This window comes from Mustela erminea, chromosome 4, assembly GCF_009829155.1.
Source record: "Mustela erminea isolate mMusErm1 chromosome 4, mMusErm1.Pri, whole genome shotgun sequence".
NCBI lineage: Eukaryota > Metazoa > Chordata > Mammalia > Carnivora > Mustelidae > Mustela > Mustela erminea.
Window position 1 is genome coordinate 140,947,616 of NC_045617.1, and position 288,358 is coordinate 141,235,973.

The 288,358-nt window shown below is 44.8% G+C and overlaps 1 protein-coding gene, 1 long non-coding RNA gene and 1 pseudogene across 5 annotated transcripts; 2 read left to right on the plus strand and 1 right to left on the minus strand.

Annotated features, from left to right (window-relative positions):
- Positions 1-18,583: 18,583 nt before the first annotated feature.
- Positions 18,584-223,283, minus strand: KIF13A (kinesin family member 13A). 4 transcript variants are annotated; one of them, XM_032341183.1, is made up of 40 exons: positions 223,052-223,283; positions 222,699-222,789; positions 139,580-139,592; positions 117,115-117,175; positions 100,892-100,984; positions 99,870-100,050; positions 96,977-97,064; positions 95,415-95,549; positions 94,505-94,617; positions 83,267-83,378; positions 82,676-82,888; positions 79,638-79,748; positions 78,073-78,207; positions 75,706-75,836; positions 69,939-70,025; positions 69,673-69,839; positions 63,229-63,442; positions 58,904-59,066; positions 57,464-57,604; positions 56,550-56,699; positions 54,374-54,535; positions 53,496-53,669; positions 51,508-51,659; positions 49,384-49,516; positions 49,036-49,182; positions 44,938-44,976; positions 43,214-43,313; positions 41,919-42,045; positions 39,944-39,999; positions 38,590-38,714; positions 38,150-38,326; positions 37,040-37,132; positions 36,708-36,860; positions 35,661-35,738; positions 32,494-32,541; positions 30,955-31,066; positions 29,609-29,760; positions 28,980-29,084; positions 22,470-23,261; positions 18,584-20,129 (listed from the first exon to the last, which is right to left on the minus strand). In XM_032341183.1, exons 1-40 carry the CDS (start codon positions 223,104-223,106, stop codon positions 20,109-20,111), a joined length of 5,400 nt encoding a protein of 1,799 aa, XP_032197074.1. In that variant the 5' UTR covers positions 223,107-223,283; the 3' UTR covers positions 18,584-20,108. The 4 variants fall into 4 exon arrangements, with proteins under 4 accessions (XP_032197074.1, XP_032197075.1, XP_032197076.1 ...); XM_032341184.1 differs by lacking the exon at positions 44,938-44,976; XM_032341185.1 differs by lacking the exon at positions 28,980-29,084.
- LOC116587908 lies at positions 50,412-51,024 on the plus strand (annotated as a pseudogene).
- Positions 142,776-149,819, plus strand: LOC116589199. The gene is made up of 3 exons (XR_004285237.1): positions 142,776-142,870; positions 148,112-148,222; positions 149,175-149,819. It is a non-coding gene; the product is annotated as an uncharacterized LOC116589199 (long non-coding RNA).
- Positions 223,284-288,358: the final 65,075 nt, after the last annotated feature.

Consider the following 288,358-nt stretch of genomic DNA (forward strand, 5'->3'; position numbering starts at 1 on the left):
GTGATCTCTGTCCCCAGCGTGGAGCTCAAACTCACAGCCCCGTGACCGAGAGTCACACGCTCTACGGACTGAGCCCATGAAGTAGGATTTTTAAAATTGCTTGCATTGATTTGTTTAAACACCTTAATTCCTTTGAGAGAACAGTTCACTTTTTCTTTTTTTCTTTTTTCTTGTTTTTTAGGAAAAAAAGTGACTATGGCTAGGTAGGTAGGAGATAGGAGACATTAGTCTGGCAATATCATTGGCCTATTTTACTCCAAAATGAGGTTAGGAGAGCTGAGCTAAATTGGCTTTCTTAAAGGATTATGTCCTAGGGAGATAACAGACACACCAGCAGAAAATCACTCACAAGTGATGGCAGGAAAGACCCTCTGGGATGGTCGGATGATAATTTATGAAAGTCAGCTAGGCTTACTGACTTGTCTCAACAAAAAGTCATGTGTGTTATTATGACATCAGAATACTATTCCACATCAAATAACAGAGCAAAGGACCTGAAGAATGAGGGAGGGGAGTATCCTGGACAGGAGGCAGAGAAGGGAGTGTAGCCTAAGCTACTCCTGATATTTTTTTTTTTTTTTTGGTCAAGAAAATAAACTTATACTTACTATCTCACTCCAGATTTCCATCCTGGAGAAATACACTTTTCGTTTTAAAGATGGTTAAGCAGGGACGTCTGGGTGGTTCAAAGTTGGTTGAGTGTCTGCCTTTGGCTTGGGTCACGATCCCGGGGTCCTGGGATCGAGTCCCACATCAGGGGGAGCCGGCTTCTCCCTCTCCCTCTGCTGCTCCTCCTGCTTGTAAGCTCTCTTTCTCCCTGACAAATAAATAAATAAAAATTTTTTTTAAAAGATAGTTAAGCAGAAGTATCTCTTCTAAGTTGATCGATCAGGAAATATTGTAACATGTCAAGTGCCCATAGAGCACTCGCCCAGCTACTATAAATGAAGGGACCCACCGGCGCCTGGCTGGCTCAGTCAGTGGAGCGCGGCTCTTGATCTCGGGGTTCTGAGTTTGAGCCCCATGTTGGGTGTAGAGATTCCCTAAAAACTAAATCTTTAAAAAAAATTAATTGGTAAAGGAAATGAGTTTTCTTCCACACGATGTCCTTTTTCCCTTGAAAGGCTGACCCAGAGAAGGAATTTGGGAGCAGAGAAATCAGATTCCACAGGTTGAAAGGAACAACAGAATCCTGCCAGACCAGTCCCACAACGAAGGGGTATCTTCAACTCCTGCAAGCTGCCCGCAGTGTTTGGGCTTTCTCCTCTGGGGTGGAGGCCATGCTTCCTGAGGGGTGGATAGTGGTCCTGCTGGCCACAGCTGTTCTCTCTGAGGGGGAGCTGGGCTGCTGGCTCCTCCTTGGTGAGCTCCAGGAGCTGGGCGGACCTGCTCCTGAAGGAAACTTCTCAGCAAGTCCTGCCCACAGGGCTCTCTTGCCCAAAGAGGTGATCTCCCCACAACATGCGTGGGCCATTTTATCTGTTTCTGAACAAAGACTGTGTTCTTTGGGGTGGCTTGAAGAGTGGCAAGTCGCTTATTTCCATTGTTGTTAACTCACTCATCTAACACATTTTCTGGAGTTGGCGCGTTGTGTTTCATTCCAGGAAACCAAGGCCTACAGAGCACAGGCTATATACTCCGCTTTGTGACTCAATCAAAGAGTAGATATTTCCTGACTTCGAGTCCAGGGCGTTTTGCACTGGTCAGGGTTTTTATTTTGTCTTCATTGAATGATTTTTTTTTAAAGATTTTATTTATTCATTTGAGATGGAGAGAGAGCGTGCGCACAAGTGAGCAGGGACAGGGAGGGGAATGGAGTGGGACCAAGAATCTGAGGCAAACTGAGCCCAGAGCCCAACGCAGGGCTCGATTCCGCAACCCAGAGACCACAACCTGAGCTGAAACCAGGAGTCGGATGCCCAACCGACTGAGCCACCCAGGTGCTCGCACTGAATGATTTTTAAAAATCTTATTCTTTTTTTTTGAAGATTTTATTTATTTGACAGAGATCACAAGTAGGAAGAGCAGCAGGCAGGGGGTGGGGGGGCAGTCTCCCTGCTGAGCATAGAGCTGGATGAGGGACTCGATCCCAGGACCCTGAGATCATGACCTGAGCCGAAGGCAGAGGCTTAATTAACGACTGAGCCACCCAGGCGCCGCTTATTATTCCTTCCTAATGTTCATCTCTTAGTTCTCTCTTATGAGGGGCAACAAATGATTGGTAGGACCAGGATGATGGCAGTGTGGAGAGAAAAAATCAGAGACAACGTGTATTGAAATTTGACAATGTACTAGGCTCATGAGGTTCACTGGTGGCATCTCATTACTTTTCACAACCATCCTGAGAAGTATGTGGCATTGCTCCCATTTTGCAGATAAGGAAATTGAGGCTTAGAGAGGTCGGGTGTCTTGTGTAAGTTCCTTTGATGAGTTGTCAAATATTTGACACTGTTTTGAATCCAATTCTTTCTGACTCCAAAGCCATTAAATTATAGTGCTTCCCATGCCTCAAGCAGAAGAAATTTGATGTCTAAATGGCTGCTTCCTCCAATTAGCTCTGCCCAGATTTCTCACATATCTTAAGGAAGAGCCTTTCTATTGGCCCTTGATCCTGAGTTTAACTGACCAGAAGACACTGGTGTTACTCGGTAAACATTTACTCATTCACGTAACTCAGAATAGCCACATGCATTACTACCTAGCTCCAAAAATACCTGAAGGCAATTACTTGAACAAAGGTGTTACTGTGCTTTCAAAACAAGTGATGGGAAGAGATGACTAGACTTCCCGTGGTCTCTGACCTCCTGGGACAGCTCTGATTGTTTCAAAATTTATGTTGTGAAAGTAAAATATTTTTCCCTGAGCTTTTTCATTCATTGGTCTCTGCACTGAGGGTTGTATACAATTCAAATTCCTTTTCTATGACAATGCTTCAAATTATTGGCAGTGGCTTTCAAGTTTTCCTAGGGTTTACACTGGAAGTGTGGTATAGGAGTGCTGAGTCAAGGACTTCAGGTGAAACAAGGCAGATTAATCATTCTCTTCTGGGTCCTCTTCCGCCCCAAACCCAACACACATGACAATGAACTAACTTATTAAACCTCAACCTCTCCTGAAATCACTGATTTACACCACAAAGAGAAAAAGTTGTCTCAGTTCCTATTAACTGATAAATAACTATTTTGGCCCAATGATTGATTTTATTATTTATTTTTATCCTGATTCTTTAATGGATTGGCTGAATGGAAATACATTCTGTTGTAGCATTTCTAGGACCCTGTCCTCCACTGAACCTTGGTTAAAGAGCAAACCAGTAGCGTAAATAGAAAATCTATACCGGCTCTTTCCTTAAAATTAAGAATGTCAAAATCTGACATACATCCAACATCTTTACAAAACCCTGTAGTGAATGTGGGGCGCAGGAAGGGTAATGGTGTGTGAATATGGAAAAGGAACCGAAAGTTTAATTGGCGAGCTAAGCATGCAAATACGATTATGATGCAACATCCACTAAAAACATTCGAGAATAAATCTGAAACCTAAAAAAAAGCACAAAGAGAGATAGGTGAAGGGGATAAGGGAATGCTTCTCTGAGTTGATTTTGAACTAGTCCTTGAAAACGAAGGACAATCTTGGAGTAAGAGGGCAAGCACCTGATCTGATGAAGACCAGAGCTAGAGCAGTGAGCAGAGCCAAGAAGGTGGTCTGAAGTCAGATCAAGCAGGATTAGCCTGGGTCAGCAGGAGGAGCTGAGCTGGGGGTCCGACAAACTTGGGACGGCCATTCCCATCCACTCTGCCCTTGAGACGTTTTCTCGAATCTCTTTTCTTCAGTTTCTTCATCTGTAAAATGGGTGTGGTGATGTTTATCATAGGGATTGTTCCAGGGATTAAAATGGGATGATATAATAAAAGATGTGCTACAGAGTGGGTATTTAGTATTCTTTGAGCAAAAGTGCTAACTCTGCTGTCTATATGATGAGTGGGAGAGGTACGAGGTTAGAAGTAGGGTGATCGGTATTTAAAAATTTTTTATTTTCTTTTCTCCTGCTTCACTACAATCTGATTGACATATCATAGTGTGTAAGTGTAAGGTGTACAACGTAATGATTTGATATATGTATATATTGCAAAATGGTTACCACAATAAGTTAACACATCCATCCCATTACGTGCATTGTTTAAGGACTTTAAAAATCTGCTCTCTTAGCAACTTCCAGATATAAAAATATAGTGTTGTTAACTACAGTCACCATACTGTATATTACATCTCCAGAACTAACTTATCTTCCAACTAGAACTTTGTACCCTTTGACTATGTCCACTCATTTGAGTTTGGATTTTTTGGACTCCTCATATAAGTGAGATCATACAGAATTTGTTTTTCTTTGTCTGACTTACTTCACTTAGCATAACATCCTCAAGATCCATCCATGTTGTTGCAAATGGTAAGATTTCTTTTTTATGGCTGAATAACATTCTATTTTATTTATACCACACAGTCCTTTGTTTTCTTTCCCTCCTTCTTTCTTTTTTCACATTTTTTAAAATCCGTTCTCCCACTGATAGGCCCTGAGCTTGTTTCTGTGTCTTGGTTATTGTAAACAACGCTACAATGGCCATGGGGGTACAGATACCTCTTCGAGACAGTGATTTCACTTCCTTCTGATAAATATACCCAGAAGCAGTGTTACTGAATCATATGGCAGTTCTACCTTTAATTTTTTGAGGAAATTCGGTACTGTTTTCCATACTGGTGGTACCAGTTTACATTCCCACCAGAAGCACACCAGAGTTCCCTTTTCTCTACATCTTTGCCAGCATCTGTTATTTCTTGTTTTTTCAACAATACGTGAGGTGATATCTTACTGTGGTTTTGGTTTTAATTTTCCTGATAATTAGTGATGTTGGGCGCCTTTTCATGAACCTATGGGCCTTGTGTATATCTTTGGAAAAATGTCTTTTCAGGTCCTTGGTCCATTTTTTATTCAGATTATTTTTTGCTGTTGGATTGTATGAATTCCTCATAAGTTTTGGAAATTAATTCCTTCCTAGATATGTGGTTTGCAAATGTTTTCTTTCATGCTATTTCATTTTGCTGATCATTTCTTTTGCTTTACGGAAGCATTTCAGTTTGATGTAGTCCCACTTGTGTAACTTTTGTTTTGTTGCCTGTGATTTGGGTGCTTCCTGGTCCATAAGAGGGGATCCAGTCCCCCATGTCTTGGGGTAACACATCAGCAAAGCCATTAGAAGCTAAGAGAGCTGGAGAGAGAATTTGAGATTGCCTAGGCCAATGCTTTGCTTCTCCCTGTTGGAGCCCTCCCAGCCTCGTTTTGGTGGCACAGAGAGTTTGGAGAGACGAGCTGCAGAAAGCATGCAGCTTGTCCTTCTTTTGGCCGGGATGACTTCCTGAAAAACCCCATGAGTGATGCGGAAGAGAGCCTAGAGTTAAAAGTCCCTTCACTAGGGTGAAGTCCAGGCTTCATCATACAAAGGCACAGTCCCGGGTGCCATTGCAGGGATTGTGTGGCGGACAGCCCAGGTCTGTGTGTAGGAAAGGCTGAGTCTCAAAAGTACTGGTGCCAGGCCAGCAGGGAAACCTGGTCAGCCCAGGGAGCTTGCCAGTTTCCTGGGAGAACCTTCCCTGCAGTTAAGTTTCTCGAGACTGACCATGACTGACAGCAACGGTGGATGAAGCCAGGACAGAGGTCTGTGCCCCAAAATTAGGTGGGGGAAGGTACTCCCTAGCCAGGGGTCAGCAGGAGGCAGCAGAGGACAACCAATTAGAGGTGCCTACTCCAACTGACAGAATAAGAGCCATCTTGAGGAGACCCATCCTGGGAGCTTGGGTGACAGACCACAGGGAGGTGGAAGGAGCCCCAGGGCTGAGTTTGAGCTGACGGAAGACTAAAACAGGAAGAAGCTATCCAGGAATCCTTTTCTCTATACCTGTACCATTTTTTTTGTTAGCTAATTTTAAATTTTTGTTAACCTGTTTTCCTTTTTAAACTGTTCTTTAAAAATTATTTTATTTTTATTTTTTATTAGTTTCAGGTGTAGAATTTAGTGACTCATCAGTTACCTACAACACCCTGTGCCCATCTCAGCGAGTAATTAGCTCTCCTTAATGTGCATCACCCATTTAACCCCGCCCCCCCAACTCTCAGGTTGTTCTCTATAAAGAGTCTGTTTTATGTTGGCCTCTTTTTTCCCTTCCCCCTTCATCTGTTTTGTTTCTTAAATTCCACATACGAGCAAAATCATGCAGTATTTGTCTTTCTCCGACGGACTGATTTGGCTTAGCGTAACACTCTCTAGCTCTATCCACATCGTTGCAAACGACAAGACTTTATTCTTTTAGATGGCTGAGTAGTTTTCCATTGTGTATATACCACGTCTTCTTTATCCATTCATCCGTTGATGAACGTCTGGACTCTCTTCATAATTTGGCTATCGTTGATAATGCTGCTATGAACATTGGGTAAATTCCTAGTAGTGCAATTGCTGGGTCGTCAGGGAGCTCTATTTTCAACTTTTTGAGGAGCCTCTATACTGCTCTCCAGAGTGGCTGCACCAGCTGGCATTCCCACCAACAGTGTGAGAGGGTTCCCCTTCCTCCACAACCTTGCCAGTATGTCATTTCCTGTTTGTTAATGTTGGCCATTCTAGCAGATATGAGGTAATATCTCAATGTAGTTTTGATTGGTACTTCTCTAGTGATCAGTGATGCTGAACATTTTTTCTTGTGTCTATTGGCCATCTTCTTTCGAAAATGTCTGTTCATGTCTTCTGCCCACTTTTTTAAGGGGTTTATTTGTTTTTTGGGGTGTTGAGTTTTACATATGCTTTATACATTTTGGATACTGACCCTTTATTATATATGTCCTTTGCAAATTTCTCCATTTAGAAGGTTGTCTTTTAGTTTTATTGTCTGTTTCGCTTGCTGTGCAGAAGCTTTTTATCTTGATGAGGTCCCACTAGTTCATTTTTGCTTTTGCTACCTTTGCTTCCATAGACATATCTAGTAAGGAGTTAATATGGCCAATATCAAAGAGATTACAGCCTGTCCTCTAAGATTTTGATGGTCTACTGTCTCATATTTAGGTTGTTAGCCCATTTGAGTTTATTCTTGTGTCTGATATAAGAAAGTGGTCCAGTATCATTTTTTTGCATGTTGCTGTCTGGTTTCCTCAGCACCACTTGCTGAAGAGACTGTCTTTTTTCCATTGGACATTCTTTCTTGTCAAAGATTAGTTGACCATAGAGTTGTGGGTCTATTTCTGGGTTTTTTAAATTCTGTTCCACTAATCTATGTGTCTGTTTTTGTGCTAGTACCGTGCAGTCTTTTTCTGTTTTTGTTTTAAAGATTTTATTTATTTGACAGACAGAGATCACAAGTAGGCAGAGAGGCAGGCAGAGCAAGAGGAGGAAGCAGGCTTCCTGCAGAGCAGAGAGCCAGAGGTGGGGCTCCATCCCGGGACCCTGAGATCATGACCCGAGCTGAAGGCAGAGACTTTAACCCACTGAGCCACCCAGGTACCATACAGTCTTGATAACCACAGCTTTGTAATATATGAAGTCTGGAATTGTGATGCTTCAAGATTTCCTTTTCTTTCTTTCTTTTTTTTTTTTTAAAAAGATTTTATTTATTTATTTGACAGACAGACCACAAGTAGGCAGAGAGGCAGGCAGAGAGAGAGGAGGAAGCAGGCTCCCCACCGAGCAGAGAGCCCGTTGCGGGGCTCGATCCCAGGACCCTGAGATCATGACCAGAGCTGAAGGCAGAGACTTTAACCCACTGAGCCACCCAGGTGCCCCTTCCTTTTCCTTTTCAAGACCACTTTGGCTCTGCAGGATCTTTTGTGGTATACATTTTTACAAATCATACCAATTTTAAGATTGCTTGTTCTACTCTGTGAAAAATGCTGATGGTATTTTAATATGGATTGCATTAAATGTGTTGATTGCTTTGGGTAGTCTGAACATTTTAGCAATATTTGTTTTTCCAATCAATTAGCATGGGGTGTTTTTCCATTTCTTTGTATCATCTTCAATTTCTTTTTTAAGTGTTTTATAGTTTTCAGAGTATAGGTCTTTTACCTCTTTGGTTAGGTTTATTTCTAGGTATCTATCTTACGAGGTTTGGTGCAATTGTAAAGGGATTAATTCCTTGATTTCTCTTTCTACTGCTTCATTATTGGTGTATAGAAATGCAACTGATTTTTGTACATTGATTTTGTATCCTGTAACTTTACTAAATTTGTCTATCAGTTTTAGAAATTTTTTTGTGGAGTCTTTTGGGTTTTCTACACGGAGTAATATGTGGTCTGCAAGGAGTGAAAAACTTTGATTTTGTTCTTGCTAATTTGGATGTCTTTTACTTTTTTTGTTGTTGTCTGATTGTTATGGCTGATTCCAGTCCTATGTTAACAGTGTTGAGAGCAGACATCCTTGTCTTGTTCCTGATCATAGAGGAAAAGCTCTGTTTTTCCCCATTGAGGGTATTAGCTGTGAGTTTCTTATATATGGCCTTTATAATGTTGAGGTATATTCTATCTCTACTTTGTTGAAGGTTTTTTTTTTTTTTAAGATTTTATTTATTTGACAAAGAAAGACAGTGAGAGAAGGAGCTAAGCAGGGAGAGTGGGAGAGGGAGAAGCAGGCTTCCCGCCGAGTAGGGAACTGATGTGGGGCTCAATCCCAGGACCCTGTGATCATGACCAGAGCTGAAGGCAGACGCTTAACAGCTGAGCCACCCAGGTGCCCCTTATTGAAGGTTTTTATCAAGAATGGATGATGTACTTTGTCAAATGCTTTTCCTGCATCTATTAAGAGGACCATATGGTTCTTATACTTTCTTTTATCAAGATGGTGTATCATGTTGATTGATTTGCAAATATCGAACCACCCTTGCAACCCAGGAATAAATCCCACTTGATCATGGTGAATGATTCTTTTAATGTAGTTTTGGATTTGATTTGCTAGTATTTTGTTAGAAATTTTGCATCTGCAATGTCCATAATAGTCAAACTATGGAAAGAACCTAGATGTCCATCAACAGATGAATGAATAAAGGAGATGTGGTATATATATACAACGGAATACTATGCAGCCATCAAGAGAAATGAAATCTTGTCGTTTGCAGCAACGTGGATGGAACTAGAGGGTATTGTGCTGAGCGAAATAAGTCAATCAGAGAAAGATAATTATCATATGATCTCCCTGATATGAGGAAGTTGAGAGGCAAGGTGGGGGGTTTGGGGGGTAGGAAAGGAATAAATGAAACAAGATGGGATCAGGAGAGAGATGAACCATAAGAAACTCTTAATCTCACAAAACAAACAGGGTTGCAGGAGGTGGGGAGGAGGGGTAGGAAGAGGGAGGTGGGGTTATGGACATTGGGGAAGGTATGTGCTATGGTGAGTGCTGTGAAGTGTGTAAACCTGGCGATTCACATACCTGTACCCCTGGGGCTAATAATACATTATATGTTAATTTAAAAATTTAAAAAATTAAACATTTTAAAAAAGATTTTATTTATTTTGTCAGAGAGAGAGAGCACAAGCAGGCAAAGTGGCAGGCAGAGGCAGAGAGAGAAGCAGGCTCCCCACTGAGCAAGGAGCCTGATGTGGGACTCGATCCCAGGAGCTTGGGATCATGACCTGAGCCCAAGGCAGTGGCTTAACCGACTGAGCCACCAAGCATACCCAAAAATTAAAAAATAAAAAAATAAAAGAAAAGAAATTTTGCATCCTTTTTCATCAAGGATATTGATTTGTGGTTCTCTTTTTAGTGGCATCTTTATCTGGTTTTTGTATCAGGGTAACACTGGTTGTACAGAAGGAAACTGGAAGTCTTCCTTCCTTTCCTATTTTTTTGGAATAGTTTGAGAAGAATACGTATTAGCTCTTCTTTAAATGTTTGGTAGAATTCTCCTGTGAAGCCATCTGGTCTTGGACTTTTGTTTGTTGGGAGATTTCTCATTACGGATTCGATTTCTTTGCTGGTTATCAGTCTGTTCAAAGTTTCTGTTTCTTCCTGTTTCCGTTTTGGTAGTTTATATCTTTCGAAGAATTTACCCATTTCTACCAGATGGCCCAACTTGTTGGCATATAATTTTTTAAATAATATTCTAATTGTATTTCTGTGATGTTGCTTGTGATTTCTTCTCTCTCCTTTCTGGTTTTATTTATTTGGGTCCTTTCTCCTTTCTTTTTGAAAAGTCTGGCTGGGGTTTACCAATTTTATTAATTTTTTCAAAGAACCAGCTCCTGGCTTCATTGATCTGTTCTACAGGGGTTTTGTTTGTTTTTAAATCATTTATTTCTGCTCTAATTTTTATTACATTTCTTTTCTTCTGCTGGCTTTAAAGTTCATTTGTTGTTCTTTTTCTCACTCCTTTAGGTGTAAGCTTATGTTGCATATTTGAGATTTTTCTTGTTTCTTGAGGTAGGCCTGAACTGCATATACTTCCCTCTTATGACCACTTTTGCTGCATCCCGAAGGTCTTGGACTGTTGTGTTTTAATTTTCCTTTGTTTCCATGTGTTTTTTAATTTCTTCTTTAATTTTCTGGTTTACACATTCATTCTGTAGTAGGATATTCTTTAACCTCCAAGCTTTTTCTTGTGGTTGACTTCAGGTTTCATAGGGTTGTGGTTGGAAAATATGCATGGTATGATCTCAGTCTTTTTCTACTTGTTGAGGCCTGATCTGGGACCTCGTATGTGATCTATTCTAGATAATGCCCTATGTACACTTGAAAAGAATGTATCTTGCTACTTTAGGATAGAATGTTCTGAATATACCTGTTAAGTCCATCTGGTCTAGTGTGTCATTTAAAGCCATTGTTTCCTTGTGATTTTCTGCCTAGGTCATCTGTCCATTGATCTAAGTGGCATGTTAAAGTCCCTTACTATTATTGTATTACTATTATTATCAATGACTTCCTTTTTGTTATTGTTTACAATTGTTAGATCTTCTTTGGATAGACCCCTTTATTACGATAGAATGCCCTTCTTCATCTTTTGTTATAGTCGTGGTTTAAAATCTGGTTTGTCTGACACAAGTATTTCTACTCCAGCTTTCCTTTGATGTCCACTTGCATGGTAAATGTTTCTCCATCCCCCCACTTTCAATCTGCCGTACCTTTAGGGTGAAAATGAGTCTCATTTAGATGATGAGCAGCATATGATGCACATATGATGCAACATATAGATGTATCATTTTTAAAATCCATTCTAACATACTATGTCTTTTGATTGGAGCATTTAGTCCATTTATATTCAGAGTAATTACTGATAAATATGAATTTAGTGCCATTTAATACTGTTTTGTCACTGCTTCTGAAACTTTTCTCTGTTCCTTTCTAGTCAGTTGCTTTCAGTCTTTCTTTCCCAGAGTCCCCTTTAATAGTTCTTGTAGGGCTGGTGTAATGGCCACAAACTCCTTTTTAGTTTTTGTCTGGGACATTTTTTCTCTCTCCTTCTATGCTGAATGACAGCTTTGCTGGGTACAGTATTCTTGGCTACAGATGTTTCCCATTCAGCATGCTGACTGTATCATGCCACTAGTTTCTGTGGAGAGATCTGCTGCTAACCTTGTCTTCCCTTGTAAGTCAGGGACATCTTTTGTCTCGCTGCTTTTAGGATTTTTCCTGTATCTCTAAATTTTTGCAAATTTAACTACAGTATATGTCTTGGTGTTGACCTGCTTTTGTTGATTTGGATGGAAGTTCTCTGTGCCTTCTGGTTTTGGATGTCTGTTTCCTTCCCCAAATTAGGGAGATCTTCAGCTGTAATTTCCCCAAACAAACCTTCTGCCCCCTTTCCCTCTTCCTCTCCAACTCCTTTGATACCAATGTTATTGTTTCATGGAGTCCCTGAGTTCCCTAAGTCTACTTCCGTGATACATGGTTTTTCTTTCCCTCTTTTGCTCAGCTTCATTATTTCTCATAATTCTATTTTCTTTATCACCTATTTCTTCCTCTGCCTCTTCCATCGTTGTGGACATTGCATCCAAATTGGTTCTGAATCTCAGTTACTGCATTTTCACTTTGGCTTGCTTGGTGTTATGCTCTTTTATCTCTGTGGTAAGGGAATCCCTCATGTCTTCTCTGTTTTCCCCAAGCATAGCTAGTATTCTTATGATTGTTGCTTTCAATTCGGAATCCCAAAAATAAAATAAATTCTGGATCAGGCGAATTACTTATATCTGTTTTGATTAGATCGCTGGCCGTGACCTTTTCTTGTTTTCTTTTGGGGTGAATTCTTGCCTTGGCATTTTGTCTAAATCTGTTTCCTCTGTGTCAGGAAAGCCTGTTATGTTTCCTGCTCCAGAGAGTGATGACTTGACGAAGAGGCCATGGGATGTCCAGGGTCTGGTGCTTCAGGAGTGCAGGATGGTGCTTCTGGTGTATGCTGGGTGCACTCTGCTGCGGGGTTTTGGCTGTTGGATCCCTCAGGCCCGTCCTCTGCAGAGTTTGTCCTTGCCTGCAGTGAGTGGTGTTTGGACCCTGGCCAGAGTGCACTGAGTTTTAACCAGGTGTGCTCTGGTCCGCTTGCTAAGAGACCTGATGCAATCCCCGCTAGGGCTGAAGCTTTGCAGAACTCTATGGTGGGTAGATGTGCCTGGGCAGGTTTGCCCTGGGTTTCTGGGGGAGGGGCCTGCTTTGCCGGTTTGCGGGGCTCACTTCCCAGAGAGATGCAGTACCAGCTGAATGCAGGGGGTGGGGCTTCGGGTCACAGGTTAGGCAGCCAGTGTCGGGGCTGTGCTGTTTACTGAGGTCGGTTTACACTGAGAGGTGGTGAGGGAATGGCACCAGCCGGCTCTTCTGTCCCTGCAGAGGGGGAGCTCATGCTTGCCGATGTCAGGGAAGCCCTCCCAGAAGAGCGAGTAATTCCCCCCTGTGCATCCTAGGTGTTTCGGATAGCTGTTTTCACACTGTCTGTGTCCCAGTTACTTGCCTGCCTGCAGCCGTGCACTGCACTCTGGACTCCATCCTGACCAGGCAGGCTGAGTTTTAAAACTCCAAACTTTAGGGACCACCTGGTGTGGCGGAGACCTGTGCTGGCCTTTAAGGGGAGGCTCTCACCTTGCTGGGATTAATGCAGGCTTGACCCAGAAGGGCGCTCACAGCAGTGTGCGGGAGCCAAGTGCAGTACAGAGCCAGGGTCCCGGGTTAGCCTCTCTCCGCAGGTGTCTCTGCGCCTGTGCCGAGGGGCGGGGGGGGAGGGAAATGGTGCCTGCCGGGGCTTCATCCCTAGAGAGGCAATGCCACCTCTCTCAGATGTGCTCCAAGAGCAAAGTCTCTCCTGGTGTGTCTCCTGTGATCTGCAGGTCACGCGGTCTGCCCCCCCCCCCGATAAACTGTCCCCCCTTCTCCACAGGAGCAATGCAGCACCCTCAGGGCTCTGAACCAGCCACACCACTGACCTCTAAAACTCCAGTCTTTGCAACCCTCACCCCAGGTTGCAAAACCTCAGTGGCTTTGGGGAAGTGATTTCTTTAAGCAATCCCCTATGCACTGTTCTCTCGTGCCTCTCTCCACGACCAGGGCTCCTTCCCATCTATGGCACCCGCAATCCATTTCTCCCCCAAGCCGCGTCCCCCCCACCTGCCAACCTCCCACGACGTGGCCTCTTCTCCCCCTCCAGTTACTCGGTTTGTGCTGTAGGTGCTCGGATCGATTTCTTGGCTGTTCAGAATGATCTGACTTACCTGTGTCCAAAGGGTGAGGCAAGCCTGGGCTCCTCCCACTACTCCGCCTCAGCTCCTCACCCCAAATCCCAGCCTCTCAAATTCCTTTTTCCAGTTATCTCATTTGGGATTTCAGGTTTCATTTATAGGGGTGCCTGTGTGACACAGTTAATCAGGCATCCTACTCTTGGTTTCAGCTCAGGTTGTGACCTCAGGGTTGTGAGATGGAGCCTGGCGTTGGGCTCTGTGCTCAGTGAACTCGGCTTGAGATTCTCTCCCCCACCCCCCCACCACTGTGCCCCCTCAAAAATAAACAAATTCTTAAAAAGTTTCATTTTATAAGCTTCAAGAGCTTTGAATCCTTTTGCTTATATCCAAACATTTGGGTGTGTATCACACTGCAATAAGACACCCCTACCACTGTCAATATCTTCAGCAAAAAAAATAAAATAAAATAAAGGGGTGCCTGGATGGCTCAGTGGGTTAAGCCTCTGCCTTCGGCTCAGGCCATGATCCCAGAGTCCTGGGATCGAGCCCCACATCGGGCTCCTTGCTCAGCAGGAAGCTTGCTTCCCCCCCTCTCTCTGCCTGCTTCTCTGGCCTCTACTGATCTCTGTCAAATAAATAAATAAAATCTTTTAAAAAAATAAAATAAATAAATAACCTTTGTTGGCAGTTTTATTTCTAAAGCTGATCATTACCATTACTTGCCTTAATAAGATGGGATTGACTTTCCTAAGATTCATTTCCTATTTTGAGGAAAACCATCGAACATATTCATGTGCTTATGCCTCTAATGAAGCAAATCTGAAAACAATCAAATGTGAAAATGTAACTATAAATAGAAACACGATAGTTTCTGATCATTTGCCTCTGCCGGGAATATTGGTGTGGTTTCATTACTGGCCTTAACTCACACATTCAAACATTCCTAATATTTTCACTTTTTTACTAATGTCTTTTATTCCATGAAAATGTGGCTTTCCTTTTGACCCTACTGCTTATATGAATAAGAGTGAGTTCCTACATTCACTCCTAAGTTCCAGCTAGCTTTGCTCTGGCCCAAAGCCTCAGCGATGTAACCCTTAACAAGTTACGGAGATTTAAAAATATGTCCACAAATACTTAGACATTCCTCTTCTCAAAGGAAGCGCCTCATTTCCTTCCTTTCAGTGGGGCTGCTCTAGTGACTCACGTGAATGAGCAGAATGTGATAGAAGGGACAGTGCGATTTGTGAGTCCAGGACATAAAAGCAAGGTGGCTTCTGTGTGCCCTCCAGAACCAGCCCCTGGGGAAGCCAGCTGCCACCTGATGGGGACGCTGAGAGCACGGAGGGGTCTACCCGGGGAGCAAATGGTCTCAGGCAAGCCTTCGGATGACGACGGCAGCTCTGACATCCCAAGTACCACTTCTGAGAAAACTGTAGCTGGAACCACCTAGAACTGCCCGCTCCTGAATTCCGGACCCACAGAAATCGCATGAGATGGTTGTGGCTATTTTAAACTGCTGAGCTGAAGGGTACTTTGCTGCAATAGGTAACTAACACTCTAGCTTTCTCACAAATACATGCCTCTACATGTAAAAGGACTAGGGGAGAAGTGGGAAGCTGGCACTCACAGCATCAGTAGGACAGTCCTGAAGGCATGTGAGGCTACATCTTACAGCTTCATTCTTGATGAAATGCTCCTTTCTTGGCAGTTGCTGGGGCTAGTATTTTAACTCTGGCATTTTTAAGTAGCTTGGCTTATTTGTGGTTGACTGTGCACGAGGTACAGATTATGCTGGGTCAACAAGGGTGACTAATCAATTACATGAAGGTGTGGTTTTTGGCTTGGATTCTTAGTCAAAGAAAAAGTGCTATTCCTAAAAGCCCATGCCAGACTAAGACAAACTCTAACAAAGCAACGTAAAGACGTGTGTGTATGGTTTGGTTCAGGCAGCTATTGAGGAGACTGAAGAGCCAAAAGAATGCTTTGACGTTATTACAAACACCCATGTGTTTGTAAATCTAAATAGTCTGGGGTGCCTGGGTGGCTCAGTCCTTAAGCATCTGCCTTTGGCTCAGGTCATGATCCCAAGGTCCTGGGTTCGAGCCCCACATCCAGCTCCCTGCCCAGCAGGAAGCCTGCTTCTCCCTCTCCCACTCCCCCGCTTGCGCTTCCTCTCTCGCTGTGTCTCTATCAAATAAATAAAATCTTAAAAAAAAAAAAATCTAGTCACGGGTATTTCAGGTATGGTGAAGGAGTTGAGTTGGTTTATACTATTCTAAAACCAAACCGGATCTTTTTTTCCCTCCTCAAGTTGATTTTCTTCCAGAGTCTCCAATTTTAAAACTTACCTTTTTCTTTGTAAAACATTCATTGTCCTATTAGTCAGCCTCTCAATGTCTTCATGAATAGGGTGCCATAAGGAGTCAAGAGTTCCTTTCTCAGGTGCAATCCGGCACAGAGAAAACCTACAGTAAGCTCCGACATGGTGGCTGTTGCCAGCTGGGCTCTTGTTATGGTGCTGGGGTTACCAGAAACATCGTCTGGAAGGAGCTAACGTCTTCTAAGAACTGTGGGCAATAACAATGAGCCTCAGAGAGGGCAAAAATAACTTGTTTTTCCAAGAGAACACCGAGGTGATTACGTGCCCCAGAACATCTGAAAGATAAAGACTAAGTTTTATTTCAACTTAAAATAATTCAGTGTAACTTGGGGGTCGGGGGATGACCGTTAAGTGGCACTCGGATCTACAATGACTTTTCCCCTCATCTCAGGGGATTAGCTGGTTGAATTTCAGAAGTTTGAATTATGTTTTCGTTCCAGTTCGTAATGTTCTGAAGGGCAGAGCTCGCCGGCCAGCTTGGCATTCCTGCGGGGCCCACTCTGTTCCTGGTTCCCCACTCGCGGGCTGGGTTGTCAAGCCTGGCCCTCTGGAGGGAGACTGTCGGGCTTTAGAACATTCGCCCTTCCCTCCAGCTTCGAACACCTGCGTATCGCAGGCTGACTTGTTTTTATTTTTATTTTTATTTTATTTATTTATTTATTTATTTATTTATAAAAGATTTTATTTATTTATTTGACAGACAGAGATCACAAGTAGGCAGAGAGGCAGGCAGAGAGAGAGGAGGAAGCAGGCTCCCTGCTGAGAGCTCGACGCGGGACTCGATCCCAGGACTCTGGGATCATGACCCGAGCCGAAGGCAGAGGTTTCAACCCACTGAGCCACCCAGGTGCCCCCTGACTTGTTTTTAAATGTAGAAGGCAGGAGCGCCTGGGTGGCTCAGTTGGTTGGGCGTCTGCCTTCGGCTCAGGTCATGATCCCAGGGTTCTAGGATCGAGTCCCGCATCCTCCCTCTGCCTATCGCTCTCCCTGTTTGTACTCTGTCAAATAAATAAATAAAAATCTTTTAAAAAAAATGTAGGAGGTGGACTTAATGTTACGGAAAGAAACTCATGCTAGTAGCAAGTTCAAGGATGAACACAAACATTCTCTATACGCCTGTGCACGGGGAGCACCTTTTCTATTTTGGGGGTCCAGAAACGCAAGCAAGAACTCTTACTCAATTACATCTTTTTTCAGGACTTCTTCATGACATGACCAGAAAGCTTTACTTTTTAGAAATAAAGATCCATCAGGTCATTAGCTGGCTCTTTTTTTCTTCCCCCAAGTCGTTCAAAAAACCTCAATATTGTAATTTTCAAAATAAGTACTGATCAGAGCAAGGTAAGTAGAATTATTATCTTGCTTTTACTTAACTGTGAAGGCATTTTTATGAAGTCATTCTTCCTGTCAGTTGGTGCCCTAAGAACGCAAGGCTACATTTTTATTATGATAATGTGTGTCCAAATAACTACAAGCAAATGTGAGTAATTCTGGAAGTTAGCTGTTAAACACATGCCTGTATTTAACTATCCCACAAGCTAAAACCAGTTTTCTCTCCCCAAATCGTAATGACAAAGCTGATGACCAAAGACCTGTAGATCTCATGCTAGCAGAAGGAATGACAATTTGCTCATTTTGTCTTGAATTCTATTTGTACTCATCATTTATCTAAATATTCAATAGCTGTTCTACTCCCTCAGTCCTATGCTGTGGAACTCAAGTAACTTTGGACTTTCCCTGCTCTGTACTTTGTCCCGGAAGTCTATGTAGGACACTCGTCTGTCCGTGGGACACCCGAGTAGCTCAGTGGGTTAAGCGTCTGTCTTCGGCTCAGGTCATGATCTCAGGGTCCTGGGATCAAGTCCAGCATAGGGCTTCGGGCTCAGCGGGGAATTTGCTTCTCCCTCTCCCCACACTGTGCTTTTGCTCGATCGCTCTCAAAAAAAAAAAAAAAAAGTAAAGAAAAAAAAAAAAAGACACCCCATGGTCTGTCTGCTGCGGATGTCATGTTAGTTGGTCCGTCTGGAACCTGTGAGACCGGCCCAGCCCTTCTGCACTCTGAAGGTGCCCCATCCTCCCTTCAGAGGCTGCTCTTCCAGGACATGTCACCAGACAGGACACGGGGAGGAGACTGAGGCAAGCAGGCCACCCTCCCGCTCACCCACTCCTCTGCCTTGGTTTTCCGGCATCAAACACTTCGTAAGAGCAGCACCCACGGCACCCACTGCTGTGAGGATTAAGCAAGATGACAAAGAGCGAATGCTGGGAACGGCGCCCAGTACACAGTAAACCCTCAATGAATGCCGGCTGTTACTACTTCTGCTCAGGCTGGATGCATATACATACGGACATGGGAAGTTAGGTCTGTAGCTAGTGGCAGAGTTATTGAAGACAAACCACGGATGTTTTAAAATCTGAATCAGACAGTCTGTATTCTAAAACACACACTCACACATACACATACACACACACACACACACACACACAATCTGTACCAATTAAATACAATAAAGTTGAAAGGGGATATAAATTACAGTTTGTTTTTTTAAACAGACAATAGTAAAATACTACAGTCGGCTCACTATACAGAAAATCATGAACAGCAGCTTTTCATTAACGTCTCCAAAATCTCACTTGTTTACTGATGCTGAGAACGTAAAGAAAAAGGTACAGCAGGCTGTACGCGTTCTCTGCGTCCCGCAGGCATGTACTGCTGTGCGGTCCACGGGCTTCTACAGACAGGAGCACGAAGGCCTCCTGCTGGGATCCCCACACACGTCATCCTCCGATGTCTCCGTCGGCAGGGGGACTCTGCAAGCGAAGGCGCGGACGGCGGGGCGCTCCGTGCTCCACCGTCCGCTGCACCGTGGCGAAGCGGGCACCTGAGGCCCGCAGAGCTCATCCCAGTTCCTCAGCGTTTTCCAGAACTGAAGTAAAATAATTAACAGCAAAACCACACAACGAAACCGCCCAATCCGAAGCAGGGAAACAAACAAACAAAACACCCCACAAAAAGACAAAAAACCAACATCCCTTCCCTCCCCACACCCAACTCCAGGCGTGTTCTCGCGTTTTCCTATAGTAATACTGCTCTCCGCATCCCCCTGCCCAGCCAGGCCAAACCGAGGGACAAGGACGCTGAGTCAGAGCCCCAGGCACGGTCAACAGTTACAGTCCCGGGTCACGTCGGCAGGGGCTGGGCCGGCGGGAGACCACGGAGTATAGCTGTGGGGTTTCTCCGTGTGCTTAGGAAACGGGACAGAGAACAGCTAGCTACAAGGGGCCTGGTCGCCAAGGGGAACGTGGCACCGAACTTGCCGTCGGACATATGTGTACACACGAAATAAGAACGGACAGCAGACACGTTCAGTCTTACGTAAGTTCTTTGGTTGTAAAGAACGGCCTTCTGGAATCTTTTTTGCAAAGAGGGATTTGCAACCTTGTTCTTAGGCAAGCCCATCTTTTCCATCTGCGCGTCTAGCGGGGGATTACCTAAGTTGCTGTGTATCCAAGTCCAGTACCTTATGATTTTCTACAAACCACTTATATCTGCATTTTCATGTGCAGTCTTGTCTGTCTCCGAACAGACATACATAGATATACATTTCATATACATCATATATATTATTTATAAAAAAAAAAAAAAAGAAAAAAGAGCATTGACTCCAGATTCTACAGTAAGAACTGATTAAAATTAGTTGTACAAGAATAGAGTTTGTTTGACTCTGTGGAGGTTTCTACACAGTGGGTGTGTGTAGTAGTTAAGTGCAAAACAAAAATACTGCCACTTAATTCAATCCGGGATTTTCGGTTCTCTGGCTTTCTGGAAAGGCCGAGGCTGCCGATTCACCCGAGTGACAAAGTGCTGCTGCCCCCAGCTCGGGAAGAGAAAGCAGGTGGCCCACGGAGCACACGGCTTCTCCACGCTGGTCTGAGGTCCCCGGCTGGGCCGCAGCAGGTTTTAAAGACGGTGCTGGTGCTTCCACAGGGCGACCAGAGCAAAGAGGCCGTGGCCTGCAAGGAAGCGTGGGCTGCCTTTCACCGAGCGGTCGTGCTGCCCTAGAAAGCAGAGAGGCTGGTGAGCTCAAGCTCTGGAACCCCCCACCCCCAACTCCACAGACAGACAGACACACACACACACACAGGGCCTCCCACCCCTAGCACACACACACACGGACACACACACACACGCACACGGTCCCCCTCCCCCCCAACACACACACATACACACACACACATAGGGCCCCCCTCCCCCAACTCTTAACATGCGCACACATGCACACATGCACGCTCACACAGTGCCCCCTCCCCCAACTCTAACACACACACACGCACGCACGCACACACAGGGACCACTCAGTGGGACATCACCCACTGCACACAAGGGGCTCTCCCGGAAGGGACCCACAGGATCTGATTCATTATGGAATCCAGTTCTAGGATTTACACTCTACGAGGGAGAAACCTAGCTCGGAGGGGAGGCTTCTGGGAAAAGAAATGACAGTAAGACCCAAAGCCAAGGTAAAAAATTGTTATGGCAACTTACTAAAACCCAAGAGTATTATAACAAAAATACTAATGCAATTTAAAAAAAAGAAAGAAAAAAAGAATTGCATAATCCCACATGACCCTGATAACCGCAAATATTTTTGTTAAATTCTACTTTTAAAGCAGGATCTTCGGCAGGAAAACACTATTCTAGAGCCTCTGAAAACAAAAATCAGGTATTGTTCCTGTTTGCTGGTTCTAAACAATCGAAGCAATGGAATGAGAGGAGGGACTGTTGCTGCTTCCTCCCCGGTGGCCCTGGCTTTTCCCAGTGCAGCCTTCAGACGCCCCGTCACTGCGGCAGAGGGTGGGAACCCAAGCCTCCGCTCTAACCCCGCACTGAAGCAAAATGTCCGGTAAGAGGGCAGCGACCTGGGGCCTTGAATTCTGCTCGGTGAGTCGGCTGCACATTTACACTGGAGGGGCACGACTCGGGGACGCCTGGGGGGCTCAGTTGGTTAAGCGACTGCTTTCGGCTCAGGTCGTGATCCCAGCGTCCTGGGATCAAGTTCCCGGTCAGGCTCTCCGCTCAGTGGGGACTATGCTCCTCCCTCTCCACCTTCTCATACTCTCTCAAATAAATCAATAAAATCTTTTAAAAAAAGAGAGAGAGAGAGAAGCACTGTTCGAGGCGGAAGAAACAGCCCTTGGACAAGAATTCTTGCAAGAGGGACCGGACTGACAGGCCGATCAAGCCAGCGGGGCAGGCTCGCCTGAAGACCAGGGTAGAGGAAGCCGAAGACTTTGAAACCAACGAAAATTCTGTTTCCAAGGACGGTCACAAGTCACTTTACTCCTAGCCTTATGTTGGGGGGAAAAAAGGCTTTTTTTTAATTGTAAGGAATCCCTCTGTAGGTTTTTGCAGTGTACGGAGGGGTGTGCTGAGTAGGTGACACGCACAGAAATTTTAAGGGCTGGTATGCAAAGGGAGTAAAGCTTGTGGGGCAAAAGCCACCAAACCGGAATCACTTCCTGAACAAAGCAGAGACCGAACGGCAGCATGATGACCTTCCTAGATTATCCTTCTCGTTCTGTCTGAGCTTTGTTCTGCACTGCTCTGGAACTCTGAAAGCCCTCGCACAGCTGCAGTGGGGGTGTGGGACCAAAATGTTCATCCCGAAGGGGACGCTCTGGGGAAGAGCCCTCAGAAGTGGGCAATATCCTATTTGCATGGTTTGCTTTTTCCACTAGTACTGTTGGCAAACATGCATTTTGCTCCATTAGTTTAGGAATTAAACTAAAAAATTAAACGATGGAACTATAATAAACCAACCCGCTAACTTCCAAAGCCCAAACTTCAATGGCGCTGGGCACCAAGTGACTGTTTTTTCAATCCATTCTGCAATGCGTGCCCCCCGCCACCTCTTTTTAATGTGTCTGAAACTGGGATACGTCTGACAATTACTGGGGTGCTGCAGTTTAATTGGAAGTGGTTTTGGTAGTAATACATAAAACAACGGTTTATCTAAAAATTACAGAAATTACAGATTTGATGAAATAGGATGGATGTGATCTGAATGCCTTGGGACAGCCTGTAATTAAGCATCTCTGGGAATGCACAGGAGACTCAATGATCCTTATTCGGCATCGAGCCACAGGCCAGCCAGAAACGCCAGCGGTCTCTGTATTCTGTCGTTGCACTCGGAGCCGGCGGGAGCAGGCGCCCAGCCCCACGGAGCCAGCTGGGCAGCCGAGTGAGCGAGCCTGCTCCCCGGGGGTCCGGGCTCCCTGTCAGCAGCGCTGCAGCCCCCTCTCCTACTGTGTCCCGGGGCGAGGCGCCTCTGGGCCTTGGTGCACCATCAGGCAGCCTCACCAACATGAAGACAAAGGACGGCCCCTGGAATGTATTACCTGGTCACTCTCCGCGGAGGAATGCAGCTGGGCAGGGTCCTGCGGCCCGTCTGAGATACTCTTCTGGTCCGTTTTATTTGGTAGGTTTCTTCTACTCGAAAGCTCTCCAGCAGAAGGATCTGTCAAACCCTCAAAATCTTTCCCATCGGATACACCCATAAACTCTGTGAAAGAGTGGTCCTCAAGGATCTTTGTGGTGTGTTCTACAGTCACTTCCCCGGGGTAGAACTCTCTGGCTGGCTGGCCATTTCTGCTGGAGCATGCCTCTTGTTCTGAACAGGAGCCAGTCCTACAGAGGATTTGGGGATTTTTTTCAGGGATGCTTTGGGGCGATGGGCTCCCTTTGGCTAAGGCACTGTTTTCCTTGAGTGGCACCGAAGTTATCTTCTCTTTCACTAAGCCTCTTTCTAATTCTGTCGAGTCTTTGCTGGGGGACGGTCTGAAATCGTGCGCGAGCGACGGCCCGTAATGTTCACTGGAGTCCGCATCCTTTGTCTGCGTGGCTAGCTGGTCTGAGCTGTCACTGGCAGGGACCGCCATGTCGGACAGCGTGGCATTGGAGGCACTGTGGGAGAAGTACCCGCTGGTAATGCTGCTGGCGGTGGGGCTGCGGGACACTTCTTTCTCCAAGACCCGCGAGTTCATCAAATCGACTTTAGAAGAAAACCACTCCCTGTTCTCCAAGCTGGCGTTGTAAACACTGAAGTCAGCAAACTCCACAGGTACGTAAGGCTGTGAACCTATCAGCTTCCTGTTAAGTGCTTCCAGGTCACTTTCCTCCTCCTCAGAGTCCTGTAGCAATGAAGGTAAAGTCACTCATTAGCGCCTTTCAGGGACTTTATTGTCGAGACAGGTTTCAAATATATTCCCATTAAAGCCATTCACATTCGCATGTTTAGTGTTTTTTTTTTTTTTTTTTCTCTTTCTTTCTGAGTTTGGTTAAATTCTGTCACCTACTGTGCCTACAAGTACATTATGCTCAGAGATCTGTGAGCCTAAACCCATTATCACCTAATACAGAGGAGATTTATTTCTTCTGTGCTCACTCAGTGCTGACTGGAAATGCCTGCTTTACTGGCTTAGGTGCAGGAGACTTTAATTAATGTTAATTAATGATGGTGTTCAGTTGTGATGTTTTCCCTTTTGGAATTACAAGAGGAGGGGGGCAGACTGGAGGCAGAGAAAAGCCGTTGCTTCATTTTGTTCTCACAATCCTCACTTTGGGAAGCCAAGGGCAGGTGAGTAAGGTACTCTGTGGAAGATTTCTGATATTTTATGGTGGGGAGAGGGCAGCAAAATCAAGACCTCAACAGCAAAAAGAGCAAAGAACGCCAATTTCAACACTGGTTCCCAGTGTTACATGAAACACCGTAAGGCTGTGAAATACTAACAGTCTTACCGTTAACACTTTCTAGGGGTTTGGGGAAGCAGGGATAGAGGATTTAGCCAGAAGGTGAGGAAGGTACTGAGACGTCACGGAGTATCTGTGTCAAACAGCTTTGGGATTCTGTTTGGAAAGACTGGTACACCCACACAGAAGGGGGGATTCTCAATGCCTCAGTCAGTCTCTGAATGGACGATTCCTCTGTATGTGGTGGAAAACAGCATGAAGCACAAGGATGGTTTCTGTTCAAATAGAAATAAATGACAAACAGCACCTGGCTGGCTCAGTCAGTAGAGCCACTGGCTCTTGGTCTCGAGGCCATGAGTTTGAGCCCCACCTTAGACGCAGAGCTTACTTAAAAGGAAAAAAAAAAAAAAATGGGGGCACCTGGGTAGCTCAGTCGGTTAAGCAACTGCCTTCGGCTCGGGTCATGATCCCAAGGTCCTGGGATCGAGCCCCACTCAGCAGGGAGTCTGCTGCTTCTCCTCTTCCCCCCCTTCTGCTCTCTCACTGTCTCCGTCTCTCTCAAATAAATAAAATATTAAAAAAAAAGAAAAAAATGATATTACTATCTCATCATTTTAATTAACCTCATAAACATCTGGAGACATTGCAAATATTCCTCTTAAAACATGACTTTCAGTGAGTTCTCATCAGGCATCCACTACATGCCAGCCACTGTCCTAAGAACTGGGAATACCAGGCGGAGCAAAACCAGCCTTGGTCCCCGGGTGTCCCAGCTTTGGGTCCTTGCTCTTGGAACAATCCTGGACCCTGTCTCACTGGATGGAAAGTTGATTCAGTATATTAACAGGGAGACTGTGAAGACTGGCAACCAAAACATTAACCTCACTCACTTAAGCGTCATTTCAAGAGGCCGAGGAGGACAGAGAGGCCGGGGAAGGAGAAGAGCCTGCCTGAAGGCTACGGCAGACAGCGGTTCACAAGCGAACACCGATGTCATCTACTGAATTTCAGAGTAATAATTTCTATTGCATAAGATGTTAACTACCTAATCAGTACTTTAATACTCTTTAGTGTTCCTTAGTTTTTAAAATAACTTGAATACACGTTACGTAAAAGCATCAGTTGTCTTAATTCCATGACTATTAATCAAAGGCGAGTATCAAATATCAGCAATAAAAATTCCAGAAACTGGCAAAACAAAAATTTTGGCAACGCTAATCTTGCCATCTTATTTTTAGCAACCCTCCACATTAGGGAGCCCTGTCAGAAAGGGGGAGGGGGAGAACGTTTGGAAAGGAGCAAAGACTGGACAGAACTGAATCAGTAATTTTGCCTGTATTTTACAGATTCTCTACTTGATGTGTTTAGACCAAAATTGAATTTCTAGTGTTTGTATCCTTACATTTTTTTTTTTTTTCTTTTTAAGTAGGCTCCACACCCAATGTGGGGCTTGAACCCACCACCTGAGATCAACAGTCAGAGTAGCATGCTCTCCTGACGGCCAGCCAGGTGCCCACCCACCATATTTCCTTCTGATTTATGCTGGTAAAGAAATATAATTTCCCAAGACTGGGAGTCTTTGATGTAATTAGTTACTGTAAATTAGGTGCTCTAAGAAAAACAAAATCTGAATATGAGAATTCATAATCTGGAGCTCTTTTTATGCCTGGAGTTATTTCTTCTGAAGACTGAGGAAAGGCCTGTTCTCCTAAAATACAGCTTTGCGGAATGAAATGTTCAGTCATGAGTTTACTGTGTATAAACAGGTGTGTGCACATCTGTCAAACTCGTGAAGATAAAAAATTATTCCTAAAGGATTAGAAGGAGCTTGGGAAAAACTGAAGAGTCCGCAAAAGGCTCAAGATTAAATTCGAATCGGGATCAGCACATAGTTGTGCACGTGGGATGGGAAACAACCCAAAGAGAGAGGCTAGCGGAGTAGGGACAAGTAATTCCAGAAAAAAAGAAAACTGAGTAGAGATGAAATGTCTCCCAACATGTAAACAGACTGAAGGTTTATGAAGTTATTGTCTTCAAGGGGTGGGGGGGAGAGCACTTAAATTGGTTTAAACTGCACCTTAAGATAATGTGGTTAGATAGAAGTTCTACTCCAGAAACACTCATCATCTGAAAGGAGACTAAGCTTAGCACCTTCCTACTATGTCTTAAGGACACAAAGCATGAGAACCCTAACCCTAGAAGGGACACATGGAGTCCAGCTCTCCAGCCCCTGTATAGCTACAGTCTTTGTGATTTGGTTTTTGCAATTCGGTTTATGCAACTATTTACCTAGAGACGAAACAGCTTGATTTTAAGAAGGGATCCAAACCCTCATGAAAGCAGGGACTCCCCGTAAGGAGTTTCACTTGATTAAAGTGATTTTTGCTTCCACTGGAATGGGGACTTGTCCTGCACGGAGACCTTCTCTTTCTGGAAGGACTGGTATCAGCCTAGGCCCCAGCACTTCTGTCCATGGTGCTAGGAGGCCAGCAGCCCTGGTCAGAAATAGCAGTAGGCCAACTGAAACGGCACCATTTTAGGGAGCACCTAAAGTCACTGGGGTCAGCCCAATTCTGCAGAGGGATGGGGCCTTTCTTCTTCTGCTCTCAGTAACTGGGAGACCTTGGGCATGCCACTCAAGTCCTTTGTTTCATCTTTTGTAAAATGGAGAAATAAACCATACGCTGTCTATGCAAGACTCCAGGGAGAAGTGATTTCCTTTCTACCCTTCTCTCTGCTTCATGACTTAAAAACAAGATGGACTCCAAAGGTGTATTGTTGCCTTTATCTTATTCAAACAAGACACAAAGTACACTTGTGTATCTTCCCAAACTAATGAGACAACAAACGCTGCTTTAAGAATCAAGGGTAGCATTGAACCCATCAAAAACTAAGGACGTACTAGATGTTGGTTAAGTGAACATAAGAAAAAAATAAAAGAATCAAGAGGAGCTATAGAATACCACATTTTATGTGAAATTGTAAAAAATGATTTCAACCTCCTTTGATCAGACCAAACCACTGACTCACACTCTGATTTTGTAAGAATGGAAAAGGAAGGAGAGTGAATGGAGAACAAAGAAATAAAGAAACAGAAAGAAATAAAGCAGCCTCTGTCCATTTGCCAAAGGAGAAATAAAATGAAAACTTCCCGAAAAGAAACAGAACCTCAGAGCAAGCAGGTAATATCATTAAAATCTACCAAAACATCCTGGAAATGCTGCTATCTGAAACAAATCAGAGTTTCGGAGATGAAGAGTATTGAGACTGATTTCTTTCTCTTACTTAAAAAAAAAAAAAATTGCAGGTTTTTTAATTTAAGCAATTTCTACACCCAAGTTGGGGCTGGAACTCCGTGACCCAGAATCAAGAGGCACGTATCCTTCCGACTGAGCTAGCTGAGCACCCTTCTTTCTCAGTTGCTGCTGTTGTTTTGAGTCAGATTTCTAAGGAGGATCGAGGCAGATCGCTCCAGACTCCAGCAAGAAAGACGATACCATCAAAACCTGCTCAGCAGACTTCAAGGTGTGTTGGATCACACACAGCCTCCCTGCCACCTGAGAGCTGCTGAGTTACGGGAGGCTGGTTCTCTCCTACGCTCTGCTAGCTGAAAGCCCCAAGGTGAGTTTTATTTAAAAACATTACAATGAAAGTAAACAATGAGGCAAACTGTCAACAGGGAAGCCATCTGCTGGGCAGACCCAGAAGAGTCATCCAGCAGTCTCTCGATGGGACGTTCTACCGAAATTTATCAGTAACAGAGGAGTAAATTCAGTACTCGTGCAACATGGAGGTAAGTTCCACGTCAACCAACAGGCAGGTCCCATCAGCCAGAGAGCCAGAGTGTTTGAAGGGGTAACAAGCTGCCCACGTGGCCTTTTTAGCCCATGGTGCTGCCTTATTAAGCCAGGGGAAGTCAAGTAAGTGACTTAGCAATTCATTAGGATTCAGAGATACGGGGCGGCTGCTGACAGTCACCCTCTTCTCCAGTAGGAACTACAATGGGGACTTAGAATAGAGGGGCCAGGAGAACACAGAGGCAATGGTGGGGAGAGGGACAGAGGCGAGGGAGAAATGGTGGCTTTTCTTTGACCTCAGTGGGCAGGAGGAATGAGAAGGTCATTTCTGAGGACCCGCCAGCCCTCCAAACATGCAGACGGCTGGCCGACTGTAAAGCCAAGTTCGGTTCTGGTTAGGGTCACACAGTGTGCAGCAGGGCGCATTTTAGAACCATTAGGACCTCACACCAGCGAGTCTTGGGACTGGGTCTGCCACGCTGCATCCGGGAGAGGAAAGCTCCCGTGCACTGCCTGCAGATCAGACCACACTCACACTTAGGAAGCCATGGGAAAGCGAAAGCTGAGACACAAACTAAGACAACCTGTTTCCAGGCCCGAGAACACAGGTTTTGTTTTGTTTTGCTTTTTCCCTTTTTAAAGAGGTATCTTTGATAATGCAAAGTGCCTGGTATACAGGGTCTTAAAAACTATTTTCTAATCTGTAATTTGAAAACCAAGTGCTGGGGGAATGACTTTGACAGGTAGAGTTTCTACCTACCTGTGGCTGAAGTACAGATAAGCCATCCCAGAAGCGGAGCTGGGCCCTACTGTGCAGCAAATAAGGATGGGCTCCCTGAGATGGCAAACAGGCGGCGGGGGCTACAAGCTACAGAATGAGCTGGGCAAGGGCATCAGGCAATGCGGAAAGAGCTTTCAAACACACCCACGGCTCAGTGCACGAGTACTCACTCCGAGTAAGTGCAACTCCTCTAGGTAGATTAACTTCAGAATCTGCTCAGTACACACGGGCACATCAGAAAGATTCAGAATCAGTGAGAGTGACCTCATGGTTACGCTTTTTAAAGACTAGAACCCGTGAGAGTGCCTTGTCCCCCTTTCTAAGCAAGTTGCTACTGAGCAAAGAGATTAATAAAACAGAATGAACACTTAGGGAAAAAAAATCACAGGTCATGGCCACATTCATGCAAAATTTCATTACCAGTGATCACATTTAAAGAAAAGAAAAAAAAGGAAAAAAAAAAAAAAAAGCAAAGACCCAGTACATTCTCTTCACGTCTTGTACAGGATTCGGATGATTGTCTGTGAAAGCGCCTCACACCCACCACCAGGCAAGACGACAGACATGGTTCCAGAACTTACAATCTTCCTGTCCCGTTTGCTACTGTGCTCTACGGGCATGCTGCTGCCATTGCTTCCTGAGGGCACAGTGCAGCCCGGGTTATGTGCCTGACGGGAAGGCATGCTCTGCAAAGGTTAAGACACACAGATGCATCACATACAGAAGACGCTGACAGCCAGAACACTCAGCACGGACGTGCCAGTTAGAAAAGCAACACAAACACTGCTAATCCCATGCGCGGAGTGCAGTTTTCGCAGGCTGCAGTCCAACCACCGAGGGACTCTGACGAGACTACACACACGCCACGGCCAATCGCACCCTTGGTTTTATTAACGTAAAAATAAGCAAACAAATTAATAAATAAAACCTGTCATAGTTTCAAAACACCCAGGGAACATCTTTCTCTCTCTCACTTGGAAGATTTTAAAAAAAAAAACAAAAAACAAAAACAAACCCAAAAAACCCCAAACTCCAAAAAGCCAGAAACACACAGAAAAGAACATCAAGGGCACCACGCAAGAAATCCTGCCATGTCCCCAGGGGACCCACATGCGTCCATGGACATGGTTACTGCCCCGTCCCCCGCCAGCCCCCAAACATGATCCTGCTCACCGTCCCCCCACCCCCCCCAGAGACCAGCAGCACTTACCTCCTGGCTGAGGAGTGGCCTGGCTTCAAGAGCTATCCTTTTCTTATGCTCCTCTTTCACGGGCATTAAAGGTTTGAAAAACTTTGGTGGCTGGGGAGAGAATGCTTTAAAAGGACTGACTGTTAAGGCGTGGGGGTTCTCTGATGGACAACCTGGGGAAGACAAACAGGCATGGATTGACGGGCACACCAGAAGCACAGGCATCCCCTAGCCATGGGAATATCCAGTTCGACAGAGAAATCAACAAGGCTAATATTTGGCTAAAGACCGAAACTGGTGTGGGCCAGAGTGGAGAGGTGGTGACCGAGTCACAAAGAGTCAGCCAAGGGTGGGGCAGCACGGAAGAAAGCAGAAACTGAATTTTCTACTTCTTTTCAAGATCTACCCCCCTCCCCCCCCCCCCCCCCCCCCGCCCCAAGCGCTGCCTACGAGACTGATTTCAACTCATGCTGGTGTTCCGTTGCTCTGAAATCCTGGAGTCTGTGACCCTTCCATGCATTTGGGCACTCTGTCATTGCAATATCTTATTTTCTATGTATCTCATTCCACAGTTCCATTTCAGGATCTAGAATGGCACCTTTTCGAATCTTTCACTGTGGATAGCAAGTAGAGGCTCAATAAGTATTCAAGGAATGGATACTGTCTATGTTTTCTTGCGAGCTCCGTTTTTCCTCAAGCCACCTGCTCCGTTTGACTAAGGAAGAGAAATTCCGCGTTCCTGCCCTGACTCATGTCTTACTTTTAGGGGCCTCTTTCCCTCCTAATGTATTTTCTTCCCAATTCACTGGTACAATGTCATTTAGTTGGCAAAATATACAGTGCACTGTAACAGCTAATTCATGTTTTTGAAGAACGCTATTCCTTTCAGGGCACCGGGAGATGATACAGTTAGTAATAATGCTGTCACTGATTGAACTCATTTCTGGCACCATTTCTGAAACTGCTTTAGGAATCAAAGAATTCTTATAAAAACGTCTTTTGAGTACAAAAGCATTGCACAGGGTATTCTTTTGGTAAAAACAAAACAAAACCAAAAAAAACATAACTAAGTTTAACCGTCACATAAGACTTGTGTCTCAAAAGGGACTTCAAATTCAGGAAATGATGTGGGGAAAAATATGATTTAAAAATTGTGAAGCACTACACAAAAAGCCCATTATTATTATCGGATGATATGCTGACTCCAATGCAAAAAGAAATGAAGTAAGTGAACATGACACGTTCTCTTAGACTCATCCAGCGTGTTAGAATTTCAGGTTCCTATCTTATTAAATGCCACCTACAAAAAACCTTCCTCCCATGCTTTGTCTAAGAAATTATAAAGGAAAACAGAAAAACAATCTCACCACTATTTTCTTTACTCCTTCGAGGCGAGTCCCTGGGCAAAGTGCCGTAACAGGCTATATCTTGGTAACTGGAACTATAGTCAGACATGTCTAATTGGTTCTCCAGCCAACCCTACAAGGGAAAGATACGGGTTAGCGATCGTTAAGTCCCTTTAAAATTGGAAGTGAAACCCAGATTTGAGTTTTTTCCCTATTTTGAAATGCCAGTACATGTTCTATGTTCTTCTTTACTTTCATTATACAGTATTTCAAGCAACTAGAAAAGTACAAATGGCTGAATAATATGACAACTATGGTCAGACCCAGGGTACCGCTAGAGTGTTATGTTCATATCCTATCATATTTGTCCAAAATTTAATAAAAACATTACAAATGGAGTGACTCCCCTTCTGAATCCCTAAGGTCCCAACCACTTTCTTCCCTTCCCCGGCAACGGGAGCCACCTTGATAAATCTGGTATGTATCGAGGGTGACTGGATAATTTAGAGACCACAGTGAAACGCTTTTTGGAGTGAGTGGGTTCCATTAATAATTTTGCCTGGGTAGCAGGCGTACACTAAGATTACCCCAGGCAAACCAGACCTGAGATTTAAAAGGATCAAACCGGCATAAGGTATAGGTACACTAAGGAAACTCCCTTTGTGCATCATATAAGCTTATTTAATCTTAAGCAACTTCTCAGGAGTTGGCTGCCTAAAAGACTAGATTTTAAACTTCTTGGTGACATAACCCGCGTTTGTACTCTTTGAATCACTCAGTCCCTTGCCAAATAAGGAGGTATATGCTCCAAGCAGTATTTGCCAAGAAAGGTCCTGTGGCAAAATATCCATAATTTAAAATACCTAATTTTCCTAGTTGAATTAATTCTGATTTTGTGATGGTAGATATAATACTTTTCTGTTTGTTTTTTAAATTCACATATAAGGTGTTATTGGTTTCAGAGGAAAAGGTTTGCAAGGTTCACCAGTCTTTATAATACCCAGTGCTCATTACAACGCATACCCTCCCCAATGCCATCACCCAGTTACCCTATCGCCCCCCCCTCCAGGAACCCTCAGTTGATATAATACTTTGACTTAGGCCCATGGACACACATATATTCAATTCGGTGTAGTACTATGCTGGTATAGAAAAATGTGCTAGGTTCAGTGTTAACACTGAGTGCCTAGCAATTTCCCATCACGTATTTGAACCTGGAAATGGACACGTGGAGACAATGATCTGCATAAGATTAAGACATGAAGTCCTGGGGCGCCTGGGTGGCTCAGTGGGTTAAGCCGCTGCCTTCGGCTCAGGTCATGATCTCAGGGTCCTGGGATCGAGTCCCGCATCGGGCTCTCTGCTCAGCAGGAAGCCTGCTTCCCTCTCTCTCTGCCTGCCTCTCCATCTACTTGTGATTTCTCTCTGTCAAATAAATAAATAAAATCTTAAAAAAAAAAAAAAAAAAAAAAGACATGAAGTCCTGAGATTTCCAAAACACCAAGAGCTAACTTTTCAGACTTCGACTCTTCTAGTCATGCCCACACCATAGGTGCACACCTTATCGTCTTCATCAAAGCCAGAAAGGTCTGGTCGACTGGAGGAGACCTGTAAGAGAGCCATGGTTTTATCAATGTGGTTTATGTATTTAACATAAATTACCCAGAAACACAGAAACGTACTGTCACATTTACAGTTGAAGCCTGTATGATAGTCTCAACCCCCGATTCTTTCTGCAATCCTCAGGAGTAACAACTGCACTAAATTTGGGGTTGATCATTCCCATACAGGCTTTGTAGCGTCCTCACATTCACAAAAATGGTTTCATTTGTAAAAGTAGATGCACAAACTATATAGAAATATATACAACAGGTATGCACATGTAATATATATTTTGCATATTTTTATCATTAAGTGATATCTCACCATACGTGGTCTTTTTTTTTTTAATATTTAATTTATTTATTTATTTGACAGAGAGATCACACGTAGGCAGAGAGAGGGCAGGGAGCAGGCTCCCTGCTGAGCAGAGAGCCCGACGTAGGGCTCAATCCCAGGACCCTGTGATCATGACCTGAGCTAAAGGCAGAGGCCCAACCCTCTGAGCCACCCAGGCGCCACCTGAGCCACCCATACGTGGTCTTTTTTGTTTCAGAATTTATTTGTTCTATTTTAGATATCTAAGCTGCTTCTAATTTTTCTCTGTTACAAACTGATGAAATAAGTTATTGTTACTGTCCCTAAGTATCACTCTAGCTGTATCCTACGATTGAAAGGCATACCATTTCAACATTACTTAGTTCTAAACACATCCTATGTTTCTTTTTTACTCTAACTTATTTATTTATTAGTTTAGGTAATCTCTCCGTCCAACGTGGGGCTCAAAGTCACCACCCTGACTAAGCCTGAGGACCACATGCTGAACTGACTGAGACAGTCAGCCAAGCATCTCCTCCAGCGTTTCTACAAGGAGCTTGGGGGGGAAATGTGGAGGCCTGGAATCTCTGGGCTGTAGATAAAGCTTATGCACCTTCAACTCTGCTCCTCCATAGCAATTCTGGGGGTAGCTTATGAAATCCTATAAGAAATTAGGTTGGGAATTTATACAGATCAGTTTAGGGAGATATGCCAATTTTTTGGATACCATGTGTTCCCATCAAGGAACACAGTCTCTCTCTCCAGGAGTTTAGGCTTTATTTATGGCAATAGCTGCATTCAGATGTTCTATTTCTTCTATGATTTCTTTTTTGTAAGAAAATTCCATTTTGGGGGCACCTGGGTGGCTCAGTGGGTTAAGCCTCTGCCTTTGGCTCAGGTCACGATCTCAGGGTCCTGGGATTAGGCCCCGCACCAGATTCTCTGCTCAGCGGGGAGCCTGTTTCCCATCGCCCCCCTTCTGCCTACTTGTGATCTCTGTCAAATAAATAAATAAAATCTTTAAAAAAAAATTCCATTTTGTTGACGCTTTTACACTTACTGCTATAACATTATTCATAGCTTGTTCTTAGGCTGTCTAAATCTTTGTCCTCTCTGTAGTGATACATCCCTTTTTGCTGTCAATACTATTAGAATCAATATTCCAATATTTTCCTTCCTTCCCCAATTCATCTTAACTAGAAGTCAGTCCATTTGACCAGTTTTTTCAAAAAGCCCACTTTTCAGCTTTGTTGATTCTATTGTTGGTTTTCTAATCATACACCTCTGTTCTAATCTTCATGCATCTTCTTTGAATTTATTATAATTCTGCTCTAATATTTATTATCTTTAAAAATCTTTTATTCTGATTTTTTTGACTTAAAAATCTTTTATCTATAAATACTTCTCTGTGAATCTCTAAAAAATACAGAATCCCTCCTCCCTTTAAAAAAAACCCTAACCACAGGGGTCCCTGGAGGGCTTAGTGAGAAGAACATCCAACTCTTGAGTCATGAGTTCAAGCCCCACGTTGGATGCAGAGATTACTTAAAAAAATAAAACCTTAAAACAAAAACAAAACCAGAATATCACTATCACGGTGTAAAAAGTCAAATGATTCCTAAACAGTATCTGGCAGCCCCCGTGTCCAAATGACTCAGACACACTGTCAGTTAATTCTGAGTCAGGCTGACAACAGTGCGCACGTTTTCCTTTTTCCAGGTCATTTGTTCCTCTAGAGCTTCCCTTGCTAACAGAGTTCCTTTTGTATCACTCAGCGTTCTCTTCTGTCCCCCGTAAACATGAGCAGTCAGATTCAAAGTCTTGATCAGATGTAGGTCCACCTCCATTAGGTGGCCCGTCTTTCACTGTTAGCCCAGATGTTTCCCTTGGGGTTTTTTACTCTTTGCTACGAGATACATACATCCCTAAGAGTGGCTCTGTTCTTTCCTTTTCTCTGTCAGTATTCGTCTATAGAAACAGAGTAATAGGGAATGGAGCCTAGTTTTCCTCTCACACCATTTCAATTGTATCCCACAAGCACTGATGTATGTACCAGTTTTCATTTTTCAATTCACACCGTATGAGTCTCTAATGATCGGTTTCTAAATAATCGCACTGTGGTCAGAAGGAACCTGTACGTATGCCTACAGGATGTGCTGGGAGTGACTTTGTGGCCTGCTGGAAGGCAGCGCTTATAAACGGTCACCATGTTTGTAATCACTGCCCGGCAATTCTGGAGAGCAGCAAGGTAAGGATCTGCGCCCTTCCTGGGCGGGATCCTTTACTCTACTGCTTCTGGACAGGAGCTTGCTTTGAAACTGTCCGTGCACTAGTCTGTCCTTTCTTCCCATGACTGTGTCCCCTCCTTGAGAAGCAGTTCCTGTTGACTGGAATTTCTAGATGAACTGATTGAGAATAACTATCAAATGGTCAACGGAGAAACCACGGATGTGGAGAGCATGGACGTGGGGGTGCCTGCGCCCTATCACACTGCTGGGGGACACAGAAAAATCCACCAGGGCAGCGAGGACAGAGCAGCACGCAGCCAGGACCTGTCGCTGCCTCTTCCACCCTTAAATCAGCTACGTTCAGTTTACATCTCAAGGACGTGACCTCCTGAAGAGAAATCCGGAAGACCCCACTAAAGGCTCAGGCGTTGGACGGTCACTGCGGTCCTGGGTGTGTTTCCCGGGGAGAGCAGAGAGGCTTGTGTGAACACCCACACCAGGAACCGTGAGCCCAGGTCCCCTCCCGCGCGCACCCCACCCTGAGACATGTCCCGGAGGCAAGAGCCTCGGCAGGGTGCTCACGTTATGAACGTTCGGGGTGCTGAGGCTCCTCCGCAGGTGCCGAGCCTTGGTGGACAGCGCTTCCTTGACCGTGACCGCCTGCAAAGGTCAAAATAACACCCTCTGATGACAGACAGTATTATGTTTATTGTGGACGGTTTAGAAAAAACAGAAAGACCCATCATGTCAAGCCCACACTCCCTCCCGTAGCTAGAGAAGCTGGACTCTTACGGTCCCACTAATTTCTTTTTCCTTAATCTACCAAAAACGCTTTCCATACCTAAACCCAGGAAAACTGCTGAACTAAGAACATTTATGTGGTAGATTTTTTTACAGAGGTAGACAGAGAAAGTGGAGAAGAAATAGCCCTAACGAGAGATCTCATTTGCAAAATGACCACCAACTTTTATGATTTGTGTTTTACTCGTGCAGCAATTCCAGTGGGACTCCCGCTAAGGGCAGGTCTTTCGAACCAATGCCGATCTCAGCCCTCTCATTGCTCTTGACGCACTTTCTACGAACTTCATCTGCTGCTTCTACACATGACAATTCCCGTCTCAGTCTCGCACTGCCTAGTGAGTTAGCTTCAGCTGACTGTCCGGCTATTGTTGCAGAAGTTAACCCGGACCCCCCAAAATTAGGGGGACAGTAAGAGCATGTGGCTAAGCATATGGACACTGGATTCAAGTCTTCCTGGTTTGCCACCGACTTTGTACCAACTTCTTAGCGGTGTAGCCTCAGGCAGGCTAGCTAACTTCTGCTCGCCTCAACTTTCTCACTTCCAAAAGGGGATTTTAACAGTGTCTATCTCCCTCGAAGGGCCATTTTGAAGATTAAACGAAGGAATGTATCTAAATTACTTGGCACAGGGCTTACGCAGAAGATGCTGAACAGAACGCAGACATTATTTCCATTTTGCTATTTTGACAAAGTAACTACTCTAAGGAGATTGCTACTCTCCTTCTCTGACAGATGCAGAGGGAAGGTGTTTGGTAAATAAATTCATCTTTGTCCACCCGGGGGAGGCTGGTGCTCTCGCCCTCTGGTCCAGATGCTGCGGTAACTTGCCTGCCGGAGCCGTTCGAGGCTCAGAATGTTCTCCACCTGCAGCACGCCCCGCGTGTACTTCTCTATGTAGGTCTCCCCGTCTGACGCGCCTTCATCCTCACTCCTTGCCGCCATGAGAGCCAGGGTCTCCCGGTCCTCAATCTCCTCGGTTGCCTGAAGGGACAAGAAAACAGTGACGATACCTTTTTTTTTTTAATGATGATACTTTCACGTGAATCGTATTTTTATCCAAATTGTAGTCAGAAAATGATTTAGAAGTTCTAAGAATTAACACATTCTCCAGTACATCTATTTCAGTATTTTAAAAAAGTAATATATATATATATATTTACCTTTGGTATATTGGATACTATTTCATAGGTTACACCACAGGAATAAAATATATTCTTCAATGATATTCTCCTCTTCAGACTCTGCGTGAAGCTCTAGTAAGAAAGGAAAGCTGAATCAAGCGATGTGAAATACATTTAAATCATTCGGCATCTTACAAATTGTAGAAGCACAATCAAGTACTATGTTTTTGATACACATACGATATTCAGAAAAACAGAACTGAAAAATCCTGGTCTCTGATCCCGGAGGACAGCAGTGTCCATCTGTCATATGGGGATTAGATGACAGAATCTGTAGTCCATTTGGGGATTTGGGGTCCATTTTTTAATAAAGATTTAATTTATTATTTTTTAAAAGAATTTATTTATGTATTTATTTATGAGAGTGCAAGTGAGGGCAAGCAGGGGGAAGGGGCAGAGGGAGAGGCAGAGCGGGCTCCCTGATGAGTGGGAGCCCAACGTGGGACTCGATCCCAGGACTCTGGGATCATGACCCGAGCGAAAGGCAGACGTTTAACTCACTGAGCCACCTAGACACCCCTATTTATTTATTTTAGGGAGAAGGACAGAGAGAGCGAGAGAGCGTGCGGGCACATAAGCAGGAGGGACAGGAGGAGAGATCATTTCAAGCAGAGCTGGACGTCAGCTGACTGTGCCACCCAGGCACCCCGTGATCTGACAGGGTTTAATCAATCTATCTTCACACGGGAGGAAACTGAAGGGTCCATTTTGTTGGCAGCACCTGCAGGATGAGATCTGGGGAAGCAGCAACGATTTATTTGGACCTGCCCCTCGTCCTGTTTTGTCATGAACCTGCTCGGACTTGGCACTTAGCCTTTTTCAAACAGTGCCGTGTCAGAGCTCTGCTGCCTCTTAGGATTATGGGGGTCAAAGTCAGCCAAGGAGGGATGTCTCTCGTGGGTGACATCTCCCTGTGCTGGCCTCATGCCCCCTCGTCGGGGGTCAACAGGAATCGGACTGTAACTTGGCTAGTGTGGTGGCAGCTCACACGCCCACTGTCTCAGCACCACAGAACACGACTTCATGATAGGGGGAAGGAAGAAACTTCCAGCTCAGGTAGGCAACAGCAGAATCAGGCCCCGTTACTACCTGTTTGTTGTAAATATTGGCCGCAATCCTTTTTCGTAATACTAACTCCATAGCGGCCGGGTGGCTGAGCTGGACGGTGGTCTTCACTATTAGGTAAATCCTTTCGTTCTGTGGCGTGACCCTATTCAGGTGGACGGAATCATGCACGGAGGAGTCCCAGGAGGCCGTGGCTGAAACCTAAGGACAGGAGAAGGGTGGGGGACAGAGAAATACCCAGCTCAGGGGCTGCGGTTTGACATCCCAAACGAGAGCAAGAAGAGACGCGACCCCACTGAATCATAGGTTTCTCCTCCCTTTTGCTGCGCGAAAACACACACCCAACATTTTCAAGTCCCCAGTCCTCTCCCCCAAAGCAGACCAGAGCGTCTGACGGGAAGACAGGCCCGGAGGCAGGTGCACTCACCTGACGCCCAGGGATGGAAAGGGGGGGTGTCAATTACCTCCTCATCACTGTGCTTGATGATGGGCAGGTAGAAAAACTGGCTGCCGTGCTCCTTGGGCAGGATGGAGTTCACGCCGGACGCGTGGGGGCCCACGAGCTGCTCGTTGGCACTGAGGTCATCGGCTGGCCAAGTCCGGGAACAGAAACAGAAGTGGAAGGAAACATCATTTTTTAACCAAGCACTGAATTCTTAAAAATATGCTTTCCACAGATGATGTTTACACGTAACGCACTTTCATTTTTTTCTTTTCTTCCTTATCCCACAGTTGGAACAGAGATGCTAGTCCTCACTGTAGGTTTTATCCTTTCCAGAAACTACCGTGGAAGCCAAGAAGGCACCCTGTAAGTCTCCAATAAAATGGACCAATGTACTCCATATGCAGTCCTAGAAGCAGAGATTTGCACGACAAAAACACGGCTGAGGCTCGGCAGTTAGACTCTGACTCCTTGTGTAACCTGGTGTCATGCTTGTGTCCCACCTACACGACTTACACATGACCAGACATCTGAACAGCTCAATGACCAATCTGGAATCCAAGTTCCAAGCACTTGGGAGAAACACGGAGTTCATCTTCTTCCAAAACCCTACACCACTGGGATTCACAAATGTCCCTGCGTGCTCATGCAGCCGTCGCGTGTGTCCCTCCAGTAACCGGGAGCCCAACACCTCACCTTCCTTCTTTCCAGGAAGAGCCAAAGTCACCCTCCCCGGGTCCTCCCTCCAAAAGACGAGCTTGCAGGCTGTGTTCTGAGATTCCGGGGGCTGTGCGAAGAGCCTGCCTGAGCCCGCCCATGCCCCCTACTTGGCAACTCGGCCTCTGTAGGTTCCATTTAAGATTTCATACTGAAAATGGATTTTCCTGCTGAAATACATGGAGGACCATCATTCCTGGTAGGTTCAATCCAATCGCTACCACAAAGAACAATGAAGGGTTTACAGTGGAGCCATGTTCTGGCATTGGTGCTACTGGGGACGGGGAGCAAACAGCACTAATCAGAAATGCAGATTCCCAGGGCCCCACAAAGCCTAAAGATTCGGAATCTCCAAGGGGGAATTACTTTCTCAGGTAATTCCTGTGTCCATCGGCGTCTCCTAACTGGAACTGATTTAACTTTTTTGTGTGTGTAGTTCTTAATCTCTCAGAACTCTCTTTTTAAGACTAAATATCCACTTCTCTCTTCTAGTGATGCTCCACATCAAGGTTTATACATTTGGTTGGACTAAAAACGTCACCTAGATACAGCGTTTGAGTGACGAGAGAAGTCATTTCAGGAATCAAAATCAGGTGGGTCTGAAGAGATTCCAAACCTAAGTGACACGCGCGGGCCCTTGGACACTGGGGTCTGCTTACCATTCAAATCAAGGAAGAGAACCGGTATATGAGTTTCCATTCCAGGTGGTGGGACCCTAAATTTAAGAAGAAAATTTAATCATAACAAAATACATGTTTTACATCTTCTTCGATAACTGAACACCACAGAGGTGTGGGAGTGGAAAAGAACCACTGGGGGGATAGAGATTCTATTCATGAACTATTTGCACCTTTCTTTCTTTAAGATTTTATCTGAGAGAGGGAGAGACAGAGAGCACGACTGGTAAAGAACAGTCGAAGAGGGAGAAGCAGACGCCCACCGAGCAGAGAGCCCGATGCGGGGCTCGATCCCAGGACCCTGAGATCATGACCTGAGCCAAAGACAGAGGCTTAACCCACTGAGCCACCAGGCGCCCCTATTTGCACATCTCTTGATGTCCCTCATGAGAATTATGTGACTTCCATAAAGAACTACCAGTTATATAAATCAAATGGAATTAACTGAAACAAAGATTATTTAACAGCTTTTTAGAAATAGTCCTAGTGATGGGAAAAAGGGAAGGGACGCTCTTTAAGAGTGGAGACAGGGCACAAGATCAGAACAGAGGAAGTAAACAAAAAAGACAACACTGAAAAAGCTTAAAGCAAGAGAGAATGAAAGACATATTAAAGGAGGAAGGGTTGTCTACGAAAAAGACCAAAGCAGCGTTTTATCAAAAACTGGCCTGTAAAAATTTGAGTCACCTGGGGGGAGGTGGTGTGTGGTGGCTCTGGAAATGAGAAGTCCTGGGCTCGTAACTCCTCTTGTGAATCAAAATAACGGGGGACAGGACCCAGGTCTCTACATTTTACAAACAGTCAAGATGACCTGAAGTTTGGAAATGGCGCAAATGAAAGTGACTAGGGTAAGGAGAAGGACTGTCTGGACAGGGCCTCAGGGAGCAGGCAAGACTGGGAAGAAGGGGGCGGTCTGCAACCAGGTGGCTGGCAGGCAGATGGCGTGGGTGCCCTGTAGGACTTCGGGACAGCGGGAGAATCTGCAGGGACAAACATCAGGTTTCAAATTATGTGCCTGCAAATTCAGATTTTCTGGCTTCAAAGTATTATCAACTCCATTAGACTTCCCCTTATCATACACAACACCACTGATGTTTCCACATGTACCCTAAAGAGACTAACTGGGCACGTACACCCTCTGCTACAAGCAGTCTGATTTCTCCTAAATGCCTATGACATATTGTGATAAGAGTGAGAATGAGAGTAAGCAGCAGCAGCAGTTACCACCTAACAAAGGGTGTTTTTAATATAGTATCTTTAATCCTTTCAACAGTACCAAAAACAAGGCTCCATTTTTTGATTAAGAATAAAGCCTCGGGGGAGGGGGGGTGTCTGGGTGGCTCAGGGAGTTAAGCGTCTGCATTCAGCTCAGGTCATGATCTCAGGGTCCAGGGTTCAAGACCCTCTCCCTCTGCTCCTCCCCACTGCTCGTGCTCTCTTTCTCTCTCAAATAAATAAAATCTTTAAAAAAAAAAAAAAGCCTCAGAGAAATTAATGACATTCAGCACTTGAAGAGCTGCAGCTGGAAACCAAATCGGGACCTGTGTGACTCCCGAGCCTAGGGCGCCGTGCCGTCACTGATGAACACCGGGAGAGCCGGATCAATCCGTGGACTGACCACGGTTAATGTAGCGCCGGGACCTGACCACGCTAGTGGCCAAACTGAAAAAGAAAGCATACTCTAAGAAGAAAGCATGCTTTCTCCCCCCTTCAAGAAGACTTTGGAAACACCCTTCTTTTAAGGCAAAATAAGAGAATTTCCGGAGATGAGGAAACCTTGTCCAAGTTGCTCGTGCGGAGAAACTGAGGTGCTCCCCGGCCTCCTGGGAGAGGAAGCTGGCTGCCGTGGGGGAGGAGAGAGGGAGGGCAGCATGGGGCACGGCAGGTCTTTCCCTGAGCAGCTCACGGACTGTGCCAGTCCTGCAAAGTCCTGCCCTGACTCCGTCGGGCCACTCACCAGTGGGCGGGCGCTCCGGGGACCCCACTGCCGGGTGCGGGCACCAGCACGGCGTTTCTCTCCTCGGTCAGCCCCACCCACTGCTCCACAAGCCGGGCTTCCCGCTCCACGTCGTCCTCCGTCTTCTCTGCAGGACGGAACGAGGGGCTGAGCACCCAGACCGGGGCAAAGACAACTTCCAGATTGTAATAAATGGGTTTTCACTTGGGGACATCCCAAGGGGCGTGACCATCCACGATGTTCTGGAAGAGGATGGGAGGCTTCGAAGGTCCAGCCTGAGCCCTCGACGAGCTCAGAGCGGCTCAGGCTCTCCCCTGGCGGCAGAGGGCCGCGACATGGAAAGAGCATCAGGACGGGGATGAGAACACGGGTTATGTTTCCTGATTCTGTACTCTGGGAAGTTGTTCGACAGACCAGTCTGGGCTTCCTGATCAAAGAGGGCCTCTGCTAGCCAAGTCCACTCTATTCGCTTCTTGGAAAGCTCCAATGCCATAAAGGGCGTGACACTGCTTTATAAACCTTGACACCACCACACAGAGGATTAAAACACGCCACACACTACTCTGTAAAACTAACTTTATTGTCCTTTACGTTCCTGACAAAAGACATATTCTGAAACCCTCTGATTCATAACTGTGCCCTGGAGCTATCTGGGTGCAGTCAGAGCGAGTTTCCACGAGGCGGCTGAGCACCCAGAATGCTGAGCCGAGATGTTTTACTTGGGGGCGGGGCTTCTGCTAGCTTCTCCCTGAAACGGATGAACATTCATCACGTGTCCTTTGATGCAGCACCCACCACAATGCATGGATCATCACTCCGGGGTGAGAGACTACGGGTTTGCAGGACACACGTCTCCCCCGGAGCCCCGGCTGCCGGCAGCATTAGCATACCAGCAAAGCCCCTGCAGCCGCGCGGCCATGGGGGGAGCTGCAGGCCAGCCGCAGGCCTGCCTGTACCCCCCTACAGGAGCTGGGTGCTGAGCGGCCACCTGGGACCCTAGAGCGGCCGGCAGTCCCGGTCCGGAGCCCGGAATGCCTCACACTGCCATGTCGGTTCTGACTGCATCTGCATTCGTCAGAACAGAATGCAAGTCTAACGTCATGGTTCATGTAGAGGCTTATGAACGTTTCTTACTTTCCAATTCAATATGGTGCCAAAGGCGTCACGACGATCTGTAATTGCTACGAGGTCAGAACACACAGGCAGTATACTATCCGACCGAGGGAGGAAACAACCTGCCGTCACTGTCCAGAAGAGGAAAAGCCTCTCCCAGGGAAGAGCGTAATCTCACGTACCTTTTTTATTGCTGACTTTTTTAATTTGCTCATCTAAGTACTCTCGTCGTTTGATGAGTGCGTCAGACCACCTCTCTCTCACGCAGTTTAAGTCTTCTTCCTGACACCGGGGAGGGAAAACATTTCCTGTAGAATACATAGATGACTACTTCTTTCTTTTTTTTATTTTTAAACAAAGATGTTTACATGGATCAGGAAAGTTTTCATTAGGGAAGGCCACTGAACACTGCTGTGCGATTAATACGCAAGAAAGCAAAGAGGCCTCAGAAACCCAGCATGCTGATCAAGGAACCCATTACTCGGAAATCAGAGCCCCTGGATTGCCAAAAGGATAATTATACTTAAAAGCAAGAGAAGCTCAAACTATTCCAGCTGTGGGATGATTCTTACATGGGGTGTGTGTGTGTGTATTTCAATTAGAGCTATTCACTTGAAGGACATGTGATTCTAAGCAGAAGGACACCATGAACAGAGCCTAAATCACAGACCAGCAAATGGAATGGAAAAAAGGAAACAGGCATTTTCATAGTTCATCGTTCAATGGCCTCAAAACATTTATCTTCTGCAATGCAAAGAACAGATGAGCAGAGAACCTTTCACACTGGCTGCAGAGATTTTCCACCCCTGACCACGACCATAAGGGTCACCAAAAATCTCCCATGCAAACACCCAGCATGCAGTCAGCCATGCTTGAAGAAGCAGCCATTGGGGACTCTCTCTGCAACCATGAACGATGTGGCGGGAAGCGCACAGACAGCAGCAAGACATGAGTTAATGGCATCGCTGAGATCCAAGGGGAGACTGGGACGTCCCCTGAAGTTTGCTTTCATTTGCTTGTTTTCTTTCTTAGTAGAGTTCCGAGGGAAAGAAACCCATCAATTCTACTCAAAATGCTCTCTAACGTGCCTAATTCCAGGCTAACCCTTAAGATGTGACATGAAGAGCAGACGGCAGAGGACTTCTGAGGCTCTATCTACAACGTCCCCACAGTACACATTCAGGCACCAGGGAAAACTGTGGAGAATTGGTACAAAGACTGGGGACCGAGCCCAGAACACTTCACCTTGATTTCCTGCCTTGCTGTCCCTATCCTCCCACATTCCATGACAGCAGGCCAGCCAGGGCTGACTAGGTCCAAGTTCACAGGTGCCTTTTTTAAAAAAAAAATCTAAATTTCCATAAAGAAAAGGCTGAGACTTAAATTCTCCAAGTTATGGATAATTAAGCTGCGTCCTAATGAGAGAAGGAAGCTGGCTAACCCCAACTAAACTGTGTGCATGAAATGTTTTCAATATCCTATCCAGCAAGAGACTTTTAAACTAAAACCCTGTATTGGAATAATCCTACTCTCTTGGACATGAGGCACAAAATGTAGTTTTGCATAGAAAAGACAAGGTCTGACTTAAGGATTATGGATCAGTAATTCCCTGGTTTTAAAAATCGTTAACTGAATACAGTGATAACGGTCTTGCTTTGCAAGTCTTTACAAGCCGATATGAGACAGCACAGCAGCGAGGCAGTCTGATCACACACTTCGAACGGACAGAGAAATCTGGCCAGAGTACTGGATCCCTGATTATGTTTAAAGCAAATCCAAAGCGAGGGAAAGACTGCACATTCTTGCTTGATGGTCCTGCTTCCTCCTCCCTGCCCTCTGCTTTGCGGGTGCTGGCCATTAGCAGTAGCTTGTGCCCCATGCCACAGAAGGACAGCAGCAGTGATACCTGGTAACTATCCATATCACCGCCATCCTCATCATCTCTCTGGTAGGAAAAAAATAAACACAAAGGACATGCATTTTGTTTCTCGAACAGCACACGGGTAATTCTTTAAGCGTAACACACACATTACAATGGACAGCACACGTATCGCCACCAAAATAAAACATTTACATGAACCGCAAGAAAGGTTTAGTGGATTTATTAATTTACCTGTCTCTAATGAAGAATTTAAGTTTGGTTTTGTTATGGGTTTTTTTGGGGCACATTTTAATTAATTTATTTTTTAAATAAACATATAATATATTTTTATCCCCAGGGGTACAGGTCTGTGAATCATCAGGGTTACACACTTCACAGCACTCACCATAGCACATACCCTCCCCAATGTCCATAACCCCACCCCCCTTCTCCCAACACCCCTCCCCCCGGCAACCCTCAGTTTGTTTTGTGAGATTAAGAGTCACTTATGGTTTGTCTCCCTCCCAATCCCATCTTGTTTCATTTATTCTTCTCCTACCCCCTTAACCCCTCATGTTGCCTCTCCACTTCCTCATATCAGGGAGATCATATGGTAGCTGTCTTTCTCCGACTGGCTTATTTCACTAAGCATGATACCCTCTAGCTCCATCCTGTTATGTTTTTAATAAAGAAAACCATTAAAAAAAAAAAAAAAAACACCCGCAAACTCTTCTCTGGGATTAGGAATCAGCCTCACGGGGCCAGGTCTTACCCTATCGTTACGCATTTTGGGGCAGGTTACCTGAGATCTGGGAAGTACTCAGAAAGACAAAATGGCGGAACTAGACTCTACTGCCCAACCTCTTAGTTTAGCCGTGAGGCAGCCAGGGCCCTGAAGGATGAAATGGTTTCAGGTTTAACCCAAGAATCACACAAATCGTGGCAGGGTCAGGACTGGAAGCCAGGCTGCTAGTCGCCCCACTCAGCGTCCTTTCCCCCCCGCCCCACACCACGTGCACTGAGGGAATCCTCACAGGCAAAAGCCCCCTGGGAGCCTGAGTCTGATCACAGACAGGGTTCCTCAGTGGACAACTGTCTCAAGAGCACAGCCCGCCACGCTGGATATTGGATCTGCTGTTGTCCACTACTGGTTATGTTACCATCAAACCAACCAGCAGAGAAAAATCAGAACTGTCCTAAACCCATGGCAAGAGTTTACAGCAATTGCATAAAGTAACAATTTTGGCAAAAAACATTTGGCAGAACAAAATCACCATGTTGAAAATGAAAAGGACTGAGTTAGGACAAGTTTCCCTGACAGAAGAATAAAAAAAATTTCCACTGGTAGGGAATAACCATCTCTACGGAGTCATGTTCCATGCAAATGAACGCTGGCCCATGTAATAATCGTCTTTTGTTTCTTCCACAGTTACTGGAGGGTTAATATTCAAATAGGCAATGAAGTGGTCTAGTCATAAAAAGACAAACTTTTTAAAGCGCTTTAAAAATATAATTACGTTACTCTCATATGTAAGTATACTTCAATATATACTGCTTTTTGAAAGTGCTCTAAAAATACAGTTAAATGTATTCTCTGTATAGACTTCAAAAATCCACTTTTTAAAAAAAAGTTTGGAACACACTGTTACATTTGAATAACTAACTTACTAAATGCATGCCTAATATGGAAGTAATTTTTCTTTTTTTCTTTAAGATTTTATTTTTTAAGTAATCTCTATATGCACCGTGGGGTTCAAACTCATGACCCTGAGGTCAGGGTCCCATGCTCTACTGACTGAGCCAGCCAGATGCCCCCTGAAGTAATTTTTCTTGACTTAATCCCCATATTATTGAATAAAGTACAAGTAGCTCAAATTTATCATTATTATTTTTTAGACTAAGGAGGTCCTCCAAGCAAAGACTAAGGAGAACCAGCCTGAGCTTCCACGATGTGTAACTTGTGAAACCAGCATATTCTGGACTGGTGTGAGCTATGGCATCATATATTTCTCAAGTATTTATGTCAACAAAATAAGTTCTGGACGGGACCTTGAGCATGAATGCAAAGAAAATTAAAAGCTTTAAAATAGTCACAGTTTAAGGAGCACTTGGGTGGCTCAGTCGGTCAAGCATCTGACTCTCGATTTCAGCTCAGGTCATGATCTCGGGGTTGTGGGATCGAGCCCCACATCAGGCTCTGCACTCAGCAGGGCGTCTATCTACTCTTCTTCCCCCTCTGCTCTCTCTCTCTCCAAAATAAGTAAATCTTTAAAAAATCTTTATAAGAAAATGAGCCAGTTTTTATATTGATTGTTTTTAAGTAGGGTCCCTGCCCAGTGTGGAGCTCAACATGGAGCCCAACATGGGGCCTGAACTCACAGCCCTGACATGAGATCATAGGTGAGATCCAGAGAAGGCCGCCCAACTGACTGAGCCACCCGGGCGCCCTGGAACAGTCATAGTTTAAATCTGCACGACTGGTACTGTGTTCTTTAAAGAGCATTTAGCTCTGGGGGAAGCACGAATTTTGACAAAAATCAGTTTCAACTCAGGAGGTAGAGCAGTTTTAAAAGCGCAAATAATCCATCCTCATAAGGTTCCTCAAATGGGAACACGTAGTCAGTTGAGGATCCCTGCTTTATAGGTCATGACTTAGGGCTCAAATTCAAAGTTCTAAGATCAGAGATTTATGAAGCCCCAAAATTTTAGTATAGCCTGGGATCTCAGGGAATTATGAAGTCTACTTCATCATTCTGGAGAAGTGAGGAGGGGAACTAGAGGTTTGCATTATCCCAACGAGGTAACCAGGAGGGCCGTGCTAGACTGAAGAATCCAGGTCCCCTTGGCTCCAGGCTGGTGACCTTTCTCCCAGGTTCTGCAGCCACCCCCAAAGCTGACGGCCGAGGGAGGGATTGAGCTGGGATGAGAACCTACACAGCCCAACTGCCTACTCCACACATGAGGAAAAGTCTGGCGAAGAAGTCTCCCCTAAAGCAGTAGACTGTCCTCATGCCTTCCTTCCTACTATCCCTGGCTCTGAGAACCAGGTTCAATTCTGGCCCTGGTGGGACAGGAAGGAGGTTTGCCAGAACTGCGCCTTCCTAAGGGCTGGTGGGCCAAGCCGGTGTTCCTCCTGGCTTTCAGGAAGTCTTGGCCTGAATGCCAGGGAGTGCAACGAAACCGAGACAGAAGATGAATCATTCTCAAGACGGGCTGGGGCTCTGCCCAGACTCCACAGAGAAACGTCACACCGGGGAGTGCCCCCTCCCTCATGTGGCAAGGACGGAGGCAGAGATCGGCGGGCCGATTCCTCCCAGTCCCTAATTCATACCTGACCCTAATTCATACCAGTGACCTGGGGGCTCAGCGGGAAGCACATGCCTTCTTTTAGGTCCCTGCGGACAAGTTCCTAATCTTAAAGTTGATTCTCACGGAGCAATGAAGAGCTGGGACTGGTAACATGAACGTCAATTCTTCGATGTTTTCACCTTTCACGGTTTACCAAAAGTTATTTATTTAAAAAAATAATTTATTTGAAAAAATAATATTATTAATATTATTAATATTATTTAAAATAATAATTTATTTAAAAAAATAATCTCTACACCCAATATGGGGGGCTCAAACTCACGACCCCAAGATCAAGAGTCACTGGTGCCTCCCACTGCGCCATCCAATCTTCTGAGAACAGAAGATTTAGTAAAAGAGGGCTTAATGGACAAAAATGATCATGAGGACAACTTTTAAATGAAACATGAAAAAGAAAGCTTTCACAGGAATGTTTAACTCCGCCAGCGTACGGGGGCAGTTTTGTATTCGCGAGAGCGGATGGGGCCAGGCGGACGTGCCAAATCCCCCCACTTATCTGCTGGAAAATGGAATCTGCCAGAAGCAGATGAGTAACACAGCACCCATATGCGTGTTTACACATAAAATTACTATTAATCGACGCTAAGCCAGCAGCGTCTTTCAAATCTCATAAAAAAGGCCATGGGTGGAAATGTGAAGGGAGGGCTGCCGATCGTAAGGTCAAGTCAAGGAGTGCTGTCACATTCCCCGAAGGTCTCCATCCCCGGCCACTGGCTGCCTTTACCCTGCATTAACCGGGCCTCGCCGCCGGATACCTCAGTCCGCTGGTCTCACCTGGTAACTGTCCAGCCCTCTTTGCAGCTTGGTGGACCTGGCAGTGACGCAGCCGATGGAGACAGACAGGATGGCTTCGACCATGAGCGGCAGCGTCCCGGAATGCTGCACGGGCTTCACCGTGACCTGCACCCTCCGGGAATGACCCTGCAGAGGGCGGGGGCGTCGGTGGGGGGGGGGGGGCAGGACGCGCCAGGAATGGGAACGGCAAGAAGGGGTGGGGGCAGAGGGTAAAGGAAGGGAGGAGAACCAGGGAGCACAGAAGCCCGCAATTAGAAAACTCCCAGAAATGGTGCGCAGGAGTGGGACAACGAGAAAACACGGAACAGACCCAACCGCGCCCAGCACCTGTCTGAGCTGGAAGATGCCGCCCGTGTTGACGTCTTTGGCCTGGTGGAGCTCCACGGACGCGTACTCCCCCAGCTCGTTCAGTTCCAGAATGGAGATCCACATCTCTATTCGCCGCGTCACCTCGTTCCACCTGCAAAACCACGTCCCAGTGAACGACGTCATTGCCCAGCGATGTTTTGAGCCGCAGGAATGAGCCGCCGTCCCCTGAGCTCTTAACTACCGGCTGGGCCTCGTGCTGTCACGTCCGTCTATTTAACTCTCGAAACAACCGTATGGCAGAAGTCTTTCCTCTTCATTTTTTTAAAAATTTATTTATTTATTTGACAGACAGAGATCACAAGCAGGCAGAGAGGCAGGCAGAGAGAGAGAGGAGGAAGCAGGCTCCCTGCTGAGCAGAGAGCCTGATGTGGGGCTCGATCCCAGGACCCTGGGATCATGACCTGAGCCATAGGCAGAGGCTTAACCCACGGAGCCACCCAAGCGCCCTCCTCTTTACTTTACTGAGGTAAACATATATTCAGTGAAATGTCCACATTTCAAGTGGAGTTTGATGAGTTGTGAAAAGGCACACACCTCTGTCACTACCCCATCGTCTGCCTCTGAAAGTTTGCTCATGCCCCTTCCCATTCAATACCCACAGCATCCCACAGCAGCCATATAGCCATAAATTAGTTCTGCCTGTTCCAGAAATTCACAGAGAGGGAATCACTAGTGTGTACTCTTTTAGGTCTGACCTTTCTGGTTCAGTTGATGTTTTTGTGATTCATTCAAATGGGTTTCCACAGTGCTTTTCCTTGTTATCAGAGCTGAGTAGTATTTGTTACATGACCAGTAGTACCATTTGTTTATCAAACGTTCTCACACATTTGGGTTGTTGGCAGTGTGGGAATATTACAAGAATTGCCACGAACATCTGTGAACAAGTCTATTTACGGACTTATATTTTCATTTTCCTGGGGAAATAGCCAGGTCACGGAAGAGGCAGAGGATTCAATGTCCAAGAAAGTATCCTCCTGGGCAGGAAGATGGGGCAAATTCCCAAGAAGAGGAAGCTTGTGGCCAACGGCATCTTCAAAGCTCGAAGGAACGAGTTTCTCACTCAAGAGTTGGCTGAGCACGCCTACCCTGGAGCTGAGGTACGAGTTACAGGAACCGGCACAGAAACCATGACCTTGGCCGCCAGGATGTACAAAGCCTTTGGTGAAAAGGGCTGGTGGATCTGAGAGCCGACCGTGGTGGTTCAGCAGACGTCTGACTTCTCCGAGGGCAGTGGAGAGCTTTATGCTAAAAAGCTGGCCAGGGAGGTCTGTGTGCTGTCACCCAGGCCAGGTCTCTGAGTGACCAGCTCCCAGGAGACCCTGCTGTGTGGAGGGCCTGCCCCGGTGCACAGTGCTTCCCCGAGAAGAGTGGGGCCAAAGAACAGTAAGAACAGTGAGGGCCTGGTGTCCAGGAAACTCTGAGGACAGAGGGCTGTGGCTGGGCTGATGGTTCTACTGGGGACCCTATAACCTGCTGCTCAGACGGGCTGTGCCGGGCATCAAAGCAAAGATCATGCTTCCCTGGGACCCAAGGATGAGACGGGCCCTTAGAGGTCTCTGCGTCACCATGTGAGCACTGGGACCCCAACAATGAGACACTGCTCCCCACCTCCGCCGTGGAACAGAGGGCGGGAAGCCGGAGCACCTGCCATGCCCAAGCCTGTTCGCGCAGCACAACATGGGCTCCCTGGCAGCCGGACCCGGAGTCCAAGTATTGCTCTATAAAGACTTTTATAAAATCTTCCAAAAAGGAAGGAAAAAAGGAAAACTATCCTACTGTTTTTTTTCCCTTTCTATAAGCTTTACAGTTTTATTTCACACGTAAGGTTCTGATACAACTCAAAATACACTTCGAGTATCGTGCAAAGCTAAGGTCAAGGCTAGTTTTGATCCAGGCAGACAGGAGGTTGTTTCCGTCCTGTTTGTTGAAAAGACTCCCCTTCCCGCATCAAACACCCTCTATGCCCACTAACTCCTTTTATCGTTCCCATTTTGCCAAGGAGGAGACAGGCCGGGGACTCCTCCTCTTACCCTCTGGGCTAGTGCCAGTCTCGAGCCCGCGTACGCTCGGTCAAGTACACACCTGTCATGCAGCGTTCTCGTTTTCGCATGGAGAGAGTCCACTTCCCAGATGGAGCTGCCGTTCCCGGCACAGCGGTGGCCCCACACCTCAATGGCCAGGGCTCCGTCGGACAGGAACTCCAGGAGCTCCTCCGTCACCGTCACCACGTAGTCCTGGGGCAAGCGGGAGCAAGGGAAGGGCAACGAGAGTCACGCACCGAGCGGTCTGCGACATTTCCCTTCTACCTCTCCGTGAGGTAGGGACCCGCGCTGGAGGTGGTTTTTCTGATCCCAACCTGAAAACCACCTATGCTGCTGCAAAGACCCGGAACACTGGCTCTTCAGACTAGCAAGGAAGAAGGGACTGGACGCAACCCCGTTGCTGAATCAGGGCGGACACTGACGGGAGCGTCCTGTCCCGCATCCCAGTGCCTGTGAGGTGCGGAAGTGAGTCCGTGTCCCCCACATCTGGTTCCTTGCCGTTCTGCAAGACCACTCAGACCACCCGCCGCCGCAGACTGAGCAGCACATCCCAAAAAAGAACGTCTGATTGCTTCTTGCTATGGCTTGGGAGACTGAGAACAGAATTAAGTTTCCTGTGATTATCTTCATGATTCCGTGCTCTCGCTCTCAAACACGCCCGCCCCAGCTCCTCGTCACAAAACGCAGGCGGAGGAGCGTGAGGAAAAGAAGGCTGAGCGGATGGAGGAGTATGGACGCACCCTATGGAAGCACCGGAACAAAGCGGCAGGTGGGGGACCCAGCGGAGGGTCCTTCCAGCAACATCTTAGTGATGTCTCTGGTGAAGACGATGCTGCGGCTCTCATTTCTGGAAAGATCCATGCTCTATGATTTAACATTCTACTACTTATCTTCTCACTTATTGTATTCGGAGACAGAGCCAGAATTTTAGAAGGAAAACAAACTAATGATCCCTTAGGACAATCTATACATCTGATGAAAACACCCCAAAGTCACACCAGGTGTGACTCCAAGGTCACGGTGACTCCAGGTCTCTGCGACTAGCGTTTGTAAAACCAGTGGTTAATTAGAATGTACTTAAAATTCAGGCTTCATCCTTCCACAGCAATAGCTTTGTGGACCCAAAGAAAGATGGGGACTGCTTAGAAGAGTATTTAGGCAACAATAACCAAAAAAAAATTAATAAGGATTTTGAGAAACAGACTTGGTGAATATAGGTGAAAGAAAAAAAAAAAGTGGATCATTTGTTTTCAGAAAAAGAGACTCGACAGTCTTTTACCTATGTGAAATCTGACAGGTGTAGAGCCAGAAAGAAAAAGCATAATTTCCAAAGGAAGGGGTCTGGGTACCTGTTAAGGACTGTGCAAGGAAAAATAAAATTACAACAGAAGGTAGCATGTGTCTCTCAGGAACAAGCTGTGGGCTGTCTGACGTGAAAACCAGGAAAGTGGCTGATGGTCACCTGAGGGGGCCAACCAAAAGCCACCAAAAATTCACCTTGTCTATTGATATTTTCTTTAAAACTCATATGGTGCATTAGAATGAGATGCTAAGAGTGCTATCCCATATTCCAAAGAATGAGAAGAGGTTCATAGACATTAAAGGGTATAATTCTGCAATATACATACATGACTATATTTAAAAAAAAACAAACACACCTTTCTGAAGACGTTAGGCATGCATGACAGTAAGAGACTGTATCTATGCCCGTTGCTGTGTGAACATCACGCACAGATAAAAGTCGGAGGGCACAGAAAATAGTTTATCTAAATACGCTAAATACGTACAAACTGTCACAAGTCGTTACACCTCTAGGGCCCAAGACATCAAGGAGAGGCCTTTCAGATTTTATTTTAAACATTTCCCATCTGAATTTGTATTGAAGCACATTTTGAGGTTAGAAAGTGCAACAGACATATTACATTTATTAAACATTCTTGTGGGGGAGCTTCTAAGGTACAAGAAGAGTTCTGAACGGCACCCAGGTCCCTTGTCTCCGTGTAGCCCGTCTTGTAACAGTGCCCATACCTTACAGTGAGAGAAGGTCACGGTGTACTGGGCGTCCCGGGACTGAGGGGAAGGCACCTCGGGGTCCACCACCGGGGCCGCCACTGTAGATTCACACTGGTCCCAGAATGTGTATTGACAGAAGACAAAATTTGAGAGGTTTAAGGGAAGCCCAGTTGCCTCTTTTATTTTTACCTGAAGAGATAAAAATAAAAAGCAAAATAATTCTGATAAAGACATTACCCGATGCATGCTTCCTTCAAGTATTTCTATTTTAAGAGTCAGAGATAAGGGGCGCCTGCGTGGCTCAGTGGGTTAAGCTGCTGCTCAGGTCCTGGGATCGAGCCCCGCATCGGGCTCTCTGCTCAGCAGAGAGCCTGCTTCCTCCTCCTCTCTCTCTGCCTGCCTCTCTGCCTACTTGTGATCTCTATCTGTCAAATAAAGTAAATAAAATCTTAAAAAAAAAAAAAAGAGAGACAAAATACATAAATTGGTTATTCGTTTGACATCTGAAAACCTCTGGCATGTGAAGGGTCCCGCTTATCATCAGTCTGTACCTCGACCGTCACGACGGCATGTGAGCCCGGGAACAAAGGCACACAGCCTCGCAGATTTTCCTAGTGGCTGAGTCTCTGACAGATGCTACCTTTACTGGAAAAGCACGATTCACTGAGCAGTATGCACTTCCTGCTCGCCAAAGGCACGTGGACTTTTAAAATTTCATCCCCTGGCATCAAAAAGTGCGGTCTACTTCTAGAGAAAGGACTGCCTGCCGCTGTTTTATGGCCCCAAAGCGTAACATTTACTACGCTCCAGGAGAAACTCCCGAGATGTTCCGTCGAACTGCTGCGGGTGACGCAGCCCCTCCCGGCGCCTGCCCGCCCACCCCGTCCTCTCACCCGGCAGGTCAGCTTCCTGACTCGGTGGATGACCTCCCCGCTGCTGTCCACGACCTCAAGGCTCCCGCCTTCGCTGGAGTTCTCCGAAGAGTCATCCTCCACCACGCGCTCCGGGACGGTCCCCGTCACGCGCATCACTTCCACGTGGAGACGCCCGGCAACCTGCAGCAGGGACCAGAGCGTCTGTGGGTTAACAGGCATCCCGTGACACCAGCCTGACCTAGGACAGACAGCACGCCACCAGATCCCCGGGCCACTGCTCCGGGACAGCTCTGGTGGCGGGACGCTCACCCCTTCCGCAGCCAGCCCGTTCCATCACCTGCCCGAACAATCAGCCTGCCTGACTCGGAGCCAAACTCGCCTCTCTGCCACTCCCTTCTAGAGTCATCTTCATTCTCATCCCTCTATACGGAAGGACGTAAAGGCGGCTATCATGTTCTACCTGGAGTGGCTTATCTTACTTCATATATATCCATTCATTTACTCTGCTATCAAACTCCTGCCCCGTGGGAATCCGGGGACAAATGGCACAGAGATGTGTGCAAGTTGTCATGGGTTAAATCGATCCAGGAACCAAGCGTGTGCTGGGAGCTGCACGCAGCACGACCCTGACAACAGTAAAGCAGAAGGTACGGTCGCCCGGCTCCTGGAGCGAGCAGAGCACGGGTATGGGACTCACACCGGGAGCAGGGGAGAGGCGGGCTCCACGGGATGAGAGCCATCCCAGGAGGAACGACAAACACAAGGACAAAGTTATAAGGAGACCCTTCTTTAAAACTGCTCCTCCCTCCCCTGAAGGCTTAACATGTCCTCAATATCCTGGTGGTCCTCCGGGTAGGTTCTAGATAAGCAGGGTCCCCCTTGCCGCTGGGTGCACGGTACTGAGTTAAAGGACAAGGATTATCCTGCACTTGGCATCCTCCAGGGCTATAACTGGCCCAGCTTCTTTCATAACACGGGGTAAGGTTGCAGCGGCTGGAGCTGTGAAGGTGACACGTTCTGTGGGTGCTGCTGTCGTCTTAAATAGTAAGGCTCTTTTTTAAAGGTAGTCGGACCCAACTTCCACTGGCAGCAGAGACCTGAGGAATTCGTCGATGGTCTTGAACGAGTGAGACCAATATGGAGGAAGCCGTTAGAGGAGGGGAATGAGAAAAATCGGTTTGAAGACAATGGTTCTCAAGATTTTTTTTTTTTTTCCAGTGGTTTTTGAGGATCTACTACATTTTTAGTAAAATTGCAGAGGGACGAAAGCCTCACCCAGACCCTGGCATAAGAAGCCCCGACTAAGGGCAGAGTCACTGCACTCCTTTGCCACAAGAGCTATGGCCATTTTTCACATGGGAGAAAGCACCTCCAGCCCACTGGTCTTCTAGAGCAGAATGCCCCCAGGGCAGGGGGCAGGGGGCTACCACACGCAGCACATGAGCTGTGCACGTACACAGCCGGGAACCTGGGCTCTGTTTCCTGGCTCACTGTGGGCAGAATGGCATCCCAGGCCATAGGCTGCCCTAAAAACCATAAGCAATAACTAAGTATTTCAAGTCTGCACGTTACGGAAAGGCAAGCGACGAAACAGTATTGTTGCTAAATTTAAAATAAAAGTATCAGTTGATGATAAATGGATAAAAATAAAAAAGTGTGAACTTGACTATTTTCTAGAATGTTTTAGGCCTACACTGAGGTTAATACAAGTAAATAACAAATGGGAACCATTTTGTTTTCTTTTGTATTTTAGAAGATGTTAAGCTTGTTTTCCTGGAATACTTTAGCTTTCAAAATAACGCTCCCAAGTTGTATCTTGTGAAGACCACGTAGGGGCCGGGGAGGAATTTGAGTTTATTACAAACCTAAGACATCAAGGGAGATAAACGGGGATGGAGCGGACTCTGGTTTCCCAGGGATTTCTAACTTGATTAAAACAAAGAAAAAAACCTTGTGAACCATAAATTTTAAAAAAAGTTATAATACTCTTACATGATTTTAATCTTGTAATCTTAAAAAATAAGATTTAATTTTGATAGTTTCTATTAATAAGAGCAGAGAAGAATGTGATCCTGACTATTCACCGTAGTTTCCTGATCTGCTTCAAGAGCATAACTTAAATTGGATTCACACAGACAGACAGACAGACACACACCCCCTTCAACGGTTTCCTCCGAGGATGGCTTAGCCTTACCTCCCCCTGCTGGCTGATGATAGGAACTGCATACTGAAGTTTCACATCGTAGAACAGACACTCCAAGAACACATTAGCCACGCCAATTAAGTTGTGATTCTCTTGGGCTTCGTAGAAAGGGTCACCTCGTTTCCCATAGAGACGCTTTGCCTGATGGGTGGGAAGGGGGGCAGTGAGGGAGGGGAGGAGGAAACAAAACACCAACTTGGGTAATATTATTTAAAACTAGCATTTAAAAATGTTTAAAAGAGAAAGCATTCATCCAAAAAAAAATTAAAAAAGCAAAATTACAATCATGTTACAAAAATAAAATGTAGCATGTGGGAGGGGCTTGATAGCTGGGGGGGCTACATGATGTCCGTGTGGAGAGGTCTTTCTTAGTTACTGCCTCTCTTCCCTCTGGCACTCTGCGTACAGGCTTTTTCACTCCAGTCCCCCTGCTTTGCCTCATTTCCCTCACTGAGGGTCCTTGTCCATTACTAATATCCACAGAAATGGATTGTGCTTTCTAGAATTATTCTTTGTAATCTCCCCAGCATGATCACAGCTGGGGGAGCATGAACAAATATGAAATCCAAGCTGGTTCCAAACGTGTGGGTTTGTCACACTGACCAAAGAGTCTGGAATCGCTTTGTTCTATTTCATTTCCCCTGAAATGTAGCAAAAACCCTGCCGACTAGGAATATGTCATGTGTTCTCTTCATTTAGTTCCTGTCCATGTGGACATCGCATGTTCAATGACAAGTTCAACTCAGACCCCTTTCAAGGTCACTGCTACGTCCCTTTCTAGTATCAACGTCCAAAGCACGTCTGTCAATATTCCCAGCCACGCATGTGTGCATTCTGATGGTGAGAGCACTTATGCTCTGCCCTTTCAACATGGTCAAATCTCCTTGACATTTTGCCTCTTTTACCTCAGGAATTTTTTCCTTCCATTCTTGATAAAGGTCTCTCATGTCAATTAATTTATTCTCCAGCTTCTCAATGGTCCAAACTTGGGTGCCCTTTCCTTTCCTCCTCACTTGTATAGCCGGCTCACTGACGATGGCTCCTCTCTGCGGAGGGAAGGGAAAGAAAAACACACAACAAACCAAATGAGCCTTGTCACAGCATTTTGGATTGTTAAAGCAATAGATGTTATTGTCAAGCAACAAGTTTGAAAAAGATGCATAATGCATCCAGAAAGAAGATGAAATTCTACCACCTAGGCATATGCTGGCTTATTCCCAACGAAAATGCAGAAAGATTGATGAAATCTTCTGTGTATACCTATGCACATGCTTATTTTAATCATAAGCAGAACCAAACAAAACTGTGAATCTCCTATCCTGATCCTCTTTACACAGCTTTTATGAGTATCTTCTTGTGTAGTTAAATATTCCTCATAGACATGATTTTTTTTCTTTTTAAAAAGATTTTATTTATTTATTTAAGAGAGAGAAAGAGAGCACGAGCGGGGGGTGGGGAGGGAGAAGCAGGCTCCCCGCTGAGCAAGGAGCCCCACACGGGGCTCAATCCCAGGGCCTGGGATCATGACCTGAACCGAAGGCAGAGGCTTAACCAAGTGAGCCACCCAGGGCCCCTCACAGACATGAATTTTAACAGCAACATAGAAATCTGTTATTTGGATGTACCATTCATCTGACAAATTATGATGTTGTTCGACATACAGCTCTTTCAAATCTTTGCCACTATACAGGCCATTATGATAAGCATCCTTCTGCAAAAAGCACATCAATTTTTAAAAAACTTCTATGATTGTGGACTTAAGACAAATTTCTCAAAGAGCTGCTTGGTCAAGGAGCAAAATGCAGAAAGATGAATGAAATACTCCCTAACTCATTTCTAGTTCGCTTGCGGGAGGGAAACATAAACAGGTGAAAATTATTTTCTTTTGAAGTTTGTCCTTAAAGGGAAAAAAAAATTCTTCAAGTTGAAATGACGGTAAACCTCCCAGTGACTGCAAAAAGTTGTTCTGTGTATAAAAGAAAGGTACTGGGGTGCATGGGTGGCTCAGTGGGTTAAAGCCTCTCCTTGGGCTCAGGTCATGATCCCAGGGTTCTGGGATCCGGCCCCACATCAGGCTCCCTGCTCGGCGGGGAGCCTGCTTTCCCCTCTCTCTCTGCCTACTTGTGATCTCTCTCTCTGTCAAATAAGTAAAATCTAAAAAAATTTAAAAAATACATAGAGGAAGTCTTAAAAAGAATAAATACTCTGGCTCACATCAAAATCTCCTCATGGATGGTGTTCAGATGTATGTTGTGTATGCTCTCTGGATGTTCTTTGGTGTATATTCTAGCTTATGGTACATAAGTTATGCATTTTGTTCTCGTTTTCTTTAAAAACACTCTTACCTTCCTATTGGCGCTGAGGTTGGCAGCAGGGATCTGCAGAGTCACTTGGTAGTCAGTGAGCTTACTCAGCTCCTCAGCTAAGAAGTTTGCCTCCCTCACCAAGGTATTAGCTTTCACGAGCTGCTCGCGCAGCTTTGCCAGGCTTTGCCGGAAGAGTTCGTCCCTGTGGGGTAGCGAGCAAGGAAATGAGAAAATCTGAAAGAAAAGGAAACTGTAATCCTGGTTCTAAGTGAGTCATATTATTAGAAAGTGGTAGAAAAACTTTCTGGAGATAATGTTCAACTTTTTTTGTTTTTTTTTTAAGTGGGGGGGGTTATTTGGTGGCTTTTTTTTTTTTTTTTTAAATGTTGCCCTCCACCCACAAGGGTACTGGGGGCTCCCTATTGGCCACCGCTAATGAGGAGCAAAATATGTGAAGGGACTTGACTAAAAACCATTATTTTAAATCCTCTAACATTTGAAAACTGCTAGATTTTGGTACAATGCTGCCAAAAAACCAATAAAGGAATTCTTGAGGGAGAAGAACTGGTTATGACTTCCCGTGTGTTTCTGCGGCTGGGGGGAGGGAAGCCGGGGAGGGGAGAGAAATCTGGAGTCCATAAGGAGAAAGCGTTTCACACGGTTTCTTCAGTTGATAAAAGGCCAGAAGTGGGGACTTATGTGGCAGCAGGAATTCAACTTTTTCAACTCCGCACAACAGTGCTTCCTGGTGAGACCTTCCCTAATGTTCTGACTCTGAATATAGGTCAAAACCCTATGACATGCTCTCCTAGCCCCACGTCTTCTGTCTCAGCGGCATTCGTCCTAGTTAGACTCGCTCATTTATTTGTATAATGATTCAAGCCGCAGGCACGCCAGGGCGAGAACCAGGTCTTTTTTTGTTTGTCATTACACCTAATTCCTGGACAAGTGTGTGGCCCATTGTGGGATACCCCAAAACTGTGAATGAAAGGAAGAGTACTTCTGGGCTCCCCATGAGAATCCGGACTCACAGGTAACCCACACTAACAGAACGCTTATCGAGCCTTATCTAGCTGCTCTCTTCTACCACTGACACGCCTTCTGCCCTTAGAGGAGCTTGGAACATCCAATCCCTGATCCTTTTCTCATCACCGTAGAAGTGACACAGGAGGCATACTGCAAAGATGTTAATAAAAGTTAACCCCACCCATAAGACACACGGATCCCGTCTGCCTGGTTTTACTAAATGATACCACCATTTTTTTCCCCCAGTTATCCGAACTTGACTTCTTTCAGCCAGCTCTGTCTTTTCTCTCTTCTCTACAACATCCAGAAAAAAAGCCTCATTGACTCTTCCTTGAAATATCTCCTAAATCTCTCTGTTGTTCTCATAGCCCCTGGTTCCTGGTTCACACCCCCCTCCCCAGCGACCTCACAACCCCCGGGTTCTCTCTTTTCCCTCCCAGCGACGTAACCCCTGCCCTGTCTCAGGTCAGTCTTCAGTTCAAAACCTCCTCTGCACCTACAGAACAGCTCTGGACTCAGCTTGCTCTCCTCCTCTGTAACCACCTCTTAGGCTAAACAAAAACAGCTCTTATGTAATCCCCCAAACACACCTTCCTCTTCTCCACGGCTTCCCATTTGTCTATGCCAACCTGCCGGTTCAAAACGTTTCCCACCTCCTGTCTGCCTGTCCAGTCGTCACCCTTCAAACTCACTTGAAGTCCTTCCTTCCCCATGAACTTGCTGCAGAAGGCTCCACAGAACAGGGTCCTACCCTCTACTAACCACCACAGCCTTTCCTGTGCTCTCTGCCCATGCACTCAGATCGGGAATCTCACACACTCCATACTCACAATGCACCTACCAAACACACCACTGTTTTGGGCACTTGGGATATTTCAGGGAATGAGGCTGATTACCTGCTTCCGGAAGTTTCTCTTCAGATCAGGAATGAATGACAAAGGGATAATTATGCAATTGCCAACACTGCCTATTGCTGGATGAAACTGTTCTTTAATTTACTATTACGATGTACGTTTCACGTATTTGTATCTTGCTCTACACTACACTGTGTCTGCAAAGAATACAGTACATCCCCAGTTTTCTTTGTAATCTCACTAGCTCTGACATATACTCAATTTTCAGCCCCTCAATATTTACTTAGGTATGAGTCCCTCAGTATTTCACAAGCCACACCCACACTGATTGAGGTAAGAGTCCCAGCTTCTAGCACAATGACCCATCATTGACAACATCTTCATCTTATCCAGTGACTCTGGTGAAATCAATATTGCAACCACTCTCCTCTCCTCGGAGGACACCCCCAAAATATCATCCTTACTACCCTCCTCCTTCTTCAGAACTTGAGCCTCAAAGAAAATCAGTTTGGACTTAAGGCAAGTGGAAAAAAAATTTTAACACTTGACTGAAAAATACTATCATTAAAAACAATCCACTTTTTTGGTTGCCTCTTTGTCTTTTACAGTCTTCAGGACAAAGAGAAGTAATTAGGGAGACTAAATAGAAAGGTATCAGTGGGTCCAATCACAACAATTACCTCCAAGCCCGCTACTGCTTAGACGAAAGCCACCAGCTCACAGTGAAGTCAGAGAGGGCGGCGCTTCAGAAAAAGCACTATCTGATAACCTTCACGTCTTTTACCCAGGCACAGAAAAAGATGAAGAGTAATGGGTTACAAGCAGGATAAATCTTGACTTCAGTATCCAGACAGGTGAGGGGGCAGCTCCTGGGGAAAATGCCACTGACTCTTTTGTCTTATTTTATATTATTTTATAAAAGATTTTATTTATTTATTTGACAGACAGAGATCACAAGTAGACAGACAGGCAGGCAGAGAGAGAAGGGAAGCAGGCTCCCTGCTGAGCAGAGAGCCCGATGCGGGGCTCCATCCTAGGACCCTGGGATCATGACCTGAGCCGAAGGCAGAGGCTTTAACCCACTGAGCCGCCCCGGCGCCCCATCTTTTGTCTTATTTTAGAACAATAGACTGCATTACTACGGCAAGCCTGGTGTACAGGGTTCGGGTCCCTTATCTTCCTTTTTTCCTCTTAGGGGTCATCTTCCCTGGATGTGGCTCCAGTTTAAGTATCTCATTGTTCGTGAGAGATGCCACAGCGCCCCGGCCCTGGAATCAGAGTTCTGTGGCTTTGATCCCAATGGCCCCACTTGCGAGCTCAGTGACTCCAGGAGGCAGACTCTCAGTTTGCATCCAAAGCCTTAGTATTTTCCCTGCACTTTGACCTGGCAATTCTACTTCTAGGAATCTGTAATAAGAAGATAAATAATGATGTTCACAGTGATTTGTGCACAAGGTTGTTCTTGGCAGCACTGTTTACGAAAGCAAAAATTTTAGTAAGAACTAAGTATCCAACAGTGTGAAACTAGTTCAAAGAATTAGTCTAGGTCATCCAAAGGAATTCAGACTCTAATACAGTACAGGAGTAGTTGTTTAATGACAGTGAAAATGTTCACAAATGTTAAGTGCAAAAAGAATAGTGCAGAATGTTATATGTCTATGTGTATACTAAAAAAATGACTTTGGGGGAAGCAGTCCATGTCTCAGCCTGTTTCCTCACGTGGGAAACGGGATGCAAATGATGAACGCAAGTAGCAGTCGTGAAGATGAGATGAATATACGCAAAACACTCGGTGCCTGGACCACGCTCGGCAAACACAAATGCCACTTGGGTCACGACTATCATTGTAACAGTGCGGGAATTCGGAAGGGGGCTACGGGCAGATCTGGGTTCAAACGCCGGCCTCCTCGCTGGCCAGGCGGGTGACGGGGAGGACACGCAAGGTGAGCGGCCGGCTCCGGGACGGACAGACCCACCCCAATGGCCCACGGCCGCTGGGACTGTGAGGGCAGCACCGCGCCCAGGCTGCGCTAACACCAGGAATCCACAAATGCCGCACTGAACTCTAGGCTGATGCTTCTCCCACCACTACCTCGGTTCTGAGACACATACTTAGAAGTCATAAATCCGGAAAATTCGCATTTAGTCGGTATCTTAATGTTGTAGTTGTATTTAGAGAGACCCCCAAAATGCTTTTATGCTACAGGAGCATTCAAACTTTCTCTACTTCGATACCTACCGGTGGCATTGTCACTTGGAGCCATTTCTCCTGAAGGGTGGGGGAGGGGTAGTCCTTAACAACTAACTTTGCAGTAAATATCCTGAGGCTGGACAGTAGCTCGGAGAGGAAAAGGTACTCACTAATGACCCACATCTGGGACTAAGACTTCTTCCCTTGCTAGGTTGATCCCCCTTCAGCATGCCCCCCTCAGAGCCCCCAGGCCCCGAGTCGTGACCCTGGGTCCCCAGGGGTCCCATGCTTACCTCTCCTCCGCCCACTGGGTCACCTTCTGCTGGGCCGTCTGGCTGCTGTAGGCCAGGCGGTCGGGGCCGCTGCTCGGGGACTGCCGCTCCGGGGACAGCTGCTGGCGGAGCTGCTCCAGCTCCCGCTCGTACATGAGCCGCTGCTCCTCTAAAGCGCTCCGCTTCTCCTCCAGGTACTGCTTCTCCAGCACCTGGACCACATTCTGCACGGGGTCTGGGGAGCCAAGAAACAAGGCGAGGTGTGTTCCGTGATGGCTACAACAGGGTGGCCTGCGGGTGCTGCTTCCAGCGAGAATTCTCTCCCTGCTCCCAATCTAGCCTCTCCAGATGCTTTCTCGCGGCCCAGGGGCGCCGCAGGATCAAATCCTCCCCACTGCCCTTCTGCTAACACTGCAGATGAACGCCTTCCACGTACACACTCCCCACATCTACAGGCTTCTTCACTGCAATGAGCTCACTCCCGTGTTTGGACAGATCAGTACTTCACTACCAGCACACGGGAGAGGCGCTGGGCTCCGACCCACTAAGAACTTCAGGACATCTGAGCTTCGAACACTGAGCCACACAAGACTTCATTTTTACGGTAATCAATTTCGATGCCCACTTAGCACCAGTTTTAGTATATGGCGATGGGTCTGTATTTCTGATTTTAGCCAAAAATCTCATTACTTCTGGGTTTCTGTCACGGGGGAGCACGTGCTTGGCAACTTCTCCGGTGCTGGTGTCTGGGAGGGCAATTCACTTGCAAGGAGAAAAGAAAAAGAGAGAAAAGGAGAGGGGGGAAGAATTCACTTGCAAAAACAACAGGCTGTTCTTGACTTTTTGCCTTTGCAGATCAGAGATGGGCTACATACATGGTGAACAAGGAATCGGTTGTTCAAAGGGGCCAAGACCACGGTCAGTGGTTGTGGTACAGGCAGGGGTCACTGCGGACGCCGGACATTAGCCTGGCCATGACCGCTGCCCCGGATGCTGTGGGGAAGGCAGGCACTGAGCACACGTCCACAGGAGAAAGTTACCGACATCTCTAAGTGAGCAGACTGCAGGGGAACAATACGCCAGACATCTGGACGGTGAATAAGAAAACCAGCATCCCGGTAACTATCTCCTTGACACGCACGAGACGGGCAGGAGACGCACGGTCTCAGACTGGCCTGGAGCGCACACCTTTGCGTGTTATTCAACTACTGCTATTCGTGCTGTCTTCTCACAGACAGACTCTCAGCTTAATTTCCAGGACGGAGTGGGGAACGGAGAGGACAAGACGAGTTTTTCCATCATGCAATGATGGTTCCTGACTGACTCTTCCAGAAGCCCCGATCTATCGATTATGTTTAAATTTAATCTAAGATTTAAAATTTAAATTTATCATTTAAATTCACTAGTCTTCTATGTAAGCAGGAAGAGAGACAGTATGTTAGCTTAAAAAAAAAGGTTAAATTATACTAAACAAACAGTGGAAAGCAACTCAAAACAAAATCACTGGATATCTACACAGAGTACAGGTGAGTTGTTTTAATAAGAAACGACAACCACAGGGCAGTAAGAATTCTACCAGCCACTGGCCTCCACCCAGGTAAGAGGCACTGCGCCCTCCCCATGCACCACCTCATGAAAGCCTCGCAACACACCTGATGGGGGGTATATTCCTTTTAAAGATGCTGCCCTAAGATCACAGAGCTAGGGTTCTGCACTCAGATCAGACCTAACTACCTGGCGGCAGAACATCAAATTTACCAATAAAGTGATGAAGTATTCTTGTTTCCAGTGTTTTGCTCAGAATTAGTACTCTGTTAAAAAGGTCGCCTGGGTGGCTCAGTTGGTTGGACGACTGCCTTCGGCTCAGGTCATGATCCCGGAGTCCCGGGATCGAGTCCCGCATCGGGCTCCCAGCTCCATGGGGAGTCTGCTTCTCCCTCTGACCTTCTCCTCGCTCATGCTCTCTCTCACTGTCTCTCTCTCTCAAATAAATAAATAAAATCTTTAAAAAAAAAAAAAAAGCAGACATTTAAAAAAAAATTACTGTTCTTTTCAGGTATAAAATTCAGCATTTTTTTCAAAGCAGAAATAGTTTTCTTCACAGAGCCCTGAAAGGGAGTCCCTAAAATACGCCACCTGAAAATCTGATGGAAAACGGAACTCCTAGAGATATCCCAAAGTCTTAAACACAGACCATGGCAAGGGAAGACCTCTTCTGCAGAGTAAGACATCTGTGTACTCTGAAACATTACAACTTCTGACCTCGCCATGTAAATTGGCGAAAAGTACATGAATATGGTGAAGGGGTCTGAAGAAATTTTAAATATAAGGGCTACAGAAAAAAAACGGTCTCAGAATTTTATAAATACGCATGTCTCAAACAGTACGTACTTTTCCCCTTTTAGGCTCTAGCTTTAAAAAAAGGAGGACAATGCACCGAACATTTATACCTCCACGGAGCCTGGTTTTCAAGGGCCCTACCTTAGCGTTCATAAATCTCTTCCAGAGAGAGAAAACTGGGGAATATGCCGTTTTATAAAAATTAATATTCTAAGACTTTGGCTAAAAGCCACCGGGTAAGACATTCAGTTCTCGTTCCTGCTTGTTAGTCCATGGTGTGTGGAAACACACACGATCCCAAATGGCTGAAAGGACTGCACCCCGAGTTTCCATGCAATGCAGAGGCCACGTGACCGAGGCTGCTTTCAACTGCCTTGGCAGATGCCATGACTTAACGCCGTGATGTAACGTCACGGGGCTTCGTCAGTGGCCACAGACCAAGCAGCAGATGCAGACGAGGGAATGGCTCAAAGCATCCCTCCCCGGAGCCTCCCACTGTACAGACCGGTCAGCCCAGCCCCGGGGCCCAGGGACAGACCACACTGGACAGAGCCCGAGTCAAGATACAGGAGCTAAGATTTTGTTCTGTCTTACCTGTTTTGCACCTCTGATTTCTACACAAGTCTTTCTCTTACACTATCTGATGATGCTGTCTTTTCAGTTAGCCAGGGTCAAGCCTGGATCACTACACAGCATGTTTTTAAACAGATCGTCCTACTCAGCAGCTCAGCCTGACTCTGTGATGTAGCCCAGGACAGAAGCCAAAGACTTCAGCCTATTCTCAGCCGACCAACCATCAAAACTTGGCCACAGTTTCTTTTTCTCCTCATCATTTTCTTCCTCTTGAACAAAGGGATTTAAAACTCAGTGAGCTTGGAGCCCAAGGCCAAGCCACCAAAGCGGGAGGTGTTTTAGGAAGAGAGAAAGGACCACATTGACTATGGCATATAGCATGTTCCTCTTTGCTGGTTTATTCTTTATCTGGCAGGTAACCATGCTCAAACTTATTTATCTGTCGGGAGAATGGAAATGAGAGGTGCCACTGGTAGAGGCCGGAGGGCACTGACGGGGTAAACCATCGGTTTTCGTTCACACCCAGGTGCCCAATGCACTAAACTGAAGGGAAGTAAATCCTTCGGGAAAAACAAAAAACAACTCTTAATCCCGGAGGGAATGAACTCAATGACTCTTCACCAGCCCCTCCACTGCTCTTTCCTTTACAGCTACCGCGGACTCTCCGAAAACGCACGAGTGCCTCCTTCTCAGTCTGCAGGAAGGACACACTACCGTCCACAGATAACTAGGTTGGCTTCTACTCTTAATACCAATAAACTGGGTTTTAGATCCTTATTTAGAGATTTGAAAAGTACAGCATCCTCATCTCTGGGACGATGCAGGTCAGTCGATGATGTCCAGTACAGAGTCCTGCACCACTGAGCTCCCCATGATCACCCCGCCATCAGCATCAGGAGCAGCAATGCCAGTGACATTCTGGGCTGGCGGCAGCCCAGGGGAAGGACAGGGTCCAGAGCTGAACCAATGGGAAGGCAATGGAGCTGGGACACGGGGAGGCAGGGGTCACAACTTAAAAGGGCGCACGCCTCAATCAGGAGCACGGAGTGCTTCTGTCAGGTTCCTGGTCGCGTTAGTCCGAATTTGCCAGGGCAGAAGCACAAGCATCGGCCAGCAGCACGGCTAACAAGCAGTCAAGCTCCGCCATGCTAACGCTGATCGGTAAAACCTTTATCCCAGCGCTGGTGGAGGAGCTTCGTCTGAAACCACATGAGAGGGAAGAGGATCTTCAAATAGGACCACCAGGGGGATGACCACCAGGCAGACAGGCTGATGATCGGGAAGCCACCTGGCGACAGAGGTGAATTCCATGAACAGGAGCGACCCCCCCCACCCCACCCCACCCCGCCCCGCCCCGCCCGGCCCTGCCCTGGGGTTTGGGGACTGAGTCAGTGTTAGTGTTAAGTGGGAAGCCCCACTTAACATGGGGAATTGGGGAACATGTGTGTGTGGGGGGGGGGGAACACTACTTTGAAATAGATGAATCAACACTGGGGAGGGGCAAGGCCTGATCTGGAAGACAAATGGGAACTCAGGTTAATACCAGGAGCCAGGCCACCGGTGACTCATTAATTGGTTTGGCTAAGAGGACCGGAGGAATTAACAAACACATACTAATACTCATCAGTGACTCAGGGCTCTAATATAAATTGTAAGAACATAGTGACAATAAAATTAGGACTCTGCAACGTGGGATGACAGATGACTAAATGGACGGCACTTAGATACTCTGCTGTTAGAAAACATCTAGAATTCTGTAATCTCATGTAAAGAGAGAAGGTTCTGACCAACACGCACTCCTGCACCTGGGGCTTGGGGCCCACACCCTCCTGTCACACCCTGTATCCATTCAGGTCTCCCAAAAATTACTCACAGGAGACTTGCTGCTCAGGCACGTCGGAAAATGGCCCATTAATGTGATTCTGATGTCTGAACACCACTTTGGAATGTCTTTTGGGATTGATTCCTCCCAACTGCGGGGAGCAACTAGCAGGGTGGACCGCAGCCTGATTTCTAGCTGTGCCCAGCCTGTGGTGCAGCGTCCAAAGCCGCAGCGGCTAACCTGCCCCTGTAAGCTCACGGACGTTCTTTTCTGGTGGTGTTCGATGTTCTCCGTATTAAACACAGCACACCTGTTTTTCCACCTAGGCTTTTCTTCATACCTCCTTTTTATAACTGAGAAGAGGGGATCCTTGAGGCTCAAAACCCAGAGAGATAAAAAGGTCAGCGTCTTTATTCCTACAGTGGAATCCCCAGTTTGATATGCCGGAGATCGGACTGACGTTTTCCAGCCACCCTTACATTCTTCTCAGATAGGCTGACCCAAAACAGAGTGCAAAAGTTCAGTGTCTCCGGGGAGAGCCCCGCTGGGAGACCGAGATGCTCTCCCTGCACCGTGTCAGGCAGAGGCTCCCGAGGGCCTCACAGGTTCAAGGCAGGGATCCTTAGGTATTCAAGGACTCCTGACTGGGAAAGTGAGATAAAACAAAGACCAAAAACAAACTTTCTCAGGTGCTCCTGAAGGTAGCCTCAACTCCACTTCCCTGTCAGATAGTTCTGGTCCCAGAAATGCAGCCTTGTGCTTGGTAGGAGAGGAACTTTCCTGTCCTGCTGACAGCCAAGAAATGGAAGAGAACCTGTAGACTTCTGTAACAGGCATCAGTGTGGTCTGGATTTTACCAAATGCATGTAAGTGTTTATGAAGAAAAAAGGCTTACCTTTTAGATACAGAGGGAAGAATTTCAATACAAAACACTGAGAACTTTCTGAAAAGAGGGAATCTAGAAATAATGCTTTGGAAATCTCTTCCTTAAAAAGCTGAGACAGGCTGGTGTGTAAGTCAAGCAAAGAGCCTACAAAACCCTTCTTTGTAGGATCATTTTTGTAAAAGCTACCTGGACTTACTAAGTAAGCTTCTTTGGTGGCATCATTTCCAACTGAGTTTTTAGCAAAATATCGTCACCTTTATCTCCCCATTAGATTCCATTTGAAATTCCTGGGTTCAGACTCTGCTGGGGATTTCTGTGTTCTGAAGGATTCAGAAGGGACAAACTCAGTAATGGGAAATTGGAAAAGGAATTTCACCACGATCCTTCTGTACTCTAGGGCTGCGGAAATGTTACCAAAACTGACTTGGGAGCAAGGGATCTCAAAACAGGGACCAGCCACTTCCTAATTATAATTGAGGGAGTAGACCAGGCCCTGGGCTACTTTCATTAGCCCCTCCCCAGTGGCCTCTGTAAGAAATGAGCAATGTGGCTCAGTCCATTAAGCATCTGCCTTCAGCTCAGATCACGATCCTGGGGTCCTGGGATGGAGCCCAGTGTCCCTGCTCAGCGGGGAGCCTGCTGCTTCTTCTGCATCACTCTCCCCCGACTCATACTCTCTGTCACACAAATAAATAAAATGTTAAAAAAAAAAAAAAAGGAAATCAGTAAGGTTTGTGTCTTCATTTCAGAACGACATCTCCACTTTCCCAAGTGCATCCCTGACTGAACTGCGTGAAGACACAGGAGCTGCCAAAGACGCCGGGACCCGGAGGTGAGGTCTTACCATTGCTGTTCAGGGTTTTCATGATAACTTCCATCTGTGCAAATTCGTAGTTGTAGTCTGGCTCTGACGAGGCTTCGCTGGCTGCGTCCAGGTCATGCTCCGGCGGGCCCGTCTCCTTTTCAAAGTCTTTCAACCAATCTCGCCGCTTCCTCTTAGGTAAGTTAATTCTGTGGGGTTTTCCATCGTTAGAGAAAACGGATTTGTTTTATACTCCAATAACAGAAAGAAAAAGTTCATGAAAATATGAGGGAACACAAAGATGTTACCTAAAGAAGTGGTTATTGCCCCACAGGATCCGATCACCGTGCCACAGCTGGGTGGCGCTGCAGACAAGGGTGCCGTTGACACAGGACCTGATGGAACACGGGGGACAAGTCAGCTCCAAGGGAGAGAGCATACAACCCGGCCCCAGGAGCCAAAGAGAGAAATGGGCAAGTTTCTCTTGACAGCTGTATTCTACTGGGGCGCCTGGGTGGCTCAGTGGGTTAAGCCTCTGCCTTCAGGTCAGGTCATGATCTCAAGGTCCTGGGATAGAGCCCCGCATGGGGCTCTCTGCTCAGCAGGGAGCCTGCTTCCCCCTCTCTCTCTGCCTGCCTCTCTGCCTACCTGTGATCTCTCTTTCTCTGTCATATAAATAAGTAAAATCTTAAAAAACAAAAAACAAAAAACAAAAAAACACCAAACAGACGTATTCTACTAATTCCTAAAGAGGGAATAATAGAATTGTAAGCACTATCAAAGCACGTGATCTAAGCAATAATGACCAAAGGCCCCCAATAGCACTCACAGACGACAACGAGGCATGATGTCCTCCTGATGGAAACAGACACGAGAATGCCTACGGAATGCTCTTGTCCAGATCTGGGCAGAACCTGATCAAGCTTTTATACTGAAATGCCAATTTAGGAACTGCGGAAGGTGGTGGAGGACAGTACATGATGCCATGGTATGCAGTGAGCAAGACAGCGAGTGTGGGAAACAGACAGGTATCGTCACCAAATAAATGCAAGGAAAAGTAGGGGTGGGGGAGAAAAAGAGGGAAGGGGACCTGCGGCTAAAAGAGACACAACAGCCAATGACAATGGTTGAATCTGATTTGATCCTGATTTCAAGAAAAACAGCTGAAAAGGAACATTTATGATACCACTGGGGAAATCTGAATACTGGCTCAACATATGAACAGCAGTAAGGAATTATTATAATTATTTCAGGTGTGACGGTACAGAAGCAAAGTTCAAGAACACTTGTCTTTTAGAAATACAAGCTAAGATATTTACGGATAAAGTTGTATCTGGAATTTGCTTTAAAATAACGCAGAGGGGAGGGAGGTGATGCGGAGGGTGTATAATAAAACCGGGACAGCGAAGTGTCCACTTTCGAAGCTGGATGATGGATACACGGGGGCTCGTTACACTCTTCTTCCCACTTCCTACATCTGATGCTCTCCATGATAAAAACAGGGAGAACATGAAAAGAGGACCAGGTTTAAATCCCAAATAGCTACCCAACAAATTGTAAAAACAAGACAAACAACTGGAGATGGGGGAAGCAGCCCCGAGTCTCTGCTTTCCGGCACGTCCCATGCCGTGGGTGGCGTGCCCTGCGATCGTCTCAAGCAAAACCCGAAGCCCCAGCTCTTCCCCATCTCGCAGTTTCGCTGCAGCTTACTGGCTACAAGGGGGCAGGAATCCAGCGGCTGTGGATAACTCACACTAACAGACCTCCCAGGATTTCCTGACAATCGGAAGATCTCATCAATGGATTCTTTAACACAGTCAAAGCCCTGCCACTGGGATTTATCTTAGGGGGAGAGGAAAGGTCCTCCAGAAATTTTAGTGCCGACAACCATAGTCTTCTTATAAATGTTTCCTTCATTTAATAAAAGAGGTTTTGCTGCTATTAAAACAATAAGGAAGAGAATTAACTAAAGATTAATTTGCTAAAGAACTGTCAGGTGAAGTCTGAGGGAGAAAAATAGTGATTAGTCTCGTAGTTTTAGTTGTTCAATGCATTACTTTTCTCACAGAATCCATTATCTGGCTCCTAATCTTTACAGGACTCTCCAGCTCAGACTCACAGAGTAAGGAGAGCGCACGCGTAAAAATAAACCCTCTGTGATAGTCACATTTCAAGTTTAGGGACTAGGTGTTTTTGTTGGTTAAAAAACCCCCTGACAATACCATCATCTCAAGTGGTTTTCATGTGTCATACAACAACACGATAAACTTGGGTGTCTATCTTTTAAACTAACACGTTCCCTTTTTTCCTGCCGATGAGAATGACTCCCGACGCTAACTCAAGCTTCAAAGGTCTGTGTCCACCTATTTGGAATTATGGACTCATTTATTCCATAATTCCAAATAGGATGGTGAAAACTAATACTTACCTCTTCGACCTAAAAAACAAACATTCATTACTTGAAACGAATGTTTCAAGGAAAACATCTGCCTAGTTTATGAAGGTATCTAAATGATATATCTAGGTGTATAGATAGAGAGATGGGTATCTAGACATCCAGACATATCTAATGAATCTATAATCTAATATCCAGGAACAGCAGTATGAAGAAGAGAAATGTGTCCCTCAGTGTCCTTTATTATTTTAAACTCTGAATTACAATTTAAAAATTCAGTCCCTCATTTTCATTGGCTGTATTTCGATACCCAAGAGCACTGCCTCACCAGTGGCTGCTGAAACGGCCTTCGCAGACACAGAACCTTCCCGTTATCTCAGAAAGTTCTACTGGGCAGTATTATTGTAGAATAAAACTAAAAATAGTTCCACAGCAAATGAGAAATGACTATAAAACCTTTGCCTTTTTATGTATTACTAATTTCTGTGACCATCTGTATCTTTAAGGGAACCTTCTAGAGGTGTGTGCATGCACGTATACACACGTGTGCACACACCCACACGAACTTCTTTTTTTTTTTTTTTTAAAGATTTTTTTATTTATTTGACAGAGAGAGATCACAAGTAGATGGAGAGGCAGGCAGAGAGAGAGAGAGAGGGAAGCAGGCTCCCTGCTGAGCAGAGAGCCCGATGCGGGACTCGATCCCAGGACCCTGAGATCATGACCTGAGCCGAAGGCAGCGGCTTAACCCACTGAGCCACCCAGGTGCCCCACCCACACGAACTTCTGAACACACATATAAACATCACTTTCCCATTTATAGTATGCTCTTTTTTTTTTTTTTAAATATTTTATTTATTTATTTGACAGGCAGAGATCACAAGTAGGCATGGAGGCAGGCAGAGAGAGAGGGGGGGGAGGCAGGCTCCCTGCTGAGCAGAGAGCCCGATGTGGGGCTCGATCCCAGGACCCTGAGATCATGACCTGAGCCGAAGGCAGCGGCTTAACCCACTGAGCCACCCAGGCACCCCTATAGTATGCTCTTATTACACTACTATAAAGAAAAAGTTATGGAAACGGCCTCTTTTGGTAATGTACCCAAGCCAAGAAATTAGCATAAAAAGTAATTTCCAAGTGGACATATGCCTGGGGTACTTGTCAAGAAGCAAGTACAGAATGTGTTTGCTACAGTTCATGTCCCGTCACCCAGACCATGAGACTCCTATGGAGAACCTACTCCTGAAGATGAGCCCACCCGTGGAACCACTCGTGGTTCCAGGAAGCAAAGTTATCAGCAGATATGACACACAGGCAGGCTGAAGCCCCAACAATCCCAGAGATAGAATTTTCAAACAAAGACGATGAAATAAGTAAAAATCTAATTTTTAAAGGCACACAGTGGAGTAGACACGAGACTCTCTCAATACAGACCAGACCTACTGAAAAAAGGGCTTTCTAAACTTCTATAAATGGAAAACAGAGACACTGAAATTAAACACTCAATGCGATGGTTAAGCAGCAGATAAGATGTGACCAGAGAGCAAATGCACGGACTTGAAGACAGACCTGAAGACACAGTGACTCTGCCTTAACCCCAAGTCCCTCTCTTGCTCTGTCCCTCTCTTGCTCTATCTCCAATCCAGTGCCCATCTTTACAACCACGGCTCTCAGCCCGCTTCCTCACCCCCATTCTCTCCTCCTTGCATTTGTTCCTTCTATAACCATAACTCCATGATTCCTAAACGTCCCAAGGCTGCTACATCCTTACAGTGTTAGTGTTCTCCTCCCTTGGCTTTCATCCTCTATCCTTGGCTCTCTGACTCTCCTGAGACGATCCCTAAAACACTAGTTTATTGCTTCCACTACACCCTCTGGATCCACTCTGAAGACAGACAACACCACTAACGGCCAATTCTGTATTGTGAGTGTAACTCTACAACCCTAAATCCAATTCCAATTGAATCCATCCAAACTGATACCCCAAGGACACCTCAAATCCACAGGATTCCAACCTGAATCCATTACCACTCATTACCCACCAACCTCCAAGCCTGTCCTTCCTCTAGAATTCCTTATCTCGGCTTAGGATCGCCACTGTTTATGTGGTCTCCCAAGACAGAACCGTGTAACCATTGCTGACTTCACCTTCTCGTTTACTGTCCCCAAGCACATCACTAATGCTGGCTGACTCTCAAATACATTTTGTTCTTCACTTCTTCTGCCACTTCCTGTGTTCCCATGACAATATCATAATATCTTACCAGAGCTCCCTACCTCCAGTCCTGCAACCCCACGCATTTCCACAGTGATCAGATCTGCAGGAAGAAGCTCTTATCATCCCATATAATCACTGCTGCTTCTGTACATTCTCCCCTACCAGGCTTCCAGTCCCTACACTTGGGCATTCCCAGCACAGAGCCTGCAGTGAAGAATCCTGAATGAAGGCACTTCTACCCCAGGGAGAGGAAAGGAGGAGACTGGGCAGGATGAGGGAGGGCAAAGAGCAGGAACAAAAACGTGGCACTGGAATTGGATATGAGGAAATTTGCCGATTAAAGTTATTTTTAGGGGTGCCTGGGTGGCTCAGTGGGTTAAGCCTCTGCCTTTGGCTCAGGTCATGATCCCAGGGTCCTGGGATCAAGCCCCGCATCAGGCTCTCTGCTCAGTGGGGAGCCTGCTTCCTCCTCTCTCTGCCTGCCTCTCTGCCTACTTGTGATCTCTGTCAAATAAATAAAGAAAATCTTAAAAAAAAAAAAAAAGCTATTTTTAGATATGGTGTTAAAAACAGAGAACGATCCAGTCATACCGTACACTTTAAATATATACAATTTTGTCGATTAAAAACCAGGGTGTTAAAAAAATCCAGAGTTTCTAATATAGGGGGAATACAGCATAAGGCAGAAGTCTACTTGAACTTGGAATAAGTAAAAATTAAACAAGAGCATCATTTCACCATTAGGTATCTTAACACTTATATCACTATAACACAAGACCTAATAATTTTCATGAATCATGTAGGGCATCATTGTTAGTCTCAGTTTATCATCACCTGGAAATTGATATGGATAATATTAATAGAATACTTTGAAATGAATGTAAAGTTCCCCTCATAAAAATGAGTATTCTGGTCACAATGTTTGTGTGTTAATGAATATTGTGACGTGACTTCACATGAACTTTATACTTGACTGTAAAGTACTTCAAGGCAGTATTTAATAGAAATCCAAAAGTAAATATACTGTCCTGTTAATTCTCCAATTTTTACATATTATAGCCTGGTTAAGGAATTTTTCATACAATGGAGTTATGTGATAACTGCTTTATGTACAATGCTGGACGCTGAGTTAACGACTAACTTTATTCAGTGTTTGCGTGTGTGAGGCACCGAGCCAAGTGACTTCTGTCTTGCCTATGTTTAGCCCTGAGTTTCACATAAGGAAACTGAAGTTTAGACAAAAGTGTCTCATCGAAGGTAACCCAGCCAGTCCAGGCACAATGAAACACCCCAAAGCTGGCGCTCCGAGTGCTGCCATACGGCCCCCCGCAATAGGAAAGAATATCCCCAAGATCCCAGCGGCGTCTTAACTCTGATATAACTGAGCCAACAGACAGAAAGGGCCAGTCCGCTCCTTCGGAAAGCCAGGCTCAAGATACATGAGGCGGACATTTACTTCTCTTACCTTGCATTTTCTTTCGGAGTAAGAGTAACGTCGCCGTCAGGTGCGATGTCTATCTCACAGTGCTCGGCCTGGATTCCTATCCCAAACAGCTGGATGTCCTGGGACGTATCTGCGCCCACCCTCGTGTGGTCCTAGTGACGGAGAGTGGAAGAAAGAGAAAAAAAACCTGCTCTTACAAGTAACTCGAGGCAAATTTATGTCCATCGATCTGGGGAACCCAACGGCACCTGCATGACAGTATTAAATGAGTCAGATTGGGGCGCCTGGGTGGCTCGGTGGGTTAAGCCGCTGCCTTCGGCTCAGGTCATGATCTCAGAGTCCTGGGATCGAGTCCCGCATCGGGCTCTCTGCTCAGCAGAGAGCCTGCTTCCCTCTCTCTCTCTCTCTGGCTGCCTCTCCGTCTACTTGTGATTTCTCTCTGTCAAATTAATAAATAAAATCTTTAAAAAAAAATAAAATAAAATAAATGAGTCAGATGGCAGAGCCAGGTATCTGGAGCATTACAGGGCCAAAGCTTACCTTAATACACTGCATTTTAAAAATATTTAAACACTATGAAGAAAACACCACCAACCAACAGTGATTAGATACGGTTTTACGATATCAGGAAATCGGACTTGACAGGAGACTATCTTGAGATCCCATGTTAACCTGACAGCTTACTATTTATGTGCCCATGGGCAAGCCACTTCACAGGCTGAGCCTGTCTCCCTCCCTCCTTCCCCCCCTGCCCAAAACCAGGACAGTATCAGCAACTTGAACTACTTAGTAGGATTCTTTCAAGGACCACCTGAGTGGATAGTGAAAATGTTCTGAAAATAGCTGTATGAATTCAAGAACCACTAACAGTAGTTTCATGGAAAATCATATTTTTAAACATGTAACTTTTAAAAATGATGTAAGTGGGGCACCTGGGTGGCTTAGTTAAGTGTCTGCCCTCAGCTCAGGCCAGGATCTCAGGATCCTGGGACTGAGCCCCGTGTTAGGCTCCTCACTCAGCAGAGAGTCTGTTTCTCCCTCTGTCTCTGCTCCTCCCCCTGTTCAAGTTCTCTAAGTAAAACCTTAAAAAAAAAATTAAATGATGAAAGTAGTTGAGTTCTGAATACCAGTATTACAGAGCACTGTAGCTTGTGGGTCACAGAATGTGCAGATAAGCAGGATTTCAAGTACCTCAAACCCCAAACATACGAGGACTTGTCACTCCCACGATGCGGTCCACAGCTCATCCCTTTGTATTTTCTATTGCTCTAAAAATCATCGAGTCACCACAACAGTAATATTTCCCTATTCAACAGAAAGCCTTGATCTTTCAAAATTAGGATTTTGGACACAATTCCTTATGCCTTAATCATGTCCTAAATGAAGAGAACTTAATTCCATTAAGTTCTCATTAGTGGACTCTCAGCAAGTCAGGGGCTATTTGCACCAGATTTATGTCTCTGGGGAAAAAAAAGAATAAAAAGGATAACAGAAAACAGGCTCTTCTCTTCAATTCTAGCTTATTTTCCATTGCGTTTTTATGTCACTCCATGCAGATCAGAATCCTCAACTAGGTACCTATTTATTTTTTAGCAAGTGGGTAACACCTCTGCATTTAGAGATTAAGGTGTGTGGACAGTTAGATAAGCTGCCTTCAAGTTCCCAGGTCTCCAATCCTTTAGAGTTATTTAAATACTGCTCCATAAGGGAGGGGGGTCGGAAGAGGGTGGTGGGGTTATAGACATTGGGGAGGGTATGTGCCATGATGAGTGCTGTGAAGTGTGTAAACCTGGTGATTCCCAGACCTGTACCCCTGGGGCTAATAATACATTATATGTTTATTTAAAAAAAAAAAAAAAAAGACATAACAAAAAAAATACTGCCCCATATATTTCTATATACTCATAAATTCTATATATTCATATATTTCTATACCACCATAACTCAGGAACTATGTGTATATGTGTGTTCATGCTAAAAATCCCCTATCTCTTTTGGGGTGCCCCGTATCAGTGTCCATCAGGTGCCCGACTTCAGACAGATGTCTTATTTCTCACTTAACAAAATAAGCCAGCATTTCCAAAAGTGTGGTCTGACAGAGAAAGATAAACACCATATGATTTTGCTTTATGTGGAATCAAAAAAAGACAAACAAGCAAACAAAGAAAAAGCAGAAACAGACCCATAAATACAGAGAGCGAACGGATGGTCGCCAGAGGGGAGGTTTCATTCTCAATGGCAACCAGACCACACTACCCATCCTCTTACTTTCAACGGGCGCTGAGCTGGACACACAGAGCAAAATCATGGGTACAGGCACCCGGATTCTAATGGGAGCTGTACGTGAATGAATCAGGACTGCGACTGTCTATTTATATGCTTTCCTACCTTTAAATAATAAACCAGAAGTTCGTTGAGAGCAGGGTCTGCGTTCAGGTTGACTAAGTAGCACTTGTCATCCCCGACCTTGATACCCGACGTCTCCAGGGAAATCCCCATACTTTCGAGTTGTCGTTGTCTCTCCTGGGCACAAAAACAGACAAAACCGGGAACTCTATTTGTTGCTCTAGCCACAAGAGGTATCCATGGAAAGTTTCAGTCACTGTTTCTGGGGATGATGCCAAAGAAATGACACATTCCAACCAAGTTTACGGAATGTCTTAAATGTGTGACATCTTGAGTCAGTGTTATCAGGGTGCTGTGGAGGAATCAGACACCACCATCCCTAGAAGGGGTTTACAGTCTGGGGAGGGGATAAGACCACATACCTGAATCAGAAGAGGAAGAATGGAGAGGGACACTGGAGAGGATCAATGCACTATAGGGCTTCCAGGAGGGAGACAGTGATGGGTTCAGAGACCAGGAAAGGCTTCAGAAAAGGATATATTTGAGATGTTTCTTACAGTGTAAGAATTTTACAGGAAGAAAAGGGGCAGTAGTAAGGCAGGAGGAGGTTGTTCTAACAGGCACAGGAAGGCGCAGGAGAAATTCTGGGCACACTGCAGGATTCCAGGTGCCGAGAACCCTACTCAATGTGGAAAAGGCATGGAAGAGCCGCGGATGGAAGAGCAGGTTGGTTCCTGACTGCAGAGGGCCTTGAATCCATCCATCCATCCATCCATCCATCCATCCATCCATCCAAGAGATATTTAAGTCTTAGGTACTGATCTAGAACTAGAAATGAAATAGCGAACAAAGTCCCTTCATTTGTGAAAACTTAAATTCTAGTGGAAAGAGGCAGACCATGAAAAACAGACATGTTAAATATAGAATCTGCAGCGGTGATGAAGCAGCAGAGAGCAATGGAAAAGACACAGGGAGTCAGGGGTGTGTGTGTGGGGGGGAGGGTGTGAGTGAGTGTGTGTGTGTGCATGTGAATGACACCTAGGAGAAGGCCTGACTAGGTCCCGGTTTCTGCTTTCAAGCTCCCTCACTGAGATGGTCCAGTAAGTCCCGGTGGTCCGTGAGATGAAACAGTCACAAAAGGCATCGTGTAGATTCATGAAACGCACACACCAGTGCAGCACTGGTCCTTGCCTTACATCGGATCTCACGTAAAGTTCGTGTAGCATTTTCTCACAAGCCCAAGGAATCAAATACAATGAAAAAAACGATGATGTGCTGTAAGTTATAAATTCTCTGCCATTCAGGGATGTCGAATGCTGTGCCAGGTCATCCCAGACCACGACATGGAGAAGCAGGACACACGCTCAGTGTTCCCTGCAGAGCACGTGTGCTCCGACTCAGTGCTCTCGGCACTTCTGCCAAACATGTGGCCCCAGGGGCGGTTAACGAAAGATGACGACGTCGGCCTCTAACCCCGACCTTCGCGGTCTCGTTCAGCAGAAAGAGGTCCTTAGGTGACTTTTTGAGGATGATGAGTGGCTACACAGCAAAGACGGCAAATGAAAAAAAAAAAGTCACAAGGTTTTAGGCCAGAATTATCAAGCTACCTGTGCGATTTCTTCTGTTTTCCTCAGCTTCTCTTCCCAAGTCACTGTGAGCTCCTGGATCAGCTTTTCAGACTCCTCGAGCTTCTCTTTCAGTTCAGGAGCCTTCATAGCCTTGGGAAGGAAACCAGAGACAGCGGATTTTCTAATTTTTCCCACCATTATTTACAAAACAATTCCTTACTGTCCTTCGTAAGTGGCTATCCACAGTCCACTGGAAGCAACTAAGTCATACGACATCAGGGCGGGCTTTAGATCTTGATGAATTAAAAGTGTAGGAATAAAGGACTGCTACTCTTTAAAGGAGAAAATGAAACCCGCGCCCTGAATTAAACTGATACAAATCACTACAGAGTAACTTTATCCATCATACTTAAATTTCACATTTAAAGATCTTTTTTTTTTTTTTCTTCTTAAAGTAGGCTCCATGCCCAACATGGGGCTTGAACTTACAACCCTGGGATTAAGAATCACCTGATCTACCAACGGAGCCAGCCAGGTGCCCTTCATATCTGAAGACCTAAAAGATGCTAATGTTCGTCGTCAAAATAGAAACATAGGGAAAAAGAGGAACTGCGAGTCAGAGATCAACACACGCCACCGATCAACACATCCCAGAGAACCTACCAGGAAAGGTGAAGAAGAATTCTTCTCATTCATTTTAAAATTTGCCTCTGAATCATTGAAAACTGTTCCTCTTATTGGTGGTAATAAACTTTGCGTAGTCATCACTCCCTTGAAAACAGGACCTCTGGGCAAAAGGGCAGCAATCTCCCTCTGAGTGAGCTCAGTGAGAATAACTAAGGGTCCGGGTACAGGTAGGTACATGCCGCTCAAACACTCTGGGGCCTGTACTTGGCAACAACACGCTTCCACACCCTACAGCAAGAGGAGCCTCTGCAAAGCATAAGCCCACGAACAGCAAAGATGGGAGACTTGGACAACAAATCTAAGTGGCGAGGACGTGTACGGTCCCTGCTGTTTCAGAGTCTCACAGAGCTAACTGTGGCTGAGAGTGACATTTACAGTGCTGGGGACATGGAGACACCCAGGAAAAACTATCTCGGTGAACCTTCTGCGGCCCCTCTTCTGGAGCATGGTTCTAGCTGTCTGGCCTAGATTACTGGTCATGGTGGAAAAGCAGCTCCAAAGACAAGAGGAAAGAAGTAGCTCATTCACCTCCACACGAATTTCAAGAACCGCCACACCTGCCTCCCAGGATCATGACTCTCTTCAAAGTTTATCCGTGTTTTGATTTTTCAGGTGTTTCGCTACCGTTCTTGGCATCCCTAAGATGACGCTCGATGCACTGAGTGATTGTAATCACGACAGTAACGGAAACTAGCAACATTTGCTGAGCACTCACAAAGCTGCCAGGCATCACGCTAAATGCCCTCCAGTATCAGAGATGCCCTAGGGATGAACACGATCAATACAATAAGGCTTCCGACACTTCAGAAGCCGACAGCTAGAACGGCTACAGTGCAACTCCACCATCACCCACGAACAGACCATTCAGATCCCTGGCTCTGACTCCTTTCTGCCCGTTTATCTCAATCTCTTACTATTTTCTTGACTAGATACAGTGATAGACAGATAGAGAGTCTGGTAGAAAGTGCTCAAAAAATAGTATCTATTGGGGCGCCTGGGTGGCTCAGTGGGTTAAGCCGCTGCTTTCGGCTCAGGTCATGATCTCAGGGTCCTGGGATCGAGTCCCGCATCGGGCTCTCTGCTCGGCGGGGAGCCTGCTTCCCTCTCTCTCTCTGCCTGCCTCTCCGTCTACTTGTGATTTCTGTCAAATAAATAAAATCTTAAAAAAAAATAGTATCTATCACCCTTTCCCCCCCACAGATTAATACTGTCCTGACAAAGCGGATTTTAAGCAGGTGGTATGAAGGAATGTGACCTCCGCAGCCCTAGGTACGCACCCAAATGAGGCATGGGCCAGCACGCAACGTAAGCCCAGGCACCTGGCCTTCGTTTCAGTCCTATTACCTATTTCAAACAAGAGAGCGCCTCAGCCAGCAGCTTGCTACAAGCAAGTGACTTAGAAGAGTGTGTGTTTATTCAAGCTGGGTAAAGCCAAGGAAACACAGTAACCATGAGAAATGACCTATTTTGTTTCCTGCCAGGAGCTGATACACATTTAAAAAAAAAAAAAAGGAGATTTCTGAATTGTTCCCAACATTTATCTGTCTTCCCTGACTTGAGGAAGAGATTAATATATAACCAACTAATCTGAAAATTATAAGGCCTATGGGTGCATAATTTACACTGTTAATAAAAACAGGGACACCTGGGTGGCTCAGTTAGTTAAGCCACTGCCTTTGGCTCAGGCACTGATCCTAGAGTTCTGGGATCAAGTCCCACATCGGGCTCCCAACTCCTCGGGGAGTCAGCTTCTCCCTCTGACCTTCTCCCCTCTCATGCTTTCTCTCTCTCTCAAATAAATAAATAAAATCTTAAAAAAATAAAAATAAAAATAATAAAGACAACACATCTGGGGTGCCTGGGTGGCTCAGTCAGTTAAGCATCTGACTCTTGATTTCAGCTCGGGTCATGATCTCAGGGTCCTGGGACGGAGCCCTGTGCCAGGCTCCACACTCAGCAGGGAGTCTGCTTGAGCTTCTCTCTCCCCCTCTGCCTCGGCCCCTCCCCCTACTCTCACTCTCTCTCTAAAATGAATAAGCAAATCTTTATAAAATAAAATAAAATAAAAACGACATAGTTGGTCCCTCCGGTTTCACGCTGGGTGAGATCTGCAGCCGAGGGCCAACTGGTCGACTGAAGCCAACAGCAAGCCAGCAGCAGCCCCGACTCTTACTCGTCCGCTGCCTCAGCGGCCGGCTGAGCTACTGGGACAGAAGCCTGGTATGACTCACACTGTCCGCACCGCGCTTAGCATGCAGAAGCAGCCAATCAACACAGAGATGCTGAATGGCATGGAGATGACCCAAACCCACAGGCCAAGGACACCCTTCCCTGCTCCAGAACCACCAGCCAGGGACGCGTGGAGACGGGGAGCCCCGGGCTGGTCTTACCTCGGCCTGCGAGAGCTGCTCCTTCAGCTTCTCTACTTCCTCGCGCAGCTCCCGGATGACCTTGGCGTTGGGGTCCTCGTTCACGACGGCATGGTTAACGATCCTTTTGGCTCGATCTGCGTATCGTAAGGTGGAGAGGGTCTCTTCGTAGTTGTCTGCTGCCGGGCTGATGGTGGCTATCATAGAGGTCTGGCTGTTGCCTCCCAAATTGTCCTGCAAAATATTTCCAGTAGCATCTTAGGAAGCGAGCCCCATTCTGTGCACAACATGCAGGATGAAAGCTGAAAACACGCATGAGTGATTCTCTGTGAGCAAAGAGATGTGTTGTGGAAATGGGTTTGTATTTCACAAATAATTTTATGCCAAGGTGTGGTTTCTCTATAGTCACAACAACAGTGCCTGTCAAGCAGCAGCACTATACTGGGGTAAAAAGGGCAAGAGAGGCACATTTTCACTCTGCATTCCCGGGAATGAGGAGCAAGCGTTGTCGGGGGCGGCTGCGTATTTGGCTAGCTCTGCACACACCTTTCCGCTGCCAGCTCTGAAACTGGCAAGTTTTCGTTGGAAAGGAACGCTGGAACAATGAATTACCTTAAGAAGCCAAGTGAGGACTGAATCTCGATAAGGCACAAATTTGTTTTTACCCTTGCCAGCTGCCTGGTCAGCCAGCGATGATATAACCAACCCCAAGGTTGTAAGAGATCTGCCGAAAGAAAAAAAAATTTAATTAGCTTTATAGAATATTCACATTGTTTCCATAAAATAATAATCATTTCAGGGAATAAGTATAAAATATGCAGAACAGGCCCTCAAGTTGATACAATCAAGTGTATGTTAATTTGTCAAGAAGCTGAGATAGAGAGAAACAAAAAAGTAACTCCATTCATTTAAAAGAATGAATTTAAAATCGCTGTACACAAGACCTATGACACAGACATTTCAGTACCTGGAAACACACGTTTAATAATCACTCCAGAGACTTCTAATGGACTCCAAATATTACGCTGGGAGTCTGAACCATTTATTCTTTGGGGCTAATCTGGACCATTTGGGCCTCTCATTTTGTGGTCCACTGTAACCACGTAATTTGAAGAGAACTTTTCTCTGCAAGTTACAAGGTATATTCTGCTCTTCTGTTAAAGCTGGCAAGCTTATTTCACAACTCAGTGTGGAGTTTCTACAATTGCACAGAACAAAGACGCACCCAAGCAGAGGACAGCATATGGCTACTCTTTCAACACCTGCTACACAAAGCAGCACTGGGATCCCCTGAGAGCTGCTTAGAAACACAGACTCTTGGAAGCCTCCCCACACCTACAGAGTCAGAACCAGTTAAGGATATTTCCAGGTGATTCACAGGCACATTAAATTTTAAGAAGCCCTGGTTGAACAATGCCCAAAGTGACACAAGGATTTAGCTGCCTAGGCCCATGATTCTCAAAACGTGGTGCTGGGACCAGCAGCACCAGCAAGACTTGGGACCTTGTTACAAATGCACATTCTCAGACCCCACCACACTCCAGACCTACCGACTCAGACACTTGTAGTGGGACCCACCACTCAGTGCTTTCACCAGCACTGGTAATTCTGAGAGCCTGAGAACCACTGGTTGAAGCTCATGAGTGTTCCCTGGTACTTAATAAATGTTTTCTGCACCACAGAAAAGAGCACCACAGAAACAACGGATCTGTTAAACTGAGGGATGAAGGACAACCTTCTGTGTCACGGCCGAGCGCCAAGCGCACTTTCCACAGGAAACCAGAGTTTAGCATGAAAGACTAGTTTTCTTTTTAATGTTAACAATAGACTTCCATGAAATGAGTTGAAAGAAAGCATGTTTCTCACAAAACATAATCTTAAAGGTGAGTCATTTGAAAAATCACTGAAATACAAAGGCAAAATCAAGGGGTAGAAAACGAGCCAGAATTTTAAATGACAGCCATTCCTGCAGTGACATAAATATGTACAATACAACTGACAGATTCACAAGTTAAATCCACCCCCAAAGGAAATGAAAACATTTGCCCACACAAAACCATGTACATGAATTTTCATAGCAGTGTTAGTCACAACAGCCAGAATGTAGAAACCACCCAAGTGTCTGTCCGTCAAATGATGAAGGGATGAATAAAATGTGGTATGTCCTCACAATGGAATATTATTCAGCCACAAGAGAAGATTCTGATATAACCTACAACATGAATAAACCCGGAAAAATTCTGGTAAGTGAAAGAAGCCAAACACCAAAGGCCAAGGTCCTGGGTTGAAGAGTGTCTACCCAAAATTCATGTCCACCAGAACCTCAGATGTATTCTTATTTGAAAAGAGGGTCCCTGCAGATGTAATTAGTTAAGATGAGATCATAGTGGCTGAAGGAGGGCTGTAATCTACCGACTGGTGCCTTGTAAGAAGGCCACGTGAAGAAGACATCCAGGCAACAGGGGGGAGGCCATGTGAAGAGAGAGGCAGAGATGGGAGCAATACATCTACAAAACAAGGAAGGTCAAGGAGCTTTAGCAACCACTAGAAGGTAGGAAAGAGGCATGAAACGGATTTTCCCTCTGAGCTACAAAGAAGGAACAAACCTGGCCAATCCCTTGATTTTGGATTTGTGGCTTCCAGAACTTTCTATTGTTATAAGCCACCCAGTTTGTAATCTGTTACCACACTGGGAAACTAATACAGCCACCTATTGATGCCATTTATACAAAACACCCAGAAGAGCTGAAATCTGTAGAGATGAAGGTAGCGGTTGTGGTGGTGTGACTGGGGAATGACATGGACACAAGCTTACTTTGGGGATGATGAAAATGTTTTCAAATTAGATTGTGGCAATGGTTATACACTCTGAACATAATAAAGCTGCGAAACTGTACATTTTAAAGTGGTAAAGGATGTGTATGTGAACTATTTCTCGATACAGTTGTTTAAAAATATTCAAGTTCAATCACTCTATCAGTCCTCCCGAAGGTAACAAAATTAAAGAAAATGGCAAAAATAAATTACTCAGACTACATCAAAATGAAAAGTTTCTGTATGAAGAAGGAAACAGTCAACCAAACTAAAAGGCAACCTACTGAATATAAGAAGATAGTTGCAAATGACATATCCAATAAGGAGCCAAAACAAGACCCAAAGACAAATAATCCAATGAAAAATGGGCAGAAGACATGAAAAGACATTTCTCTGAAGACACATAGACGGCCAACAGACACATGAAAAGATGCTCAACATCAGGCATCTTCAAGGAAATGCAAATCAACACTACAATGAGGTATCACCTCACACCTGTCAGAATGGCTAAAAGTCAAGAAACAAGCATTGGTGTGGATGTGGAGAAAAAGGAAGTCTCTCACAGAATTGGTGGGAATGCAAGCTGGTGCAACCACTGTGGAAAACAGAAGGGAGCTTCCTCAAAAAACTAAAAATAGAACTCTCCTACTGCCCAGTAATTACCTTAATGGATATTTATCCCCAAAATCCACATGCACCCCCATGTTTATCACAGTATTATTTATAATAGCCAAATTATGGAAGTAGCCCAATTTATCCAGCCCATTTATCCAGATAAATAGATACAAAGTATATACACAATGGAATATTACTCGGCCATAAAAAAGAATGAAATCATGCCCTTTCCAACATCATGGATAGAACTAGAGAAGTATAATGTGAAGCAAAATAACTCAAAGAAATATGAATACCATATGATTTCACTCATATGTGGAATTCAGGAAACAAGATGCGCAAAGGAAAAAAAGAGAGAGAGAGAGACAGACAAACCAATAAGCAAACTCTTAACTCTAGAGAACAAATTTATGGTCACTAGGTGGGAAGGGGTTGGTGGCATGGGAACTGAAGAGTACACTTATGATGAAATAAAATTATATTTAAAAAGTAAGAAAATGGCATATATATATGAAATAGAAGAAAATAGGAATTCAACATTAAGGCAAAATCACATTTCTGATTATAGAATACAGGGCATTGTTCACATTTTGCAACTACTGAAATAAAATTTTCAGTTGAAAACAGTTCTTCAAACTATATCCATTTTTAGTACTTAAAAACAGCAGAAATCAATTTAGTTGATACAGACTATAAAAAGCTCCACGACTCCAAGGTCAATAACCCGCGATTCTCGAGTGAACAGTGCCCTTTATGCGCAAACCCTTCCTGGGCTGGTCATGTATTTTTCATCACAGAGGAGACAAGATCCGACTTTGGTGGCAACCGCTGCGATTTTCTAATTCTAAAGTGTGAGAAGTAAAAAGGGAGAGTTCCTGGCACTCCTAAGCAAGACACAAAAAAATTAAAATGAGGGCTTTGAGAGAAAAAGATAAAGGGCAGCATAGCTTCGGCACTGCCCATGACACCACGTGCACGCTGCGTCAGGACATCCCCTCAGCACGTCCAGCACGTCAGCACGTCCAATACGTAAGCACGTCAGCACCTGAGCCACAGGGGAGGGGCGGAGCAGGGCAGACGTGATCGATCACGTGACTCTGGGGCTGGCCAGGCACGGTCACGTGACTCTGTTTCCTGCGTGCTGTGTCCTGTAACTTGCACCATTGAGGGAAGCTTATCACTAGTGGAAGCCTTTTCCCAGATCGCGTGCACACGTTCAAAACAAGGCCTCTGTCTCAACTTGCTGCCTCCTTGGAACAAAGAGAATAAACCTGCAGGGTGAGGAAACTTCCACGGTGGGTGGGAGGTAACCCGGTCACCCAGTGACCAGGGAGCCATGATGCCACCCCTCCCTGCGACCTTCCACCCGGGAGCAGTGATGCAGGCGCTTGCAGGATCTCAAAAACCGCGTGTGAAAACTGAACAGTGGGTTTGCGAATTTTAACATAACTTCATTCCTAGGGAGCTTACGAATATAACGAAATCACAAATTATGGATCCTGCTATACTGCTGTCTTCTCATGCTGGAGGCACATGGGCAGCTCCCAGGTTTCCAGGACAGGGTGGGGCTGTCTGCCCATCTGAGGGGCTGAAAAAATTGTCCCAGGAACCTTTCTCTTCTACCAAAGTAGAGCTCCTTCCCTGAACCTCAGGGAGGTGGAGATAGTAAAGCAGTTGCTAACCTTTGGGCAAGCTCCTGGGCTGGCGCGGTGGGCACGGAGTAAGTGGGGAGGACAGAAGGATTAGATTAGGGGATAACATTTATGAACAGAGAGCCATGTTTTAACACTGACATTTTTAAAATCTACCTATCTACTATAACAACAGAGAATTTGACATTAAGAAAGTTAAGAAAACTAGGAGGATCAAAAATAAAAGCAGCTCTAATAAGTACAATCAACGAGAAAAATATTGTCATAACTTTTCCCCCCCCTTTTCTACGCCTTCCTCCAACCTCCATAGTTTCTCTTGAAACCCTAACCACCAGATTCCTTCCCTTAGGAGTAGATATGATGTGATGTCAGTTATCTACACTCTCTGGGATGGCTTTCAAATATATGATTTTACCTATCTTCTAGTGATCTTTGTCTAAGGTCTTAAGTTCAATAGTTATTAAACTTTGCTAGAGTTACCTAAATGTGTATTTCTCTCTTTCTACTTAAGGTTTTGATTGCTTTGAGAGCGGAGACCATTCTAGAGCATACCATTATTACTGTGCCTGGCTTACAGAAATCAGTCAGTATCTGCTGAGTAAAACTGAGTCTAAAGTACACTGAAGAACAGAACATGGGTCTCTTTCTAAAAAGGACTGATTCGATGCTGGCTTTGGTACTCTCTATGGATGTTTGAGAGAAAAAGGGAAATGGTATCCCCTCTGCCTTTTTTACTTGCTAACAAAACCCTGATTTTGCTGGGAGGCTTATGCTGGGCTAAAAACTCCACTTTGCAGAGTCCTCTGCAGCTTTGCGAAGCCATGAAACAGCTCTCTGGCCAATGAGATGCAGGGTGACATTACCGGGTGGGGCTTCCAAGAAAGCTATTGTTCTGGTAGAAAAGGTACATATTCCGTAGACATAAGCCAGAAGCCAGTGGTCCTTTGCCCTTCCTTTCCCTCTGTAGTGTGGAACACAGATAAGACTACAATGCCTGGAATGATAGAGTCATCTTGAGGTCATGAGGACGACCCGAACACACACTAAGGTTCGTTGCCGACATTTTTGAGGTGCTGTACCAGCCCTTGGGCTTCTTGTTAAATGAGGAAAAGAAATCCATCATTTTGGTCGTCACTAAAGCTGTTGCTTTCAGAAAAATGCAATCCTTTGCTTTTAAAGAAAGTTGAAAGATGTTGAAGTTAGTGGACTTGAGTTAGTACTTTTCCCCGGTAAGTCTCCACTCTTAACAGTAAAGGGAAAATGCAAAGAATATGTGTGGCAAACTGGGGGCAAGGACAATCCCATCCTGTGGCAGGAGAGGAAAGAAAGCTGTGACCTTGCAAAACAGGCCTCGTCCCACTCCCTACTGATTTCTGGTGGCCGATGCAAGTCAATCAAGTCCAATAAAGCGCAAAGTGTAACAAGTACCATTCCCAGTCTCATTTCTGTTTCAAGTGCCATGGTGAAATCAAGTATACACAAACATTTCAAAAAATGAGTTCTCTTGAATATTTTTTCTGCAGATTTTAGTAGATGTAATACCTAGAATTCTGTCATCAAATAAGTTCAGGGAGTAAGTTCAAGTTACATGGGATTCATGAGTCTCCGAAGGGAGGCTGCTGTAAGCAGCTTTGATCAAAATTATTTGTCCAAGGGTCTTTTTCTGCCCAGAGCCTCCTGAGAAACTAGGATTTCCCAAAAATGCTTTGAGAAACCATGAAGTCACAATGCCACATGCCCCAAAACATGTGACCACTGCCTCCCAAGGAGATTTTTGCTCTGTCCTTTGTGTGTCTGTCACGTTAAATGCAAAGATGTTTATTCAGAATTTTCCCCCACATATGTGGACCCTGCAATGGGTAAGAGGTACATTGATAAGGACCCCTACCAGCCCTTGAATAATGGACAGAATTGGGCCATTTTTACTCTCCCCAGGTACAAGTTCACGTTTGGTTATGCAGGCAATATCCATTTAAGTGAGATTTCTGAGAAAACATGATTAAGAGTCCTGGGAAGTACTCAAGAAGAGAAAAAGGAGGAATGAGACTCACGACCCATTAGAGATACTATGCTTATACTTTACTGTATTGTCACATAAGTTATTGGACAGAATCCTAAAAGAACATATATCTGCATCCGTAGAACAAATGTGGAGTAGAACCCCTTCGGGGAAATGTTTAATATACATTTTATAATCAGCCACAGTGACTGAAATGGAACGGAGACTAGGAATGATACTCATTAGAGGAGCACTGTTTGCACTTTATAACTGGCCATTACTGAGAAGGACAGAACCTTTTTCAGTGACATTCCCAGGGGTTTCAGCGAGCATCCCATGATGTGAATGAGCGCCCCGAGAAGCGAGCCCGCTGGCCTCCAGCCTCGGGGACAGACTTCCTCACTCCATCCTCAGCAGACAGGCCGAGCGACAGACGGCGTTTTCGGCTATTTCCCCTGCGAGGATGGTCTACAGACCTACTCCTCCTGCTCCCAGAACAGGCTGTGGCGGTGCAGCCGCGCAGCACCTTAGCTCTCCAAATAAAGGAATAATGTGTGCTTTAACGCTCTTAAGAGCTTAAGGAGAGACGAAGCTCCTCAGTTCGGAGCCCATTAAGCAGACACTAATGTCTGTGTGAAGTCCCTGACCGGTCTGCGTAAGAGGATTACTATGTTCCATTAAGAGAAGCCCAAATGGGCCAACAGAAAGCGCAGGACACATGTCAGAGATTTCTTTAAATTTAGCACTCAAGGGGGCATTGACTTTAAGGCTTAAAAAGCCATTTGTGGTGCCATCAGGCAGCCCCTTTCAATTTACTATTTATTTTATTTGGTTAGTACACACTGACACAGAGCCCACTACATGATGCGCACTTACTAATAGTAACTAATTTAATGCCCATAGTTGCCTTGCTCACAGGGCTGTTTCCTCAGCCATGTTTTACAGCTGACAAAACAGAGGCACCCAGAGGTCACGCAGCTAGTTTCTGTAACGAAGAAATTCCAGTGTCTCCTCTGGGAAGCCCTCTCTGAGCCTTCCAGCTGCGCTGTTGCTGTGTTCCCACTGCCCCTCTCTGGGCAAGCTTCCATGGCGCTTAATGTAGCCAGACTCCCCTCAGTCCTTCCCCACTGGATCTGGACCTTCCCAAGGCCAGAGTCCCATCTACCCCTCCCCTTGCTCTTATGCGCATCTAGTCCTCAACACACATGGGCTACACGGATCAAAGATGGGCAGGTGCGCGCCTCTCGCCTGAAATCCTTGGGGCCACCTGGGTGTGGAAATGCAGAATATTTTGAATTTCAGGAAGTGCAGTGCATGCATTATACATGACCACGGGCAGATCTGGGACAGCAGCCCGTAGTAACATCTATTTGCATTTCTACAGCTAAACTTACAAATGGCCATGCTACTCGAGTAAACAGAAACTATAAACACAGACAAAGAATAGAGACAGCCTCACAAGAGTTCAGGGGAGGCTCTACCCACATGTAAGCTGTGAAGAAAAAAAGAAAAGCGCTTGGTTTTCAGAGCATTCTGGATTTTGGAATGGCCGGTAAGGGACAGAGGGCCAATTTCCACGAAGGTCTCCCAGACAGCTCTGCAGATGTCAGGGAACCACTTAATGGCAAGATGTCCTGTTCATGCAGTTGCTACATCCCCACGACCACAGAGAAAAGCTGGAGGACGGGCTGGAGACCTGGGTCCAGAGTGGGCTCCTGGGGCACAGGCACCTGCCGAGGGAGACCAGAGAGGTGTGTGGGGTGAAGAAGACAGCCCTGGACTAAGGCACAGTGGAAAAGGACCCGGGGCATCTCTGTTCCCTTGGAGCCAGTTTGTTTGTTTGTTTGTTTGTTTTTGGGAAAAGCACAAGGCCAACTCAGCAGACATCCAAAGGCGGGTAACGGTGTCACACAAACAACAGTTCCATGCATCAGCGTTGGCTGATACAGGATCTCTCAGTGTTGTCTCGTCAAAGAAAAAATATCCTCCTTCCTTTCATTTTTTCAAGTGAAGTGACCTCCTGTTGTCCTAAACTATGTGCTCCTCAAGGGCAGGATTCAGGCTGTGACAAGTAACCCTAACACAAAGCTCTCACAGCTATTAGAGCTCTGGATGGCCGGGAGTCCGGTACGTGTCTCACTGGGCCATGAGGGTGTCCGCAGGGCTGCGCTCCTTTTAGAAGCCAGAGGAGATGGGACTGTTGCCTCGCCTGTTCCAGCTCCTACAAGCTGCCTGCGTTCCTTGGATCGTGGTCCCTTCCTTCACTGTCAAACACGGGACGGAAGGGGAGGGCTTCGTCACCCCCCATCACTCTGACCGGCGCTGGCCCTCCTGCCTCCCTTCTTCACTTCACAGGAGGTTTGTTCTTACAGCAGGCTCACCCGGATCATCTCCTCTTCTCAGAACCTTAATTCATCACACCTGCCAAGTTCTCTGCGTTGCGCGGTCACAGATGCACAAGTTTTGGGAATTAGGATGGGGGCCTATGGGGGGGCGGTGGGGAGGCAATAGTGTCTACAAGAATATCTGAATTTCTCTTGCATCCCTAGCATTGACTGCAGTGCCAAACACACAGCACATAATAAATGTCAGCTCAGCCTTTATTCGTATTACTTGAATGTCTTCAAGCATTAGTTGCCTCATCTATAAACAGAGATAAAAATACCTACTAGGAGCCTTACATGAAACAGAGCATATGAAAGCGCTCGGATAACTATAAAGAACCTCCACAATGAGGATCAGCTATCACTGACTAGCAGCAGGAAATCCAGATCCATTTGTGAAAAACCCAGTGTATAAATAAGGAAAGACAGCAGGATGCTAAGAGCATTCCACTCAATTCAGTAGGGCATTATGGAAGAGAGAGTGTTGCAGGGGATGTAAATCACGTTATTACGTGGTCTGGAGGCACTCCTGTTTGGGACCATATGTAATTCAGTGGCCAAACTGAAGAGGGCGCTACTAACGGGACTCCAGGACCAAGCATGAGGTAGAACTCTTGCAGGCAAACAGAACACATGGTCACCGCTGGTACTCCATGGGGCTCTGAAGCCAGACTGCCCACAGCCAAATCCAGACCCACACTTAGAGCTCTGACACTTGGGGCACATTATTTAATCCCTCTCTGTCCTGTCTCCTCTCCTGTAAAACAGGGATAACAGACTCCCCCCCCCCCCCCCCGCCCCCACCAAGGCTGGTGGGTGGATCAGATGAGTGATTACATATGCACCATTCAGAACCTCGCGGGATCACACTACGGGTCAGCAGAAGTTAGGAAGCATTTCAAATCACAGCCAGCCATGCCCGACATTCTCACAGATTCTCGGCACAGAACTTCTACTGTTTTCCCACAAGTCCAGCCTGAAGGCAAAGGGCTAGTGTGGCTGAGCACCAGTAAACAAATCTCCCGGACGGGTGACAATCTGTCCGTTGATACCTGCTCCCTCATACCCCACTTCTGCTTTCCCATCCCTGCCCTCGAGCCCACTGTGGAACGCTGAGCTGCGGTGCCAGCCTGGGCTCCTACAGTGCTTGGTCATGAAATACAGCCAAACCCTTTGTTATGAGAGCAGGAGACAGGATGACCGCAAGATTAACCCCCTAAAGCAGCAGTCTCTTCAGCGAGTGCCGCTCTGTCCAGCTGATAGAGGGGGTGATATCTGCCTTCTAATTTTAAACTTCAGCACACTAAAATTATAACATGCTCGCGTCATTTTAAAGGGCAAGCCGCACAAACGGGTTCCTGCATAGACTGCTTCTTGTCACCTTCTGTCCTAAATAAAACCCAAGTTATTATGTCTCAAGAGAGAGAGAGATGTTACAAATACGAACTCAACTACTTTCTGCTGAACTTGGAATAATGATGATGATTACGCTATTTGTACAGATTATAAAAATATTAACTACAGCAAATAGTATTGATTCAGTGCACACAAGACGGGCCAGGCACTGCTCGAAGTGCATCCTGGGCATACATGCCCAGCAAGACTCTAGCAAGTCTACAAAGTAGGGACTGCTAGGATCCCCATTTACAGATGAGAAGAAGCAAGCACAGAGAGGCGAAGGAAGGATGAAACTCTGGCAGTCTGACTGGAGTGCACACTCTTAAATGCAAACTCCGCTCCCTCTTGAGTGGGAAAGCAACACCCCTCTTGCCCGGCAGGAACCATCCTGGGGTACCACATTATGGAAAAGAACAAGCCCTCCACTTGCCTGTGCTGAACACCTGCATCTCTTTTGTCTGCCTGGCGAACTCCTACACACCCTGCACCACCCTGATCTCTTCCAGCCCCTAGGACAGCACAGGGCACACCGCAGGCTCCCAAGGCAAACCCTGAGATTTCAGCGTGGCAGCTATGGGACGACTGTTAAGTTTTGTCAGGCGCTGACGCTGAAGCGGTATCAGCTGTACAAAGGGATTCAAAGCAGGTTTTCTTTTCAGAGGCAGCTCCTCGGGTTCATCTAAGATACGATTCGATTGACAAGGCTGTGATTGGCCTTTACCTAAGACCACACTAGCCACGATGATGACACGCACAGCGGTGCAACGTGTAGCTTCACACAAACCTCATGCATTTCAGGAGAGACAGGGCTGTCGGTTTTCTTCAACTCTGTTTACTAAAGCTACACAGACTCAGGCGCACCTGCCACCAGAACCATCCATTCCCTTCTGGCACCCCAAGCCCCACCCCCCACCCCGGACACAGCCGGACACCTGGGAAGCTGGGTGTGAGGCTGCTGGGAGACCCCAAGTCCCACCGGCCACCTTACTTGTTAATGTTGCTGCCTTCTTTGAGTCGTTCTCCTGCAGCTCCTGTTTTGGACACTCTCTCGCTACCTGCCAAGTCCACCAGGCTGACCTTACTGACCTTCTCTCCCGAGTTCTGGTTGCAGGAACAAGAGAGAAACAGCACACGTGAGGGCAAACGCACACATCTACGCAGACGTCTGCTCCGTAACCGAGGGCAGCCGAGCAGACCTGCCTCCACAACAGGGCAGGGGTGGAGCCATGGGGACTCGCCATGTCACGGTCAATTTTATTTTTTTTTTAAGTTTTTGCTTTATTAGTTTTTACTTTTTATTTAAGTTTTTACTTTTATTCATTCAAGTCATCTCTGCACCCAGTGTAGGGCTCGAACTCACAACCCCTGGGATTAAGAGTCACATGCTTGTCTGCACCTGAGCCGGCCAGGCGCCCATCACTGAACTGCTGCGGGAAGAGTGTTTGCATGTCGCTGGGGAGCATGTGTCCTCAGCTTTCCGGGATCTGGTCAGGAAGCCAGAGATTTTCTGTGCCTTTGAGGAAACACATGAGGATTCCTGCATATTTAGGTCAAAATCCTCTTATTTTGAAAAAGTGTTGTGGTTTCCTCTCTAATAGCCCTTAATGGCGATGAGGTAGACTCAGTCGTTTTTAGGGGAATTTCAGGATGAAAGGCTACATATTAAAAGCTGTATGGTGACATCACTGCTGTTCATGGAGTTTACACAAGAAACGCAATTTTTTTTTAAGTTATATATAAAGGAAGACCTCATAAGTGGAACAATTTAAGTAGCTTATGTAGTAAGCAGCAAAGCCAGCATGAAATTCCCAGCCACCGAATCCAACCACGAAGCCCTCCAGCCCTGCGGGACGTGTGCGTTCCTTTCCTGCCCCTGGAGGCTGTCCCCGGGCTCTTACCCCAGACTGCAGGTCATAAAGTGTCTGTGTGATTATGATGTTGAACACAGCATGGGAGCGGCTGCTTTCCTCATTCATGTTGGTCGCAGCGACCGTCCGAGACTTATTTCCCTCAGACATCAATGACTCAATATCCTAGAGGCGAGGAGAAGGAACCCATTAGAAGCGCAAACACAGGAACACAGTCCTGCCCACGAGTACACGGAGTAATGACCTCCCAGGGTGCGCCCGGCACTGCCCTTCCATAAGGACCGCCTCTCCGACTGGCTTCCACAGGGCAATGGCTGAGCCTCCACCTCTCACCACCTTCTAGAATAGGAAATGTTCCCTCGATTCTGGCCACTCCGCAATTGTCCCCTTTCTCTGTTTAGCACCTCTTTTTACACCTCTTTTTACTTCCTGGGGGGGGAAGAGCTAATGTTCATGGAGCACTCCAGACACTCAGTCACACTGGTGACTTTATGTGACTAACTCTCCTGTGCTTAATGACTCTGCAGAGCCACAGACGGCTTGACGACGTGCCCCCTCGGCCGACACCGTGACCCTCCAGTGACAGGGAAGGCTTATTCATCTTCGAGCGCCTGGAACCCACGGGCTCTTACACAATGTTAGACGTGTGAACTTTGTAAAACCAATATTCCCCTAATGTTAGCCACAGAACATGGACGTTCACGGAGCTCAAGTAACTTTAACCACATCTAGCGAGATACAGGGCAGGGGTGGCTCTTACTAGTAAGTGACAGGGTGAGAGAGCAGGGAGCTGACTGCACTGAGCTGTGAACCACACCCCCGATTCAGCACCTTGACCCCGAGAAGTTGCCCTTCATTTCAGAATCTGGGTGCTTTTCAAGTGATGGCTGCACTCTGTTTCTCATCTGAGCGACACTAAAAACGTCTTCATCTAGATGGCTGGGGAGAGTTAGCTCACAGATTAACTTTCATCAGTCTGAGGGGATGGTGGGACGGCCACAAGCCAGGGACAGCACGACCAGGTAGAGGATGCCTTGGCACACTCTTGGGTGGGGATTCTCCAGCAACAGAGACCGGGCTGTTTTAGGGGTTTCCGAAGCAGTGATGGCAGAAGGCAGGCTAAAACATCACGTCGGGATGTAAGAGGGTGTACAAATCAAGGAGCTGCAGAAGGAGATGGGTCAGTCAATGGGGGGGGGAGCGAGTCAGGAAAACAGAACCAGAAGACTGAAGGGTGATGGAAATGAGCACAGGAGACCCTGTCAGCGGAAAGGGAATGAATGAATTGCCCAGCACTGCTTGTGTGTGTCCAGGTTGCTCTAGAAGGACACCATTGACAACCTTGGGGAGCAGAGTTTCAACAAGGTGGCATGAAAGAAAATATTCGCAATTCACACTGCCGAGCCTCTCGGCCACACTGTCGTGCCTTCACAACAAAGCAGGTCAAAGCCCTTTATTTCTGTGTGGGGTATGCTGCTACTGGGTTTCTGAGACCGTGCATGGTACCAATATGCTAGAAAGCACTCACATGAAAATATGCTCAACATTACCTACATGTTTCGATTTATTGCCAGTTTTTAATTGACACTTACCTCAAAACTAGTGACAGCCAGCTGGGATAAACCATCTACGTATGGTCCCAAAACTTTATGCTCTCGAACTTTAAGAGACTGTCTATTCCTTTGGGAGGAAGGAAAAAGGAATGAATGAATCAGACCAAACTGAAAAGCTTTTCTTTCTTTTTAGGTACTCAGAAAGTAGGGTTGCAATTTTTTTTAATGATCAAAAAGTATTCTAAAAGCTACTTTATTTGGATTAGGAGAACAGCATTCCTTATGAGGAATGTCTTTTATACTCTGATTTCTATTTAAAGTAACTTACTATTTAAAAAATTCTCTCTCTACTCCCAAACTAAACAGCCAGCACACAGAATTCGCGTGTAGGCTCACTAGGCTTGCTTTAGTTGAAGAACTTGTTTTTACATTGGAGGAAAAGAAAGAAAAGAACATGCAGAACTGAATTTAACCTTAAGACGATTTCATATATAAGCACACTCCCAGTTTCAGCAAATCATGTCTTAAAGTTTTGATCAAGCAGTGGACAATATTAAAGTGTTTTAACTTGCTTTTTTAAGGCTGAAATGATTTATGCTGTTTCTATGCTGACAATTTTATACAGAAAGTGAGCAGAGCAGTTGTCTGCAGTTACTGCTATTTTGGCTCTGCGAATGAAGACTTTAAGACTTTTTTGAATTTCTGAATGACAGACCTGGTTTAACGCTTATCAATAGATAACTGAGACTAAAAGTAAATCTATATCTATTATGAGCATATTACATGTGTCACCTTTTCCACTGCATCGGCTGTTAATGCCTTTCTTTTTTTTTTAAAGATTTTTATTTATTTATTTGATAGAGAGAGATCACAAGTAGGCAGAGAGGCAGGCAGAGAGGCAGGCAGAGAGAGAGGGGGAAGCAGGCTCTCTGCCGAGCAGAGAGCCTGATGTGGGGCTCGATCCCAGGACCCTGAGATCATGACCTGAGCTGAAGGCAGAGACTTAAACCACTGAGCCACCCAGGCGCCCTGTTAATGCCTTTCAAATCAAGTAGCAATGTCTGGCGTCACTCGAGGGTGGACAAAGGGAACTCGGAATCACTGAGCTCTTCCCAAAGTTGTGGCACTGCTCCTAAGAACTTTTCAGTTATCCCACTTAAATCTCATAGAAACCTACAAAGGAGGTTTTCCTGCCTTTATGGATGAAGAATTCAATAGGACACTGAGCAATTCGTGGACTCTAAACGGGGCCAGATCAAGTGCCCATCTTCAAGAGAGCGAGTGGGGTGCACCCGGGTCTGAGACTCTACTCACTCGGCAGGCACGACCAGAGACTCCTGCATGCTATTCTGGAGCCAGAGAAAGTGAACCCAGCACAGTGTCAGGTGCTTGTGATGCTATCTAACACAGGGCATTCCTGTACGCTGTGGGGGGGTGGGGGGGGCGCCGTGAACTGGTACGAGTCCTTTGGAAGACAGTTTGGCAGGACCTCCTAAAGCCAAAGACTCAGTACCTTGTTGCCCACAGATCCACCCCAGATATATTACCTAGGAACTCCTACTTTTGCACATGCAGAGAACTGTGCAAGAATGCTCAGGGCAGCACTGTAGCCGTAGAAAGCGGAAACCGCGCAAGTGACAGAAGGCGAGATAGATGAGGGTAAAATCATACAACAAAGCACCAAACACCAGTAAAAATGAATGCATTGTTACTTCATACATCAGGATGAATGAATCATCAAGAGGAAAACAGCAAGTCCACAAAGGACTTATATACTATGATGTCCCTTACACAAAATTTAGAACTGTGCAAAATTCTGCGTAAGCTCTAAGGAGGATGAAGATAATGAGAAACATAAAACTCATCATTGTGATTACCTTGGGGAGGGGTAGGGAATGGAATGGAATCCAAGAGAATCAGACAGGGTTTCAAAAATATTGGACATGTTCCATTTATTAAGCCAAATGGTAAGTAGGACCATTTTATTATTCTTTGTATCTTACATGTATTATAAATATTCTTTCATAGGCAAATAGTTAATAACTTTAAAGTCAATGTAAGCATTTCCCCCTGATTGGTTCATTTCCTTGTCTCCGACAATTCTGATCTTATGATGATACCCTTGACTTATACAGGTGCTAAAGGTGTTTAAAAATAATTCAGGATGCTGAACTGTATTTTGAGAACGACCTCAACACACACATCCCTCCACAGACTTGAAACACAGGATCACAGTGCACCAAAGTACTAACAATGGTTACTTCTGAGTACTGGGATTATTGGTCATTTTTATTTCTTCTTACACGACGCCTACCCTGTAAATTTTCTGTATATATTATTTGGAAATCAGCAAAAAAATTTTTCAATTAAAAAATAAGTAAATGGCCTTCTCCTTCTATGAATCAAACTCATCTGGTTTTTATCACCTAGTTTTTAAAAAACACCCATGCCTGGGATTCCCCTTGGGTCCACTGAATCATGATTACTACGGGTGGGGCTCAGGCCAGCGTATCCCTCAAAAGTCCCCAACGTGATTCAAGTGCACAGCCCAGGAAGAGGATGCTTTTCCAGGCTTGGTTGTTTCAACCCTTCTAGTACTCACCTCTGATTTACAGCTGCTGCCTTCCAATATGAATCAGAGGACGACTGTGTCCTTCTTAACTCGATTTTTATGAACAAGCCATGGTACCAAAAATAACACCGACAGTAAAAACATCTTTTTAAATGGCATATCTAGGCAACTTTATTCATGAATATAGGATAAACTACATGTCTTGGGTATACCAACAGGCTCTGAGAAGCAGAGGACTTCTCAGTGAATGAACTGAAACCACAGTAGTAACTGAATAAATATATTCACTTGCAGTTTTCATGTAAGGATTATTTAAAATTATTACTCCCATGACAAGCTTAATTTCAACCGCTAACTTACCCTTTGGGGTCTAAAAGATCCCGAACTTTCTCATTATAAATTTCCATATAGGACACTTCGACTTTAAAGGTCTGTGACTCATTTTGCTCTAGAGAGATCCTTTTAAATAAAGCACAGCAGAGCCTTGGAATGAGGCCCAGCTGCTCAGCACTGCCCATCATGGAGAAGGATTTTCCCGAACCTGCAGAAGACCAAGCAGAAAGGACGGAGGACAACAGAGCGAGTGAAACGTAAGGCTTCCACACGGTGAGGTCTCTACACTTATCCGCCAGGGTCACAGAGCAGAAGCGGCCGACTCAGCCCTCAAGCCCATGCCCCCGGGCAGCCCTGCTGTCCGTTCTTTCTGTAACGTTCATGGCCTCCAGCTTGATGGAGGGATGCCTACTAATAGAACCACTGTGAACACAGACTCGTGTGAATGCTAACTATACATTGTCGAGGAACATGGACAGTACTTAACCCCCCAAATATTTAATGTTTGTGGAAATGCTTTGATACGCATTCTGTTGTCTGAGTCTCGTAGCTGTCCTGTGATGGGACAACAGGCAGTACTGGTGGGAGTTATTCTAACTTTCTCGCTGAAGCTGTGGTTAAGAGTTGAGACCCCAGTGAGCTTCTGCTCTGCACGTTCCCAGCACGTGCCCCACAGCCCCGTTTTGATAACGCACCAGCACGCCTGTGCCCAGGGTCGGTCCGCTGCACAGGAGGATACCAAGAGCCGTTCTATGGCTTTTTACTATAACCTTTAATACTGGGAAACCGGTAATTATTTTTCTAGTTCAAATACAGGTTAAAACTATAATTTAGGAAAATGACACTTAATAGTCTGAAACTAGCTTTGCTCAATTACTCAATTATCAAAATCGTTGAACCTTCAAAAAGAGGGTTACTTTTGATCATCTAATTCAGTGAAACCCACAAGGTCAGAAGCATGTTTCTGTCACTTCCCAGTGTTTTTTATTTCTAGACTTTAAGAAATGCACTCTTAATGTCATTGACTGTAAACAAAAGCAGCCACTTACCTGTCTGTCCATATGCAAAAATACAAGCATTATACCCCTGAAAGGCTTTTTCAAGAATTCCTTCCCCAAGGCACTTGAAAACCACTTCTTGACCTAAAAACCAAACAAAAAATAAAAAACTACCAAAGAAAAGATTTTTCTCGACATACTTGGATTAATAACTGAGTCCCAGTTAGTAACGATATTCTTTCAATCCAAAGATGTTAGAAGTGTACTGCGTGCCTACTATGCGTAGGGCTACCTGTTCAGAGCTCAGTTCCCGGATCAGGTCACGATTCCACCCATCCTCTCCCTCTTAGACACTTCCCTAGGCATTAAAGTTTCCTTTCCATCATCAGGGGGCCACAGAGAAGTTGTTTAAATTCTGTTTAGTTCTTCTCATGAGCTGGTATTAAAATATCATTAAGTGTAAACGGTCTTATCTCCCCATCTGCATTCTGAGCTTGCAACACACAGGAACGTTGCCGGACACGTCTTGGGTACATGTAAGCACCTAGCACAATGCTCAGTGAATGCCAAGGGTTGGGAAACCGTTCGCCGCTGGCGGAGGTGATGTGTGTGGAGCACAGACACCTCCCGGCTGTGTTCCCAGGCTGGGTTCGAGGACAAGTTCTCCTCCGTGAGCCTGTCTACAGCGTTCTGGAATGATGTACCATACAGTCCATAGCATCAGGCTGAAGAGGAAAGCTGTGAAAATCTTTTTTTTTTTTTTTTTTCCTTTTTAAGGTAGGCTCCACATCCAACGCAGGGCCCGAACCCACCACCCTGAGATCAAGACCTGAGCTGAGATCAGGAGTTGGACATCCAACATACAGAGCCAGCCAGGCACCCCAGATGTGAAAATCTTTTTATTTATTTATTTTTAAAGATTTTATTTTATTTATTTGACAGAGAGAGATCACAAGTAGGCAGAGAGGCAGAGAGAGAGAGGAGGAAGCAGGCTCCCTGCTGAGCATAGAGCCCGATGCGGGACTCGATCCCAGGACCCTGAGATCATGACCTGAGCCGAAGGCAGCGGCTTAACCCACTGAGCCACCCAGGCGCCCCGTGAAAATCTTTTTAAACAGTTAAGGTGGCATTTACTACCCTTCGAAATTCCTGACTTTCTCACACTCACTCCCCATCATTAAGGTAATTAAAATGATATTCTCCTTCCTCTGTGCTCTCATAGTCCCGAACCTTCACAATTCCAGCATTTGCCAAAACTACTGGTTTTGGTTCCTCTTCCCTCCCTGGAATGAGAACCTCCGATTAATGTCAGAGACTATGATCTGTTTATCTCTGTAATCCCCAGGCCTAGCACAAGATGCTTGATAAATGTTGGGGAAAAAAAAAAAAAACCCAAATCGACTGAACTCTTTTTTTTTTAATCTTACATGACAATTCCATTTACATTTGGAAATAACGCAACACAACATTAAGCTCTCAGGTGCACTGTTTCCTTTGTGCAAAGCAGGATCTGATTTTAGCAGCCCCTTGTTATACGGGGACATGTGGCTGCACAACGGGACCCTTAAAAATGTGTAAATATGAAACAAGCAATATTTTCAACCGTTAGGCCAGCAAAATGTAACATTTTGGCAACAATATCACTGGACTGAGGAAAGACAGGTATTTTTGTAATCTGCTGGGAGAATAAATAATACGGTCACTTGAAAACCCGACAGCACGTAGAAGCGAGCGCCCATGCCTCCACTGGGAGCCATGATGAGGCGCCCAAACCCCCAGACACTTCCACGATGGTCACCTCTACAGGTTGCCCCGGCAGCATTACTCGGATTTGCTAAGCTGGAATCAAGTTAAATGCCCACTGGTAAGGGAGGAGAGAAGGAAAATGCGGACTACTTTGTTGCCAGAATATTACACACCACGTGAAAAAAAAAAATCCCAACACATTTGTGTGTGTAGACAAGGCTGGAATTCGAAAACGTTCCTGAGTTTAACAAAAATCATGTTCCAATACACATACACACAGCGTATTTGGTATATACTGGGTCAAACGGTGTGAGAGAAAGACCCATCGGTGAGCACTGAAGTTAAGAAAAATGAACTGGCTGAAACAATAACAGGTTCACATAGCCTTACTGCTCTAATTCTGACTTTTAACATCTAGCACAGAGCCTGGCACCTAAGAGGTGTTCAAAACACGCTGGCATAATATGTGAATTTTTTAAAAGGGTGTAACCAACTCTAACCACTCCGAGACGCACAGGGCTGTTGTCGGCTGAAGAGACATGTGCGCGCACACACATACACTCCGGGAGGACAGGGAAGAACAGAGAATGTCATGATTATTGCCCACCACATGGATACTTTGTCCTCATCTATTCTCTCGAAGGGTCTTCCCTATTCCACGTGTACCCCCCCAAGGCCCGTGCCGAAAGGCAGGCCTTAAATCTGGAGCAGAGCCCGCAGCATAGACTTTAGGGAGTTAAACCCAGCCCGTGCTCAGGTTTCTGAGAGCCGACCGTGGTCCTCGGCCAGACCCAAGTGCCACCCGCAGGCTCTGAAGACACAAGCAGACCAACGGAGCCTTCTTGTTGCATCTTCCACCCTGGCTAACCAGCCCCTCAGGAAGCGGGGGGAAGGGGGGGGACAAGACGTGTTACAACTCAGCCAGGTCAAACATCCTGCCCGTAATTCATGATTTCAACTCATAGTTAGTCACTTGAAAAAAAGCAAGCACTTGAGTTGATTGAAGGACTCAAGTGCGGGGAGCACTGTGGTCAGAACTCCACCACGGCCCCACAAGGGCCTGTGGCCACTTAGGAATCTCTCCCTTCCTCTGTTGGGTGGTGAGACGCAGTACATCTAGCTTTGGCTCCTGAGGCTGAGTAGGATGGAAGTATGGAGAATTATTTTCTCCATATTCTTTTATTTTTTTTTAAAGATTCATTTGAGAGAGAGAGAAAGTGGGTGAGGGAAGGGGCCAAGGGAGAGAATCTCAAAGCAGACTCCCCGCGAAGCATGGCGCCCAGTGCAAGGCTTGATCTCTCCACCCTGAGATCACGACGTGAGCCAAAACCAAGAGTCAGATGCTCAACTGAATGAGCCACCTAGACACTCCTCCAACTCTTTTAAAGGAAAATCACAATGTTTCTTCTTCCCTGGTACAAAATTTTTTAAACTAAAGACCATTAAATCCAAGATCAAGAAAACTAAGAATGAGTGCTACAGAGATAGACAGGTTTATGACACTGTCAACTGAAAAAAACCACAAAACCTTCCAGGATAGGATATATATATATACTAAAATTGCACAAAAAATAAACCAAGTGATTCAAGAATTCTCCAGGATATAAAAATATAAGAATAAACTGGTTTTGCCTATGTCTAAATTATTACAAATACTAAAGATGATGTGAATTAACCTTTTTTTTTTTGAGATTTTATTTATTTGAGAGTGAGCAAGAGAGTGCAAGCAGGGGTGGGGTAGAGAGGGGCAGAGGAAGAGGGAGAAGCAAACTCCCCTCTCAGCAGAGAGCCCGACACAGGGCTTGATCCCAGGACCCTGAGACCAGGACCTGAGCCGAAGGCAGACACTTTTTTTTTTTTAAGATTTTATTTATTATTTGACACACAGAGAGAGACCACAGGTAGGCAGAGAGGCAGATGGAGAGAGGGGGAAGCAGGCTCCCCACTGAGCAGAGAACCCAATATGGGGCTCGATCCCAGGACCCTGAGATCATAACCTGAACCAAAGGCAGACGCCCAACCCACTGAGCCACCCAGGCGCCCACCAAACGCAGATGCTTAACGACTGAGCCACCCAGGCGCTCTGATAAATTAACCTTTTGAACCTGTATACTTTTATTATTTATGCAACTAAGAAGAAGAGAATTAATTTTTATCCACTGCCCCACTAGCAATGCACTTTACATATTCTGGATCACTGAATCCTTACAGTCCCCGCAGCCAGTAGGATCTGTAAGGAGGCTGCGGTTCCAATGGGGAGTCATTTGCCCAAGATCACACCCATAGCGAGTGGCAGGCCCTGGGTCTGTCTGTCCTGACCCCTGACCGCTAAAGGAGACGCTCACCCATCACTGGTGACGCACACTGCAGGAGACCAGGAATTGGTCATTGCCCCTCTGGTCTCCATGGTTTGGTTCAGGTTATATTTATGTATTTGTTTTTACAAACTCTAGATCTTATTACAATTCACTATTCTTTCCCATTTTTCTCTAGCACTGGAGTGTGAGTTTCCTTTTTTTAAAAGATTTTATTTATGCAGGGACGCCTGGGTGGCTCAGTTGGTTAAGCAGCTGCCTTCGGCTCAGGTCATGATCCCAGCGTCCTGGGATCGAGTCCCACATCGGGCTCCTTGCTCGGCAGGGAGTCTGCTTCTCCCTCTGCCTCTGCCTGCCATTCTGTCTGCCTGTGCTCGCTCTCTCTCTCTCTGACAAATAAATTAAAAAATCTTAAAAAAAAAAAAAAGATTTTATTTATGCATTCTTTTGGGGGGTTGGGAGACAGAATCTCAAGCAGACTTCCCACTCAGCATGGAGCCCGATGTGAAGCTCGATCTCACAACCCTGGATCATGACCTGAGCCGAAATCGAGTTGGAGGCTTAACTGACTGAGACCCCAGGCGTCCTGTGAGCTTTAAAAATAGGTGTTGCATCTTAGCAGAGTCCTTGGCAAACAGCAGGCACTTTCATGCCCTGAGTTACTCCTATGCTGACATAGCTGTCCTCAGACTAAAGCATACTGAATTGGGGGCCCCTTTTCTCATTAGCGGGGACTAAGGCATCAAAATATTGTTTGCTGAACTTAAATATTTGGGGCACCTGGCTGAATCAGTTGGTAAAGCATGCAACTCTTGATCTTGGGGTTCTGAGTTCAAATTCAATCAGTGTGGAGATCACTTAGAAATAAAAATCTTAAGGGGCACCTGGGTGGCTCTGGATTAAGCCTCTGCCTTCGGCTCAGCTCATGATCTCAGGGTCCTGGGATCGAGCCCCGCATCGAGCTCTCTGCTTGGCAGGGAGTCTGCTTCCCCCTCTCTCTCTGCCTGCCTCTCTGCCTACTTGTGATCTCTCTCTCTGTCAAATAAATAAATAAAATCTTTAAAAAGAAAAAAAATCCTTAAAAAAAAGACTTAATTGCATTAAAGTTTATACTTTAATCAAAGTATGACTGTGTTTGAGATTCTAATGAGCCCCTAAAGACTACAGTACCCTTGGTTAGATCAGGCACTGGGGACAGATGTGAATAGACATGTTAATATAATATGTATCTACCAACTGAACAATTTTGATAAAAATGACAGATTACACTTTTCCTGGCACCCATGGTAACCTCCTGGACATTAAATCAAGATATATGTCACAGTAAAAACCCAAACTAGTCTGTCTGATTTCCATTATGCATACGCTTAAGCTTTTCAAAAATCAAGTTCTCTTAGTTACAGTTATGCTTGACAGACTATTTTCCCAGATTTATCATATTTAATAAAGCTTTAGTTATAAGCAGGAAAGGAAAATATTCTGGGAAATACAAAATAGAATATGAAAGAGTAACAATTATACTGTGTTTCCGGAAAGATTTCGTCTCCTTTCCATCCTTAAACAACTATCTCAAAGCACAATTTATAAAAGGATGAACACAAAGATCTATTGTTACATTCATGTATCTTTACAGCTCTGAGCAAGACCGGATTCTAGAGAGACCGCGATACATTTTGTCACTACGGCTTCATGTCTCAAGGGAAATTTACTCTCTTTTAAGACAAGAAATAATGAACACTTTGCCACCTCTACAAAGTTATATCAACATTAATTTTTTTTTTTTTTTTACAGCTGCTTAGCCTTCCATTGTATGCTTAACTGATGCAATCAGCCCTTTATGGGCATGCAGATAATTTCCTTTTCTTTTTTCTGCAATATTTATCTTTACATATTTACCTCCAAGCACTTTTCTATTCTCTTTACCAGGCAAAGCTCCAAAAACTCAAATTACTGTGTCCCCCACCAATGCCCCTTCCACAACACGGTTATTATCATTCTTGGTTTTGTCTGAACCACAATTTTCCTTTCCTTTGTTGATTTTCTACTTTGTATTTATTCTTTAGCAAATGGATTATTTGGGTTCTATGTTTCTTTTTACAAATCGACTGGTTTAGACATTGATTTTTTTTTAATTAAAAATGCTCATCATTCATACATCTATGTGTTTATTTACTTACTGAAGGAAGCTTTACACCCAATGTGGGGCTTGAACTCATAATCCTGAGATCAAGAGTCACAAGCTCTTCCAACTGAGCCGGCCCAGTGCCCCCAATATGCTCATCGTATGTTAAGGACATTAATTAACCTTTAGTCTATTATACATTGTAAATATTGTTTCCCGGTATGGCATTTACTTTTTGGTCTCCTGCTGGTTTTGTCATGCAAAAGCTTTTGGTTATCCATATTCAAATCTTTCATCTTTTCCTTTGTGGTTTTTCCCTACAGTGTATGTTTACGCATCCAAAATCCTTTTGTATTATTATTACCCCAAGTTATATAGGGATTCACCTGTATTTTCTTCTAGGTCTGCTGTTTTTATTTTTTACAGTTTTATTTTCAAATGTGAACTCTGCTCCTTACAGCTGTGTGACCTTGGGCAAGTTCTGGGTTTCTTCATCAGTAAATGGGGAGTAACAGTTGCTGTCTTACTGGGTCGTGGGTTATGATCTACGAACGCAAGCTAGATAAAGCACTTACCACAGTGCCTGGTTAGTATATGTCTAGAATATATTTTAGTTAATATCCATTATCAATATCATCCCTCAAATCTTTAATCAACTATAACTAATTCTGGCATAGAGAAGGAGGTAAACATCTACTTATTTTTCCTTCAAGTAGGACAATTCTGTGAGGTAATCCAATTTCAAACATAAAAGAAAAGACGCCTATTCTTAGGAAAAAATTTTTAAAGGGATCACTTACTGTTATTTCTCTAGATACTTTAGTTCCCATTTCCAAAATGCTACTGACCAATATAACGGGGGATACTCTCATAGAGGAAAGAGAGAGCCAATATATGGTGGTGGGGTGTTGTGTTCTGTACGTATTGGGGTGTGTGTGTGTACGTGTGTGTGTTGTGGTATATGCATGTGTGTGGTGGGGTACATGTATGTCTGTGTGTGTGTGTGTGTGTGTGTTATGTTGGGGCTTGTGAGGAGAGGAAGCCAGAGCAGTATTATTTAGGACATGATATGCCGACCTGTATGTCCAGTGGAGGGAAAATATTCACTTTTTTTCGTAACATTACCTCGGAAGGGCGTAAAAACCAACATAATAAATCCTATCAATAAAACTGTGACTAGAAACACTCTGTAGATGTCTCCTGATTTTTCTATCTGGTTCCTTTTGAGCTATAGGACTCATTGGCTGGGGTTACACTGAATCAGTGCTTTGGTCTGGTAACTTTCAAGGGCATCACGGGGATGTAGGAAACAACTGTAAAAAGGCCAGACTATCAACCGAAGCCCCAAAACGCTGCCTGTGGACTCATACAGCTTCCTGTCCTCCTCAGCATAACCGTCTCTCCCTGAAACACAAACCACACTTCACTCTGTGATAGAGAGAAGACATTAAATATCAAAGACCCTTATATGGTCTGTAAAGGAGAGACAGAAGGTTTCCTGCTTTGTTCATTTCTATTTTTTAAACACGGAGGTCCCCTTTCCCAGCCTAAGGGGAAAAAACCAACTTGCCAACTGCTTTTTGAAGCTCACTGTGCAAAAGAATGGGGCTGTTTGTATTGGATGATGGGAATCAGGAGCCCCATGAAAGATGCAGTATTTTCACCTACACGTTTCCTGCCATACCTCACCCTCAAACAGAATGAACTCTGTCTAGAGGAATACGCACCAGCCCCTAAGAGAAAGTTCAGAAGTCGTGTGGGAAGCAGGAGAATCTGTGAATATTTGCTTCTATCCCAGACAAACCAAGCAAAGCCCCAGCACTGTCAAACCCAAAGGCTTGTGGCTTTTCAACAGGTGGTCCTTCCACACATGGCAGCCCCATGTGTCTGGTGCAGGACTCCACAGGGCAAACCTGACCTCACTAACCATGACCAAGAAGGTGCCAATTTCCCCTGTGGGGTTTATGCTTAAAACCTATAACTATATGGATAGGTCTAAACACACAGGCACGTCCAAAGCAATCTGGAACACAGTATCATGACTGCGGAGAGGACCCCTGTATGGAATTTCTGCAAGTCAGGAAGTTAAACACCTGACCCACCCACCCCTGAGTCACATATATAACGCAGATCCGAGTTTCCCCGCTCGGGCATCATCTGTCCCTACTGGGGATCGCAGCAATGGATTCAAAGCTGTTATATGTGTGCGGTGGGAACTGGGTAACCAAGGTGATGCTCTTTGTGGGGCCCGACAGCAAAGCAGAGAAGACCAAGCAGGGATGGAAGAGAAAACGCACGTACCATTCATGTGCTCACACCTGACTACTGAAGAGGTACAGGCTCAGTTACAGGGGGCTGTGTGCTAAGAAATGGGAGAACAAAATGGGGGGCATAACCCTTATCTCGTTTACAATCTGCATTAAACAAGGCAGTCGCCTATAGATCACGGCTGAATAAAACAGCAAGCATGGCACTAGAGGACCAGATAGGACATATGCATGGAATATTTCTCATTTTTCTAAAGCAGGAACATGGAAAGGCGGTCAAGAGTTCAGCTCGATCAGTACATTTCACCAGTGTATGCAGTCTCCCGTTTTCCTTCTTTCCTGTCTTTTCTCTTTGGAGTCAGAGTGGGAAAATAAATAAATAAATAAATAAAAGTCTGAACTCAGTATTTGTGATGTGGGACTCCCGGGTCTGCTTGTTAGGAAGGACGTTTTTTTCCCACCTCTCAGCGGGGCTGACAGCCACAGTGATTTTGATGATTTTGGCAGGTGGCCCAGGTCCAAGGCAGAGCACCCGAACAGCGCAAGAGCAGACAGGCTCTCCGCACAGACGTGCGGTGGGGAGACATGCCTGACGTGGACCAGCCATCGGCATATCCCTTTCCCAAATGGGGCAACTCAGAAACTGTCCCATGTACTGACGTTAAACCTGGGTCGACCTAAAGGACCAAAACACGCAGAGTTTAGATACAAAAATGAAACCTTTCAGGATTGGCCTGGTGACACTGGATTTAAGTATTAATCAACTATGGGAGGGTGCCATTAAGGGGCTTGGTAAAAGGATCCTGAGAAACTGGGCCATGAGGGTAAAGGGAGAGCACGGGGCCATTTTCCACAGCAGTGTCCAAGGGCGATCAGCGTCCTGGAGTCTGGGTGCCTCGCCTGCAGTGTGCACGGCACAGGGGACTCGCCCAGAGGGACGTTTCTACCCCAGCAACAGTGCTGGAACGAGTCATGAGCTGGCCGTGGAACTCAGTTCCTTTTTTGCTGGCCTGTGAGGTGGCTGACTCACCCAGGAGAGGGTCAGATGCTGGTGCCCCGGATGGGAGAAGCCAAGAAGCCACCCGCCCCGCGAGCACCTGAGAGGGATTGTCTTTTGAGCTCTTTCGTAGGGTGTTTTCACACAGCGCATCTGCTGGGGAAGTAAGTGATCTTCGTTTCTGTCTGGTATGTTCTCTGCGGTACAGGGACATGGGGACCCAACACCCCTTCTGGACTGGGGGGAGCACAGTCAAGAGGAGATTAGAGCAAAGCCCCAACCAAACACGAGCACTCGGGACTCCAACATGGGACAGGAGGGAGGACGCCGGCCGGCTTCCACGCCAGAGCCCTGCAACGTGACTGCCGCACACTGCCGCTTTCCGGGGGTGGCAGAGACCAGAGGACAGCCCGGGACTGTAAGAGAATCTGTAACATCTTCACACGTCATTGTCGCTGCCTAAAACCCACCGGTACGACTGCTTTTCAGCTCTCTCGCAGGGAGCAGTTTCCTTACCGTAACATGGGGGGGGACAGTAATGGTTTCTACGTGATGGGATGTTCTGCTGATTCAATGAGCTACTACAGGTGGGGAGATGAGCACAGGACTGGGATCCCAGTGCTCCCAAGTCTACCATCTACTGGGATTCTTAGCCGCCTCTCTGCACACGCTTCAATAAGTCACACGACGTCTTTGGGTGCCAAAAAAAAGGGCATAGATGGGGATGAAGAAAGGAAAGCCTGTAAGAAGGTGGGACCAGGTGGGATTAAGAAACAGGAGTAGAGGGGTGCCCGGCCGGCTCCGCTGGGAGAGCACGGGACTCTTGATCTCAGGGTCATGAGTTCAAGCCCCACATTGGGCATAAAATCTACTTAAAAAAAAAAAAAAAAAAAAAATTGGGCGCCTGGGTGGCTCAGTGGGTTAAGCCGCTGCCTTCGGCTCAGGTCATGATCTCGGGGTCCTGGGATCGAGTCCCGCATCGGGCTCTCTGCTCAGCAGGGAGCCTGCTTCCCTCTCTCTCTCTCTGCCTGCCTCTCTGCCTACTTGTGATCTCTGTCTGTCAAATAAATAAATAAAATCTTAAAAAAAAAAAAAATTAAGAGTAGAAGAGAAAAGAGAAGCACACACACACAATCACACCCATACACATACACACCAATATTTACACACACACTAACATGTTCACATTTACACAAACCCATACTCAAACCACATAAACACACTTATAATCAAATATACACAAAACATGCACACGTACACACATACACACTTACACACACTCACATTTACCCACACACATACACACACACACATGCACACACTCTTTTTAAAAGAATCTAACAATATGAGCTTCACTTATTTATTTCAGGAAAGTTTTTCTCACCAGTAAAGCTGGCCTAACCCAGAGAAAAGCCAAGGCCCCCCACCATGACCTCACTGGGCAAGGAAACGTCCGTGAGGAGGGCGGAGATGTGAACCAAAATGGTCTCAATGCGGGGCACTTGGCACACTTTACCAAACACAAATACAACCCCACCATGAGTAAACTTGAAAGTAAACCTCAAAGATTTTTGTGATACCAAAAAAGGGGAAAAAAAAGGAGAAAGAAAGAAAAGTTTTTCTTCACGGATGTCCCCTTTGACCCCATTTTCTGAATTGGCCAACATTCTCCTCCATCTATAAGGTAGTACAATGGGGTGTGCCCACCGCGGCCTCCATCAGCCCAGCTGGGAGGCTGTGCTCTGGACACCCACCAGCTGAGCTATGTTCTCACAAAGGGTCAGCTGTGTTCGCTCCTAAACTAGTTTATGTCCACTGTACGTCTCCGTCATTACATAATTTCATTAACAAATGTAAAAAGACAGCTGCTGGTTCTAAGAAAATGAAGTCAGATGCTTAAGGAACAACCTGGTAAGGCTTAGTCACCAGAAGAATTGTCCGATTTGGCATGGGTTCGACAATTTGCTGAAGACTTTAAAGAGAAAGAAAAGTCTAGAACTCTGCATGCAGATGGTTTTGCAAGTGTCTTTTAAGATGACATGTATCATTTATAATGAATCTCCATTTCACCAAACTGTTCACAGAATCAACTACAACCACTTTTCATAACTACACAGAAAACATCTGTGGTTTTGATAAACCTAGTAGCTAACAACTATTATGTGCGAGGCACTTGCTGAATGTTTCTTATAAACTTGAATAATGAAAGAATGAACCAACACAGCACGCTAAAACAAGCATTTTGGAACTTTGCTAAAATACTGGTTCTATTTTGGCTAGCGCTGGCTTTTAGAATATAAATTTTGATGCACAAATGTCTTATCTTGTGTCTAATCTCGCTTCTGTTAAACAGTGTGAAAGAGAAATTATTTCTACCTCTGGGCACATAAAATGTCCCGACATGGGAACAGAATCAAACACGCAACGGCTCCCGGCTCGGACACGAACAGCACACAGCTAGGGTAGCAGGACAAGAATCAAACATACAACTTTTCTCCTGAACTGCAGGGCATTAACAATGCCTGAAAACACACGGCTTCAGCAAGTCTGAGCAACGTGCCGTATGATGAGAATTGTTAGATAATTTCTAAGTCAACAGTTGAGAAGCTCTGGGCCTGGAAATGTTCATGTCTGCGTTGATTCCCAGATACGCCACCCCCACTGGTTTGTTGTGTGTGGTTTTTTTTTAAGATTTTATTTTGGGGGCGCCCGGGTGGCTCAGTTGGTTACAGATTTTATTTTTTAGTAATCTCTATGCCCAACATGGGGCTCAAACTTACAACCCCAAGATCAAGAGTCCCGCGCTCTACCGAGAGAGCCAGCCAGGCGCCCCCCACCCCCGGACCCCCACCAGACTGGTTTTCATTTAGGGTATGAAGATCAACAGAAAAACAGATCTGTGAGAGATAGTCCCCAAGAAAGAAGAAAAGTGAAACCAAGGGGACTGGTCACTGTTATTTACCAACACGGCACATGTGAGACAGTGATGAAGCATGGACCGATTTCATTGTCAGGAAGGTCTTAATTATAATGGGTAGTGATTTAACCCTTCACAAGGGCCTATTATCGTTACGACACTCTCAAGTGCTGTCAGTATCCACTGTAATGGCGTTACAGTCCTAAACATGGATCTGTCTGCATGTGTGGACATACGGGGTAAAGAGTAGGGGAACACGAGTTTATGCAGAGATAGGCCAAGCTTTGGGTGCCTCACTTTGCAGGTTACTTGTTTTTTTTTTTTTTTTTTCTTTCATCCTGGCACAAGCATTTTTGCTTCAAAGACTCAGAATTATCTGCCAGCCAAACATGATTATGCCTACCTAACCCAAGAGTTATAGTAAGAAATAATACAGTTAAAATACAAAACATCTCAAAGCCCGACTCAGTGCAATGCAATCCGCTTAACAAACAAGTCTTTGAGTTGCCTCTGAACAGTCCATTCCAGCAGCTGTGCGGCCAGGATGAAATGTCTGATTCATGTTTTACCAGAGAGCAAGAGGGGATCTGAGATCATCCTAGGCCACGTCTCCACCTTCCACAGACGGGGAAACCCCATAAAGACCCCATAAAGGTGAGCAGCTGGCGGCAAAACCGAGTCTTGTCAATTCTAGTGCGTTCTCTGTCCACAGGGCTGACGCTCTGGCCCTCAGGACTGTGACAATGTGACCATGATAAAGACGAGAGACAGGAAGAGAGCTTCTCCCATGTGCCCGGTACTGGCTTCCGTACTTTCCCCGGACAGGTCCCTCGGCCCTCAAATCAACCCTATGAGATGAGAATGATTACCATCCTCTTTTTGAGGAAACAGAGGTGCAGTGAAATCCGGTGGCTCACCAGGAGGTCTGGCGCAGGAGCCCGCAGCCCGCGACCACGCCCTCCCACACTACGGACTCCGTCGGACAGCCTGAGAGTGACAGGTGCTGCGGTCACTTTGAACAAACAGACAGAACATTCCGACACACCGCGTGAAACTCAGCGCCCTGCCTCTCTTGGCTCCTTCGGTCCCTGTGCCTTCAAGCCTCCCTCTCTGCGCTACCCCTCCTCCTCTCTGCTCCCCAAGTTTTGAGAGCCGCCGGGAGCCCTCTTCATGGGTATCAATGATGCCATTATTCATTGAGCCTGACAAATAGGTCGGTTTCAGGAAATCCGTGCTCCCCCTTTTACATTTCCTCTACTTCCCATCAGAGAATGAAGGCTTCTATCTCGATGTTTCTATTCACCAGTAAGAAGGAACTGCTGTTCCTTTTTTAATGCAGAGAAAGGAAATCAAGTCAGTATGAAACCAATGGACGAACCCTCCGTAATGTATTTAGTAGGCAGGGTATTCACGATGAATACAAACACATGTGAGAGAAGAGCCAGCAAGAATTTTACTTTTTGCTAAGGTGGTCACTGGGTTTGCACAATAATAGAGCTGTCCAAAGAACAAGAGAATGTCTCCCTGTGTCTATAAATAGACATTGCTCTCGGAGCCTACAGGGCTGCATTTCTCGGCTGAATGGAACACAGTATTTGATGTGATCATGCACACTAAAAGTAGGAAGTTTTAGGTTCTAAGTTTAAAAATCATTTTTATCTTTTTAGATATTTCTGAACATACTAATTTGCAATGCAGAGCTCCAGAAATCTTCAGTTTCACATGTGAATTTTATCATCTGTACTTCATAAAGTTATTTCCATTAAAAAAAAAAAAAGTCTGTCCTGGGGCGCCTGGATGGCTCAGGCGGTTAAGCATCTGCTTCAGCTCAGGTCATGATCTCAGGGTCCTGGAATCGAGCCCCATGCAGGCTCGCTGCTCAGTGGGGAGTCTGCTTTTCCCTCTGTGTGCTCTCTCTCAAATAAATAAAAATCTTAAAAAAAAAAAAAAAAGCCTGTCCTATATTCAGGGATATGAGTGATATACTGCAGGAGGCTAGAATGGTCTCTGTGAGTAATAAGGGAGAATGTGATTCTAGAAGACACAATGAGAAAAAACACCCGCCCTGAAGCATTCTTTTAACCACATCACTGCAACAGCCCCTGTTCTGCACCAATAAGCCGTCTAAATGAAACTCAGTTTCAACCTCAGAATTCTGTTCAGCCCTTCCCAGATTATGCCCTTCCTTGGGTTTTCTATAGCACTCAATCTGTCAAACAGACAGTTTAACTCAGAATTAGGTCAAAATGTTTACTGTCATTCGTTATGCATTCTTTTGCTTCCCACCTAACTTTGTGATTTTTCAAGGGCTTCCCTGAAGCTGCACACACTGTAAGGGGTTCCTGAATCTTCAGGAACTATTCTGAGACCTGTTGGCTCCATGACGGTTACAGGAGAGGAGTAACAGCCCTGGGCCAGAGCGTGGGATGGGTGGTGGGGAGTCCCGGAGCAGAGTGTGAGGAAGGTGGGCTGAGGAGGTAAAATAAAGGAGCCTATATGGAGTTCAAGGAGAAGAGATTTTCTCTGCAAGTGGTAAGGAGTCCTTGAAAGTGTTTGAGAATCACACAAGCAGAGTTCTAATCCGGGAAGATCTACTTGGCTGTATCTTGAATAACGTCAGCTGAACAAAGAGTGGGCTTTGTATAGCCACAGCATTTGTTCTGTTACAGTAGGAAATGTTTTACTTTTGTAGTTTATTTAAATCTCAAAGCACAAGCCCAACACCAAAATATACACTGTGCTAACACTCAAAGCAGACTGTTCTAGACACGGTAGAATTTACTGTCTAAAGTGCTAATGGGCCAATAAAAAGACAAATTAATTACAACCAACATTAAGAAGTACTTATTCACATCAATGAAATACATTTGCTAAAGGTGCAGGAATGATGTCTGGAAAGAAAGGTTCATTTACTCACGGTGAGCAACAGAAGAAATTTTCCTAGTTTCAGATTGTTAACTTTTGAAAAAATTATATATCAAATAACTTCTCAACAAGTTTGCGTTATGTGGCCAGGAAAAGGCTGTCATGAAACAGAATTCCCTACAAGCAAGTGATTTCCTTTTGCCTTCTCGTCTTGTAAGACCTGCCTCCTTTCCATCCATCCCTCACCACTCTTATTAAAGCAAATGAGAAAGTCATTCAGCTGATGTTTTTCTAAGTAGAAATGAGGAGAAAACATTCAGAAAGACTAAACAAATCTCTTAGGAAATGGAGATACAATCAAAAGGGTAGGAATCCAACTTCCTCCATGCACACAAATGCTTCCCTCCTGAGCCAAAGCAATGGTGATAAATTCCTCAAAAGGGCCAAGACTCACCAAATAATAAAATCAGTCGTCATCTGTGTTCAGTGGAATAGGGCTGAAATGCCTCGAGGGAGGAGCACTAGCAAAATGTGGGACTAGGTGGTCGTGTTTCCCTGCAAATGTGTAGTTCGGATCACCAGTGACCGTCAGACACGGACAGTTCGTATCAGCAGTGACCTGGGACATGGAAACCCATGGCATCTGAGCTTGGGTTATATCAACGGAGCAGTCAATTCCCGAAACAGCGACAAGGAAAGACGTGCACACTAAACCCCTTCTTCATGTGATAATCACAACAGTTAGCCTTTCTGGCTAGAGGTGGTGCCCCATTATTTCTAATTGTTGGAACACCTCTGAAGATAGTAATACCCCCTTTATGGGGAAAGAACCTGGAGCCTGAAAATGAACCAACCGGTCCGTGACTTCTTAGCAAGTTAGTGGCACAGCCAGATCCTGAAATCAAATCTTGTTGACTTCTAAGGCCACATGCTGGAACTGGAAAGGAGGAGTGTGAATTTTATGGGAAAAGCAGAACTGCCGAATGAAGAAAATAGATGAAGAGGACTGAGGCCCAAAACTCAAGTGAAGAGAGAGCCAACTTACCAGCATATTTTGTAGTATTAGATTCATCCATGGACCAAAAGCAATAATCAAAGGCAAATACCTGAATGAAAGAACAAATTATTGAAGATTAATTAACTGCTAAGAGTAAATCATCCTGCAAAAAAAAAAAAAAAAAAAAAATCTGCTGATAAACATGAGAGTTCCGCTACTGTCTAATTAGAAAAAAACATTATAGGTTTGATGCTTTATTAATCCTAAACCTTCTTTTGCACTAAACTGATGGTTATCTTACTGTACGAGAATAAGTCGCATATGAAAATCATTATTTATCCAGAATGCAAACAAAGAGACATCTTAATCAAAAAGTATTTTAAAAGATTTTGTTTATTTATTTGACAGACAGAGATCACAAGTAGGCAGAGAGGCAGGCAGAGAGAGAGGGGGGGAAGCAGGCTCCCCACCGAGCAGAGAGCCCGATGCAGGGCTCAATCCCAGGACCCTGAGATCATGACCTGAGCCAAGGGCAGAGCTTAATCCACTGAGCCACCCAGGAGCCCCAATCAAAAAATATTCTTAATGATACATTTAGTAAGAAAAAAAACAACGAACAAAAACAATGACTTCTCACCCAAGTCCACAGTTCCTGCATCTGCTAAAGCCCTTGGCTGGACGCCCACGGCCAAGTACCATGAAAGTCATCAACCTGCATTTGAATCACCTTCTTCTAGCTTTGTGATGCCACCACTTTCAGCCAAAGCTCCAAACTCCCCACAGGCCCACCTCGGACTCTGTTCTCTCTGTTTCAGCATGCCCTCTTGGCCCGAGTCTGGTTAACAAACCAGTAACTCCCTCGAGCGCATTCACGTTCTGAAGAGTCACGGAACGACACTGCGTGTCGGGAAACACCGTGTCCTGCACTGGGATTCTCGTCCAGTCACTGCTTCCGCGCGTACGACCGCCGCTCCCCGAAGTATATTCCAAGAAACAGTAGTTTCAGGAGATATTCCATGAAAAACAATTAAAGGCTCTGAAAACGTATCCAGCTAAGAAACCCACTTAACTGCTTAACTTTTTTATTTCTCCAATTCATTTTAGTGAAAAGACCCTTTCCTGAGTAACACCTATTAACATGCCTCAATACTACTCTTTCTCAGTGCACCCCGTGGGCAAACTCTGCCTCAGAGGCCGTGGCAGCCACTTTCCGGGGCTCCCTGTTACAGCCTTTCCCCCCGGCAGTCCGCACAGCACATTACAGACCCCCACGGACAGGAGCCCTCCTGTGCTTAATCATTTCCTAGGACTGTAAGCACCACGGGAACAGAGCCCGAGCTCTGACTGGCATCTGAGTCTGGCTTCAACGAGGCATTCCCAGCCCCTGGCCCCCAACCTCCTCCGGCTTCCGCGGAACTTGTCTGTACCTTGGAACTGGGAGGAACAATCCCACCCCTGTCTTGGTTCTCTTCCTCACTTACACCCTCCCAAATGCTTCCTACTTCTTAAGGCCCAGTTTGACGCATTTCTCTCCCAGGAAACATTTCTCGGCTAAATCCAAAGGAATTCTGTCTCTTCTCTGAAATCTTACAATGCCGCTTCTCCTTTTTCTCACCACTCTCATGCCAGGGAACCTGCTTTCCACTTACCAGGTTTGCATGCCTGTTCTACCTCCAGGGGTACATGAAGTTCCTTGAAGGCAGGAACCATATCCAACCATGTAAGTCTGAACTTATAACCTACAGTGTTCACAGCAGCTATTTATGGTATTTATTGAATGATTAATGGTAGTAAGACCTCGCAAGAAAGCAGGTACCTTCTAAATCCTAAAAAGACTGAACTGTGCTCCGAATAGCTCCAGCCTTGCGTGCAGGCCGTTGCAACGGAAGCAGGTACGTACCATGTGCACAGCTTGCATCATCATCTCAAATCCAAACTCAAATTTTGCTACTTATGCACACTTGTTCGCTCTGGTCTTATAGCAACCAAGCTTAAAAGGAACAGCAGTCTTGGCCAACAGAGTGCGCGGTATTTACTGTATTTCAGGGCTCCTCCGATGACTCAAGACCACACAGGCGAAATCCGGTTCCTCTTTCTGCCTCTGGGCAGCACTGAACTTCAGCACTTGTCCTGAGACATGACAATCTTTTTTTTCTAACATTTCCAGAAAAGGAGATTCCACAACCTTCCTTTAATGGTATCTTATAACTCTTAAGTTTCCCTTCCTTTTGACCTAAGTCAACTCTCCTTCCTTCAAATGGCCAAGAAAGGCTATTTTCCATTTTACTACGTATCTTCATAGTTTTCCTCTAGAGTCTCAATGAATTCCTCTTAGGAGTTGCTATATTCAGTGAAATACTCATTTATTCCCCCTGTGTTGATTTTTTGTACCTACCTACAACTCTGAACCATTTGCTACTTTGCATATGGAGCGAGAAAGCTAAGAAGTTCCATTCGCTGTAATGCTACTTGAAATAAAATGAATTCTTCCCCAAGTTTTGAGGGTCTACCTCTCAGTAACAATCATTTCCTATTCTGTGCCAACTTCCACTTCTAGCAGTTAATAAAGTCCATTTTGCTCATAAAAAGGGAGATACCAAAGTTTTCACTTTAAGCATCTGTCTCCTAAAATTCAAACAAATGTTAAAACCCCGCAGAGTTTTCAAATGAAACAAACAAAACAAAACAAAACAAAACAATCCTCGGAGGAGAAAAGGCCTGTGACTGTACTAGAGGATCCGACTGCTTTTGCTTGCCAAATACTTAACTCTCCTTGACCTGAATTATGTCTTGAATTTCACTACCTTTGATCACAGGCATCTAAAAATGGCCATCCTTCAAACCATGGAGTATAGGTTATTGTTTTATTAAATATTTACCACTAAGAAGGCTGAAGTGCAGACATCTAAGCAATTTCCCTAAAATCAAGACAAGTGAACAGAAAAATTCTTCTTATTTTTTCTTCCTTTAATACAGGCGACAAGTGATCCTCCCTTCCATGAAACTCTACTGACTTAGGAGGCCCTGTGGTATGAGTTCAAACTTGGCTTTTTTTTTTTTTTTAATTTGACAGAGAAAGATCACAAGTAGGCAGAGAAGGTGGGGGGCTGGCTCCCCGCCAAGCAGAGAACCCGATGCAGGACTCAATCCCAGGACCCTGAGATCATGACCTGACCCGAAGGCAGAGGCCCAACCCACTGAGCCACCCAGGCACCCTCACACGTGGTTCTTTTGAATGCCCCAGTTCTTGTGTATGGGTCTTACTTCCACTGGAAACGATGAGCTTCTTGTGGACAGGGACTATGTTTCATGAATCTCATAGCTCCTGGGTCAGGATTTCATACAGAGCAGTCACTGTATATAGTATTTTCTTAATAAACAAACATAATAATCATAACACCAGGAGAAGGAGCTGAATACAGACACAAGCACAGAGCAGATGTGAGAACCGGCAAGAAGCAGCAGAAATTTAACTGCAAGATGTATTTTTAGATGTTTCATTATTTTCATATACATTTTTTCTTTCTTTTTTTTCTTAGCGCACAATTGGTGGGGGAGGGGGAGAGGGAGAGAGAAAATCTGCAGCAGACTCCCCGCTGAGTGCAGAGCCCAATGTGGATCCCATGACCCTGAGATCACGACCTGAGCTGAAATCAAGAGTTGGATGCTTAACACACTGAGCCCCCCAGGCAGCCCTCATATGCATGTTTTTGAGAGAACTTGATTCCTTCAATGGTCAAATACAAATCTGGTCACAGGGAGGGTTCCACTTGGGCACCATTATTCCACGGCTCAGGTGGATAACAGGTATGGCCACATCATGTATAACTTGTAATCTGCACAGAGATTAGAACAATCATTTGTTGTTGGAACAATTATTTCTTATGATTGTTACTAAAATAGTCTCAAGGTTGTTCAAAATAATTTGTCTTAGGTAGTCCAATCTCCTGCAATCTCGTTAGTCCCATACACTAGTCACAAATTATTATCCTTCTTTTAATGGCCAAATTTAATTATAATTCAATCACGAAAGGTTTGTAATGAAAGGGGACATTGTTTTCTTTGGTCTTAGAGTCAGTTATGATTTTCCAATACAAAATCCACCGATAAGTCAAAAGAGGTAATAAAACCATTTTCTTGAGTTATTTCTTAGAAAATAACCACCTCAAATTAAATTTTTAAAAAATCACTGTTTTCAAAGCCATCACACTGCATTAAAGAAATACGTGAAGACTTTAAAATCATTCCATTAAAATTCCTGAATGCTTATTTCATCTATTCATTATGAAGTTACTAGCATTCCAACCAGAGCATGGGGATGCGGAACTTCTTAACGCATACAACTGACTTAAAAAAAGAAATCAAATTTGGAAACCAAGAATTAATTTCCTATTTTGTCAGCGCCAGTCCACACTGTGAGTATGTTTTGTGAAGGCACCCATACCACCACAAACCTTTAATTAGGTAAAGAGTCAAAAGGACAGACACTCTCCACTTGTTTTTAAAATATGAAAGCCATCCTCTTCACGGTTTCCAAGAAAATTTTACTTTACCTTCTCAAAATCCCACTCCTTCCTCTTGGCTTGCAACTTGTAAAACTCCTACCAGCCTTGAGTTCCCGGCAGCCCGCTGTTCACATCTGTTCCACCTTCACAGCTCTCTTCGAACTGTCAGCCCTGCACCTCTGTGATCCCCTGAATATCCAGTAAAGTCACAACAGACTGTTTTTAATAAATGTGTTGAATGACACATCCTCTGAGGCAACAGACCCAGGAGCAGGAAGAAACACAGTCAAACTCTGTCCTATCTAAGACTCCTATTTCTGATGGTATTTCCACAAAATTCAATTTTTAAAAAAGCAAGAAAGAATCTTCTGTGTTTCCCTGAAGAACCAGAAGGCACTGGCATTCTAAGAAATGTGGTCTGTAGTCATTTTCTGACCCATAAAAACCAAACGTGCAGGAACCTACAACTCCAACTACATTCCATGCATCCTTCCTAACGGTTAGCATTCACCAGTAAGTCCTCCAGTTGTACAATGATTAATCCACAAAGCAATCAATAAATACCTATTTACGACCCTCCTCAATTTTAGGTACTATGGGAACTCAAATATGTATTAGGCATGTTGTCTGTATTCTATTTACTTATAGTCTAGCTAAAAATAACAACATAAAACAATTATCCTTGGGGGGGGAGCACATTTTTCCTCAAAATCTTTTTTTCTTTTTAGATTTTATTTATTTATTTGAAAGACAGAGATCACAAGTAGAGAGGCAGGCAGAGAGAGAGGAGGAAGCAGGCTCCCCGCTGAGCAGAGAGCCCGATGTGGGGCTCAATCCCAGGACCCTGGGATCATGACCTGAGCCGAAGGCAGAGGCTTTAACCCACTGAACCACCCAGGCACCCCCCAAAATCATTTTAATATCTCTCATTTCCCCTTGTCCAGGCAGAAAGTGATTAACCCCAACTTATATCAAGGTAATTTAAATTTATGTAAAGAAATATTTCTAGGTGTGCCTGGGTGGCTCAGTCAGTTAGGCGTCCGCCTTTTGCTCAGGTCATAACCCCAGGTCCTGGGACTGAGCCCTGTGATGGGCTCCCTGTTCAGTGGGGAGTCTGCTTCTCCCTCTCCCACTTCCCACCGTTCATGCTCTCACTCTGCCAAATAAATAAATAAAATCTTTCAAAACAAAAACAAACAAGTATTTCTCAACATATACATCAGATTTTTGGCACAGTGAGTAAAAGCCCACTCCCATTAAATTCTCCAAATTAAAATCTTTCAATGACATCTCAAATGTCACTTTTTTCCCCCCAAGATTTTATTTATTTATTTGATAGACAGAAATCACAAGTAGGCAGAGAGGCAGGCAGAGAGAGAGGAAGGGAAGCAGGCTCCCTGCTGAGCAGAGAGCCCGATGCGGGGCTGGATCCCAGGACCCTGGGATCATGAGCCGAGCTAAAGGCAGAGGCTTTAACCCCCTGAGCCACCCAGGCGCCCCTCAAATGTCACTTCTTTATGAAAACTCTCTTAAGGATACTTAATACTCTGAATTTCTTATCTGACTGGCCAGACTTCATGTGTGGGGGTGGAGGGACTGTGTATAAGAGAGACTAGAGACTCATTCCCTTTCTTCTGCTACACTATTAATTCTTAGAGGTCAAGATTTTGGTTTTCCTAACGTTTTATTGTCCATAATTCCACAAACCAAAAAAACAAAAACAAAACACTGAGAATTTACTTTGTAAAGCAACTTCTTGGCAAACCACCTATTAGTCGAACAATCTTGCAAATCTGTGTTTTCTCATGTGAATGCTGCCATGAACAGTGCACGCTGGCTGTTGTGGTCCTTCCCCTGCACTACACCACACAAGATACCACAACCGTACCCGGTCCAAGTCTCCGTTTCTCATTCAACTGTGGAAGCGCCAGGACCAGTGTCACCCTACAGACATTCTGTTTATGGGATTGTGTTTCATGGATTGCACTCCGCAGGCTTCCCTATTCATCTGTTATGTCCAGGGTCAGTCAGATCTTCAGCTCTGGGAGTTTCCACCAATGACCAAGAAAGCCTCTGGGTGTATAAAGGACAGTGGAAAGTCCAGGGGCAAAGGGAAGAAACAGAATGTAGACCCATGAGGCAGTGCCTCCCTCCTGTAACTATTTCCCTCTCCTCACCTCCCTCCCCAGGGAGCCACAGCTCATTCTTCAAGTCCTGCCCAAAAGTCGCCTCCTTCAACGTTTCCTCAACTTCCCTCCTCCGTGCTGTCTTAGTCAAAAGCATAACCTCTCTAATATACCCTCTACTGAAGTAACTACCCGTCTTACCTTCAGTTGGGATTGTGGGAATTTACACAAAATACCTGCCAATACAAGGTTTGGCGTAGAACAATAACGCAGGACCGGCAGCTGCCATGATCAGCTCTGATGGCATCTGCTCCTGGACCCCTCTCCCCAGACAGTACTACAGCTACCACTTGGGGAGGGTTTGTAATGCACCAGGTACCATTCTCAGCGTGTCAGGGTCTCATCCAGCTAGAACCTCCCCCAAGCCAAGGACTGTGTGGATTTATTTCCTACAGGTATCGACACAGTAGTCAGATTGGTTTTCTTAACAAAGTAAAGAGAGGAAAGTAAAAAGGCAACAAAGTCCCCATGGCCATAAATGGACGAGATCCTATAGTTTCTGAGGTCAGCAGCGAAAGCATCCATGCAAAGCACCCACCCCTATGTCCCAAATCCGGAGCTGAAAGGGCTTCCCACTCTGCATGAACGTGATTTGCTTTCCATGAAGGAGTGTGTCTCTCTCCTCTCCTTCTATACGGTCACCCTCCTCTCTTTGCACAATTCATCCACTGTCCACATCTGCAGACCCAGCTGCTAGGGCAGCCCGTCCTGGCAACTATCGACTTTGAAACTGCGCCCAAGATCTCTTCGCAGACCCCCATGTCTCCAGTTTTATAAATACTGGCTTGCGAATGTTCAATTCTGTCGAGTTGAAAGGCCACAATTAGTATGAAAGACAAGTGCCAAATTTGTTTGCATTTCACCGCACTGCTCTAAGAATTCAATCAGAACCCCCCCACAAAATTACTCTATTTCATGGCATGTCAAAATTTTCCTCTTGGTGCCGAGTTTCAACACTTTTCCCTTCCATCGCTTTCTCCTAAGTCAGAGATGGGAAGAGTCATTTAAAAAAAAAAAAAAAAAGAGGAGTTGAATATCGTTCACCTTGAAGAAGCAGGACTAAAACAGAAAGGAGAGCAGGTCACTGAAGCCTGTCTGATCCCTCAACCATCTCCAACCGCTGCGACATGTAAGAGCGGCGTTGCCAGCACGAACTCCAAGCCCTAACTTGAGCCTATCTGCTCCTGCTCACGCTCCCCAAGGGGCTCCCCATCTCCAGGAATTCATGATCTCCTGGAGGAAACAGCTATGGGCAAGTGTCACTCTACACGGCAGTCTGGATTCCTAGGGGACCTGGGGAGGTGGCTCTTTGAAGACCTGGTTTGGCTTGGTCATAAGCATCTATGAAGCTAAGAGCCTCCTTTTTGTCAAGCCCTCACACTCAAACAGAGGGAAGTCACCACGAAAAGGGAAGAGTGTGGTAGGGAGAAGGCAGTGTAGACCTACAAAGATGAACAGTTGCACCGTGAGACGGGGGTGAAGGAACTGGGGGCAAGGCTCAGGTTTCTAGAGAAGGCAAAGCTGGGGGTAAATTCTGACAGATAATCATTAAGAAGGCAAGTAGGAAAGGCATTCCAGGTAAAGGAGGAAGCTGGCAAGAAAGGAGAAAAGAAGGTGAACCTGACTGGAGTCGTTGGCAAGAGCAGGGGGTAGGTAAGCAATAGTGAAGAACGTGGCCAAGTGCGCTGTGGGAGGCTTCGTGCACCTTACAGAGAAGCCTGGGCTTTCGTGTGCTGGCAGATGATGGGGCCATGCTCTCACTTCGGAGGGATCACTGCGGCGGCAATGTGGGTGAGGGACCGGATGGACAGAAGACCAGAGACCAAGAGGCCAATTAGCAAATCATTCTGATGAAGGTAAAAGGTTTTCATTCTCAGCCTCAGCGGGGATGGAAAGAAGCTGTAGTTAAAGGCACTTTTTGGGGAGAGGGACAGAACCCCATACCTTATTTATTTGAGAAATAGCACCTTTACTTTGGAGAATTGTACTAACTACCACTCCAGCCACTTGGTTCCCAGGAGGTACTGCCATGTTCTTATGGGGCACATACAATCGTATATTCTATAAATGCTTGCTCAGGGGAGGAGGCAGGAAAAGCACACAGGTGCTCAAAGTGGACTGCTCAGTTCCCTAATCTCTTGGCCATAGTTAGCTGGTCCTAAAGTGAGTGTCTGACTTGGGATTTGGGGATTTGGGACAAAGGAAGTCAAACCAGTCTCTCGCGTGACCAGAGTTGTAAAATCTGGGACATGTGGAGTCCATGTTTCTAAACACATGAGCCAGAGAAGCCGACACAGCTGGACAGCAGTGAGACAGAGAAATGAGGGGCCACATGGGAACGGAGACAGAGACGGGGAGATAGGGAGAGGCGACGGCATGTGAACCCCAGCCGCTTCCCGTCCTTTAGCTGACACGTCTCAGACTCATTCTAATCTTCCAGTCCGTCCAGTCTGGGTTCTGGTCACTCCCTGCTACTAAGACTCCCGACTACTAGCAGAAGAAGTAAACATGAGAGACGGTAAAGGAAAAGTAACCAGCTGGGTCACCCTTGAATACAGGACGGAAGGAAGGGTGGGGGTATCAACAGCCGTGAGGGCAAAAGCACCACAGGCAAAAACCACCCAGAGTTTCAATAAATCTGAAAGCAGGAATGAGTTTTCCCAATCTGAGACCAATATCGTAACAGCACAGAGCTTCACCTTTTACACTGTGAATGTACAAATCCATGGTGCCTAAGCAATGCAGGGCCTAAGCAATGAATGCCAACTCATCCCCACATTCCATTCTGGTCCTGCTTAATCCCTTTATCACTCAGTTCTAAAATCTACTTCAGGGCGCCTGGGTGGCTCAGTGGGTTAAGCCACTGCCTTCGGCTCAGGTCATGATCTCAAGGTCCTGGGATCGAGTCCCGCATCGGGCTCTCTGCTCAGCAGGGGGCCTGCTTCCCTTCCTCTCTCTCTGCCTGCCTCTCTGCCTACTTGTGATCTCTCTCTGTCAAATAAATAAAATCTTTAAAAAAATAAATAAATAAAAAATAAAATAAAATAAAATCTACTTCACCTGTTTTACCCGTCCCCCAACTACCTCTTCTCTGGCAACCGCCAGCTTGTTCTCTACAATCAAGGGTCTGTTTCTGGTTTGTCTCTTTTTTCACTGTTTGTCTCTTAAATTCCACACATGAGTGAAATCACATGGTATTTGTCTTTCTCGGACTGACTGACTTCACTTACCATGATACTCTCTAGATCCATCTGTGTTGTTGGAAATGGCAAGATTTCATTGTTTCTTTATTGCTGAATAGTATTCCATTATACTTACAGATATTTATATATACTTATATATTTATTTTATGTATTTATATTTTATATTTCATAAATAAAAACATATTTATATAATATTTTATTTATGTATTTTATTTATTTATATATTAGTAAAAAATACACACACACATCACATCTTCTTTATCTTTTCATCAATGGATGGACACTGGGCTGCTTCCATAATCTGGCTATTGTAGGAAATACTGCTGTAAACATAAGGTGCTTATACCCCTTTGAGTTTGTGTTTCTGTACTCGTGGGTAAATACCAAGTAACGGAATCACTGGATCATAGTGCGGTTCTATTCTTTATTCTTTGAGGCACCGCCATACTGTTTTTCACAGTGGCTACATCAGTGTGCATTCCCACCAACAGTGCAAAAAAGGTTCCTTTTCTTCTACGTCCTTGCCAAGACTTGCTGCTTCTTGTGTTATCAAAAGACTGTAGCCGTTCTGACTGGTGCGGGGGTTATCTCCCTGTGGTTTTCATTTACACTTCCCTGATGATTAGTGTGACCACGTTAACTTTCTTATACAAAAATCCTAAACGATTCCTCACAGCCTACCAGACTGAGACCAGACGCCCAAACCCTCCATAAGCTACCTACTTTCCCAGTTTTCTTCACTTTATTTTTTGAGACAGAGAGATAGCATCCATGTGTGTGCGCGCGCGCGCGTCAACATGTGCATTGGGGTGGGGGGTCACAGGGAGAGGGAGAGAACATCAAGCAAGACTCCACCCTGGGCTCCAAGCCCAACATGGGGCTTGATCTCACAACCCTGAGATTATGACCTGAGACAAAATCAAGAATCGGGACGCCTGACCAGCAGAGCCACCCAGGTGCCCCCTTTCCCAGTATTTTAATGCACAACTGCTTTCCACAATCCAACCAGACTTTGCACTTCCCAAGGCAGCTGTGATTTGTGAAACCAATATATTCTTGGCTTTCCTCTCTGGTTCCTGATACAGAGCTCTTAAGTCCCCTGGAATTTTGTGAGTGACACAAGGGCCTTTATTTCTGACACAGAACTCCTAAATCCCTTGGAATTTCCCTAGTGATAGAGGCCTCTTTTTTTCTAAATGAAGAAACTGCTGGTAGACTCCTAGATAGCTTCACAATGGGGGCTGGCTGCTAGAAAGACCAAGCCTTGACCAGAAGCGTCAAGCCCCATACCCACCAGTTCTCTGGGGAAAGGAGAGGAGTTGGAGATTAGAATAACTGATCATACCTGCAGGATGAAACCTCCATTAAAACAGCAAAATAACAAGATTCAGAGGGCTTCCAGGTTTGGTGAATGCATCCACGTGCTAGAAGGGTGACACATCCCAACTCCAGAGGAATAGAAGGTACAGTGCTTGGGACGCTTCCAGACCTAGCCCTACATATCTCTTTATCTGGCTGCTCAACTGTAGCCTTTATAGTAAGCCAGTAAACCTAAGCAAATGTTTCCCTGAATCTTGTAAGCCATTCTAGCAAATTCCTGAACCTGAGGAGGGTGTCCTGGGAAGCCCTGATTTGTGGCAAAGTCAGATGGAAGTGTGGGTAACCTGGGGACACACGACTGGGGATTATAGTGCCTAAAGTGGGACCGAGTCCTTAACCTATGCCATCTGGGCTAACTCTGGATGATTAGTGTCAGCTGAATTGCCTTACAGGATATCCACCTGTTGTCCAAAGAGAATGAGAGAATCACTTATTGTGGAAATGCCATACATCTGAATCAACGTTGTTGACTAGAGAAACAATTTTTCTTTTTTTTTTTTTAAAGATTTTATTTATTTGTCAGAGGGAGAGAGCAAGCACAGGCAGACAGAATGGCAGACAGAGACAGAGGGAGAAGCAGGCTCCCTGCCAAGCAAGAAGCCCGATGTGGGACTCGATCCCAGGATGCTGGGATTATGACCTGAGCCGAAGGCAGCTGCCCAACCAACTGAGCCACCCAGGCATCCCGAAACAATTTTTCTTTAACATCAATTACCTTGTTTCTGTTCCTCAAATACATCTTGATTCCTGTCCCATACCTCTGCCTTTTGAAACCATACCCATACGTGAAGGAACTCCTCGAACCCACTTGTAGTTGCGAAGCCTTTCTTCCTCTGAAGTCGTAAAATACTGAGCTAGTGAATGATGTTTATCATAATCTATTTTCTGTTACCTATGGGGCTGAAGGTTTCTTTATTTATTTTTAAAGATTTTATTTATAAGGAGGGGGAGCAGCAGACAGAGGCAGAATGAGAAGCAGACACCCCACTGAGCAGGGAGCCCGATGCGGGGCTCCATCCCAGGACTCTGGGATTATGACTTGAGGCGAAGCAGATGCCTAACTGACTGAGCCCCCCAGGTGGATTTTTAGAGGACAGGGACCACCAGTTAAATCACCTCTTCAACCCCACAACCTGCTCACACAAGACTTTTCACAGATGTTCTCAATGAACACTTGTCTATGAAATGACTTTTGAATGGATAAGGAAAAAAAAAATGATTCCTAGGAAAAACACACAGCAGGAAGGCGATGCTAGCACTGAGTCTACACAGAGCCACGCCCTCGGACGCGGATCTCAAGGCAGAAGTGTAAGGGACCGCGGCAGGGCTGCTGCACTAAACTGAAGCAGCCAGCACAGGGCTCTGCACGGACGCCGAAAAGCTGCTGCATCCTCAGCCATGTGTCTGACGGCAACAGGGCTGTCCGACAGAAACAGGATGTGAGCCACGTATGCAATTTAAAATGTTTCACGTTACAAAACTTAGACGAAATAAAATTTTAATATTTTTTACTTAACCTGATCTATCCAAAATAGTTACCTTAGATAGACTTTTCTCATCCTAAGTCTTTGATGTCTGGTGTGCCTTCTGCATGTGTGGCGCATCTCGGTCCTGACCAGTCACTTGGCACATGCTCAAAGCTCACATGTGGCTGTGCGGCGGCTGTCCCAGACAGCGTAGGTCTGGAATTCCTCTCAGGGGAGGCCAACCCTTGGTTTTCGGAAATTCACCAAGTGAAGTGGAGGAGGCAACAGAAAATGCCAACAGTCATAGACCGTAAAAGGTGAATGAGATGGTGTAAGCTGTACATCACAAGACTGTCCCCTCCTTTCCTCTGAGCAATTTCTGCCAAGTCAGATTTTGGGTACACTGGTTTGACTTCTCAAAGGATACTATCGGCACTGTAATGTCATTTTCTTCTGCTCATGATTTTGCTGACAAAATTATGGACAAAGAGGAGGGATCAAAGACCTTGAAGTTCAGTAGTTCCTAATCATACTTATAAATAAAATTCAAAAACACTTAAGGTGAGCTTAATTAACATCGAGTTGTTCAGATAAATCATCCACCAATTTCTGAGGTAATAAACGCAATGGTGGAGAGTTACAGGAAAAAAAGGAAACTGAGTAAAAAAAGGAAGCGATCTTCCAGACCTTTCTATCTATCTATCTATCTATCTTCCCCAAACTCTTCCCTCTTCCCCCTTCCTCCTACCTTTGCTCCATAAAACCCAACAAACAGAAAACCTGCTTGACACCCCCGTGGTGTAACCGAACGTGCAGGCGATCAGAAGGCCTAGGACCGGAGCCAAGCTCTGTCACTGCACGGTTCTGGCCAAATTCACTCCCTCCCATCCATCTCCTCTTCGAATAAGAGGGTCTGAAGGGTCTGAGTTCAGAAACTTACTCCGGCTCTGCCGTGCTCCCGGGGCGCATGGAAGGTGTTCAGTAAATACCGACAGAGAGGAGAGAACAGGAAAAGGAGGAAGAACTCACTTGTTCTTCTGTGCGGTTCCATATAGCTCCTCGGGAAAGTAAGACACTTGTACCAGACATGACAAAGCACGAAAAGTAAAGGTTCCTAGAACATGACAGACATTCTGAGGTCCAACAGGGTGAACTGGAACCTGCTCCTCTCTAAAGGCAAAGCTATTGGGACTGAGGACAAATCCCTGTTCTTGAGCAACAGAGCATGCATGATGGCGTAAGCAGTGATTCTCTACACACTTGTCCTCTACCTCTGTACCACCTCCTGCCAAAACACCAAGTCTACAAGAAGGTGGCTCAACCAACAAGCCTTCATACCCCTAACACAAAACCCTGGACTCAAAACTAGTCGCACCGATCAAGAAAAACACACCACCTCGATACTGAAAATTAGGAGACAAAGCCTCTTTGTTTTCTGTTTTGCTTTGTTTCATTTTAACAAGGAGGCATAAAGCAGGTGTCTCTATGTTTGTCTAAATGCTTTTCTTTTTAAGGGAAATAGGACACATTCCTATAAATATTTCGTAAGAGCTACTGGTGAGAGGATTAAAGGTATGTACTTGGACTGTGCTAAAATTAATGTCTCTGCTCAGGAGTCCACACTTACAAAATGTAACATGTGCCAAACAGAACAGTCCACAAATACATAGAGCAGGACAATTTATACAAATATAAATTTCCCTTTCCACCCTAACAGGCAACGTACACAAACTATTAAAAAAATTTTGATCTAACTTTTAAAAGTCAACCACAGAAGTATCTTCATCTTCTCACCAAAAAAAAAATAATAATAATAACTTAACACCAGAAAAAATAACTTTTAGAACAAAAGAAACCTAATTTGGAAAGAACTAGTGTCTAGGTATGCTCCTAGGTGTCACCGCCACCAGCCAGGCCCCATGTGAATGTCTGGTGTCCCTTCATTTTACGCTCCGCACTCTCCACAGCAGGCTGTTTCCTAAGGCCCAGACTCTATTCTCTCCTGTCTTCTGTCCCTCTCAATCCTCTCTTCCTGGACGATGTAATAGATACCCCTTCCTTCCATCTCTTCTCTCCTCCTTACCAGAATTTACCCGACCTTCCTAGGGCAGAGACTGCAAACCTTGCGCAACTGCGGGGCTTCCATACCCGATGCTTTCCCAACCATTCCCAATTCAACCCATTTTCAAACCCAACGCATCAACTTCTCCCTGCCCCAAACCAGCTCTTTCTTCTTTTCAGCCACTCTGTTTCAAACTCCAAAGTCCACTCTGACCCTCTTTGTTATATTGTCTCTTATATGCTCTCAGGATCCAAGTCCTGGATACTCTATTTCTGCAACATTTTGATAATCTGACCCTTCCTCTTCTCCAGTCTCCTGGCAGTGCATCAGCGCAGGCCCTTCCTACCTCTCTTCTGGTACGTTTTATGGAACGCCATCTCCAGCTCCCCTACTCCTCCAACCAAAACTTTATGTTCTGCTTTCACGTTAGCCTACTGAAGCAGAGCCTAAACTAGTCCACTGCTTTGGTCAAAATAAGTGGTAGAGACACAATGAAGGCATCAAGGGCCAACCCCGGCATCAAGGCCTTCCAGAGCTGGATTTGCATTCAACCTCTTTCTAGATCTGTCACCCAAGACTCCCTTTCATGTCCAGCTCTGTGCCCTGTCATTCTGTGAACACAGTTGATGCTCGTCTCTTGGCATATCCATCTACAATCAAATGACCAAATATATGTGAGGCTTTAATAAAAAGGTCTTGTGCAACTTTTAAAGTATATCCTTAAGTACTGAATGTTTCTGAAGCTACTGTAAATTATCGGGCTTCTGTTATATTTTATTTTCTAATTGTTCATTAGTATAGTATAGAAAAATACAATTTGAATTTTTGACCTTTGCCCTGCCACCTTGCCATTTATAAGTTCTAGGAACTTGTTTGGAGATTTCTTAATGTTTTCCAGGTATGTGACTGTATTGCCTGTACATAAGATGTTTTTGCTTCCTCCTTTCCACTCTGAGTATCTTTTATTTCTTTTTCTTGCCTTATTACACTGGCTAGGAAATGCAGTCAATGCTAAGTGGAAGTGGCTAAAATAATATCTTTGTAGTCAGTCCTTCACCACTAAGTATGAGGACAGCTGTAGATATTTAAAGGATGCCATTAACAACATTAAGTTTCTGCGTCTCTCTAGATTGTTTCAAGTTTGTTCATAAATAAGTGTTGAACTTTGTCAATGTTCTTTTTTTGCATCTACTGAGATGATCATACGGTTTTTCTTTTATATTCTGTTGGTACAATAAATTATTTTCTTAAATAATAGACTATTTTTTTAAAAGATTTTATTTATTTATTTGACAGAGAGAAATCACAAGTAGGCAGAGAGGCAGGCAGAGAGAGAGAGAGGAGGAAGCAGACTCCCCGCTGAGCAGAGAGCCTGATGCGGGACTCGATCCCAGGACCCCGAGATCATGACCTGAGCCGAAGGCAGCGGCTTAACCCACTGAGCCACCCACGCACCCCAATAACAGACTATTTTTAAAGCAGTTTTAGGTATATAGAAAAATTGAGCAGATGATGCAGAGGTCCCATATACCTCCTCTTGTGGTACCTCCCATCAGTTTCGTCTATTAGTAACCTGGTTAGTGTGTTATATTTGTTATAATTGATGAGCCAATACTGATAAATCATTAATAACTAATTCCCATAGTTTACATTAGGATTCACTCTTTTGAGCTATACAGTTCTGGAGTTTTGATAAATGCATAATTTTAAATACCCCATTATAGTATTACACAAAGTGGTTTCAATGCCCTAACATCCCACACCTCACCTATTCACCCCTTCTCTCCTCTCACTCCCCATGGCAACCACTGATTTTTTTTTTCTCTTTGAAGACAACCAAGTTTTCATTGATTTTTATTTGGATTTAAAGTGAATCTGGCATATTGTAAGTACTGATTTAAAGATAGATACTATTAATAGTAACAATGGAAATGGCATTCTAAGAGTACAGTACCAGGGATAAATATAAAGAATATGAGACCTCTCCTGCACAACAGTTGAGTAAGAATAGTGCAAACTCACCCAAATAGTCAGAAGGGCAGCCCCTCCCTTCTCCTAATCAGTAACCCTACCTTAGAACATTTCTTAGTAAAATGCATAAAATCCCTACAATAATAGTAACAGCACATATTGCAGGTAGGTGACTATCATATTTACCATTATCACATAATCAGACAAAATTTCAATAATTAGACAAAATTTCAACAACTGCCCAAACCAACTACACAAAAAAATATTCCTTAAAATACAAATCAATGACAAGAGAATCCATGGTGCTGGTGAGGTTTATAAAATCTCATGGGCACTTCGGGGTCAAGCCAGACACACGCATCTGGATAATGGACCAGTCAGATATTTGGATTGTCTTGAGAATGGAATCAGGACACACTGTGTTCTCTGGCTTAATCTAGCAAAGTGGCTCTGTCCATCAGTGAAGGGGAGTAAAAACTTAGCTGGACTCGAACCATTTTTCCTGCTCAACTGGTGAGTGTCCTTCTGCTCCAGCAAATCTCTCTTTTTTTCTTTCCTCTCCTCACACATCCAACCGTCGTTCTGTAGCTGCCATGTTTTGTGGGGTCCTGTCCCAGGTACACTGTAATTTTTGTAATGCCTGTAGTTTTGCCTTCTCCAGAATGTCATATAGTTGGAATCATACAGTATAAAGCCTTTTCAGATTGGCTTCTTTGATTTATCAATATGCATTTAAAGTTCCTTCATGTTTTTTCCATGGCTTGTTAATTCACCCAGTATTCCATTGTATGGATATACCACAGTTTGTTTACCCATTTACTTACTGAAGAACATCTTGCTTGCTTTCAGTTTTGGGCAATTATAAATGAAGCCACTGTATATATTCATGTATAGTTTTTGTATGGACTCAAAGTTTCAACTCATCTGGGTAAAAACCTAGAAGCATTATTACATAGCTAAATGATTAGAATATGTCTGGCATTGTAAGAAACTTTCAAGCTGCCTTCCAAAGTGGCTCGACCACTTTTCATTCTCACCAGCAATGAATGGCAGTTCCTGGCGCTCCACAGCAGCTCCTCACCAGCCTTGGTATTGTCAAGAGGTTAGTTGTTCTAAGAGGTGTGCAGTGGCATCTCATCATTGTTTTAATGTACAATTCCCTAATGACATATGATGTTAACCATTTTTCATCTGTGTGTTTCCCATGTGTGCACCTTCTTTCCTGAGGTGTCTGTTCAGGTCTTCTGCATCTTTTAATTGGGTAGTTCATTTTCTTACTGGTGAATTTTAAGAGTTTTTTGTATATGAAGGATAAGAGTCCTTTATCAGATATGTTTTACAAACCTTTTCTCTCAGTCTGTGGCTTTCTCTTCATTCTCTTCATGGAGACTTTGCAGAAGTTTGTACTTTTATTGAATTCTACTAATCAATTTTATTTTGATGTTGCATCTAAAAGGTCGTCAGCAACGTCAAGATCTCATAGATTTCCCCCACACTATCTTCTAGAAGTTTTACAGTTTTGCATCTCATATTTAGGCCTACAATCCAAACTGAGTTCATTCTTATGAAGGGAATAAAGTTTGTATCTAAATTCATTTCTCTGAATGCTAACATTCAGTTGTTCCAGCACAATTTGTCTCTTCTACATTTCATTTTGATATTTCTGCTAACCTATCTTCTAGTTATCTAATTCTCTCTTCAGCTGCATCAAGTCTGCTGCTAAACCCAAACACTAGTTCTCAATTTTGGTTTTGGGACTGTCAGGGGGAGAACTTCTACTGGGTTATTTTCCAAATCTGTTTGGTCACTTTTTTGTAATTTCTAGTCCTTCCCAACATTTTGAAGTCTTATCTTTTATCACTTTAAATATAATAAGCATAGTTACTTTAAAGTTCATGTTTAACAGTTTGAACATCTGAAGCACCTGTGGGTCTATTTCTACTTTTTATTATTTTTGCTATTTCCCGTTCATGTTGCCTTATCTTGTAATGCACCTCTTTAATTGTGTGCCAGACACTGTATTTTTAAAATGGTCTGTGGAGGGGCACCTGTGTCCCTCAGTTGGTTAACCAACTGCCTTTGTTCAGGTCGTGATCCCAGAGTCTCAGGACGGAGTCGCACATTGAGCTCCCTGCTCAGCAGAGAGTCTGCTTCTCCCTCTGACCCTCCCCACTCTCATGCTTGCTCTCTCAAATAAATAAATAAAATATATTTTTAAAAATGGTCTGTGAAATCTTTAGAGACTTGGGATTACACTTGCTTCTGCCAGGTGCCTGTGGGAATGTCCCATTCTAGGATCACTTTGATCTAATTTTAGTGCTTGAGACTTCCTGATCACGTAAAGAACTTATAACCACACAGTAATCCATGTGAAGGCAGGTTTAGTTCTGTTTCATCTTTATACAGCACCCAAAGCTGCATCTCTATCTACTTAGCCAACCCAAAGTATAAAGAGTTTACCAAGGATTCTACCTCTGATAAACTCTGAACTCTAACATTTCTTTTTATGTATTTTTAAATTTTTATTAACATATAATGTATTATTTGCTTCAGGGGTACAGGTCATGAACTCCAACATTTTTGCCCTCTTAGGCTCGCCAGATCACACGAGGCAGTTAGAAACACTGGTCTGCCTTTAAGCTGCTCTATGTGAATGGCATACACTCAAAAACCAGGCTGACCTCTCTAAATTTCCACCATCTCTTGGATTTTATTTGATAAATCTTCACTAACTTGGAATTTCTCCAGTGCCTTCAAGCGTAAGTTTTAATATTAGTTCCAGTCGTATCTGTCCTCAGATCGGCAAAAGTCAGAATGAGACCCTTCATCCTATGACTTCCATGAATATTATGCCTCTTGTGGCCCTTAACACAACTGATTTTATACTAAATTGTGCCTATGTTCTCCCTCCCGCCCCCATTAGAATGCAGTATCAGGTCTCATTCATGTAGCATTTTGCCCCCTTCCCAGAAAAATTTCTTCTTAAATTGAACCAACCAGTCTTTGACGATTTTGCTAATTATTCATGTCAAAAAAAAAAATCTGTTTTATTTAGTTATTTTTTTCCATTTTTAAAAAGCAGTTTTATTTTTTATCCAAATTTTTATTTAAATTCTAGTTAATCTAGTTAATCTAGTGTAATACTGTTTTCAGGAGAAGTTAGTGATTCATCATTTAACATATAACACCCAGCACTCATCACAAAAAGTGCCCTCCTTAATGTCCATCACCCAGTCATCCCATCCCCCACCACCTCCCTCCATCAACCCTCATGCTTGTTCTCTATCACTGAGTCGCTTATGGTTTGTTTCCCTCTCTCTTTTCTTCACCCTTCCCCTATGTTCATCTGTTTTGTTTCCTAAATTCCACATAAGAATGACATCACATAGTATTTGTCTTTCTCAGACTTATTTCGCTTAGCATAATACTCTCTAGCTCCATCCACATCATTGCAAATGGCAAGATTTCATTCTTTTTGATGGCTGAATAATATTCCATTGTATACATATCTACATCTTCTTTATCCATTCATGGGTCAATGGACACTTGGGCTCTTTCAATACAATAGTTTGGCTATTGTTCATAGTGCTGTTATGAACATCAGGGTGCATGTATCCCTTCAAATCTCTATTTTTGTACCCTTTGGGTAAATACGTAGTAGTACAATTGCTGGGTTGCAGAGTAGTTCTATTTCTAACTTTCTGAGGAACCTCCATACTGTTTCCAGAGTGGTTGCTCCAGCTTGCATTCCCACCAACAGTGCAAGAGGGTTCCCCTTCCTCCACATCCTCATCAACATCTGTTGTTTCCTGTGTTGTTCATTTAGCCATTCTGACAGGTGTGAGGTGGGATCTCATCATGGTTTTGATTTGTGTTTCTCTGAAGGTGAGTGTTGATGAACATCTTTTCACTCTCTGTTAGCCATCAGAATGCCTTCTCTGGGAAAATGTCTATTTATGTCTTCTGGCCATTTTAAAACTGGATTATTTATTTTTGGGGTGTTGAACTTGGTAAGTTTTTTAGAGATTTTGGATAGTAACCCTTTATCAGATATGTCATTTGCAAAAACTCTCATTCTTTAAAATCAGTAAGATTTCATTTATGTAATCATCATGAAAAACACTTTTCCCTTTCCTGTTTGCTGTAATGTTTACAGTTTCTGCAAGAAAAGACCTTATTTATTTTAATGTCTTTTTTTCAAAATATGGCTCTATTGTGTCACTTATTTCAAGACCATATTTATACTTCTCAGATATGCCTTATGACATATACATATATATATTTAAATGTGGTGATTTCACATTGATTTTACTTTGAAAATTTCATGGTACTTCTTAGGAACTATCAATAGAACCCTTCAGGAAATCACTAAGCTCTAAATACTGAATAGAAAATAACCCAGAAAATCTTTATGTATAAAGAGATTAGTGATTTTTTAAAATGTGTTTTTGTGACCCTTAATTTCAGTGCTTCTCCTTCACCAAGGAGCCATATGTCAAACTGCTTAGGATTTCATTGCTTTTTTCTGTGGGGAAAGAATTAAATGCATCACAAGGTCGACAATCTGCTCTGAAAGCTCTTGGACCAACAGCAAGGGAAGGAAGAGCTACTCAGGGGGAAACTCACATCTTTCCGAGTAGTAGAGACACCTTTTTGGTCGCAGCTTTTTGGGACTATGTCCACGTCAGGAAGTGCTCAGGGAGAACCTTCTAATTCCTCAGGGCTGGCTTGATGCTAGTGCTTACGTTTCTATAACATGATATATTTCCTCGTTCTTAAAAGATCTCATGCAATTTGTTCCAGGTGGACCTTCCGTGCTAGAGCTGAACCGTTAGTGCCAAGGACCATTCCTATATTGCCTTCAGTAACCATAAAGGATAATATTTAGCATTTTGGTGAGTTTCCACTTGTAAAAGCTAAGTTTGATTTTTCTTTATAGCCTGAGAGGCAAGTAAGCCGAATCTACTCTAGATGCCTTACCCTCCCCCAGCACGTCTTAGATTCTGACCATGTAATGGAGAGTGGGGGTGATCAGCCTGTCTTGATTCCATCTCAGAGACCGAAGTTATAACCAGCATTACTGGTCAGGGACTGGTTGAATTTCTCCATCCTTTTGGCACTAAGCGTCCCTTTGATACCCAATAAAATACTCACCGGTAACAAAATCAGCCTTCAATTATTCAGGAGTTGATCAGTCAGATCCCCCTTCTCAGATTCTTTCCCCCACCTACTCTCTAACTTACGGGTTACTCTCTGGTAAACAAACCACTGAAGACTGGCCAGAGCAAAGAGAACTTGCTTTGCTTTGCTCTGAAGACCAGAGCATTAATTCCAAGAATGAAATAATGTATGAAAATGTTTTGCGGGGCGCCTGGGTGGCTCAGTGGGTTAAAGCCTCTGCCTTCGGCTCAGGTCATGATCCCAGGGTCCTGGGATCGAGCCCCGCGTCGGGCTCTCTGCTCCGCGGGGAGCCTGCTTCCTCCTCTCTCACTCTCTGCCTGCCTCTCTGCCTACCTGTGATCTCTGTCTGTCAAATAAATAAATAAAATCTTTAAAAAAAAAAAAATGCTTTGCAAATCTAGAGGAGCATTCTAATTTTATGTCTTTACTGTTTTCTCATGGTTTAAATTTTAATTAAAATGTCGATTTTTCTTCTCACATGGGTTACTGTGATGAATGAAGTCCTGGATGTTTGCACCCTTAGTATGCACGCACACAAAATTCCACATCAACTGCTTACCTTGGGAGGTTTCCTTAATGATGGAAACAAAAATTCAGCAGCCAAAGTAGAAAGGGTTGTCAACACAGCAGCCACATCAAAGGGAAGCAATGAAAGAGAAAAAAAAAACATAAGGGAAACTCAGCATCTTGATAACATGATCTGAAAGGTATTCTATTTTACAAAGATGAGAAGCCAAATTCACTTTACTGCCTCAAGTGATAAAATCTGTTTAATGGAACGCCTGCCTGGCTCAGATGATTAGGCGTCCAATTCTTGGTCTCAGCTCAGGTCATGATCTCAGAGTCATAGGATCGAGCCCCACAATGGGCTCTGTGCTTGGTGGGGAGTCTGCTTGAGATTCTCTCTCTCCCTCTGCTTCTCCCCCTACTCCCTCCCTTTCTCTCGAATGAATGAATAACTCTTTAAATAAGTAAAAGCCATGGCTCTCAACTATTTTCCCATATTTCAACACTAAAGAGAAATTTAAGAACAAGTTACAGCCTTCTCCCACCACCAGCCACGCGGTTTAAACGTTCACTTTTGCATGTTACTTTCCCAAAAACAGCTGAAATTACCACCTGGAGAAAACTCTGAAAAGCAAACAGCTTTCAAAGTAACAAACCAGCAGGCTGACCTGCTCTGCCAATGTTTTCTGTGTATACAAAATTAAAAAGCTGAACGATGATTTTTGTGCAATGCAATCCTATGACAGTCTGTAGCCTTCCTGATGTGGTTGTTTTTAATCAGCCTCTAGTATCACCCATTCATAAACTGTGAAATTATCATGAAATAGAAATGAGGGGGTGGGGCACCTGGGGCTCAGTGGGTTAAGCCTCTGCCTTCGGCTCAGGTCATGATCTCAGGGTCCTGGGATTGAGCGCCATATCGGGCTCTCTGCTCAGCGAGGAGTATGCTTCCCCCCCACCTCTCTCTACCTGCCTCTCTGCCTACTTGTGATCTTTCTCTGTCAAATAAATAAATAAAATCTCAAAAAAAAGAAAGAAAGAAATGAGGGAATTTTTCCCATGGCTTTATTCCTTCTCCACAAGAAATAAAATCTGGAGGATAACAAAACGGATTTTCCAGGGCAGAGGGCATGGAAATCAAAAGGTACAGGCAAAAATAGCACAGTGACCTTTCTCCAGCACTGGGCCCAACACTCCGCACAGAGCTCTGAGGGCCCTACATAAAACCCGGAGCTCAGTAACAAGGGAAGAATGTCCACGGATTGTAAAATCAGATAGACAACTCTGAAGTTTTAAATGTAGGCAAAGAAAACCATGACAGTCCCATAATCTTCTTGAAATTCTATGATTGCACCAAAAGGATCCCCTTAGGTCATCACCTCAGACAGTTAAGCACAATGGGAATGCGGTTTTTTAATCTTCCAGTTTTAGAGAGGAAAACCTGGCATCTCTGGCTGCCGTCAAGTAAGACTCAACATTCTGTCTACCCTTTCAAACAGGATTTTTTCTGTTTGAAAAATGCACGAGTGCGTTTAATTCTAAGAAAGCTATGGGACCTTTGCTCACTGCATAAACTTTTGAGGTTTCGGCCAAGAAATGTGCCTTAAGTGCAACAGTGCTCTGGACGGCATCTGTTCCGAGCAGGTATAGCTATAATGAAAACATCATGCACAGTACTTTTGACTAAATCTTCTCTTATTTTACTTGCTTTATTTTTTAAGAGCCATTTAAATCACTGCTCTATTTAACAAAAGACAGACAAGTCACTGGAGTTATAATAAAGTAATCATACGAAACAGCATGGACCAAGTTAATAAAATAACCATTCGAGGGGTGCCTGGGTGGCTCAGTGGGTTAAAGCCTCTGCCTTTAACCAGGCAGGCTCTGGGATCGAGCCCCGCATCAGGCTCTCTGCTCCATGGGGAGCCTGCCTCCCCTCCTCTCTCTGTGCCTGCCTCTCTGCCTACTTGTGATCTGTGTGTCAAATAAATAAATAAATATTGTTAAAAAATAAAATAAAATAGACATTCCACATTAAGACTATGATGAGCCGAGTAACGTACTGGGGACAGAATGAGCTAACAGGACTCCCAGGGATCTCTCCAGAGTTTTCCTGAGCTTCCTTTAGGCCACGTCTGTGTAATAATCAGCAGCAGCAGCAGCAAAGACATGCTGGTTTGTAACCGATAGTATATTTACCTCCTGAGCTAACAATAAAGCTATCCAACCTTCACTGACGTTCCAATGTGGTTTCCCTTATTCTTCTTAGGAAACCAATCTTATTTCAGCATTATAAATATTTTTTATATCCCTTTCACTTAGAAAGACAGCACATATGGGAATGGCAATATGCTTCTGCCTCGTTTTTCTGTGTTTCTCAGCACTATTTAAGAATAAATGGAGCCTGGATGGCTCAGTCCGTTAAGCACCGGACTCCTGTTTCCAGCTCCGCTCGTTATCTGAGGGTCATGAGATCGAGCCCCGTGTCGGGCTCTGTGCTGGGAGTAGAATCTGCTTAAGATTATTTCTTTCCCTCTCCCTCTGCTCCTTCCTCCCCTCTTCTCTCTCTCTCTTTTAAAAAAACAAAATGGAGACTGGGGAGCATGAGGAAAAGGGAAGTCACTAAATGGACCTGCTTCTATCCACATTTACTATAACCATTTAGTTTAGAACAAAGATCCTTACTAAATAAGGAAAAGCAAGTCTCTTCGTGAACCAAGACTATACTTCATTAACTGGTAAAGATTTCCTGAGATGTGAATTAAGAGACAAGCAACTAAGTCATCCTAATTCAGAACCATGATTTACTACCCCAATCCCCAGAGGCTACATGACATTTGCTGGTAGTTGTGAAGAAAAAATTTTCCAATATGAGTAATACTTATACTATAACTAAATATAGTATGCTACCCCTTGAAAAAAATGAATACGCTATTACAATGTAAAGATAAAAGTTTTCATGCATATATATGAAAAAGGATGAATAATATAAACCATCTATCAGAAACATCAAAATTCATATTTTTAAAAATTAAGGCCTTTGGTGATTGTATCCGTAAAGGCGTAACAAAGAGTTTCCTAAACTCTCAGTAAGGTCCAGCCTGTTACAGATGATGGCATGGCTCAGAAAGAGGCAACGTCCTTGGCCAAACATTCCATCAAGTACAAAGAACATCCCTTCACATCGACCTCACAGACCCACAGGCCGAGGCTTGATGCTGACTCATCAGAAAGTGGTTCCGTGGACACTCAGGGACCGGCCTGGGTAGCAACCAGAGCTCTTCACTGCCCACCTTCTCATTCATCTTCAAAAAAGTCCTTGTTTCTAATCACGCGATCCTCTGTAAGTTATCATGAGATTTTCGGTGTGTGTGTATTCCAAAGAAATAAACTGAGCACAATCTGATGATGTTTCAGAAGCCAACAAGGTTGTGTTTCTAGATCGCAGGATTTGGAGAGAAAGAAGGGATGCACTGTGGGGCTGGAACTCAATATTCCCTCAATAAATCTTAGCCGTTCTGTTTGTGGTCTCTGCGTGCCACGTCACCTGAGGACCACATGCAAAATGTAAAGAATGAAATAAAATAGAATGAGGGGGTTGGACTAGAATGTCTCCAACCTCTTCCTACTCAGGAACTGTTTCACAGTAATATATAATGTTAGAAACCCTGGTGGGAATTATTTGAGTCATTTCATAATTTTGTATGGTCCATGAAGAAGTGATTTTTACATGAAATGTACTATTTTCAGTAAGTGTATCATTTGAAAAAAATTTCCATAACATTTATTATATGTGAAAATAAATTTTAACTTCTCCCACTTTCGGAAAAGAAAAAGATGAAAGAAATTTTAAAAAAGAGGTGCTGATGTACCTGGATAGTAGCTCCACTTGGCCAAACACCAAAGCTGCCTTTCTCTCAGGATAAGCAAGTTAACGGATCTCTTCAAGGTTACTCAAACCAGGTATATTCACCACACTACCCCTGTCTTTTGCATGCCTTGATGCCATTTCTGTCTCCCCAGTTTGACCAAATTTCCCCACTTTGAGACACGGCTCAAAGCTCAATTCAATTATTTCAATTCCACAAGCATTGTTGAAGACCACCCTGGCCTTTACCACCGCTGACAGGATACCTCAGGATCTCTGTGGTCAACAAAACAGCTTAGCACTCCTTCGTGCACATCAAGTCCTGTAGCCTTCAGAAATTCTATCTTTGAATCTCGCGTAGCCTTAAAATTTCAACTCCCCAAAAGCACAGGTCACGTCACGTGCTACGTAGAAGAACTCAGAACTAATTTTTTACGTTATTGAGTCAAATATAATCCAGATGTGAAGATTTTCTTTGATTACCAGCACAATCCCAAAATTTGGTGGCAAGAAAATCTCGCCTGTTTTCAATGACTTATTTAAAAATAGATATTTCTGTAGACCAGCATTTCATATAGGGAAGTTCAATCGGAGGTTAACAAGGGTCAAACCCTCAACTAAATTCAGAAAGTGAATTTGATAGGACTAGAGGAGACACACACATGGAAACAGGACTGAAAAGATAAGGCAGACCTATACTGGGCCAGGTCTTGAAATGAAGAGTTTGTCCTTTAATAGGTAGTCTAGACAAGGAAAGATTAACAAACAACTGAAATAAAGCAGTATAAATAACGTATTACCACCATAACCCTATGTAGCTGTAGTGCTTTCGTCAAACCTCCCATTGGAAGATTTACAGGACAAGGCGTCTTCTGTTCACTATTTGCACCCCATCAACTACAGTTAGCTACTCAGAAGTTAGATGCCCAAACACCCCAATGTGCATGAGTCTTACATGAGTCAATACTTCAGGAGACGCAACAGATCAGTGTCTTCTGAAAGAGGGATTTCTCGTCCATGTGTTAACTACTTTACTGATTGGACATCGAAAACTGCCATAACCTCTATCTGAAAGATACAGAGTTAAATGACATCTGTCTCCTGGAGATGAGTCCAAGGACATATATTTCTTTCCTTCCTCCTTTTTTTTTTTTAAGTTTATTAGCAAAAGGCGTTTTTTAAGATGGTATCTTCACATGTTGAGACAATAGGCCTGGGCCTGGGCCTGGGCGTTTCTGAGCCCGAGTCAACGTGTATTAGATTTTTTTTTAATCTGCTCTTCTCACGATAGTTCGGCATCTCGGCTAACAAAGGATTGCTCCCTTCATTTTTTTGTTTTTGAACATTTTTTTAATTAACATATACTATATTACTGGTTTCAGGGGTACAGGTCTGTGATTCATCAATCTCACACAGTTCACAGCACTCACCATAGCACATGACCTCCCCAATGTCCATCACCCAGCCACCCTATCCCTCTCTCCTGTCCAGCAGCCCTCAGTTTGTTTCCTGAGATTAAGAGAGTTTTCTGGTTTGTCTCCCTCTCTGATTTCATCTTGTTTCATTTTTTCCTCTCTTCCCTTATGATCCTCTACCTTATTTCTTAAACTCCACATATCCGTAAGACCATATGGTAATTGTCTTTCTCTGACTGACTTATTTTGCTTAGCATAATATCCTCTAGTTCCATCCATGCTGTTTCAAATGGCAAGATTCCAACTTTTGATGGCTGCATACTATTCCACTGTGTATATATACCTCATTTTCTTTTTTTTTTTTTTTTTAAGATTTTATTTATTTGACAGAGAGAGATCACAAGTAGGCAGAAAGGCAGGCAGACAGAGAGAGAGGAGGAACAGGCTCCCTGCTAAGCAGAGAGCCTGATGTGGGACTTGATCTCAGGATTCGTGAGATCATGACCTGAGCCGAAAGCAGAGGCTTAACCCACTGAGCCACCCAGGCACCTTATACCTCATCTTCTTTATCCACTCATCTGCTGATGGACATCTAGGCTCTTTCCATAGTTTGGCTATTATGGACATTGCTGCTATAAACATTGGGGTGCCCCTTCTGATCATTATATTTATATCTTTGGGGTAAATACCTAGTAGTGTAATTGCTGGGTCACAGAGTAACTCTTCTTTCAACTTTCTGAGAAACTTCCAATACTGTTTTCCAGAGTGGCTGCACCAGCTTGCATTCCCACCAACAGTGTAGGAGGGTTCCCCTTTCTCTACATCCTTGCCAACATCTTGTCATTCCCTGACTTGTTAATTTTAGCCATTCTGACTGGTGTGAGGTGGTATCTCACTGTGGTTTTTATTTGTATTTTTCTGATGCCAACTAACGTTCAACACTTTTTCATTTGTCTGTTGGCCATTTGGATGTCTTCTTTGCAGAAATGTCTGTTCAAGTCTTCTGCCCATTTCTTGATTGGATTATTTGTTCTTTGGGTGTTGACTTTGATAAGTTCTTTACACATTTTGAATACTAGCCCTTTATCTGATATGTCATTTGTAAATATCTGCTCCCATTCGTTCTTTGGTTTTGTTTACTGTTTCCTTTGCTATCCAAAAGCTTTTGACCTTGATGATGTCCCAATAGTTCACTTTTGACCTTGTTTCCCTTGCCTTTGGCAATGTGCCTAGGAAGAAGTTGCAGGGCTGAGGTTGAAGGGGTTTCTGCCTGTGTTCTCCTCAAGGATTTTGATGGATTCCTGTCTCACATTTAGGTCATTTATACATTCGAGTCTATTCTTGTGTGTGGTGTAAGGAAATGGGTCAATTTCATTCTTCTACATGTGTCTGTCCAATTTTCCCAACACCATTTGTTGAAGAGACTGACTTTTTTCCATTGGACATTCTTTCCTGCTTTCTCAAAGATTAGTTGACCACAGAGTTGAGGGTCTATTTCTGGGCTCTCTATTCTGTTCCATTGATCTATGTGTCTGATTTTGTGCCAGTACCATATTGTCTTGATGATGACAGTTTTGTAATAGAGCTTGAAGTCTGGAATTGTGAGGCTACCAGCTTTGCTTTTCTTTTTCAACATTCCTCTGGCTATTTGGGGTCTTTTCTGGTTCCATACAAATTTTAGGATTATTTGTTCCATTTCTTTAAAAAAGTTGATGGTATTTTGATAGGGATTGCATTAAATGTGTAGACTGCTGTAGGTAGCATAGATGTTTTCACAATATTTTTCTTCCAATCCATGAGCATGGAACATTTTTCCATTTCTTTCTGTCTTTTTCAATTTCTTTCTTAATTGTTCTATAGTTTCCTGAATATAGATTCTTTGTTTCTTTGGTTAGATTTATTCCTAGGTACATTATGGTTTTGGGTGCAATTGTAAATGGGATTAACTCTGTAATTTCTCTTTCTTATTGTTGGTATACAGAAATGTAACTGATTTCTGTGCACTGATTTTATATTCTGCCACTTTTACTGAATTCCTGTATGAATCATGGGGAAAAAGACATGAATTCTATGTGCTGTATTCCTCTAGCACTGGAGTTTTGGCAGTTCTCATTAATCAGTAAACTTGGTCTTAGCTGGATGTTCTTGCTGATTTTCTGGAGGAGGTTTCAGTGATTCTCAAATGTCTTTGTCAAAGATGGAACTGCACTACCCTTGCCAGGGGCCAGAGGCTAAGTAATCTGCTTCCCTGAACACTTTCCACACAGCTCGGGAGGACAAGAATGAAGACGGCAGTCTCCCAGTCTCTGGCCGTGGAGGAGCTGAGCGCTCGGGGAGGGGTGGGGGTGGGGCTCTTCAGTGCACCCTCAGAGAAAGGCCGTCAGTCCCTCCTGTCTCCCTGGTCTCCAGCAGCACTCTGTGCTCACCTGGCCTGTGACTGAGTGTTTCTATCTCTGGCGCACGGCCCTGCTTCGAGTCTCCAAAGCCAGCAGACTCCTGCTGTGCACTCCCACGCCGCTCCTCTCGGAGAAGGAAGGAGGGGGTCTCTCTGGATCCGCCACTTTCGGGGTCTCTGACTGACGAGTAGTGCCCTGTGTCTCGCATCACAGTTTAAGGTAACCCTGAGCTGAGAGCCTACTCCTCGGCTCCGTCTCTGCCGCCGGCTTCCCCACTCCGATACCTGCGAGCTCTGCCGCCCTCAGGCATCCCTGGGCTTTCCGTGACCCCACGGATCCAGAGACCACACTGTCCCCGCAAGAGCTCCACCCACCGCTGAGCCTCTGGAGAGACGTCCCTCAGTGGAACCGACTGCTAAAAGTTCTGATTTTGGTTCTCCGCTGCTCTCCCACTTGCTGGGAGCCGGCAGACGTTTGGAAGGAGGCCTCCGTAAGCCCCGCTGACTGGCACACACCACACGCCCGGCCTCCCCACCACGACGGCTGGGTGCCGTGGGGTGACTACACAGTACTCCCCTCGCAGACCGTAAGACTGACCTGAGGAGGATGGAGACTAAAACGGCTTTAATTATCTTAAATTAATACATTGTGAGCTTAAAATTTTAACTTCAAATCATGTGTAATAAAATCCCAATAATCTGACTATTCCTTCCCAGAAAGCAGCTTCTTTTAAAAAAAAATATCAGTCCACTTCACCTGCTTTCATTTGCCATAAAACTCAAAAAGAAAAGCAATTCGTTTTACACCGGAACAGAAAGACTTGCGGTTTGATTTTCTCCTTTTTTGGTGTATTTGCATTATGTCCTTAGGGCATGACCACATGGAATTTCTTTCTTTTTTTTAAGAATTTATTTTTGAGTCATCTCTACAACCAACACAGGGCTTGAACTTACAACCCTGAGATCAAGCGTCAGACGCTCCACCGACAGAGCCGGCCCAGAACCCCTGCAATTTCTGTAAGTAAAACAGGACAGTGGTGAAGGATCAGGACTGGGAGCCAGACAACTCTAGCTCTGCCACCATCTGTGTTGACGTTGGGCATGTTTATTCAATGCCTCTGAGCCTCAGTTTCTGTGTCAATAAAATAGGGATAGAAAAGCAATCCTTCAGGGCTGTTGAAGGATAACATGTGGCCCCAAGGCCAACATCACTCACCATTAGCAGCCAGTCATCAATCAATAAATGTTAGATGCTAGTGCTGTTCTTACAACAAACATCTGTCCAGGAGGACGCACGCAAAATGCCAACATAGCTCAAACTCTGTTTCATCTAGGAAAAAGTTACTGAGAGCTGAAGAATGAGAGCACTTTTTTTTTTTTTTTTTTGATTAAAGAGAAAATTCATGTCATTAAAAGTAACGCTCTACAAGCAGGGAGAGCAGAACGTTGTAACTGTTAGAGCACAACCGACAGATACATGGATGTCATTACACTCTCTTTAGAAAGTTCAAAATGTTCAAATGTTTTCAGTGTTCAGACATGAGTCTTCGAGAAAAAAGAACCCTTAGGCATTACACTGAATACGGTGCGTACTGAGTCCCAGATGTCTTCGCTGGGGAGAGGAGAATGGCACGGAGGGCCGGCGGCGGTGCGGACCAGCGCAACCAGCGCCAGGTCGGGGGACCCCAGACTCTGCAAGGGGCCCTGCCGTTCTGCTTGCTGCAGTGCTGGGGGCCCCGCGGGTGCCTACCACTGATGCCACAGTGATCTGTGCCTACGACATCACTTCTAAGACAGGATTTTATCCTTTAAGAAAAAAAAAAGTTTTTTGTTTTTTTTGTTTTTTTTTTTTTAAAAAAACATGTATAATGAAGGGAAAAAACAGAAAGAAAACCCTTTGGAGATCACTAGATAAGTAAGTATAAAGTTGGACACTTTCCTAAGAACGAAACTATATTAAATTTTCCAGAAAAAACTCAAGAGCAGGTGGGTGAGGGCCGACAGGGGAGCCCACCTCATCAAGCGGATCACACCAGAACTGCGGCCTTGACCTCCGGATGAAGGAAACTCCCGTGACAGCTGGCAAAGTGGCCACAGGGATAACGAGGCACATTTGTAAGAGTCCTTATTTTAAAAGTGACCTTGTATTTACAAACTTGCCATTTATTTTTGCAGTCTGTGAAGTAAATGCCTCCGGCTGAAGGCCATGAAGCACTGCTGAAGGACAGGAAAACTGGCAGCGAAAGGGCAGAGGTCAGCAGGAGAACCAGAACCCAGGCGGCAAACAGAGTCGCTTCCCTCTCCTACCGACGCCAGAGGCGCCCTACAGGCCAGGACGCATGTTCACAGTTCCCTCCTGAAGTCCACTAAAGAACCGCGACACAAGGGGATTTAAAACAGAACAAAAGCTGCTTTCTGTTAGTCACTGTCCAGAGCATCTTCTGCAATAAAGACGTATCAACTTTACAGCAGAAGCGATAAACTTCTGAGATACAGTAATACCAAAACCTTACAATGAGCATGGGAGGTTTCCTTATTCAATTCAGGTCTTATAAAATTAGTGGTATTATTTTAAAATTCTGATGATTCCCAAAAAAGCCTTAGGGTTCTAAGAGTATGCAAATATAATACAATAAAATGCTAAATTTTTAAATCCTTGCTTGCTTTCTGCACAACTGTGTATAATCTGTCTGCCACCTAGCAAGACGTGACTTGTAACGATCCAGGCCAGACCGTTTCCACTCAGTTAGCAGGAAGACATGCAGTGAGGACCCTCTACCTGGAACTGACTAAAGCCCGTTGGTGTCCATCAAATGGCTGGCAAATCATTTTTGTCCATGCAGTCCGGTTAAAGGACCCAGTCAACCAGCCAATGGATTACCAACCGGAGACCAGGTTCACCTCTGTTATATCACAAGGAACTGTAAATATGCTTCTAATAAAAATTTTGTTGGCTAAATTTTTTTTTTTTTAATAAAACTAAAGGCATTCAAGTTGACCCTAAAATCTAAAAACCCCCACCTCAGAGGAAGGGAGAGAGCTAGAGGTTGAACCAATCACCGAGGGCCCGTGCTTAATCAACCCTGCCCTCATCAGTCATCATGAGCCTTCACAGCATCCTAACAGGTGGGGTTCAGAGCGTGGCCAGCTTGTAGCTGGACATGCCGGGAGGGAGGCTTCCCCAGAGCGGGACATGGACACTGTGTGCCCCTTCCCATGCATCCGGCCCCATGCATCTCCTCCATCGGCCGTTTGAGCTACATCAGGATAATAATGATAAACATGATACACTGACAAACTCATAAACAGACTGTTCCTGAGTTCTTTGACCTTCTGTAGTGAATTATCACACCCGAGGACAGGGTGATAGCTCAGTCAGAATGGCAGGTGACAACCCCGGACTCACACTGGCATCTGAGGTGGGGACAGAGGAGGAGGACAAGCTTGTGGGGCTGAGCCCCACACCGGTGGGATCTGACAGTGACTCCAGGTAGGCAGGTGTCAGAACTGCACCGGACTGCAGGATGCCGCGCTGGTGTACACAGAGAACAGGACCACTGGCTGGCCTGGGGAAACCCGCCACCTTCGGTGGCCGGAAGTACTGACAAGAGAGAGCAAAACACTGTTGTTGCCCTTCTCACAGTTACTACCTGGGTCAGTCTGGAAATCTCCCCCAGCCCCGTGCTCCCCACAGAGCAGTCGGAGGGTGGGTGGTGGTCTGTGAACTCTTACCAGTCCTGGAGGAGTTACAGATCTCCTCCGAGGTCCTGGCCAAGCTCTGCCTCCTTTAGAGGTAAAATGCTAGGATCCAGTCCCAACTCCTTACAAAAGTATCCGTCTCTGAGGGACCGGTATTAAAAAGGAAACCGTCTATTGCAAGTTGGTTTTTTTTGGGTTTTTTTTGTTTGTTTTTTTAATTGCTACCCAGAAGCCAAGTAGAAGTTTCAGAGGAAAGTTTCATTTGTATATAATCAACTGGTTAATTTCTATATAATCATACACACACACACACACACATACACACACATATGTATGTGCATGTATAATTTCTATCTAATCATCTGGTTAATATAAAAAAAAGATTCCAATAAAATGCAAAGTTTGAGGTGAGTACACAAGTGCATCCACAGAGTTTTAACCCAACATGACGTTTTAATCCAACACAATGATACTCCTATGGTCTATATACATATCTCCAAGATGACGAAGGGTGCACAAAGCACTGGAAAGTTGTACAAGTGACCCATGATTACAGGTGATTGCTATCATCAATAACAGATTCCCTGCCTTTTTTCCTAATATTGTCAAGGAAAGTCACACCCGAGTTGTTTCTCCTGAAGTCACACCCGAATTGTTTCCCCTAACAAAATGCTGACTACAGCTGACTATAAAGGCTGACTACAGCTGTGGATTGAGGTCCCCGGGGAAACCCCTGGGCAGGGTCACCCCTGTGGAGCACTCTTCACGGAGCTCCTGCCCCGCTCCGCCACCACCACCCCCCCCCATCGCCATAGTGGCAATTCCCAGCCGGGCAAAACCTGGCAAGGACTCACACTGGCTTAACCAAAACAAAATCAAGCAGAGAAAACATGGCTCTTGGGCAATTTCCTTGCTGTGTCTTCAAAAGCATCATGCAGAGAGGCTTTCAGAAAAAATTGCAGCACAAAGTGCCAATTCTTGACTTAAAATCAAGAATTAAGCACCTCTGTGAAGCCCTTCTTAGGCTAAATTCTCAGTCTATCTGCTACTAACAGACTTGACCCCAATTAAGATGCTTCTACATGAGGGGGTCCTACATCACGCTACATGCCACAACTTCACCAGAGCAGGGATAGTAGCTGACTATCCTACTGGGGCAGACAGTGGCACGTTATGAGTCTAGCCCAGGGTGGCCGTGAACAGCAGGGATCCACAAGCCCCGGCCCCATTCTTTGTTCCCACCACTTTCTACTGATGGGGACTTAGATGTGGGGACTAAAGGAATCAATGTACATGAAGCCCTTCGAAACAGTGGAGTTACAGAGAGGATTCACGAATCTCGCACTGTCAGCCGTGTGTTGCACCTGTAATCCTCTCTTTCCCCCACCACTGAATGAGCTGCTGCCCTGACAACAGATGCTGATGGACTTCGAGAGCCTAAAGGACCCGCCACCTCGAGGGCTGTGGGACCAAGACACCCTGACTCAGCAGCCCACATACACTGTCAGACATCTGTGCGGGACCACTTAATTTCAGAGTCACACTGGGTCCAAGCACGAAGGCGTGAAAACTACAATTCCAGTAATTCCCATCTCTGATATACGGAAGACGTTTGAGGAGCAGGACGACATCCCTCATCCCTATCTACAATACAGACACAGGAGCTGCTTCCGAGCCCCTGGCAATAATGTGTCTGTGGCAAGCATTCATGGCAATGTGATCCTATTAGGAAGCATGAGGGCTTTTTTGCACCCTTCACCATGGACAGTAAACTAAAGCCCATGAGTATCTCACAGCATTTCAGGCAGGATCCACGGACTGATCTTAAATCATATTCAAACTCGGCACTACAAAGAAATGAGCTCTCAAGCCACAAAAAGACATGGAAGAAGCGTAAATGCATATTACTAAGGGAAAGAATCCAGTCTGAAAAGTCTACATAGAGAATGATTTCAACTCGATGACGTTCTGGAAAAGGCAAAGCTATGGTGACAGCAGAAAGATCAGTGGTTGCCATGGGTTGCTGGGGTTGGGGGAGAGGGGTCGATAAAAGCACAGATTTCTAGGGCAGTGACAGTATCATGAATGACAGGATGATGGATTTATGTCACTGTACATTAGTCCAAACCCACAGTGTACAACACCAAGAGTGAACCTGACCTAATAACAACTATATACTTCAGGTGGTTACAATGTGTCAATGGAGGTTCATCCACTGCAACAAATGGACCACTCTGGGGGAGGGCATGGAGGCGGAGGGAGGCAAGGGGTATATGGGAAATCTCTGTCTTCCTCTCAATTTTGCTGCGAACCTTAAATAGCTCTTGAAATATTTTTATAAAAAAAAAATTTTTTTTAACCTAAGGCAAAACAAACACCTAACCACATTGCAAGTCTACCTCCCTGTAAACAATGCTGGTCACCATCCCACAGCACAAGTGTCTACAGGCAAAGTGTGAGACTGAGTCACGGTTTCAGACTGCTAAAATAAGGCTGCAATCATGCTACAAAGCCCCTGAGGACAGCTGCCCCGTCTGGATCATTTTTATTACCCCATACAACTAAATAGTGTTTTCTTTGCATGTACTATTTTATATGGTTGGAAACCAACAAGTCTTTAATCCGGTAGGCAAAGTCACAGCATGGACCTCATGAACATCATTATGGTGGAATTTCTGAGAATCAAATGGTCTCAAAACTACAAAGGAAATCTGATTATTTGTGAAAGAGGCTGAGAGATTCAAAACAACAGGAAAGTGCTCACTTTGGCAGCACAGGGATGAAACAACAGGTAAGTCCGAGTAAATGGACAGGTGAAGAAAATGTCTTTAGTCTGAGATTCCAAGACACAAACAAGAGGCTTTGAGTTTAGCAGATTCTCCCCCTAACAATGCTGGGAATTGTGAGTAAATGAGCAACAACAGTACTGCATTAGCAACTTAGTTCTCTCCTTCAAAAGACATCAAGCCAGCGGAGGGGACGGGGGTGGGGGGGGCGGCATCTGTTCATCTGTTACACAGACTAAACATAATCTCAGTCAGACGAGTTATTAACAAAGCCACCATTATTAATCCACCCCCTGAATGGGCCAGATCAATCTCAGATAGAAACACAAAATTGTCTACAGCAGGACACTACACCCATCCCTTCATGGGGCTGCCACTGGGCTTGGTAAGGATGTCCCCAAGGCCACCAGTGACTGATTCCAGAATACGTTACTCATGTATTTTACTGGGAGAAGGGAACTACTATTTCATTGCACACGGTTCTCAACAGCTTCCTGGATTTGCTCAGTCCTCACTACAAGGTGAGGTCAAACTGATTAGCCCCATTCCCACATTAGTCGACTGCCCACAAGACTGACGAAATGGCAAAGCCAGGATCAAGACCTGGTTCTGGATCTCTCTACCTCTCCCTCTGTCCCTCCAGTTTATGCTTTCAAATAACATCACATCACATCACATCACATCACATACCATTTCCTACCATTCTTCTGGTTTAATGTCCTACAATGACTCCTATTGTACTTGGAAGAAATATCAAACGTCTGCAGGACACGGCCTTTGTTCCCTTTGTGTGGCTTCCCCTTTCCTCTTTCTGTCCACTGAGGACTCCTGAAACTCCCTCCTGCCTCAGAGTCGTCACATAAGCTGCTCTGTGTGCCAGGAATGTTCTTGCTCACACGTGACACAAATGTCACCCCCCAGAGAGGCTGTGCCTGAGCTCCCCGTCTCAAACTCGCCGGATACTCATGACCAGTCCTCCTCAGGGCACCTGTCCACTTCAAGGGACGCTACAGGGGGACTGTACCTGTGCCTCCTGGCCACACCACCTCCTATGCCTACCACGTGCTGGGCGTTGGGTCTGGTCAGAGACACCATCTCCTGCCCACTCCGAGTGCCCCCAGGCAGAGGCTGGGTCTCTGCTTTCCTGCCCAGTCTGCATCGTGCTTGAAATGCAGGAGAGCATAAAGGTTTACGGGAAGTGACAAACACATGCAGAAAAATCACCTCAGAACTCTCTAGCAGAGAGACTGGAGATGCTCTCAGGGCCATTTCTGACAGCCACGCTGAGCACATGGCCTAGTTTTAGAGGAATAACTGGCTACTTTTATTTTACTACTGCAGAAAAGCGACTGTTTTATTCTGGCTAACCACTGACTTGAAAGTCCTCTTAATATGCATGTGTTTACTGGCTTCTTTACTGGGTTACCTGATAGCTCTGGCTATCTGGTTATCTGGCCCAGCAGTGGGCCTCAGGGGGCACACGTGTCCGATGAACTGGCTGGACCGCCGTCCTCTGGGCTGCTTTCCTACAGGGCAGAGGCATCCCTCAGAGAAGCAAGCACACATGTCCCAGGGCGCTGCACAAGAAGCCCCCTCTCCTGGCCTCGCCCCCCCGTGGCTGCCGCGCCTCTCAGGGCGCCTTCCTCATCCCCCATGTGAGTGAGGCTACGGCCAGCACCACCTCTGGGCATCCGGCCCTCTCACTGTCCAGAGCACTGTGTGCGCCACCCCCCTGCCCCCGAAGCACCGCCGGCCACTGGAAACCATCCCATGGTCTACCTGCCTGCTCATCTACGCGTCCTCTTTCCCTGCGTCGGTCGGCTGTACGATCATGGCAATAGTGGCTTTGTCTCGTTCCTTGTTACGCTCCCAGCGCCCAGACCACAGTCAGGCACACTACCAATTAAGTGGATAAGTGACGACTACCTGTGGTCCCTGCTCACATCACCAGGTCACTGTAAACATTTGGGACAGTGGTGGTGTTTCCCTGAATAACTCTAGGCTCTGGCGTTTAAGTACCAACCAGAGCTAGACGCAGTTCTGTGTCCTCCCACAGGCTTTACGGGGGAAAATTTCAAATACACACAAAGGGAGAGGCAACAGACTGGTACAACATCACACAGCATCACACCTCGTCCCGCTGTATGACAACATAACATGAAGAGCCCATCTTCAACAGTTATCAGCACGTGGCCAGTCCAGAGATGGGCCTTGAGAGAATTTTGAAAGTTATACTAACGCCCAAGCCAAGGTGGGTTTGTGTCCAGTTTGGAAAAGCAATCAGCAGATTATAAATCTCCAAAGGGCTCACAACATTTTAGGCAATACTGAGAATAGGAAGCGCTCCCTGGTCTAGGGCCTTGACCCTCCTGTATCCAGAAGAAATCCTTTGAGCACCAGAAACCGATGTTCCCCAGCCCTGAGGGGTCAGCGCCATCTCCACTCCTGACATCAATCCCACCTGGTTTACTCACTCCAGTGTCACCTCCAATGTCACCTCCATTAGCCAGTTTCCAGCACACAGCGGAGAGGACAGCCAACCTGCGAGGCAGGGAAAGGAGGCGGCAGCGGGACAGGGCCTCCCGACAAGCCCAACACTGTGACAGGAGCCAGGAAGCTGGGAGCAGCCCAAGCTCCTGTCACCACAGGGAAGATCATGGATGCTCACGGTCACGCCCAGCAGCCTCCGGCCTCCGCTTCCAACAGGCTGGGAAGTGGGGCAAAGTCATTGCACTCTGGTGTTTGAAGGAATAAGCTCCAGCTATCTGAAAAACTGACTTCCATTAAAATTAAAACTCATAGGAAAACGCCACCAGTAGAGAAAACCGAAAAAAATTTACTGGATTGAGATTCTAGCCAATTTTCAATTGTCTGGGATTGAGTTTCCCGGGGTTTTGTTTCGGTATTTTGGTAGAAAAGGTGTAATTACACGTAGCTTCATTCAGTCTCTGTCACTGTTACATGTTTGAGGCCCAGAAATCACAGACCAGGGACCAACAGAAGAAAACGTACTCCCTGCAAGGTACAACCGGCATCCTAACGCGCTCACATCAGAGGCCTTACACCTGTCGGAAAACACATCTTAAACAAACACAACAACAACGACGATAAATCCGTGTCCTTCGCAGCTTCCGCGTCACTTCTTCCCACTTACCCAAAGAGGAGGGCGGACAGAGGAGAAAGGGAGGACACTTGTGTGTTCCACAGCCACCGGGGAGAACAGTCTTTGTCTCTTAGATTTTATGTATCCATTTGAGAGAGAGGCCGCGCCTGAGATGGGGGAGCAGCAGGGGGCGGGGGGGGGAGCAGACTCCCCGCTGAGCAGGGACCTGCCGCAGGACTCGATCCCAGGACCCAGAGATCATGACCTGAGCCGGAGGCAGACGCTTAACCTACTGAGCCGCCCAGGCGCCCCAGAAAAATCATTTTCATTACTATTTTTATACACAAAATCTTGCTCTGCCTGGAGGCATTCACAAAAAGATTATCTTGGTCCGGGGCCTCTTTGTTACTCTCCTACTTTTGTGGAATATACTACCAAGGGCAAAGAATATCCTTTAAAACCTGAGACCTTATTCTCCCTGTCCATTTACAAAACCACTGCACTGTACTCTCATTCACACACACACACACACACACACAAAACTACTTGCCTACGTATTCTAAAGTGAAATGAAAGTAAGTCTGCCCTTAAAGTTCCCATCCTCAATGTTAATGGACTCATCATAAACTACCAGAAAATCCCACAGCAATCCTGAGATTATCTACGCAGACGGAACCGGTATAAACAGTGGTAGATGTAACCAGTGTAAACAGTGGAGAATATAATAAAGATGGCTTTCCCAAAGAGTATTCAGAGAAGGACTACTACGGCAAGATCTACTGGGGAAGGGCAGAATTCTATAATCAAACATGTTTAGGGGCGCCTGGGTGGCTCAGTCTTTAGATGTCTGCCTTCAGCTCAGGTCATGATCCAACATCTTAGGATCGGGCCCCACATCGGGCTCCCTGCTCGGTAGGAAGCCTGCTTCTCCCTCTCCCACTCCCCTTGCTTGTGTTCCCGCTCTCGCTGTGTCTCTCTCTGTCAAATAAATAAATAAAATCTTTAAAAAAAAAAAAAACCAAAAAAGTGTTTCTGAACTGCTTCTACTAGCTCCTCATTTAAATTCACCAAAAAAAAAAAAAAAGGAAAAAAGAAATAAATATTCACGAAGCAGGACAACGTGTCAAAGGCTTTAGGCAGTCCTGTAGCGAAGAAACTGATTTATTTTTACTGCAGAGCCATTTTTCCCTCCGTGGCAACCATTAATGGCGAGGGAGCAGAAGGCAGCTGGGGACAAAGCACCAGCTGACACCCTGCAACCCAGTCCTGGGTGGCACAGGTGTGACATTCCTCCGTGAAGCTCTCAACATCTTAATGTTAATGCCTTTCTAGAGGGGAAAAACTACCTTAACTTGACAATGGCAAGGGCTCTTTAACATACGAAAATCCTTTTTGAAAACCTCCCGTTTCCTGACCTCCCCCAGCTTCCCAGCTTATAACCAGCCACCCCCACAGACCCAGGGCAGCAGCTCTTTCAGTCCACAGGTCCCATCCTGGAGCATTAATAAAACCACCTTTTTTGCACCAAAGAATTCCTTCTTGGTCCTCACCCCACTAAATCTCACCTACATTCCAAAACTACATCAATTAACATTAGCCCAAGGGAACCCACTTCAAGGAAAGCTGAACCAATCTCAAGTAACAATAACCAGGGAATACAGAAAAACACAGCCACGCTCTTCACTTTGTGGAAGAGGAAAAACACACTCAGAGACCTACTTTCAAAGTGTCACGGGAACACGACAATGACACCAGTAAGCCCTTAGAACAATCCTTCCAGAAGATTTTTCTAAATCTGAAAATAAATGCAAACAGCTGAGCTTTTTATTAGAGCTTTGGTCGTTTCCACAGGGCTATTTACAAACTCAACAATGGGAGTGCCCCTTCCGCGACTCCCTCGACTCCCTCGGTGGGAGGCACAATGGAATAGGACATCTGCCAGCAACTGAGGAGGAGAAACAAGGTGGGGAGGGAGAGGAAGGGAGAAGAATGCCCATGGACAGCCAAGAGCCGGAAGGAGGAAAGTTCTTAGTGTCTTCCTGTGTTCTAAAGACTAGCCTGGTTCCAGTTAAAGCATCTGGGTTCCTAACTAGCCCCAATCTACCCAGAGCTCAAAGCAAGAACAAGGAACAAACAAACAAAACCAAACACCAGATCAGCCCTCCAAGGAGCATGGTCAGCACAAGAAGGGGTTCACCCACAAGATCCCCCAGAAACAGCTCTTCGATTCCAGACGTAGGAGAAATGGGTAAAGAGTTAACAACCCCCAGAGAAGTCAAAACCAGCCCATTCTCCAGAAATGAGGACTCCCAGTATTCTCACTAAGGAAAGCAACTCACTTGGAAATTCTCAACCCCTGACTCAGGATTTGCCCAGAAAGGAGTCAATCCTTGAAACTATAAATGGCACAGGGATTTGCTGAATTTTGGGTTCACCTGTTTTCCAAATGCCAGTGAAGAAACAGCCCTGGAGGACAGAGAGAGTGTGGAAATCCTCACAATGCAATACGTCACAGTAAGCAAGCACGCCAACCGCAAGCTCCGCTGCACACTGCAATGTTGCTGAGTCTCAGAAAGACGCCGTGGAAAGAAAAACGCCCTGAATCACACATTCAGTATGACTACATTTATATGAACTTCCCCCAATATGGCCAAAACTAAACAACTTACTGTTTGGGGGTACATACCTAAATATAAAACTGTTGGGGAAAAAAAAAAAAGCCAAGGAATGACCACAGAAATCAGCAAAGTGAGATGATTTTTAAGGCAATGCTCCTTTTTCTGTCTGCTCTTCTTAAATACAGGTAATGCGTGTCTTCAGCCGCATGGAGGGTATGCAGGGGTCCATGTTTATTATTACTCATCTTTACACACATGTGACATATATGTTTTATATCCTGGTTATAAGACAATAACCAGTGATTCTCCTCAAGTGCTAAAAAACCAAATTTAGAAAACAGACCAATGAGTCAGGAGACTTCAATGAGGACAGATTCCTCAACCACAGTCAAGAATGCCCCTGGAATTCAATACGTCTTGCAATTAAAACAGGAAATTCGTGACATCTTCCCTGTTCCGGAGTCCTGGAGGCTGCCAGACCCAAGTCCCTGGTGGCTTTCTGGCACTTGGTAGTCTAGAGTTTTTCAAGTTTGTGAAGAGACAATGTACAGTACTTAGGAGTGACCCTTCCTCCCAACTGCTGAGGGAAGGAGCCCAAGTTTCAATAAACCTCTCAGACAAAGGACAAGGGACAGAGAAAAGGCAGCACGCCAAACCCCTCACAAGCTGCACTAGGTGAGTCGTATAAAAGGCCTTCAACCCTGTCCCAACTCCCTCCAATTCTCCAATCACCTTGTGACCAACATTGCAGCTGGGACTACGCCGGCAGTCTTCAATTCTGAGCTCAGATGTCAAGACAGGCACAACTCCTGAAACTGTGCCTAAAGCCATCCAGTGTAGGCGCCTCAGCCTTAAGACCAAAGGTCCTTAAACAAGCAGCGGGAACCCCTGCAGGGTAACAGGCAGTCTGCACAGGGTAAGCTCTTTGGGGTTCAGCCACGTCTCAATCCCACAATATCTTCTGCACTGGGACTCAGTAACGAATACGTAGAAGTACTCAAAAATCTTTTACTTTACAACATGACTCTAGGGGGGCACCTGCGTGGCTCAGTTGGTTAAGCGTCTGCCTTTGGCCCAGACCATGATTCCAGGAACCTGGAGTCGAGCCCCGTGTGGGGCTCCCTGCTTCTCCCGATTCCCCTTTCTTCCCCCCCCCCACTTGTGTTCTGTCTTGTGCTTGTGTTCTCTCTCTCAAATAGATAAAAATATATTTTTTTAAAAAACTACATATGATTCTACAATTTTAAAACTATTTTTAGTCAATATTTTTGAAAAAAAAAAACAAAACTCCAGATCATTGATTAATAAATAAACAAATAAATGACTGTCATGAGCAGAGACTATATTTCTAATTACATATTTGAGATTCCTTCTATTAACATGCTTAGGAAAGTCCCATACACAGGTTCCAGCAAGGCCCATCCTTGATTTGGAATGTTCTCCTGCCACTAATGACAATACTTGTGACAGATGCTTATGACAGACATTTTTTGGATTTTCTATATAACTTTTAGTCGTAGATGTGAAACCAGTTATGCTACAGGCTCATAGGATACTCTCGATGCTGTTAAAGTTCAATGTATTGGTGTGCTTTGTTCTCCTTTTGTCTGATTTAAACGTTTAGGTTTCTCCCTGGATTAATCAATAAAAGTTCTTTTACAAATAAACTCTACAGAGTTTTTAGTCACCCAAGTAATAGGACTTGGCAGGTAAAATGAAAAGTCTATAAGCAATAAACAAAACTTCTAACAAGGGCAGGCAGCCCCTCTTACATAAAGCTTGTGTTTACACTGGACCAAATATCTTTCTTTGCCCAAAGAAAAAATCTGTCTCTCTTACAAACACAAGAGAACCAGAGTAAAGAGTTATCATGCTGATTTGAGAAGAGGAGCGTTCTGAAAGGGCAGGACAGGATAAAAAAGGAACTTTTCAAAAGGCTGTTAAGAAGCAACGTTTCCCGAATGTGGATAGAAGTATACACAGCATTACTATTATTCTATTCCATGCACATTTTTTTCTCTTATTGCTGGTTATAGGTGGGTATGAAGTGAACAGTCGGCTGGGTCAGAAATGTCAGCAGCAAGTTCCTACAAGACCTGGCTACGGGGTTCCCCCCATGCCGTCTGATGTACCGTATCTAAGAAGACAGGAGACACACGGATATACCCTTAACAAAAGTGTATTGTCTTCACACGTGGTCTCCATATTAGAATCAAATTAAGTCTACCCCTCCCTCCAAACATACTTTCCAAAAGGAAAAAAAAAAACCAACAACCCACAGATGCTTCCAATCCATCCATCAGATACCGGAGAAAAGGGTAACGGGGTGGGAGGGCCTACACCCCGGGGCAAAGTGCAGGCCCGGGGATGATGAGGCGAAAGCAATGTCTTACTCAGGTCAGAGTCTGCGGTCAGAGCTGCGGGATGTATGAAGGAGCTGATGTGAGGTGTGGGCTAAGAGAGCCATCGAAGAGAAAACCGACATTTTCCACCTGAGCAAAAGGAAGACGGGGGCCGTCTTTTGCAAAACTGGGGAGACTGCAAAAACAGCAAGTTGGTGGGGAAATCAGGAATTGGTCTTTCCACGTGCTGACTCTGAGATGCCACTGGTCGGACACCTGGAGAAAGCTGGCGGGCAGTCTAGATCCCCAGGAGGCCAGAATAAAGACGCTGCCTAAAGCCGCGTGCCCGGATGAGAAGACACTGTGTCTTGCGCAGAGCACAAGTCATCTCGCATCTCCTAGACTGCGTGAAGTAAATAACCTGCTTCTCCACCGCTTTGAAGACGCGGTCTCTTTGGAGTTTCACAAGAGAAAGCAGAATATTCCCTATGCACTCAGGAGACAGCATAAACAACACATTCCTATGGGTAGGGGCAGAGGCTCGATGGTGCATGCGTATGTGTAACAGTGAATTTAAACAGGTTGTCACCTTGGTGCTTCATTAAGGAATATGCTGGATTAACTGCAGTCACTGAGAACAGGGCAGCCATCAGAATAATGACAAAGGCAAACAGTGTCATCTCTTCGAAGGGTTCAATACATGAGCAAAAGACATTCAAGATGTCATTTTGCTCTGGAAATTACTTACTAATGAGGAGGATACCTGGCTAAGAAAGCGGAGAGAGGCAAACGGGAAGGAAAATCTATTCAGTAGTACAGACAGTGACGTTTATTAAAGATGCCAGCTATTTCTACCTTGCCCCTACCCCAACTCTTACGACAATCTGCTCTGCCCACAGGACCAGATGAGGCATCCTTGCGTGAACTGCTGGTCTTACAATAAAGATGTCAGACTCAAATGTGTAATTGAAGTGGTCATTACGTCCAAGTTCCTATTAATTCCAAAAAGAAATACAGTATCTTTTTTTTTAATAAAGATTTTATTTATTTGAGAGAGAGAGCGATCACAAGTAGGCAGAGAGGCAGAGAGAGAGAGAGGAGGAAGCAGGCTCCCTGCTGAGCAGAGAGCCCAATGCGGGGCTCGATCCCAGGACCCTGGATCATGACCTGAGCCAACGGCAGAGGCTCAACCCACTGAGCCACCCAGGCGCCCCTATATTCTTTATCTTTTGATAAAATAGAAGGTTGACAAGAAATTCCGTTCTTGTTCCATGAGTTCCAATGTTTACCTATTCCCTGGGGCACTTCTTAGCACATTTAGATGGTTTTTTGGTACTCAAAACAAAGTTTCAGTAGCTGCCGCCTGTCTAGAAGGCATCACCAACCAGTCACACACTCGCTAGGAAAGCAGAGGACCAGTAAGAAGATAAACTGTCTTTGATGCAAAAATGACTTATAATTTAAGTGTGCAATAATTGGGGGAATGGTTACGTCAACCAGGATATACTCAATGGAGGACACCTTGCAGTCAGATGTGAAAGGAGCGCCTTAGATTGTAATCGGAATCCAGCATTCCCACTTCTAGGTAAACACAAAGAACGGCGAGCAGGGACTCAGACAGACAGTTGTATATCCGTGTGCATTACTGACAACAGCCACAATGTGGAGGTGACCCAAATGTACATCGATGCATGAGTGGGTAGACAAAATGTGGTCTATCCACGTGAAAGACTATGATTCTGCCTTAAAGAGAAAATTCTTGGGGCACCCAGGTGGCTCAGTGGGTTAAAGCCTCTGCCTTTGGCTCAGGTCATGGTCCCAGGGTCCTGGGATCGAGCCCCACATCAGGCTCTCTGCTCAGCGGGGAGCCTGCTTCTCCCTTTCTCTCTCCCCCTGCTTGTGTTCCCGTTCTCACTGTGTCTCTCCGTCAAATGAATAAAATCTTTTAAAAAAAGAGAGAGAAAATTCTCACACATGCTCTGACATGGAGGAACCCTGAAGACGCCATGCTAGGCGAAATAAAGCTGGACACGAAAGGACAAATATTTTGTGATTCCAAGTGTATCAGGTAGAGTCATCAAATTCATAGCGACGGGGGTGCCTGGGTGCTTCAGTCAGTTATGCCTCCGACTCTTGACGTCGGCTCAGGTCACGAGACCCAGCCCCGCGTCAGGCTCTGCGCTCAGTGTGGCGTCTGCGTGAGCCTCTCTCCCTCCGCTGCCCTTTCCCCACCTGCGCTCGCTCTCTCTCAGATAAATAAACCGTTTTAAAAAATTCAGAGACAGAAAGCAGAGGAGAAGCTAGAAGAGAAGACAGGGTGGAGGAGAGGGAGTGAAGGGAAGTTACTGTTTAATGAGGCTCTGCTGGGATGACGAGAATGTTCTGAGCACGCCAGAGAGTGATGGTGCGCAACACTGGGAGTGTAACGCCGTCGAACACTTAGAAACGGCAACAGTGGTCAATTTAGTGCTAGTATATTTCACAATAAACCATCTGATCAGCGCATCCGTAGAATCGCTGGGTACCGGGACAGAGTAAGGGAGCAGCATGGGCAGGACACGGGGGAGGCTGGCCCAGGCAAGAGGAGTCTTGGCATAAACCCGCAGCGGGAGCCCCAAACGCCCCAGAGGCAGACGCTGGCAAGCAGAGACGCCTGACGACGTGCCAGCCAGGTGATTCGTGGAAGACTGACTCAGGAGCTGGGGGTCAGCCTCCCGGGGACAAGGAGCAGAGGGGAGGGCAGTGAGGAAATGCACGGTGTAAGAGCCGTCCGTCGTCTGCGCAAGTTCACATCTCTTCTTCCCAGGCTGCTCGAAGCCGAGGTCAGTGTGCTAACAGTCTGGCCAGCTCCGCTCAGTGCCGGCAGGGTCTGGACAGTCCGGTTTGATGGACCAAAGGGAAGACTCGCGTACGTATGTGCCTCTACAGCTCTGTGTGAACATATTCTTGGAGTTTCTTACTCACCAAAATGTGTGAAGTACTTCAAAGCAGTCTCAGATGAGGCTCAAAGAAACGTTTTCATGCCAGTCAGAGCAGACAACTGGGGGCAATCGGGACACTGTCAGGAGGCCTGAGGTGGGGGTTAGGGCAGGTCCAGGCCACTCAAAACCGGGGGGTTTGGTAAAAAGAGTGGCGGCTGGTGAGACCAGTTTGCTCACTCCATCAGAGGACCCCACCAGAGGGGCACTTTAGGGAACAGAAACCACAAATTGGTTCTACTTCACGGACCAAAGTGTACTTGGGGAGCAAGAGGAAAAGGAAATTCGGAGTTCATTTTATTCCGCTCTATCTGTTACGCTACAAGTACACTACAGCAGCAAAAAGCCCCACTGTAAATACCTTCTCTTTGCTGCTCTGTACCACGCGACCGAGACATCTTACCATGAGAACAGCACAAAACAAGGAATCAATTCTCCCTGCTTGGGGCCAGCTCAGGAGTGTTCGAAACAAGGTTAGGCGGCCCAAAATATGTCCCTTCGGCATTCGGGTGACTTTGAGAAACAGCAGATGCAGGAGAAGCTCAGAAACAGAGATGTTACCTACTTTTAAGGGACGTTTATGTTTATAAGGAAAATACCCACAGAGTAGGAGGACTCTAAAATCACAAGAAACTCTTAGTGGGGAGGGCAGGGATTTAAGTCTACACAACAAACTGACTCCTGCTTATACCTGTGCTTTTCCTGGTAACTTCCCGTAACAGCCGAGCAGACGCATGCACACACACACTCACACACGCACACATAGGGGCATAGGAGCACGCAGCCCTTCTTTTTTTTTTTTTTTTTTTAAAGGTTTATCTATTTATTTGAGAGAGAGAGAACATGCATGCAAGCAGACTCCCCACGGAGTGTGGAGCCCAACATGGGGACATGGGGTTGACCCCACAACCCCGAGACCGTGAGCCCGAGCTGAAATCAAGAGTTGGATGCTTACCTGACCTGGCCACCCAGGCATCCCCTACCCTTTCTTTTGTTTTGCGCTGAAGATGGCATTTATGGTGGGAGCTTAGGCCACCTCAAGAGCTACTCATTTTCCATGTCTACTGTCCATGTCTCCATGTTTACTGTCCATGTAGACATGTTAATGAACTTGTTGGTTTTTCTCTTGTTAATCTGTCGTTCATTACTGGGGTCTCAGCTAAGAACTCAAAAGGAGAGAGAGAAAATTATTTTCCCTCCCCCGCACAGTTAGGTATTATCATAAGATACCCATCCAAAAAGGTATTATGTTAAAAATGACATTACCAAAAACACACCCAGAGCGGTCACACCAAACCTTAAACTTCGACTGCAGAATATTTCAAAAGTAATAAAAGACCAGATTACAATGGAAATGCTGAGGAAGAATTTAATGTAAAAATCACAGACGCTATAAATAACATAAAAGCTAAACACAAGATTACAAAACAATCTGATCGTGTGAGCATTCCAGAACATGCTCACGGCACAAGCTGTAACTCAAAAGAATTTCTCCGACAAACAAAGCAGCCCTTCAAGAAAAAGGTACAGAGTCTCATGATTAATTTTCTGAATAATTAGCTGCTTTGCAAAGATTATAGTAAAGTACATTCTGGGCTGAAAACTGTATTCTGGCTGGCTGGTTTTACGTTTCTGAGCTCCTCCTCCAGCAGGAAGGAAGCAATGCATGTGAGCCCGAGTCAAGGTTCGAACAGCTCTCCGGTGAAGGGCAGCTGACACAGGAGGGGGACTGTGACATGAGAGTCACAAAACCTTCAGTCAAGGAAAAGGAGCTCAAAATGGGGTTACCGTCTCTTGTAATACTTAAAAATTAAAAAGATAATACCATTCGCAAAACGTACTCGTTTTTGGCTCCATGAAGGAGTAAACGAATTAATGGTGTGTGGGGGGGGGCTTGGGCAGGTGCTACGGGGACAAGAAAGCAGAGCAAAGTTACCCCTTCCCTGGAAAAAGTCACGTTTTACTTCAAAACGTTCATCAGTATACATCAATCAAGCCATTATGGAGTACAGACTTAGGAAGTTGGTGATGTGTCAGTTTAGTGGAATTGTGCCGTTCTTAAGAACTTACAAGGAAGAACTCACAAAGGCCTAATCCCTGCCCTTCCTAACAGAGGCAGGAAACAATGAAGTGACAAATTCCACAGGTGAGAGATCATCTTTTTATCCAACAGACTCATGAATGTCCACAGAGACCCTAACGCCTTCAATTTCCTGGAGACGCCGTACATGGAAAGGAACATGTGTCATCAGGAAAAACACGGTTGAGAAACTATCTTCCTCTTCCTGAAGTTATCTGACCTCAGAGTTCGGACAGAGGCGTTACTACCAAACTGGGTGGGCAGGACAGAAGGCGGACACAAGCCTGGATCTGCCAGACTTCGCCGTGACCTTCTCTAGCGCAGAAGGACCAGCAGTTCCAAAAATGTCCACAACACCCCACAGGGCTGGGGAGAAGGAGACAGCAGTGACCCCACTGTTCAAATCACAGCACTGCCTTAGAGGCCTTTTTTTTTTTTTTTAATATTTATTAATTTTTTGAGGGGGAGGGGCAGAGGGAGAGAATCTTAAGCAGACTCAGTTCTGCGCGTACAGCCCCATGTAGGGCTCGATCTCACGAACCTGAGATCATAACCAGAGTCTAAACCAAGAGTTGGATGCTTAACCAACAGAGCCACCCAGCACCCCTGCCTTAGAGTTTTAACAGGGTCTATTTTACTGTTTCCAACTTGCTCCCTGGAGGGCGGGCTCACTTGGTCACGGTGACACCCACGGCCTCCAATGGGGCTGATGCTCCCTTTTACACAACCTGAGTTTACCCCAAGGGGCTAAGTAACTTGCCTAACTTGGACAGAACCAGACCTAGAAACTAGTTCTCCGGTTTCCAAGCCCTATGTTTTCTCAACTAGCCAACATAGGAATTTATTTCTAGTGAGGAAAGGGCCTTCCTGAAACATCCATGAAACTGCGTACGTGCACCAATACTCCCACTGTCCTTTCAGAGGGAAACACTGCATTCCTGAGGCGCTGCTTTCTCGTCTGGTGCTCACACGTATTATTCCTAAAGCCAGGAGGGCCAAACGATGGAGAGCCTATGACACGATCAAGTGCTAGCTCAGTGCCAAGTGTTTGTTTGTTTTTTGGGGCTTTTTGGTTGGTGGTTGGCTGGTAGATTAATTCTGAGTCCAAGAGAGCTGGACTCCCATTTAGCCCCTGATTTTGTTGTCTTAAACAAATTTTTCACTCTTCTTTGAGATTCTGAGGAGACCTTCCTCTTCCAATAAAGGGATATCACATACAACTAGTATTAATGAAACAGGATCTCTTGGGGCTTTAAGTGATGTGGTATAAAGGCATCTTGTGTTCTAACTAACTGCATTGTTGAGAACCTACTGAGCCCTACCACGTGTTCATGACGGAAATTACTCCACATGACAAATATTCCCTCTAAAAGCTCAACATCATGGGAAGATAAAACAAAAACAAGGAACATAAAACACTGGTTTCTTGAAAATTTGTTTTTATAACAGCAGTAGTAGTAGAAGACTAGACCAAAAAAACTGTACATGGGGGCACCTGGCTGGCTCAGTCAGTAGACCATGCAGCTCTTGATTGTGGGGTTTTGAGTTCGAGCCCCACACCGGGCACAGACCCTACTTAAAGAAAGAAAGAAAGAAAGAAACTGCATGTGTTCATGAGAAGAGAAGTACTAGAAACTAAAAAAAATTTTAAATGCTCTTTCTTCTGCTAAGAGTTAATACTCACTGGTTTAAAAAAAAAAAAACAGAAACAGAAACAGAAAAGTCTAAAGAAAAAATAGAGCGTCCGTATAATCCCATTACCCAGGCATGAGGTAACTGCCGTTAACATTATGCTGAATTATCCTCATAGAGTTTTTTCTGTTCTTCTCTTCCCCAGAACGCTTCTCAAAATGTGATCCCCAAGCTATTATCATCAGTGTCTGGTAACCTGTTAGAAAAGCGAATTCTCAGATCCCAACCCAGACCTGCTGAAAAAGAAATTCTACGGGTGGGACCGGCAATCTGCATTTCAACAAGCCTTCCAGAGCATTCTCCCGAGCGCCAAAGTTCGAGAACCACTAACATACGCTACACCCACATATCCATACCTCCCGCCTTCCAAAAATGGGTCATGGTGCACATACTGTATAAAATTTTAAATTCACATTTGGCACCAAGCTTACATTTTGGAAAATACCTAAATATTGCATAAATACCGTACGCCTGAACGCCTTCGGCACGGTGAAGAGCATCACAAAATGGTTCATATGACAAATGCAATTAAACAGCAGAGTCAGCCAGACTAAAACATCGATGGCCGAATAAATAAGTCATTTAGCAACGTGGGGACCTAAAAAATCCGCAGCCAGCAATCCCAGGGCGGTTACATAAGGTTTTTAGATCTTCTTTGAAAAAAACCAGGAACATCCGTCTTAGCTCCTCTATCCTGTCCATGAATCTATTTTGGGGGTTTAAGCGACATTAGCTTTTGGTACCCAATGTGCCCGCGATGCCGAATGGCTTCCTGGCCCGCAGAGCCACACGCACTAGGACACGCACCCAGACACCCCAGCACGCGCCCCAACAGAGCAGACCACTTCTGCCCAGATCCAGACAAGCAACAATTCTGGTAACGGAGTGAGGGTCAAGCAAGGACGAAGTCCATGAGGACGGAAGGAGTAAACCGGGGTGAGAAGCGCGGACATGGGGAGGGCGCTTAACTCGGACGCAGTGTTTCTCCAGCTCTGGAATACCTGCCTCTTGATAATCACTGCCAGCCCCGGGGAAACCACACGAGTAAATCAGAGGAAGAAGTCAAGCTCTTTCTCCGCTCAAGGTTATCCGAAAAGCTTAACTGGGAGAAAAAAAAAATTCAATTCGTGGTAAAATAACAATATCTGAAATATACCACTGTTCCTTTATACAAGAGGAAAAGCTCTGTGACCTCGGGCATGCTGTTGAACCTTCCTGGGTCTCGGTTTCCTCTTCTACGAGCGACTCGATCGGAGACGATGGCTTTAAAAGCTGTCACATGACGGCCAAGGAAGCCCCAGAAAGGACAGGCACGGTACGACTTCACAGCATCTGGAAAGGGTTTATTGAAGAGCGATCGCTCCTCTCAACCACAAAGAGTCCATTCCAGCTGCATTCTCCTTTGTTGGAAACTTCGCAGGGAGATCTACACACCGCGGCACAGGCACAGGATGCAAGTGCCGTGGGGGAGAGAGCTCAGGGGCAGACCGGAGCCTGCACGGCCGGCCGGTGCCGCGGGTCTCGCCACTGTCCAGCGGGAGGGCTGGAGCAAACTACTAACTCCACTGCGCCTCAGCAGTCTCATCTGGAAAATGGGATTCAGAGGCTTTAGGTCGATTCAGGAACAACTTGCAGCTATGCTGCAGCTATTAATAATGATACTACAAATGGTTACATGGAATGCTCTACTCTAGAAGCAGGAGCATAAGAGGTGACTAGGGTCTGGAGAAATCTGCCTCATCTGGGGTCACCAAGAGGCAGACAACAGACTGAGTCTGTTAAGTGGGCACGCTAGTCCGAAATCCTAGCACACACTCCCCACCGTTGTTCTTACGACAGCAGCACCTTTCAAGGGGCAACTTTTCAACCCACAACTAGAAATCAAAGGCAAAGTAGCTCTGAGGAGAGACTCAAGGCTCTCAAGGCTAAAGGGTTAGGAGAGGATCTGGGTTCAAGCTGAAACACCTCCACTTCCGAGCTATCCGGCTTCCAACAAATGACTCAGGCTGAGATTTACAGCCCGTGTGTCACGACGTGATATACTCTATCTGCCCTACAAGACTGCTATAAACCTAGCACAGGAAACAGCCACATAACAAGTAAAAGGCGGTGATAATGGTTAAGTCTTCAAAGGGAGGAACACTTCAAATAAAAGTTACAGCCATAGCTGAAGGAAGACAATCCGATCCGCCAACACTTTGCTATTCTAATGCAGGAAGCGGGGACTGTGTATGGCCTGCAGGGGGAAAGCAGCCTGGATAGGGAGAGAGGACCCAAGGGATGGACAGAGGTACTCACCAGACCCAGACCGAAGCCCAGAATTCACAGCTTGGCTCGGAAGCCATCCTCACTGAAAACAAACACGGTGTGGTGAAGTACTTTTCGTGTGTGGGTTATGAAAAGAGCTTTGTTTCTTCTCTTTAAAGTTTTGGTTTTGTTTTAATTGCAGACTTTGTTTCTGTAAAAAGCTACCATTTCACCAGTACTAATAATAACAGGAATTGGGGTGCCTGGGTGGCTCAGTGGGTTAAACCTCTGCCTTCAGCTCAGGCCATGATCCTGGGGTCCTGGGATCGAGCCCCGCATCCGGGAGCCTGCTTCCTCCTCTCTCTCTGCCTGCCTCTCTGCCTACTTGTGATCTCCGTCTGTCAAATAAATAAATAAAAATATTTTAAAAAATAATAATAATTACAGGAATTTAATGATATGAGAATCCATGTGCTGGGACCAAAATTACTGACAGCATCACTTCCTCTAATAAGTAACTAGGAAAATACCAAATAACTTTTCCTCACGAACGTTTTCTCCATCCATAATTTGCCTGTTCTCCCCACCATGAGCAGATGCAACATAATTAAGAATTTCGTTCACAGGAATTTCTTTTATTTGATTCTTCAATAAAGGCTTACTTTCCTGTGGCTGTTGTCCCTGCCACAGACTAACGTCTCCCACAATTCAAGAAGGGAAGGCTCCAGAAAACAAATCTCCAGGAGCAATCCCTAGCAACGCAAGCACAACACTTGGGTGGGAAAATATGAGGAAGGGGCACAGCTAGGACGGCTTCCAGAATGACAGAGGGCTGACGGAGGGAACGGAACTACTGTCCTAGGCCCTTGCTCTAAAAATAAAACCGTGTTTGTAAGACATTTCATGTGAAGATGAGGAGTTCTGCTTTTGACTCCGAGCAGATACTTCCTGGAACTCATCACAGGAAAAAAGGAAGAGAAGAGATTGTATACTCTTCTTAAGACACTCAGTCAGTGAAGTTTTCCAACCTGGAGTTTTATCCCTGGATATTTTATTTTATTTTAAGATTCTTTTTTTTTAATTTGAGACAGAGAGGGAGCACAAGCAGGGGGAAGGGCAAAGGGAGAGGGAGAAGCAGACTCCCTTGCAGAAGAGGGAGGGAGCCCGAAGTGGAACTCGATCCCCGGACCCTGGGATCGTGACCCAAGCCAAAAGCAGACGCTTGACCGAGTGAACCCCCCAAGTGTCCCTATTTTATTTTATTAATATGCCCTTTTAATCAGATGACATGGATAATGAATTGTATCCTCCCGCTGGTGAGGAGGCAATGGGGAGTTTTCTTCACCCCGCAGAAAACACCTTCAGGTTTCCTATGATCTAGCTAACTCTTCTCCTACAAAACAGACTTCTAAGGAAATGATAATCAATGAGACCAACAGCCACAAATGGCAAAACCTCACCAAGGACCTGCTTAAAATTCTGCTTCAAAAATATCTTCAGTGAGGGGCACCTGAGTAGCTCAGTGGGTTAAAGCCTCTGCCTTCGGCTAAGGTCATGATCTCAGAATCCTGGGATCAAGTCTCCAATCCGCTCTCTGCTCAGCAGGGAGCCTGCTTCCTCCTCTCTCTCTCTGCCTGCCTCTCTGCTTACTTGTGATCTCTGTTTGTCAAATAAATAAATAAATAAATAAATAAATAAATCTTTAACAAAAAAAACTTCAGTGGGGTTTATGTTCTCATACATCACACAGAGCACACAGGATACACCATGATACGGTCAAGCAGGACAGCCTATGGAACTTGAGGTCCATCCGCAGAAAGGACCACTAGCTAATCTATAAGCTTAGCTGAAAGCCGTGCACGTGCGCGTTGTGACTACACTACAAAGTGGTTGGGATATTTATACTGATGCACCGAGGAGGAGCGAGTTAAAGGCAACAGACGAGGGGCTGATACCCAATCCAAAACAACTCCACCCGGAGATGATGAATCACTACTTGAAATTTTTATACCAAATCTTCATTCTACCTTTACTTCAGACCACATCAAATTGAGAAAACAAAACAAAAATAAAGCCATCTGGGCTGCTTCAGGCTCTGCTTCACTGTTAAAAGCAACAATGAACTCGGGACGCCTGGGTGGCTCAGTTGGTTAAGCAGCTGCCTTCAGCTCAGGTCATGATCCCAGGGTCCTGGGATTGAGTCCCACATTGGGCTCCTTGCTCGGCAGGGAGCCTGCTTCTCCCTCTGCCTCTGCCTACCTCTTTGTCTATCTGTGCATTATTAAAAAAAAAAAAGCATTATGGCTGGCTTTTCCGTTACCAGGTACCTGTTCTGTACCCCTTCCCGACTCTAGTGCCCCTCAAGTAATCCAACCACGAAAGCACATTAAGTAACTTAAGTTCATTTAAAAAAAAAAAAAATTACTGTAGTTTAAATAAGCAAAAGAAAAGAAATAAAAAGTTGGGTCCGGGTTGCCTGGGTGGCTCAGTGGGTTAAGCCGCTGCCTTCGGCTCGGGTCATGATCTCAGGGTCCTGGGATCGGGCTCCGCATCGGGCTCTCTGCTCAGCAGGGGGCCTGCTTCCCTCTCTCTCTCTGCCTGCCTCTCTGCCTACTTGTGAGTTCTCTCTGTCAAATAAATACATAAAATCTTTAAAATAAAAAAAAAGAAAAGAAAAGAAAAGTTGGGTCCAAGCAAAATACACACTCAGCCTAAAGTCTCTAGGATTCTTGGAATAAAGAAAATAATGAAATGAATGGGAGCCAAAAAAAGGAGTAGATATCACAACGACCAAACCAGTGATTTAGGTTTTAAAGTTTCCTGATTCCCTGCAAAGGGGGGTAGGGGTACTGCGCACGTTTGCAGGGGGAATGACTTTAGCAAGTCTGCAGGTATTGGTGAGACACAAACTCCCAACACCAGAAGCAACAGTCAGTCTCCTTGATCCATTTATACCTTCAACACAAAGCACTAAAAAATGCCTTTCTTCCATCCAGTGGGAATTTTCAACCAGCTCGACCTGCCTGCCCAGCTCCTGACTAAAAACCTGGCCCAGCGGCTCTCTAACCATTTATCTCCGTCAGCTCCCGGGGTGCCCTTCAGACCCATGCTCTGCTCGGACTTTCATCTTATCACAATGCAATGTAGCTATGGAAACATAAGACTTAGAGTTATATTTTCTCTTACAAACAAAGAGAGCTGCTTTTTATAACTCAAGTCCATGTAAATTGTGTCATTTAGGGTCGATTTTAGTTTCTTTTTTTTAGCATTTAAGAGGAAAATAATAAAAAGAGGGAAAACATTTCTATAAAATCCAGGGCAGATTTTCTTTGCAATTACAAAGGAGGCCGTGTTTCGGTCACTGCTGCCTGATGGCCAGAAGGCGCTGGGCTTACCCAAATCCTAAAGGACTCCTCATCGGGTCCAGAGCCAAGGGCCAGGCTTCCAGCACCCACTGGTCTGCTGGTGGTCATGGGAGAAACCCACACTATCTGCTCACCAGAGATGGGAGAGATCCGACTCGGCCTTGCTCCCAAGTCAGGAACTTTGAACTCTCCCTGCACCAAATGTTTCCACAGCCAGAAAGCCAAATGAAATCTCCTGGCAGGTATATTCTAGTATCATAAACACAGACTCCCCAGTCATGCCACAATAAAAAGACAACATCTAAAAACAATACTAAGTTAACTCTACCTCCAAGTGGGGCTTGAACTCATGACCCTGAGATCGAGATCTGCACACTCCACCAATGGAGCCAGCCAGGAGCCCTGGAAAATCATTCTCCTGTGCTAACTGCATGTCATAAATACAGCCACTGTCCAATGCAGAATGGGGCCAATTTTTTTTGTTGTTGTTGTTAAGCAATACACAAATATAAACATCCTGGTCTCATGGGACTTAGGATCCCTCACCTCGAAGGCAGGTAGATCCCAAATTGGCTTATTAGCTGCCAACGCCTGAAGCAAATTTCTTTACACCTGGACCTTGAGGCTTCTTACCAGTCTAAGGGCAACAGCAACTTGACTGTTACTTTCACCATTTGCCTGGTGGGAGACAGGAGGGCATTAAGAGACCAACACGGTGATTCTCTCTTGGAGGTGGTTTTGCAGATTTCTTCTCTTTTCTGCATATTGTTGACATATATATAGGGGCACCTGGGTGTCTCAGCCAGTTGGGCGTCTGCCTTCAGCTAAGGTCATGATCCCGGGGTCCTGGGATCCAGCCCCACATCCTCGGACGCCCTGGACGCCCTGCTCAGCATGGAGCCTGCTTCTCCTTCTCCCTCTGCCCCTTCCCGCTGTTCACTATTTCTCCTGCTCTCTAATAAATAAATAAAATCTTAAAAAAAAAAAAAGAAAGAAACAGATTTTTCCTGTCTATGCTTTTCTATAGTTCTCAAATTTTCTACAATGAACACTTTAATGCTTTAGTAATCTTTTTTTTCAAATTGGTCCCTCTCCTAAATGCACAAGACAGATTTTAAAGAAACATTTATTCTTTTGAGAAAATAATGGTCCCTGTCTGCGGAACCTCCTTCTGTCCCCGGCAGATAAATTCCTGCTAAGGATAGCCAGCTTGAGGCCCAAGGCAGTAAGATGCAGAAAAGCCTCGGGCTCCCAGGGGCTCAGCGAGGGAAACTCAGTGCCACTGACCCCTGGCCCAGCTCCAACTCTGCTGGGGTGAGGGGGTTTGCAGAGAAAGCTGGGCAGCCGATTCTGCGGGCTGCTGAGCTGGGTCCTCTCTGCAGCCCTGAAAAGAAAGAAATGTGTCTAGTATTTTGTCCTCACCAAGGGATCAGAAGCTCAGGACTCGGGGGTCAGGCCTGTGCACGGTATTTCTTTTACACACCCATGTGATTTTCAACATGGAGCCGGTGTTGAGAATTACTACCCTAGCAGGTCTACAAACCTCTACTCACCAACTGCCCAAAGCAAAGGGAATTTCAATTCTCTCAAAATTAGAGGCTCTCTCCCTCATCTGTAAATGTTGTGGAGGGGACGGGAGGAGAGGCAAAAGACCACCCCTGACAGTTTCAGAAGACTATATTTTCTAAACAAAAATTTTTATCTTCTTAGATTTATACAGGTGTGTCACAAAAAAGCAGGTTCACTGCAAAATTCAAAAACCGATTTACAGGACACTGATTAGTATACATGAGGCTTTTAAAAAGATAAATTACTCATCTCTCTCTTTTTTTAAAAGATTTATTTATTTATTTTTAGAGCAAGAGAGAGAGAGAGAGAGTCCCAGCAGGGGGAGGGGGAGAGGGAGAGAGAGAATCTCCAGCAGACTCCCTGCTGAGCACAGAGCCTGACACGGGGACCAGCGGGGCTGGATCCCAGGACCCTGCGATCTCGACCTCAGCCAAAATCAGAAGTCGCACATTTAACCAATTAAGCCACTCAGGTGCCCCAAGAAAAATTACTCATTTCTAACACTGCGCTCAACTTGCAGTAAGGCACTGAGGCATCTCTCTTTCTCTGCCCTCTACTCTCCCTCCCCTACACCCCATAAGCCCCCTATCTTTGAGATAATGTACACGATTTCCTGTGCGCCATAGTCCCAAGTAACGTAAGAAGAAAAAGGAAGCGGAAGTTGCCGTCACTACTTGCCGCCCCTTGTGCTGAGTTCCTCACAGTTCCTCACTGTAAGTAAAACCTACTGTTTTACTCACTCACAGTAACCCTATAATGTAGCTACTGTTACCCCAGTTCAGAGATGAGGCTCAGAACAACATCCCAAAAGCCAGCAATGCAACAATCGAAACTGTCTGTATCAGAAGTAAAATTAATAATGTCCGCACATTATTCTCAAAAGCCTGTCACTCATTTTGACCAGCATTTAAAAGGATTTGGGGGAAAGAGAGTCATGTATGTATTTATGTGTTGGCATCCCCTCAGGAAAGAACGGTCAGAGGCAACTAGAAAGTTCCAGCTTTGTAGAGGAAAGGAAAGGGGGGTCTGACTTCAGCACTGGCCCCCAACAACCCACAGGAGAGAACAGCAGCTGGAAGGCTCTGGTAATTCCAAGACGTATTATTACAGGCTGGTCCTAACTCCAAGAGAAAGCACACTCTCCATGTGGATTACACATGACCTTAGGGACGTTAGCAGGGACCTCTGTTTTACTCCTTCATCCCCTATAGATATTTCTCCTTGTAACTGTTGAGCATCACTTGCAAGAGCTTATGCCATAGCACTGAAGACACAGTACGTCTAATTGCATTGTCTGGAAAAAGGGACAAAAGGTATCTTCAAGGGCACCTGAGTGGCTCCGTCAGTTAAACCTCTGCCTTCAGCTCAGGTTGTGATCCCGGAGTCCCGGACCAAGCTCCACGCTGGGCTCCCTGCTCAACAGGGAGTCAGTCTGCTTCTCCCTCTCCCCCTGCCTCCCTGGCTCACGCTCTCCCTCAAATAAATACAATCTTAAAAAAAAAAAAAAAAAAGAAAGAAAGAAAGAAAAGAAGAGAAGAGAAAAGATCTCTTCATATAATTATGGGAAGCAAAGGTGTCCTTTAAATGGAAAAACTGTAATGACTTGATTAGGCTTCCGATGAGTGAAATTATAGAATTCTAGAGATGGACATCAGCACCTCTAGTGCTGATACTCATCGGACTATCAGTGGGACAACCTAAGAACAGAGGATCTGCTTCGACCCAGACTACAATCCAATTAGTAGGTGTTCAACAGAGACCTGCTGAATGAAAGAAGGAGGTAATGAAACACACATACCAACATGGAAAAGTAACACAAAAGGTGAGAAGTGTTCCAGCAGTTTGGAGGGTTCAGTCACTGCTCCCAGAGTAAGAAATCACAAAGGTCTTCAAGAAGAGATCCTGGGGGGACACCTGGGTGGCTCAGTGGGTAAAGCCTCTGCCTTCAGCTCAGGTCATGATCCAAGGGATCTGGGATCAAGCCCCGCATCGGGCTCTCTGCTCAGCAGGGAGCCTGCTTCCTCCTCTCTCTCTCTGCCTGCCTCTCTGCCTACTTGTGATCTCTGTCTGTCAAATAAATAAATTAAATTAAATTTAATTTAATTTAATTTAAAAAAAGAACAGGTCCTGGGGCGCCTGGGGTGGCTCAGTTGGTTGGGCGACTGCCTTCAGCTCTTGGAGTTACAGGATCGAATCCCGCATCGGGCTCCCTGCTCAGCAGAGAATCTGCTTCATCTTCTGACCCTCTGCACTCTTGTGCTCTCTCTCTCATTCTCTCTTTCAAACAAATAAATAAAATCTTAAAAAGGAAAAAAGAAGAGGATCCTGAAAGATGAGGAAATTTGTCAGTCTGCCCTTCACCTAATGAAAAATAGAGTTTAGTCTGTTATGGCAGCCTTGAAACATATGCTTGTGACTTGATCTAAAACAAACGTCATACAAAGAATAAAGAAACATTAACTTTTAAATATCCTTTCCTCCTGGAAATCTGGCAACTCAATCTCACTGAAATGTCAGAAACTAGTATCTCAGTTTTCTGAGCTTTAATAGATTCAATATGGTTAAGGAAAAAAAAAATCTTTTCTCCAACCTTTTACCATATGTAGGTTTTCCTTGAATCATTATCTTGAAACTTAAAGTCCTCAGAGCTGAACTCCTTTGGAGGCTAATCTTAGCCAGCAAAGAAAAAGGATAGTGACTTTATACATGGGATATAATCAGTTAATTTTAATTTGCCCATTCCGTAAAAAAAAAAAAAACAACAGTTCAGTAAAGTCAATCACTCTCATGAAATTTTTATAGCTTTGCATGTCAAAAACCCCATGATGGTAAAGACAAGAGCCATTTAATTCTATTATATATGCAATTGCTGTATGTGCAAGTCGGCACAAATCCCTTCTTCTTTAAGACCTCCATTATCTGTGCCAACAGAATAAAAATTCAAAGACAAGCCAATTTAAATCTTGGAAAAACTCTAAGGTGCTCCAGGATGCTTTCACTGTCCTCTCCCTGCCCCCCACCCACCCCGTTCCTGTGCATCTGCTATGTATTAACATTACTAAAACAACAGAAGACATCTATAAACAATATTTCCTGCAAAGAAGGCAGAAGACATTCTGGTGCATATCTTAGTAACAGATGTTTTAGTATATCTGAAATCCAATATCCAGCAAAGCAGGGATGATATACTTCATTGTAACATAACAAAGAAATGTTAAGTTATATCTGATTTGTTTTTATTTGTAATAGCTCCTCAAGGCCACTCCAGCTCAAGTTTATTTTTCAACCCTCTTGCTGTCATTGAACACAATCTTCTTCAGAGGCTGAAAGTCTAATCATTTGAAATGGAATAGAAGTCTCACAGAGGCTGTACGGGAATGCTTTATACACTCACGGGAACAGAGAGTACTGCAATGGTCCAGTCCAATCCCACTTCACACACGTGCACCTCATCCAGCTGAGCACGGCTAGTCCACGGCAAACGGTACCAGAGCCCAGGCTTAACACACGTACACATACAGTGACTACTCCCAACTAGAGCTTTCCTGCTGGGGACACAGTGATTTCTTTTCTTTTTTAAAGATTTTATTTATTTATTTATTTACTTACTTACTTACTTACTTATTTATTTGAGAGAGCGCGCGAGAGATCACAAAAGGTGAGGGAGAAAGAGACGCATCACTGCTGAGCAGAGAGCCCAATGCGGGGCTCCATCCCAGGACCCTGAGATCATGAGCCCAATGCGGGGCTCCATCCCAGGACCCTGAGATCATGACCTGAGCAAAAGGCAGATGCCCAGGCGCCCCCAGTCCCCTCAGTGATTTCTGTCCATCAAAGAACTCCTGACTAAAACACAGAGTTTGAGTTTCTTCTTCAGTTTCTTCATGGAGGACAGGCAAAGAAAAAAAAAAAATACATGGCTCATGGTCACAGTTGCTCTTTTAAGCTTTCAAATATTTCATTACAGTTTTGTGTTTATTTCAAAGAGGAGTTTTAAAGGGGTACCTGGGGGCGCCTGGGTGGCTCAGTGGGTTAAAGCCTCTGCCTTCAGCTCTGGTCACGATCCCAGGGTCCTGGGATCAAGCCCCACATCTGGCTCTCTGCTCAGCAGGGAGCCTGCTTCCCCCTCTCTCTCTCTGCCTGCCTTTCTGCCTACTTGTGATCTCCGTCTGTCAAATAAATAAATAAAATCTTTAAAAGGGGCATCTGGATAGCCCAGTTGGTTAAGCATCTTGGTTCTGGTCATGCTCTCAGGGATATGAGATAGAGCCCCACATCGGGCAGAGCCTGCATAAGATTCTGTCTCCTTCTCCCTCTCCCATCCACCCCTGACAAAAAGTGAATAAAATAAAAAATTTTTAAAAGGTGTTTATAAATTGGGGCACCTCAGTCTATAGAAAATGCAACTCTTGATCTCCAGGTCCTGAATACAAGGCCCACATTGGGCATGGAACTGACTTAAAAGTTAAAAAAAAGTATGTATTTTTTGGGGCGCCTGGGTGGCTCAGTGGGTTAAAGCCTCTGCCTTCAGCTCAGGTCATGATCCCAGGGTCCTGGGATCAAGTCCTGCATCGAGCTCTCTGCTCAGCAGGGAGCCTGCCTACCCCTCTCTCTCTGCCTGTCTCTCTGCCTACTTGTGATCTGTCTGTGAAATAAATAAATAAAATCTTAAAAAATATATGTATTTTTTTTTAAGTTCAGGTAAATTATCTGGTGGGTTGGTGTGAAATCTGTATTCACGGTGAGAACTGCTCATCATGAAGTAATAGTGACATTTATTATTCGCGTCTGCCGTAGGCATTCTCCTAGACTAAGTACCTGCTGTTTGGCTTGGCGGTGGTATAGCAGTGGTAATAACTAATAACGGTAACAGTAACAAAACCCCACATGACTGAACTCAGTGTGCCCAGCACTGTTCTGAGAACACTACATGGTTTTTCATCTTTCGGCTCTAAGGTCTTATATCCTCATTTGTAAATGAGGAAACTGAAGAGGTTATGTAGTTGGTAACTGAGGAACCAGGGAGAGGTCTTCAGCATTCTGCCTAGACCAACACTGGAACAAAGTGGAAATGCGCTGTTGACTGTTTTTTAGGAAAAAGTTCAGTCAAAGCCGTGCTACTCGCACCATCTGGAGCAGTGCTTCTGACCCCTGAATATTTAGGCAGATTACCTGGGAATCTTGGTAAATTACAGATTTCAATCCTCTAAATCTTGGGAGGAGACTGGAATTCTGCATTTCCAACAAGCTCCCAGGGAATGCTTCTGCTGGTGGTCCGCAAACTACAGTGAGTAACAGGGAATTAGCAGGCAAATTATTCACTAAGGATAAAGAGTTATTGTTTTGCTGACTTTACATATGGGAGGAAAACACTGCGAGTGAACCTACAGATTCAAACTAACAAGGGGTCAAAAATCCATTCTAAGAAATGCATGCTTTGTCTTTGCAATCACTGTTTCTCTCCTCTTTCAAGATGCACCAGCAGAATTAAGCAAGAACTTCCATAGCCCCTTACCAGACACAACCAATGGGTTTTCAGGAGCAACTCTCAGAGGAGGGGCGTATGGAAATACAGCTGAAGGCAGGATTGGGAGTGACAACTGTGTAATTAATTTGATGTAAAAACAGGATTATTTGCATTGCAAGTCCTACAAGTTTTTTCCCTACAACAAGAATTCCTGAAGTTAGCAGTTTTTTATGACAAACTTTTTAATTGGCTAGGATTAACATATGTGATTCTAAATCATCAAAGAAGCTTTAATTGGTCTGTGAAGGATGGAATCCATTCTGCTCCCCAAATATATTACTCTCCAAAAACCCATTAAGAAGCTGGTTTGCTCTCACTTGGATTTCGAATAGCCTGGTTCCATGAACTTGGGTCTAATTATACTAAAGAAAGAGAAGTCAAGGACATTCAAATCTCACATCAAACATCTTGACCTTCTGGTGAAACTAATTACCCAAAAACACCTTAGCTATTTATTAAAGGCTTCACTGTGCCTCACCACTGCTGCTAAATTTGTATGTTGACATCCCAAACCTCTGTACCTCAGAACACGACTAGATTTGGAGACGGGGTCTTTAAAGAGGTAATGACATGAAAATGAAGTCAACAGGACGGACCTAGTCCAATACGACTGGTATCCTTGTAACAAAAAGAGATTAGGACACAGAGAGGAACAGAGAGATAACCATGTAAAGACACAGGGAGACGGAGAGAGGCCAGAGGAAACCAACCCTACCCATGCCTGAAGTTCAGACTTCTAGGACTGTAAGAAAAAAACTCCGTTATGTAAACTCCATGTCTGGATTATGGCAACTCTAGCAAACAAATACTTGAGGTTTTTGCTTTGATTCTTAGTACACAGTGAAATACAGCAGAAATTCGCTCCACATATGATTCAGAAAAAGAAGGGTGATACATACATAATGTACATACCTCATCGTGTACATTATTATTAGAAACACTAGGGCACAGGGACGCCCAGGCTCAGAATTAGAAGGACTCCCCACAAATACCAAATTACTTGTTCGCTTTATACTCAACAACGCAAGGTTTTCTCCATCAACAGATTTCTGTGCATGGACACTGAGACCATGCTGCCAGCAGGATGACCCTACAGCGCACCAAGGTTTCAATTTTGGTGCAGCCTCTTTACAATCTGTACAATCCTCAAATTTGATCCCTACCCCACCTCTAAAATGGGTACTCATCTCATAAAAGTCATTGTCAGGATTAAATGAGATATCTCAGACCAGACTCAGGCCAACCAGCTTCTCCAGCACATTCTAGATGCCTCCCAGATCCAGTTCTGAGGTGAATCAAACACAAAATCTTTCTCCATTACGGACTAGCTTTGGCAGCTGGACAGTATGAAAGACGCAGAGTAAAGCAGCAAATCAGAAAAAAAAAATCAGACATTTCTTTAAATACAAATGTCGATGTTCCCTTAAATCCTATAAAAGTTCCTTTTATCGTTCCTTTAAATCATATAAAACTTCACTCATTCACCAATCTGTAGATGTGAGACAAGGACCATTGCTTCGAGAACAGTCTGCTGAGTGGAAGTTCTATGTAAACCACACCATAGTTCAGCAGACAAACTGGGTGCAAAAACTTCCTCTACTTTTACAATCCCCTCCTTCCTGTGCTTAATCCCACTGCAATACTTGTTGGCACAGTGGCTCTCCAATGTTCACATGCTTCGCAACCCACCTGGAGGGCTTGAGAAAACACGGATTTCTGGGGGTATTCCCCCAGAGTTTCTGATTCAGCAGGTGGGGCCCATTTATTTGTTTATTTATTTATTTATTTATGACAGATGGCGATCACAGGTAGGTAGAGAGGCAGGCAGAGAGAGAGGAGGAAGCAGACTCCCACTGAGCAGACAGCCCAATGCAGGGCTCGATCCCAGGACCCTGAGATCATGACCTGAGCCGAAGGCAGAGGCTTAACCCACTGAGCCACCCAGGTGCCCCAGGAATCTGCATTTTTAGCCAGGCCCCAGAGCGCAGTGATGTTGCCGATCTGGAAACCACACTTGGAGAACTCACCTTCACAACTCTCTCGTAGGAAGTGCATCTTTCTGCATTTGTATTTCATCAGTTTATATAATATTTCATTGAATCCCCTAACTTAAAAACAAATACTGCTGAGGCCTGCTGGTGTACAACCCCACGGGGAGGGGTGGAAGTGGTTGGGCATCCAACTGGGATGTCCTTGGACACTAGCCCCACTGTGGCCACCATGTTCCAGAAAGGCAGGGAGCAGCAGTCAACATAGCGAGTTTCGTAAAAGGGACACCAGTTCAGAAAACTTCAACGGACACTAAGGTGATGTTTATCACTTTCCTGCACCCACCCTCTATGTAGGGCACCAAAGAATCATGAGCTGGAAATATTTAATCAAGACTTTTTTCACTATTTGGTATCCCAGACTGTAATTACATTAGTATACAGGGTGATTGATCCAGCTTTAATTTGTAGGTATAAAAAAAATTCCGATTTCCCCAGTGAGCTTTACTGCCTTTGTCGCTGTCATCTTCCAAGAAATCACATAGTGATTTGTGATTCAAGACATTTTGTGACTTCAACTTTCTCTTAAAATCTCATCCTGTTTTCTAGGAGGAGTTTCAAATTGATGCATACACTAGCATCATTCAGATGTAAACCCAGAAGAGTGGGGCTGACTTATGCCTAATTTCATTCAATTAAGCAGCAAACATATATTCTAGAACACAAATTACCACCCTACCTCCTTTGGATATCCAAGTGCACAGACAAACTAAGCAGAAATTAACCAATCATGACAGCCTGTCGAGACCACACAAAAGAGAGTGACACTCAGGAACTGAAGGTCAAGGACAAAGAAGCCAGTACCCCTGGTCTAACTCTTCCCAAACCCCACGGGCACTGGAAGGCAACAGAACCACCGAGCCATAAAAAGTACACCAGAAATTCCAGCTCAGCTTCACTTCCAAATATTAAAGAAAACCTGTCTGAGTCATAAAATATACAACTCATGATTTTTGCATCTGACTTGTTTTATGCTTGTTTCTTATCTCAATCAAAAGAACTGAAAGCAAAAGAACTGAAAGCAACAAAGACCACGAGAACATAAAACCAGAATACCAACAAACAGTAAGACCAGCCACAAAGAAAGTCCAAATCTCCACAAAGAGATACCAGAATTAATGAGAATTCAGCAAAGTTAACTGCCAGTAAAAATCAGGATATACTGAAGTTAACAGAATTTCTAAGCTACCACAAAAAACGTTCAGAAAATGTAACTTAAAATGATCCCCTGTGTGTATTCACACGACTGACTGCTACACAGCAATGAAAATCAACATTGTACAACAAAAATTTAGACACTGCAAAAGCAACACTGAGCAGACGAAGCCAGATACAGAAGAAAACATACGCTACAGCTCACTCACCCCCCACTTTTGGAAGTTAGGACAGTGCCAGCCCCTGAGGAAAGACAGTAATGTGGGGGAACATGAAGAGGCCTTCTAGGAAACAGCTCATGTTCTGGTTTTCAATCTGGGTTCTGGTGTGTGGTTCAAAATTCAGCAAACTGTACATTTATACCTACATATACACATATCATACAATATACCTTAACAAAAAGGTTTTTTAAAAAATATTATTTATTTACTTATTTGACAGAGAGACAGACAGAGAAATCACAAGCAAGGGGAGCAGCAGGCACAGTTGGAGGGAGAAGCAGGCTCCCCTAGGAGTAGGAAGACTGACGCAGGGCTCAGTTCCAGGACCCTGGGATCATGACCCGAGCCAAAGACAGTTGCTTAACCAACTGAGCCATCCAGGTGCCCCCCCAAAAAGACACCACTTACAATAACAGAAAAAAAACAGTACGTACCTAACTACAAATCTAACCAAAGCTGGTTAAAAACTTTACAAAGACTTTCTAAATTTAAAATTTCTACTACTAAAGGAAAAAAATGAAGGATATACCATATTCTCGGGTTAGAAAATTCTGTACTATAAAGTCAGTTCTTTCCACATTGAGCTATACATCCAATGCAATCGTAAGACAGGTTGTTAACGGAAATCCATACAAAGGACCCAGCGACCCAAGAAGCAGAGCCAAGTGGAGAGCTGGTCCCACAGTCCAGTAATGCCAAGGAAGTGGTCCTGCCTCAGGGATAGACAAACCATACACTGACAGAGTCAAAAGCTCAGAAAATGATCCTGAGTTATCTGGAAAACGGATATGACAGACCTCATGTCACAGATCAATAAACAGTGCTGGGGCAACAGGTTATCTATACAGAAGGAGAATGAATCCCTAACTCATACCATAGTTTTTTTGTTTTTGTTTTTGTTTTAAAGATTTTAATTATTTATTTGACAGACAGAGATCACAAGTAGGCAGAGAGGCAGGCAGAGAGAGAGAGAGAGAGAGGAGGAAGCAGGCTCCCTGCTGAGCAGAGAGCTCGATGCGGGGCTCCATCCCACGACCCTGGGATCATGACCTGAGCTGAAGGCAGAGGCTTTAACCCACTGAGCCACCCAGGCGCCCCCTCATACCATAGTTTTAAAAAATCAATTTCAAGGATTTAAACGTGAAATGCAAAACTTTAAAATTTGCAGAAGAAAACGCAAGAGAATACTTTTAGGACCTCTGGGTAGTAAAAAACTGTTTAAAACAAGTCACAAGGGCGCCTGGGTGGCTCAGTGGATTAAAGCCTCTGCCTTCAGCTCGGGTCATGATCCCAGGGTCCTGGGATTGAGCCCCACATCGGGCTCTCTACTCAGTGGTGAGCCTGCTTCCTCCTCCTCTCTCTCTCTCTCTCTCTCTCTGCCTGCCTCTCTGCCTACTTGTGAACTCTGTCAAATAAATAAATAAAATCTTTTAAAAAAAAAAGTCAAAAAACAGGTAAAAGGTTATAGTGTTTTCTTAAAGTTCATTATTTTAGTAATCTCAACACTCAGCACGGGGCTCAAACTCATGACCTTAAGGTCAAGAGTCGCATACTCTTCTAACTGAGCCAGCCAGGCACCCCTAGGTTTGAGTATTTTTTAAAACTAGAACTTGTGATAATCACAAGAAATCAAAATCAAGTGAGAAGAGAAACCAGAGCTGAGAAAAGATACTTGCGTATGACAAGAGTAACATCTACGGTATGTAAATAACTCCCAGGAATCAATTAGAAAAATGCAAAAAATGAGCAAAATGGGGGGAAATGAGCAGGTTCCTTTCAAAAGAAAGCAAATTAATGACCAATAAATATAGGAGAATATGTTCAATTCTTACTAGTTATGAATGAGATGCATTAAAATCACAATTGAGATAGCGTTTCACAGGATCCAAATTGATAAAAATTGTTAAAGCCTGATAATGGTAAGCGGTATCACTACCCAAGTAATACCATCATCATATACCCCTAGTGGTGATGTGGCCATCTCGGAGAGCAGTTTACATATGCAGAGTAAAGTTTAGCATGCAACTATCCTACCATCCCACAATCCCAGAGCACACAGCAGCATGTCTCGTGAAACCCCAAACCTGGAAACTATCCAAATGTCCACCAACAACGGAGGGATAAACTGTAGTAGAGTCAAACAGTGGAACGCCACACAACAGCAAAAGTGGAAAAAAGAGCAAAAGCTCCATGGGTCCGCATGGACAAATGAGTCTCAAAAACAAAGTTCTTTAATACCCTGTAACATACTGCTGTTTTCTTAATGCATCATAAAGCCGGGAAAACATACCTGAGAAAGGAGATCTGTGGGTTTACTGAGTTTATCCTTATTTTTTAACAATGTCAAAAGCAAAAATAAAAAATAATTTCCACAACTGAAAAAAAAAAAGTTAACTGCAGCCTTGGCAGCAGAATCGAAATCCCACCAAACTGTACGCTTAAAATGCGCCAACTGGATTACACTTAAATTGCACCTTCATAAAGCTATGCCTCCCCTCCACCAATGCTGGGCAAATAAAGTGGGGGGAAATGGGTAAAGAGGATCATTCTGTTTGCAAAAAAGATCAAAACTAGGCAAACATAAAATTACATGTAGTTAAACTGAAGAAAACTAAGGGAAAGAAATACACAAAATACAGAACTGCAACTTCTTTTCAGGGCAATGAAAAGGAATGGAATTAAGACAGTCACGCAAGGAGAGCCGCCTGGGTGGCTCTGTTGGTTGAGCCTCCAACTCGTGATGTCAACAAGGGTTGTGATCTTGGGGTCATGGGATCGAGCCCACGTCGGGCTCCGGGCTCAGCTCGGAGTCCGCTTGTCCCTCTCCCTCCCCATTCTCATGTGCGTGTTTTTTCTCTCAAATAAATAAATAAATAAAGTCCTTAAAAAAAAAAAAAAAGTCATGCAAGGAGCTTCAAAAGTACCTACTGGGCAGTGATACAGGCACCTAAGTTGCCCGTGACTGCGAACACCGAACAAGCTCCTTTACGACATAACACGTTTTTCGAAAAATTTTTAAATAAAGGAAATATAAATAATTCTATTTAAAATTAAACAGTTTTATTTCAGGGATACCTGGGTGGCTCAGTTGGTTAAGGCTTTACCTGCAACTCAGGTCGTGATCTCAGGGTCCTGGGATGGAGCCCTGCGTCAGGCTCCCTGCTGCTCCCTCTCCCTGCCCCTCCTCTGCTTGTGTGCACTCGCTCGCTCTCTCTCAAATAAATAAAATCTTTAAAAATAAATAGTTCTATTTTAGAGAGATCAACTGAAAGAGAACACATGTATTTTAGCAAAATTTTAAACAGGTAATAATTAAGACTAGCTACTTTGTCTCTCTTTCGGGCTCTTCCTTAACTTCTAAATTTTGTTATGTTTTCTAAATTTTGTTATATTCATACAAAATGTGCTCTTAAGTATAAAAGGGCTAAAGGGCTGAGATGTATGGCAACAACCCTCAAGCAATTCAAAAAATAAATTGTGTGTGTGTGTATGTATCATAATGACAAAGCAAACGCAGCCAAGATTTACAATGTAGAAGTGTGCCATTCTTACAATTTCACATTTTTTCAAAATTAAAAAGAAATTAAAACAGTTGCCAAAGAAGAGCTAAAAAGCACCATTTGATATGAGAATACACTTTTTATGCCTTTATCCTCTTCTAATCATTTTCTTAATAATAATGAATCACACAGCTGAGTTGCCCGTTCGCTACCCCTGGTCCGAGACCCAGAGGCCCGGGAACGACCACAGGGAAGGCAGCAGGGCACGCCTGACTTCAGGACGAGAACGGATTGTCCCGGAGTCATGAAGTGGTTTCCTTGCCGCAGCAGCGGTGGCACTTCGAGACAGGACACTGTAGACCCATCATTTCTGTCTACAAAGAATACTGTTTCCACTGGGGGAGAAATACAAAGAGCCAAATGTCTCCCAGCTTCAGAAAACCGTGACAGAAACTCATTCACTCCCTCAACACTATAGGTTTTCTGAAGTAAAGTAAGTGATGCTGCATCAACTTGACACATACTTGATAGCAGGTTGTACTGAAGGGCTGCCCAAGAGAGGGTAAAAAGTCAGCTCTTTTAAAGCAAAATCCATGGGGCGCCTGCATGGCTCAAGCATCTGACTCTTGGTTTTGGCTCAGGTCATGATCTTGGGGTCGTGAGATCAAGCCCCACACTGGGCTCTCCCTTGCCTTCTGCCCCTACCCTTGCCTCCCCCTAAAATAAATCAATCTGTAAAAAAAAAATAAAGCAAAATCCACTCTCTAACACATCCTCTCTACTAATGATGAACAGCCTCTTATTTCACAGTGTTACTTGAACTCACAAGTCAGACATACAAGACAGGACAGGATGGAAGGAAAAGCAAGAGCCCGTGACGCGACGGTGCGGTGTGCACCATCTCTAAGGAGACGCTGAAACCCACCGCCTGCCGCCCATCACCGCTCATTAGAAATCTACATGAGCCTCCTCTGGGTCAAAACGGCACTTTGCATAGAAAAATTTATCGTGCCCTGGTTTGCCATTATATAAATCTTGCACAAAAAAGCCACCAGAGTGTACCATAGCTCATTGATAAGTTAATTACTGGTGAGACAAAGCATGTGACGGATGGCTTTGGGGAAGGTTCTGCTTAATATTTACTACAGTAACCACAAAAGCCTTCCCGCTATGAATTAAAGCCACCCACAACATTTTAATTCTGGTTCCTGAGTGATTAGAGAAATACTGGGCAGCTGCTGATGTATTTCTGAACTTCAGTATCAACAACAGGACAGTCTGGAGTCCTTGGCTGTACGTGGGTCCTTAAATGCACTTTGTCGTTAATGCAGGTCTCCTAAGGAGGGGAGAGCAGTTAGAAAAAGAAAACATGCTTCTAAACACAACCGTAAAATACACCTGACGCCAGCGTTCTTGATTTTCTAGAGCTGTGGAGAACTTTGAAATTTTGATCAAAGATACGAAGTCTGGCCCTGGGAAACTGCACATGTTTCTACAAACACATCATTTTAGATTTAATTCCAGGGGGTTCACTGACCCCAGTTTAAAATGCTCTGCACCACACCGATGGTCATAATGCTCTGTATAAGGTAGGGGGGAAAATGTGTCACAAGCTTTTATGCCTAAAGAATGACAAACTGAGAGTCCAAAACGGAACACAGAGATGACAAACATACTACTTTAAAAATAATACTCAAATAGGTTTTACATTAATAAAATTCACTGGTTACCTAACATCATACATTCCTACAAAATGCAGTCACAAACTTAACGTTAGTCTCCCTTCTTCCTCAACAAAGACTTGCGCTCGGACAATTATTAATTACAACCAATTTGCTAGGCAGTCACAATGCAAGGGTCTGTTGAAAACAAAAACTACTGACCCAAATAGTTTTCCTAGGATATAGTCTGTAGCATACTGCTCTAATTGTTTAACTTAATCCTTGTTCTTTTGTAAATCCCTGTTCAAATGTAAATTACATCTGGCAGAGTCTCAGAGTGTGAGGGCATTTGATTTTTTTCTGTTAATCTCTGTAAACACAAAATTACAAATCCCCCCTTCCTAACATATAAGGAAAAGAAGAGCTGAGAGCAATCTGATTCCATTCTAAAAAACCAGAGGGGATTTGAAGAAATCTGAGTGCAAATTTTATTTCTGATACAGAAGATTAAAATATAATTACCCAAATACATGTGCTATTATTAAATAACTTATTAATGGATTACCCAATAAAGCACTGTAATTATGGATTTCCCTGGTCAAATTTACCTTCTTACACTCTTCAAGACCAACAGATAATGGAACCTAAGTTCACGAACACACATTCCTTTTTTCCACACTATTTTCTGGATGAGTGCCCCCATGGAATTTTAACAAAAGCATTATTTATTCATCAGCTGAGCATCTGACAAAAATTACAAAGCAACAACTATCTCACAAGCTGAAGAATTTACCTTTATTTCTCTGATAATCCTCAAATATACTTTTAATCATGCCTACACAAATTTAAATGAAAACCTTAAAAAATACTTAGATTAGAAATCTCCCTTAACCAACTCACAAGAAAAACCTCTAATTCCTTTTTCTTTTTAAAAAGATTTTATTTATTTGTCTGACAGAGACACAGCAAGAGAGGGAACACAGCAGGGGGACTGGGAGAAGGAGAAGCAGGCTTCCTGCCAAGCAGGGAGCCCAATGTGGGGCTCGATCCCAGGACCCTTAAATCATGACCTGAGCTGAAGACTGCTTAACAAATGAGCCCCAAAACCTCTAATTCCTGAAGGACTTTTAAAAGTTTCTTAATTTTAGGGTGCCTGGGTAGCTCAGTGGGTTAAAGCCTCTGCCTTCAGCTCAGGTCATGATTCCAGGGTCCTGGGATCATGATTCCAGGGTCCTGGGATCGGTCCCCACATCAGGCTCCTTGCTCAGTGGGGAGCCTGCTTCTCTGCCCTTTCCCAGGCTCATACACTCTCACTCATTCTCTCTCTCAAATAAATAAATAAAATCTTTTAAAAAATATACAGAAAATAAAGTTTCTTAATTTTTAATTTCTTACAAGAATTCCTTAAAAGAATACAATACACCCCAAAAGGAAACCCTATCCCCATACTCCAACCACCCCACCCCACCTGCAGGGGCCGAGGCAACCACCTGCTTTCTTTCTCTGTGGATGTGTCTGTTCTGGACATTTCATATGACAGAATCCCGCCACAGGTGGTCCCTGGGGACTGGCTTCTCTCGCTTCGCACCACACTGCCCAGGTGCATCCACGTGGTGGTGTGCGTCACCACTTCATTCCTCTCTGTTGCCAAATGACATTCCATTGTGCGGATATGTCACATTTTATTTATCCATTTGTCAGCGGCTGGTTAAATATTTGGGGACTCATTTTCATCAAATCATCTCCTCTCGGAAAAAAAAATTTTTGACTTCCAAAAGTATTTTATGTACAACTTTTCTAGAAGCAATCTGGCAGTTTGTATTTAAAAGTTTAGGGGTACCAGCTACCTTACAACCCAGCAACTGCACTAGTGGGTATTTACCCCAAAGATACAAATGTAGTGATCCGAAGGGGCACATACAACCCAATATTTACAGCAGCAATGTCCACAATAGCCAAACCATAGAAAGAGCCTAGATGTCCATCAACAGATGAATGAATAAGGAAGATGTGGTCCATACACACAGTGGAATATTATACAGCCATCAAAAATGAAATCTTCCCATTTGCAACTACATGGATGGAACTAGAGAGTATTATGCTATGCGAAATAAGTCAATCAAAGAAAGACAATAATCACATGATCTCACTGGTATGAGGAATTTGAGAAATAAGACAGAGGATCATAGAGGAAGGGAGGGAAAAAATGATACAAGACAAAACCAGAGAGGGAGACTCAATCTCAGGAAACAAACTGAGGGTTGCTGGGGGAGGCGGGGATGGGAGGGGTGGGGTGGCTGGGAAATGGACTCTGCGGAGGGTATGTGCTATGCTGAGTGCTGAGAACTGTCTAAGACCGAAGAATCACAGAACTGTACCCCTGAAACCAATAATACATTATACATTAATAAAAAATAAAAATTAAAAAGAAAGAAAAGTTTAGGGGTACCTAGCTGGCTTAGAGGATAGAGCATGTGACTCTTTTTTTTTTTTTTTTTTTTTTTTTTTTTAAAGATTTTATTTATTTATTTGACAGAGAGAAATCACAAGTAGATGGAGAGAGGCAGGCAGAGAGAAAGAGAGGGAAGCAGGCTCCCTGCTGAGCAGAGAGCCCGATGTGGGACTCGATCCCAGGACCCTGAGATCATGACCTGAGCCGAAGGCAGCGGCTTAACCCACTGAGCCACCCAGGCGCCCGAGCATGTGACTCTTGATCTCAGGGTTGTGAGCTCAAGTCCCATGTTGGCCACAGAGATTACTTAAAAATAAAATTTTAAAAATTAAATTAAAATAGAAATTTAAATGTCCTTCTTCTTTTACCTAGGTTTCCACTTCAAAAAATTTATATTAAAGAAATAGTTATAAGGCAAAGATGAGCATACAATGGAGCTCACTGGAGCACTGTTAATAGTGAAAAATGACCCATGTATAGCCATCAACAGGGGACTCCGTGAATAATCGTTAATCCAGATAATGAAATACAGTTAAAAGGAATGAGGTAGCCACATTCACAGGGAAAGGAAGGCATTTTCCTAAATTAAAAAGCAACCTAGGGGTTCCTGGGAGGCTCGGTCAGTTAAGGAACACACTGGGTTTGGCTCAGGTCACGAGATCGAGCCCTGAGTTGGGCTCTGCGCTAGCAGCAGAGAGTCTGCTTGAGATTCTCTCCCTCCCTCTCCATCACCCCACTTCTCACTCTCTTAAAAAAAATAAAAATAAAAATAAAGACAGCCTAAACAACAGTTCACACAGATGGTTTTATGACTGTACAGTTACATGCACATATGTGTACAGACAGGTACCTGAATATACACCCATATTCTCTCCCTGGATACACTCCAACTTTTGAAAGTGATCACCCTTAGGAAGTCAAAAGGAAAGGAGGAGTTCCTTGTTTCTTTATCATTTATTCTCTTACTAACCAAGAGGGAAAAATAGTAACAATAAAAATCTTTAAAGCCGCCATGTGATAGCCTCACTTAACTGAAATTGCAAAAATTCCTAGAAAACCAAACAATTAATCATATCAGCCTTTTGGAACAGACTATAAACTCTTCTGGTTCAAGGACTACATCTCCATCCTTCTGTCGGGGAGGGGAGAGGTCCTAAGCTCTTTGCAGATCCCTTCATTGCTCAGACTTAGGACAGGTACCCAACAAAGGCAGCTTACTAAGCCCGCTACCAGCAGACCCCTTGAAGCTTAACATTCAGCATAATTTAAAACACAGTTTTAGATGTCCACAGGAAAATTTTTCATAGCTTTCATTCTAATCACTTAATTTTGCATTTTTTCAATATTGTATCTTCCTTTATATTATACTTAAGACGTTTTTCCAACAGGTAGAATTATATTGACTCTATTATGACCAGACTCTATGTCTGCCTACTGCGTACATTTTTGCAAAGACCTCCATACAATTCTTTAAATTCAGACTCACTGAACATGAGAGCTACAAGAAGTCTTACAGAGGACCCAGTTCAACCTCCTCAACTTACAATCAGGGGCTGTGTTTGCAGAAGTTAAGTTAGTTTCCCAAGACTCTTCGACTAGTGGCAGAGGCAAGACTGGAACCCATAACCAGGGTTCCACCTGCATTTCCTTAAACATGACAACAGTCAATCTATTCTATCAATTCACTCAACGGCTACCCTGCTTTCTTTCATTCCTGAGGCACTCAGATGAGTAACTGATGGGGCAAAGTTACACGGGGATTTTCTCCCCCTCACACCAATCTGGATATCTGACTAAACAAATTACATGTCCAGTAAGTAAAATCTGCCCTACAATTTCCACAAATGTACTTGAACAAGTGTTTTTCTTGGGCACTACATAACAATATGCATTCACTACCCTGCTTGTAACATAAGAAATAGCCATTTCTAGGTTGAAATTTGTCCTACACCAGTATGCCAATGGAATTAACCTTAATGATTTGTCTATTTGGATGTGATAAGAGCTAAAAACAAGTCATGGTCTATTAAATCGAAGATATGTGTGAGGGGTGCCTGGGTGGCTTAGTCGGTTAAGTGTCTGACTCGGTATCAGCTCATGTCTTGATCTCAGGGTCATGAGTTTGAGTCCTGCAGTGGGTTCCATGCTGGGCATGGAGTCCACTCAAATTAAAAAAAAGAAGAAGAAGGGGCGTCTGGGTGGCTCAGTGGGTTAAAGCCTCTGCCTTCGGCTCAGGTCATGATCCCAGGGTCCTGGGATCGAGCCCCGCATCGGTCTCTCCGCTCAGCGGGGAGCCTGCTTCCTCCTCTCTCTCTGCCTGCCTCTCTGCCTACTTGTGATCTCTGTCTGTCAAATAAATAAAATCTTTAAAAAAACAAAAAAAGAAGAAGAAGAAGAAGAAAATGTGTGTTGGGTGTATAAGCTAGCAATTCTCTATTTATTATGACTCCTCGCAAAGTCTCAGGATTGAGTTATACCAACTCAGAGCAAGTTATTTCCATACCGCAACCTGTAGAAGCTAATTTATGTCAACCTGGTGTTCACAGATCTACATTATTGCTTAAGCATGTGCAAATTTATTCATCACACCAATCCCTGTCTTTTATTAAAGACGATGCCTCTGATAATGACTGCCATCCTTATCTACAGGTTTCCCTGAAAAGACTGCCATAGTTTCCAGATCATAAACACATTTTTTTTTTTTTTTAAAGAAGGCACTGCTTGGGGCGCCTGGGTGGCTCAGTGGGTTAAGCCTCTGCCTTCAGCTCGGGTCATGATCCCAGGGTCCTTTAGATCGAGCCCCGCATCGGGCTCTCTTGCTCGGCAGGGAGCCTGCTTCCCCTCCTCTCTCTCTCTCTCTCTCTCTCTCTCTCTGCCTGCCTCTCTGCCTACTTGTGATCTCTCTCTCTCTGTCAAATAAATAAATAAAATCTTTTGAAAAAAAAAAGAAAGAAAGAAAAAAAAAAAGGCACTGCTTTAAATCTTATGGTCTAGCAGTTTAGGGGTGGATGGCAAGCAAGGCAAGCTGTCTTTGGTTCAGTGCCAGACACTATCCCAAGCACCCTTCACATATGAACTCATGCTTACATCCACCTGAAATAGCTACTCATACCCTCATTTATGAGAAAACAGGGCATGAAAGCATGCAGAGGTCAGGTAACTCGCCCAGAGTCACAGAGCAAGATGTGAGGAAGCTGGGATGTGAGCTCAGAGTCTGGCTCGGACTCTACGCCTTTATCCACTGCTCTATGCTCCGCTTTAAGACAGTCCCATTGAGAATAAAGCCCAGAACACCGAGCGCGTGCACACTCCTTCCGGGACCATCACCCGCACAGCGGTCCATGTCACCTGTTTGTGGTCCTCCCTTTCCAAATTAATTAGCAAAATCTTATCTATCATCTACTTTGTGGCTAGCACACCCAGAACAGCCAAGCAGGAAACATGAAATCTAAGACAGAATCTCATATTATAAGCAAAAAATTCATCATCTAATTAGGGAGGCAAGTTACACCTGAATGAAAAAGTGAGGGTAGCATTAGGACTATCACAGTATCTGAAGACACGACGTGTACAGGGCATCTAACAGCTGGACAGATTTCTTCTTCTTGTTCACACTGGCTGGACGCTCACCATCTCAACGGCTTCACACATTTTTTCAAAAAGATTTCAAAGAATATTCTGGAGTCTTACGTCAGTCTTCCTTCACGAACTATCCACAGAGAACATTCTCACTAGTGAACTGTCTCTGAAAACTACCACCAACCATCCCACTGAAGGTGCCTTCTGTCCAATAACCTGACACAGGAACAGACTCCTGCCTCTACAAGCTGTTAATCCGGTTACCGTCGTACCTTACGCATCATGAGGGATTTTACCAGAGAAAAATCATGAGCTATTCTAATCAACTCTAAGTTGTCTTCAGTGACATTAATTCCATCTACTATTTCCAGATCATCAAATAAACTTAAATTCCTCAAAAGATACTGAAGCAGGGGCCCCTGGGGGGCTCAGTGGGTTAAGCCTCTGCCTTTGGCTCAGGTCATGATCTCAGGGTCCTGGGATGGAGCCTCGCGGCCCCCCACCATCCCACCCCCATTGCCTCTCTGCCTACCTGTGATCTCTGTCAAATAAATAAATAAAATCTTTAAAAAAAAAAAAATACAGAGGTAGCTTGCAGGAACTCTTCCCTGACAACTGTCATCCCTGGCGTACCATTCCTCTGCACAGAAATGGTTCTTGCAATTGCTCTTGAAGAAAACCTACACTTCGTGGGGTGTCCTGCATACCACACACCTAATTCTGTATGTGGTGAAACCAGATGCATCAGACCTCTGAGTATCCGAAATTGTGAAGTATAAAGCCTATAAATATCCCAATACATAGTTTGTTGCTTATTACACTGGTTCTCAAGCTATAAATAGGAAAGACTATTCTCTATAAATGTAGTACAGCTGTTATTCGAATTTTAAGAGGCAAAGACCACAAGAATTGCATAGATCTAACAGCAATTTACTTTTTCCCACCAATTACCTTTAGATTTCAAGGTGGAAAATTTGGCTCAATTATTTCTTCACCTTGAATGTGTAATGTGATACTCTCAATGAAGCCTGGTATTTTTTTTTTTAAGATTTTATTTATTTATTTATTTATTTGAGAGAAAGAGAGCATGGGATGGGGGTGAAGCAAGGGAGAAGGACGAGCCGACTCCACACTGAGCACAGAGCCTGACACAGGGCTCAATCCCAGGACCCTGAGATCATGACCTGAGCCGAAATCAAGAGTCAGACGCCCAACCAGCTGAGCCACCCAAGCACCCCAAGCCTGGTATATAATTTATTCTTATACTTTAATTTCATTTATCCCATCTAATCCACTCTTTTATTCACCCAAACACTAAATTGATTTTCATCCACTATTTTCATGAATGTACAAAAACCAAATTATAAAATTATGTGGGGAATGCAAACAACTGTCATTTGTTTAACTTATTTTATCTAAACCTAATTAGTTGACATACCATGTATCACCAGTTTCAGACACAGAGTTCAGTGATTCCTTGGTCGCATGTAACACCCAGTCCTCATGCCATCACGTGCCCTCCTTAATGCCCATCACCAGTACCCCATCCCAACCAGCAACCCTCAGTTTGCTTCCCAATATTAAAAGTCTCTTGTGTTTTGTCTCCCTCGTTTATTTCTAAATAAAAAGGTGCTATGTTGGTAAGTTATATACAAGTCACAGTTTAAGGAGTGACATACGCCTATCTGATCAGGCTTACCGTAAGCCTTCATGCTAGGTATACAATGACAAGCAAAACTGACATGATTCCTGAAGCCTGATGAGAACTACCATAACTTCTAGAGACATTCTAATTTATGTTTATAGACCCTGCGTGGAAAACTCAGCCATTCCCATACAAAACCCTTTGTGTGTATTTGCAAATGGTTCTTTATTAACTGAGCTACATCATGTTTGGGGGCTGCAAGGCAAAAAAAAGTTTATAAAATATCTAGCTGCCACCAAAAATAAAAGTCTTAGTATACCAGATGTTTCTCTGAATGAACACATACGAGTTCAAAGTCGGAAAGCAGGAAAGCAGGTTTTTTTTTTTTAAAGATTTATTTATTATTTTCTAGAGAGAGAGAGAGAGTGTGCAAGCACATGGTGGGAAGGGGTGAGAGAAAGAGGGAGAGAATCCAAAGCAGACTTGCCACTGGGCTCAGAGCCCCGCCTCATGACCTGGAGACCATGACCTGAGCCGAAACCGAGAGTCACACACTTAACTGACAGAGCCACCGAGGAGCCCCGCAGGAAAGAAACCCTTCAGAAAACTGAACTCGCTATAAACAGTCACTGCAAACAACCCCAAAATAAGACGGATCTCAACATCTTCTGTACTGTCTTCTCCCCAAAAAGCAGAGATCTATCCCACCTGAAACAGAGGATGTAACATCGGAACTTTACGCAGGATGGATCATTTTTAATTATATTTATTAAGCCTCCTCGTTAATTCCAAAATGAACAACTCTGACTAGCACTGCTTCGGGTGCCTTTTGTTGTAGGTAAGTTATAGCTCAATAAAGCTGATTTTAAAGAATATTATCTAGGAACCAATGATTCCGGTCGGGGTAAAATCAGCTCCGGTAACTCTCTTCCTCCTCTTTCTTGTAACCACTGCAGAGCCCTATTATAACCACTGCACTTAAATCTCAAAAACCACACCTGAAGAATGGTAAACAAATGCAAATGATACCCACAGAAATCAGTGTGTCTCCTGCTTAGAAGCTATGATCATCCATTGGTCTAAAAAGATGTTTTAGTAAATCTTATCTCTGGTTCTTAAAAGTTGACATCAAGAAACCTTATTCCCTATTACCTCAAATGTAGAAAAAGCAAAGAAAATAAAAAGTACTGAATATAATCATTAGATGAAAGACAAGCAAATCGAATTCATAAAAAACGGCAGACAATTTCAGAGTTATACCAAGGAGTGAAAATATAAGTGGAATGTTGTCAAATTACATACCAATGCTGCTTTCTTGAAAAGAAACCCAGAAGCTTATGGAGGGGGTTTTTGGTAATAACATGCAAAACAACAAAAATGATACTAGTCTAGCGAGTTTTAGGCTTAGGTTACTGCCATCTGGGAGGATTCCAAGTTGGCTTGATTTTATCCCTGGTAAACGTTTTTAGAAATCTGAAAGGTATGAAAAAAGTCAAAGGTAGCTCACATGCCTCCACTGATTAATTCTAATAGTTCTTAGTTTTAGACAAGTCTCTAGCTATGGTGTGTTTGCAAATTCAATTAGGTGGCAGATGTTCCCAGGAAGGCTAGCCTTCCAAACCATCCAAACCTCACTGATTTGAGAAGAGTATTCAAATATTTAAAATCTGAGATGGGGAGGGGTAACACTTTTTTTTCTATTTGATCCAAATCTCCTTAAGACCTATTCCAACAATTACGGAGAGAAACTTGGGAGTTCAGACACAGAAGCTGGTTCTCTGGTCCTTAACAAAATTTCACATTGCTTTTACTGAGTCAAAAGTTCCATTCTCTTTTTAGAAGCAGGAAGGAAAACAAAATGATTACAAGTGACTCAAAACAAAGTCATTTAACTGTGCTTCGTTAGTGAGAGGTTTTCAGAGTACAGCCACTGAAGACATCTGTGATGTTCAATCTTGTGACTTAAGCCAGCACCTTTATTACCACGGTTGGGGATTACCTTGTTGCCCTCATTCAGATTCATCTTTGTAGTGACAGATAACACGCTAGATTGAGTCATCATTTTAGATTAAGGAATAACCACACACTCTTTAGAATTTAAACCAAGTATAATACTGGGGCTAAAAATTTTCAAACAGGTAGGTAGTAGGATAAGGATCCAGTTATAATGAAAATGAGCAATGTCAACTCAAAACACTGTCTGTATCTTTAACTCAACCTCCAAAGTGAGTTAACTTTAGCACTCATCAGAAATGCCTCAGTGCACCCATTAACATTGAATTTGTCTCTAACGTTCTTTTCCCCTAATCGGAGTTTCGTCCTGAAACAGTAAGTTCTCATCACTCTGGAACATATTTTCGCCAGCGAACAAGTACACGTCAAAAGTTCCAAAACAGCAGCCGAAAGACCACAATTAAGAAGCTGCTCGCTGGCCACGATGTGACAATTCGAGCATGTAGGGAAAAGGAGTGTGGATAAAACGTATCCACTAGAGCTGATCCAGATACCACAAAAGGCTTGACTGTTTGAACACAGGTCAGGCGTGCACACACCCAACCGCACGCGTGCTCCCCGTCAGGTCATTCCAAGAAATCCATGTGGCTGTTCACGTCCCCACGACACTGCATCAGCACTCTGCCCCTGCCTCCTGGTTCTTAACACTGCCGTAATCGTTAACGGTGCACTCATCAAAACAGCTAACGTTTACCATTTACCAAGCACCAGAAATGATTCAAATAGCTTTATCTAGTTTTTACAAAGCTGGAGATGAAGGCACAGTGAGGTTCAGCAGCTCGCTCAGGATCGCCCCGCTATGCAGCACAGGGGCCAAGGTTCACGCCCGGGGAGCCTCGTCTGCAGAACCAGTTCTTCTGATGCCACTTCATCAACTAGGGAAGGAAAATTCCAAATATTCCAGGGGCATCTAACTTGGCTTGGCGTGCTATTCCTTTCTGGTACTGAGCACACTTTCTCAGGGGAAAAGTAGTCTGAGGAGGGAAAAACTTCGATGAAGGGAGCCAGAACTCTGACTTGGGGTGAGGCTTAGCTGTGCTTAGTATTCTCAATTTTTTTTTAATTTTTTTAAAGATTTTATTTATTTATTTGACAGAGAGCGAGCGCGCACAAGTAGGCAGAGAGGCAGTCAGAGGGAGAGGGAGAAGCAGGCTCTCTGCTGAGTAGGGAGCCTGATGTGGGACTCGATCCCAGCACCCTGGGATCATGACCTGAGCCGAAGGCAGATGCTTACCCAACTGAGCCACCCAAGCCCCCAGAATTCTCAATTTTTAGATGGTGGTACAGCCAAGGGTGCAGCATGGAACTGCTGAATTTTACTAACCTTAAGAAAATAAGTTTTCCATCTCAGTGGTATGGAATATCACACACACACAAAAAAGGAAAATGCATCAAGATGTTCACAGAATGATGAGCAAAATCTTACTTTATCTCTAATATCCTGTATCTTCTAAGTTGTTTAACAGTGAATGAACACCACTTTTTTAATGAGAAAAGAAATCTCTGTTAAAAGGTTACCCAAGATTTCCAAAAGTAAAGGGACACTATATGCCTCTCACTTGCCTTGCAGGAAGGAAGCCAGAGCCATGCAAAAGTCAGCTGCGAGTCCCTAAAAAGCCACACAGACACTTGGATTTTAAATAGTCACAGTAACATCAGAACCATTTTGTTGGCTATTTTGTCAACGTACAAGTGCTTTGAGGAAGGAAGGCAAGCCGGAGCCCATCCCACTGTCAATGGTGCAAACACTGGAAAACCAAACTCGTCTGAGGCAGAGGAAACTACACAAAGCCTTTCTGGAAGACTGCAGGTCTCGGGAGGTGCCCGGTTATCTCAGGTCTGAAAGTACCCAGCCAGCCAGCTGCAGCTGAGATAACTTCCGGTGAGCAGCCCCTCCCCTCTCACTTGCACCGGTGAGAGAGCAGTGGGCTTTCTCCGGCTCTCCGCGGGCTAGGCTCTGGGCTTCTGCCTTCCTGCTCTGATTTCGGAACCAAGGAGGCCCAGCCATGGAGCTATGACTCATTCATGTTTCATAATTGCTGGGAGACATATCAAAGGTAACTTGTTAATGCGGTGCTCATTAAATAAAGTCTGCAATGACTCATTTCGTAAGGTCAGTAAAGTCTTAATAAAGTCTGTAATGGCTTACTTAAGAATACAAACAGATTCAAAGCTATCCCCGCAGAATGCCATTCTCCTGTGACTTCCGTTCCAACGTCCATTGCGGGACACCATGTGCACGCTTCAGGCTGCCCACAACCCCTGGAACCCCTGGGCTTCTGATTTGCCTCAGGGCATTCATGGCACAGGGGTGCTTCTGAATTTAAAAACAACCACCACAACACGCCAATGGCCAGAGGGCAGGCGCAAGATGCATCATCAGTCTGAGGACCACTCGGCAACCAGAGAATGAAAGGGACCCTTACCCCCCAGGAGAAAGATGACCAGGCAGGCCAGCAGCCCCTGCCCCTCACAGAGCTGTCCTGGGTTAAAAAGCAGCTGTTAACCTGGCGTGAGGCTGCAGGAAGGTGTGCGGCCAACCTTCCAGTATCTTCCGCTTCTCTCTCCATGACAACCGCAGGAAAAACTTCCCAGTAAGCCGACTCACTAAGTCAGGTTGGCCCCCCAAGTGTGGGACCACACCCCACCCCCGAGGGGCAGACAACAGCTCTGGCATTCTAGGAAGACATCACTTTGCCTAGGGCAGGATTCTCTTCCATTAGTCGCCTGCAGGGAACTCGCTGCTGGGGCCACAGCACAGGAGGGACAGAGGATGTTAACCGGGTGAACCTGGTCAAAGTCTGCAAGACCGCTCGGCTGGATCGACCTCTGCTTACGTCACACTAACAGCGGTGGCCTCTGCTTGTCAGCCCAGGGCAGTGGGAGTCAAAGCCGTAAGGGTCTGGAACCACACTGTACAGTCATTATCCCAAAAAGCCACACAACACTGCACAGCCTATGATTATGTAATAATCCCATGCAGAAATTGAAGGTCTTGTAGGGCCCAGACTAGAAGCAGGAGAGCCACAAGTGATGTGACAGACACAGCCTGAGGATGAAATAAAATCTTTCCACCCACAGCCTCACTCACGGACCAAAGCACAGCTCTGCCGGGAAAATGCCGGCGCCCAGGCACGAAACACCTAGAGGGCACCGGCTTCGTACCGGGCGCGCGCTCGCTGCTGGGGGAAACAGAGGGAAAACAGACAGTAACTAAAAGCGGCTCAAGGAGGCACAATAAGCCATTTACACGAATTCTTCAGGAACATGGAGCTGGTTGTTATCCTCCATTCAAGTGTTCAGAACATTGACACAGCACTCCACGACTGAACCCCCAGAGCCAAATTGAACTGACAGCAGGTGAACACAGGGCACCCTGCAACGAGCGTGCGGCTCACCAGGAACACCAGTACCTGAATGCACAAGCAAGCACGGAAGCACGCGTGCACACACGAACAAACACTCCCAGTGAGCAGTGCCTCAAACCTGTGCAGTACTCTAGAAACCAGTGCAGAAGGACCAGAAGCTTGGGAACAGCTCTTCACAGACCCACGGTCCCGCAGCTGTGACCGAAGTCCTCAGGCACCCTCTCCAAAGCACGTCTGTCCAGGGGACTGGAGGACTGGGAGGTGCACTTGGACAGAGGTGCCCGGAGGATTCTGCTACGAGCTCCATCTCTTCCCCACCTTCCACGGAGCACCTCAGTTACCAACGGAGAAAAAGAAGGCTGGACAGTTCTTGAAGAAATAAAATGCCAAGCTCCCTCCTAAAACTCCAGAACAGTGCTGTGGCTGAAGCCTGGCCAAAGTGATAAACTGGGGCTGCTCCAAGCTCTGAAGAGGCTGCAGCCCAAGGACCACTTGCTAACTGCTGCAGAGTGGCAAGGACCCCATCTGCAGCTGTCCGCCAACCCAGTCAGAGCCAGTGAGCCCCCGGCAGTTTCCGCTGGAGGACTGGCCTCCACACACCAGCCCTCGGGGCAGGCGGCACCGGCCACCGGCCAGGGCCTCCCCCCACCCCAACGATGTTCACCAGGGACATTCACAGTATGACCCTACTGCCATGTGGCTGTGGGCACTGAGGGAAGACCCCACTGCAAAACCAGAAGTCTTTATTGAAAGGCCACATTCTGCAAGCGAGAAGCCACAGAGCAACTGAAGAGCTTTCATGAAAAACAGCTCTTTAGAAAATCAGAGATGTACCATTATTTTCCCCCAATTAATAGGCCCTGAAATGCATATCCCTTAGTAAAGGACAGCCTCTCTCAACTCCACTTCACCCCGAAGTACAGCCAGAGACGTCCTAAGGACACAAAAACACCGGTGCAAGGGGCAGCGAGGAGGACTTCGTGCTCAGCCCCGCAAGGCTCCGGCCAGCAAGCACCCTCTGCTGCAAGCACCCTCTGCTACAAACCCGCGAGAGAAGCAAAAGCGCTCTCCAGCAGCCTCGCCGGACCCAGGGGCTCGGTGCAATGCAGGAGATGCGCCGGGGAGGCAGCTCTGGTTTGCTTACGTTTTTACTCATTCAGATTCTAACAAGAGTTTTCAGGCCCTCCTACCGCTCCAGTGCTCCTGCTTCTCTGGCTTCTCCTGCAGATGGAGAACCAGTCTGGTTGCATTTCCACAGCAGCCCCTCTTCAGCAAACACATGGGAACAAGCTGGTCCTCCGCAACATTTCTTTTTCCATTATTCAGGGCAACAGGTTGTGAGCACATGGAAGGAGGAAGGGCACCAGACTGATCCCGAGAATGGATTCAAAGCTTTTTTTTTTTTTTAAGATTTTTATTTATTCACGGACAGAGAGAGATCACAAGTAGGCAGAGAGAGAGAAGGGGCGGGAGCAGGCTCCCCGCTGAGCAGAGAGCCCCTTGCGGGACTTGATCCCAGGACCCTGAGATCATGACCTGAGCTGAAGGCAGAGGCCTAACCCACTGAGCCACCCAGGTGTCCCAGATCGAAAGCTTTTAAATGGGTATTTCTGCTCAGCAATCCTGCCAGGGTCACCAATATCCCTAGAAAGAACTCACCAAATAAGCGAAGGGCTCGGGGAGGCGATCCCTGTCACTATGGCTTCCTGCCAAGCTTATCCGGGATCCAGACATTTAACTGCAAGATTCAAGTTAATTAAAACAAACAACCAACCTGGTAACTGAAGCAGGCAAGGGTCTGCAACCATGTAACCGATCTGATATCTATTTACTTTCCACTGTCATTAGATCTCTCTCTCGGAATCCTGAAAATAAACAGTTCCTCTGCTCTCAGCCTACAGCAGGAATGATACCTCTGACGGGATCTGATCTGTGCTGCTTAATAGCTGTTTAATCACCAGGGCTGACTCATCAAGTAAAAGGCTTTGTCTTTCCAATTTACAATTGCAGCTTATCTAATAAGTCCCTCAGATACTTTAAAACATTCTAGCAACAGAGTGAGACACAGGTAGCCTGGCTTTGTGCTCCCCCAAACTGGCCTACTGGGTGTCCAGATCGCTGAGATGGCTTTGGGGGAGAGGCTGAAAAGCCAAGGCCACCCAGACGCTGACGCTCCAGGCCCACGCCTAGTCCCCTCTACCTCGAGGTTCCTCCTGCTTCCCCGCCCCATCCTGTTCTCTGCTTCCAGGGGTGGGGCCCAGGGAGCACCCTGAGGGTAGGGAGAGGCCAATGGGAGAATCACTGCCCACACTCCCTACTTCCCAGGCCCAGAATGATGGCTCAGATGTTTTACCCAGCCTGGGAACAAAGAGAAAAGCAAACACACACTTCATGTTCATTCATTTAAATGTGCAAAGTCCTTAGGAGAGCAAAACCTTGCATTATATTTCCCTTTAGTTTTGGGGTATTTCTGCACACAACAACTGATCAAACCTGATCAACCTGATCAAAGTTTCTGAGGCCATGCATCGCTCCCTTAATAAAAGGACCACAGGGTGCCTGGGTGGCTCAGTGGGTTAAGCCTCTGCCTTCGGCTCAGGTCATGATCTCAGGGTCCTGGGATGGAGTCCCACATCCGGCTCTCTGCTCAGCAGGGAGCTTGCTTCCTTCTCTCTCTGCCTGCCTCTCTGCCTACTTGTGATCTCTCTCTCTGTTAAATAAATAAAATCTTTTAAAAAATAAATAAATAAAAATTTAAAAATAAAAGGACCACAAATATGCATGCACGTTTGCAGGATACTTTTTTTTTTTTTTTGAAAAAGTATTTTAAGAAATGGGGTGCCTGGGTAACACAGTTGGTTAAGGGTCCAGCTCTTGATTTCAGCTCAGGTCGTGATCTCAGGGTCCTGAGACTGAGCCCTGAGTCGGGCTGGGCTCAGTGTGACATCTACTTGAGATTCTCTTTCTCCGTCTTCCTCTGGCCCTCCCACCCGTGCACTCACTGTCTTGCTCCCTCCCTCTAAAGTAAAACATATTTTAAGAAAATAACTAGTAAATTCAAAGGAACCTACTGCACAGGTAGGTTCTAGGAAATAACCCAAACATATTTTCCAAGCTTTAGAGTGTCAATAAAAAAATGCCAAACCAAAAAAATTACGCTAAATAAGTAAGTCCAAGAATAAAATATATTCACTTAACAAGTGCCAGAGAACCCTTAATTTGAATTTTTAAAGGAGAGGCCCTGAGTCCATTTCTCCAGTATAAACCATTGGAACAAGAGTCACCACCACCCTGGGGACTGGGATAATAAAGTCAGTTGCCTCAGGTAGAAAAACAGAAGCGCAGAAACCTAATATTACTAAACACGATGTTTCAATACCTTCGGACAGTGATTTCCTCAAGAGTCAGTCTGTCTAGGGAGTACTAACCATCTATGAATCCCCTACGTAAATACAGCCTATTAGCCATTAATTACAACCAATGAAGAGAAACACAGTTTAGTACAACACACACTTCCGAGAAGGTACTATTCTGAGGTAACAAGGGCCTGCAGCCAATAACTAGAACTAGAACAATAACTAGAACACAGACCTGAAGGTCCACGGTCATTGCAAAGACAAAAAAGTCTTCCAAATGTGGACACTTCAATCAAGAGTAATTGGAGGGGCGCCTGGGTAGCTCAGTGGGTTAAAGCCTCTGCCTTTGGCTCAGGTCATGGTCCCAGGGTCCTGGGATCGAGCCCCGCATCAGGCTCTCTGCTCAGTGGGGAGCCTGCTTATTCCTCTCTCTCTGCCTGCCTCTCTGCCCACTTGTGATTTCTGTCTGTCAAATAAATAAATAAAATCTAAAAAAAAAAAAAAAAAAAAGAGTAATTGGAAACTCCATATTACTTAAAAGAACTGTACGGTTTCCAGGGCACCTAGGTGGCTCAGTTGGTTAAGTGCGCAACACCTGATCTCAGCCCAGGTCACGATCTCAGGGTGGTGAGATCAAGGTCCGTGTCAGGCCCGTTCCATGATTTTTCTCTCTCCCTCTCCCTCTGTCCCTCCCCCCAGCTCCCTAAATAAATAAAAGCTTAAAAAAAAAGAGAGAGAGAGAATGGTAAGGTTTCCTACTTTAATTGTTCTTTTTGAATGTTTTAAAAAAAAATTCATTTATTAAACTTGGAATGAGTAAGAAACAATATTAAAAACAAAACCCAGATTGAAGGCACCTGGGTGGCTCAGTCTGTTAGCGTCTAACTCTTGGTTTCAGCTCATGTCATGACCCCAGGGTCCTGGGATGGAGCCCTGCTGGACACAGAGCTATCTTGAAGGTCTCTCCCTCTGCCCCTCCCCTCAACATAAAGAAACAAACAAATCTTTTAAAAAAGGGGGGGGGGACGAAACCCAGATCAATGAGCATTAAGTGTCCCACAGTAATAAAAATAATAAAATCATTTACACTTAGTGTGTGCACCGTGCTAATCCCCACACGTCCCACAGTGCCGGTAGCTCTATTTCCATTTTATAAAAGAGGAAACCAAGGTACTATGGGTTAAGGGACTTGCCCAGCATCTCACAGCCAGTAAGTGAGTCACACATAAGCAGTTGGCCCCCAAAGTTCACAGTGGCTCTTGGCCACCATACCATTCTGTCACAATGCTTAGTTATTTACACCCACCCATAACAGCCACAGAAACACTGCAGAAGACAATGAAAAGACTACCCTTCCTTGAGAGTAAAAAGCTTTGGTGCAGATATGAAGTAATTTACTATACTTAAGAAATTTTAAATTCTGTTTAGGCTAACTTTTATCTAGACTGGTGAGTTTTTTCAACACATCAGATGACAAAAGCAAAGATGTACCCTGTACCATTCCAAAAATTCAATGCCATACAAATAAAGAAGATGTTTTATTCATTTTTCAGAAGATTTATCTGAGGGAGAGAGAGCAAGCAAGCAGGGGGAGGGTCAGAGGGAGAGAGAGGATTCTCTGCAGAGCACAGCCCCCTCTGACTCAGGGCTGAATCCCAGGACTGAGACCCTGACCTGAGACCCTGACCTGAGCCGAAACCAAGAGTCGGATGCTTAACTGACTGAGCCACACAGGTGCCCCGCTTTGTTCAAATTTTAAAGGGAAAAAAATCCTTTAACATTCATAGTCTGTGATTTGGCCTGAAGGACCAAAGGGTCAAAGCTGCTCATTCACAAATGTCATAAGTGACATATTACTAGACATCACAGACACCAGGGACATCCAACTAACTGCACGTCACTGTCTGTGGGTGACCCACGGTGGTGTTTCCAACAATTCCCAGGAAAGGGGAAAGTTAACCATGTGGTAAGTACTTTACAAAACTAAATTTATCCAATGTTTGAATTCTAATTATGTCCTTCCTTCTGTTGTTAAGAGGTTTACTTTATTAAATGAAGTATCATGATACAGTGGTGTTTTTGTTTTAGTGTGCTTGCCTGGCACATTTAAAGTAAGTTAGAAACACTGTTTATCCAAATTTTTATTTCTACTGGGTTTAAGAAAAAAAAATTTTTTTTTAAGTGAGCTCTATGCCTAGCATGAGGCTTGATATACCCAGTATCAAGAGTCCTATGTTCTACCAAATGAGCTAGTCAGGCACTTTCGTTTCTGTTGGTTTTTAAAAATCTGGTTCTCAAGTCTGGGAACCAACGAGCAAGGACAGCTACAAGTCACTCTTGAAAAAAGCTAGTTAAATAATAACCTGGCTAGAGAACTTAAAAAAAAAAAAAAAAAAAGAGTCCCTTAGGAGTACAGTAGACCAGCAATTTTGGAAAATTATTTCCACTGCATAACTCAGCATCAAAGCACAGACTAAGCTGTCATCCTCAACAGAGGAATATTTTCTAACAAAGCCAGCAATACTTCAAGGCTTCAAAAACACTTAGTTATGTTGCCATGCTAATGTTACCTATTTGTGCTGTAACTCTAGACCCAAAAAAGCAGATGTTTCAAACTAGATAGGGTTGCTCAAATTTAACACCATTATCTTGATAGCTTTCCAGACCACACTGCTCCCTACTTACTCAAAACATTACCCTTGAAACAGTAATTTTAAGGATCTTGCTCAATGTAATAATGTAACTATTCCCTGTTACAATTTGTAGAGTGGATTCTAAACTTTAATTAACTCTGTAAGTAGAAGAAGTTAAAGACAGAGCACAAAAGGACAAAACAAAACAAAAAGCCCTAACAGTGTATTATCCAATTTTGAAAAAGGGCAATCACAATTACAGGTTCAGCCTATAAATCTTACACATTCTGTGTAGCTGGAGAAATAGGTAGGTGGGCACACAAAGCATCAATTCTGAAGGCGTGCTTTATGAAGCCACGGGCTGTAAGGCTGTTACGAGGTTTATTAATCTGTTTGACAAACCGTATGTGGGTTGACTGCTTGTGGCCTTCCAGAATTGGGGATAAAACTACTTGTTACTGGTAATGCAGTATCTCTGCATGTCACCATTGTCTGCCCCTTCTGGTTTTCCTCTGTGGCTCCCAGCTGGAGATACAGGAGTATTTGTGGTCTTTGGTGGTAGATGTCCAAGCTAGGGAGTGTCTCCTCCAGACGACACAAAGGGCTAACAGCAAAAAGTAAAGCTTCCCTTTCCTCAAAGGCTTCCTTCCTGTTCCCTGTCTTCTTAAAAAAGAAAGAAAGAAAGAAAGAAAGAAAAAGACTGCAAACTTCTTCCCCCAAGGGAACGGCACACAGACGCTTCCCTCACCACGGCTTCTCACAGCAGCGACACTCATCACACCTAGAGACCAGACACTGAAGGGGCCGCCCAGAAGCAGTAACTATTCTGCTTTGGAAAGAAACGCTAAGAGAGCACAAACCGGAAGGGAAATACATACACACACACACACACACACACACACACACACACTCTCCCTCTCTCTCTCTCTCTCTCTCTCTAACCCGATCTGGTCTCACAATGGAAGATAGGAAATACTGAGGATCAACCACGGTTTGGTGGGGCTGTCACCAAACCGCCAGAAACAAAACAAGCTGCCCAAGGGCACTTGAAGGAAACGGCTCTGGAAAGGTCACTTCTCCACCCCCATACGTGCATGCTTGTTGCATAAAACAGCTGCAAGACTGCAGGAACAGCTTAAAAATCACTGCTTCCCCCAGAAAAGCACAACCGTGCAAGAGGAAAACTAATGGACGGGTCCAAATCAGGTGATTTACAAGCCGGTTGCTGCACACAGAAGCGGCGGCCCCCGCCAGGCAGGAGGCTCGCAGAAGGTCTGTGAGGGACCCGCTGGCGAGAAGACCGCAGAGAGCTGGAGCGCGGGGCTGTCTCCTTTCACTCGACACCTTCGGCTCTTGCATCAGCTGCCGCGGGCAAACAGAGCCTGCAAGAACAGTGGCCCCGTCCTCCCTTGTGTTCCTGACGCTCAGAAGCAAGTTACAGTGCAACCCGTTTCAGCTCCCATTAATGTTACCCTGATTACTCTGCTGGACTCAACTCTACACATTAGTACAGATGGGATACATCTGAATTTAAGGCCTTCAAAAACGTGACAGATTACCTGGGCTAGCCCTCAGTTTTATACACACACAGCGTCAGATGGAAAAGGACTGCGAAGTAGCTCAAGGATTACAGCGCAAGTGAGGCGCAGAAGCAGCAGCACCCCACCTTCCAGTCCGTCCTGCCATGCGGACCCTCCACATACACGGGGTCCCCAGGCTCTGGGGCCGTCCAGGAGCTGAAGCTGGGAGGGCTGCCCCACCCCTCGGCAGGGCCCGCAGCCGGGAAGGGCGGTCCATAGGCCCAAGAAGTCAGTATCCAGGCAAAGGACAGGCAAGAGGCAAGGTACTCTGCATCTCGATCATTTAGGTAATTCCTTCCCCTGCTGCTGAAAACCAATAAATCAGGAGAGGCATTTTTATTAAACACACCTGGCGAGGGAGCAGGAAGCTTTTTTTCTTTCTTTCTTAATGGGAGAGAATTTATTTAGCTTTCGAGGCTTCACGTTCAAAGTAAGACACACCCCCGGCACAGGAAGGCCCTATGAAAGTTCCATCCGTTACCTTAATAAGGTAAATATTTAGGCTGATTTTATGAGGCTTTCCTATATTAATTTGCAGAAAGTTAATGGTTATGAGTACATGATCACAATCAAAACAGCAAAACAGACCAAAGGACAAGGTGTGACCCTGAACTTCAACACTTGGTTCATTAATAAATTGGACCTGTGATTCTCAACCTTGGCTACACATGAGAATCCAATGCCAACTGTGTTGAGTCAACCACCGTGGACGTTCAACCCAGTCAAGCCTTCAGATGTCTACACCCTCAGACTTCTGGTCTTCAAAGAGGAGGACCCAGACTGTGGAAGAGAAGTCATACCTACTTTGCTCTGTCTGAATTTCTGACCCACAGAATCTATGAACATAAGGAAATGGCTGTTTTAGACCACCAAGTTTTGGGGCAATTTGCGGAATCATAACTGGGACATCTGAAGAGCATTCAAAAATCCCAATGTCTAAGGTGTACACAACCCAATTCAGCCAGAAGCTCTGAGGGTAGGACCCAGGCATCGATGTTGAAAGCACCTAGGTGATTCTAATGTGTGATCATGTCTTGACCTCTGTCAGCCAACACAGCGGCCACCTGCCCCATGTAGCTGTTTAAATTTAAATTAATGAAAATTGAGTAAAATTTAAAATTCAGTTCTTTGGTTGCACTAGCCTCATATCAAGAGCTCAATAATCATACAAGGCTGGTGGTTACCATATTGGATGCAGATACACAGAACAATTCCATCATTCCAGAAAGTTCTATTGGACAGCACTAGTCTAAACCAGTAGTTGTTGAAGTTTGGTCCTGAGCTAACAACATCAGCATCAGGAATCTGTTAGAAATGCAAATTCTCAAAGCACATCCCAAATCTCTTGGATCAGAACCTTTTGGGGTGGGGCTCTCCAAAACTCTGATACACACTCAAGGGTGAGAACTCTTGGTCTTGTTATGGCCCATACAAAATCATTTTCCTCATCACCTATCTCATACTTAAATATGCAAATTATCAACTTTTAATTCCATTATAATGTAAGAAGATAGTTCATGTTTGCATACAATTTCAAAGGTGAATTTTTGTGTTAGCAGGCATGTTTGAGAAGAAATGTCTTTCAGCTAGCAAAGGACTCTAAATTTCATGAAGATGCTCTCAGCTATGTATAATTATTAAGAGAAGCAATCTTATGGTCCAAAAATATTTAAAGGGCTAAAAATTATGAAACTCAACAGACTATTCAATTATTAAAATTATAATTGTGAAAATGATATAGCATAACAAAATATAAATGGGAGAAAAGCAAAACACAAAATTATAACTGCAAATTTGTGTATTACTTGGACAAGGACAAAATGAGGGTAGAGGAAAAAGAACTGTTTAGGCTTGGCCAGATAGTGACCCCACCCCGTTTTCTTTCCGCCTTCTATCTGATAAAGATACCCATGAAAAAACACTTTAGAATATCTAAGGAAGCAATTTTTTTAAAGATGCAAATGTGCTTTGATGTGAAAAGTCCATTGCAAGAACAATCTGGTAAAACAATTCTATTACTGTTTTAAAAACCAACAAACAAATAAATAAATGTGCAAGAAAAAAAAAAAAACTATTCTACTACTTTATCAGTGCTTCACTGAATCGTCCATCTCAGAGAAACAGGAAATCCAGACAGGACTCAAGTCAATAATGAGGCTTAGATGGGCTGCCCTGAGTGTCTGCAAGGGTTTCTTCTACCTTTCCTTTTACCCTTAGAGCCTACAATCAAATATCAGAATTATGTGTTTTTACAAATAAAATTTTAGAGATGTGAAAACTTGACTTTTTTATTTTGTTTCCGCTAATTGTTGGGTGATAAAATGCCAAATAAACTAATTTCCAAGGAGGAACTTCTCACATTTTTTCTTACACTTGTAAGTCTAAAGTCCCAGAAACATTTTGTAGAGTGACTTTCTTTGAAAAGATAGCCCCTGGGGTGCCTGGGTGCCTCAATCAGTTGAGTGACTGACTCTTCATTTTGGCTCAGGTCATGATCTCAGGGTCCTGGGATCGAGCCCCTTGTCCGGCTCCCTGTTCAGCAGGGAGTCTGCTTGAAGATTATCTCTCCCTCTCTTTCTGCCTCTCCCCCTGCTCACAAGCACGTGTGCACACCCCCACCAAAATAAATAAATCAATCTCAAAAAAAAAAAAAAGATACCTCCTGAATCCCACAAAAATTAATTCTTGGTTGTTTTAACACATGTTTTCATATAAATTTTAGCCTTACTTCCTTCACTGACAGCTCTGTTTTTAAGTAAACTGAATTTCTTATGTGGTCAAGGAACAATGCAATCTTTCTGGGTGTTTCTGTGTTGGTTTCTCTGCTGTTCTGTTTCCTATGCTGGTAATGTTCTCCAAACTCCTTTAAATTCTAAATGCATAAACACCTTCTCTACCATAGCTCCAGGGAAGATCTGAGAAAGAGTGAGTGTGGCTGAATGACTCTGAGAAACCCTGATGTCTTCAAGCAGCCTGCTACTTGGAGAAACACATTCCTGGAATATCCTTAAAAATATGAGTGCACAGCAGGCGTGATTTTGTTAAAAAATTAGACACAATCCAAGTTATCCACTTATCTCTAACTAGATTTTTGCCAGAAGCTACCAAGTTAACTAGTGGGGTGATAAACTGTCCAGTTTCGGATCATGCAGGAAAAATTTCCCAGCCCAACAAGCATACATATTTTTAAGTTAAAAGTAACTAAAAAAAAAAAATCAACTAGAATTTAGTGATGCAAAACTAGGATTTTTCTACTTTTTACAGCTTTTTGTACTAACTATAGCTAATTACCTTTATGAATGCTGGTAATTATGCATTGTCTAGGGCAGCTACTACCTTCAATTATAGCATTTACATATGCTCTTATGGAAAAGGAAATCATTATTTTTATTTCCATTGTTGGAAGTTAACAGAAAAGAGATTACACAAAAGGTTTTAATAATTTTTTTTTTTTTTTTGGCACTGAAGAGAACTTACAAAATGCTTCCTGTATGTGTTGGGCATTCTTGAATCTAGGCACTGAGATTACAAAGATGAGTCATATATTGTCCTTGCCCTGGAGAAACGAGAGTCTAGCTGCATTCAGCTACATCTGAGCAATGTCCTTAGCAAAGAAGACAGAGATCAAGCTATCTTTACTTTAAACTAGCTTCTATAAAACTACTTCATATTTTAACAAACAAAACACCACATTTAAAAAAGTAGACCATAAACAGAAAACTATCATTAATGTCCTCAGAAAAGACAGAAAATACCATAACCAAGAAACAGAAATAGGATACTATTAAAAAAAAAAGGCAGAGACAAAAATAAATAAATAAATAAATAAATAAATAAATAAATAAAAGCTCTTGGAGATTAAAAATTGGTAGGGTAAAAGAAAAATTAAACATAACAGCTGGGAGATAATAGAGGGGCTCTTCCAGAAGGTAGAACAAAAAGATGACAAGGACACAAGGCATGCAGGACATAAATTTCCAAATCAAAAAGGTCTATCCTGATTTCTCAAAAATGGGGAAGGCGGCAGGGTGGGGGGGTTAGGAAGTAGGGAAGGAAAAAATAAAACAAGATGGGAACAGAGGGAGACAAACCATAGGAGACTCCAAATCTCACAAAACAAACTAAGTGTTGGGGGATGGGGGCTAGAGAGAGTGTGGTTGGGTTACGGACATTGGGGAAGGTATGTGCTATGGTGAGTGCTGTGAAATGTGTAAGCCTAATGATTCACAGACCTGTACCCCTGGGGCAAACAATACATTATTTGTCAGTAAAAATAATAATTTATAAAAAGGGAAAAAAATTGGGGAAGAATATTCTCTAGGATTCCAGAAAATGAAAATCTATGTCACATCTAAAAGATTAGAAACCCAAACAGTGGGGCACACGAGTGGCTTAGTCAGTTAAGTGTCTGCCTTCGGCTCAGGTCATAATTGCAATATCCTGGGATCAAGCCTGCATCAGGTTCCCTGCTCGGCAAAGAGCCTGCTTCCCCCTCTCCCTCTGCCACTACCTCCTACTTACGTTCTCTCGGTCTTCGCATGTGTCAAATAAATAAATAAATAAATAATATCTTTTTAAATTTTTTTTTAAATAAAGAAATCCAAATAGCTTTGGGCTTTTCACCAGAAGCCCAGGAAAGTAAAAGACAACAGAGCAACTATACGTCTTTAAAATGGAATTTGATACCCACCTAAACTATCAATGAGGTGAGTGAGGAGAACAGATACTTTCATGGTTTCAAAAAGCTTTTATCTTCCAAACACCCTCTCTTAAAGGAAGTTACTGAAGAATATGCTCTACACAAAATTGAGGCAGTAAACCAAGAAAGAAAAAGGAGACAGAAAAACAAGAGATTCCACACAGAAGAGAGGTAGCGGGAATCCGCAGAATGATCTGACAAGCAACCCCGGCACGACAGCTTTGTCAGGCACTGAAGACGACCAGCTCATACAGGAGCAGGCTGGAAGGCTTAAGGAGAAATGTCTCCAAGAAGATGAAATCAAGAGAAGTATTTGGTATGTCTTGAAAGGAGATTTAAGCAAGGAGCAGACAATGTAAATGTTAAATTAAGGATAAGAAAATAGAAAAAGAAGCAAATTAAAGAAAAAGTCAAAAGTAAAAACAATTGTTAACTCCAGGAAAAACAAAAAATTTTGTATGACAGGAAGAGAAACCATAGAAGAGCCCATGCCTCAACTGTATATAGTTGATGATATTATGTAATCATATAAATAAACACTAAAAATGGATAAAATCAAAATTGTTATATAAGTATATTGGGGAAATAGGGGATGGGAAGAATTTGGGGGTACGGTGCAAATAAGGCATAGAAAGAGAACATAAAACAAATAAAAAATTAGCACTACCAGCATGTTATTCAGAAATATGGAGGGAGGGGTGCCTGGGTGTCTCAGTGGGTTAAGCCTGTCTTCAGCTCAGGTCATGATCTCAGGGTCCTGGGATCGAGCCGCACATCAGGCTCTCTCTCTAGGAGCATGCGCCCCCTCCTCTCTCTCTCTGCCTGCCTCTCTGCCTACTTATAATCTGTCAAATAAATAAAATCTAAAAAAAAAAAAGAAAGAAAGAAATATGGAGGGAAATACCAAAAGAATGAGCTCAAATTGCTATATGTGGCTGATTCTGTGAAAGAAATGAAAAAGAGGATTCCTTTTTTTTTTAATCACAGATTTTATAAATTATAAAACTACTTTACAGCGGCACCTGGGTGGCTCAGTGGGTTAAAGCCTCTGCCTTCGGCTCGGGTCATGATCCCAGGGTCCTGGGATCAAGCCCCGCATCGGGCTCTCTGCTCTGCAAGGAGCCTGCTTCCCCCCTCTCTCTGCCTGCCTCTCTACCTACTAGTGATCTGTTTGTCAAATAAATAAATAAAATCTTAAAAAAAAAAAAAACTCTTTAAAAAAAAAAAACTACTTTACACTTTAAATTATATACACTAGGGGCACCTGGCAGGCTCAGTCAGAAGAGCACACAACTCTTGATCTTGGGGTCATGAGTTCAAACCCCCTTATTTTAAGTAATCAGAAAAGATTACTTAAAATTGAAAAATTTCAATAAATAAAGTACATTGATTTTTATACACACACACACATACACACATACACACACATATATATATTCAGGACCCAATCTCTTGCCCACTAAACTTCTGTTTTTCAAATTATAAAATTATAACACATTCCTGGGTTGTGATATTAATTCAGTAAGTCAACGATCGCTTCTAAAATGAATTAAAACAGAGGGATAGGAAATAACAGATACACTGCACATAGTAAATTTTTTCATGAACCTCCATTCATGTGTACACGCACACACACAGAGTCCATGATGTTAAATATATTTTTAACCATGGACTATGAACAAAATAATTTTTTTTTAAGATTTTTATTTATTTATTTGACAGAGAGAGAGATCAAAAGTAGGCAGAGAGGCAGGCAGAGAGAGCAGGGGAAGCAGGCTCCCTGCTGAGCAATGAGCCCAGTGTGGGGCTCAATTCTAGGACCCTGAGATCATAACCTGAGCCAAAGGCAGAGGCTTAACCCACTGAGCTACCCAGGCATCCCTGGAACAAAATAAAATTTAAAACACTAATCTACACTGCATTGTAATTACTTTTAGTTTTGCTTTTAAAAGTAAGAGATTCCAATCTACCTTTATTTTAAAACAAAGGCATGGCAAATGTTGACAGCTAATGAAAATACTCCATTAAAATGCTCTTTAAAAATACCACTAATGTCATGCATGAAGAATGATCACTCTATGTTAATGAAATCTAAATGTTCTGCTTTCTTACTACTGACTATAATATTTGAGCTAGAGAGAAGTATAACACAGAAAACAGAAGAGAATTCAAAGTCACCCAAATAATTTCATAATGTGGAATATTACTGATTCTTAGATGATCTGTTTTTTTAAATTTCACATGACTTTCACTGCTTTCTAAACCTCTGGTCCTCAAAGATACTTGAGCAGAAGGAGCCATCCTAGGTGCCTTTGGAACAGGAGGGGAAGCCAACTTGGGAAAAAAGTTACAACATACAATACATAAAAAGGGGCACCTGGGTGGCTCAGTCATTAAGCGTCTGCCTTTGGCTCAGGTTATGATCCCAGCGTCCTGGGATCCAGCCCTGCATCAGGCTCCCTGATCGGAGGGGAGCCTGCTCTCTCTCTCCAGCTCCCCCTGCTTGTGTTTCATCTCTAGCTGTCTCTGTCAAATAAATAAATAAAATCTTAAAAAAAAAAACAAGAAAATATATCTAGTTCAACAAGAGACATAGCTTTCTTCTGCGGACCTTCAAGGAAACATACACTTTACAAGCTACAATGTACATACTGCAGTGTGGAAAAATCGGGCAGGAAGCTAAGACTTTGATGCTCTTTTACTAAGAGCCTAAATTTACCCCATTTTCCTTTTAACCTGGCTAAAGTATGTATGTACATTGCTTTAAATACTTATCCAACAATTCACTTTACGAAAAATAAGAACAAACAAATTCCACTATATTCTCTTCATAATAAAACTTCACTTCCTAAAAGTTGTAACAATCAGATTCATAAGCCATCCATCTATATTTTTAAAACCATCAATACCACCCAAACTAGATATTAAAAAGAATGAATATGAATCTATGGGTATTTAAAGACAGAAAAGGGGGTGCCTGGGTGGCTCAGTGGTTAAGCCTCTGCCTTCGGCCCAGGTCATGATCCCAGGGTCCTGGGATTGAGCCCCACATCGGGCTCTCTCCTTGGCAGGGAGCCTGCTTCTCCCTCTCTCTCTGCCTGCCTCTCTGCCTACTTGTGACCTCTCTGTTTCTCTCTGTCAAATAAACAAATAAAATCTTTAAAAAAATAAATAAATAAAGACAGAAAAGGTATTTGTTGAAATACACAATATATTCACGTGCAAGCAGGTATGTTTGTGTCTGAAAATATACTTTGTTTTTGGTGAGATGAGGGGATGGGAAGAATAGGGGCAAAAGAAGACTTTAAAGGGGCGCCTGGGTGGCTCAGTGGGTTAAGCCTCTGCCTTCAGCTCAGGTCATGATCCCAGGGTCCTGAGATCGAGCCCCACATAGAGTCTGCTTCCTCCTCTCTCTCTGCCTGCCTCTCTCTGTCAAATAAATGAATAAAATCTTTAAAAAAGAAGAAGAAGAAGAAGAAGACTTTCAAGTATGTATCTGTTCATACTGTGTTTTTTTTAATTTGGGAAATCAAGGATTCTCACGCACTTCTCCCCTCCTGAATTGCCTTATTTCTGCATCCTGTTCCATGCACTTCCACGCCCCTCCTCAGGACCCTGTTCACACCAGGGAACCTACTTGGTGCAGACACTTGCTGAGCGCCTACTGTATGCCAGCTGCTAGTGAGGGTGTGACACAGGGTAAGTAAGTGCCTTCAAGGGAGCTTGCAACCTCAGAAGGAGACAGAAGAGGAAACAGGTCATTTCCAATAACAGGGTACATACAATGGCAAAAGTATAATCCACATAATCTACCACATTGTATTTTAACTATTTTTCCTTCTCTCTTCCCACATCTCTCGAAGTCACGGACCTCTGATACAGGCACTAGGCCGATACTCATCTTTGGATCCTCTGCGAAGAGAAAGGATCCCATATGATGTAAACTTCATAAATATCTCCTGAATAGTAAATGCAACAATATTTTAGGAAACATGTTCATAATCCAAATGGCCAACAGATACATGAGAAAGTGCTCCACATCACTCGGCATCAGGGAAATACAAATCAAAACCAGAATGAGATACCACCTCACACCAGTCAGAATGGCTAAAATTAACAAGTCAGGAAACAACAGGTGTTGGCGAAGATGCGGAGAAAGGGGAACCCTCCTACACTGTTGGTGGGAATACAAGCTGGTGCAGCCACTCTGGAAAACAGTATGGAGGTTCCTCAGAAAGTTGCAAATAGAGCTACCCTACGACCCAGCAATCACACTACTGGGATTTACCCTAAAGATACAAACGTAGTGATCCAAAGGGGCACATGCACCCAAATGTTTACGGCAGCAATGTCCACAATAGCCAAACTATGGAAAGAACTTAGATGTCCATCAACAGATGAATGGATAAAGAAGATGTGATACACACACACACACACACACACACACACACACACGGGAATATTATGCAGCCATCCAAAAAAAAAAAACCCAAATCTTGCCATCTGCAATGAAGTGGATGGAACTAGAGGGTATTATGCTAAGCAAAATAAGTCAATCAGAGAAAGACAATTTTCATATGCTCTCTCTGATATAAGGAATTTGAGAGGCACGGCGGGAGATTGTGGGGGTTAGGGAGGGAAAAAATGAAACAAGATGGGATTGGAAGGGAGACAAATGATAAGAGACTCCTAATCTCATGAAACAAATTGAAGGTGGCTACGGTGTTAGCGATAGGGTGGCTGGGTGATGGACATTGGGGAGAGTATTGTGCTATGGTGAGTGCTGTGAATTATGTAAGACTGATGATTCACAGACCTGTACACCTGGAGCAAATAATACATTGTATGTTAATAAAAAAATAAATAAATAAAATTAAAGTAGTTGATCTTAGGGGGAAAAAAAACAACAACAAAAAGAAACATGTTCATATCTATCTTAATGTTTCAAAACAGTGAACAATAAATATGTCCAACTATTAACCTGGACCTCTGTAGTGTAGTATAATCTTAGAATTTCAGAATAAGTATCTTTAACCTCAGAAGCCCTATGATCTTTCAGTCCTTAACATGTAATCTTGGCTTTTATTCCATAAAGGGGAGAAATCATGAAAGCTAAGCCTATCCGTTTCTTTTTCTGGAAATCAAAGGATCCTTGCTTGTTTTTACTAGCAGGACTGCAAACTTTCACCCACTAAGTTAAAATTTCTATTCATAGTTAATATATTAGTAATTTCTTGCAATTTTCAGGAAAATAATAATCGTCACCTTGACACAGGTTTGCCAATATTATTTTAAGACTTCCTATAGTTCAAGCCTTGAACTAATAGGTAAGAAAAATAATATTCTCACCTTTCCCTGAGCTTTAGCCCAAAATAAATGACAGAAATGAATTGCAAACATAACATGAAGCATTGTTGTAATTAATCCACCCAGAGCCCAAGGGAGGAATCATTTCTATTTTTAAATACACTGTTGCTTTAAGGGAAAACCAGTGGAGAAATATGAAACCAAGCTACATAATGAAAATCAAAATGCACTGGTGTCTCCATCCTTGCAAAGACAGTAATCCTAACCTACAAGCTGCACCGCTGGAGAGACTGCACTCGAGTTTTCTGTAAACTGAGTGACCAGTACCCAGGCAGAATCCCACAAAAAGGGTCCATCCACCAAAGAATCTGATCTGTCAGGGGGACAAAACAAGAGAACTCCTATGTTTCAATGCTATTCTTAACAGTTTCAGATAAGGGGCTATTCCAATAAGCCAGCAGATGGAAAATTCCCCAAGTCACCCTACAAATCTTTACTTAAAAGATCCCCATTCGTAATTGCAGTGGTGTCCCTAAAAATGATCAACTAATTATTAAGCATTTCTAACCACCTGTCTACAGTTATTTGTATCCGGGTTCCACAAAATTAAATGTTTCTCTCCACAAATTAGCTTCATCTCATTAAACGGTAACTAACCTTAGCATTCCCTATCGTTAAGAGTGACAAGGAGCAGGTGCTAAACCAGCAAGGAAAACAGAAGCAGCAGCTACATTAACGGGAACTAATATTCTACCTGTTTCCCAGACGGCTCTCAAGAACCTGAGCCAGCAGAATTTGCAGAGAAAATAATAAAACTATACCCAGTTCCAGAAAAAATGTTGATGATGTGAACTCTAATCCAATCCCTCAATACTGAAATTTACTCAGTTCACTATCACCATGAAATATACAACTATACCACTACAAATGTATCTAAAATACTATAAATCTTTACAATGTATCTAAAGATATTATTCAAGGATACATCTATTACTGAAAACCATCTATTAACTGAAAACCATGTAACGCATTTTAAGTATAACTTTAGCTATCTACTATCATCATGACTATCTGCTACAGGGAGCAGAATGTTTGCAAACTGAACAAAAATCTCCACCCTCAGCACAAAAAGCAAAGAACTCCCAATCTTACCTCCTGACAACGTCTTCCCCGAAATTTAGCAAAATTGTGACTGAACACCACATGATTATAGAATAGAGGCAGCTGCTTCCTTTAGCCATAAAATAACAAATCCTACTTCAGTGTCTATTCAGTGAAAAAATCTCCCAAGAGCAAAAATCACTAAATTGTACTCCATCAATCAACAGGTGACTTTTAGAAACACACTCGTACTCATGTCCCAGAGGAATTAATTCTGTCAGATCTCCCGGGTTTGTGGGTTTTTTTTTTTCCTTTCTATTTTTACAAGCTACTGCATTGCTATACTGAATGAATTCCAACCGTTTTCTTCTCGGGGGGGGGGGGGGGGCTTACCAGAAAAATGCCAAATATTCAAATTATTTTAAGGCATTTTCCCATACTGCTGCGTGGAATAGAGCAGAATTAATAAGGATCCAAGAGTTACCACTTTTCAAATGCAAATATGTTGCCATCCAGTAAATGCAGCCCCTTTTTAAACATCCCCGCAGTGTCTACACAGCTCAGGGCACCACTTTTGTTTCCTTGAAAATCAAAATTCGCGCATTACATTCAGGCATTATCTCGACCCAGCACCAACAAAATAATAGATTTTAAATGGTCCACGCCTGAGCCTGCATCATACAATACTGTTCTGCTTTATTATGGGGAGGGTCCCCCTCTTCTCCATGCAAAGTCCCTAACAATTTCGCCAAATAAAGCCAACTGTGCAGGGTAGGAAAAAAAAAAAAACCGAAGGGCACTGGGTTCCACTAAAACAAGGCCTTGGGATCGTCCATTGCCCGCCTAAGGCCTCAGTTTTCTAATCTGTAAAATGTGGAACTAGTCGTCTCTAGGATCGCATCCGGCCCCCTCGCTCCGGGTGCCCCGAAGCCGGCCAGGGACGCGGCGGGCTGGTGCCGGCTCGGAAGCCGCTCGGGATGGGAGGGAGCAAGGAGGGGGGGCAGCGGGAGGAGAGGAACTTGGACTTGCAACCGCCTCAGACGGGAGCGTGCGACAAACTTGAAGCCGTCCTCCTAACAATAGGGACGAGCACTCCCCTTCTCCGGGCTCACACTTGCAGGGGCTGCGGGCTGGAAGCCGCCCGCCCGCCCTCGCGGCGCCCGCTTTACCTTTCTCCCTGCTTGGTGTTGGAAGGAGGAGGGTGCAGGACCGTCTGGTTCCCTTCCATCTCCACCACGCACTTGGTGTTCAGCTCCAGTTCTGGAAGCAGAAGGGAAGAGGCCGCTGCCGAGCCGAGCATCCGCGCCGCCGGCCCCCCCCGGGCACGGGGCTCCCCCGGGGAGGCGGCCGAGCCGGGGGCGCCGGGGGCTCCGCGGCCACTGCGCCGCCCGCCCGCGCCCCGGCCCCGCCGCCCCCGCCGCGCTCTCGCCGCCCCCGCCCCGCGGCCCGCACTTTGCAAAGTTGCCCCCGCCCTCGGCCCGACCCCAGATGGAAAAAAAAGAACGAGCGGAGAGCTCCTCACCTCGCCGGTTCATGGGCCGGACGCGGACGGCAACTTTTACCTTGGTATCCGACATGTTGGCGGCGCCCGCTCGGCCCGAGGCGGCCCCTCACGCGCCGCGCCGCCGCCGCCGCAGCCGCGCGCCCCCCGAGCGCGGCCGCCGCCGCTCCGCCGTGTGCTCCGCGAGGCAGCGCCGAGGCGCGCGGGCCATCCCGGGGGAGCGCGACGCGGGGCACGGCCGGGCCCGGGGAGGGGCGGGCGCGCGGGGCGGGGCGCGGCGAAGGCGGCGGCGGCGGCGGCGGGCGGGAGGAGGCCGCGCCGCCGGGCCCAGGCGCCGCTCTAGCCGCGCCGGCCGAGCCGAGCGCGCCGCGCCGCGGCCCCTCGCGCCCGCCCCGGGATGGCCCGCGCCGCCATCTTCCGCGCCCCGCCCCGCCGGGCCCCCGGGAGCGGGGAAGGTCGGCGCCCGGAGCGCGGCGGGGAGCCCGGGCGAGAACGGCGAGCGGCGCGGGGCCTGGGGCCGCGGGGGCCGGACGCCTGCGGGGGCCGGGGAGGGGGTGCCCGGGCCGAGGCCGCGGGGAGCCCGGGGGCGCCGCCTGGCACGGAGTCCCCCAGCGGGGCCGCTGTCACCCGCAGACCCGGCGCCCTTGGGCGGGCCGGGCGGGCAGGCCTTCCCCACGGGACCGAACCGCCTGCACCGAAAGGCCAGCACGCCGCCCCCTCCGCGCGCCCCACACCGGCGGGCCGCGGGCTTTTCAGACGCCTGTGGGGGACCGACGCAGGCTGGAAACCAGTGTGTGCGACTACCACCGGCACCGTGTGTGTGTGTCTCAACGACTGCTCGCGCTCCCCTTCCCGTCCCTTCCCCGCCACTTCTGTGCGAGAGACGTCCAGCAGGCTGGGAGGGTCACTCGCTCTTACATAAGAACGCAGGAGCCCTGGATTCTGTCCTCCGGCCGGACGCAGACCTCGCTGCCCGGGGCGGAACTGGGTGAATCCGAGTTACTCTGTTCGGTTCAACAAGTGCTTATCGGGAGCTTCCCGTGTGCCAGGCATTTTGAAGGGTACACAAGCCTAAAATTCAGAGTTCGAGTCTGGGGGACGGATTTCGAGTTGGCTTAAATGTGGAAATTCAGTCATTCATAAGTTCATTCAGAGTCGGCTTGGGGGCCTCCTGCGTGCAGGGTGCTGTAAAAGGTACACGCGGACGTGCATGAAGTTTTAGGGGTCCTGTACCCCAGACTCACATTCTGTGGTCGGGAAAAATAGCACGGGAGTCAGGTCTAATGCCACTGTGTGGGCAGGTGGTGTGACCGAGGTTCAACTCGGTCTCCAGCAGGTGCCAAGCTGTGATTTGTGGGCTTACCTTTAAAAGAATGCTCCTCCTTACTTCTGTCTGTTCCAGAGTCCACTAAGCTCACCTCTGAAAGGCTTGGGGCACCTTCATTCTTTTCCTTGACCTACTAGTGAAAACCTTTGTCCACCCATTTGTCTGTCCAACACATGTGTCCTGAGGATCGACTGTGTGACAGACACTGTTCTAGGCTCTTGGAATATAATGCTGAAAAGAAGAGGCAAGATTAACAAACTTCTGGGGCTAACCTGCTAGTTCTGTGCCTTTCTCCTCGCCTTCCAGCTACTCAGGGATTTTCTTAACTTCCTGGTTTTACTGTCTATCTATTACTATCTCCTTAAATCCAACTTCCAGACTGATTTTTTTTTCCTAATTAAAATTGTATCCTTTGATCATGCATGCTATTCCATTGCTCAAAAACACATAAACAAACCCTCCTGGTCATCCAGTACCCTACTTAAGATTACCTTGCTTGTTCCTGAAGTCCTTCCTGTCACCCAGAACCTTTTCACAAGCAAGAGTCCATCCCCATGCTAAGCCATTGTTTTGTGGTTTCCATCCGCGTGCATTATAGAGGGTTGAAATATGCCCTCAAAGATACACTCAAGCCCTAACCCCTGGTATCTGTGCATATGACCTTATTTGGAAACAGGGGCTTTGCAGGCATAATCAGGTTAAAATGAGGTCATACTGGGATGAACCTTAAATCCAATGGCTGGTATCTTTGTAAGAGAAAGAACCAGGAGATTTAAAACCCCACACACAGAGATGGCCGTGTGAAGATGGAGGCAGAGATCAGAGTGATGGGAGCCACAAGCCAAGGAATGCCAAGAATCTCCAAAAGCTCTGAGAAGCTAGAAAGATGCAAGGAAGGATGCTTTCCTAGAGCCTTTGGAGAGAGCACAGCTCTTCCAACACCTTGATTTTGGTCTTGTAGCTTCCAAAACTGCGAGAAAACAAATTTCTGTTGTTTTAAACCACACAGTTTGTGGTAATTTGTTACAGCAGCCCTATGAAAGGAATAGAGGGATGAGTGTTTCTTGCCCTCTCCCCCAAATCCTTCTTATTTTATGTCCCCTCTCCCCTCTTCTTAATTCTCTGCTGTATCATGAAAGCCTCGAATACCTAACTAAGAAGTTTCAACTCCAGGGGTGTCTGAATGACTCAGTTAAGCGTTTGCCTTTGGTTTAGGTCATGATTTCAGGGTCCCGGGATCAAACCCCATGTTGGGCTCAGTGGGGAGTCTGCTCAGCAGGGATTCTGTTTCTCCCTCTCCCTCTGCCCATCCCCCTTCTTCCCCCCCTCACCCCTGCTCTCTCTCAGTCTCAAATAAATATATACAATCTTTATTTTTAAAAAGTTTCAACTCTATTCTAAAGGCAGGGGGAATTGACTGAAGGTTTTGGTTTGGAAGCTGGGGACTGACAGGTTCAGGGCATCCTGAGGAATGACTCAGAGGGCTGTTGCGGTCATCTCAATGACAGGTGGCAACGGCTAGAACAAAGCCAGTGACAGTGCAGGGGGTGTGGGGTGGGGGGAGAAGAGGAACAGATGCAGGGCACGTTGTCAACGAGAGTGGAATGAATGACTTAGCCATCGATGGGATGTGAGGACTGGGGGAGGCCAAAGAGTTGTTGGTGACTGGGGAAAGGTCTAGAAAAATAATGGCCCAGAACCCACCACAAATGGATGAGAAGAAGTCTTAAGGCGAGAGGGGGAATGATTAACAAGGTGCTGCTAGTTAAACAGCTTTCGGTGGCTCTTTGCTGAGTGGTTGTGCCTTCTGCTTTCCTTTCCCTACCCTCTCCAACTTTAAAGGTCCACATTAGTCCTCACCTCTTATAAAAAGGGTTTACTGAACATTTATTCTCCAAAAGAGTCTAGCCTTAATTCACTTGGAATCATATATTTTCAGAGTGAGAAAGTGCCTTTTTGGAGTCTTCTAGACCTTTCTACAACATCCCCTAAAATGGTCAACCCTCTGCTTGAGTATGTTGGTGGCAGAGGGTTCACTACCAGGTGACTCTGTTCTATCTAACATCACAAAGTTGAAGATCTCCGTGAAGAATCAAATTTGCCTCTCCGTAAATCCCCGCCGTTGGCATGAGTGCTGTCTCCTAGAGCTTCACGCTCTGAGTCAAACTCCTCTCATAGCTGGCAGCCCCTCGGATACTTGAAGTTGGTGGGAGCTCACGTCCACGTGAAGACTTCTGTTCCTCTGAGTGAGCTGTTCTGATGACCACGGTTGTATAACACAACCTCCCCCAATCTAGCAATGGCGCTTGCAACAATTTGAGAAGGGCTCACCAGGGCAGTTCCGTTTCTGGTTCTATCACGAGACTGTAGTCAGATGGTAGCTAGAGCGGGAACCGTGAGGGGGCTGGAACAGCTGGAACAGGTCAGGCTTTGCTCTGTCTCTAAGTGGTCTCAAGGCTCTGTCTCCATATGGTCTTTCTGCGTGGGGACGCGTGAGCTGCTCACAGCGTGGCAGCTAGTTTCGAAGAGGGAGCATTTCGAGAGCATTCCGTGCTGTCAGCTCTTATGATCCTACCTTAGAAGTCCTCCGGTGTCACTTCTGCCGTAGTCCCACAGCACTCCCAAATCCAAGGGCAGGACTATCTTTCCCTTATCTCAATGAGCGAAATGTCAAAGTTAGTATTTTAAGAACATCACGTGGGGTGGGTGATACTTGCAGCCCTTGCGGAAAATGCAATCTGCCTAGTAACACCTTCTCTCGACTGTCCTTCTGGCCACCCTCCTCTGAAAGTGTGTTGGAATAAAGTGAGGCTCAGGAGTAAGATGGGCTGTGTTTGAATATTGTCTCACTCATGTGGAGCCTGGAACAAGCTATTTAATCCCCCACTAATCTTCAATAGGTTCATGCATCAGAGGGGAATCTGAACTCCTACCCCACAGGACATAGTAGATGCCTTTTTGAGGAAAATGCCTGACGTGCAATGTTCTGCCTTTCCAGTTCCTTCTCCCCCTATGCCTCACCCCTTGGCTCCTAGGCTTCCGCTGCCAGGTTTGTACTGTAGAACCCCACCTGCCTGGTACAGTTCACTGGACCCTAAGTATTCGTGGCTATTCCTGCCACGGGCTGAGTCCATCATCTTTCCCCTACAGATTTGGGGTTGGATTTCAAGGGTGTGACCTTTGGAATGGGACTGTCTGGTTGGAATTCTGAACCTTCCCTTTCTGAGCAGGAAAATATGTACTAACTTTCTGGGTCTTCGGTTTCCTTGCTTGTAAAATAGAATGACCGTGACTGATGTGATGATAGGAAAGGTACCTTCTTCATAGGGTTGTTATGAGGATAAAACGAGTTAACACCTGTGATGTTCTCATCACAGCATTGAGGGGAAGCTGGCCTCTCCAAGCAGTCAACCTGCATTTTTCATAGTTAAGGTAGACCAGTACTCTACTCTGAAGGAGAATAATCATGAAGCCATTGTGCAGGACACTTAGGGAAGAGAGACCCATTGGGGTTTCTGAAACCTTCTAGGCTCTATCAAGGCTGAGCTACCTTTCTGCTCCTGGGTCCTCCAGTAAGGGTAGAATTAACCTGGGAAAAGCACCCACGTGACTGAGAAGACAGAAAGATTCTCAATGAACATAGCTAAGCCATTCTGTCAGCATGGCGAATGTCAATAAATTACACAAAATAAGGCTGACATCGCACTCCATCCATAAGTCCCTTCGGAAGTTGGAGACACAGATGATAAGCGTGTCAAAGAAAGAAAGGCAGCATAGCACAAGGAGTGAAACATGCACTTTTGGGTCATGCAACCCAGGTTCAAATTCCAGCTCTGCCACTTGCAAGCTGGGTGGCCTTACTCCAGTCACTTATCCTGTCTCTGCTTCCATTGTCTCCTCTCTAAATGGTGATGATGATGGCGCTTACCTACTGTGCCCAGCACCGTTAGACCAGGGTCTGACCGGGGTGAGGGTAAAATAAGCATCAGGTGTTGTTGTTACCATTACCATCACTATTATTGATGAATCCGGACTCCCCCTGCCTCGGTTACTCAACATTACTCCGTAGATGTGATCTTAGCGCATTCCCTAAGTGTCTGGAGTATTTCACGGAATGAAATGAAAAGCCATCCTTAGAAAAATCCCCCAAAGAATAAGCCTTCAACATCAGTGCCCATCAGCCCACCTGGGAATCCCTCAAAACTACAAATTACCACTCAAGGCCACAGAGGGAACCTGTTATTCTGCCGCAGTTTGCTCTTTAGGCTTAAAAAAAAGAATGAGTTGAGGGCTTTCTCAGGGTTCCTCCACAGGAAGAAGTTCCCAAAGGCCTGTAAGGGAGATTGTGGGAAACCTAAACTTAGACATTTGGCAGGAAGAAACTCAGGTGGTTATTTATCTAACAAGAGTCATAAACTACACCAGGGATTTTAACTGGATAGACTTCTTAAGAATCTGGAACTTTCTAATGCATCTATGCTTGGTGTTTTTCTTATTCCTGCCTATGGAATTGAAGAAAGCAGCAAAAAACGATAATAAAAGCACGCAGGTGCTTTTCTTGGGCAACGTCAAGGAAAGTTCTGAGAGCCTTGCAGACAATGTCCCACTTGGAAGTCCGAGGGAGAAGAAGCTTAGGGCTCAGAAGGCAGCTTGTTGAGGTCATGACCTTGGTGAGGTCATGACCCTGCTGCAGAGAAGTAAAAGCTCTTCGGAGAGCTGCCTTAGCGCAAGAAGAACCATGGATTGGGGCTGAGCAATGGAAAGGCTGATGGGGCTTCCCTGACAGCACAGCCTGGCCCAGATGTTGTTTTCGACCATCTCTACAGTCCCCAAAGACAAGCTTAGTTAACTAATACAGCTGTCGGGTGCCCCAGTATGTGCACTGTATGCATTTTTTTTTAAAGATTTTATTCATTTATTTAAGAGAGAAAGAAAGGGAGCATGCACAGGGCAGGCACAGGGGAGAGGAAGAAGCAGACTCCCCCAAGGCAGATGCTTCACCAACTGAGCCACCCAGGTGCTCTGTGTACACATACTCTTTGGTAAAAGAGGCTTGTTAATAGCGCTTTCCTTGAGAAACTGGAAATGCCACGGGTTATAAAGGACCGTTAGACACCTGTACCAGGAAACATCTGGAAACATCTGTATTCCAGTTGGAAGTGGGTTACTGGGCTGATGGGAAAGCAGCTCATGGCTGAGGTCTACAGAGGGTCGGAGAGTAATGATGGTGCAAATACTTAAATAAGAGGCTTTTTTTTTTAAGATTTTATTTATTCATTTGGCAGACAGAGATCACAAGTAGGCAGAGAGGCAGGCAGAGAGAGAGAGGAGGAAGCAGGCTCCCTGCTGAGCAGAGAGCCCGATGTGGGGCTTGATCCCAGGACCCTGGGATCATGACCCGAGCTGAAGGCAGAGGCTTTAACCCACTGAGCCACCCAGGCGCCCCAATATGAGGCTTTTTATAAGTCTTGTTTAACAACTGTATCTGTCAGCCTAGGCTAAGTGACATCATGGTGACCAACCTTCAAATCTTAGTGGCTTATAAGAACAGGGCTTTATGTCTCACTTGTGTGACCTGCCCATCACCGTCTGGTGGTGACTCTGCTGCCATCATTTGCATTCTGAGCTCTAGGCTGATGAAACAGCCCCAGTCAGAACAACGCCAGATCTGTGACAGCAGGAAAGGAAAAGGTGGCAAACCCCACAAGGGCTCTTCAAGCTTTGACTCAAAAATGGTGTGAATCACTTCTCAATTCTCGCTGGACAAAACGAGTTACAGGGTCTAGCCTCACATCAGTGCAGTAGGAAGGCGTAATTCCCTCCCTGGAAAGGTGTGGTGTTGTCATATAATGAAGATGTATTTTTTTTTTAAGATTTTATTTATTTATTTGACAGACAGATCACAAGTAGGCAGAGAGGCAGGCAGAGAGAGAGGAGGAAGCAGGCTCCCTGCTGAGCAGAGAACCCGATGCGGGACTCAATGTGGGACCCTGGGATCATGACCTGAGCTGAAGGCAGAGGCTTTAACCCACTGAGCCACCCAGGCGCCCCTGAAGATGTATTTTGATGTCCATCCATGACTCCTCGCTCACAGCTCCTAAAACTTGTAATTAAAACCTAAGTGGTTAGAGCATAGGGGCATCTTTCCTCACAATACCGGGAGTTTGAGCCTTCATTCCCAAAATAGCTCCGGAGCATTAACAGTGAGCTGAGGTGACTTTTGAAAAGCCACAGGATGCGACTGGTTGCCAGGGGAACCGACCACGTGATTGAATTGGAACTTTCAGCTCCACTTCCTCTCACCCCTAAGTTGGGGGAGGGGGGAGGGGCTGGAGGTTGAATCAATCACCAATGACCAATGATTTATTCAATCAGGCCTACACAGTGGAGCCTCCATTTAAAAAAAAAAAAAAGATGAGGTTTCAGAAGCTTCCAGATTGGTGAACACGTGGAGATGTCCAGAGGTTGGTACACCCAAAGGGAACATGGATGCTCCACGCCCTTTCCCATATACCTTGCCCTAAGCATCTCTTCCATCTGACTGTTCCTAGGTTGTATCCTTTTATAATCAATCAGTAACCTAGTAAGCCCAGCTGACCCTTAAACAATGGGGTCAAATAAGGATGCTGACCCCCTGCCCAGTCAAAAATTCACATATAAATTTTGACTCCCCCCTCAAAACTTAACTGCTCATAGCTACTGAAGGCCAGAAGCCTTACTGATAACACATACAGTTGATTAATACATATTTTGTGTATGCATTATGTATTGTATTCTTACAATAAATGAGCTAGAGAAAAGAATACATTAATGAGAAAATCATAAGGAAAACACATTTACAGTCCTGTACTGTATTTATGGGAAAAAATCCACATGTCAGTGGACCCGTGCAATTCACACTTGTGTTGTGTGGTTCAAGGGTCAAGAGTAAACTGTTTTCCCAAATTTATGGTCTGCTCAAGCAAACGATCAAACAGAGAAGCAGGAACACTGGACTTGGGATTGGTGTCTTCTTTAAGATTTTACTTATTCATTTGAGAGAAAGTGAGCAAGCACAAGCAGGGGCAGAGGGAGAGGGAGAAGCAGACTCCCCTACCAACCGGGGACCCGGACACAGGGCTGATCCCAGGACCCTGGGATCATGACCTGAACCAAAGGTAGATGCTTAACCGACTGAGCCACCCAGGCACCCCTGGAGGGCAGTCTTGTAGGACTGAGCCCTGACCTGTGTGCCATCTGACGCGAACTCCAGATGGATAGTGTCAAAACAGTTAAATTGGGGTGCCTGGGTGGCTCAGTGGGTTAAGCCGCTGCCTTCGGCTCAGGTCATGATCTCAGGGTCCTGGGATCGAGTTCCGCATCGGGCTCTCTGCTCAGCGGGGAGCCTGCTTCCTCCTCTCTCTCTCTGCCTGCCTCTCTGCCTACTTGTAATCTCTCTCTGTCAAATAAATAAATAAAATCTTTAAAAAAAAAAAACAGTTGAATTGTAAGACATCCAGTTGGTGCCCTTGAAAAGTGAAGAATTACTTGGTGAGGAGAAAATCCTCCACACATTTGGAGTACAAAAGTATTCGGTGAATAGTCAGTAGACAGAAAACACAGTGAGTTTTTTCCTCTACAGAAGGGTTCCAAGCCATCTGCCGTAATAACATTGATACTTTGCCGTAGTTAATAGCAGCAAACGTTTATTAAACACTGACTACTTACCAAGCATAATTCTATTATTTAATCCTGACAACAACCCTATTATATTATTAAAAATAGTCATTTTTACACTATTACTATTATCCTTCATGATAATGATCAGCAACAAATAAAGAGAAAGTTGAGGTAGCTGTTCAAGGTCACGTACCTGGGGGGGGTGGCCTTGGGGTTTGAAACCACATACAAATGGGAACACGCATGTGAATGATTTTCCTAAGGGTAATAATGGATTTGCCCTCATTCATCTATGTTTTACTGGCACAAAAGAGAAGCAGTGTAAATAACAGTCTGTTGGAATTAGGCTTCACAGTTTGCTTTCACAAAAGAGTCCCAGAATCCTACAGTCAATATAAAAGAAAATCATTCTTTTTCTCGTGGCAGGATCCAGGGGATAGAATCTGCAGAGAAGGTTGGGCTCACCGTGCAGAGCAGGGAAAACAGACTTTGTGTCAGACTGAGTGTGGTCTATTTTCCACTTCTGGAACTTACCTGCTGTGTTTACATTGGATATTCAAGCCCGAAAGCTTGCATATAAAGTGACTGCATAATATCGGTTTCTCGGGGTTGTTGTGAGGCTGAAATAAAATAGATAAGGTGTGTAGCATGCCTGGCTTCGTGACCCACATATACAAAAGAAACATTCAGGGGTGCCTGGGTGGTACAGTCAGATAAGCGTCCCCCTCTTGATTTCCGCTCAGGTCATGATCTCGGGGTCGGGAGATCAAGTTTCTGTGCTCATTGGGGAGTCTGCTAGAGGACTCTCTCTCTCCCTCTCCTTCTGGGCACCGTCGTAAAATAAATAAAGTCTTCAAAGCATTCAGCCAATGGTAACTATGACTGTTTCTACACCTGCTGCTGTGACTGGGGGAAAGCTAGGACATAGACATATGACTCTATGTCTAGCTGGAGTACGGGACAGTAGAGACACAGGGACAGAAAGGCAGGGGAAGTTACTCGGGCAATGTATGCGGGGGAGTCAGCCCCGGGAGAAATCAGATGCATCAGATGCAAACTACACATTTCTACTTGAAATAGATGAGCAGGAACAATGGTGAGAAAGAGAGGGGTTGGGAGACATGGCAGGTGGAAGACTTCATGTATATACTTCAGGTCAGATGGGGGGAGCCCTCTTGCCCTGCCCTCTTCCGAGCAAGACCAATGGCCGATCAGAACAGAATCTGAGGTCTCTCTTTCTCCTTTTAAAAGATTTACTTCTTTATTTGAGAGAGAATGAGAGAGAAAATACAAGCTGGGTGAGGGGCAGAGAGAGAGAAACCTGAAGCAGACTCCCGGCTAAGCGCAGAGCCTGACATGGGGCTTGGTCTCGTGATCCTGAGATCATGACCTGGGCTGAAATCAAGAGTCAGACACTTCATGACTGAGCCACACAGGTGCCCCCCTGAGGTCTCTCTTGATACACAGACTGACTCACCGTCATAAGCCCAGTGACCTAGCCAAGGGTCCCAAAGCGGGCTGACCGTTCTTTGAAACAGGGATTCCTGAGTTTTCTCTCACACACAGATTCAGCAGGTCGGGGTTGGGCTGATTCTGGAATAGCACATGCCTGGACCGGCATTTAGGAACGGCTCAGCAATAGCTTGGCAAGTCCCACTGGCTCCAGCCCACAGTGTGAGGGCAAAGGGATTGTCCCCGGCTGTTGTGGATGCTTAGTTCCCAAACGTGGGCTTGGGAATGATTTGGAACTCGCCAAACCCCAAACAAAACGAGTTGAGAAGAAGCCCAAAACAAAACCTCAGCCTTTTCCAAGGCGTCTAACCCTCTGCAAAGACCTCGGGTTGGAAGTTATTAGGGTAAGTACAGGGGAAACGGAGCACTTTGGTTTTAATTCTGTAGAGATCACTGATAGGAAATGGAAAAGCTCCCCCACCTCTGGCCCATTTACTAATGAATCCACTCATTTATTAAATGTTTACTGAGCAGCTGGCATAGAAAGTCCTTGTGGGAATTTCTGGGGATTCAGAAACAGACATCATCTCTGCCAGGAACTCAAGAAACAAGGGGCTCCGGGGCAAGGGAAGATTGGACAGACATCTTCTCCCACGGGCCAGCTCTCATGGCCGTGTGAACTAGTTGGGTGGGAGGCAGCCATCTCCATCCCAAAGGAGCTCCACACTCCAGGGGCCATTTGAATGGAATCCTGATGGCGCAGGGGTGGCTTGCCAAGCAGGGAAGAGGGTATCTTAATCAGAAGTCACAGGGCTGCAAGAAACTCAAAATGGCCGCTGCAAAAAGAGAAGCATGTTGGAAGAGCCCATCTCTCTGGGGAGGTAAGTACCACAGGTCTCATGAAGGGCCCCAGCCAGAGTCTGGAAAGTCAAGAACTCAAAAAACTGCCTCAGTTTCTTTTAGCCCTGTGGTCTTTCATCTCTCTGTATGTTGAATTCAGCCTTCTCTCTTTCTAGACGAGCTTCGTACACATAGGAAAAATGGCCACCTTTGACACCTTCGTGTATGGTCTTCTTTTACTTCCCGATCACAGCTAACCACACCGAGCAGCAAGTAATAGCTTGTCCTCTATATAAATTTGGGTCCGGTTAAAGTCAGAATGTGTGTGTGTGTGTGTGTGTGTGTGTGTGTGTGTGTTTGGCAGGAAGGAAGGGCTGCTGTGAGAGACAGGAACCACAAGTGCATTGATGGACTGAAGAAAAGGTTCACGGGGCAGAAGTTCAACGGCGTGTGCAGGATGGGGAATGGGTGGCCAGCGGAGTGGAGGAGGAAGAAGAGAAATGGAATCATGAATTTGGGGGCTGGGGGGGTCCTGTGTAGTGAGGAGGGAGGGAGGCTGTGGATAGAACTTTAAATTTTCTGGTCCCATGTATGGTGGGATTGGTAGTTGACTTCCCCATTCCCACCATACTTACTCTGCCACTGTGGTTCTACCAGAAGAGGTGTTTTCTTTCATCTGAAAGAAAATAGACACCAATTTGATCTCTCTATCACTTTTAAGTTTGTTTATTTATTTATTTAAGTGATCTCTACATCCAACGTGGGGCTTGAACTCAGAACTCTGACATCAAGAGCCACATACTCTTCCACCTGAGCCAGCCAGGCACCTGCTCCATCATGCTTATGTGTGAAATCATTCAGTCACATTCCTGTCCCTCTGACCCTGCCTGCCATGTGACCCACATCCAATCAACTGCAGAAGGCAGCCTAAGTAGGAAGGAGGAGCTCCTGGAACAAGTGTGGAGGGGACAAGTCGGGGCTGCTCCATACTTCTGCACACTCCACAAGTGCTGGTTGTCAGCGTTGGGGAGATACCAGGGAGGGGGTAGGTGAAGGAAGCAGAGTCTATGATGCATGAGGAAAAGGTCTGGGAAACCGAGAGTGATGGGTGGAGAGCCCCTTGAACTGTCTTGTGACGTGTGGGTCATAAGCAAAATGTCCGGTCCCAGACGTAGAAGGTTCCAGAATGGTCCCCCCTCAATGAGACGGAAGGAGAGGACAAATGCCTCAAGGAGAAATCTGGGCCCAAAATGCCTGTCTTGGGTGCTGTGCGCATTTCTACTTTCTCTAGGCCACTCTGGGTACCCCACTGCCCTAGCCTGCTTCCTCCTGCAGAGACACGTGTCTGCTTCTTGGTTTGTGGCCTGCACAGGCTATGATGCCCTCACTTGTTTCACAGAGGAGACAGTGCAGAGAATTTATAAAATCACCAGCCCTTTCCTCCCTCTTATCCTCAGAAGCCAAAGTGAACCTTACATACCTGTTATCTGGGACCTTGGGCAAATTACGTAACTTCCCTACATCTCAAATGCCTCATCTACAAAATGTCGCCAATAGTAGAACCATCTGGTGGGGTTGTTGTCCGAATTAAATGAGGTAATTCACGTAAAGTGACTGGCACTGTGCCTTCACATAGTAAGAATTTGGTCAATGTTCACTCTGATTATCATGGCGTATCATAATCCATTTTTTAAAAATTTACTTATTTAAAAAAATTTTTTTAAAGATTTTTCACTTATTTATTTGTCAGAGAGAGCAGAAGCACAGAGAGCAGCAGGCGGAACAGGCAGAGCAGGCCCAGGGAGACGCAGGCTCCCCGCTGAGCAAGGAGCCCGATGTGGGACTCAATCTCAGGAGCCTGGGATCATGAACTGAGCCGAAGGCAGATGCTCAACTGACTGAGCCACCCAGGCGCCCCCATAATCCATTGGTTTGATCGTCTTCCTCCTGGACTATGAACTCCTGCAGGAATTAGAGTCTAAAAAGGGATGGGCACATCAAAGGAACTCATTTGAAGGAAGTTACTTTGTGGCTGTTGTTGTTGAAGATGGTAGAAAACTTGTCTTGCTCATCTGAGTATCGGGAGCCCATGGCTACAACCCGACACCTAGTATCTTCTCAGTTGGAGAGCCACTGGACGAGGGAATTGAGTAGTTGGGTCTCTGTTCTTTTCACAATAATCCGCCTGGAAGGAAACGCACAGTTGTAACGTTTCCAAGTTTTCCCCCTTCGGAGCCCGTGGCGCATTCTTGTGAGTATTTTCGACACTGGCAGGTCATCCTTTATTCGTCACCTAGTCTCAGGATTTTCAAGCTGAAAGGGAGTTTAGGGATCATTTAATCCAATCAGTTTGCCTTAGGCAGATAAATTGGCACCTTGGACATCCAGCGGCATGACTAATGTCACATAGCCAGGCAGGAACAAAGCCACCAAGATGGGCTTGATTTTCATCAACAGCTTAAAGTCCCTTGTAGTTAAGCCTGGAGAGAAAAACGGATGAATCAGTGGGGAAATACTGGTTGATTCCAAATTGAGGACTGACTGAACATAAACCAGGGCTGGCTGCCTCACTCGCATAGGAGTGAAGCCAGTTCCAAGAAACCCCAGAGTGCCAAGATGTCATCATGGGGCCTGTGTGAGCTGGCTTTGAAGGGAGCATGTGAACAGCTCACCCTCCATGCCCCCCATCCCCACCCCTACCCCACCCCCACCCCATCCCTGGCAGCTCTCTGGAGGTTAGCCCCTAGCTAGGTCACAGATTTTTCATTAAACCCTCCCTTCCTGTGAAGCTGCAGGCCTAGAGAGCCTGAATGTCCTATCTGACCTCCACTCCACACTTCATTCAGGGCCTCTGCCCAGGGCTCTGTCCACGCCTTCTAACCTGATGCTTTGCAGACTTTCATCAACCTAGATTCCACCTCTGAACCACAGAGCAGAGAAAATAATGTGATCCTTTTCTCATTTCTCCCAAGGCTAGTGCCTAACTAGCCCCTCTCTAGAGGTCTAGCGGAGAAGTTAATTCAGCGCACACAGTGAACACCTTGGGGCATGAGGACGTAATTCTCCAGAGAGAATTCTCGATCTGTCTTTGCTTCATGCCATCAAAGACACAAGTCCATTCTGTACTCCCACTGCTGACATCCCCAGCCGTATTGGAATGCTCAGTTGAAACAATGCTCTTGTCAATAAACAAGCAGTGTTGGGCGCCTGGGTGGCTTGGAGGGTTGAACCTCTGCCTTTGGCTCAGGTCATGATCTCAGGGTCCTGGGATCGAGCCCTGCATCGGGCTCTCTGCTCAGCGGGGAGCCTACTTCTCTCTCTCTCTCTGCCTGCCTCTCTGCCTACTTGTGATCCCTCTCTCTAATAAATAAATAAAAAACCTTAAAAAAGAATAAACAAGCAGTGTTATGGGGGGGGGGGTGTTGTTGTTCATTTCTTTTTGGGAGACAGAGGGTGTGTGTGAACGGATGAGACAGAGGGAGAGCAAGAGAGAGAATCTGAAGCAGGTTCCATGCCCAGCACGGAGCCCGATGTGGGGCTCAATCCCAGGACCCTGAGATCATGACCTGAGCCAAAGTCAAAAGTCAGACACTTAACCGACTGAACCACCCCGGTGCCTCGATATATGTTTTTCTTTACATTTTCTTTTAGTCGAGTTAATATCAAGACAGACAACTAGTGAAAACTCTGCTGGAAAGTTGCTAATGAACTTTGTTAGGAGTCACTTAGAGGCAGCTGTAAATTGAATTATATTTCCCTCTTCATGGACGTGAAAAGACCCCTTTGCTTTGCTAGAAAGTTCCGGATAGGCATCCATCCACGCCTTCGAACTATGCCTGGTGACTCCTGAGGCCTCGTTAAACATGTATGTGGATCTGCATTGCCTGCATTGATTGCAGTGGTTTCCCAGAAAGTCTGTAAGATGGAAGAAAAACAGTAACGTGCAAAATCTTCCTCCAGAGAAAGTGCCTTGGTGGGAGCTGGGGGGAGGGGTGCGTTTCCAGAGGAAGCCCTAGTGAGTGCTGCTTTGTCTTCTACTCATGGGCTTGCTTTCTAGGTAGTGCGACAGGTATAACTTGGTGAATCTAGAAAGCGTTTCCTAAAGACTTTGCCAAAAATACCGAGACAAGGGGAAGAAATATGGCTCTGAAAATAACAGTTCCTTTTTGAACAAGAAAATGCCACATTTTTGTGGAGGAAGTAATGCACTGTAGGGGCAGCGGACAGATGTGTTTCCAAAAATAGATTGTAAGGCAACACTTGTTTAAGGCCATTGAGAACCCCCTCTGGCTATGTGAATGCTTTCTCCAAAGGAGATAAGCTAAGTTCAAGCACCCATTGACTTTAAAAGGGCTTTAGCTACATATGTATGTGTTGCCTCCATACTCTATGAAATCATTATTATGAAAGGTCAAATATCCTCACATACTGGACAAAGAGGGGAGTGACAGTAAATTTTCCCTTAAAGAGCTTTTAATATAAACCTTAACCGAACGTAGCAGGTGGAGTGCCGGTTTGGAGTCAAACCAACTGACTTTACAGGCAGATATCTGGGGGCCAATCAGAAAAACTCCAGTATGGATTAGGTATTTGATGATAATTAAAGAATTTTTGTTACTTTTGTGAAGCAATAATAGGATTCTGGTTATGTAATTAAATGTCACTTTATTTATTTATTTTTTATTTATTTTATTTTATTATTTTTTTTAAAAGATTTTATTTATTCACCTGATAGAGATCACAAGCAGATGGAGAGGCAGGCAGAGAGAGAGAGAGGGAAGCAGGCTCCCTGCTGAGCAGAGAGTCCGATGCGGGACTCGATCCCAGGACCCTGAGATCATGACCTGAGCCGAAGGCAGCGGCCCAATCCACTGAGCCACTCAGGCGCCCATTAAATGTCACTTAAAAAAAAGATTTTGGGGTGCCTGGGTGGCTCAGTGGGTTAAGCCTCAGGGAGCCTGCTTCCTCCTCTCTCTCTGCCTGCCTGTTTGCCCACTTGTGATCTCTGTCTGTCAAATGAATAAATAAAATCTTAAAAATTTATTTATTTATTTTGAGAGAGAGAGAGAGAGAGCAGGGGGAGGGGCAGAGGGAAAGGGAGAGAGAGAGAACCCCATGCAGAGTCCGTGCTGAGCTCAGAGCCTGACACCGGGCTCGATCTCACGACCCTGAGATCATGACCTGACATGAAATCAAAAGCTGGTTCCTAAAATGAGCCACCAGGGCGCCCCTTCATGTCACTTTTAAGAAGATGCGTACTGGGGCGCCTGGGTGGCTCAGTGGGTTAAGCCGCTGCCTTCGGCTCAGGTCATGATCTCAGGGTCCTGGGATCGAGTCCTGCATCGGGCTCTCTGCTCAGCAGGGAGCCTGCTTCCTCCTCTCTCTCTCTCTCTCTCTCTCTGCCTGCCTCTCTGCCTACTTGTGATCTCTCTCTGTCAAATAAATAAATAAAATCTTTTAAAAAAAAAAAAAAAAGAAGATGCGTACTGAAGTAGTTGAAGGCAAGTATCATGATATCTGGGATGTGCTTTTAGATACTCATCAAACATGTACGGCACATGGTGCAAAATTAGCTCAACGCCAATTATTAAGCAGGTGATTGTTATGCTGGGGTTTACTGTAATAGTCTCTTGGTGTATAAGGTTTGGAGATAAAAATAGATGCAAATACAAATTCTAAAGAAAGGCTCTAATATGGTAAGTGGTTCATTTCTCACAGAAGAAATAGACGCATTTTGTAAATGGAAATAATGAAACTGAAATGGGTCATTCTTCATAGTGCAAAGCAAATTTAGGGGTTTTTTTTGTGTTTGTTTGTTTGTTTAAGATTTTATTTGACAGAGAGAGACGGTGAGAGAGGGAACACAAGCAGGGAGAGTGGGAGGGGGAGAAGCAGGCTTCCCGCTGAGCAGGGAGCAGGACTTGATCCCAGGACCCTGAGATCATGACTTGAGTTGAAGGACTTCAGGACTCAGCTTAAGGACTGAGTCACCCAGGCACCCCTCTTCAGTTTTGTTTTTTTAAAGATTTTATTTATTCATTTGAGACAGCATGAGAAAGAAGAGGAGGGGGAGGGGCAAAGAGAGAGGGAGAAGCAGGCTCCCCGCTGAGCAGGGCTCCATCCCAGGACCCCAGCATCTCGACCTGAGCTAAAGGCAGACGCCCAACCTGCTGAGCCACCCAGCTGTCCCCAGAGCAGTGTTTCTAAAATTGTTCTTAGATTGTGTCGTTCCTGTGTTCAGAACCTCCCAGCAGCTTCTCCTCACACCCGTAACTAATCTCAGCTCCTTAGTGGAGCTCACGTCCACCTGGATGTTGCCTGTCCTCCAGTGTCACCTCTGAGCACCCTCCCCCGGCTCCTCAGCTCAATCACGCTGGCCTTCTCACTGCTCCAGGACACACCAGGCTTTCTCCACTCAGAGCTTTTATCCTAGACTCTGGATAGGAAAATTCTTTGTATCATATATGTCACAGCTAAAGGCCACCTTGGAAAGGCCTTCCCTGACCCCCCTTACTTTGTGCCAGGTGCCTTCTCTCCTCTTGCCCTGGGTTCAGGGCTCCCCTTACTCCTGGGGACCTGACGCCCCGGCCTGGGTGTTACGCTTTAAAGGATTGTCCTGTTCCAGGCCTGCCTTTCCCATAGGGCAAGGAGGCCAAAAGGCCAAGGGGTTATCTACCAAGAGCCCATGCCCTTGAATTAGGGTTCAGCTGGAGAAGCCCAATCCCTAGGGAATGCATATAACTACACACTGAGGCAGGGAGCCGTCGAGGGAGAGAGATTTTTCTTGGGGATTTGACCTTGCATACTGGGAGGGACTAAGCAGCCTGGGTCTGCTGGTGGAGCTTGGATGGGAAGGATGGGTGTGACGTGGGAAGAGGAAGAACCAGCCGGAACCCACAGCATGAGCCGTGGCCCGTGAGGGCAGATGGAAATCTGTGTCAGTTTTGATCTCACGGGTGCAGGTATCCTCAGGAGGCAAGGACCCTTGTCGCAGAGCTAAACACACTCACCTGACCTAAAATTCAGAGAAGCTGAAGGAGAACTGGGGCGGGGAGGGGCCAGGGGGGCACGGTGGCAGGCTGCTGCCTGGAGAGCGGGAGGTTAACCAGAAATTGAACCCACCACGCGAGGGACTTACAATGAGACTGCGGCTTCCTCTCCCCTCACCAAATCTCCCTCAAAAAACAAGAGAAAGGGGGACGCTTGGGTGGCTCGGTGGGTTGAGCGACTGCCTTCGGCTCGGGTCATGATCCCAGGGTCCTGGGACTGAGCCCCACATCGGGCTCCCTGCTCGGTGGGGAGCCTGCTCCCCCCCGCACCCCGCTACCTCTGCTGCTCTGCCTGCTTGTCCTGCTTGTGCTCTCTCACTCTGTCAAATAAATAAAAATCTTTTAAAAATTAAAAAAAAAAAAACAAAAACAAGGAAAAAGAGCTCTGGGAAATAGAATTCAGCCTGGCCAACTTGATATATTAAAAAAATCCATCATCCCTGTTCTTGACTGTGTAGGGCACCTCATACCCCCCAATTCCCAAATGATCCCAGTGCTACTTTGTAATCCAAAGGGACCTTTTTCCTGATTCCCTCTCTCTTTGGGTCACCACGTGGTCCCAAGGCGTGACCAAAGGATGACCATTCGTGGACGCATAAGTGGAGTTTGAACACATAGCCTGGTCCACACGTGCCGGTGGAGGCCACTCCTGATTCCGGACAGAGTGCGAGGTGGCGAGAGAAAAGGGAAGGCCACGGGTCAGCCCTTCCCGCGTTATCACGTTCCCGATTGAAATCTGGAAGAATCTGAGAATTCTATATTTGAACATCACAGACTTTTGTGAAGGCTCCTTTGTCAAGGCTGATGGACCAAAGATGCTTATGTTAGTTTTTTTTTTTTTAATGTTGACTTATCCATTTTTAAATACCTTTTCTGAGGGAGAGAATCTGTGTCAGTAGCTGGGATTCTGACCCCGGTGATCAATGTCCAGTAAATATCCCTTCCACACAAAGTATCCACCTCCCACTTATTTGGGAGAGCGATAGCATCCATCAAGTCAGGAAGACTCCAGTTCTTTGAAAGTTGTATTGATTTTTTTCAAATTCACATGTTTCAAAAGTCAAAAGGGAAAAAAGTGATACTCCGCGAAAAGCGTCTCTCCCGTTTTTGTCTCCCAAGAGCCCAGTTCCTGTCTTCAGGATGAGCAATGTTGCCTGTTTCTCATGCTCTCTTCCAGAGACATCCTCTGCCTATACCAACAAATTTGTATATGTGCAATTCCCCCCCCCTTAAAACATTTTTTTTTAATAGATGGATTTTTATTTATTTTAGTGAGGGGGAGGGACACATGGGAGAGAGAGTCTTTTTTTTTTTTTTTAAGATTTTATTTATTTATTTATTTGACAGACAGAGATCACAAGTAGGCAGAGAGGCAGGCAGAGAGAGAGAGAGAGAGAGGAGGAAGCAGGCTCCCCACTGAGTAGAGAGCCCGATGCGGGACTCGATCCCAGGACCCTGAGATCATGACCTGAGCCGAAGGCAGAGGCTTTAACCCACTGAGCCACCCAGGTGCCCCGGGGAGAGAGAGTCTTAAGCCGGATGTGGGACTCGATACCAAAACCCTGAGATCACAACCTGAGTTGCAACCAGGAGTCTGACGCTCAACCAACTGCACCACCCAGGCACCCCCCTCCTTTAAAATTTTTAACCTCTGGGGCGCCTGTGTGGCTCCCGCATCGGGCTCTCCGCTTAGCAGGGAGCCTGCTTCTCTCTCTCTCTCTCTCTCTGCCTGCCTCTCCATCTACTGTCAAATAAATCTTAAAAAAAAAAAAAAAAAAAAGATTATATTAAAATTTTTAACCTCAATTGTAGCATCTCACTTGCTCGCCCCTCACCTTGCCTCAGTCACCTGATGAGCCGTCTTACAGATCGTTTCCTGACGATAAAACAAAGCTCTTCCTCCTTCCTGCTTTATCACTGTATGATGTCTTATCATTTATTTAACTACTTCCTTATCGAATGTGCATTTCGGTTGTTACCAATCTCTTACTACTACAAACAAGGCCGCAGGGACCCCTCCCGCATACACAGAAGTCTCTAGGAAAAGTCTGGAGATGTGGGACAAACCAAGGGATGGCTTGTCCCTTGAAAATGTTGAGACGCGCTACCTTCCGTGGAGTTTACCCCAAGTTACACTCCCATCAGCCACGCAGGAGAAGGCCTGTTTCCCTCCACCTTTGCCAACCAAGCCTGCGAGATGGTCTTAAAAACGCACCACTCACACTTCTTGCTGCATAAAAATGTAGTTGCTGCTTTGCTGGGAATCCACCACCGTAAGAGCTTCAGGCCGGACTTCCCATAGGCACAAAGGCAGGCCCCTTCCCGCAGGAGGTAGGATTCCTCAGCTCGGGAACTCTCCAGCCCCTGGCCAAACCCCCTTACAACCGTGTTGCAGCCTGAGCCTCTCCAGCCCTCCCTCCTTCCCCCCACTCTCCCCCTCACAGGGCTCAGGCCGGCAGCCTGGTCCTAAGGCTCTCTCTACCCTCTCCAGCTTCCCTCCGCTCTTTCCCTCGTGGGAATGTCCCCCCTACATCTCTTGCATATTTAACCCCATCCTGGTGCCTGTTCTCAGATATCCTGAGCTAATAACATAACACCTTGTTCCCTCGAAAACAACACAACACAGGGACGCCTGGGTGGCTCAGTTGGTTGGACAACTGCCTTCGGCTCAGGTCATGATCCCGGAGTCCCGGGATCGAGTCCCGCATCAGGCTCCCAGCTCCACGGGGAGTCTGCTTTTCCCTCTGACCTTCTCCTCGCTCATGCTCTCTCTCACTGTCTCTCTCTCAAATAAATAAATAAAATCTTTAATAAATAAATAAATAAAACAACACAGCACAGCACAAAACAAAAAATTCTAGCATCTCAGAAGACTCTGCTTTTTCAATTTTTAAGTATAATTTTAACTTACATTTTTCTGATTATGAGTGAAGACGGTCGTGTTTATATATACTTAAGAACCATTTACACATTTTTTCATGAGCGAGCTCTTCATCTCCTTTGCCCATTTTCCTATGGGGTTAATGGTCTTTCTCATCGACTTCCAGCATCTTTTTATGTTTCAGGGAAACTGGACTTCTGTAGTATGAATTGTAAAAATAGTTTTTTTTAAAGATTTTATTTATTTATTTGACAGACAGAGATCACAAGTAGGCAGAGAGGCAGGCAGAGAGAGAGAGGAGGAAGCAGGCTCCCCGCTGAGCAGAGAGCCCGACGCGGGGCTCGATCCCAGGACTCTGAGATCATGACCTGAGCCGAAGGCAGTGGCTTAACCCACTGAGCCACCCAGGTGCCCCTGTAAAAATAATTTTTATAGTTCGTGTCTTCTGCACTCATTTAAGGTATCTTTCCCTCCTGCAAAAACTACTTTTTTTTTAAAAAAGATTTTATTTATTTATTTGAGAGAGAGACAGTGAGAGAGAGCATGAGCGAGGAGAAGGTCAGAGAGAGAAGCAGACTCCCCATGGAGCTGGGAGCCCGATGCGGGACTCGATCCCGGGACTCCGGGATCATGACCTGAGCCGAAGGCAGCCGTCCAACCAACTGAGCCACCCAGGCGTCCCCAAAACTACTTACTTTTCATCAAATTTATTTTTCTATTCTTTCATGACATCTGGGTTTTTTTTTTTTTTCACATTTTGAAAGTTCTTCGTCACTCAGTGAAGATTTAAAAATTCTCTTACCACGGGGCATCTGGGTGGCTCAGTGGGTTAAAGCCTCTGCCTTCGGCTCAGGTCATGATCCCAGGGTCCTGGTATGGAGCCCCACAAGGGGCTCTCTGCTCAGCGGGGAGCCTGCTTCCTCCTCTCTCTCTCTCTGCCTGCTTGTGATCTCTGTCTGCCAAATAAAAAAATAAAATCTTTAAAAAAAAAATTATCTTACCAGTACTTTTATTTTATCTTATTTTTTGAAGATTACATTTTTAAGTAACCTCTACCCCTAACTTGGGGCTCTCACCCAGGACCCCGAGATCGAGAGTCATATGCACTAACTGGCTAAGCCAGCCAGATACCCCTACTTTTATTTTTAATATTTAAGTCTTTAATCCTTCCTGAATTTGGGGGCACCTGGGTGGCTCAGTCAGTTGGGCACTGCCTTCGGCTGATCCTGGGGTCCTGATCCTGGGGTCCTGGAATTGAGTCCTGCATTGGGCTCCCTGCTCAGCAGGGAGTCTACTTCTCCCTCTGACCCTCCCCCTCTTGTTCTCTCTCTCATTCTCTGTCTCTAATCCTTCCTGAATTTATTATAGGATGATATATGAGGTAAGAATCCAAATTTATTTTTTTTTCCAGATGGCTTCCAGTTGTTCCAACACAATTTTTTAAAAAATATTTATTTATTTGACAGAGCGAGATCAAAAGTAGAGAGGCAGGCGGGGTGGGGAGGGGGAAAGTAGGATCCCTACTGGCTCTCTAGCCCAACGCGGAACTCGATCCCAGGACCTGAGATCATGACCTGAGCTGAAGGCAGAGGCTCAACCCACTGAGCCACCCAGGCGCCAGTTCCAACACAATCTATCTAACAATCTTTTTCTACTATTTAGAAATGCCTCCTTTATCATGTAATAAATTCCTATTTGCACTTGGGTCTTTTTCTGTGTTTCATTTGATTCTACCAATCTGTCTTAGACGCTTTGACCCGTATTATATTAGTCTCGTATTATAAAAAATAAACAGGCAGATATCCAAGATTCTAGCATAAATGTATTCAAACTCCATCTGGAGCAATATATTCAACAGATGAATTGTTCTTTGGGGAAAATATTCTAAAACCCTACATCTGCTAAAACCCAATCTTCTTCATCTGTTGTGGCTGACGTCCAAACCATTGCTATTGTCCTATTAGTTAATGAATCTTGACTTCTCTATAGCAAAATCATGTCAGTTTCCTTTGTTTTTGTGGGTCAAGTTGGCATGTTAGCAAACTCGCTCACAGGGAGGTGAGAAAGCGGTCCTACCTTTCCTCTGTCCACCTTCTTTCTCCCCAAACATGGATCTGGTTTTATTTGTTTTGCTTCATCGGTGGCCCATACACACTTTATTTATATCTCTACCCCAAATCACCCTTCTGTCTGTATTAGTGGCATTTTGATTTGCGGGCAGCTTTGAGACGGCCCTGATTCTATGCTTCGTAGACCTCCAACTTTGGCAGGTGTAACCACCAAGGACCCCATTGCTATGCTCCAAAATCTATTGGAGTGTGTGTGCCGAGGCGATGCCTTCCAAGGGCTGCCCCTGGCCAGTGCCTGAGGGAAGCAGAGACACTAGACAGGCTATTCTGGAACACAGGGAAGATTCTGTAAGGCTGGACTGTAGCTTCCAGACTAGCCCATGGCCTCATTGAGACTTCCTGGCAGTCGAGGACACATCTCCTCACCTTGCATGTGCTTGGTAGTCTGATGGATCTCCCAGCCCTACCCAGTTTCCTCCCAATATCCTCTCACACAGTCATTTCCCCTACCCAAACCCTGAACCTGAATCCCAACCTTCCATTGTTGGAAGACCTGCTCTGACACGAGCTTCTTGTTCTCACAGTCATTCAATGTATTCATGGGCGCTTTCCCTACATACCCCACACAACTCACTTGTACATTGGGTCCTCAGCTCTTGGGCCCCTGCTTCCCTCTCTGAGTTAGGAATAGCTTTTTCCCAGTTGCGCATAGCATCCTGCCTCTTAACCGCAGAGGTGCAGTCCAAGATCATTCATCTCTAAGTCGGTGTATTGGAACTCTCAAACTTTAGAGCTCACAAGGCAAAGATGAATGAAATATTCGTTTTAAGAATCAATGGCGCCAGACTAGGGGCGCCTGGCTGGTTCAGTCGATAGAGTTTGCAACCCTTGATCTCAAGGTCCTGAGTTTGAGCCTGACGTTGGGTGTGGAGCCTGCTTTAAAGAAAGAGGAAGAGGAGGAAGAAGAAAAAGAAGAAGGAGGAGGAGGAGGAGAAGAATTGGTGCCCGACTAATAAAGCAAAGCCATAATTTCAACCTGAGTTTTATGAGGGGCGTACCCAAGTACAGAGCGGCTCCTGGGGGCTGAGCTCACCCTTCTGTCCGTAGGTGAGGTAGTGCTAAAGCATCATCTTGATCCACCCAATGACAAAGAGGCACACCCTCAGGTTAGTCAGATAGCCACCCCTCCCGCCTTTCCTAAATGCCGGTATTTCTACTGCTATGGTATAACTGCAAACCTTCCTCCTGTTCCCATCTTCAGAGAGTCTGGTACTCTGGAGAAACCAAACGTTATCTGGAAGGTCAAAGCTCAACTATTAATTCTTTTCAGAATTGCAGGATAACGTTGCTATTTTCAAGCATGAAGGGCTTCTCGAGAGAGCTGTGGACCTCCAGCCTGACCAAATCCTTTCACGTCGTGGCGTGTCGAATGCACAATCATTGTGGAATGTCGCTGAGATGACGTTGGCAGGTGAGTCTTCCCTTCGAGTGTCTTTGGGGCTAGATCGGTCATGTCCTTTTCATTGCTGATGAGGTATTTGTGTGGAAAATAACTTTCAAATGGTCTACTTAACAGCTCTGATTAACATTTAACATTTGGATCCTAGTCAGTTATAGACATTAAATCTCTCATCGGTAAAAATCCCCACCTTGTTCATTGTGCAGAGAAGGTTGTATATGAGCAACACATGGGTGGAGTTGACCTTAGAAAGAATTTAGGGAGGAGAATATTATACAATCTCCACTTTGTTTAGGGAAAGACTGAATTCTTACCAGCCTTGCCTCAAAAGTTCCTGTCTGTTTAGAGACCATCCCAGTTCGATAATCCAGCTGAAATGATGGGCAACTCAACCCCATTTCCTTTCTCCCTGGCCCTTCATGGTCCAATGTCAATGGGAAGTACTCATCCCAAACTAAACTGTCTAGCAAGTTACTCTTGATTTAAGGTTTGTTGAGCAAGCCAGCACTCCGGGCTCAATGCCTGAGGCTGACCCTCCTCACTGGAGTAGATTATGAAGAGCCATTGCCCCCTATAGATGAACTCGAGTATTAATGAAAAGACCAGTCCCCTTCAAACTGTCTTAGAACTTCGAAGAGCCACCATTTCATTGATTTTTAAATGTTGCAAGGAAATTATTTATTTATTTATTTATTTATTTGATAGATCACAAGGAGGCAGAGAGGCAGGCAGAGAGAGAGGGGGAAGCAGGCTCCCCGCAGAGCAGAGAGACTCGATCCCTGGGATCATGACCTGAGCCGAAGGCAGTTTTTAACCCACTGAGCCACCTGGGCGCCCCGGAAATTCTGATTTAAAAAATAGGATATCTCCACCCATCCGCGCATCGCTTTGTGCATCTGTAAGTGTGAAATCCATTCCAATTGGTATAGATACATACATGTAGCTTTCACATAGTCAGATACAGAATTGTGCTCTGGTTTTCTCCTTTTTCAGTGTCAGTGACATAGCCATCATATTTGTTATTTTTTAATAGTTATATAATATCCCATCATTCATATGTAATTTACTTGGCCATCTCCAACTGCTGAACTCCTAAGTTTCTTTGGGTCTTTGATTTTTATTTTTTTTTAAAGATTTTATTTATTTATTTGAGAGATTGAGAGCGTGCATGCAAACAGGGGGGAAGGGCAGAGGGAGAGGGAGAAGGAGACTCCAGGATGAGCAAGGAAGCCCGATGTGGGACTCAATCCCAGGATCCTGAGATCATGACCTGAGCTGAAGACAGATGCTTAACCCACTCAGCCCCCCAGGAGCATCTGCCTCTTTGATTTTTAAATGTCCTGTTAATGCCACTGTAAAGATCATCATATGTAGCTTTTCCCCTTGTGATCAATTTCCAGGAATGGAACTAACGAAGCATGAAATATAAATTATACCTTAATGACTTCCGATAGGTAGCCAAATAATCCACCCTGAAAATACAGAACAGATTTACAAGAGTACTAGTATAAATAATATGTAAGGTATACATTTTTAAAAAATTCATTGTGTGTCCTTATCACATGTAAAGAAGATTATAATAAAGTGCCAATGAGCAAATTAGCAAGACTTAAGTTCATATTTGCAAGACTTAAGAAGGACAGACAAACAGGACAGGCGAAGAGCTTAAACAGGGCTGATCTGTCTTAACTCAGGAGGCTCTGAGGGTGAGAAAGTCACATGGGAGGTATTAGTCTTGTTTGCAGATTCTCTCCGAGAAAGACTGGGATTTACTTTGGGATTGGGAGAAGGTCATGGTATTAATAGCCAAGGAACCCCCATCAGGGAATCAGAGCAGTTGAGTGTAACAAGGTTGCATTTTGGATCCAGAAGAGATGAGCTGAAATCCCAGATGGACCGCTTTAACCCTGTGGTTAACCCCGTGGCCCGTGGCAAGTTGCAACCCCTTTCTCAGCCTCTCGGAGAGCTGCCGTGGGGATCGGAGACGGTACATGCAGAGAAGAAATGGATGATAGCTCTCATCACCCTTAAGACTTGCTTGACCTTATCAGCAGCCGAAGAGGACACAATCTGGAGATTGTTACAACTTCAGTAACAAGATCATAAAATATACAAAGTGTCTCAGAGGGTGAGGACCTGGAGAGGAAGAAGAGAAGCAGGGAAGCAGAAGCAAGAAAGAAGAAAAGCGGAGGAAGCAGAGGAAGCCCGGGGAGAAGCAGAAGAGAAGGAGTAAAGAAGGGTGACGAGGCGGGCGAGACGGAAGCCAAGGCAGCTCAGTAGTTTCTGAGGTTTGCTCCTTGCGACAGTTCTGCTTTTTTTTTTTTTTTGGCGATAGATTTTTTAAAAAAGATTTTATTTATTTATTTGACAGAGAGTGAAAGAGAGAGCATGCATGCACAGGCAGGGGAGGAGCAGGCAGAGGGAGAAGCAGGCTCCCCGCTGAGCAAGGAAGCTGATGTGAGACTCAGTCCCAGGATCCTGAGACTATGACCTGAGGCCAATTCAGTTGCTTCACCGACTGAGCCGTACAGGTGTCCCCGCAGAAGGTGTTCTAAAGGTTGTGGACATTTGAGCTCAATGCGGTGTGATGCCTAACTCTGATGTTGGGAGACTAAGCTTGAGCCGGTAAAACCACTGCGATGGGGACTTTTTTATAAGTGACAGGTCTGATTTCCGGTGGCCCAGGTGGTTTCGAGGAAGATCCCACATAGTGACAGAAAGCTTGGGGGTAGGGCTCGCTCCCAGGAGTGGATGTGGTAGCTGGATACATTTGCGAAGGTTTCGGGAATCAGACTAGGGGACTGGAGTTCAGGCAGGTTTCATTGTCAAAAGGAAACTGAAGAATTAATTAGGAGGCTAGGGCAAAAAAAAACAACCAAACAAACAAAAAACCCTTTGGGTTTTCAGACTGGGTAACAAAGGCAGGGATTAGGGAGAGGGATGAGGTCCCAGGTAAGAGGAGCAAAACACTGGGTTTGTATGGTATTCTTGGGGGAAAGGGACTCTGCGGGCAAGTCATTCATTCAGTGCTATGTCCCCAGCCTCTGGAACAGTGCCTGGCACATAGTAGACACTCAATAAATAATTGTTAAACACATGGAATGAGTTTGGGAAAATCTGCATCACCTATTTCCTTCTTGGAGGACAATGATGCAATTTTTTTGCAATTTCTGTATTCATTTAAAATGGATGTCTGGCATAGTACACATACATTCCTTTTCTTAAAGAGCCCTACGCCCTTAAATGTATACACTTCTCCATGCAACTCACAAAGTCTGTTACGTGACCAGACTGAAAACTCCCTGAAGGCAAGTATCCCCAGCACCCCGCATTCAGAGCCTATCTGACAGTTGGCAGGACCTCAAATATTTGTTGAGGATCGACTGTTTAGAGATCATGGGTACGAAGCACTTGGCAACTCGTTCTTATTACATGGAGTTGTTTTTTGTTGTTTCTTTTTTTAAGATTTTATTTATTTGACAGACACAGTGAGAGAGGGAGCACAAGCAGGGGGAGTGGGAGAGGGAGAAGCAGGCTTCCCGCTGAGCAGGGAGCATGACGCAGGGCTTGATCCCAGGACCCCAGGATCGTGACCTGAGCTGAAGGCAGATGCTTAGTGCCTAAGCCACCCAGGTGCCCTTACATGGAGTTTTTAAGGAATGAGCAGTCAGAAGCAGAAAGGGAAAATGCACCCAAAGGTGTTTCTGAGCAGAAATAGGCAAAAGTCATGGATTTTGAACCAACCCACAGTACCCTTGAAGAATATTCAACACCATAGGAAGGAAATGCAGCTTTAGGAATGTAAACTTGTCCCGTTGTTCCAAAATGAAGTTGCTCTTTCCGAGAACGTTTGCTGTCGCACAGTCTATACCTCCTGGTTTGGAAGGCAGCTGTGGCAGCCTGCCCTTATCTGCAGAAGCGTGACAAAGGGGACTTTGATGCAAAGTTAATCATATTCTAAGCTCCATACAGTGGAGATGAAGTCATTAGAAGAGCAAACACTGTATCTGATGCTCCTTAAGAGATGGGTGATTTTCTCATTCAGTGATGATTGACATTTTTTATAGTAATGATGGGGAGGGTGAGGGCTTCCAAGGGAGCCTATCAGAAGGCAGTTGGAAGAGTAAGAAGAGTGGCGTGTGTGTGTCTGTGTGCGTGCGTGTGCACTTTTGTTACAGCCACCTCTGTAAATGGAAACCCAGCTGAATCCTCTGGGAATGGTAATTAACCCGAGCCGTGAGTGTCTGAGCTATTAATATTGAAGGCACTAAGCGCCAGGCAGGAGGGACACCCCACTCCATTCCTCCTCCAGACCTCCCACCACCTCCAGAATCCTTCCTAGAAGGCACTCACCCTTCTCATCCTCATCATGAGGAATGGCTGGAATGTGAGGGTGGCTGGAACGAACCCCCGCCCATTTATTTGGTTGCTAGAGTCTTAACACCGCTCCAGTGTAGTCGGAGGAAATGAAAGCGAAGGGACAGCCCAGCTTATAAACACTGGGGACAAGATGTCAGTGCCATCCCCTGCTGGACGGAAACACTGGGCCATTTATCACACAGAGCCCCATCTGTTCAAGGCAGAGGAATGCTATTTGCTTGGGGAGGAAAGAAAGAATTGAGAGCAATATTCCCTTGTCTTTTCATTAGCGTGCTTGAAAAATAGCCTTTCAAAAGAAAGACACCTTCATGTTCCAAGTGAGTTCTGAATTTAAAAAGCATCGCTAGACTGAGGTTCATTTCTGCTTTAGTCAACCCTGAAAGGACTCCAAAACTTTGCTTTGAGAATTCTGCTCTGTGAATGAATCCTCTGAATCTGGCAATTTCTTGTCTCTCTCTCTCTCTCTCTCTCTCTCTCACACACACACACACACACACAGAGTCTTATTTATGGGGAACAGAATTCAAAGGTCAAAAGGAAAAAAAAAACTAACAGCTTTAGATAAGAAAGGGATCATTTGCATGTTTAAAACATGTACATTGTCATCTCAATCCTCAGCAAGGAAAATCTTTGAAGATGACTGTCTAAAATTACCACGCCCTTAGTTGACAGTTTTTGGAATATTTATGACAATGTGACTTAGTGGGGTTTTTTTTGTTTTTTGTTTTTAAGATATTTATTTATTTATTTATTTGACAGACAGAGATTACAAGTAGGCAGAGAGGCAGGCAGAGAGAGGAGGAAGCAGGCTCCTCGCTGAGCAGAGAGCCTGATGTGGGGCTCGATCCCAGGACACTGGGATCATGACCTGAGCCGAAGGCAGAGGCTTTAACCCACTGAGCCACCCAGGCGCCCCTGAAGATGTATTTTGATGTCCATCCATGACATTCAGAAAGCTCAGTCTTGCAGTTCTGAAACATTTCTTTATTATTTAATTGATACTTTTCTCCATTCTGTCTTTCTGTAAAACCGGTTAGCAGGGTTTGGGGCCTCTTGGAATGATTCCCAAGTTTTCTTATTTACTTAGTTTTTTACTCCTATTTTCCATCTTGTTACACATCCTGGTTGATTTCTGTCCACATTATTATACATCATTTCCATGGATTTTTTTTTTCCTTTCGATAGCCTATTTATTTTTTATTTCTGAGAGCAATTTCTTGAATTTTGTTCTTTTTTTTTTTCCCTTAGAATCTTGTTCTTGTTTCTCTTATTATTCTCTTATGTTTTAGCATCCTGTTCTTGTTTTTTTTTAATTGTTCTTGATGGGCACCTGGGTGGTTTAGTCAGCTAAGCGTCTGCCTTCAGCTGAAGTCCTGACTTCAGCATCCTGGGATGGAGCCCAGCATCGGGCTCCCTGCTCACTGGGGAGCCTGCTTCTCCCTCTGCCTCTGTCCTTCAGCCCCACTCATGCTTTCTCTCTCAAAAATAAAAATAAGTAAAATCTTAATTGTTCTTGAAGATACTAATTCTAGTTTTTTTCTTATTTGGTGGGGGGAGAAAGAGAAAGAGAAAGAATCTCAAGCAGACTCCCCAAAGAATACAGACCCCTGAGAGGTGCTCTATCCCTGATTCTTGATTTTGGCTCAGGGTGATATGACCTGATATGACCTGAGCCAAAATCAAGAATCAGACACTTAACCAACTGAGCCACCCAGACGCCCCTCTAGTTTGTTTCTTAAAGCTTTTCTTCTGTCTTTTGCCTTGTGTTTGTTTCTTCTGGATTATTTTGTCTGTCTCGGATTTCCTCACATCCACACCATGAACTGTATCATCGTGGCGAAATACAGATTTTCTGTCTGGAAATCTCTCTTTCCATGCAAAATAAACAACGAGAGATTCTGAGACGCCCCGCCCGGCAAAAAGATTCCCCTCCCCCACTCTTCTTCTCCAGGGCTGCTCCTGTTTAGCTAGTGCCAGTATACAAGGGGGAAACGATCTAGAAACTGTTCTTGAAATTTTTCCCCCTCAATCTGCTACTTAATAGGAACACTGGTGAGGCCGTAGGTATGGGGGAAAGGAAGCAGCAGAGCAGGGGTAGGTGGCATAGGCACCACGCTTCATGACCTGCTCAAGGCTTGTCTATACCACTCCCATTTGATAGTAGGGGAAGCAGTAAAAAGTTGATTGGAAGTGTGTGTGTGTGTGTGTGTGTGTGTGTGTGTGTGTTGATTGTCAGCTGGTGGGTGTCAAAACCCAGTGCTCTTGTACCAATCTAGCTTTTGGGTTGCAGCATTGGAACACTGAGCATTGGGAATGCCAGTTTCTGGAAGTCTTTTTCTGGGACTGTTTTCTATAGAGAAGATTCTTCCTCTCTTCTTCCTAAGGAATATGAGCCTGAATGCAAGCTTTATAGAAAAAAGCAAAAAGATTTGTGCAGGGGCCCACTGTGCAACACATAGATACTCACTTACTATTCCTCCAACCCTTTCCTGTGCCTGATACTCTTGTCTAGAGATATTCTGGTTCCATGTCTCCAGAGAGTAAATTTCTAGGGACAATGGGAGGGCACAACTACCCCATCTGTCAGGAGGGAGGGAGGGAATCTGAGGGTCTCACTGTTTCTTGTATAGACTTTCAGCAAGTGTTTTTAGTTCTGCTTTCTACAGTATCTTGCACTTTTTTTTTTTAAAGATTTTTTATTTATTAATTTGACACAGAGAGAAATCACAAGTAGGCAGAAGTAGGCAGAGAGGCAGGCAGAGGGAGGGAGAAGCAGGCTCCCCGCTGAGCAGAGAGCCTGATGTGGGGCTCGACCCCAAGACCCTAGGATCATGACCTGAGCTGAAGGCAGAGGCTTAACCCACCGAGTCACCCAGGTGCCCCAGTATCTTGCACTTCTAAAACCTGAAGTTTTCAGGGCATCTGGTGGCTCAGTCAATTGGTTAAGTGGCTGCCTTCCGCTCAGGCCATGATCCCAGGGTTGTAGGATCAAGCCCTGTGTTGGGTTCCCCGCTCAGTGGGGTGTCTGATTCTCCCTTTCCCTCTGCCCCTCCCCCACTTGTGCTCTCCCTTCCTCTAATAAATAAATATAATCTTTAAAAAAACCCTGAGGTTTTCTTTTTCTTTTATAATTTCACCCCCGGATTATTGAGACATAATTGACATACAACATGGTGTGAGTTTAAGGTGCACAGTGTGATGATTTGTTACATGTATATATATTGGGAAATGGTTACAATAAGGCTAGTAAACATAATTCATCATGTCACCTAATTACCTTTCGTGTTTCATGCAAACATTTAAAATCTACTCTTTGAGCCACTCTCAGACGACACAGTGCCGTTATGGGCATCATTTATTTATCTTATAACTGGAACTTTCATTACCTCCACTCTCCCCTCCCTGGCAGTCACAGTTCAACTCTCTGTTTCTATGACTTTGGCTTTTTTAGAGTCCATAGGCGAGTGAGACGATACAGTGTTCGTCCCTGTCTGACAGAATGAGTCCAATAGAGCTGTTTATTGAGTTTCTCAGGTTTATGGAGCTGTTTCTGGGTTTGTAGCCAGGACCATGGTTCGTGATTCAGGTGTCTTGGCCTGAGCCTGTTTTCTCAAAACAGCTCTAGGGTTTCACTGGCGTTTCACTGGGGTTCCACTGGGGTTGCACTGGGGTTTCAGAGTCTCCCACCTGGATCCCATAGCTCCCAGAAAAGCCCTTTTGTTCGTGGGCGGATGCCAGGTGATTGTCGTTGACGGAGGACTACTAACAAGGGCTGTCCTACTCCTCGGCCATCTTGCTGACGTCACTCCTCACCCCCGAGATTTTATGAAGCTCCTTAGGGCGTGGGACCTTACTGCTCATGCTACGCAGGCACACAGGTTTGTTGAAGAGTGCATCCCCAGTTGTCTCTGTTGTCTTTCTATCCGAAGATTTTTTTTTTGTAGATTTCATTGAGTGTTTTTAGACGACATTTTCATGATTTTATTTATTTGAGAGAGAGAGGGAGCGCATATAGGTGGGGAGGGGCGGAGGGAGAGGGAGAAGCAGATTCCCCGCTGAGCAGGGAGCCCAATGCAGGGCTCAGTCCCAGGACCCCAAGATCTTGACGTGAGCTGAAGGCAGACGCTTAACTGTTGGAGCCGCTCAAGCACTCCAAGTGACAGAATTCTAAGATGACACTCAAGATTCCCACCCCCTTGTGTACATACTTAGTATAATTTCCTTTCCCTGAGTGTGTGTGGAGCCAGTGAAAATTACAGAATACCACTGCCATGATTAGGCTACTAATTAGTTGACTTTTAGTTAATCAAAAGGGAGATTAGGCTGGGTGAGCCTGACCTAATCAGGCGAGGCATCAGAGAGACACTCCCGTTGGTCTGCAAGAAAGCGAAGTGGGATGTTGTGAACTGAATATGGAAGGATCCACATGGCCAGGATGTTAGGTGCTTCTAACACTGAGAGTGGCTTCCAGCCAGTGGCCTCAGCCCCGTAACTGCATGGAACTGAATTCTGCCAACAACCCACCTGTGCTTAGAAGAGACCCCTAAGCCTCCGATAATGTCACAGTCCCCCCCAATATCTTGATTCTAGGCTGGTGACACCCTGAGCAGAGAATTCACCCTGTGCCCAGACCCCTGACACACAGAAAATGGGAGGTCATAAGTTTGCCTTTGTTTATGCCGCGAAGTTTGTGGCAATTTGTTACGTAGAAATAGACAGTCAATCCAGTGGGGTTTCAGAGGTACTGGAACTAGGTCATACCTACATAGTAAACATGTTTTTATTTGCCAATAACTTTCCTTAAAGAAAACCACCCTTGCATTCTATGTAGCGGCAAAGGGATGTCAGTAGTGGTCAGTGGTGGTGCCCTCTCCTCCCCGACTCGAAGGGTATATGGACTCCAGCCAGCCACAACCATTATCCTGAGGATGGGTGTGTGATCCCAGCTTCACTCCTCAGAGGCTCTCCCGGAGACAGATGCATGTTTCCCCCTGGGGTGGTTCAACTAGGAGATTATGAGCCTGGAGTGGCTGCCTAAATTTTCTTCTGTTGCGTTTCTGACATCACAACCCAAGAATCAAATATATTCCGTTGGACAGATTCAGAAACAATATTCAGGGATCCTGAAAGGTTGGACCAAATTCTGTAACAAGACAAGTAGGTTGCTATCGGCGAACCAAGAGCCAGAAATATCTGGCATGGGAAAACTGTGAGACAGCTTGCCTGTCCTGCCCACGGTCCTTGCATCTGTCACTTGGCCATAATAGTGTCACCGTCTTACCTCCATTTTCCCTTCTTGTCTTCTTCTCTGTTGCGTTTTTCTCTGCATCTGATTGGGTCACAGAGACAAGGGCCAGCTGTGCTATTACAACAGTGCCACTGTGACCAACGGCAAGTTTGTCCACACTCAGCCTGATTCCCATGCACAGCATCTCATATCAGTCCCAGAGCAAGTCTTTTTTTTTTTTTTTTAAGATTTTATTTATTTTGGGGCACCTGGGTGGCTCAGTGGGTTAAAGCCTCTGCCTTCGGCTCAGGTCATGATCCCAGGGTCCTGGGATCGAGCCCCATGTCGGGCTCTGCTCAGTTGGGAGCCTGTTTCCTCCTCTCTCTCTCTCTCTGCCTGCCTCTTGGCCTACTTATAATCTCTGCCTGTCAAATAAATAAATAAAATATTAAAAAAAAAAAAAAAAAAAAAAAAAGATTTTATTTATTTATTAGAGAGAGATCACAAGTAGACAGAGAGGCAGGCAGAGAGAGAGAGGGGGAAGCAGGCTCCTGCTGAAGAGAGAGACCAATGCGGGGCTCGATCCCAGGACCCTGGGATCATGACCTGAGCCAAAGGCAGAGGCTTAACCCACTGAGCCATCCAGGCACCCCTCCAAGAGCAAGTCTTAGAAATCTTCTGTGTGCATTTCCTTCATTTTATAAATGGGCAAGCTAGTGCCTGGTGCCTTATCCAAAAGGTAGGCAGTTTCTCAGGGAAGTGTGTATAGACTTCAGGTCACCAGATTTTCCGCCCGTGTTGGCCTCAAGGGAAAGTTGGAGAATACTGATAGGAATGGTCGAGGCCAAGGGTATTTTGTGACTTTGGTGTGAGGGAGTGGGACTTTGGTATGACAATCGGACAGTAAAGCTACTGAGAATTAGTGGTGGATCCTCTTCTCAGATTGACCCTTTTGGGCTGGCTTCCCCCTACACAGCTGACCATGCCAGGGCTGTCTCCCACCTGAGTGAGGAATTGGGGGCAACACTGGGGGAAACGTTTTAAATTGGCTTTGCTCAAGGCTGTACATTCCGGCAGCTCTCTTCTCTTGGTACACTTTCCTTAAGCATGTCTCTTCTTTTTTTTTTTTTTCTTTTTTCTTTTCTAGCATGTCTCTTCTTGCCTCTTCTTGCCATCAGAGCACTGAGATCTAGAAGAATGATAATAAAACGAGGGCTTGGAGCAGGGGTGATAAATGGGTGTCAGCTTGTTCCTCACTCCAGTTAGTTTCTTGTAGGTACTTGGAGGGCTGTTTTGAGAAGGACCCTTAAGATTTATCCAGACTCAACAAGAGAAAAAAGCAAGAGAGACAATTAATTAGCTGGTCACGTCTTCTGACATCGCCCCTGTTTTGGATTCCGCAGAAACAGACTCTGAGACTCAGAGAATTGCTTACGGGAGGTTTATTGGGGAGCATTACCTGAGAACTACACTCGTAAGACATGAGGGAAGCAAGATGAGACATTGCCTCAGCCAACCTCATGGGTGATCTCTGGAACCGGGTTGTCTCAACTAAGACGAGGCGCCAGGCCTTAGATTAATCCTCTCCCTCATTCTCCCCACCATTGACCCTGGAGGGCTGTGACCTTGGGGGAAGGCAGCTCCTTTTGACGAAAGCCATTGGCAGGGAAGATGCAGTTATAAGCCACGAGTGGCCCACACTTGCGGCAGCTGTGGGAATGCATGCATGGGTCCTGACAGGGGATCTGTGTGTCATACCACGGCACCCACGCTAGCCACAGAAGTGGGTGTGGCCATACATATGCAAGAGATCCGTCATTCCTGCCTAGGGAGGAAGGCCAATGAAGTTACTCTGGTGCTTCAAGGGTGAGCTCCAGGCTAGAGGAGCAGGATTAAGATCATGCAACTCACGTGTTTGAGGTTTGGGACCCAGAGTCATTGGTCATAAAGTGGTCCTGCTCTTGGTCATGTCCGCTGTGCATGTACTTTGCTTGAGAAACTCACATGGGCTGGCAGCTGCTTCATTAGCAATGGCAGAGGATTTAGGCATTTGGGGCCCTGAATTCTGGTCATCTTGAGAACTTTCTCAATATCTTTCTACATTGGAGACATGACTAACATCTCTTCCATGCCAACTCATCGTAAATAATGCTATGATTCCCCTTTGTTTACCCCACCCTGCCTCTCCTTCGTGCCTCCGGCCTCTGGATGTGTCTGTGTCAGAGGGAGTCAGCCCAGCCGGGCTTTTAACAGAGTCTACACTAACCGCAGAAAATTGCAGAGATGATATGGGTCTGAGCCTTGGAGAGGGAGTTGTTTCAAGCCCATTTATTGACAAGTCTATTTATTCCCAATTCCCCCAAATTCTTTAAATCTTCCAAACTTCAACTCTAAGAAACCCCAGGTGTAGCTTGTCTACGGGGCCAGAGTTAAAATCATGATGTTCTAGAAACTCTACTACCACTTAGGCTTCCACCCCTGGGAGTCATACTCTGTTACTGCCGAAATTTCAACATTCCCCAATGTAAATGATGGATAAACTCACTAAGAGCTTGCCATGTATACTTCTTTGATTAAGCTTACATTCTTTTCCCCCTTACGATTAAAAAAATAAGCAAATAACCATAGACCTAAATATGGAAAACTAAAATTCTAAATCTTCCAGGAGAAACCACCAAGAAATGTCTCCAGACTTTTGGGTAGGCAGATTCTTTTTTTAAAAGATTTTATTTATTCATCTGAGAGAGAGAGAGAGAGAGCATGAGCAGGGTGCGGGAGGGAGCAGAGGCAGAAGGAGAAGCAGACCTACCTCTGAGCAGGGAGCCTGATGTGGGGCTGGACCTGAGCTGAAGGCAGACACTTAACTCTTTTAAGAGTTAAGAGACCCAGGTGCCTCTCTTTTTTTCCCCTTCCCTCTCTCTCTGCCCCTCCTTCCGGCTCATGCTCTTTCTCTCTCTCAAATAAATAAATCTTTAAAAAATATATTATTGCATGTGCATATTTTATTTTGCTTTCTCCCCTTATCATCACGTTATAAGCACTTCTCTATGGCATGAAATCTTCTCACGTTTTTAAATGGTTGTATCATACTCTTATCATACACAGTGCATTTCCCAACCATCCCTTTCATGGTTGGATTTTCTGTTTCTGTTTTTCAGTGCTATAAATCATGCTTAGATAAAAAAACAAAACAAAACTGTAGACCTAGCGTTTTATTGCCTGCATTTTAGGTTATTTATATAGGTAACATTCCCAGACACGTATCAGCTGTAATTTCTGAAGATATCGAAGAGGTAGTATCAGAAATCTCCGTCTAGAACTTCTGTCCCATGGTGCAGCACCTTGGCCTCGCGCTGACTCAGAGCGATGAGTGCATCACCAACACTACTGATAATTCAGAGTGGAATCTCCTCTGTGCCAGACCTTGGGGAAGATGGAAAATGAGCCAAGTTTAGGATGGTGCAGTCTCCGCTCTTTTGAACTCATGGTTCAGGGTAATAAGGGAGAATTCAGGAAAGCTTGACACAAGAAGTGTTTTTTTTTTTTTTTTTTTAGAAGTGATGTTTTGTGTGTGTGTGTGTGTGTGTGTGTGTGTGTTTTTAAAAGATTTTTATTTATTTATTTGACAGACAGAGATTACAAGTAGGCAGAGAGGGAGGCAGAGAGAGAGGAGGAAGCAGGCTCCCTGCTGAGCAGAGAGCCCGATGTGGGGCTCGATCCCAGGACCCTGAGATCATGACCTGAGCTGAAGGCAGAGGCTTCAATCCACTGAGCCACCCAGGAGCCCCCTCTTTTTTGCTTTTAACATTTAAGTAATTGTTTTTAGTGCTGGTTACTAAGAGCCTAATAAAAGTAAAGGAATAGCAGCTAATCTATTCTTATGTGTATCTAAGCATTGGGGATATTAACAGGAGTTAAGAGTGTGATAAGTCAAAATCATATACGCTTCTGATAGTGAGCCTTCACACCTCTCTCCTGTTCCAAAGCAGGTTGGGAGAAAGCCCTGATTTGCAGGATTTGCTGGGTTTTGTGGGATAACCAGTCTCCACGTCCATGGCTGATTTCAGGTGGCCGCTTGATGTAACACACCAGAATTGCCGCTGTAATTAAGTGCAGGATCTTGTAGTAAGATTATCCTGGGTTATCTAGCGGGCTCTAAATCAACGACACGTGGTTTTGCAAGATTCAGAAGAGAAGATGACAGGGACCCAGGGAAGCAGACCACGTGACCATGGAGGCAGAGACTGGGGTGGGACAGCCACAAGCCAAGGACAGCCTTGCCTGGAGCCCCCAGCAGTTGGAGGAGGTGAAGGAAGAGGCCAGAGGGGGCCAGAGGGGGCATGGCCTCGCTGATAAATGTGATTTCAGACTTCTGCTCTCCAGAGCTGTGAGGGAGTAAGTTTCTCCTGTGCTAAACCTCTAAATCTGGAGTACTTTGTGATGGCAACTGTAGGAAATGAACATCTCCCATCAAACCCATCCCACAGTTCTAACATCGCAATTCTGTCCTAATTGCTGCATCTGTTTTCTCTGTCTTTCGTAGCGAGCAAATTCCAAATATCATATAAGTTCAGCCCTATGTACTTCAATATCTATCTCGGCATCTATGGACATAGAAAAATTTAACCACGGTGCATTATAACAACTAAATACATCTGAACAATACAAGTACACGAATAAAAATAAGTCCTAGGTGGGCGCCTGGGTGGCTCAGTGGGTTAAGCCGCTGCCTTCGGCTCAGGTCATGATCTCAGAGTCCTGGGATCGAGTCCCGCATCGGGCTCTCTGCTCAGCGGGGAGCCTGCTTCCTCCTCTCTCTCTCTCTCTGCCTGCCTCTCTGCCTACTTGTGATCTCTCTCTGTCAAATAAATAAATAAAATCTTTAAAAAAAAAATAAGTCCTAGGTATCCAAAATGTCTTCTAATATTTTCCTTTGGCACTAACTCTAAAATCTTATTAGACTGATGTTCCTCTTCGAATTACCCTTTGTTCTCTAGCTATCTTTCTAGGGGGGAAAAGAGCCTGGGATTGAATACAGCATTGGAGGTTTGGACTCCTAGGTAGATGGGTGGCAAGTATCTCAACATCTTCCCACTCAACAGTGAAAAATTCTGGGAATTTATTCTCTCGTTAAAAATAAAGATTTCTTTTTCTCCTCTATAGTATGACCTTTTGTCTAGGAATCACATTCGGAAGCGTCACTTCAAAGTCATGATGGAAGTACAGAAGGATAAAGTTACGATAGACAAAAGTAAGCTGGTTTCTAATTTTTCTTCTACGTGCAGAAGAGCTTTGCTCTGAAAAATGATATAGGAAGGGAAAAAAGGGTGAAAACCAGGAAGCTGGTCTGCACTGGCTTTTAAATAGTTCTCTTACAAGTTTCCCTCTTCACTGAGAAATTTCTCTACCAGTTTAAAAATGAAAAATTTTGAGGCTGCCTGGGTGGCTCAGCGGGTTAACCTTCTGCCTTCAGCTCAGGTCATGGTCTCAGGATCCTGGGATCAAGAGTCCTGCATTGGGCTCTCTGCTTATCAGGGAGCATACTTCCCACCCCCCTCTCTCTACCTGTCTCTCTGACTGCTTGTGATCTCTCTCTCTCTTTGTCAAATAAATAAATAAAATCTTTTAATAAAAAATTGAAAAATTTTGTGCTCTTAATGATTGTATCTGGCAGTCTTTTTACGAAGTGTGGGACCCATGGACTGTTTTCTTTCTTCCTTTTTTTTTTTTTTTTTAAGATTTTATGTATTTGTCAGAGAGAGAGAAAGAGCACACACAGGCAGAATAGCAGGTAGAGGGAGAAGCAGTCTCCCCCGCTGAGCAAGGAGGCTGATGTGGGACTCCATCCAAGAACCCCGGGATCATCACCTGAGCTGAAGGCAGATGTGTAAATGACTGAGCCACCCAGGCACCTCTGGACTGCTTTCTCTTGAAGAAGCATGCTCCTTTGGCACTTCACCTGTGTTACCAAAATTGACTTTCTCTTCCAAGGAGATTAATATTGATCATTCTCCCTTCCCTTGGTTAAGGGTAAATCATTCTTATGAAACAGAGGATTGGAAACCACTTAGGGATACAGCTAGGGGTAGAGGTATGTCCCTAAGGTAGGATGATCGCCTGAAAAATAGACTCCCTATATCCTAGGTTACTATCTTGGAAGCTTCTCCATTCCAAAGGAAGTACCCTTTATCAAAATTTAAATACTCCTTGGAAAGGTCATACATGTTGCATGTTCTGAGATGTGTCGGGAATGGAAACAAAAAAGTCAAAATCACTGTGGCTGATCGCCAGCCGAGAGCTAGATTTGCAGAAACTGAGTACTGAATATTTGGGGGAAACAAAAGAGAGAGTAGCACCATGGGAGTCCAGAAAGGTAGGCTGAAGGACAGAAAAGTGTGAGGGCACCAAAGATAAACCCTCCAGCTTGTCCCATTGTTTCAAACGCTTTGCCCCTGGACTCAAGGCTGACTCCCAGAGCAACTGCTGAGTGCCTCTTTGCTGGAAAACAGAAGAACCTCATCATCTGAAGCGGGCTTCGTCAGATCTTGAGATCCAGCCAATGACCCCTCCTCCCTTGTCTCTGCTCACATACACTCTGTGAATGGCGCTCTTTCAACAGGGTAACTACACCTCCCTCCCGTAGAATTTGAAGCCCTTGATTTATGCGACATGTTTGTTCATGCTTAAATGAAACCTTTGGCAGAGCAGAAAAACTTGCTCAAATCTCTTTTTCTGCTAATATTTTCTTATATCTGAACCCAGTCCAGGGGAGGGAGGAATGTTCCTGACAAGCACATGGTTTGCAGCATAAAGAATTCAGAAGGAAGAACAGTGCAGCTTGGATTCCTTCACTGGCCTACCCTCCTTGGTAACTTACTTTCTTGGTGTTCTCAGCACTCTGTCCAGAGGAAGGCAGAACAGCTCAGCAGAGATCTTTCAAAATACGGAGAGAGTGGTTTTAGCTCTGGCATGTAGAATGCCTAGAATTCATCCTTCCTGCCCTTACAAAAGAAAAGGCTGACTATACTGAAAGCAGTGACTTTTTTTTGGACCTATCAGAGCAACTGTCCTCCTGAAATCTGGAGACGCAGATGAACACAGAGAATTACAGATCAGCTCACCCGGAGCAGCAGCTTCTAGAATCAGAAATGGGCAGGAATATTTAAAAAGCAGTTGGGATGAATCGCTAAAGGGTGAGTGTGGATTGGTTTGAGAGGAGAAATTCAAGGGGACGCAGTCTAGGGGGACCCCCCCCCCCATGACTTTTACCTCCAGGAATCCCATCACATGCGCAAGATGAAGATCTGAGAAAAGTGCCCTCGTATTTTTGGGCAGCAAAAGGAAAAGATACCATTCTGAAATGCACCTAGAATGCTCCCTATGGGTAACAACTTTATCAACTTTATCAGAACCTTATCTACGTGGAGAAGGGCAATTAGCCAACTCCAGCCCCTCTATCCCTGTTTTCTCTAAGGGGAAGAAAGAAAGGATAAGAAACATTGCTGAAGATCACAGCTCAGGGATCCAAGCCCACTAAAAGACCGAGATTTAATTACAAGATTACAGAGCACTTCCCCTCCCCTACCCCTTATCATCAAGCCAACAGGACTCCAGCATAATATCAACAGGTTAGAACTAAAGGAAAGACAGGATAGACTCTGTTTAAATTCTTAGGGAAGCCCCGAGATCACAGGAGAGAAGAAAACCACAAGGACGCTAGAGGAGATCGAAATCTCTGACACCTCCAGCTATAGAAAACAGTCTAGTTCCTGGCCAGATCAACGTAAAACCTCATCAGTAGGTTTGTTTACTGCAGTTCCTATTGTCCAAAACATTATGTCCCACTTCCATTAAAAAAAAAAAAAGACAAACCATGTGAAAAGACAAAGAAAACACAGTCTGAAGAGACAAACTAAGCATCAGAATCAGACTCAGATGTGACACAGATGTTGGAATTATCATAGAGGAAATTTGAAACAACTCTGATTAATACGTTAATGGTTTTAAATAAAAGGATGGACAATATTCAAGAAGAGATTGGTAATGGAAGCACAGAGGAAAGTAACCTTCAGAAAGAATAGGAAGGGAATGTTAGAAATCAAAAGCACCAATGAAGTAAAGTCTTTGATGGGTTCATCAGTAAACTAGACATGGCCAAGGATAGAAGCAGTGAACGTGAAGATTTGTCAATAAAAACTTCCCAAACTGAAATGTAAAAATAAAAGAACAACTATAACAGAAAACAGAACAGAATATGTAAGGCTTGTGAGGAAACTGTAAAAGGTATAACATAGGTATAACAAATACCAGAAGGAAAAGGAGAGAGGAAAGGGCAGAAGTATTTCAAGTAATCATGTCTGAGAATTTTCCACAATTAATGACAGACATGAAGCCGCAGAGTCAGGAAGCTGAGGTTGAATACCAAAAAATCCATACCTACCTATATGGTATTCAGACTGCAGAAAACCAAAGACAAAGAGAATCTTGAGGAAAGCCAGAGAAGGGAAAACACCTTACCTACAGCAGAGCAAAAATGGGAATAATGTCTGACTTTTCATCAGAAATCATGAAAGCACCAAGAGTGAAATGAAATATTTAAACTGTTGAAAGAAAACCTCCATCAACCTATAATTCCTATCCAGTGAAATCATCTTTTGAAAGCAAAGGAGAAAGAAAGACTGACTCAGGCAAACAAAAGAAATGGAGGCATTCCTTATCAGGAGACCTGCCTGTAAGAGGTGTTAAAGGTAGTTCTTCAAAGAGAAGGAAGAGGGTAGAGAAAGGAAAGGAAGATCTACAGAAAGAAAGAAGAATGTTGAAAAGGAATAAATAAAGGTAAAATAGGATCTTTTATTTTTCGGATTCTTTTTTTTTTTTTTTTAAAGATTTTACTTATTTATTTGACAGACAAGAGATCATAAGTAGGCAGAGAAGCAGGCAGAGAGAGAGGGAAAAGCAGGCTCCCCGCTGAGCAGAGAGCCTGATGCGGGGCTTGATCCCAGGACCCTGAGATCATGACCTGAGCTGAAGGCAGAGGCTATAAACCCCCTATAAGTCACCCATTATTTTTCTTATTCTTAATTTATCAAAAAGGTAACTATTGGATGAGTATGGCATATAGATAAGTAAAATCAATGAGAGCAATGTTATAAGGGATTGGAGGACGGAATTGGGACTACTCTATGAAAAGCTAACTACACCAGGCACTTGGGTGGCTCAGTCTTTAAGTGAGCCTTTGGTTCAGGTCATGATCCCAGGGTCCTAGGATGGAGTCCTGCGTTGGGCTCCCTGCTCAGCAGGGAGCCTGCTTCTCTCTCTCCCTCTGTGTCCCTCCGCACCGACCCCTCACTTGTAGTCTCCCTCCCTCTCTCTCTCTGTCAAATAAATAAAATCTTTAAATAAAAAAAGAAAAGCTACCTACACCATTCATGAGCTGTAGAGTGTTATTTGGAAGTGGATTTAGATGCAAATGGATTTAGGTTGGGTGCAAATACATATTGCAAATTCTTGGGTATCCACTAAATAACATTTTTTTTTAGGCTTCTTCTTTCTTCTCTCTCTCTTTTTAAAAATAATTTTTTAATCTTTTAATTTTAAAAATTTTATTTTTAATAATTTTATTTTTTAATTTAAAATTATTTTTAATTTTAATTTAATAATATAATGTATTATTTTATAAACATATAATGTATTATTAGCCCCAGGGGTACAGGTCTGTGAATTGCCAGGTTTACACACTTCACAGCACTCACTATAGCACAGACCCTCCCCAATGTCCATAACCCCACCCCCCTCTCCCTATCCACCTCGCGGCAACCCTCCGTTTGTTTTGTGAGATCAAGAGTCTTTTATGATTTGTCTCCCTCATGATCCCATCTTGTTTCATTGATTCTTTTCCTACCCCCCAAACCCCCCACGTTGTATCTCCACTTCCTCATATCAGAGAGATCATATGATAGTTGTCTTTCTCCGATTGACTTATTTCACTAAAGAACGTTTTTTGAAAAGAAGTATAATTGCTGTGCTAAGAGAGGGGAGAACGTGGAATCACGTCAAGGGCTTGATTAAAACCAGGGAAGGCAGAAAAGGAGGCTGAGAAACAAAGAACAGGTGCAAGAAACAGAAAACCATTAAAATCACGGGACAGGGCGCCTGGGTGGCTCAGTGTTAGGTTAAGCCGCTGCCTTCGGCTCAGGTCATGATCTCAGGGTCCTGGGATCGAGCACCGCATCGGGTTCTCTGCTCCGCGGGGAGCCTGCTTCCTCCTCTCTCTCTCTCTGCCTGCCTCTCTGCCTACTTGTGATCGCTCTGTGTCAAATGAATAAATAAAATCTTTAAAAAAAAAAAAATCATGGGACAAATATGTCAATGGTCTAGGAAGTACCACTTCTCCAAAACAAAGGTCCCACTTTTTAGTGGCAATTGGCGGGGAGGGTGTGTAGGACATAGGGTGGCTCCTTCTCCAGGCCCTCCCCATTTGCCAGACTGCTTTGGTCTGCAACTTCTTAACTGGGGGACATTTACCCATTCTTCAAGCAGCACTTACTGAGCCCCTGCGGAGGGCTAGGCACTGCCCCCCCCCCCCCACCATGACTAGGGATATTCAGATCCTTGGCAGGTCATTAACACCACTATATCCATCAAAACAATGATGACAGATTAGAGGAAAAAATGAACATTCTTAGCACAGGGTTTTTTGTTTTTGTTTTGTGTTTGCCCAAGTTTGTGCCTATTACCAACCGTATGAGTCTCAGGCAGACGGAATGAGAGTCCATCTTTTTCTTTTTCCCTTCCTGTTTTCTGGCTACACAGAAGCAGAAACCCTGGTTAGCCAGTGAAGACTTTTTTTTTTTTCCCAGGGAGAACTTCATGAAAGTTTTATTAAACGTTTTATTAAATTCGTTGTTTCATTTAAAGTTCACGAAGTTCTCCCAGCCCGCATCCAAGCCCTTGGCGAGCTTCCTCTAGGACTCTGGGAAAGTGTCGTCACTCATTCCTTCGCTCGTGTTGTGCTCGCTAAGGGCGAGGCGCTGGGTTGAGGGCTATCCAAAAGGCAAAAATAAACCTCAGACAATTCCCTCAGTAGTTTATAATCTATCTTCTCTCTGATGAATTCCTGCGAGCTTCTTACCTATGTCCTGTATTTCCCAAATTTGGTTCCATCCACTTCCTCATGGTTTCTTCGTATCTTTTGGAAACACCACACATGGTATAGGAATCATGTAATGATCTATCTTTGCGTGTGTATTTATAACTCCATAATCGTCAGCAAAGCAAAACAAAACGGTCTTTAGCACAGATTTAAGAATCGGAAGGTCTTGGTCTGAGTCCTATCCATGCCTTGGCCTTGGACCAGCCACCTCCCCTCTCTGAGTCTCAGTTATTTTGCCTGTACTAAATATTTCTGCCTTATCTAATGCACAGTGTGTGTGTATATGTGTGTGTGTATTAAATAAGCAAATGAATGTGCAATCATTTTCCACAATAGAAAGGGATACACAGATGTAAAATGTTATTAAAATTTGTCATGGAATCAAACTCTGGGTTTGCTTATGTGTACAATACAAATGCCATAGAAATAGTAACTAGGGGTAGAATTTGGCCCAGGGCATTTGACTACAGCAATTTTTTTTTTTTTAAAGGGCAAAAGGGAAAAAAAATCAAAGAGTTCTTATTCAAAGCAGAAAACTTTGAAGCAAGGTTTGGTACGTGCCAAGGACATGGTTACGAAGTGGATCTCCTGGAGGGACGTTCAGAGGACTAAAGCAGGCTTCAGAAGCAGGAACTGAAGGAGAAAAACCTTTTAATGCTATCATCTTCCTCCTCCACCCTCGCTTAGAATTCCTTATCTAATCAGCTGGACACACACATCTCAACAGTCCAACAATAAAACCGGGTTGCGGTTTAAGCGTGGATCATTACGGAGGCCAAAAAAACTTTCCAGCCAGGCCGCTGACCGCCGGCCCAAAGGGCACGAGACTCCACTTTCACTTTTAAGGGAACTACAAATAAAATGCCTTTCTCTCCCGAATTTCTGGAAGTGTTTTTGTGGTTCAAGCTGGTAAAAATACAGTGCTGAAAAATTCGTTGTGTTCACAGGACCTAGCAAAGAAGCAAAGTTTATACTTGGTTCCCCTGATAGGAACTGGCAAGTAAAAGGGAACACAGTTGGGAGGGGGGAAGGAAGGACTTCAGCCACTCCTAATTTTTCCAGTTTGGGCTCCTGTGTGTTCTAGCAAAGCAGAAACAGGAGGGGTTCCGGAAATCTGCTTGGTGTAAGAGATTGGGATGGGTGAAAGGAATTGGAGCATAGTAATGACTTTGATTAAAAAACAAAGAAGAGAATAACACACCGGTTAGGATGGCTGCTATCGAAAAAAAACAGAAGATGACAGATGTTGGCAAGGATGGAGAGAAACTGGAAGCCTTGTGCATTTTTGGTGAGAATGCAAAATGGGGCTGTTGCTTTGAAAACAGTATGGTGGTTTCTAAAATAATGACGAGTAGAATTTCCAGGGGACCCAGTAATACCACTTCTGGGTGTAGATCAAAAAGAACGGAAACCAGGACCTCAAGGAGATGTTCGCACTGCCATGTACGTAACAGCATTTTTCACAACAGCCAGGAGGTAGAAGCAACCCAAGTGTCCATCCATGGGTGAATGGATAAACAAAATGCATGCTAATATATGACATAAGCATATGATGCTTACAAAAAGGAAGGAAATTTTTAAAAAAATATTTTAGTTATTTATTTGACAGAGATCACAAGTAGGCAGAGAGGCAGGCAGAGAGAGAGGGGGAAGCAGGCTCGCTGCTGAGCAGAGAGCCCGATGTGGGGCTCGATCCCAAGACCCCGGGATCATGACCTGAGCTGAAGGCAGAGGCTTTAACCCATTGAGCCACCCAGGCACCCCAAAAGGAAGGAAATTCTGACCTGTGCTGCCACATAGATGAAACTTGAGGTCCCAGAAAGGACAAGCACTGTATGATTTCATTTGTATGGGATACGGAGAGTATGTGAATTCATAGAGACAGAAAGCAGGATGGTGGGTGCCAGGAGCTCGAGGGAGAATAATGCTCTGGGGAGTCTTGTTTCATGGGCACAGAAGGTTAGTTTTGTAAAATGCCAAAGTTGTAGAGATTGGTTGTGTTATGGTGTGGGTATACTTAACACTACTGAACTGATTTTTTAAAAATTTCTAAGCAATTAAAATTTTTTAAAATTATTTTAAAAAACATTTTAAAAAGAAGAAAAGCCTCAGTGAAACCTCGTTGTCCAGACTGACTTTATAGCTACTGCCCAAGGTCTACGCTAATAGAGTCTTTTAGTTCCCGGTTCAGATCGGGCCCAAGCTCTTCAGCACAGCCTTCAAGGGCACCTTGGAGGTACCCCCCTCCCCCCACCCCCGTGACCCATCCCCATCGTCTTCCCTCCCCACCACCTCCCTCAGGCCCTGCCCAGGTCTGCGCTACCCTCTCCTGGCCCCTACCCTCTCCTAGCCCCCTGTCCCTTCTCTGTGGTGCCCCCACTTCTTCTTTTCCAAAATCCCATCCACGCCCTAGGTCCACCCAAATGTCCTGCGGAGCCCGTGCAGGTCACCTCCGGGGCTGTGCGCTCCCCGTGGCTGGCTTTGGGGTTTGGAGCACATCACGTCCTGCCCTATGTTTGAGGAGTTCCTGCAATGCACGGGTGGGCAGCTCTCCCCAGGCTGGGTCGCTGTCCTCATCATCCTGAATCTTCACAGCACAGCCAACGCCTGTGAAACCTAAGGCAAATCATGACCCTCTGCCTGGGAGTTCCCCCGGGGGCCAGGGGACTAGGCGAGGGCTGCAAAGCAATGGCGTGGTCCGACCCCTGCACCGGGGCTCCTCCAAGTTCTGACCGCCCACCACCTACCACTCTCTCCCCACTCCCTGTGCTCCTGCTCCCCCCGGGGTCAGTTCTCGCTCTAGGCCTCCAAATGCACTCATTGCTCTGCCTGGAATGTTCTTTCCCCAGGCTCCTACCGGGCTCTCTCCCGGTGCCTCCTTCAGGCCTTTGTGGGAAGCAGCCGTCCCTAACCATCCGGCTGACAACTACAGGCCTGTCCAGCTCGATCCTGCACCGGAAACACTCACCAGGTGACAGAGATCCTGTTTGGTTCTTCTTCTTCTTTTTCAAGGATATTATTTACTTATTTATTCATGAGACACAGAGAAAGAGAGAGGCAGAGGAAGCGGGTGAGGGAGAAGCAGGCTCCCCGCTGAGCAGGGAGCCTGATCCGGGGCTCAATCCCAGGACCCTGAGATCATGACCTGAGCCCAACACACGCTTAACCAACTGAGCCAACCAGGCGCCCCCTCTTGTTTGGTTCTTGTTCTTCAGTGGAATGGAAGCTCCATGAGGGCTGGTATTTTATTAGTATTAGTATTAGTATTAGTATTAGTATTAGTATTAGTATTATTAGTATTAGTGTTGGTATTAGTATTGGTACTAGTACTAGTACTAGTATTAGAATCCTCATTACCTCTTACCATGCCAGCACAGAGCGGACTTCCAAGAAATAGTTGTCCAGTTAATGAAATGATGGAATGACCAGAGAAAGCACTTCTGGTCTACGGTATTGAATATTAATTGTTTGCAATCAGAGTCGTTTTTTCTCTGGGCACTCATCCTGGGCTTGGGGGAAAACATTGCAATACAATCGCTTCTTTGCTTTTACTGCAGAGGATTCAGCCTGTACTAAGTAGCAATGGACTGATATTTTTCTGTTGGCACACTGTTTAATCATTTCATGACAAGAATTAAATCAAAGGTCATGTAGGAAAGCACTCAATTAAGTCTTTAGAGGATGTGATGTGTAAACAGACTTATTAGTCCACACATGTAATTAATTCTCTCATCAGCTCACAGGTTGCTTTAACACTGTGGTAACAGGATTCCTGATAACTTGCTATCTGTATCCCTTTATGAGTCCCAGTCTTTGGATAAGCCCTTGTCCCAACATTCTGTCATGAAATTTCAAAAGTATAAGCGAACTGAAAGATTTTACAGTGAATCTCTGTATACCCGTCCCCTTGATTCTATGATTAACAGCTTCAACATTTATTCATTTATCCATCCCTAATCACATCGTTGGGGGTTGCTGAGTATAGTGTACTGTATTAGCACGTGGCAAGGTAGGGCTCCCTAAGCCCTTCCCCTTCTTCAGGGGCTCTGGGATGAGAACTGTGTTGAGGACAGGAGATGCTCTGTGTTGAGGGATGGAGTTGGCGAGGACTCCCCAGCAGCCGAGGGCCTTGCTCTTCCTCACGTGCTCTTGCTGGGGCTGGTGTCCTACGGGGCTCTTACTCCTTAGAGGCTGTGTGGACCATAAGGTTCACTGCTCCATTGCTGTAGCCAAATTCATGGGTACGCCAGGAGATGAGCTTGATGAAGTGGTGGTTGAGGGCATTGCCAAGCCCAGCTTTGCAGGTAGAAAAGCAGATGCCCTTTGGGGAGGCCCTCTGTCACCTTCTCGATGACATCTAGAGTCATGGCAGGTCATGGCCGTGAGTTTCTCCTTCAGCTCAGGGATGATCTTGCCCACAGCCTTGGCAGTGCCAGGAGAAGCAGGAATCATGTTCCAGGCAGCCTCTCAGCCATTGTGCCACAGTTGCCAGAGGGGCCATCTTCGGGTGGTGGCAGTGACAACAGGACTACTGCCACGAGTCTCTCCCCATGATGCCAAACTGTAGTGGATAAACTTGGCCGGTCTTCTCTTAAACGATCTATTTATCCATCCCTAATTAAGTCTTTTCCCCCCTCAAAGCGTGGTTCTGAGTCAGAAAGGCAAATTATCGAATATTTCCCTAGACCTAATGAATCCCAGATTGGGAAGGGGCCTGGAGGGTGGGGGAGGGATCATAATCATGCATACCTCTTTTTTTCAGCAAATCTTGCAGATGATTCTGAGGCTCACCCAAGTTTAGGAGCCCTGTTTTAAATAAACCAGTATGACTTTCATCTGTTCCCATAGACGTCTATTCACACAGCTGAACCAAGGAGTCTCCTCATGGGGTTAACCAGAGAGACTCCGGTTGTGGCTGCACGCACGAGCCTTCTGCCATGCACGCTCCAACTTCTTTGTCACATAAGCTGGTGCCATGGCGTCTCAGTCAAGTGGTTAAGAAGGTCGGACTCTGGGGCCACACAGACCTGGGCTGGGGCTCCAGTTCTGCCAAAAACAAACTATAGGACCTGAGCCCAGTCACTTTTTCTCTGTCGGCCTTGTAGTCTGATCTATGCAGTGGGGTTTCCATACGAGCATGACAAATGGTTACTGAGCCTCTCCTATGTACCAGGCATGGTCCCGATCCGGGTGCTGGGGATATATATGGTGGGGAGGCGAGCCACAGCCCCCCCTTCCCCCACAAACACACACACAAAATAAAGAATTTCAGGGAGTGAAAAATGCTAAAGGCAATATAAATAGAGTATTGAGATGGTGTGTTGAGGCTAGAAGAGGTTTACTTTATTATTATTTTTTTAATTTTTACGTAACTTCAGCTAGTTAACAGACAGTGTAATATAATACTAGTTTCAGGTGTACAATGTAGCAAGTCAACCCTTCATACAACACCTGGTGCTCATCGCAAGTGGCCTCCTTAATCCCCTGTTAATCCCCTTAATCACCTGTTTCACCCACCCCCCAGCCACCATCAGTTTGGTCTCTAGATTGCACGGAGGCTTACTTCAACGCATGGTCAGGAAAGCTCGCTCCGAGAAGGTAAGGAAAAACGGAGGGACAGAAGTGTGGGTGCGCTGTGGAGAGTGTGCATTTAATTTTTTTGCTTCCTCTCCATGTCCCCTGCCATCCCCCGAAAGAACAGTTTCAGAAATCTACTTCATAACGTGGTTCCAAGCCAGTGATGCATACCTCTTTCCTCCTTCCCTGCTCCGCATCCCCGCTTTTCTATCAGCATCAAGCATCTAAGAAATGTCGTTGCTACATTGTAGAAATACAAGGGGAATGTTGTTGTTGTTGTTGTTTTTAAGATTTTATTTATTTATTTGACAGACAGAGACCACAAGTAGGCGGGGGGGGGGGGGGAGAAGGTTCCCCGCCGAGCAGAGACCCCGATGCGGGGCTCGATCCTAGGACCCTGAGACCGTGACCTGAGCCGAAGGCAGAGGCCCAACCCACTGAGCCACCCAGGTGCCCCCAAGGGGAATGTTTTAAGGACTAAAATCTATTTGGAGACATAGAAGAACTTCCTAAAGACAACATTGCATGGGCACCTGGCTGGCTCTGTCTGAAGGTGCATGTAGCTTTTGATCCTGGGGTCGTGATTCAAGCCCCATGTTGGATGGAGAGATTACATTTAAAGAGAGAGAGAGAGAGAGAGAGGGAGGGAGGGAGAGACTAATGCAAGTCTTTTTTGGCAAATGGGTGGGACAGGGTCAGTAATGCGTGCTCTGGAGGGAGAGCCCATGCATCGGGGCTGCCCCGGGCTCGGGAGACATTGAAGTTGAACAGTGGTGTTGAGGGAGGCTTTGTCTAGCTGAATGGGCTTTTTAATTCTTGTGCCAGAGAGAACCCAAACCAAAATTAAACTTGCATACGATTCAATTCTGGCTTGCTTTGTTAGCAACTGAGCTCTAGGCAATGATTCTGGAACAGACACTGTTTTGTGCTGCTCTGCCAGCGATGGAAAAGTGCAAGCCTACCAACGCTCAGGTGCCTCCACAAAGAACCTTTTCGTTTTGAACTAACCTGGAAGCCCCACTTGACCGATCTCAGATTGCCTAGGAATTTGCAGAGCCATGACACAGAACTGCTGAAAATGGAAATATGGGTGGGTAATTAAAAGGACAATAGGTAAAGCAAGAAGACATGAGAGATGTTATATTTGCTTGGTTTTTAACCACCTGTGCTAACATCTTTTGGTGAACTTTCATTGAAGTAGAATTTACATAGAGAAGACTATATATATGTTCTGGTGAATTTTTCAGCATCCCAAAGTTCTCCCTGTCTTGCCTACTGATCTGAGCATTCCCTCATTCCTTCACTCTCTGTAAATGGAACAGCTACACTGACTTGTATGCCATTTTACCTGTTGTTAATTTTTTTTTTTAAAGGGGCCATATACTATACGCTTTTTTGTGTCTGGCATCCTTTGCCTAACTTTATGTTTGTGAGATTCATTTGTATTGTTGTTTGTAGCTGTAGATAGACAGAAACCATAGATGTATTGAATTCCATTGACACACAGAGTTTTGCTCTAAGAATATACCATAATTGAGCTACACATCTGCGATCGATGGATATTTGGGTTATTTCTAGTTTCTTGAATATTATACATAATGCTGCTATGAATATATGCATGCATTCCTCTTGGCTAGATGCCTCTGAGCAGAAATACAAGGTAACTCTAAATTATCCATATGTTCAGTTTTAGCAGATGCTGCCAAAAAGTTTTCCAAAGTGCCTACACCAACTTACACTCCCACCAGCAAAATCTGAGTCTTCCAGCTGCTTTCCCTTCTCTTTCTAAACTGGATATTGCCAATTTTTATTTTTATTTATTGTATCATTTTTTGGTGTTGTCATTTTTTTTTTTTTTGGTGTTGTCAATTTTTAAATTGTAGCCATGCTGGTGAGGATGTAATACCTGATTGTGGTTTTAATTTCCGTAACTAATGGGCTATGCATCTTTTCTTCCGCTGATGGTTCACTTAGACACTCCTGTTGTCAGATGTATACTCACCACTTTTGATACTTTTTATTTTTTAATTTTTTTCTTTCTTTCTTTCTTTTTTTTTTTTTAAGATTTCATTCATTTATTTGTCAGAGAGAGAGAGAGAGCGTGAGAGAGCAGGCACAGGCAGACAGAGTGGCAGGCAGAGGCAGAGGGAGAAGCAGGCTCCCTGCCAAGCAAGGAGCCCGATATGGTTCCAATTTTAGTATATGTGCTGCCGAAGCGAGCACAAGGAGCCCGATATGGGACACAATCCCAGGACGCTGGGATCATGACCTGAGCTGAGCCACCCAGGCGTCCCCTTTTGATACTTTTAAAAAATTGGGTTCTTGGGCGCCTGGGTGCCAGGCCTGGGCTCAGTGGGTTAAGCCTCTGCCTTAGCTTAGGTCATCGTCTCAGGGTCCTGGGATCGAGCCCCGCATTGGGCTCTCTGCACAGCAGGGAGACTGCTTCCCCCTCTCTCTCTGCCTGCCTCTCTGCCTACTTGTGATCTCTCTGTCAAATAAATAAATAAAATTTTTTAAAAACTATTTTAAAATTTTAAATAAAAAAATAGATGGGTAAAATCTCTAAAAAAATAAATAAAATTAAAAATTTAAAAATAGGGGCGCCTGGGAGGCTCAGTGGGTTAAAGCCTTCAGCTCAGGTCATGATCCCAGGCTCTTGGGATCGAGCCCAGCATCGGGCTCTCTGCTCAGCGGGGAGCCTGCTTCCTCCTCTCTCTCTGCCTACTTGTGATCTCTCTGTCAAATAAATAAATAAAATCTTTAAAAAAATAATAAAAATTGGGTTCTTATTTTCTTGCTGATTTAGAGAAGTTCTTTCTATATTCTGGGTGTGGGGCACCTGGGTGGCATATTCTGTTAAGTGTCCAACTCTTGGTTTTAGCTCAGGTGGTGATCTTAGGATGGTGGGATTGGGCCCCAGTTGGGCTCCATGATCAGTGCAAAGTCTGCTGGAGAGTCTCTCTCCCTCTCCCTCTGCGCCTCCTGCTCCTGCTGTCTCTCCCTTGCTCGAATCAATTAATCAATCAATCAATCAAACAATCTTTTTAAAAAGTTATATATTCTGGAAATGAATCATTTTTCCAGATTTTATATATATATAGATATAGATATATGATACAGATATATCTATTTGTATCATATATCTTATATATCTTATCCTATATCCTATATCTTATATCATATATCTTATCATATATCATATATGTGTATATATATATCTCATATATCTTTTCACACCCTTTGGCTTGCCATTATACTTATTCAATGCAATCTTTTCATGAAAAGAGGTGTTAAAATTTTAATAAGTGCAGCTTGTCAGTCTTTGATCTTATGACTAGTGCTTCTGTGCTTGGTGTAAAATATCTTTGCCGATTTTACAGTCATGAAGATGATGCTCTTTTGTTATCTTCCTGGACCTTTATTGTGACACCTTTATTGTGTCACTTTTCAATGTTTTATTACCTATCAAAGATCTAAAATTCCTCTGGAGTTAATTTCTGTGCATGGTGTGAGGTAGAATCATGCTTTATTTATTTTTTTAAAATGGATATTCAGGGGCACCTGGGTGGCTCGGTCGTTGGGCATCTGCCTTCTGCTCAGGTCATGGTCCCAGGGTCCTGGGACTGAGCCTCACATTGGGCTCCCTGCTCGGTGGGAGGCGTGCTTTGCCCTCTGCCACTCCCCCTGCTTGTGCTCCCTCTCTCTCTGTGTTTCTCTGTGTCTCATAAATAAATAAAAATAAAAAATAAATGGATATTCAATTATCTAGTAACGCTTGATTGAAAACCTATTTTTTCCCATTAAATTTGGGGACAGTATATGTGTGGGTCTGTCTCTGAGCTTTCTATTCTATTCCACTAGTCTGTTTGTCTAGCAGTGATTTAGTCACACACTGTTTGCATATATGTGTCGCTTTATAATAATCTTCATATAAATTAGTCCTTCATCTTGGTTTTTTTTTTTTTTTGACATTTTTTTGGCTAGCTTGGCTTTTGTGTTTTCTGATTTTTTTTTTTTTTTTAAAGAAAGGGAGAGACAGAGCGAAGGGGGGAGTGGGGAGGGGCAGAGGGAGAAAGAGAGAGAGAGACAGAATCACAAGCAGGCTTCATGCACAGCCCAGTGAGGGGCTCAATGCCACAACCCTGAGATCATGACCTGAGCTGAAATCAAGAGTCAGATGCTTGACCAACAGAGCCACCCAGGTGTCCCTTTTGGATTTTCCTATAACATTTAGAATCAGATTGTCCATTTCTACAGAAAAATCTTAAGGAAGTTTTTATTGGGGTTAGATAAAATCCACAGATTAATTTAGGGGAAAATCCTTATAATATCGAGTCTTTCAATTCATCAACATCATAGTTTCTCCCACTTATTGGCGTTTTCTTTAATTACTCCTGGTAATGTTTTGTGATCCTCTGTGTAGAATTCTTACACATCTTTCATAGATTCCTCTTAGGTATTTTAATGCTATTTTATATTGTTTGAAAGCATTTTCTTTTTTTAAAATTTTTTATTTAAATTCTAGTTAGCTAACGTATAGTGCAGTATTGGCTTCAGGAGCAGAATTCCGTGATTCATCACTTACATACAACACCCAGTGCTCCTCGTAACAAGTACCCTCCTTCCAGCCCATCCCCCAGCTGGCCCCTCCCCCACAGCCCCCCATCCGCCTTCAGTCTGTTCTCTGTCTTGAAGAGTCTCTTATGGTTTGTAAAAGCATTTTCCAATTGTTCATTTTTAGTGTATAGAAATACACAAACTTTCTTTTTTATATATAAACTGTGTCAAGCAATCCTGCTAAAGTTCACTTACTAATTCTAATGGTTTATCTGTGGGTTTTTTTGAAATTTTATGTATACAATTATGTCACCCGTGATTAGGGCAGTTTTACTTCTTCCCTTCCAGTCTTTATGCCTTTTAGATCTTCTCTCACCTTAAAAAAAAAAAAAAATATATATATATATATATATAAATATATTTATATATATATATATATTGAGAGAAAGAGAGAGAGAGAGAGAGAGAGCATGAGTGGGTTGGAGGGAAGGAGGGACAGAGGGAGAAGCCGGTTGCTCACTGAATGGAGATCTGGACTCGGGGCCGATCCCCGGACACCAGGATCATGACCAGAGCCAAAGGCAGACGCTTAAGTGACTGAGCCACCCAGGAGCCCCTTGTCTCATCTTTTTGATGAGACATAATAAACATAATAAACTGTTGAATAGGAGCAGTAATAGGAGACGGACATCCATGTTTTGTTCTCAACCTTAGCCAGAGAGTTTTCGATATTTCACATTAAATGTGATATTTGTGGGGCGCCTGGGTGGCCCAGTCAGTTAAGTGGCTGACTCTTGGTTTTGGCTCCGATCGTGATCTCAGGGTTGTGAGAAGGAGCCCAGGTTGAGCCCGGCATCCCTCTGCACTCAGCACGGAGTCTGCTTAAGACTGTCCTCCTCTCGCTCTGCCCCCCAACTCTCACCTATGTACTCTTTCTCTTTCTCTCTCTCCCTCTCAAATGAATAAATAAATCTTTAGAAAAATGTGATACTTGCTACAGCCCTTTTACAGACACTGTAAGATGAAGGAATTCCCTTTTATTTCTATATTGGGAGGAGTTTTTATCATAAATGAGTGAATTCCATCAAAAGATCTTTGGGATCATCAGTTTTTTTTTTTCCCCTTGCTCTATTATTGCAGCAAATTGCAATGATTCATTTTCAATGACTATATCAACCTTATATTCTCAAAATAATGTAACTTGGTCATGATGCATTATCCTCCGTGTGTGTGTTTACATCTTTTGCATCTATACTCATGAAAGGAATTGACCTGTAATTTTTCTTGTAATGTCCTTGTCAAATTTTGTTACAAAAAGTTATTCTGGCCTCAAAAGAATGAGTTGTAAGGTCATGTCATCTGGATAAATGTATGGTAGGTTAGTATTATTTCTCTATTAGGTATATGTAAAAATTTTTATTAGGTATTTGTAAAAATTTTGTAAAATTTGTAAAAATTTCCTGATAAAGCCATTGGGTACTAGAGTTTACTTTATAAGAAAGCTTTCATTTAACAAGGCCTTTGGTTTCTTATTTCCCTTTTGGTAAGTTATGGTATTCAAGAAACGTGACCATTTTATGAAGATGTTCCATTTTTGAGCATGAACTTGCTGATAATATCTCCTTATCATCTCAGTGTGCTTAGGATCTGCAATGATCCTCTTTTTTATTCCTGGTATTGATAACGTGTGTTCTTTATTTTTGATCAGATCTGCTAGGAGTTACCAGTTTTTCAAAGGACCACATTTAAACTTTAAAATTTTTTTTCTCTGATGTATTTGTTTATATATTTAAGCTATATTTAAGCTATAACCAGGAGAGCTGCTCAGAATGACCACTGATTCTCCTGCTCCGGCCTGACCCCATAAATCCAATCAGAAAAGGGTAATTAATTTTTTTTAAAAAGGAAAAATATGCTTTAATTATGAAAGCAATCTCATTTCTTGGGCCATCCCTAATCCTTCATAAAGCAATACAAGAGATACTATAACAAGGAAATGAGTACGCACCAAGAAATGAGTAAGATTCTTTTTTCTTTTTAAAGATTTTATTTATTTATTTGAAAGACAGATAGTGAAAGAAGCATGAGCAGGGAGGAAAAGGAGCAGCAGGCTCTCCACTGAGCAGGGAGCTCAATGTGGCACTTGATTCCAGGACCCAGGGTTCATGACACCTGAACTGAAGGCAGACGCTTAATGATTGAGCCAGCCAGGTGCCCCCAAGTATGATTCTTTTTATCAGTGGCTCGTCTAAGTAGAGCACATGACCTTCAGGTCAGTAGTACGTCCAATGTGATTGACATGAAGAAAGCCAGAGGCCAGTCCTTTGGAGTCTCACACTGAATTCCATCACCAGCAGGGAAACGGTCAACTCCAGTCTACATGGCAGACACAAAGTCTAAAAAGCTTGGGTTGGCAAGAAAGTGAGTGAAAAATAAACTCTAGCAGAAATTTGGTGACTGTGTCGTTTGTTGGCTGACATCTGAAAATTATTGGCTGTTGTAGGGCATATTTTGATTTAACAATTAGAGAAAATGCTTTAATTGCTACCCTTTATTTACAGCTTTCATCATTCATGTCCACAGAAAATTCTATCTTCCATCTTCGTAATTTCTGGAGGTTTGGCAGTGTACCAGGCTGGCAGTTGTTTCAACAGAGAGAAATCTTTTCTCTCACTCAACAAACATATTTTATTGCTTGGAAGATTGCTCTCCATTAATGCTACCTGGGACATCTTAAAATTATCCTTATAGTTCAGGGCTATTCCCCCTCATAATTGTTTTTGCTATCATCCCATCTTCTAAGGGTTAGTCAATATTTAATGAGTGCTCATGTACGGCAAATTTTATACCAAACAGGATTGGGGTTGCTCAAGTGTGGTAGAGTCTTTGCAAACAGCATGTGTTGTAACTTTTCTTGAAATCAGAATTTCTTAACTGCACTTGGGTGACCTGGTTACTCTTACTTTTTAAAATTGTGGTAAAATACACATAACACAAAATTTGCCATTTCAGCTGTGAAGTGTATAATTCTGTAGCATTAATTTCACGTAAAATGTTGTACCACCATTACCACCAGCTATTCCAAAACTCTTTCATTACAGAATATCTGTACCCACTAAACAATGACTTTGCAGTTCTCCCTCTCCCCAGTCCCTGTCAACAACCATTCTATCTTCCGCCTCGGTGAATTTGTCTAATCTGGATATTTCATATAAATGGAATCTTACAATGTTTGTCTTTTTGTGCCTGGCTTATTTCATGTAACATAATGCTTTCAGCATATATTCATGTGGTATTATTTCTTTTATATGGTTGAGTATATTTTGTTGTAGGTGTAGGCCACATTTGTTTATCTGTTCATCTGTTAGACATTTAAGTTGTTTACTTCTTTTGGTTATTGTGAATAGTGCTGCAACAAACATTGGCATGGAAGTTTGAGTCCCTGCTTTCAATTTTTTTTTTTTTTTAAATGAAATTTTTTTTTTTAATGGACCACTCTTTTTTTTTTTTTTTTTTTTTAAAGATTTTATTTATTTATTTGACAGAGAGAGATCACAAGTAGGCAGAGAGGCAGGCAGAGAGAGGAGGAAGCAGGCTCCCTGCTGAGCAGAGAGCCCGATGCGGGACTCGATCCCAGGACCCTGAGATCATGACCTGAGCCGAAGGCAGCGGCTTAACCCACTGAGCCACCCAGGCGCCCCCTGCTTTCAATTTTTTGGGCGCATATATCTAGGACTAAAATTACTGGGTCTTATGGTAATGCTGTGTTTAAGATTTTGAAGAACCACCAAATGGTTTTCGACAGCAGCTGCTCAATTTTATATTCTCACTAGCAGTGTACGGGAGACCCAATTTCTCCACTTCCCCACCAATGCTTGTGATTTTGTCAACATGCTACCACCACCATCATCATCTTCTTCACCCTCCTAGTGGGTGTGAAGTGTTATCTCATCGTAATTTGGCCTTGCAGCTCCTTAATGGCTAGTAATGTTGAATTTATATTTTCATGTGCTTATTAGCCACTTATCTTCTTTGGAGAAATGCCTATTCAAGTCCTTTGCCCATCTTTTAATAGGGTTTTTGTGGTTGATGTCTTTTCATGCAAACAAGCTTTTAATTTTGGTGAAGTCCTATTTATCTATTTTTTCTTTTGTGGCTTATGTTTTTGGTGTCTGATCGAAGAAGCCACTGGCAAATCTGAGGTCATAGTGATTTATGCCTGTGTTTTATTTGAAGAGTTTTATAGTTTTTGCTCTTATATTTAGGACATTCCTCCATTTTGAGTTAATTTTTTGTAGATGGTAGCAGATAGGAGGGAATCCAGCTCTATTTTTTTTTTTTTTGCACATGGACAATTAGTTGTTTCAGTATCATTTGTTGAAGAGACTATTCTTTCCCTATTGAATGGTCTTGGCATCCTTGTCAAAAATCAATTAGCCATAGATGCATGGATTTATTTCTGGATTCTCAGTTTTTATCCCACTGGTTGATGTGCCTGTCCTTATGCTTCTACCCCCACTGCTTCAAATACTGTAGCTCTGTGGTGAGTTTTGAAATAAAAATTATGAGTCCTCTAACTTTGTTCTTTCACAATACTTTTTGGCTGAGACCTCCTGCACTTCTATATGAATTTGAAGATTGGCCTTTCAATTTCTACCAAAAAAAAAAAAAAAAGGCATTGACATTTTGATAGAGATTGCATGGATTCTGTAGATTTGGAGGGTATTGACATCCTAACAACATTAAGTCTTCTGGTCCATGAACATAGGATGTCTTTCTATTTTTTTTTTTTAATGCATTCTTTCATTTCTTTGACCAACGTTCTGTAGTGTCCAGAGTACAAGTCTTACACACCTCCTTGGTTAAATTTTTTCCTAAGCATTTAATTCTTTCTGATGCTGTTATAAGTGCAGTTTTTAAAAACTTACCTCTTTGAGTGTACAGTGTGATCAGTTTTAGTAAATTCATACTATTGTGCAACCTTTACAACAGTCTAGTTTTAGAACTGTTGCATAACCCCCCAAATTCCCTTGTGTCTATTTGCAGTCAATCCCTGTCTGCAATCTCAGGCAACCTTTGATCTGTTCTCTGTCTCTGTAGCTCTTCCTGTTCTAGACAAGTCCTATAAATGGGTGCTTATGTGTATATAAAATGCATTTCTAAACAACACACCATCTTCTCTTTTCCTTTCTTTTTTTCTCTCTTTCACTCGGGTCACAAAAACATACATCTTGGTTCACCAAAATCCTGTCCTGCCCCAATGATCTCATCCCTTAGAGCATCAACTAGTTACCAAGTGAGGAAATGTTGGCTCATCCTTATGGCAGATGTCAAGAGCCAGGCTAAGCAGAGCAGGCTCTGAGGGGCTAGTTCTTGAGAAAACACCAACATCCATGTCTAGTCCTCCAGGTGTTTGAGGCTTGTGAGGGTGTGCTGCGCTTCTGTTGGACAAATCCATTGCAGAGAGAGACTCAGTAGGACTGCGGGCTGTTATGGATTCTTTTACGTTGTTGAAAATCCCAAATCAGAGGCATTGTTCATTCAATCTTTAGAATCCACTTGAAACTGCTAATATGTGGTTATCTCATTAGCCATGCTCTGAGACTCAAAAACAAAAACTTGAATTATGTGAAATGGGAGGTTGCCTTACTGAGTGCAAGATGAATGAAATATTATTGAGTGGAGGATGGGAACCAGTCGCCAATTGCCAGTATTGGATTCAAATACAGCTCCACAGTTCAGACCTACACTCTCTGGATGATGGCCCTGGGACCGCAGTAACTGCACAGCTTCCCACACTCCACTTCCTACTGGTAGCCTGTGTGGACCCTCTGCATTTCCAAGATGCCTTCTTTGTGTTTGTGCTCAATAATTCTTCTAAGGAGGGCCAATCCCTGGCTAACAATGACTCAAAGTGCTTGCATTAGCTCAGATTAAAAGCTCAGTTACTTTAACCTACTTCTCTCCATCAGCCACAAAGGCAACGCAAGGCTCGTGTGTTTCTAGGAGTCGCTGAATGCTTTGCCCTTCAAAAGAAAAATAAAAGCGGGTTTCTTAGAATACACCCAAACCTCTTATCCCAAGATTTATAAATTGTTCAAAGGGTGGGAACTGGGGTAGTATTTTTGGTTGGGATGAGGCGTGGAGTGCCTACAAGTTTGATCTGTTTGAAATTAATTGGGGAAGTATGGCGTTGGAATTCATCTGAATTACTGTTGTAGCCTTGTCAGAACTCCAGGGATTTAAAAACAAAGCCAAAAAAACCCAACTCTGGAAATGATGAGGTGGCTGTGGGGAGGCACAAACAGAAACTAATTTTCAGATGGCTGCATCTGATTCCTCTACTCACAACCTCACTTGTGATGTCACTGCCCCACTTGGCACTCGGCAGGGGGTGCCCATGGCCGATGGGAGAGTCTACGCGCCTCAGAGCTGGACATTCATTCCAGCCCTCCTGCCATCACTGTAACCTACCGTCCCAGCTCACTTTTACAGTCTTGCAGACTCTCTACTCCCATTTAATGTTGCATTTAGGAATCCGCTGACCTTCGGATGGTCCAGAATGCCAGCCCCTCCATCATCTCACGCTGCTCCTTCAGCCCAGAAGAGAGAATCATTACAGGCTAAGAGGAACCACGTGAAGGCAAAGCTTCTAACTCTGGCACACATCCAAGGAACCCAGAGACGATGAAGGTGTCACACATTTCAGGGGACGGCAGTCATAGCATGTCCCCTCCTTGCCAAGAGGATTCCGTGGCTTTCTATTTCCTGTGGAATCAAATATCAGCTCATGAGACTGGTAATTAAAATCTTCCGAAACACAGTCCTGAAATACCTTTGCAAAACCATCTCCCATTACATTGCCACTTGGCCCATATATTTCTGTGCACACTCTACTGGCACTTGTCATTGTCATCTATGTTCTTTGCTCAAGCTGGTTCTTTTTTTTTTTTTTTTTTTTAAGATTTTTATTTATTCGGCGCCTGGGTGGCTCAGTGGGTTAAGCCGCTGCCTTCGGCTCAGGTCATGATCTCAGGGTCCTGAGATCGAGGCCCACATCGGGCTCTCTGCTCAGCAGGAGCCTGCTTCCCTCTCTCTCTCTCTCTCTCTGCCTGCCTCTGTCTGCTTGTGATCTCTCTCTGTCAAATAAATAAATAAAATCTTTTAAAAAAAAAAAGATTTTTATTTATTTATTTGACAGACAGAGACCACAAGCAGAGAGGCAGAGAGGGAGGGGGAAGCAGGCTCCCTGCTGAGCAGAGAGCCTGATGTGGGACTTGATCCCTGGACCCTGAGGCCATGACCCGGGCTGAAGGCAGAGGCTTAACCCACTGAGCCACCCAGGCAGCCCTCAAGCTGGTTCTTATTCCTGGAATGTCCTTGTCCCTTTTAGCCATTTATCAAACCCCCGAGTTTAAAGAAGTTCAGCAACTTGCTCAAAGTCACAGAGTTTGGGTGAATCTCACTTTTTCCAGGAAAACTTTTTTGGTCAAGTTCAATCTTTTCCTTCCCAAACTTCAGTACTACTTTGATCCTAGTATGTATCATACCCTACCTCATCTTTTAGTTATTTATGTATATAAGGACAGAGATGCAGGTAACCAAATGGCTCTAGAATTACACAGCCTTACCCCATTCCATTCATCAGAATGAAAAGATACATGTTTAAAAACAAGTAATATCCTCATTACTAACAAGGGTTTATTAATAGCAAGGAGAACAGGACAATAATGTGGAATTGGGAGAGATTACAGTTTCAAATAAGGAAATAGAGTTTTCTTCTTTTTAGGAAATAAAAGTTGTTGTTTGTTTTAAGACTTTATTTATTTGTTTGACAGACAGAGATCACAAGTAGGCAGAGAGGCAGGCAGAGAGAGGAGAAAGCAGGCTCCCCGCTGAGCAGAGAGCCCGATACGGGGCCCGATCCCAGCACTCTGGGATCGTGACCTGAGCTGAAGGCAGAGGCTTTAACCCACTGAGCCACCCAGGCGCCCCAGGAAACATGAGTTTTCTAAAGGTTAAACCTTAAGCTAGGGGTACTGGGATCTGTATAGAATCCTGCATATTGTCAATGCCTCGTGATACTGCAAACTGTCACACTTCAGACTAAAATTTCCAGAGGAAGAAAATTATAAACACCAGGATGTTAAAATGAGACTTTCACTGGCTTGGTTTCAGCCAGGCTCCCCCAAACAGAGGACAATACCATAGTGCCAAGTGTCCCTCAGATGATAAAGGAGGGTCTCCCCTTGCTGGGCATGGCCCTCCCAGGCATGACGTGTTGAGAGAATTGGAGACCAGTTTTGCCAGCATTAGCCAATTACCTGCACTTGTGTCTTCAAGACTGAATTTGAATGATCTACGCTGGAAGGAGATGTTTTTTGGTGAGAATTTTCAATACTCTAGGCATCCAAACCCCACAGACAGGAAGAAGTGGGCTTCGAGTCAAAGAAGGAGAGTTTGAAGAGAACCACACGCCAAGCTTCCGGTCTGGGGACTCACGTCTGACTCTTGCCAAGGGACGTCTAGAGATGAGAGGATGTGGCCGGATCTTCTGCTCTCTTGGAGTGAAGTGAAGGCAGGGTGCATTGTGGGTCAGCTGTGTCTCCACCGCAGTCTGGTATGGGCTGGATTGGAAGGTCGCTAGCCTGGGATTTGCTTAAACATAATTCTTCCCAAGAGGCCTGCCTGGAGGGGCAGAAGGAGTGGACACTGGAGGCCCAGAGATGATGAGCAACCCCGAGCGGGGCGGGGGGAATGCATCGTCTCCATTGGGGAGCTGTTAGGCACATCTCTGAGGCATCTGCAAAACTCGCTATGGGAGAAAACATTGGCCATCCAGAGGGACCAGCAGCAGGGTCACCGCTGGCCAACTGAGCCCTGTTGTGTCCTTATCCCAAAACCCTCTCCCTAAACCCTCTCCCAGGCTGTAGCCTGGTGGGGCTACACAGGGTAGCTCGCAAGCAGAGGAGCAGGAGGAGGGGGAAAGAAAGAAAAGAAAAATGGACTCTGCCCTCTGCCCTGCCTTCTGGCTTGGGCCAAGCCCAAACTTGAGAAAGAAAGAAGTCTTAATTGGGTAAGATAGAAAGTTCTGATTTTTATACTGGACTCGAGAATTTTATGATTATCAAACAGATTTACTTTTTAAGGCCCAAACAAGGGGCTTTTCATTTACTCTCTAAAAATGACTGGGAAAGCCATAGGGGATGCCCATGATTCTGTCCTCGGGCAAGGCAAAATTAGACCATGGAGTGGTTTGAAGGGACAGGGGAAGAAAGAATGAAGTTATTTTGTGCTTCTACTCTGCCAAGTCCAGCTCTTACAACAAAATGACTACGAGTGTTTATGAAAAGAAGGAAGGGTGGGTCCTGCCGCCAGGAACCTGCCTTTGGCCACAGAGGATTCAAGGATCCCAAAGATAAGAGTTTCCCAGAGAAGATCCTAGATGTCTTCTTCCTAAGTAGAAATGACTCCTGCCCCACTGCACAGGCCATCAGAGGACATAGGGAGCACCAGTTCCAACAGCAGCTGAGGGATTTATCTCCATGAATGAGAAGAATTCCACTTACAGGAGGACCTGGCCTCTCTTCACCTAGTACAAAGCCCACATCTGTGTTTTCTATGGTGTTTCCAGAAAGGATAACATCCACAGGCTCTGAATAGGCATTCTGAAGGAGAAGAGGGTTCCGTGGTCAAAGA

What these genes read in the sequence shown, in the direction of transcription:
- KIF13A (XM_032341183.1), bottom strand. Translation starts at nt 223,106, where the DNA reads ATGTCGGATACCAAGGTAAAAGTTGCCGTCCGCGTCCGGCCCATGAAC. An exon ending in GAAAACCCTGAACAGCAATG is followed by an intron (nt 63,443 to 69,672) that starts GTAAGACCTCAC and finishes TTGGCTCCCCAG; the next exon opens with ACCCCGTGCAGAATGTGGTC. An exon ending in TCATCAGCCAGCAGGGGGAG is followed by an intron (nt 54,536 to 56,549) that starts GTAAGGCTAAGC and finishes TCCCTGCTGCAG; the next exon opens with GTTGCCGGGCGTCTCCACGT.